Below are 208,922 nucleotides of genomic sequence, written 5' to 3' on the forward strand. Positions count from 1 at the left end.
TTTAATAAATTGTAAAATATATTACAATTATTTCATAAACATTATTTCAATGCAATCTCTTTAAAAATATAAGTAGGGGCAGCCCTGGTGGCCTAGCGGATTAGTGCCGCCTTCAGCCGAGGGTGTGATTCTGGAGTCCCAGGATCGAGTCCCACGTCGGGCTCCCAGCATGGAGCCTGCTTCTCCTGTGTCTCTGCCTCTCTCTGTGTCTCTCATGAATAAATAAATAAAATCTTTTTAAAAAATAAAAAAATAAAAATATAAGTAAACGCCCCCCAAATTCACACTGAGCAAAATATCAAAATTTTAAGTAAAAACAAGATCTTTAGCCTCTGGCTTGGCTCAACATCGTACTGTTACCAATCCGGTCTCAGATTTCTGAGTCAGAAAGCTAATGATGAGAAACTCAAGAGAAGTAGTGGTTTTGCTTGTTCTGATGGGGATCAGGGAAATGAAAGAATTTGGTTTTGAATGTAATGAATTAGAGGTGTCTGTGGGGCATCCAGGTGGGCATGTCTGAGAACTGAGGCTGGTGGGAAGGGGTGGCAGGGTGGGCAGGGCACCCTCACTTCACATACTTGGCCCATGATAGGTGTGTGCAGTACATGTGGTTTAAATCATTGGTCCTCTGAGTTTGCATCATGGTTCAGGAATCTTCTCAAATTCTCTCATCCAAAGTTTTTCTCTTCTTTCTGAAACCTTCTACATCACGAACCTCAGATATGTTCCCACATGGGTGTGGAAGTTTACTGCTTGGGTGTTAAAATTAAAACATCTTCTGAGGAAATTAAAAACAACTAAATTCCACTAGAATTTGGGGGCAGGGCTTGAAGGGGGAGGACAAGAATAATTATGAATTGGCTCAATTTCCTCTTTATTGACTGACCTTCCAAAAGGAGAATAAGAGCAAAGAGGAATCAAAGAGAAGAAAGGTAGTAGTCAAGGAAAAAAAGAAGAAAGATTATAGGAGCTAAAAATATGGTGAGGAGAACTTGGCCATGCATCAAAGAAGGGCAGATGTGTTTCCAAATAGAAGTGGTGGTTTAGATATGTCAGGAAGTCCAGCTCCAAATGATTGGTGGAAAATAAAGTCTATTTAGCTTGAGCTCAGCAGAATAAAAAGGTTCATTGGAGAAATCATACTGAGGAACAGGCCTTTCGACTACACGGAAGCCCTACTGCCTCAACCCCAGATTCTCTGGATCAAATGTCGGCACCAATGGTGGAAACTCTTGCCATAGTTTCAGGACCCTGGACCAAATAGAGTCTTTCCATCTTGACTTTGTAATTCTGGACAACCTTCAATGGAACAATCTCTGTTAAAAACTAGTCACCTTCCTTAGTATATCCTCAGGTACCCACTTTTCTTGCCATCTCAGGAAGCATGAGATATTCTGGCAACTCTTACAACCAGGGGGAAATGTAGCTCTTGTAAATATACCACTTCTGTGAGGTTAAGGAATCTGACAAATGTTAGTGACGGTGGATCATGGGGAAAAGAAATGTTACGCTACCCAAGTCAGATTAGAATCATTCCCCATTTCAAGAGGCTCATTGCTTGGCCTCATGAAAGACCCGAGATGAAGTACATATCAAATGTTGAGTTATGTCACTCAGACGATGGGCAACAGGGGTTCAAGAAAGGGTCAGATGAGGGATGCTTGGGTGGCTCAGTGGTTGAGTATCTTTGTGTCTTTGGCTCACGTTGTGATCCCAGGGTTCTGGGATCTCACATCTGGTTCCCCACAGGGAGCCTGCTTCTCTATCTGCCTATGTCTCTGCCTCTCTGTCTGTGTCTCTCATGAATAAATACATAAAATCTTAAAAAGAAAAGAAAAGGAAGGGTCAGATGAGCAAATGGGTCATGAAAATAATATTAATAAGAACATTATTTATTGAGTACTTCCTATGTGCCAGGAGCCAAATGCCTCACACGCTTTTTCCATTTCTTCTCAGTGATCCTGGGGTAGGGACAGTTACTATCCCCATTTCACAGATGAGGAGAGTAAGGTTCAGGGATGTGAATTCACTTGCCCATGGAGAGGTGGATCTGGGATGTCAACTTGGGCAGGCCAGATCATGCGACCCAAGAAGGTCTCATATCAAGGATAGGCCTAGAACTGGGCCTGGTGATGGTATGTGGATGGACTGACCACATGAGAGGCAAAGCATACCAGTGATAGCTCTGGGTGGTTAAGAGCAAGCATGGTGTAGAGTTTGGTGGAGACCAGCTTTTGTTGGTTACTAGCTTTGGGATCTGGGGCATGGTTCTTAAGCAGCTTGTGCCTCAGTTTCTTTATCTGTAAAGCAGGGCAGGTGACAGTGCCCAAACTCATAAGACTGTTGGTGGCATTTCATGAGATGATGCTTGGGAAGTGCCTAGAGCAGTGCCTGGCCTATGTCAAACATTCGCTAAATAACAAATTTTACTGATGTAGGAGAAATAGCACAGGCCATATTACCCTGGGTTAGTTCAAGGGAGCATGGGGGTTCCCCACTGGGGTAGAGTCAGTCAAATGAGTTACACTGCAGGGAGAGGAGGCAGGTTTTGATTGAAGTGAGAGTGTGTATCAGTTGCCATCCACACGAACAGCTCTGTGCCCGAAGGGGGAGGAGATTCAGCATCCTCCTCGGAGTCTGAGCAGTGTCACTTGGCCATTGAGTAAAGGCCTAGGAAAGCAAATACAACAGATGAATATCTGGAAAGAGGTGGAAGGCCGGGAAGAAGAGAACCAGAAGAGTTACTCCTAGAATTCCTGTCTTGCCCAGCATTTCCCTTCTGTCCCCGCCATACAGAGCAAAGGCGGACAGGGGCCCAAGAGCCTGGTGTCACCTCTCCAGGATTCACCAGCTTTGGAAGGATGCTTGCCTGCCCAATCTCCAGACAGTCGCAAACCCTTCCCAAAGACAAACCTTTTTCCAACACTCTGCTCTAAAAATGACCCACGTCTCGGGAGGTGAGGCCAGGGCTCACCACTGAATGGGCCTCATTGTCCTCCCAAGCGTCTGTAGGTCCAGATGCCTTTGGCCTGGAGGTGCGGCCTGCGGTGCAGTCTGCCTGCAGGCTTTGATTCACTCCAGGGACAACACTCAGAAAAATCAAACAGGCAACACATACGATTCCAGTAGCTCCTGCCAGACTCATACTCTGTTTTTCCATCATTTCCCTCTCCTCCTCCTCAGGAGGGAGCCTCCTTTGGCATTTTGTGTATAAAAACTCAAAACCACCCACAGGATAAGCACCTGATAAGGAGCGAGGCATTGCCCAAGAGTTACCAGGAAGAGGCGTCTTTGTTCTTGTTTCAAGCCCTTGACACTGCTAACAGCTCTAATTACTGAATTTGCCATGGGATGTAAAATAAAACCGCATTCCAGAAACCATGTAGTCTCTCGGGGAGAGACATGTAGGGAGAGGTGCCCAGGGTTGCAGGAACGTGTTCTTTCATTTCTGGTCCCTAACCTTGGCAGCTATTCTGAGAATGTAACAGTACCTTCTTTATGTGCACGGAGAAGGCCACTTTTGCACATGTAAGGGTCTATCTCACTACCTGTATCCATAAATATGGGCTGCATATTTGACTACATTGTGTGCAAAGCATGCTCCTTAAGGGCCTTAGGACTTTACTCATTCACCCAAGCCTTTCTGGGGGACATGGGCACTTCACAAGTTCCTGAGGCTGCAAGCACAACAAAATGGAACTTCTTCTAGCCTAATTTAACTATAAAATCTGATGATGTAACACCCACCCACACCCACATCACAAACCAAAGTGACATCACAAATACTAGAGATAATGGTTCAAAACTGTCTGCACGTGAGCCAAAAATCTAAACAAACTACAATTTGCTCATACATAACTGAGGCAGAGAAAGATAGGTGACTAGAAATATTAAAACAAACCAAAGCAAAACAACAACAAAAAAAGCAAAAGAGAAAAAGGGAAAATACATATTTCTTCCCCCTACTAAGCTAGCTAAAATAAAATTTAAGGCAACTGAAATATGGTAAGGTGATTTTTATTTTTTTATAGATGACATTTCTTAGAAGGCCAGGTCTCTCTCTCTCTCTCTCTCTTTTTTTTTTTTTCCAGGTCTCTTTAAGTGTGTGATTCTAATCTATCCAAATTGTTCCCTTGTTCTTGGCTGGTTCCAGGAATGGAAGTCAGCATCACTTACCTTGTGCCTTTGCCTTTAGGAAACCCAGGATTTCCAGCTGAGTGACCCTTCTTGGCTCACGGTGGACTGGTTAGAGAGTGTATTCAGGGTTTGGTAGAACTTTACGTGGCGTCATTTCTGTCTTGCAGCAGCTTGAGGGGTGACTATATCTCCTATAGGACTCTCTAGTGATCCTGTCTCCATTCCTTTTCTGTCCCCGCAGACAGGAATTGTCTTTGATTCCTTGTAAATGCTTCCCAAACCTCTGCTTCCAGCCCAAGCATTGCTGTGTTCTTTGGGAGCCTGGATATCATTGTGACTGTGTTTCCCTACTTGGTACAAAAGTCTCTGGGTGAGCGGGAGAGAAAATGGATAGATTTCTAAGAGCTGTGTGGAAGGGATGATGTGTAAAAAGGTGTTACTACTTTGCCTCCAAAGTGGGCCTTCTGGTCCCTGCTTGAGAACTGGTCTTGTTTTCATTCCCTTTTCTCCCCTTCTAATTCTAGCATCCAATCTATGTGAGACGAGAGCCCAGCATCCCCACGTACGGGCTCCGTCGGTCCATCTTACTGAACACCAGGCTTCAGGACTGCTATGTGGACGCTCGGGCTCTCGCCAGCCCCTGGGCGGCCAGAGTGTGTGCAGAGCAGAACATCAGGTCCCCAGCACCAGGTACCACCTCTTCTTGGGAAGTCGTAAAGAATCCGTTCATTGCCAGTTCGGTCTCCCTGATTAAGCTGGTGCTCAGGCGACAGCTGAAAGAGAAGTGTTGCCCAGGACCACGCAAGTTTGGAGAAGCAAAGCCCTCAAAGAGATTAAAGCGTAAGGACAATTCAGCAACGAAAGCCACGCAGGGGGGCAGGGTAAGAAACCCCATCACTTCCAAGGGCAAAGGGCCGGTGGGGCAGCACCCTGGCTCACCCTCACCGAGGCTCAGGAAACCCGCAGGAGGCGTCAGCAAGGTACGTGCGGCTGCCGGTGGAGAAGACCTGGGAGTGGGGACAGGGAAGCATCAGCTAGGGACACTTACTGCTGAAGTGATTCATACAGACTGAAGGAAATCCTAAAGTTAAAGACAGGACTGTGGAGGTGGGGACGGGGATGCAGGGGAAGGTGACACAAGGGAGACAGCACAGGTCTGCGCTCGGGCTACTTACGCTCTGCCCAGTTCTACAGGACGCAGTGGCTTTCATAACCACAGGCTAAAGGAACTTGACTTGGAGGGAAAATAAGTGGGAAAAGCCAGGATATGGGCAGCGCCCTTAGGCACACACCCCCCCCCCCCAAACACCGGAGGTGAGCCACAGATCGGGCCGTGAACTTAGACGCAGGGAACCTGGCATCCAGAGGCCCATCGCTCCACGGGGCCAGCTGGGCCACTTTAACTGTAGTTGAGGACAACCATGGGCTTAGCTTCTTCCTGCCTCCGTCTTTGTCATGTACAAAATAGGGGAATGACAGTCCTTCCCCCATGGGGTTTCATGAGGATTGAGCTAATGTAATGCAAAGGGTTTTTGAACAGAACCTGGCACATAGGGATCCCTGGGTGGCGCAGCGGTTTGGCGCCTGCCTTTGGCCCAGGGCACGATCCTGGAGACCCGGGATCGAGTCCCACGTCGGGCTCCCGGTGCATGGAGCCTGCTTCTCCCTCTGCCTGTGTCTCTGCCTCTCTCTCTCTCTCACTGTGTGCCTATCATAAAAAAAAAAAAAAAAAAAAAAAAGAACCTGGCACAGAGTAAACGCGTAAGATCCCGCGTGGCATTCAGTAGGTGACACTGTGGCTTAGGAACCTTCTAACCCTGCTGGCTTGGGCAAACCCGTTCCAATTTCCTTGCCTTTAGATCTACCTCCTGCTGACCTTACAGGGTTATGGGGAACACACGCAGTGGCGTCCATGAGGAATTCCATAAACCAGAACCCACTAGACCAATGTTGGTGGTGGCTGTAACCAAGTCTGGGACACAAATCCCAGATAATTATTTTGAGCTCCCTTCTCAAGTTTTAGCTTTGACTTCTCTGCTTTCTTCCTGGCCAGAGTAAAGAAAGTTCAAAGGAGAAAAAAGTAACTGTCCGCCAAGATCTTGAGAGCAGATATGCTGAACATGTGGCTGCCACCCAAGCACTACCCGGGGACACCGGGACAGCGGCCTGGAAGGGCCAAGCGTTGCTTCCTGAAACCAGAAAGAGACAGCAGTTGTCAGAGGACAAGCTAACCATCCACGGCCTCCCCATGGAGAGTTACAGGGCTCTGTACCACTCTGTGGTTGAGCCGATGCTGTGGAATCCTTCAGGGACCCCCAAGAGGTATAGCTTGGAGCTGGGCAAGGCCATCAAACAGAAGCTCTGGGAGGCTCTGCACAGTCAGGCTGCCACTCCCGAGGGTGCTCAGGACCCACTGCCTGGCAGGATGCAGCTGGAGGTCCACAAGGAGCCTGTGCCCAAGAAATGGCACAAGTTAAAGAGTGAGAAATAGGAACAGGAGCTCACCGGCTTAGGATATTCTCTCCTAGATGTCTGAAAAATAAACACCACTTTGCACCTTCCACATAATCTTGGAGTGCTTTACAAATTAGTAACTCCCTCCCTGGGAAATAAGACCAATGGGTATGAGATTCATTTCATACTGATGGCCATTCTTTACTCTCACTATGAGGTCATTTTGAGGGCTAAATGCTTAGGGTCTTTTCCCTACAAGCCCCCTTTCCTTAATAGGGGTTTGAGGGTCTCTCAGTCGTTCAGGTAGGAAAAGGCCAGGCAGAGGAAGTCAACAGTTTAAATCCAGCCCATGTTCCTTACTTTGAAAAGTGGACCATAACTGCCCTCACTCACTCCACATATGGCTGAGCAGAAAAACCATGACCATCTCAAGGACATAATCTCACAGACTCTCCATCAGATGCTCCCTCATGACACCACCCCAGGCCCCAACAACACAAACTCTATGTAAATGGGAGAGGAAATCCTACAGATGTTTACATGAACAAGGAGGAAGTCAAAGGCATTGCTTCACGCAAACTTCTCCCTGGTGGGATCTACAGATCTTTACCATACAGAGCAATGACAACATGTAACGCATACTTGATAAAATTGTATTTTTTTTTACAGTCATTTGTACAATTTGTTACAAAACCATAGAAGACTACAACTTGTTTGAAATCATTTTTGGTCGGCAAATATGTAAAATCTGTGTGCAATTATCATGTATTTACAGGGCCTCGTGTTAGTCATTTTCAATGATTATTCCAACAATGTCACGCTCTCAACATAAGACATGGCTTAAGATAAATATATTAGTAAATAAATATTCTGAGAACATATTTCCATAAATGAAATGTGCTGCTATACATATACAGAATATACATAAGTTGTTTTCTAGCCTTTAAAACATTAAAAAAAATGGTAATGTTGGAGAAGGAGCCCTTAGACCATTTTATTACAAAATCTTTACAGCAAAGTCTTTACAAAATATCTTTTAAGTGCTATGGGAGAAATAAAAAACAAAACAAAACAAAACATTTTAAAATAGTGTCGTTAGACCAACACAATAGAGTCTATATAAAGAATAGAAAAAGGCAGGTCTGTTTAAAAAATAATACTCAGATTAGTAATTATTTTTTAGACCTCATTTTAAAAGCATTAGTCCTGCATGAGCTTTGAGTAGAAACTAGCAGCACATAAGGGAGGGTCTGAGTGGTGGGACAGCAGATTGGGCTTTATAAAATGGCTTGGGTTCAAGAGAGGTGGGAGAGATTGAGAGAGTCAGAGCCAGCATAGAGAGGTACCTTGATCAGAATTCCCAAACCCTCATATTTTTAACTGGTTCCAGTACTCTGGAGTTTACATGGCTGTCCTATACCCAGGGCTCGGCCATAGGGACCAGGCCTAACAGTCACAATCTGGCTTGGGGGTGGGCAGTGATGGTGCAGATTCTCAATGGAAAATGTGATGCTCCCAGTTTCCAAGGCTATATGACCCCAACACACCACTGAGAGGCCACTGACAAAGGTCATGATTACTGGAGTCTTAAAATCTTCAAAGAAGACATTTCTTTTGATTTAAATGGTGAGGCAATAATAGAGTTGTTCCTATATTCTGGTGACCTCCCTGTCTGGTGAATTTAAGACAATGGCTGATATTTAAAATTTTAACATTTTCACTTTTCTGCTTCTACTGCCCTGTAAAGTACAAAAATTAAATGTTGTTTCTTTTTGCCATCTGTAATTATTGCTCTTTCAAATGAAAATTGGACACATTTATTTTAATAAGCCCCGTGGAAGCCACATTATCTACTCATCTATTTATTGCTTAAGGCTATTGAGGAGTAGTTTCCCAGACTGGGCTAAAGAAAGCCACTTTGAGGGTATGGTTTCAGACAAAGGAGATAATGTGCACTCAAAGGCATTAAAAACAAAACGACAAAAAAACAAAACCACAAAACAACAAAAATCTCAACAATGAGAAGCTGCTTTTTGCAGTTCATGTTAGAAGCCATACTCCCCACCCCCTTCCCTAAAACCACGTAATGCAAGCTGTTGTCCTTAGCAGCTGCTACTCCTGGCCTGAGAAATAAAGGCAGTCCGGATCACATGTCAACAGCTTAGGCGCTTCTCACACCCTCGCCAACAGGTGTGCTGGGCATAGGCCCGGGTGGGGGCGGGGGGCAGCAGCCCCCAAAGGACTATACCTCAGAGGCTGGAGGACAAATCTCACTGCACTGAGTTCCTAAATGGCAAATGGCTTGATCATTTGATGCTAGAATTTCTTTCTGTCAAAGCCTGGCTAGAAGGCTAAATGTCCTCATCACCGGCTGGGTTTAAAAAAAAAAAAAAAAAAAAAAAAAAGCAAAAAGGATTGGGATACAGTGAGATTCTCAGTCAAAAACATTCTCGTCTGGACCCTGGACTGACTTCCCCTGAACTTACTGGAGAGGGGGTATCACCATTGTTGAAGGGCAAGCCTGGGCAGTCTCTGTTTCCCCACTACAGGGGGGCTAGGCCATGAGGTTCCTATTCCGCAAATGAGCATTTCAGATGACAATAAATGGATAAAATAAAAGTGACCAGAGGAGTTAGTGAACACAAGGGGCTAATGTGATTAGTTTCTTCTTAAAAAAAAAAAACAAAAAAACAAAAAACCCTTTAAGAACAAGAAGTACATTGGACAAAAAGGATGACAATCCCTGATCTGAAATAGCTTTAAATAGATTCTCCCTTTTACAATGGAAACATCTTTTTAAAAAAATGGTTTGGGTTTTAAAACTCTCCCTCCCTCTTAAGAACAGCAAAAGGCTGGAAAAATATACAAAATCCTACCCTTTGGGTCTAAACTATCTGATAGTCTCTTTCTCTGTCTCACGGAGAATCAATACATAATAGTGCATTAGGTAGAAGGGATAGTAGACATTTGCAGGCGAGATGAGCAAGTTCAGCCATGAGGCAGCGGGCTGAATAACCCTGAAGCGGGGCTTCCATAGGGGATGGGATGGGAAATGCATCACTCCAACGGAGGGAGCTCGGTGCTGACCCCGTGGGGCCCCCCAGGAAGGCAGCCCCAGGACACTGGCTGTGCCCACACAGATGCCTGTGTGCAGGCACTTTCTAGCGCCCCCTGTGCCTTCTCTGGGTTAGTGAGACCACTTTCCGCCCTCCACCCCATCCAGACACTAAGGTTGCAAAACGACATTCCTCCTGGGTGTTCATCCCCACACACCCCTTCCAACCATTTCTGCAGCCAGTGGCAGGAAGTCCAAGTTCAGGACTGTGAACTCTGTCCTTTTACCTAAGACGATGACCCGAAGGGACAGACTGAGGACACTGGGCTGCATCGTCCCTGTCACTCCGGGGCTTGTGTGGCAATGGCTTGTCCCAGCTCCTCAGAGCTGCAGACCTTCCGCCCTATTCCTAGCTGTTTCCGTCAGCTGCCTACAGGTGTGGGCTGGAGAGGCATGGCTTCTGAGAAGACCCGAAACTTTGTACGTTGGGATTTACCACAAGAAAGAAAGAGGCAGCATTGCATTGTTCCTCAGAGTTTGTACCCATATCAACTAGCTTTACTTCAAGTTTCTGGTTCATTTTCTAAGGCAGGTGTAGCCCTGAGCTTTTCAAAGGCCTGAGCTCCCTCCTGGGAGACAACAGTATCTACACGATGTGGTTCAATTAATGCAGCAGTGATTTCTTTTTTTTTTTTTTCTTTTTCAGCAAAAGTTGGCGGTTAGGGTTCTTTAAAATATATATTTAAATAACTTTTTACATTTACATATAATATCTTAAAAAACAAAGCAGAGAACTCAATCCCACACACCTCAGAACCCCAAGCACACACACTTTACAAAACAGAATATACCATGTTATCAAAAGAGGCAAAGGACTCAGAGAAATTTTGTCTGTTGGTTTGTTAATGGGGGTGGGGTGGGGGCAGTTTGCCACAGGTGGCTCACATTTTGGGTTGAGAAGGAGGGCTCTCTTTATTACCACTTTTGTGTGTTTGTCAATGCTAAAAAAAATTTTTTTTTTTTCTGAAGGAAGTCAGAGCTTGGAGTCTCCATATAGTCCCCATTTCCACGTATGAGTTCCTTCTGAGCTCAGGCTCCCGTGCCACTGTCTGCTGGGCGAGATCTCTGTCCTAGAGAGAGATAAAAATAATCAGAACTGGCCCTGGAGGCCCTGGGCACAACGCATGGGGACCAGGCAAGGGACCTGGGTGCCCATCCCCAGCATTACAGGCTCTCAGGAATTGACAGCTCACAATACCACATGGACCATGAATGCTTTGGAAACAGAGCTCCTTTGCTGAGAGCTCCTCATTCTGTGCTGGGGCACAGGTGCCTGCTAGACAGACAGGTGCCTGCTAGACAGACAGCTTCCTTCATCTGGAGGTGCAGAGACTTCTGGAAGCCCTTAGGCAGCATGAAAACACATACAACAGATGCACATCTGGCACTGGTACAGGCCCTGGGAAGAACAGAGGAGACCCCAGACCCTCCCTCAGGTTGTGATAGCCCGGGAAATAAATAGAGGGTGTGACAGTGACCTTGGACAAGGCTGGAGGGGGTGATTTTAGCTCAGATCTGGAGAAGCAGCAGAGAAGTCTGGAAGTTGCAGTGAACTTGGATTGTTGGGGTAACAGGACAGAGGTCAAAGGAAGCTCAAGTAGCAAGGAAGTGAGTGAAGCCGGAGGTAGTCCAAGGCAAGGGATAGGCAGGGGGCAGATCATACAGAAAGGGGTGAAGTTTACATTTTTAAAATTTAGAGGTAGTGGCAAGTCACTGAAGGGTTTTCTGGTGTAAAGACATGTATTTCTAAAAAGACCACTGGGGGAAAATAAATAAAAATAAAAATAAAAAGACCACTGGGGCTCCCATACAGAATGGAAAGCTCAGAGCAGTGAGAGATCCATCAGGCCCCTGGCTTGGCCTTGGAGAAAGGAAACAGCTCTGGTCAGGGAGACGGCAGGTGGGAATGCGGGAGAGAGAAATTAGGGTGATACTTTGGAAGTGGAACGTGTAGTGGTGCTACTCAAAGGTGCTGGACTGCTTGTTACTGACACAAAATGTTTGGAAACTTTATAGCAATTTGATGAGGTCTGCTGAATCGAATGACAATTCTGGACTTGGATTTTGCATGTTGTTTGCTAAGTTTCATTTTTCTGGGGATTTGATTTTCCGGACAAGGGTGAAAAATAAGCCCATGTGGTCCTCACAGGCAGGTTGAGAAGTCCAGGACGCTGGAGTATGGAGGGTGGGGTGGGCTCAGGGATAGTGCCGGGTTTGGGCCTGAGCATCTGGGTGGGGAGCCTGGAGGAAGGGGGCGGCACGCAAGGGGAAGAATTTGAGAGTACTGCAGTGGACCTGACAGGGTGGGATGCTTGTGAAACTCAGAGAAACAGAAGGCCTAATGGGGGTCAAGGGTGCCTGGGTGGCTCAGTCGGTTAAGCATCTGCCTTTCGCTCAGGTTATGATCCCAAAGTCCTGGGGTCAAGCCCCATGTCGGGTTCCCTGCTCAGTGGGGAGCCTGCTTCTCCCTCTCCCTCTCTCCACTGATTGTGCTCTCTCTCTCCCAAATAAATAACAAACACAATCTTTAAAAAAAAAAAAAAAAGAAAGAAAGCTTAATGGGTTTGGAACACAGGGCGGGGATTAAAACTTCAGAAGTCATTAGGTGCAGATGGCATTTAAAGTGGAGGGCACAGGGCAGCTGTGGTGGCTCAGCGGTTTAGCGCCGCCTTCAGTCCAGGGCCTGATCCTGGAGACCTGGGATCGAGTCCCACATCAGGCTCACTGCATGGAGCCTGCTTCTCCCTCTGCCTATGTCTCTGCCTCTCTCTCTCTCTCTCTCTCTCTCTCTCTCTCTCTGTGTGTGTGTGTGTCTATCATGAATAAACAAATAAAATCTTCAGAAAAAATAAAGTGGAGGGCACAAAGGAAGTCACTTAGAAAACAACTCGGAGAAAGAGGAGAACCCTGACTCTGGCCCACCATCCTCTCCTGCTCTCACCTGCAGCCTCAGTGGCTGTGATGCTGGACTCCTGAGTGTCCTGGGGGGCACCAGGAAAGCCAGCCCTGGTGGCCTCTGCACCTTCCAGCGGGCAGCTGGGCGAGAGCAGCACCCCAGCCTGGCAGCACAGAACTGGTTCTTCTTCCCGGGCCGCTCCTAGGCCTCTGTGGGGCCGCAGGGCATCCGGGCCCAGCGTCCCACCCCAGGGGCCGAGGCCATGAGTCCCTTGGCAGTCCGAGGGCAGGCCTAAGTCACCGTCCACATCCTCTGGAATGATGGGGATGCGCTGGCTCAGGTCCCGGGCCCCCTGGTGGCAGCCGGGCGGGGGCTCCTGGGCAAGCGCGTACTGCACGCTCACCGAGCAGTCCTCATTGTAGCAGCCGCTGCCCCCTCCGCTGCCGTGGGCCACCTGCTTTTCTTCATAGAAGCAGCAGGGCAAGCCCTCATATTTCACCCCATCTGTCCTGGGCAAATGGTCTGGGTGAAGGCCGTACAGGCCCTGGGGGCTTCCTGGCTGGGCCTCCCCGCCTGGGGCGCCCAGGAACAGTGTGCTGCCCCCGGCCACTCCGACGCCAGGCTCCAGTGTGGAGGGCTGGGGCTCGCAGCAGCAGGCACATGACAGCCCCTCGCGGGCCCCCTTCCAGGTCCTCCTGAGGTCCGGGGCAGCCCCAGGAGAAGCCTCGAGCCCCACTTCTGAGGTAGAGCTAGTGGGCCCCCTGTGCTCCAGGGAGGAGCTGCTGCTATAGTTCATCTCCAGGCTGCAGGTGGACAGCTGGTCCCCCGAGGGCGAGGCGGGGCCAGGCCAAGGCTCTCCCCGCCCCGCACCTTGACCGTGGGCCGCTGGGAGTTCGTCTGGTGGCGGGGAGCCCTCGAGGCACATGACAGGCCCCCGGCCTGAGCTGCCCGAGCCCCCCACGTCGCTGGTGCGACCGGGGCTCCGGCTGCGGTAGATGAAGGGGTCATAGTCACTGCTGAGGGAGCTGCGGAAGGTGGAGCAGCTCCCATACACGCCCTGGTTGCTGACCTCGGTACAATCCACTACGGAGTCGCTGGAGGAGCAGTGGCATTGGCCTGAGCTGCTGCTGCTGCTGCTGCTGTCGCTGCCAGGGCAGTCGGCCAGGTAGCCGCTGCATACCGAGCGGTGACCGTGGTAGCAGCCGAAGCTGGACGTGCTGCCACTCTCGAGGTGGGAGGGTGGTGCCATGTGCACCACGGTGGGGAAGAGCAGGCTGCCGCCGCCACTCGGGGGGAAGGCACGGGATGGGCCCCGGGGGGTAAGGCCGGTGGGGGCCTGGCCCTCCTGCTCAGGGTAGCTGAGGCCCTGGAAGTAGTAGTGTTGGTACATGGTCTCGTACTGGGAGAAGCAAGCTGCCTTGGAGAAGCTGCGGCCGCTGAACTTGGGCCTGCGGAAGGGGTGAGCTGGCGAGTAGGCCCGGTGCTCCAGGCCGCAGCGGTGCGGGGCCAGGCTGTGGTCCAGGTGGAGGGGCGGGTAGCCGCGGATGTAGGTGGGGGTCTGTGGGGAATAGAGACTCTGCTCCCCGTGTCGGTCCACGGTCAGCAGGGTGACGGGGTTCCCGTGGGAGTCCATGCTTGTCCTGGTCGGGTAGGCGGGGATGGCGTTGGTCCTGTGCACGCGGCCGGGGTAGTGCACCGGCAGGATCACCCTCTGCTGCCGGCTGCGCGCAAGGTTGCTGGTCTCCACGCACACAGTGCTTGGGTTTCCCTTTTGCTCTGGGGAGAAGGGGGTAGGGGGGTCTAAGTCAGCGGGGCTGAGGACACGAGTGCCAGGGGCTGGAGGGATAAATGGGGGCAGACAGTGAAGCAGCAGGCTTGGTCACGTGCCCATGTGCCCAGTCTCACGACTCGGGCCCCTTCTAAGCTGTCACCAAACCTGGCCACGCTGGCATAGGCTGACCCACTTCTCTGTCTGAAGGGCAGCCACACCTGTAAGGGCCCATTGCACGCCTCCCTTCAGCCTGGCCTGACAAAGACATTAAGGGAGTTTGCACACAGCAACAAAGATACCAAGACGAAAGGCACGTTCCCTCTAGAAAACCAGCTATCTGGAGTATGTCCTGCATTCCGGCCCCCTCATCCAACACCACAGGTGATGCAGGAGTGCCTCCACAACCCTGCCACCTCACATTCATCTCTTGTGGCATGGGAACAACCCCATGGTATTGGGCATGGGGGCATCATCACTGTCCTTCCCGCTAAGGAGATTATAGGCCTAAGGCCTGGAGAGGCCAGATGCCTTGCTCAAGGTCAGGAAGGTGGTTCACGTGAAAGCCAAAATGTCAACTTAGGGCGATGCTTCAGGCCAGACTCTCTTAAGGGTTTGGAGACTGAGTAAACTCCAAAACCCAGCCCCCCCCACCCCCCCCCGGTCTGGAGGGCAATTCTCGCTCACCGGTCTGCAGCATGTGTCACACTCTTGCTAGGCAATCAGTAGGGACAGTGACTCTTCAGCAACAATGGAGGCAGATGACAATTACCTATGATGTTGTGCCGACAGTGGGGGCAGGTGTGGTGCTGCAGCAGCCATGGGTCTACGCACTTCCTGTGAAAGCGGTGAGTACAGGGGATAACCCGCAGCTCCTAGGAAGGGAGAGAGGACACGTGGCCTGAAGGCAGGACCCACGTGGAGAGCAGTCCTGCCTCCAGCCCCATATGTTCTTCTTCCTGAGGAGTCCAGCATGGATCAAGAAGCCTTGTTCCTCATTGCAGTGCCAGAGGCTTCCTTTTCACTCACCTCCCCGCCTCTAGCAACAGGTGGACACCACTCCCTGGAGTCAGTACCCATGTCTGGCTTCTAGGGAGAAGCCACAACCATAGTCCTCAGCATTCAGGAAGGAAGCAGGCTCCTTTCTGGTTGCCAGAGGAAGGCATTCACATTCATTCCACACATCAGGGAAAACCAAAGCCAAGAGTTTCTGCAGCCCCAGGCATGTGGAGAGAAGACTAGGTATCCTCAGAGACCTTATGCATCTCTGGGGTGGTGGCTCCCTCCAGGCACTCTAACTGGGCATGAGTAGAAAGGATGCCCAGGATTTGTAATTGATAGGTGTGGCAGCAAAGAGGCAAAGCTCTCCTGTCCTCTCCTTCACTGGACCCTGAATACTCACCTGAGGGAACATGGTTTATGACAAAGCAGCCTATGTAGAGAGGAGGAGATGGGGCTTTCTAGAGTACAAGCACCTCTGGAGTTCCCAAGCCAAAGGACCCCTGCTCCACAGTTTGCTAACGTTACTTTGCTTTTTCATTCTCCGACCAGCTCAGTACAATAACGTTGAAATTAATACCTAATCTTGTTCCTGACCGTGGGAGGGTTCTACTTGTAACCTTCACGATCACCTGAAGCGCAGGTCAGTCTTGGGCCTCTGTCACAGGGTAGGCACAGAGAATGAAGCCACTTGCCCAAGATCACAAAGCTAGAACCTGCCTGGCCCAGGACTGCAATATAGGCAGTCAGCTCCTAAAGACCATTCAAAACTCTCTTAACTTAAAGGCCTCTGCAAAAACTCATTTGCACCTGATAGTCTATATGGGAGTGGAACACCTGCATTAAAGGGGCATCAAATGCCTGTAGCTGATTCTGAAGTGCTTTGTTCCCCACTCCCCAAAATGTGTGTTTGCATGCCTCCCTCTGGGAAGATTAAGCAAACATGGCACAATGTTAACAAATAGTGATTCCAGGTGAATGACACATCATTCACTGTATGACTCATGCAGCTTTCCTGAAGGCGTGACATTTTCAGGATAAAAAGCTAGAAGAAAAAAGGGAGGGGGGCGGCATCATATCTCCTCTCCTAAGTAAAAACACCCAGTGCTCCATGTGGCTTTGCAGGAGAGGTTTGCTTCCACTCAAGTATCAGTTTTCAGAAGAGGGATTCTAAGATTAAGTCAATATGTGTCAATGTTCTTAACACCAGACATTTTCTGGCCTACCATGTATTTCTGATCAATTTCTGAAATTACATGGGTGGAAGCTGGGTCCTCTGGAGAAAGCGTCTCTGCATTGTGGCCACCCACTTCTAGAGGAGCTAGAGTGTCTCAGGCTACCCCCTTGAGACCTAGGCATTTAAAACCCTTCTGCTCCTGCAAAGCTGTGTGAAAAGGACCTGGGCCCCCCCCCCCCTTCCAGGTCATGTGTGCTTCTGTGGACCTGTCCACCTCATCCCCAGCCAGGATGGGCCCTGCCTCTGCTCTGTCATTACCTCTCCATCAATGTACTTCTCCAGGCAGATGGCACAGTCGGACGTGGAGCTGCTGCTGAGTGTGTCCAGAGCCCCACAGCTCCCCTCCCGGCGCCCCTTACTCTTGGAGTTGAACTTTCTGGTTTCCATCTTCTCCAGAGCCTGTACAGCCAGCCTGTTCATGGAGTTCTGTGGCAGAATGTGTTAGGGTCTGTGTTAGGGTCCAGGACATATTTGTAGTGGTAGTCACCCCTAGAGCCATGGCACCCAATGCACGGGGACATGCGCTAGTCCTCTGTCAGACTTTTGACAAAATGTTAGAAATTAAGACTGCACAGATTTTTCAGACTCTTGAGTTGACTTGAACCCAGGCTCCTCCCAAGTGGCAGTACCAGCAGAGATCTACTCTGCAAGACTCTGAGTTATTAACCTGCTCCGTGCCTTGGGTTCCTCCTCTTTACGCTGAAGAAAGCTCCGAGGGCAAATGAGACAATGAGCATGGGTGCCTGCCAAACACAGCCACTGTTCTGTCGGGGTGATGGCCATTCACTTTGTGAGAAGGTGGTGATCCTCTCAACAGATTGCCTGCCAACATCCACTGTCTCTCTCCTGAGGGGTCACGCAACATACGGGACAGTCTACATTCCCACTTACCCTCTCCATCAACCTCTACTCCCAAATCCTACCTTCCTACGAGCACAGTGATATGGCAGCTGGGGCACAAAAGCGGCTACCCTGTTTACTGAGAATCGTCTGGAGAGCTTGGAAGATGCAGATTCGGATTCAGCAGGTCTGGGTATGGCCTGAGAGTCTGCATTTCTACTAAGCTCCCAGGTGACATCACTGGTGTCCAGATCATATCTGAAGAGCAAGGCTCTAGGGCTCTGTATTAACATTTAGAAATTTCTTGAGAGAAGCTCCTAGATGGAAGCACTCCCAGTGCTCAGCCTTTGTGGTTCTGGCCCTTTTAGAACAGAGAAGACATAGGGTGATAAGCTTTGCTCTCATTTTTCTCCATTTTTGCCACTCCTGGGTCATTGGCAAAGGGCCGCTGAGCTCAGGCCCCCACCCTGGCTTCCACTAGTGACAGGGCGGTGGGGATCTGCACTCACGGGCTGCTCGGGGGCATTACCTGACTGCGCCGCTGCTTCAGCTTGATTTTGACAAGGAGGATGAGGCAGACCAGGGAGACCACGACGAAGAATGCCAGGAAAATCCCCATATCAAAGTACTCAGTGGGTTGCTGGAACAGAACACAGACACACTGAGTCACAGGTCTCTTCTGCCTGTGACTTGTGTCAGCCCTGGTTGGGATAAGGTTGGGGCAACCCGAGTATGTTTCCCCTTGTTTGCAGGAAACACCTGGGGGTCTGCTCCACCCCAGGCAGTCCCTCATGGGGTGGCTAGGGGGAAGCGTGCAGCAGTCTTGGCCAGGCCTCCTCACAGTCAAGAGAACTCCCACCGTAACGCCTAGCTCCCCATGGAATAGCGCAAAGTTTGCTGTAACTGGTAGGAGAGGTCCATCCAAATAAACACGAATATCGTATTTATGGGACAAAGGAGTGAGTGTCATGTTTTGAGGGAACAGTGATTACTAACCATATAATTAATGGTTTACAGCAACTTAGAAAATTGTATGCTGCTTCCACAGATACGAGCTTCCACTACAGTGAGTCACATTTACCAAAGCGCTCGTTTTTCTTTAAAAAGAAGCCAGCAAAGGCAGTTCTTCTGCAAATCCCTTCTACTTTGAGTTCTTATCTTTTCCTCGGGGCACACTGCCTCCAAAAACCTGGAAGCCACCTCATCTAGGACATGCGGTTAGCCAAGAGGAAGAGAGTTTTGCTAATTGAATGCTGCGGGTATCTAGATATTTTGTGTGAGCAAAAGGATCGTCCTGTGTATGCGTATCTGTGATAAGGTAATAAACCACATATATTTATAACCTGTACCAGGTTCCCAGAATCTTCAGCCTGAGGTTTAGGTGGAAGATGCCAATGAAGAGTTACTGGCCAGCAGTGTCCCTTTGACACGCTCAAGAGAAGCCTTAACGCTATTCATCAACTGCCTAGAAGTCATAAACTTCAATCTCAGTAGAAAGTTAAGTGCTCCAGACTCAAATATAAGTTAGGGGTTTTCAATAATGCAATTATTGAAATGCAATTATTACCCTCCAGGAAGGAAGAAGTACAGGCTTTTTTCTTTAGTTTGGGTCAAATGGAAGGACGGAGACAAGGGAAGCTGGGTACTCTTTCCTTTGATCCTCCTCAGATTTTCAGAAGGAGGCAGGATGGAAAAAACAAGAAAGACAGGAGGCTACCAAGAGGGAACACCAGATGGAAGAGATCAGAGACACCTTAGCACAAAATCATCTATTTCTGGGGGCACCTGGGTGGCTAAGTGGTTGGATGTCTGCCTTTGGCTCCGGTAGTGATCCTGGGGTCCTGGGATCAAGTCCTGCAGTGGGCTCCCCACAGGGAGCTTGCTTCTCCCTCTACCTATGCCTCTGCCTCTCTCTCTATCTCTCATGAATAAATAAATAAAATCTTTAAAAAATCATCTATTTATGGAAGGTCTTTTGGAGTCCTCTCTAAAGGAACACGGGTGGGGACGTGTGGGTGGCTTAGTTGGTTAAGCATCCAACTCTTGATTTTGGCTTAGGCCATGATCCCAGGGTGGTGAGATCATGCTCTGTGTCAGGCTCTGTGCTCAGCACAGAATCTACTTGAGACTCTCTCACTCTCCCTCTGACCCTCCCCCCATTCATGAACACTCTCTCAAACAAATAAAATCTTAAAGAATAATAAAGGTACACGGGTAACGTTTCTCCTTGGCCTCCAGCCTCACGTCTGATCTAAACTGTAGGAACCTAGGCTATATCAGCATTTTAGACAGAAAGAAGACTAGAATAAAAGCCCAAAGGGAAGGTGCCTGGATGAGGCTGGCCAGGGCTGACGGAGGCTCACTCGAGGAGGGCGGTGCTGAATCCTTGCTCGAGCTACTTTCTGTTTGTTGACAATGTTCATCAACTTGATGGCATCTGCACCCTTCACATACACCACTGGCCTCTTGAGCGGGTCTTCTGAGCCCTGGTTTAGCTGAGGAAGAAAAGACAGTTCTGGTTAAAAGACGTTCTTGCTTTAAGAAGCAAGAAAGAGGAGGAGAGGTTGAAGGAAAAGAATAGCTAATACCATTAGAAAATCCTGAAAGTCTTCAAGCATTATAGCCTTGGAGCTTCCAAAGGACAAGGCTGAGAATGAAGCCCGTTTTAGGACAGACTGGGCAGGCTGAAGGCCCAGAAGGGTCTCTGAAAATGCCCCCCCAACCAATGACTTCCTGGCTCTTATCTCCTCTCAATGGCCTTGCTATGGAGTAGGAATGATGTCTAAACATGGGTTTCTAGTGCCAGCAGACAAGTGCAAAGCCCCGAAAAGAGGGTGATGCCTGTGTGACAAGCCCAGCTAACTATATGTGCTTCTCTTGGGGAAGCTGCCACACGGCGTGGCCCGAGGACTTTACCTGGTCAATAGCTTCGGGGTTTTCCGACACATCAAAGATGACCGCAGTGGCTCCCCGCTGCACTGCCCGCTTGGCCTGGCAGAGTTAAAAAGAAGAGGTTGGCACTCTTGGTCCTCTTACCTTTCCAAAGCTGGCCTTGGAAATCAGACCTGTATTCGAATGCAGAAATCTGACAGTCACCAACTTCCGTGACTTTGGGCAAGTTACTAACTTGTCACTATAAAAAAAGGGACAATGCCACCTACATTGTACAGCTAATCTGAGAACCAGAGTTGTTAGACGAGGTGAAAATCAGTGCTTGATTCACCTTTGTCTTCCTATCCAAACATTAAAAACAAATCAACAACCTGCCCAGTCAGCATGAAGGTATTGGTTTCAGTATTTTCTGCTCTAAACACTGAGCCACTGGCAAACCAAAGTAGATGCCTTTGGTCTTTCTCTTGTGGTCCTTCTTCCTCCCTCTGTCAGCCAGGGCTGCAGTTAGGACAGCACACTGAGTATTTCCAGAGGAATCTCGAAATAGTCAATTTAAATAACTGACACAAGCCGAAGACCTTTGGAGATGCTGTCAGAGGGAAAAGCTATGAAAAAAAAAATGTAAATGGGGATTTAGAGCAGTTGGCTGCCAAACCTGGCTACACATCAAAAACCACTTGGGAAGTTTGTAAAGCAGATTTCCTGGCTTGAACCACAGAGACTGATTCAGCAGGGTTGGAGTGAGGCCCAGGAAACTGAGTTCTGGAAGTTTTTGGAGGGATTCGGATGATCCAACCACTTGGGGAACTATGGATCAGAGAGACATGATGAGACTGTTTTAGGAACAAATGTGAAAGGGGTGGGATTCTTTCTATCCCCACAAATCTTCTAACGTCATGTTCAACTAAGCAGACAACAGGGTAAAAGCTGTGGAAGAACAAGACATAAGACATAACCCTTGCTTTTAGGAACTGGAATCTTGTTAGAGAAGTTAAACCTCTAAATTGGGGGCAGGGGGAACGGTGAACAACAACAACCCAAACCTCCTATAAGATGGGAAAATAGTGGCTGGTGTTTAGAGATCAATTCCATGAACCAGAATGCTTGACGAAGAATACAATTTGAATTGAAGAATTCCTATTGAGAGAATAATCACTACAGGGAGGCAGCCTAAGGACGCGTCACTGATCCTAACTAGCTGACAAAGTGGCTGGACCAATGGCTTCTCAAGCCCACTAGAGGGCAGTCTTACCCCGCAGCTTTAACAAGACCATTCCCTGTACCACGCACCGAAGCAGCAGGACTGTCACATCCTCAGGGGCACTGCAAAGTCCCCAGCAACTAACTAGCTGAGCTGAGCCAAGCTGAGCCAGGGTGCCCTGGGTGTGTGCCACAGGAGCTGTCCTTCTGCCCCTGGGACTCCTCCGTGAACGGAGAATCCATGTATTTCAAGTCCCTTCTACCGCTTGTCCATCCTACCCCATCGCCTCACCAGCAAGCTGCAGACAGGAGTGACTCTCAGGAGCTATTCCTGGCTCTGCCTCTGACAAGCTGCCAATGGTGGGCAAGTCACTGAATCTGAGTCCCAGTCTCAGTTTCCCCACCTGTAAGAGGAGGAGGAAGCCTTCTGTGATTATCACTAGGGTCCCTTTCAATTCCTAATCTTGACCACTTAGCTGAGAGGCAGGCGGCTGTCCAGAGCCATGGGGTAAGGGTCACAGTGGCCCTATTACCCGCCTCCAGTGAGAGAGGAAATGATGGCACAGTGAGAAAACCTGAGGCCATGTGGCATAACCTTCCTCCAAAAGGCTCTATAGGGACAGACTCCCTTGCTGGAGGCCAACAGTTCATGGGCCCCAGAGTTAACAGTTAAGTTGGTGCTGTGTCTTCTACTCAGGTGATATCCTAGTCTTCACAATTCTTTCCTAGATGGAGAGGGGCCCCAAGTAAAAGCACCAAAAACGAGGTAATAAACAGGACCCCTTGTTCCTTTATTTGGCTTTCATTCCACCATCAAGTGCATCAACTAGCACCTGAGGGAATGTGCATTCAGACTCGTCCTGGTCAGGAGTACCCAGCCCCTCCAGCTTGCCGGTGCAGGTGGAGAGCCTGACAGTGGCAGAAGAAAGGCTGCAGGACCTGCAGGAGTGCAGTGTTTCAGTCATGTGGCTGTTTCTGCTTCCAGGCTCCCCTGCTCCACAGGAACATGGAAAGCTCAAGGACCTGGAGGTGGGGCATGACCCACCCAGGACAGGCACTTTTTAAAAGGCATTTTATTTATTTTTTTAAAAGATTTATTTATTTATTTTATGATAGACATAGAGAGAGAGAGAGAGAGAGGCAGAGACACAGGAGGAGGGAGAAGCAGGCTCCATGCCGGGAGCCCGACATGGGACTCGATCTGATCCCGGGACTCCAGGATCAGGCCCTGGGCCAAAGGCAGGCACTAAACTGCTGAGCCACCCAGGGATCCCCAAAAGGCATTTTAAACAAAATCTAGGATGGTTGAAGGGTCTTCTGGTATCTATAGTAAAAACTGCAGGTCAGGAATAAGGTGCTTAAAACCCAATTAACAAACATACCTATTTAACAGACTCAGACATGACCAAGTACAAATATTTTGAGAAAATGAGAATTCTCACAGTTGACTTACTTTAATGGAAGTTGCTATTAAATAAGTTTGTATTTCCTGCCCCTACCAGGACTAGTCAGGAGGGGAGTCAACCCAGGGTCCTGTTGAGAACTGGACTGTCAGGAGCCAGCTCAGGATTTACAATAGGCCATGAATAATCCAGATTTAGAAAATGACACATTTATTATACTATTCCCAAAGCAAATTAAAAAACACAGACCACTACCTTGGTCACACTTTCCCTCTTGCCTCACATTTTCAGTTAAAAATAGAGGAGGCATATTCCTGAACCAATCTTCACATCTAAGATCATTTCTTTGTTTTACCTACTCAAGCTTGGGCCCAAATATTCTTTTTTCTTTCTTTCTTCCAAGTAGGCTCCAGGTGGAGCCCAACATAGGGCTTGAACTCACGACTCTGAGATCAAGACCTGAGCTGAGATCAAGAGCCAGATGCTTAACCAACTGAGCCACCAGGTGCCCACCCCCATCCCTGTCCCTGAATACTGTTTCAAAACAAATCTAAACCATAGATTGGGAGATTACATAGTTGGGAGATAGTGGTCTTGTGATCATCAGAAACTCTATAAAAGTCACAAAACTCTCAAGATAAGGCTGTTTCAAAGAAAGGATGGAAAAGACACAGCCTGGTGGATATGGCTAGATAAAGGTCATGGGTAAACCAGACTACTGTTACAGAAGGCAGTTACCCTTGAACTGTGTGCAGACTGGCATGGAAAGAAGGGCATGAGAAGGATGTGAAGAGCAGGAAGGCCTCCCCAAAGCAGCCCAAGGCCCTCCCTGCCATCACTGCCCTCTGTATGCCCTTCCCCCAGTCCCTCCCATACAACCCTCTTCAGCTCTGCTGCTTCAGTCAGGCAAGGGCAGGTGGGCAGGTCAACACCAGCCAGCAGGTGACTAGAAGCCCAGTGCTAGAATGTGGAACCAAAGGTTGTCATGGTCCTTTATTTGCCTTTCCAGGGCTGCAAGGCCCAAGGCTAGAATTTGTCCACAGCTACTGACACAAGTATCAAAAATGCAAACATCTGCACACTTACTTACATTTTGCAAAGTACAAATTTCAAGCCCCGGGACACAGGGTCCTACTGTGGTTGGCACTTACTACAATGCAAGTCTCCTATGGTTATTCAATAAATGTTTATTCTGAGTGAAAGAAAGCCTGCCTAGCACCATTCTCTTGGGTTGCTGCTCCCTGAATGTGGATGTGGTTTTTCCCTACGGAAAGCGCTTCTATCAATATGTTTGAGTCTCGAATTTCCAGATGGGAATGAGGCATTCAGATGAGAACAGTTCCCACTACTACCTTGAACTCAAAGCCTCCAGTCTGCTTTAGTTTCAATTAACTTCTAGAATTCCTATCAGGAATGGATCTGGCACCCTCCCCAGTGTGTGCAGTCACACCCAGACTTGGTTACTCCCAGCAGCCCTTGGGCACAGACTCCATTTTTCATCATTGTTTATATTTGTATAGCACTGGATGTGGTGGACTCAGTGCCTAATATTTATTATGGGAAATCTCTCACAGAATATCATCTTAATCGAAAATAACCCAAAAGATGACAAAAAAATCTTTGTCCCAAACTCCTGACCACATGATAACCAAGGAAACTGGATGGTTAATGCTGATATGAAGACCTGTGTCTTCAACCTCTTATAGGAAGTCCTGATATTTGGGGGCTCCAAGGCGGCTTTTTTTTTCTTTTTTTGATTTTGTGTTTGGTGGGGTTTTTTTTTTACACTTATCATAAACTTCCAACAAATCATTACAAATTCCTTGTAGACATCTTTAAAGCTGTGAAATACCCTACTTCACATACTCTACTTACTCATGTATTTTTGATATTTGAACTATTCCAGTTTTGGAATAGTTGTGCTATTCCAAAGCTGTGAAATACCCTACTTCACATACTCTACTTGGAATAGTTGTGCTATTCCAAAGCTGTGAAATACCCTACTTCACATACTCTACTTACTCATGTATTTTTGATATTTGAACTATTCCAGTTTTTTACTATAATAATTAATGCTACATTGAACAAATTGTGGCTTACATTTCAAATTTCCTTAGAAGGGAGGAGGCCCAGGGCCAAAAAATATGAAGATTATAGTAAGAGTAATAATACAATCCACATAGGCTTTTAATTCCCCTCCTTTTAAACCCACTCAATTCTTAATTTATCTGTAGTGACAAAATAGAATGGTGCAGAAATTACAAAAAAAATTTGTCAACACATTTAACTTCTGGGTAAAGTGACCTGTGCTGAGCTGGCTAGGAGAAGGAAGTCAGTTTGAGAGTAACTCTCTGCATATACTTCATATGCAGAAAGATACTCCAGTGTGAACTACCATGTGTTGATCATACCTACAGATTCTTCAAGGTCAAGTTCATGTGCCACCCCTCCCATAAGACAAGTTTTTCTCTACAGCTTACTGCAGCTCTTCTCCCTCTCTGGGCCCTAATATTTCTAAGGATTTCTCTTCTGCCACTTACGACTTTCTATGATGCATCTTCCTCTCAAATATAACAATCTTTCATGTTTGTTATTTATAAAAGTAAAATGTGCTTACTGTGAACACTTTTAAATAATTTAGAAACTGAAAGCAAAAAGTAACTGACCTATTACCCCCAATATCCCAAGCTTTATTTATAAGATTAACAGTGTGGTTTACGTTTTATCTTTCCATGTTGTTTTTTTTAAATCCATATATTGGCAAGAATAAAATGCATACATGTACTTATATATCAAAATTCACTTAAAAATAAATTGTATATACATACTGTTCTGTACCTCCCCCACCTTAACTCAACAATTTATTCAACAATACAATATTATACACATTTGTATTTAAAAATGTCATTCTTCTTACCAGCTACATATATTATTTCATTATATGGAATATTCCATATTATACTGGAATTCCATTATATGCAATAATCTATTATATGGAATAATTTTATGGTTGTACTTGAGCTTAAAACCATCTCCGATAAGCATTAAGCAGATTTCTACATTTTCTCTATTATAAACAGTTCCATATTTATATTCTCATACTCACATCCTGGTGGCATCTATCATTAATAAATAGCTACAAGTTTTCTTGCTTAGTCAAAGGGTATAGACATCTTACATATAAATGGCTGGCCTGGGTGCTGGGCTAGCCTGCCCTCAGAGTCTAAAAGAGCCAGGAGGTGGATCTCACTGACCAGTTTGTGCGTCCCATAAAGTTTCACAAAGCAGATTGCCCTAGGCATGGTTCATACTCAACAAATTAACATAGTAGGTGGGAACAGAGTTTAATTCTATTTGTAGTGCCCTGTATTCATTTATTTGTTAACAGTAGTAATTAACCAGTTACTATGTGTGCCAGGCCCTGGGGATACGTTCAGCAGGAAGCAGCAAGTGGCAGATCCCTGTCCTCATAAAGCGTACATTCTGTAAGCAATGGAGGTGCAGCCCTCTCTGAAGAGGGCTGGAGAGTCACAAGGAATAGTCTGTGTATTTCATTCGAAGGGCAAATGGGTAAAAAATTTTAAATATGGGCTCAGCTATCTCATGTCTCTACTGCAGCTTTTCCCAAAGTATATATCACAGGATGAGATTTTCTTGGTCAGTGTCCTTAGAGAAATGCTGCATATTCCAGAGTGACCCCTGACATTGACAGGGCACATTAGTGTGCTAGAAGCTCTTATCTACCTGGGATCTCCCATTTTTTTGGATACAGAATCCTTTTGCAGCAACTCCTGTCCACACCCTCCCTTCTCTAGAAGATGTTCTGGAACCCACTGCTCCACGGTGGGTGGTACGCCAATGAGAGAGGAATACCGCCCCTTATTCATGGCCCTGCTCTCTAAGGTACAGGTAGAAGGCTGAGGATATGACAGGGATCTCCATTTTGAGCTGGAAGACAAGTAGAGAGAATACACACTGCAATCTAAATGAGATGGTTACTGGTATGAAAACATCCAATTACATAGTTCAGTTTGACAACTACTTAAGAGGTCCAACTGTGTGCCGGACGTCCCTAAGAAAGATTCAAGATGAGACCTTCTAGAAGTGCCTGTCATTACACACTTGCTGCTGTCCTGGCAGAAGAGATACTGCTTAGAAAGGAGATCAGAGTGTGGAGATCTCTTTTTACCCAAGAGAGCATTCACTTGCAGCTCTCCTCCAATACATTCATAGAGCAGTGTGACCCAAAGTGGCAGAAACCATTACTGTGGAGAACCCCAAATGGCACCAGAGTCCCAGGGCATGGTTCCTAGGACTTGGCATCAGCATTCTGCTTCAACGCAGGTCCCCAAGGTTCCTTCTGTGGCGATTTCCAAAGAAGAGCACACTGTCCTGGGCATCTGTGGGCCATTTCTTGCTCAGGCTGATACGGATGCCTGGGGTCTTGCTGTAGGCCTACCCTTTATCTAATCCCTACCTTTCTAGAACCTAGGCTTCCAGGGGCCAAGCTAAACCTTTGCCCTCACCTCTACACTCAACTGCTTACCAAGTTTTGCTGATTCCATCTTCCAAATCCATCCATTGTTTTTCCATCTCCATTGCTGCCCCCCTGTCCAGGACACCTGACTTCTCACCATGAGTCACAACATTTGCCCATGGGGGTTCCCTAGCCCATCCCAGCTGCCCCTTCCGCCCCAGTGTGGTCTCTACCCAGCAGCAGAGGGGCCTTTCTAAATCACAGCTCTGACCTGTACCACTCTCCTCCAATAACTGTGTTGCTGTTAGGGTAGGCCGGGACCTCCCCACTGCTGATGGCAAACTCCATGCTCCGACCCCCAAGTCTAACTGGGCTGACCTTCTAGTTCTCTGATGGCCTGCGTCCTTGCTGCTGAGGAACACACTACCTCCCCCATACCAGCTAGCCTTTACCTCTGCTAAAACTTTTGTCAATTTAGGTGTTATTCCCTCCACACTGCCACTGCCTGAGGCCTGACCGTGCCCACCATTGGAGCTCTTATGACATCATGCTCTAATTGTTTACTCAAAGTGCCTCCTCACTAGATAGAGGGCGGCCAATGTGTCAGACTTCTTTCCTGCTGAATTCCCAGAATCCAGCAAAGGGCCTGGCACAGGGTAAATGGCCAAGAAATGTTTGTTGATTAACCTAAAAAGATCAGCTTTTGCCCTCGGGGTTAGCATCAAACACTGGGGTCCCTGGTACTCCAAGCACAGACTGTAGCTCGGCTCTTGGCCACCTGATCTCCCGTCTCCTTTGACTCTTAAAATTGGGAAAGGTCTGTTCTCCTTGGAACTCGAGGTTCTGTGTATTTGACACTTTCAGGATTTGGTTTATTAACTGCAGGCACATCTTCTGCTACAGCGTGATGGGCCTCCTACTGGCGGTTAGTTCTAATGCTGCCGTTGTCTCTGGGAAGCCTAGATTGCAGTGGCTCTGCCTCACCATGGATATTTATCAGGCCCCAGGCCTCTGTGTGAACACATCTCTGATGTCGAAGCTCTTAGAAAACAAGACTGAGCGCCTGCACTGTTTGTTCCTTCCACTCTCTGGAGGAATGCAAGCTCCTTTTAGAACTCTGACCAAAGGAAAACTCTCACCAAATGACTACCCTTGGGCAAATCCACAGGAACAGATGGCATGAGATGCAGCTTTTCACAGTTTCCTCCCATTATCACTCAGGGGACCTTGGCTTTTCTTCAGCCTAAGAGACTCCTGGAGCCTACGGAACCCCTTGAAACCTGTGGGGAAAGATGGCCTGCACCAAATGGAACTTGTCTTGGGAAAGTGAGCCAGTTGGCCTTCGCCACCTAGTGCGAAGACTGGAAGCTTGGCTTTTTAGGGGAAACTGGTGGCAGATTCCAAACTCCCAAACTCAATGATGGCCTCATTTGGGGCAATGAGACCAAAGCACAGGCTTCAGACACACATGTGCCTAAGGCTTGAGCCTCAGCCATATCATTGCCAGGAATGCAGGGTGCCAGGAACAAGCCTGGTGCATGCTGCCACTGCCGCAGGGCCTGCTCTGTGGTCAGGGAGGGACAGGGACTGTGAACACGGATGGAGACCCAACCAGCCAATCCCAGAGACTGGCCATGCCTGACACCCACCTGTGTCTCTTGGCTGGTCCTACTGCAGTCCAAACAGGCACCACTCACTGGGTCCCTCTATGCCCCGCCCTCTAGAGGCCACTAAGAGGATTTTAAACCCTCCCTCCTCATTTTTTCCTTTGCACTACCCCCCTTCACTTAGTAGTGACCACCCAGGCACCAGGCTCTTGATCATTCTGGTCAGCTGCTGTTCCCTGAAGCATGAGTCACTGCTCCACAGGGTATACTCTTGCCAGGCAAGGGGGCTTGCAAGGCCGGTCTCACCAGTGCCCTGTTTTCCTACAGAAACCTTTCATTCCATAGGAAATGAGGTCACACACCAGAGCACATGGGCAACCGGTGAGAAAATACCGGTGCCAAGAAGGGGGCGGGTGTCAGAAGTGCAGAGGGAAACGACCCTCACACCCACAAACCACCAGAGCAATCACCTGCGGCTCTGGGGCAGGGTAGGGAGGAAGGGGTGCACCTAGCTTAAAAAAGAACCTGCTTTCTTTAAAGCGTATGCAACATAAATGATTTTACCAAACCAGACTTGTAGAGTGGTTAGCTAGTTTACTTTCATGATTCGGAGCCCCTAATCCACTGCCTGAAGGAGATGGGCAGACAAAACGGCCCCATGGGTGAAGAGGGGCGGGGCGGGGCGCCTGGGCAGCCACGCAGGCTCGCTTTCCCGGAGTGGGAGAGGAGGTGGGTGGGGGTGCGGGTGGGGTGCGGGGTGGGGGTGCGGGTGGGTGGCGCAGCTCTGCCCTGCCCGCTCCGCCCGGCTCCTCGCTCCAGGGCTTGGCTGCAGCCCGGCCTGACCTTCCAGGTTTCGCTGGCAGGAGATCAAAGTGCCAAAGCCACAAACACAGCTCAGAACTCAGAGGCCCCCGAGGCCCTCCCCCAGGGCCCCTCCTCCCCTCCACCCTCCGGCTTCAACCCCCGCCCCCCAGCCCTGCTTCTCCACGCCTTCCCACAGGGTCCCTCCCTCTCTGCTTCCCCACCTCCCCCTCCCCACCCAGTGGGGGCTGGCCTTTGGGGGGCGGGCTCCCATCCGGCCTTCGCTGACCCTACCAGGCCGGCAGCGCCCCTCCCCATCGGGGGAAGGTATTTCTCGCCATAATTAAAGTCATTAAGCCTCCAAAGGCTCCTGTCGGCTGCTGGTTCTGAGCTCCAGAACGAAGATGATGCATTTTAAGTCCTAGTTAAGATTATGCTGATCTATTTAGGAGGCATGTAGCAGCGAGAATTCAGCGTGAAGTTAGTGGTTAAGGCTGCCTAAATTTAAATAGTGTTATTTATTCTCAAAATATGTAGCAGCCCCACTTAATTTCTCCTAATTAAAGGAACCGACAGAAAAGGCTGGAGTCCGTGGCCATGTCATGGCGCCATTGCACAGGTTGGTACCCTTTTCACAATCAGAAAATACTGGGTTCAAACGGAAATGCATTACCCCAGATCTTAGTCTTAAACATAGACATTTAGACCAGTTCCAAGAAACACAATGATCCTCTTTGTTTTAACACCTGACAAGGAGCACCAAAAACCCAGGAAGCCTGTCCACACCCTCCTTCCCATGGCCACTGCTGGGTGATTGGATGTTATGGAAAAACTGTCTGCAGTTGGGTTGTTTCATGAGATGTCTCTGCCTGGCACAGAAACTTTTGGAAGAGCTTGTGAGCTGCTATCTTGGGTTGAGTTTCCAAGAAGTCCCATTTCAGGGCCAAAGTCAGCAACTAGAAACTTTAAAAAGGACCACCCCCTTCTCTGCATATGACAGGTTAATACTTGTTATTAAACAAGTGTTAATTAGGTGGCGTACTTGGGCTTCACCAGGAACGGTGCCTCCAAAGTCTGGTGCCTCCAAAGTCTGAAGACGGACCCTCAGCCTCCCCTCTGCTAGGAGGGATGGAGGACAGACTCTCTGAGGGCGAGCGCCAAGCTCCTGGCTACCTCAGCCATCAGCCATCAAGCAGGGCAGACTTGGTTCTCATCAGTGGCCCATGGAGGAGGCAACTGGGAAGACTGAAAAAATAACCATGCCAGGGCCCTGCTCCTAGAGATGATTACTTCATCTCTGTGGAATGGAACCCCAGCAGCAATATTTTTCCAAAAGTTTCCCAGTTGTTTAAAATTCAGGTAAGGCTGAGAACCGCTGAGCCCAAGCTGCAGGAAGCCTTCCGGATGACTGTCAAATGTGCATTCTGGGGCCCCTCACCTGGTTCACTTGGATTGGTGTAGGTCCAGAAGCTATCTCACCAGCACTGGGGCAATGCCTACCATGGGGCAAAGGAAAAGTGTCTGAGCATTCCTGTGTTAGATGGTAAACTGAGGGCAGCCTGGGTGGCTCAGCAGTTTAGTGCCACCTTTGGCCCAGGGTGTGATCCTGGAGACCCAGGATGAGTCCCGCGTCGGGCTCCCTGCATGGAGCCTGCTTCTCCCTCTGCCTGTGTCTCTGCTTCTCTCTGTGTCTCTCATGAATAAATAAAATCTTAAAAAAAAAAAAGATGGTAAACTGAAAAACCAAGATTATTCTGATTATACGCTTTTCTTATTTGTATTAGGAGGAAGAGAATCTGGATGAAAGAATTTTTGCATGTCTGAGGCAGGCTTGCTCCTAACATTTGTGGGGCTTGGGACAGGAACCAACAAATCATGAAGTAAATTATATGCTACCCTTCTATCTTTATATACACCTTCATAAAGACCTGAAAGGTCACATTCAAGTGACATTTCTTTAATTTTCTAGTCTTCCTCATCAGAATGTGTCACTGTGGAGAAAGCAGATTCCTGACCCACTCTGTATTTTGAGAGGGCTTGTATACATGTCAGTAAACCCCCCCAGCCTCAAGGCCAAGGTCTGGCCACCCTCTTTGGGAAGAGGGGTGTGCTCCCAGGGCAGTCTGCCCCCAGGTGGGTGGTCCTGGAGAAGAGGTCTACCAGATACTGGAAGCCAGCACTGACTCCTTTTGGGGGAACTCGGGATCCTGGGAATGATTCAAAAGGGGGCTCCCCCTTGGACTCCTCACCTGTTGGCCAGAAGCTTTAGAAGCAGGGCCTTTCTTGCCTGGTCTCTGGACAGTATTGGCCCAAAGCATCATACTCCAAGAAGGGAAAGTAAGCAAAGTACCTATTATGTACCAGCAAGGCAGTAGATACTTTCAAACGGCATGCTGATTCCACACAGCAACTCTGCAGCAGAGAAGCTGTTGACTCCCATTTTATAGCTGGAGGCTCAGAGGTTACACCTCCCAAAGTCATGATGTAGAGAGCTGACATGTGACCTCATCCTCTCTCTGAAATCCCAGGCTACAGAAATACTCTTGTTATCCTAGGGGTTTCCATAATCAAGTGTGATAGAGATGTGGTTCATATCTATCAACAGGAATGTTGAAACTCCAAGTATTCCATTAATAACTTATGAATTGTACTTCCCAATCCTATAAGGAATTCCAGATGGCTCTTATCCTAACCCACTTGGACTACCTCGTCTTTGAAACTCCCTTTCCAAATGTCTTGCAGCCCGTATAGTCGACATAAAGAGGGGTGGCAGGGTGGAAAATTCTACTTTTGTACGGGGTTAGCTGCTTGAAAGCTCATGCTTATTTTTGTCAGAGGGGCTATTTCATTCAAGGGAGTTATATCTGTTGCCGTTTTAGCCAATGCAACCTCACAACAATACCACTTTCACCCATATACTTCTTAAGGATCTACCAAGGTGGTTTCAGAATAGTCCCCCATGTGCCCTGTTGCATTGTGTCCTTGAATCTATGACTTTTTGTTAAATTTCAGAATGATACAGTTTCATTATCTCTTAACTTCACACCAAAATCATTTATAACAGCAAAAGAACCAAATCTCTCCCACTCTCTAGAGAAGGGCAGAGTCCCAAGGCCTCCACCCTCACCCCAGCTCCCTCCTCAGTGACACTATTCTTATCTGGGTGCAATCAGTTTGATGACACCTCCCAGCCAAGGTGGCCTTAAGGAAGAATACAGCCTGAAGGGGACCTGTGAATGGATGGGCCAGCCTTCTTTTTAGCAAGGCCGAGGAGCAAGGAGAGGGGGAGGAGCTGTCACTTCATACAGCTTGAGCTGAAATCCTGGCTCACCTTGCCATCTCTGTGACTGTGAGCAGACCTGATAGTCTTTCTGTGCCTCCGTGTGTTCAATGGGGATAATGCTAAGAGGACACATTTTCAAAGATGTTGAGAGATGTTAGGGGACTAGATAAGAACATGCCCAGCATATTTAGGCCCCATCTCCCTCCCTGGACATGACACATATGCTATGTGCATCTCTTTTGGGCACCTGCCCTTCCCTTGACTATCTGCATACAAGATTCTTCTCTTCTCCAGGAAAGAGAGCCTAAATGCCCTGCTTGATCCTCCTGCAGGCCCAGTTCCCACATAGAGCAGCAGGCACTCAAAAGTCACAGTGACTCTACCTTCTGAAGGGTTCTGGAAGCTGATGTGCATATCATACACAAAGGAACATCACAGTTTAGGGCAAGAAATGATGCCATGGCATAAAATAGGCAGAAGGCAGACAGCGGCTGTCAGCCCAGCCTGGGGAGCTTTTTAGAACTACAGCGGCAGACCCCTCCCTAGAGACTGAGGGGCAATGGGCTGGAGATGAACCTGGCTCTGCAGGTTTGAAAGCTCTCTGGGGGGATCCCTGGGTGGCTCAGCGGTGGTTTCGTGCGCTTGCACCTTTGGCCTAGGGCGCGATCCTGGAGTTGGGCTCCTGGCATGGAGCCTGCTTCTCCCTCTGCCTGTGTCTCTGCGCGTCTCTCTCTCTCTATCATAAATAAATAAAAAAATAAATCTTAAAAAAAATCTGAAAGCTCTCTGAGTTGATTCTTAGGCACAGCCAAGATAACCACAGAGACTAAGATCCTAAGGAGGTCAGAGGAGAGAAGGTGGCAGGGAGTGTACTTCTTAACCATAACTCCTCATTCCCTTGTGCCTCCCCTTCCAGAATTGCCAGATTCCTTTCTCAGTTACACTATTTGGTTTCTAGAAACCCATTTATGCCATTTTAACTCAGATGTCAGGAAAGTCCTCGTTAAAAAGAATACACTTCAAGGCAATAAACAATTTAGCTCCTTGTGATTTCTGGCTATGAGAATGATACCGCCTTCCCCCAGAGCAGGAACCTAGGTCTTTCACAATCAAAGGTCTTGGGAGCAGTGACTATCCCAAGCACCCTTGGTCACCAGCCCCTAGACCGACCTGGAACCCAGAAGGCAGCAAATGCCGTGGAGGTACAGATGCTGGGGCAAGGGCTGTGGGCACAAGAGCAATTCTCTATCTCATATGGGGCAAGCTTTTGGGGCTCACAGTAGAGGTCCTCCTTTGGCTTCTACTCCACAGGTGTCCTAGGGCCTCAGACATGGGCCTCTACCCTCTGGCAAGACAGAGCCACAGAATGCAAATTCTAGAAGTGTGTTCTGCGATAACAGAATGATACAAGTTCTAAAAGACCTGAATCCCGAGGACCCCATTTTCAATTTTAAGTCCTGTTCTTCTTCACGAAACACATGCTTTCTTCAAGTAAGCCCTCAAACACACTCTGAATGAAGTTAACCAAGTCACAGTACTTGGATGCTAATTGTCAACTAATATCCCCTTCTCTGCCAATAAGTCATGATAGCTTCTGCCATTAGGAACAATTCTAGTGACAGAGCCTGGGGGTGTGGTGGAGAAGGGACCCCAGATGTAACAGTGGAGATCATGCGTTAGGCTGTAAAACATAATAGGAGTTAAACCCAGAAAGGCCTCATTTTAAGGTCTAACTAAAAGGACAAGTCCTATAATCCCATTTCTATAGGTCAGCAAGCTGAAAGCCATGTTGAAACTCTCATTTCTTCCAAATGCATTCTAGTCTTAATGCTCAATAGTCATCACAACGGTGGTGATGATGGAAGGGGAAGGAGAAAAGCTGACTAGGCACCAAGGTGGCCTTCCTTGAGCCAAGAAAGGACAAGAGGTGAAGGGAAAGGATGCTTTTGGGCATCCCCACCAGGAGCAGCAGCTATAGTACTCCTAATCCTAGATTCGAAGTCCCATCCACATCCCTGTGTTTGGGCTGCAGAACAAAAGGGGGTTAGGGGGGGTGCATCCATGCCCATGCAGAGCCACCTATCTATTGACTTAGAGAAATGGAGTTAGACCATTTCAAGCAAGGGAAACAAATGAATCCACAGCTCGGCTGTGTGGGACTGCCTTGAAGGGTGCTCAAGTCAAATCTGGAATAGATGAGCTTGGATGGGGGTGTGTATGTTATGGACTGGTGTGGTCAGGAAGGGCTTCGTGGAGATTAAGCTACTCAAATGTAGAAGAAGGGAAGGCTGGCCAGGACCTGGGCACAGAAGGTGCTGGCTGAGGCTGCAGACCCTGCAGGCACAACAAGCACCACAAAGTGAAGAGGTTCACAAAAGGCAATGCTTGGTTACATGGAGAGTGCACATCACAGTCCCCTCACAAGGCCATCTATAAACACTGACCACTGTTTTTATTAACCAATCTTTCCCTTGGTGGCAATCAGCATACCCACAGGTTAGTTTCTGGTACACAACACAGCATCTACGCACAGCCCCTATGGTTTACTGACATATTTAGATCACTGACCAAAATTTCACTTTCTCTAGAAGGGGGTTCCCTGACTCCCACAATAAGATTCATTTGAGTGGTTATGTACTTCCAGGCCAAACACCTAATTTGGCAGTCTTTCTTAGGCTTTATTAATTTAACACATACTTGTTGGACACCTATCATGATGGTAAAATTGTATGCTAAAAAAGACTCATCATAGATCTAGTCCTTCTTTTCAAGGAGTACTAGTAGTCACGGTAGGGACCTGCATGAACAGCAAGAAATATTCCTTGAATGAAGGAAAAGAGAGAAAGGAGGAGAAGGAGGAGGAAAAAAGGTGCCTGCTGACAGGGTCCTCGTGTCTTCACTTTATGTCAGACCTCACTCATCACTCTATGGATGGCACACCTCAGCAGTGTGGGCATGCTGCCTTGGAACACTCACTTAGCAAATGCTAGAACATCTACTCCGCACAGACACTCATATCCAACTACAAATGTATGTGCAATTATTATTTCAAGAAGGCAGATTAATTTTAAAGTATAGTTTGATAACCTTTAACAGTGCAGAAAATTGAAAAACCCAGTTAATGACTTTAAAAGTCCTTAGGATGAAAGAGACCAAAGGGACCAGGAGCCACAGAAGGTGGAGTTGGGCTGGATCACTTCCTTTGGTCAATAACAGGTCTATGACTATGTCATTAAGAAAAGGACTTCTTGCAAAGGAACAGCTTAATCCCAGGAAAAGGAAAGAGTAAAAAGGTTACATTAAGGGAATCAGGGATAATCTCTATCAATTACCCAGAGCCTTTCCTGTTGGGGAAGTCTCAAAAGAAGAACAGGAAAAGAGCTGGGTCATGATCCAGGTGCTTATGCTTTGTTTTATGATCCAGGAGTTTGGCAGTCTGGTTTGTGGGTAAGTGGAGAGAGCTAAAATAGCAAGTGCTATGTAACCCCCTGCCCCCACCACCAAACAAGCAGATAGTTGCAGAACATTCCAATATTGGCTCGACAGGCACCCAGCTATGATAGGTCAGGGAAACTGGCTGGTATCATTCTGAGGATAACCAAGTCCAATTGTGTACCCTCCAGGTACCTGGGACATTTGAAAGGGCCAGTGAACCAAATCCAGAGAGAGACTGAGACAGATGAGGCCCACCTAAAGAGTCACTGCAGTCCTCATGCAGAGGGACAGAGGGGGCCTGTTAGGCAACAGTGACCTTGACTATGGTCCATCTAAACCGATTAAGTGCCTCTCAATCCTGGAATGGGATTAAAGAGCACCTAGTCCCACATCCTAGATTTGCAAAAAATAAAGTGACTTCCCGAGGTCAGAGAATGCTGGCAGCAGGGGAGGGCGTTCAACTCAGAGCTGACTGCATCCTGTCAACCCTGCCCCATACTTCTTTAGAGTCCATTAAGTTTTGTCACGTCCAAGTTTTTCTTTTGGGGGGAAAATCAAAATTTAGGAGAATCCAATGTTAGTTTTCCAAAAATAATGGAAAAATATATTTAACTAGCACCCATTACTAAGAACATAAATATTTTGGGTATTATTTTAAGCAGCTGTTACTCAAACATTCCTGTACTGGGAGATCTAAAGCCCAGCACTTAAGAAGAGAATTGTTTAAAAAACTGACCTGTGAAAGGAAGAAGGCTGACTATAATGGACTTGCTAGCAGACAGGTGTACATTAGTTAGAAAGGAGGTGGAATCTTGAAAAGAAGTGTAAATTAAGATAATTTCAAATGCACTGATTGAGTTCATTATCAAAGTGCATCCTTTTGCATAACTCAAACTTCTGAAACACAGAGCTGCACAGAGCACCCAGCCCCAACTATTGTGCTGCTCACACTGCGGGGCTCACATAGCCCCATTCTTGTGATATCCTGAAGACAGGCTACATTAAAGTAAGATGATGGGCAGGGAGTAGCCAAGACTCAGAAATACCGGGCTCTCTGGGCCCCCCCAAACCCCTCTTGGGTTCTAGCCTGGAGAGGAAGTGTGCCCAGGATCAGGGCCTAACAGTCAAGAGGAGGTTAGGTTTGGGGGTCATGTTAACAGCTAACAGATGAAGTTACAGATTAACTCATCACTAGCATTGGTTGGTTAATGTACAATTTGGTAGGTAACTTCAAGAGTCCTGGCCCAAGTTCAGAGTGGAAAAAAAAATAGCAGCATTCCCTTTTCTCATTAAAAATTTATTAAGTGAAGAAAAGGAAAAAACGGATACACACAACCAACACAGATAAATCTCAAAACAGTTATGCTGAGTGAAAGAAGGTTAAGAGTACATATTTGTAGGATTTCATTCATATAAAACTGTAAAATTCCAACTAATCTATAGGACAAGAAAGCAAATAATGGTCATCTGGGGACTGGTGAGGAACAGAGGGGTGGGGTGGGAGTACCTTCAAAGGAGCATGAGGGAACTTTTTGGAATGACAGAAAAGTTCATTGATTATAGTGATGGTTTCATGAGGGATGTGGGTGTGTGTGAAAACGTATCACATTGTATACTTTATATATGTCCTGCTTATTCTATGTCTATTATACTTCAATATAGAACTTAAACAGATGGGGAGAATCCACAAATATTCTTTTTCTGTTATTCCTCTAATTTCTTAAAAGCAAAATTCTGACACCAAGAACTCTTTATCATGTGATGCTGGTAATTTTAGCCAATATGGGTAAATTCTAAAGCCAGTCTAAAAAAAATTATCCAGACTAAGCCAGGTAATACCTCCTTTTGAGGCTCTTAAACTGTCTTCAGTATCCTAAAACAAATCCACTCTCAATGAACCTGGGTGAATGGCTAGGGAAAGCTGTAGCACAGTGCCTGTGTGGACTCTGGGAAGCAGGCAGATTGCAGGTCAGTACACATGAGAGTATATTACCTCAACATAAAGATGACTGGGACTATGTCGGGGTGGGGGAGGGGGTGAGGTGTGCACACGGGTGTTTCTGCACTTGCTACTGCTGCTCAGAGTCAGGGGAGCCACTGGCCTGGCTTTTTTTTTTTTTTTTTATTCCTGGTTCCCTTACTAAATTGATGCCCTTAGGCAAGTCACTTCATATCTGGTCCTCAGTTTCCTCCTCTGTAGAACTGGGACAGTGATAGGACTTCACTAAGTTGTTGAGGGGCTCAAATAGTTCATGGATGTAAAGTGCTTGGCATAGTTTGGGCACGAGGTAGGTGGCAATTAATGGCAGCTGTGATTACTGCTCATTGATCTAGACCTAAATGAGTAACAGCACTAGGAGGTGTTGATTGTTGCAAATCAGACAAAACTGCTCTGAGAGAAGGACCTCACATTTGAGTTTTGAACTGGGCATATCAATGTCTTTAGTAATCGCTTTAGCTTGATGTCATGAATACAAGTGTCATTGTTTTCCCCTGCACTTGGTCTCTCATTTGGAGCAGAACTGAAACAATCTCCTCTATAATTAGGTCATCAGAATGTAAACTGCTCCACTGTGATCTTCAATCCTTCCTGGCTCAATTGAGAGTTACAGATAGCTCCTCCTGCCAAGTGTTACAAGAAATTCACACCTGTCAGAGTAGACTTGAAAAAATCGGCCACAATGCTTCTATCAAGAGGTAGAGCTTAGGGGCACCTGGGTGGCTCAATGGTTGAGCGTCTTTGGCTCAGGTCCTGATTCCAGGATTTTGGGATCGAGTCCTGCATCAGGCTCCCTGTGGGGAGCCTGCTTCTCCCTATGGCTATGTCTCTGCCTCTCTCTGTGTCTCTCATGAATAAATAAATAAAATTTAAAAAGAGAGAGATGGAGCTTATTTCTATGACTCTTGAAGCTGGGTTTGGTCACATGATCTGCTTTGGCCAATGGTTCACTAGCAAACACCATGCAGAGGCTTGGTAAGTGCTTGGCCTAGGGCTGGCCCTCTTTTGCTGCTGGAAACTCTTAGACTGCCATGTGAAGAGGCCTGGGCTACCCCTGGGTGAGGAGAGACCACATGTCAAGAGGGCACACCTGTTCCAAGTGAAGCCCCAAGGAACCACCAACACAGACAAGAGATCAACCACGCTGGCTCAGCCCAGAACTGCTCAGCAGACCCACAAAATCAAGAACAAATGAAAATGATTGCTGCTTTTAAGATTCTAAGTTTCAGGGCAGCTTGTTAGGCAGCAAAACCCAAACAATACACCTGTGTGAAATGAAAGCACCACGAGGTCATGCCACCTCGCCTGGGTTGTTCTCCTTGCCGTTCCATAACCCTATTCATGTGGCTTTGTGCTCAGGAGCCTGCCTCTCTCCTCTACATCCAGGTTCCCTTTGCTGACTCTTTCATGGTCCCTGCTTGCCTCTGGAAATTTCCAGACTCTAATGTCCTGTTTATATGTACATCTCTCTCCTCAACTCCTCCTCAGTCTCTTTTCTTGACTTTCCCTTCTCCTCGTCCCTGCCTCCATGTCTTCCTTGAAGTCATTCTCTTCCTAGTCCACACTCTCTTCAACAAGCCCATTCAGACTCTTGGTTTGAACCCACACTCCCACCCAGTGGCTTCCCAAACTTCATCTCCAGCTCTGACCCTTTTCTTGAATTCCAGGGCCCCAATTCAGCACAACCAAAAGCAGTCACCAAGTTTTTCTCAAACCTGCGCTGCTTGCCTCAGATTAATGGCGCTGCCATGATGGGAGCCTAGACCCGTCTTCTTCCTCCTCTCTCCACACCCAGGTTGCTCAGTTCCACCTCCAGAGTGGGTCACTCTCAAGCAGGCTCTCTCCTTTCACCTCCCTGTCTCTACCCTTTTGTTCTGGTCCAACCCATACATAATAATGCTAAGAATTATCTTCTTGCCCTGTTCCGAGTCAAGTTCCAACTCCTCTACTTTGATGTTCAAGACTCAACTTAGTTTGGATGAAGTCTACCTGGCCTACCACCTCTCCCACTGTCTGCCACTGAGTGTGCTCTAGCCACACCGTTGCCCATTTCTGAACAATTAAGACACTAACCTCCTTGCCTTAGGTTATGCCTTTTACCTTAACTGCTCTCCTGGATCTTTCTTTATCTCTCAAAGCTCTATTCATACTCAAGGACCCACCTAAAAGTCTTTCTCTGAAAGCCTAGCCCAATTTTTCCAGAACCATCTCTATATCCCTATAGCCTCCATGTGAGCCCCTCTTATGAATCCTTGCTTCACTCACCCTGGTTGAGAGACTATATAAGCATCCTGTTTTCATGTCCCATAGGCTTACGATGGCCGTATGTCCCACCCCTAGCATGGCCAGGTCAGCCCTGCTCTACACTTGTTTTCCCACCATAATGAAAAACAATAGCATCCCCTTTCCATTCTCAAACATGTCCTAGCTTGAATGACAAATAATATGGTTACCCTACATTGATCTTACAGTGATTGACATAAATCAGAGACATAAAGGTCCGCTAACCCAACCCATCTTGGATGATTCTTCATATTTATTGTCACAGAGCATTGATTTATGTTCACACTTGATTCACTCAATCTTCTACAGACAACCTTGATGGTATTCCCCCAGCAGTTTAAGATCATACCATGGAGATCACAAACTGCAGCACCAGGGGCCAAGTGTGAGACTGATGGCAATAGATACGCTGCCATAGTGTGAGAAAAACAGCAGTGTGGTGGGGTCTGTGGCAGATGAGACAGTGCACACCTGTCTGATGGGAGCAGCTTCCATACACCTCAGGTTATCTTTACCAGAGGGGTGAGGCACCAGTATTGCCAGAACTTCTGATTTTCCAAGAGAAGGTAGAAATGTAGATTTTTAAATCTTCCAACTGAAGTGTTGGCAACTGATTTATACTTAGAACACTGAGCAGGTGTACCCTGAGTGGCCAATGGCTCACATCTTTGGCCTTTAGCAAACCCACAGATCTCTGCCTGGAAAACATCCCACCTTCAGGAATGGAAATAAAGGAGTGGGCTTCAGAGGTAGGCTGAGTCTGCCTCTGCCACTTATCAGCTGGGCAACAAAGATTATTTGTGGCCACTGTCTAGGTTTATTTAGAATACACGGTGCAATCTTCCTTTCTAGGTATTAGTTTTCTTTCCCATTTGAAGTCTCTTAGATGAAAATGTGTGGCAGAGGTGGCTCTACCACCCCTCACTGAGCACAACCCCTAGGATGCTCTGGGGAGCTTCACCAGAAGTTTCTCCAGCTAAAGTTACAATGTTCTGATATAGCAGCCCCACTCTGCTCACAGCTCACCCCAACCTAAGCCAGCACTCACTCAGCTGGGGCAAGTTCTTTAAATCAGAATATGTAAACATCTCATTTGAAACTCCCTGGTTAATCAGTAATCACTCTTAAATACTAAGAGGTCACTCTCATATTAAGGAACAAATACACTTCTGTTTCTATCGCCTCTAACAGGTAATTTGCAAAAATCCCTAAATTCAAGCTCTATCTCAAATCTCATTAAATTAACTCTTAAATTTAAGTCCCTTAAATTAACCTTCATTGAACAAGTGAAAGGATGGCCTCATTAAGGCTTTTCCTACTGTAATTATTCAGTGTTACCAAGACTTTACTTAGTAGAACAAACAAAGGAAGTGGGTTCTGGTATAACCTTTTATTTGCTAGAGCTCCCACCCCTTGCCCTAGCAAACCCTTGTTTTCTCATTCACTTTTTTTCTAAAGAGAAAGTTCAGTAACGCATTACAATCTGTCTCCACATGTTCATCTTCCTTAGGTGGTCAAATACCACTTCACAGGCTCAAATGCACCTGTCATAGGCTGGGAGGACACTTCGTCAGTCTAGTGTCTAGATTTTCATGCAAACATGAGGTCAATGCACTGGGAAGCTCTGCATGAACTGTGACAATGACCTTTGCCAGTACAGAAACATCATTTAGTAATGATCAGTTGACCTCTTGCAACATTATTTAGTTCGGAGTATAAGATACAACCCCTTATCAGCCAAGCCTGTTCTAGCTTTAATCCGTTTTTTCCCCCTTTTCCTTCCTTCTTGTCTTAAAGTCTAGAAGGAAGGGTATCAACCCAAAGCGATACTTCAAAATCTGATTGCAATTACATGTTCTTTTCTTATTATTTTTTTTTTTCAATTACACTTTGGACTTCTTAGGCTACAATTAAGCATTAAAAAAAAATCAAATGGCAACTTTTAGGCAATTATTAGAATAAAGGTTTTGCATGTACATCTTTTTACATCACACAGCATATTACATAACTTTCAGAGGGTTTAAAAGAATTTGTCACAAAATAGTCAAGTAGGAAATATTTAACAAGATACCTAAAATAGGCATTTTACTTTATGTAAGATTGAGTGCCCCGCTTTATTACTTAAAAGATAGGACTTATATGGTAGCAAAGTGCTGTGTGATGGAAAATGACAGGCATAATAGGAAATGAGAGAGCACATCTCATGAAGCAGATGTACTAAAGACCAGATGACAGTTGGTAGAGGCAGGTAAGCAGGTTCTGATGTGGTAAAGTGTATGGAAATGTCTCCCCTCTTTTCTTCCAGGAACCTTGACTCTGGGTAGCCCATGCAGAAAAAAAGAGAGACTCCCCAACTTACCCTCTCACTCTTGTTTATTGGTCTCAAGATGCACATCATAATCTGCAGCCCGCCTGGGATGTGGTGGTGTGTATACACTTGTTGGTCGCCTCTGCATCCCTTCTACTGATCGTGTGCCCCATAAGGCCACGAACCTATCTATTAGTGTCACCACTTTATCAGCAGCATCTAGCATACGGCCTGGGATACAGGAGGTACTTAATGAACGTGTTAGTGAATTCCAAAGATGTATTCTGTTCTTCTACACTGAGCTACAAAAGGGGTCCACTTAGAGTCAAGCTCATTGTACTCTTTCAGCATAGCTGGTTGCCTGGGGGTATCTCTGCTTTTTGTCAAATGAGAGGGGTGCCATAAGATGGTTTGTGAGCTCTCATTCCCCCCCCCCCCGGAAGTTCTGGGCAGTATTGCTGCTGAACTGCCTGTGGCTAAGGGATCCCATATACATCAGCAATCACATCACCTCAGCCTGCCTTATGCTCAAGCAGGCCAGGGGCTACTGCTACTGAGGGAAACTGCTGAGGGAATGCAGAGCAAATGACTTCAGATAATTGAGTAACATCAAATATGCTACTACTGTTAATTGCCTTGTTCATTTTTTCAATTATTATTTTTCTTAGATTTATTTATTTGAGGAGGGGGGAAGAACACCAGCAAGGGGTGCAGGAGAGGGAGAAGGAAAAGCAGGCTCCCTACCCAGCAGGGAGCCCAACTCGGGCTTGATCCCAGGACCCTGGAATCATGACCTGACTGACTCAAAGGCAGACACTTAACCAGCTGAGCCACCCAGGTGTCCTTTAATTGCCTTGTTCAAAAAAACAAAAACAAAAACAAAGGATTTTAAAAAGAAGGAGGGGGGGGCACAATCCAAAAGAAAGAAAAAAACTGGTCATTAGAGTGCATTTCTCAGCTCTTCCTGGGGGCAAGATTTGGGCTAGGGTCCTCAGTGTTGTCACAGCAACACTTGGGGTGTCTATAGACATATAAAGTCATATAAGACTTTACAGCAACATGGAAATGACCACAGAAGGAAAAATACAGGGGAAAGATGTTTAGGGAACAAAAAGTTAAGACTTTTGCACTGTCTTTTTCTGAGCATGGAGAGATTCTTAACATTATTAACAATGCTAAGCTGTTCTGGTAAGGACTACCACCAATATTCCACAATGCCCGTGGTTGCTTGCATAAGAAATTGGTGTGGGGTCTAACCCAGGCCCCTCAGATCCACTCACCCCCACCCTGCCAGGTCCTCATGCTACTATAGTAAAGAAGCAATGCAATACATCTAGTATTATTCAGTTTACCCTATGTCATCATGTTTATGGCCTACACAAGCAATCCAATAATCTGCAACAGATTTCACCTCTTGACATCTGAGTCCCTTTTCAAACCCACAGTCATTACAAGTTTAACAGGGAATGATCCAGACTGTTCTTTAGGTACAATTTCAAGGTGTCATGCAAATGATCAGCTCTCCCCTCACCTCTTGCCCTTTCAGTTTGATACAGCTTTAAATTAGCTATGAGTATGACTCGGCAAAGATTTTCTATAACTACAAGGGTAGAGCTGCTACCACATGCTGCCATTTAAGCACACTTCCAAAAGAGCAACAGAATAATTCAAGGACATAATGGTAAGGTTTTCTTTTTCTTATCTTTTTAAAAGGATCAATGTAGCATCTGAAAACTCAGTTTTTTTTATATCTCAACCAACCTGTGTCCCAATGACTTTAAGTAGTTTCTACAAACACCACTGAAAATTAAACCAAGGAGAAGCTGGAACAGGGACAGTTACTAGCACTGAGGTCACAGCACTTCAAGGTCCTTGTTTTCCCAGGCAGCAAACAGATTGGGCCATTTTTCTCCAAAAAGCTGTAGTGGCCTAACCACAAGCATAGAGCTGAAAAAGAAACATCCTGGGATTCCCTGAAACCTAACTTTAGGCAGTATGAGCAAGCTGAGGACTTCTGGGAAATAAATGTAGTGGACACATCCATCCAGCACATGACAACCAGGAATGGGTGGCTCTTTGGCAGCACTGGGCTCCCTACCAATAGGCAGTAGCAGTGGTTGGGTGGGTGGGGTGGCAGGTGTAGACTACTGGTTAGGAATCTGTCCTTTTACCAATGCAGAAGTGGAACAACTACCATCTTTCAGCTCAATTTCTAAATTCAAAGGACAGAACTGATGTGCAAAGAAGAAATGAGCTGGCCCAGAAAGAGTTGGTCTGAAGTTACCTGGATGGAGCCATGTGTGGTGGCTGCAGCTAAAGTCTCTTCCCCTGAGACTCCATGCATTCATTCTAAAGTAGAGTATTGACCCGCTCACAGACTTGTGAATAGTAAAAGAAACTCTTTGTGGACAAGCCCAGCCTGGAGCAGCTGCTCAGGAGAAGCATCCTTCCTATATGTGACTCAAACGTGTGTAATTTCCCCTCACAAATTTTTGAAGTCATTTGGGCACAAGCATCCTGTAACCAACAGCAAACTCAATGACAAAGAAGTTAACAGCCCTCTGGTGATGCGTAAAATACGCGGGCATGCAAAGTTCTCATGCACCCTTCCCACACTTACCAAAGTGAAGGATAATGGCAGTCTTGAGGAATAACTGTCTTAAAAGGCTGAGAAGGCCCTTCAAACTCATTTTTTTAAATCTAAAATTGCCTAAAACTAGTTCTATAATTTATGGACAGCCTGATACTCTGGACCCAGAGAACACTGCTCATTTGCCTTTCCAGGACCAAAGAGAAATTAGAAAGAGAGACAGTCACTTCTAAGCCCTTGAGCAGACCTGGGTGAGTCAATGATACACTCACAGCAAAGCTAAACTAAACAGAACCGGTGCATGCAGGTTCTCCACATATGTGATACTTGTGGGTATCTAGGGAACTAACAGGTGATCAGCTGGAAAGGGAGCACAGCCCCTCCACTTCACAGCCTAGGTCGAACAAAGAATCACATGGAAGGCTGAAGAGGTAAGAGGGCCCCGCCACCCATTTCAAATCTGACCTTGGCCTTGGAACCCCAGAGGTGCAGTTCTCCCTTAACTTACATTTTGTTCACACTTCTGTTCTCCTTTGGGCCTTAAGAAATTTCATGTGCAGTCTAAGCATGGATTTAAGTGTCTCAGCGGGTAGGGGGTGGGGTACAGTGTAAGATCCAACTTGGCCAAGAACTTCAAACGCCCGGCCAATCCAGGTGACCCAGCCTCTCAGGCCCAGACCAAGCTCTTTGTTTTGGGTTAAGCTGGTGGCAGGGTCCCCCGGCTGTGGTGGGCCCACATTGTCGGCTTGTTGCTTCTTTCCCAAAAGAGGATCTTGTTACAAAGAGAAGCTGGAAATTTCTTTGCACACAAGCAGAGACATGGCGGCCCTGCAAAGGCCCCAGGGTAAGGATTAAAGAAAAACAAAATAGAAACCCTTCCATCTCTAATTAGGGTCTTCATTTGCCAAAGTGCCATTCCCCAGCAGGAGGATTTACATTCAGGCCGTTGCTTGGAGTTACTTGGAAAACCTCTCCCAGCAGGTTGGTTCCTCGGTTCAGGCTCCTTCCAGCCAACAGTTTCTGGTTACTTGGAGTAGAGCTGCCTGCATATTGTTTTAACTGGCCTGGCTTCTGCAGCCAGCTTAGCTGTGTGAACAATCTCCCATTCAGAATCCAAAGATAAAAGCACAGTTTGGTTGAAAAATCTTTTTTCTTTCTTTCTCTTTTTCTTTTTTTTTTTTTAACTTGGGAATTATAGGTTTTGGAGCTAGCATTATTTCTCTCATACACAAGAGTGTTTTTCCCCCTCCGCCTTGATTCTCCGCCAGCAAAGGCTGCATCCTGGAGTCCAGCCAGCCGCCAGCCCCCACTTCCTTGCCATTCACACCGTGGGGCTAGTGGCAGCTGGCCATGGAGGCGGACAGGAGATCCCCATTTGCAAGAGGTTCACCACAGAATAGTGTAGCCAGCTTGCTGGACCCCTGTGGCCAGCCTAGGGCACCTTCTGTACAGTTCCTATCATTCTCTGTATCCAGAGCTGCACATCTTCTAACATATCAAGAGCCTGGCCCAAGAAGCAAGATTGTTCTTCCTTTTTGGAATTTTCAGGACAAGAATAAATCACAAATCAAGGCTGGGTAGTAAGATATGTTTGTATAACCTTCTAAGTGTAAAAAAAAAAAAAAAAGTTATGTGAAGACAAATTAATCAAAAAAGAAGAGAGACCAAAAGCACAGGCAATAAAAGAAAAAAAAAACCAGAAAAAAGTGGATTTCATCAAGATTAAAAACTTTTGGTTTAATCAAAGGATACTATCAACAGAGTGAAAAGGGACCTACAAAATAGAAGAAAATTCTGCAAATCATATACTGGAGAAGGGGTTAATATAATATCTAGAATATAGGGATGCCTGGGTGGCTCAACGGGTTAGTGCCTGTCTTCAGCCTGGGGTGTGATCCCGGGGTCCTGGGATTGAGTCCCTCATCGAGCTCCCTGCATGGAGCCTGCTTCTCCCTCTGCCTGTGTCTCTGCCATTCTCGTGTGTCTCTCATGAATAAATAAATAAAATCTTAAAAAAAAAAATCTAGAATATATAAAGAACCCCTACAATTCAACAACAAAAAAACATCTTGATTTAAAAATGGGCTAAGGGTTTGGATATTCTTCTGAAGAAGATATACAAATAGCCAATAAGCACACGAAAAGATACTCAACATCATTAGTCATCAGGAATATGCAAATCAAACTAATGAGAAACCACTTCATACTGCTTAAGATGGCTATTATTCCAAATAAAAACAAAACCAGAAAACAACCTTATCAGACAGTAAGTGCTGACAGGATGTGGAGAAACTGAAATCCTTATAGACTGCTGGTGAGAATTCCACTATTGTGGAAAATGGTACGGTGATTCCTCAAAGAATTAAGCATGGAATACCATATGACCTACCAATTCCATTTCTGGGTATATATATTTCCAAAGGAATTGAAATTCTTGGGGTGCCTGGGTAGCTCAGTCCAGTTGAATGTCTGACTCTTGGTTTCGGCTCAGGTCATGATCTCATGGATCATGAGACTGAGTCCCGGGTTGGGTCAGCACTCAGCAGGGAGTCCGCTTGAGGACCCTCTCCCTCTGTCCCTCCCCTGACTTGTGCTCACTCTCTCTCTCTAAAATAAATATATAAATCCTTAAAAAAGAGAGAGAGAAGAAAGTAGGGTCTTCAAGAGACATTAGTATATCTGTGTCCACAATCCCAATAGCCTAAAGGTGGAAACAACCCAAATGTCCGTTGACAAATGGACTCATAAACAAATGTGGTATATACATACAATGGACCATTATTCAACCATAAAAAAGGAAGGAAATTCTAATACATGCTATAATGTGGACAAACCATGAAGACATCATGCTAAATGGAAAGCATACAGAAGGACAAATTTTATATAATCCCACTTATATGAGATACCTAGAGTAGTCAAATTCAAAGAGACAAAAAGTAGAATGGAAGGTGCCAGGGACTAGGGGAGGGGAAATGGGGAGTTAGTGTTTAATGGGACAGTTTCAAGTGGAGGAGATGAAAGATTCAGGAGATGGGTGGCGGTGATGGTTGCACAACAACGTGAATGTACTTAATGCCATCGAATTGTATTCTTAAAAACGGTTAAAATGGTAACTTTTAGTTATCTATACTGAACTGCAATTTAGAGTGTTGGGGGGGTGGAGGAAGCAGGATGAAAATTAGCATATGGAGAAGGAAAACTGGAATCCTGTTTATGTTTTATGTTGACTGGGCAAGTTCCACCAAGTACCACTTTAGCTCATTCCTGTAAAAATTCTCTTGGATTTTACATTACACTGTTTTATCCCTCTCTTTTACTTAAATTGCCATAGAACAGCAATATACGGCAACATCACAGAAATATCCAAACTGGCAATCTATTTCTAGACCTGAGCACGTCCTGTTCCCTCTGCTGGGAACATGCTCCCCTCCACTCCACTACACACTCCTATTCTGCACACCTCTTGAAAGATTCCCTAGAAATGCCTTCTCTGCCTTATAAAACCATGAAGCCCCATCAGGCCACTCTTTCTAACTTAACTGGCTCTAGGATATACCATGCATTATTTCTGCTCCTGCTGGCCCTGCTTCTGTAATTTCCTCTTCCATCCTTTCCTTACCCCAAAGCCCATCCATTCTTCAAAGTTCAGTTTCATCTCTTTGTTAAAGCCTTCCATGCTAATGCACTACTGGTCCAGAGAGAATTCCAGGAGAAAACGATGTCTGAGCCAAGACAGTTCTCTCCCCATGATGGCCCACCATGGACACTCCAGAGCTGCTTGTTGAACATTGAGGGACCAGGGCAACCAGGGCAAAGAAGTGTTTGGGTAGCTGTAGTTTTGAAGTATCAGGTAAATTCAACATCCCATATGCATTCATCCTTTAAATTACAAAGCCTAGCCCAACAGCTAAATAAATCTTCTTGGTTAACAAAAAAGATACATTGGTCACTTAGATTATCACTGCCACAGAACTCAACTGGGGAATCAATTGCAAGTGGTGAGAGACATTCAACTTCTTAATCCTTCTAGTAAAGCTGCCAAAAAATAGTCATTGGTGTGACTGATGAAAAACCAATAACCTTCTTCTGAAGAGTCACTACATTCAAATCTAGGGTCATCATCAATGCACTCTTCACTTGCAAGGATCTCAGTGGTACCCGGTCCCTCCCATGTCCCTCCCCATTTAGCTCTGTCCCAAGGACACACAGAAAGAAAAGGGTACTCATTCCTTCAGCCTTGAAGAGCCATGTCCAAGTTAGATAGCCTTGACTGGGGAGAAAGGAAAAATATAAAACCCAAAAGGTTCAAGTGAATCTGGACCCTTTACCTTTCTTTCCTAATTTCTTTAAGACATGCACCTGACACCTAAAAGAATCAAACGAAATCATGCCACTGTTCATTTCTGCATGTCAAGTTTAAGGTAAAAAATCTGGGGGAGTTAGCTCAGAACGTGGAGTGAAGGAAGTCATCAACTCCATGGAGAACACACATGATCATCAAACTTGACTCCACAGCCAACACATGGCTGTGGTGCACTAGCCAGTCTCTGAATCATTGAGGATCTTAAACTCCCACTAATAAGAATATGATGTGGAGCATGAACTCTGCCCACCAAACAGCATATGGTGGTGATAACATTTTAAAATATAGAGTAATTGTGTCATCCTCATTTGTCCTTCCTCCTTGTCTGAGCATACAGGTGAGAAAGGTACAATTTCAGACAGTTTTACAAAAGAAGGGAAAGAAAGAAAGAAAGAAAGAAAGAAAGAAAGAAAGAAAGAAAGAAAGAAAGAAAGAGTATTTGTAGAAGGGGAAAATGAGCAAATGATAAAGAGGAGGTATGACCAAAGTATTACGAAAGGTAAAGAATGGTAGGAAGCAGAGAGTTCTAGAAACATCTGATTTTCCATACACGCTCTCTGTAGTTCAGTAAGAACAAGGCAGAAATGAACACCCCAAGCTCCAAGTGAGGGGAGCTGGCTTGGCATCTAAAATATAAGCTCTTCACAGGACATTCACCTTTTAATTCCAGCATCATCATGTAGCAGCCCACCAAGATCATGAAACCACTGATTCTCTCCAATCAGATGCGAGAGGCTTCATTCCTCAGCGCTGTTCAATAAACAAGCAAAAAGCAACCTCAAACCTGGTGGGCCACTGCTCAGGCATCTATAGCCCAGGAGGAGTGAGCACATACCACCTGGCTCCAGGGTGAGGAAGCCAGTGCCACCTGACTGGATTGCATTCTCTGTGGGCCCTAAATACCCGTGTCTAGCTGAAAAAGTTCCACAAGGTGTCTGGGCCCGCTTCCTGTCCCCTTCCAAATCTTCCTCTTCTTTCCCCTCTTCTGTCCCAGATGAGGCCATCTCTTAAGGGGCTTAGGCTTTAATTTCAGAAAGGCTCCCAGGCCCTTACCAACCTATAATCTCCATATCCCATAAAAACCTACAAGGGTGTGTATGAGACCCAGGGGCCATGGTGTGTGTACATCCACACACTCTGCTGAGGGGTATTTCTGTGAGGTAACATGGCCTCAGCCGGCAAAGGCAAGGTTTTCCTCCTGGCAAGCAAGGGTCAGAGGCCTGGCTCGGAGGAGCCGCTTATTGTGTGGCCGCCTGGGGCAGGCAGCAGCGAGCGCTGGGAGGGGAAAGGTTCTCTTTGAAGCACATGGCGCTAAGAGCTTCCCAGTGACCATGGAAACAGGCGCAGTGGGTTCCCAGCCTGAGAACCAGGGAGAGCAGCCGTGATTCAAACACAAAACACACACAGGGTCTGAAAAGCAGAGACAGGAGGGGCCGGGGGTGAGGGGCGGGCAGCCCAGGCTGGCAGGAACTGAGCGGCTCCCTGGTAGGAAAATCTGGCCAATGAAGCCGAGCAGGTTCACGGGGTTTCCTTTTCATTCGAGGCTTTCTTCTCGCTCCCGTCATTGCCCCTCGGGTCCTATTCAGCACCTCATCAGATCAGTAGAGCCAGGCCTTTGGCTGGCCTGCTGGCGGCAGGGCCTGGAACCGGGCGGGAGGTGATCAAAGGAGCCGCCAGTGCAGCCGCCACCCTCCTCCCTCCACTCTGCCCGCCTGCTCGCCCTCCCCGGGTGAGGCCCTGCCAAGGTGATCCGGTGGAAGCCACTGGGGGAGGACAAGGAAGAGAGGCAGCTTTTATGTCTGCCCTTGTGTTAGAGGAGACACAAAGCACAGCTTGACGGAGACACACCACTAGCAGGTCAGGGCTCCCTGCTTCTGGGATGTCTGTGTTCTTACATCAGGCAACGGGGAAGCCACCTAGACTGCCAGGCTCGGGCTGTACACGGATGCCCGGATTCTGAGTCCAAAAGACCAGCGGCCCCAAGATGTGCTGTTTCCTGGCCCTCTTTTCACAGCTGCCTGCCTCCCATGCCCAGAGATGGAGGCAGTTACACTGAAGCAGGTTTCTGAGACCCTGTGCGTGCCTTGTTTCTTCAGGGTTCCGGTTTAAAAGGGGGAGGAAAAAAGCTATCTGGGAATTCTTCCCTGGGAAGAGGAAGCGATAGGATTAGAATCTGTGCAGGAGGACAGATCTCCCATTTACTGATGAGTATCTCTATCTCTTCTATAGGGTGGGACTGGATCAAAGGCCAACTGTCCCATCTGGCCTAGGGCCAGCCAGGACCAGAGACAGAAGCAGAGACAGGAGAGGCTGGGGTGAGGGGCTTCTCAGCCCCGCCTTGCTGCCCTCACCCCGAGAGGTGGCCTCCGGCCCTGACCAGTGTCTCTTGAGGAAGGCAGTGTTTGGACAGGCCTGTAATTTGAGAAGCCCATTAGGTGCGCTCTCCCTTTCTTACCTTTGTTGGGCTGCCAAAATATTTACTTGACTTCTTAACTCCAAATCTCTGAAACACACCTGCATTGCTTAAAACAGGCAATTTTCTTATTTTCTCTTATTCATAGAAGAGAGCCCCAACCTGAGCACAGATGACAAGCGTGCAGAGGATAAAGAGGGTGGGGGCCTGGTTAGAGATGCAGCTTTAAATAATACAACTGCTTCTTAAGAGATGGGTGTAGAACACATTTGGCTTTTGGTGGGGGTGGGGAGTTTGTGGGGCAGCATGTGAACAGTTGAAAGCAATCCCACAGGTCATCCTTTTGTGAAACAAACTGATTCTATTTTGACCTTTTAGGGAAGAGTCCATTTCCATGCCCACTAAAAAATCTGTATGGTAGCCAACTAAACTTATTTTTATTATTATTATTTCTTATCACAATCATGAGCTCACAGTACTATACAAGCTCACAGTACTATAATACCGGCAGAAGAACTAAAGACCGTATGACAGGAAACACGCTATGCTCAAACAACAGAGTATTTGCAGGGTGTTAGATGAATTTTGAATGATATGAATGACCCAGAATAACTGCATTTTTTTTTTTTTTTTTTTTGTAATTTCTTGGTGCTTCTGGCATCATGAAAAAGAACTTGGGAAACCTGTCTCAGTTCCAGTAAGTGTGAAGAGGCTGCACAACCGTCTCCCCTTGCCACGTGCGCCTGTCTATCAGCTCCCGTCCCTGCCAGGGACTGTGAAGCACATACTTGCCAAGGCTGAGTGGCCTGAAGTCAGACCTTCCAGACAGGCTGTGGTTTATGGGTAGAACCCAACATAAGACTGACTTGCACTGCCCGTTGGTGCTGTTTATAGGAGCATGGAATCCTGGTCAGTGACCCCCAGAGGCACCTATGCCCGCCCCCTTCTGAGAATAAGAGCCTAGCCATTAGTTAGAGGCATTATTTTCAGTCTGGTGCTCATCAGCAGACCTTTGCGAGAAAAATTATTTTGGAAACACTAGCTAGATATTGAACATTCTAAAACGGGCCCCTTGAGCTGTTATCTTTTCAAAGGCACAAAAAGCACAGCGGGGGTGTCTTACTGACAGCTGTCACTCGCCTACATCCTTTCTGTAGCATTTCAAAAACAGCACCTCTCTTACCTTTATTTTGATAGACTGTCTCGTCTTCCCTACTTAGACCTGATGGAATATAAACTTAAAGCCGTAAGAAATCAGGTCACTAGGGCTGGTCGGCAGGAGCATCTGTAGTCATGGGCACTTGCTGGGATTCTAGGAAGTGGCAGGCCAATGTCTTCCAGAACCATTATTATAATAGCTAAAAAAAGGAGGAGGCTGGGCAGTAGCTCCATTGTCTTTCCGTATTTTCAACCCAGCCATTCAACTACTAAGCTGGAACTGAAGTCGTGACCACTGGCATGCCTACTGGTCTATCATTCTCCTGCCATAGGATATGTGGAGATGTTGTGGCTCAGATGTCCCAGGTAAAATCAAAGTATCCAGGAAAGCAGGACCAGCAATGGAGAGAGATCAATGCTTCCTGGCCCTCTGCTAACTTTAAGTTACTAGAGGGAAAGAGAGAATAAATTCTTTACTACAAATCCCAGAAGACCCTTAAGTATATGACCATGTAGAATATCACAGTAAAGACAACTATGAGGTCTCAGTGAAACCATGAGCCTTCTAATGGTTTCTTTGGTATGACACCAAAGGCACAAGCAACCAAAGAAAATATATATCAGATGGACTTTGTCAAAATTTAGAATTTTTTGCATAGTAAAGGCCACCATCAAGAAAGTAAAAAAGAGAACCCGCAGAATGGGAGGAAATATTTACAAATCATTTATCTGATAAGGGATGTGTATCTAGGATTTATAAGGAACTCTTACAACTCGATAGATAAATTACCAATTTAAAAAAAAAATGGGCAAAGGATCTGAATAGATACTTCTCCAAAGATACACAAACTTTCAATAAGCACATGAAATGCGCTCAACATCTTTCACCATGAGGGAAATACAAGTCAAAACCACAATGAGATACCGCTTCATACCCACTAGGATGACTGCAATCAAAAAGACAGATGATAACAAGGCTTGGCTAGGATGTGGAGAAATCGTACACTGCTGGTGGTAATGTAGAATGTGTGACCACTTTGGGAAACAGTCTGGCAGTTCCTCAAAAGGTTAAACATAGTTACCATATGACCCAGAATTCTACTCCTAGTTATTAACCCCAAAGAAATAAAAACCTATGCCTACACAAAGTCTGGTAAACAAATGGTCACAAGAGTATTGTTCTTAATAATCAAAATGTTGAAACAATCTAAATGGCCATTCACTGATAAATAAGCAAGTGATAAACAACATACAATGGAATATTATTTGGCAATTAAAAAAATTATGTACTGGGGGCATCTAGGTAGCTCAGTGGGCTGAGTGTCTGCCTTCAGCTTGGGTCATGATCCCAGGGTCCTGGGATCAGCCACCTAGGGCTCCCTGTTCAGCAGAGAGTCTGCTTCTCCCTCTCCTAATGCCCCACCCCCTGCCTGGGCTCTCTCTCTCTCAAATAAATAAATAAATAAATAATATATATATTTAAATGACATACTGATGCTTGCTCAGGCATGGAAGAACCCTGACAACAACAATGAGTGAAAGATACCTGACACCAAAGATTCTACTGATAGGAAATGTCTGGGGCAGCCCAGGTGGCTCAGCGGTTTGGTGCCGCCTTCAGCCCAGGGTGTGATCCCGGGGTCCTAGGATCGAGTCCCACATTGGGCTCCCTGCATGGAGCCTGCTTCTCCCCCTGCCTATGTTTCTGCCTCTCTCTGTGTATGTCTCTCATGAATAAATAAACAAAATCCTTAAAAAAAAAAAAATTATGTGTGCATTAGGGCATCTGGCTGAATCAGTTGGTAAAGCATGCAACTCCTGATCTTGGGATCCTGAGTTCAAACCCTGCGTTGAGTGTGGAGCCTATCTTAAAAAAAAGAATAAATAAAATAAAAATTATGTATGCATGCTGGAATGGAGTGAACCTTGATTCTGGCAATTATGACAATGAACACAGATTCTTTTTTTTTTTTTTTTTTAGATTTTATTTATTTATTCATGAGAGACACACAGAGAGAGGCAGAGACACAAGCAGAGGGAGATGCAGGCTCCACGCAGGGAGCCCGACGTGGGACTCCATCCCGGGTCTCCAGGATCAGGCCCCAGGCCATAGGCAGGCACTAAACCGCTGAGCCACCCGGGCTGCCCATGAACACAGATTCTGAAAGCAACTCCCCTGAGACTGATAGAGCTGGGGCAGGGATATGATGTATTGGGTGGGAGAGGATGAGGGTTAATTAGGATTCCCTGGTCTAAAGAATAGCATAAACAGGCCTCTACTTTGTTGATTTATCAATGAATTCTTCTCAGTGAGTTCACATAGGCATATTTCACTTAGCTCTGGAAATTTGTTTTAAAACAACAAAAATTAAAACAGTATGATGCTGGCCCAAAAAGGGATACAGCATTTACTTGACGACAGTAGATAATGCAGAATATGATCCTCCTCTAGAATTCAGTAGAACAGAGTATGTTACTTTTTTTAAGGAGGAAGATACATAAAATGAAGGAAATGACTTAAAAGGGGTTAGAAGAACTTTGAGAGACTGTACTTAGACATTTCCTGATATTACACATCAAAATAAATTGAGTGATGTAAAGATCTAATATGTTAAAAGGAAAACAGTGCTCACAGAAAAAGTAGAAAAGGCAAAAATGACTCTAAGTTTGCAAGAGAGGGAACAGGATAATTAAGTTTAGCAGCAAGAGAAGAAATCATTAAGGAATCACGATCATGTAAAATTTTTAAACTGCACACCAAGAAATCTAAGCGAATAAACAAAGATAAGAAAACAAAGGGACAGTTAAAAAAATTCTCCAAATGACAAGGAATGAATACATCACTATAAAAAAATCTGCATAAAATCCATCCTTATAAAAAAGCAAAGGATGGGAATTGAAAATTCACAAGACAGGAAATTTAATTAGTAGATGGAAAAGTGCTTAAAGTTTAATATTTGCCAATAATGAAGGATATGCCAATAAAAACAGTAAGATACTATTTTTACCTTTCAAATTACTAAAAAAAAGTATTAGTGATAATATTCAATGTTATTAGCATTGTTTATGTGAAAAATTATTCACTTTTTTTTTTTTAAAGCAAGGTAAACTGAGGAACTTTCCTGGAAAGCAATTTGTAACTGTTTGCATCAGGAGTCATAAAAAAATGTTCATAACCTTTGATCTGTAATCTCCTCCTCGAATATTACCATTAGGGAATAATTCAAAGAGAAGGAAAAACAAAACAAAAAAAAAGCTCATCCTACATAAGGGTTTCAGTATGGCTTATTTGTAGAGATTAAAAATAAAACAGAAGAGATTTAAATATTGAATCCTGAGGTAAATGGTCAACTAAATCATGGTATGTCCTACTGTCATAATAAGCAGTCATTAAAATGATAGGTTATGAAAACAATAGCAAATTGGTAAAATGACTACTATATATTACTAACTTCAAAAGGCCAAAGAGATGTATGTACTTTCATAATAATTACATTAGAAATCAGGCTCAGAGAAGAACACTGGAAGGAATAAACTAAAAGTCACAATCACCTGTGTTAAAGGAGATACTCAAAGATTTTTTTCCTCTCTTTTTTCAAATTCCCCACAATTAATTGTTTCATGAAACAAATATTTACTGAGTGACTACTAAATGTACTAGGTACTATTTTTCGCTCCAGGAATATAAAAATTGTGGTCAAAAGGATTACATTGCTTACACTCTAAAAAAAGGGGGGGGGGTGAGGCACCAGAAAAATTCTGTTTAGTTACAAAAATAATAAAATAAATTAATGCTATAATTTGGGGCATACTTTTAAAATTAGGGGGTTCTAAAAACTTAAGATTTTATCAATTGAAACTCTGAAAAAGAAAATGAAAAGACACTAAGAAAATAACTCACTTTTAAAAACCAAACTACTAGGTGAAAGAGATGAAAAAGAAAGCTTTTGAAGCTAAAGACTTTAAAATTCAGTTTCTAAAAATCAAGCCAAGGTAACAAAAGTTCCTTGCATATTTCACATTCTTTTCTCTGAGGTTCATTTTAAGAGTTGATACATTTGTGAAAACCGGTCAGCATTAGGTTAATGTGTATCAGTGAAAGCCAGGGCCTTTATACATCTCAAGAAATAGCCCGAGTTCTTCATACTAACTAGATTTTTATTTTATCCAGCAGTGTTTAGAACAACTGGAATGTGTTGAAACTCTTATTATTTTTATAACTAGCAAAAATGATGCAGAATTTAAAGTATTTCAGTATCCCAGGGGGGTTGTTCAGACTGCCTCAAACTTAAAACCGAGTACAAAAAGCATTACTCAGAACACATAACCCAATGTCTGATTTGGAAAACAAGATCACCAAAACAGAAATGGTACCTTTCATCAAATAAAATATGGTACTTTACTTCTTTAGAGAAGAGGCAGATTAAGAAAAAGAAACTGCATTTGTCTGCAGCCTACAATGGTCTTGTGACCAAGATTAGCAGCTGGGACTTCACGATGTCCCCAATTCCTCCTGCTTCTGCACTCCATGGGGGATCTCTACCTAGGCCTGTGGTACTCTCCAGGGCAGGTGCAACCTAAGTGCTCTATAATGTGCAATGGTCAAACGTGGTGTGCAGGCTTTCCAGGGGCTTAGTGGGCAATAAACCAATTACATGCAGCTACAATCAAGACAGCCTCCAAAATGTGAAATGCCCATGGACAGGGCCAGAAACACATTTGAGTGTCTTTCGCTTATTTGGGCTAACTCACACACATGGCCAGGCCTGTGCGAGACCCCTCTAAGAATAGAGAGCAGAGGGGACTTTGGGCCTTACCATCAGGTGTGAGAGATTCAGGTCACCCGACATGGGACTGGGATTAGACATATTATAATGACTTATTATGTTAGGTTCTAATTTTTTGATACTTCAAAATGGCCTCTCAAAAGTTGACAAGAGGGGATCCCTGGGTGGCGCAGCGGTTTGGCGCCTGCCTTTGGCCCAGGGCGCAATCCTGGAGACCCGGGATCGAATCCCACATCAGGCTCCTGGTGCATGGAGCCTGCTTCTCCCTCTGCCTGTGTCTCTGCCTCTCTCTCTCTCTCTCTCTCTCTCTCTCTCTCTCTCTCTCTCTCTGTGACTATCATAAATAAATAAAAATTAAAAAAAAAAAAGTTGACAAGAACATTAGCTATTTTTGATGAGCTTTTCCACTGGCCTATAGCACCACCCCCACTTTCCCAGGACAGCCTCATTTGTGGCCCTTGCTTAGTTGAAAGCCTTGCTCAGTTGGAGGGGACAACGACCAGGAGGAGTGTCCACGAGCCAGGCTTCCTCACCAGTCCACGGAGGTGGCCAGCGGCCTTGCGCTCCTCGGACTGGCAAACACATTATTTGTTCTATTCACTTACTCGATCTTCAAAATTCCTTTAAAGCCTCTCAGTGGATTTCAAATAATGGTTTTGGTTAGCCTTTTATAGTTGAAAATGTCATGGATCTACTTAAAAAAAAAAAGTATTGTGCTTAATATAGCCTTTTAACCAAAGAGGTTCCTGGAAGACTTAGGTAGAGAAGAAAAGCATCAAATTAAGAATTTGTGATTTTCACATCAGGCACGTGACCTTAGAAGAAAAGTGGTATTCCCTGAGTTTTTCCTTTTTCCATTCATATCATGCTAATCTTTTCCTCCTGATCTGATTTCTTTTACTAAGTTCCTTTCCTGCTTTCCTTTTTAACCAAATATGGGAGGTATTTACCCAAGCGTTCCCTAAAATAAATCTGAAGAGCCTTCCAAACTTCCTCTCCAACAACAAACCCACCTCAGCTCACCTTAGAAAAAGGACTTCCATCCGCTTGGTAGGAGCAAGTTTAGAGAAGGAAGGAAACTGATTATTTTAGTGGAGAATTCACACATTCCCCAAACTTGACACACATTATTTTTAATCATCACAACTATATTGACAGAGGGAGGTATGGAGAAATGGAGGCAAAGAGAGATTAACTGGCCCAAAGTTACCCTGCTACTACCGGAGTGGAAGAAGTACCATTTGCACCTAGGTCATACAGCTTCCAGATCTAGGCTCTCTGCATTCCTCACATGGAAACACAAACATGCTCGAACATGGAACACACACTTTACCAGAACATACCACAAAGGCTACCGTCAACCTGTCATTATACTGGAGGGCAGTGGGGCAGGGAAAGGAATGAAGGAGGAAGAAGTGGAATTTAAGGTCTTCTTCAGGAGATATTTGTCCATTATAAGACAGGGTGGCTTATTTATGACACTACTGACATTCAGAACCAGATAGTTCTTTGCTGTGTGTGTGTGTGGGGGGGGGGCTGTCCTGTGCATTGCAGGATGTGGAGCAGCATCCTTGGCTTCTATCCACTCAGTGTCAGAAGCACCCCCAACCCTTACCTTACCCCCAATCCCTCCTGGGAGATAGGGAGACAAAACAAAAATGTCTCCAAATTTGGCCACGGTGTCCCCAGGGCTGGGAGGGAAGACACAACTCCAGTTGAGAACCACCATAATAAGTGGACTCAGGGGCCTCAGGGTGGCTCAGTGGTTGAGCACCTGCCTTTGGCTGAGATGGTGATCCTGGGGTTCTGGGACCAAGTCCCTGTAGGGGGCCTGCTTCTCCCTCTGCCTGTGTCTCTGCCTCTCTCTGTGTGTCTCTCATGAATAAATAAAATCTTAAAAAAAAAAAAGTGAACCCAGATAACATGCTCTGAGAAGATCTGACACAAGTAAGTGTCCCCAAGCACAGGAGACTCCCAGGGATACCCTGGCAATGTGCTGTAGTCACAGTGCCCTACGCACTTCTTGACTGGAGGAGGCCAATGCCTGTGATGGAAGCAGCTGCCTCTGAGACCCTGCTAAATCTGCCATCTTCTCCCCTTTCCCACAGTGAGTCAGACCACAGGTTTCAGTCCCACCATCCTGCTGGAGATGGGAATATCCTACTCAAGAGTGCTAAGCTGGGCTTGGCCCGTGGACCAGGGCATTCAGGTACCTGAGGAAATGCAGGTCTGTGACCAAAAACCCCAAAGAGAAGGACAGGCTGAAAGATAAGCTCCCCACACACACCCACAGGCTCTTAGACAACTCTGCAGCCTGACCCAAGTTCCCACACATTTTTGCCTTAAGCAAAGGCCTAATTAAGTCCTGTTATCGAAGGTCAAGGCTGAAGGTTGGTATGGCAATGGAAGCCTGAGAGACAGACCTTTTTACTTAAGTTCTTTAAATTCATTGCTCAGTTATTTGTTATTAAATATAGACAACAGCAACCCATTGGTTTTATTCAAATTACTTGAACTTCAGAACCAACACTCTTTTGACTCTGATATTACAGAATAATTTCATGACAACACATTCACCTCTAATTTATGCATGATCCTCTAGTTTCTGCTCATTTCTGCTAACTTTATTTATTTATTGAGAGAGAGTCTGTGTGTGTGTGTGTGTGTGTGTGTGTGTGTGTGTGTGTGCGCGCGCGCACACGAGCACACACACATAAGCAGGGGGCAGGGAGGGGCAGAGGGAAATGGGAGACAGATTTCCAAAGCGGCTCCATACCCGGCTCTTGGTCTCAGGAGCCCAATGCAACTTAGGTCTCAATCTCATGACCCTGAGATCATGACCTGAGCTGAAATCAAGAGTCAGAGACTTAACTGACTGAGCTACCCAGGCACCTGGATGCTAACTTTTCCCTCAGCGAAGCTCAAGGAGATATCTTATGGTGGGGATGTCATGCTAGTTCAGTGTTCTCAAATCTCTGATCTCCTTTTATATTCTCAAAAATTTAAGAACCCTAGAGAACTTTTTTTTTTTTTAAGATTTTTTTATTTATTTATGGCAGCCGGGGGTGGGGGGGAGCTGAGACATGGCAGAGGGAGAAGCAGGCTCCATGCAGGGAGCCCAATGTGGGACTCGATCCCGGGTCTCCAGGATCACACCCCGGGCCGCCTTGGCGCTAAGAGGCTGGGCCACCAGAGCTGCCTACCCCAGAGAACTTCTGTTTCTGTGGGTTTTACCTGTTAATATTTACCATTTTAAGAATTAAAACAGAGAAATATTTATTTGTTTTTAAGTAAACTCTTCACCTAACATGGGGCTCAAACTTACCACCCTGAGATCAAGAGTTGCATGCTTTACCAACTGAGCCAGGTCAGGCGCCCCAACACTAAGAAATCCTTAAAGCACAGAATATATGAGCACACGTTCCATTAGCTGACAGAACAATGAAGTCATCACATAAAATGATGCCTTGGAGAATCCCACCGTACACTTGGAATGAATGACTCAGCAAGTGACAGTGTTATTATGAAAATAGCTCTGGTCTTGTGGGATCATCTGTGGGAATCTCTATGGAACCCCCACAGAAAAGAAAAGCCCCAGTGTGCAACAAGCTTGGGCAAAGCCTATTCATCATCATGGGGTGACAGTCTCCTTTCTGGATTATTCCTAGCCCATTAAGCACCAACTACTGCCTATCACTGTATTACACATCAGGTTCCGCTTAATATTTGGTAAAGAAATTCAAACAGTGAATGTCATTTTCGTGCTTTCTGCTGTGGCATGAAAAGAGAATACAAATAAATCCATTTTTCCTTTAAAAAGTTAATTTTTCCTGAATTCTCTATTGTAGGAGTCGATCTTTGAAAGAAATTTTCCTGGGGGTAGCCTGGTATACAAAGGAGGATTTGGTCTCTTTTCTCACTGTACTGGATCCTCTATCACATGTCTTATGGGATGCAGGGTTTGCTTTCTCCCAGGACCCAGAAGAAGAGGTCATCACTCATAGCGGGATTAGGCTCCATCACTTTAGGAATGAAATGCTTCCTTTTCTTATACCTACTGCCACCATCAAACTTCATATATTGTGTAATGCTTTAAGTAATACCACTTGTTCTTTCTTGTGGGAAAATATATATAAAACACCATTTTACCTATTCTTAAGTGTACAGTTCAGTGGCATTAAGTACATTCACGGAGTTGTGCAACAGTTACCACCATCCACCTCCAGAACTTTCTCATCTTTTCCTGAAAATCTCTCCCCACTGAATACTAACTCTCCAACTTCCCCTCTCCACAGCCCCTGGCAACCACCCTTAACTATTTAAGTAACGGCATTTTGAGCACTAGAAGAAACTGAAGGGTAGCATGGGAGGGAGAGAGGATGGACCACAAGGCTTATACTTTATATAGTGTTTTCAGTTGTACCATGAGCAACACTTGACAAGCACCATCTCCCTTAGGTGCTGCTCCCACTGAGGAGGTAGAAATATGCCAAGGGGCCTAGGGGCTGTTCCAGGTCACAGAGATCAAAGGGTTGGAACTGGGGATTAAATTCAAGTTAGTCTGATGTCTAAACCCAAGTCTTAACCATTATAAGCTCTCTCTCCTTTTAACCCTCCTGAGACAATTAAGTTCCTTTGACTCTGTTTTCTACTTTCCAGTCATTTTGGTTTCTAGGGTCTTTATTCATTCTCTGCAAAACAGTAACCAAGACACTATAAGGGCTGGATGTGGGTTTGTGGAGTGAATGTAAGGGTTCAATCCTCTGCCAACCTCTCATTCTGGGTGTCCTGTTGCTTATGGGAAGAGCCGGGATTACAGACCAGCTCTCTGGCCTCACAGTGGAGCAGTTTTCCACCCTGACACACTACATTTCACATTTGCCTAAATGTGAAAACAGAAAAAGAGCAGATGAGCAGACTAGAGAACTATGAAGGCAAACACAAGGTGTCCTAAGCAATGCCAGTGGCCTGAAACTCATCAAAGCATCAAAGAAAATTGACATCCAGGTACCACTTCCTTCCCAGAAACATCCATCAGTGAAGAATAACCCAATCCTTCCCTCCCCTATCAGCCTAGGGAATAAAGACTACACTCCTTAACCCGAAAGCCTCTTACTTCCTCCAGCAACTTTCAATGCCCCTTGAAGAACTTGCTTTCTTTCTTTCACCCCATTCCTGGAGCTTCTTCTCCCATCTCTTCCTGACTCATACAGCCCCTCTCTGTAAAATGCATCTGACCCCAGCAGCCCCATGAACTCGCCTCTCCTCACAATTACTGTCTGTACCAGGGATTGGGCCTTGGCTCAGGGCAAGGAGAGGAATAAACTCTTTATGGTCCACATGAGCCAGAAGTCCCCCCCACCCCCCCACTGATGCCTCTCTGAATGGCTCAGGATAAATTGAGGACATCACCAACCAGCTAACGATCCCATATATGACTTGATGACTACAGGGAGATGGTAGCCCAGCAACATCACTTCTTCCTCCCATTCCCCACACATGGTTGGGTAGGAAGCTAAGTTCTGTGCTTTCCCAGCACCACATCACAGCTGACCAGACTAGAAGTGACTGCCAGATCCAAGATGGGCTAACAAATCCCTTTTCTGGAATCCTTTAGGCTCAAAACCAAGAGTGTCAGGCCCAGGGATGCTGGGGGTTATGTCTCCTACCAAGCAAGTGGAGAGAAAGAGGAATGAAAGAAGGTATACAGAAGACTTGTGGAAGAGCCACTGGCACTGAGCCTCAGAGTCGGCTGTCCTAGAAGAGCAGCAGCACCTCTCATGGGTTCCCTGATGCCACCCAGGAGCTTCAAGAGCAAATCCCTTTGGGCTCAACACTGCAGTTTAAGGTGGGTCTCTATGAAGTGGAATCAACAGTCCTAACCAAACCAGTAGCTACTAAAAAGCATCCGATTTTTATCTACAAACTGGTAAAGACGAAAGTGGGGGAGGGGAAGAAACTAACACGGATGAGGCCGTAGAACAGTCTTTATCTCAGATCTCAGGTTGGCTACTTGGGAGCTATTTGAACTTAGGTTATGTACAGAATGCCTCTGGGACTCGATTTCCTCATCGTAAAATGGGAATCTGGACACGATCTCAGAGTCAGTCTGACAATGAAAGACGCAGCCTGGAAAGCTCCTAGTGCTCTGCGAGCAGCCCAACACATTATGGCTGCTTTTACATTTTTGTCGGCTGTCTATGGTTAAGTTCTCCACAAACATCTCGCAGCTCTCCTGATGCAATGACAAAGACAGTACAAGCCCCAAGGAAGAGCACAAGGGCCCCTGGACTGAAGTGACCTTTCTGAGGTCACTACCAGAGCTGGGTCTCTTTGACCAGAAATTCCCTGCCTTTCTTGTCTTTTCATTAGTTTCCTCACACTGTCCTCCTAGGTACCAGAAAGAGCCAGTCCATGCCTATTGACTGACATGTTGTCTTTCAAAGCCCTCCCTAAGGCCCCACTCCAACGTGGGATGAGGGGGAGAGGAAGTATATTCTGCCTCCATTTATGGAGTCTGGGCCAGGTGGGCTTTGTCAGAAACTCCAGCACATTCTGTGTGCTCCTGCCACAAGATCCTCTATTATGTGGATGGGTCATAGGAACTGAAGCTAGTTAAGTCAACCTTCAAAATTCTCCCCCATCCCATAAGATGCTTAATAAACACTGTCTAAACTAAAGGGTTAAAATGCCCAGGACATACGCAGATTCCTGCATTCTGGGGATGGTTTAAGACCCTTACTTTCAGTAGCAAGTTCCTCAGAAATGTCAATTTTATTCTATTTTAATTTCCTAGCACTTAAACTGTCACAGGTAACTGAGTCTGCCTTTCAATGATACAGAGAATCTCCCCAAACTAGAATCTCAAGGGCAGGTTTTAAATGACACAAAAGCTCAAAATATTGGAAAAGTAAGAAGCCCGTAACAGCCTCTTAACGCGAAGTGAAAGAGAGAGACCCAGAAAGTGGTGAGATTTGTTCTGTGCCTGGTGTGATGCACGGCCTGGCCTTGTGCCCCTGGCTGGCTAGATCCCTGTAGGGGGCTTCGTCTCACCCCAACTCTGCCTCCCTAGCTGATCCTACCATCTGCCCTGTCTCCTACAGCATCGAAAAGATTACAAGGATGGGAACATAAATCATTTTTCTCTCATGAGTTTATAGTGTTCCCTTCTGAGGAGTTCAAAAGCATTCAGTAATAAACCAAGGTGATGAGTTTATGTCTTTTGCATTTAAAATGAAACTTTATTTGAACTCCTGGAGAGGCATTTACAGTTTTTTAATTTAGGACATTCCTCTCTTGTTTCAACATTTTGCCCCATGGCATTTTCTGTGGGCAAGTAGGTGACTGAAGGTGGAGGGTGATAGAAGGAGAGGGGTCTGTGTCTGGCCCCCCCCGCCCCCCCCGCACTGTTCTCCCACAGGCTTTTTACGAATGCCTGACAAAGTCCTCCCTTCCATGGATTTCAGCAAGTCTCAACATCTATATGGAGGAGTCCTTCCTCCCACCCCCACACTGACTTGGCTTCAGTTTCTTCCTTCTGTGCTTCTCTCCACTGCCCACCGTCTTCTTGCCCTAGCCACCGAGAGCAAAGAAATGAGAGAAAAGCATGCTATCTGCAGGAGACAGAGCTGCCCACAAGGATCACTTTGCTTTTCTTTATCCTAATCTCTTGCTAGGGGCTCAAAAAAAAAAAGGAAAGGGCAGTTAGCAAAGTTAACAAAATCGAAGCTGAGGACAGTTACATTTTAAAATGAGAAAGAAAAAGAGGAAGGAAGGAAGGGAGAAAGAAAAAAAGGAAAGAGGGAGAGAGGGGGAGATGTGTGAGTCATCACACCTCCTGTACAGACCTAGGCTCTAAACAAATGTGAAGCTGTCTTGCTTTGTCTGGCCCAAACATTTTTGCTAATGATTTTATTCAGGTGTTAAGCCAAATTTCAGTAACTAACCACGTGTAAATACTGCCTGGCCACCACACAGCCTTTCCAAACAGAAACGAGGTTTGGGGAGAGGGCTCTTGCTTGCAAGCAGGTAGAACCACACACTTAGCTTCTGCATTCAATAAATATTTGGTGAATGAATAAACCCAAGAAGTACTTAATGATTCGATATATGTCAAGGGTTTTTATTCCCCCTGGCTTAGCAGGCCCAACCATACAAAACTCTTCAAGGAACACCACTACATGGTTGTTCTAGGTGGGGGGAAGGAACAACTGGGTTCTCTGAGTGACTTCAACATCACTAAGCCATTGAACAACAATGGGGTGTCCCTGAGAAACCTGTTCCAACCCACTTATAGACACAACAGATGCAAAGGTAGAGCTCCTCTGGACTGGGGCAAAGCAAATTAAGCCAAGCTGCTGAGCCCTGCATAGCAGCAGCTTAAGTACAGGAGAAAATATTATATAAGGAGTGTACTACCTACAAGGAAAGCAGTGTTCCTACCCTTTGGATGTAGCTGGCATTTCTCCCAGGAAAACACTAAAGTATTCTCAAAGGAGTCGCTGCTTTCCTAGCATCATTAAGCAGTTCTGGCTAACTATTTAAACGATGAAGTATCAGGGCCTGGGTCACCTAAAACACCTTGATTTGACTTCATGAACTGTAAACCAAACAGGTAATAATTCCTGGGTTGGTTTCCACCACCACCACCGCCACCACCACCCTCCACCCCCAGCCCCCTGCTGCTATAAAAGAGCAAGAGAGCTCGACAAGTGCTCAGAAGCTTCAGAAGATAAGTGAGACATGAAAATCACAAGTTAGACCCATAATGGTCTCCTGGACTGAAAGTCTTTCAGGAGACCCTGGCTGGGACATCTTCAAGTCTGAGAAAGGCTCCCCATCAAGGACCCTGTATCAAAACCACCTCCTCTCTTGCCTGGATCCTCAAGAGGTCAGGGACCAGAACTGTTTTCTTCCCAGCTGTCTCCCCATGATATCTAGACAGCAGCTTCTGAGATTATTAAAAAATAAAAATAAAAATAAAAAAATCCAGGCAATAACATGATCCTTAGGAGATACCTCCTTCCCTTCAACTAAAATTCCAATAACTTTCTCCAAACCTTTCCCTTTAACAAAATGATCCAGTTCAGTTTAAAACAGATTGTTATCTGTCATATTTTAAGATCATTGATGGATAGTTTCCCAAAATAAATTTATTTCTATCTTAACACAGCAGCCAGAGATAATGCTGAACCCTCTTGGCTCACAGGTCTTTTTTAGTACTTCTAAATGGGATGAGAGCAGTCAATGGCAGCAAACATTTTTTGAGAGCTTACTCTGCTGGCCGTTTGCATCTCATCTCACCTCCTAACCATCCTATGAGGTAAGTTCTAATATAGGACCATAATTGCTGTCTGCCATTCTGAAACCAAAAAAGCTCTAAAACCCAGAAGTTTTTCCATAACTTACTTGGCAGCAAAACTTAATGGACCTGAACTCATTTAGAGGCAAAGCTGCCCTGAACTAACACAAGGCGATTTAGATTTTAGTTTATCCCACTTAATGTGAACATCATATCGTTTGCTACGCAAATAGGCATGTGTTTAATTACTGAGAACTGCCCCAGACCTCCTGGAGGTTACTTAATATAAAACATGTACAGTCTTACTACCTTTCTAAACTCCCCAAAGCTCAGATTTCTGGAACTTCTCTCCCTGAGGGTAGAAGGTACTATGAACCTCTATTATGAACCCATTTCACAGATAAGAAACTGAGACTTTTGGAGGGAAGGTGACTTGCTTAAAGTCACAAAGTGACAAGAGGTGGAGCTGACTCTTAGGCTGGCAGGCGCTATCAGAGTCCAAGCTCAGAAGCTCCATGGGGCGGCCAGGGGCAGGTTGCTGCCAGAAACGTACGTCTTAGTCCCCATCTCACACGATTCAGCTGGGAAAGAATGCTGTGCCTGCATGGCTCTGCCTTGTAACCTGCTCTGTGAGGAACTGTGGAAATGGGAAAGCAGAGAACACCAGTTGGAAGTGTGGCCATCCTCAGGGCCTGACACTTACCTTGCCCAGGACAGTGAGGCATGGTTTTGGGTCCAATTCTGGCTGTTCCAGCTTCACCACTCCTACCCAGCCATATTCATACAAGTCCTCTTCATCATTGTTATTACACAGGCCCAGTGGGTGCATCTAGGAAGCAAAAGAGAAAGGAAGCTTCAATATATAGGCCACAGATGTGCTTGACCCACATTGCACATGTCTCAGACTCAATAGTGAAAAGTACTCTAAAACTTAAAATTAAATGAGGGGGGACAGATTTTACAGATGCTTTCTCGGTGTCCTTTTCCCCCCCAAGTTTATTTATTTATTTATTTAAATAATCTCTACACTCAACATGGGGCATGAACCCACAACCCCGAGATCAGGAGTCGCATGCTCCTCGACTGAGCCAGCCAGATGCCCCGCTTTCTCACCACTTTGTAAGTGGTCGTCACCCAGGGTGGACACCAATTGATGGGACGCAGGGCAAGAAAAACTGCATAACTCCCATATAAATACCTATCTAAATTCCTGTGAAACATCATAATATTTAGTAGCAATTACAGATAAAATTAACTAGGTTAGTTATCCTAGACTATTTTGGCTTCTAGACCTTAAGGACACACCTCTACTGCAAGTTTCGCAAGAGGACTCAGAAACACATTCAGGAATTTATGGAAAGACCATTGGACATATAGTAGAATCACCAGTATAACTAACAAACTGTTTAAGAGGCAACTCCTGGCTACTGGGGAACAGATGAAAATTTTTGAGGATTCTTTCAAAACGGACAAAGCAGAAAATCAAAAATAGGAAGAAGACCATCATCAAATTCTCGCTAGTAAAAGTGCAGTCAATGAAAGTCTAAAAACAGAACAATAGGGCAGCCCGGGTGGCTCAGCGGTTTAGCGCCGCCTTCGGCCCAGGGTGTGATCCTGGAGGCCTGGAATCGAGTCCCACGTCAGGCTCCCTGCATAGAGCCTGCTTCTCCCTCTGCCTGGGTCTCTGCCTCTCTCTCTGTCTCTCATGAATAAATAAAATCTTTAAAAAATAAAAAATAAATGACAATTAAAAATTACGTAAAAACAGAACAATCCCCAAGTCTGCACTCACAGTTCTATCATTGGGTTTTATCAGGCAGGCTCTGGAATCCCCAGTAACAATCTGACAAGAGGAAATCATCATAGGTAAACTAACCTATCAAGAAATTAATGAGTCTAGGGGTGCCTGGGTGGCTCTCCCTCCACTCGTGTTCTGTCCCTCACTTTCTCTCTCAAGTAAATAAATAAAATCTTAAAAAAAAATTAATGAGTCTAGCACAGTGCTAAACTCTTTAAATAACTGTAAGAAATGTGTAGAGACACAAGAGACCTAAGAATCCATTGTGGTTGACAGAATAATATCTTCCAAGGCTGGCCTCTAAAAGCTGAAAAGATAAGAAACAGATTCTCCTACAGAATTCTCCTACAGAGAGCCTACAGAAGGAATGTCACCTACAGATCCATTTTTGACTTTTGACCTCCAGAAGGCTAAGAGAATAAATTTGTGCCGCTTTAAGCCACTAAGTTTACAGTAACTTCTTAGAGCAGCAAATAGGAAACTAAGATACTCTTTTTATCCCCCACTCATTTTATAGATGAGAACAGAAGTTCAAGATAGGTAGATTTACCAAGACAACGGAGCCAGTAAGTGGCTGCACTCATAGGTGACCTGGCCCTCAGATTCACAGTCTGGTGCCTTCCCACTTCACTTGCTTAACTTTACCATCCCTTCCTCCAAGAACCAGTCATCTGACTGGGAGGGAAAGACCAAGTGATTAAATCTTTAGGAAAAAATGTTGCCAACTCTAAGTTCTGTGGTACTAGAGTTGCAACATGAATCTAGTGTGGGCAGCAAGAGTTGCTGGAATGTTCAGGAAAGCCCCATGCTGAGCTGTGAGCTGAGGTTCAAGGAAGAGTCAGATTGGTCAAGGAGAAAGGAGAGACAGCAGGCAGTTTGTTGTCCTAAGCCTGGGGTAGAGGAACTACGGGCTGGAGGGGGAAGAGGAACCAGACCAGTCTGATAAGTATGAAGGACCAGAGTCTAGACCAAGAAGAGAGACAGATGAAAACTAGAAAGGTGTTTGGACCCCAATACAACACCACAGGTTCTTGAGTGGAAGAGTGGCACACTGAAAATAATAACTCCCGGCCGATGGGTTGTACACCTCGGGGCAGTGGTATGCCCAGCCTCAAGAGGAATCCAGAGTGGAGGAGTAAGGGGTGCAGCAGAGAGATGAGAGAAGTGTGGCAATTCAATGGAGCAACAGGACGGGTTGTATAAGCCTAGGAGGGAAGTGGGCACAGGGTGCTATGAGGTGTGGGGAGGGGCAGGGGGGGCAGCAGCTCTCTCCAGTGGGTAAGGAATAACTCATCCCCTGGGAATCCCAACACATGAGACAGAGGGCCCTGGAACATTCAATTTTTGCGTAAGTCCTCAGGCTTGGTGATGGTGTCCAAAGGACAAATGAAGATTCCACTCCTGAAGAACCCAGCTCCCCATTCTAACAAGTTTGGTGGCTTATCAAATGATAAGCAGCGTGAAATGTAGACCTCTGATTGGAGAGGAGATGAGGGAGGGTGATAAGCCAAATGTGCAAAAGCCTGTCACTTCTACCACCAGGAAGGGAGTCCCTGCCCAGTTCAAATCAGCTTCCTGAAATCCCAGGCCAAATCATGGCAATGGCAACCATACCATGACCCTCTTTCACAGTATTCCATGATATTTTTAACATGGCCACATGACTTGGAGATTTCCAGAGGACAGTTGTTTTTTGTTACTTACACATGAATGAAGTTTGGCCAGTGAAGAAGAGCTACACTGGGGGAGCAGAGGTATGGCGCAGGTCTAAGACATTTTATCAGTGGTTCCACTGAGATAAGATGTCCAGATTAGGCCAATCCGTAGGAACAAAAAGATTTGTGGTTGCTGGGGCTGAGGGATGGAGAAATGGGGAGTGAACGCTTAATGGGTCCAGGGTTTCTTTTGGGGTAATGAAAATATTTTGCAATCAGGGAACAGTGCTGGGTGCACATTGTGACTATAAATTCCTCTGAATTGTATACCTTAAAATGGCTTAAATGGTGAATTTTATATAAATTTTTCCAACAATTAAAAATGTTTTTTAAAAAAATGTTCCAAGAGGACCCTGGGTGGCTTAGTCAGTTAAGCATCTGCCTTTGGCTTAGGTCAGATCCCAGGGTCCTGGGACTGAGCCTCATGTCAGGCTCTCTGCTGAGCAGAGAGCTTGCTTCTCCCTCTCCCCGTCCTGTTCATGTGCGCTCTCTCTCTCACTCTCTCAAATAAATAAATAAAATCTTTAAAAAATAAAAATGTCCCAAGAGTTTACTCAGAAATGACTACATTTGGGCAGCCCGGGTGGCTCAGCGGTTTAGCGCCGCCTTCAGCCCAGGGCACGATCCTGGAGAACCAGGATAGAGTCCCACATCGGGCTCCCTGCATGGAGCCCGTTTCTCCCTCTGCCTGTGTCTCTGCCTCTCTGTGTGTCTCTCATGAATAAATAAATAAAATCTTAAAAAAAAAAAAAAAGAAAGAAACGACTGCATTTAACTAAGATGGGGATCCACAGGGGAGGAGAAAGTGCTTCCCACCCTTCCAGAGCCTAAACCAATTACAGCAGCCCTTCTAGAAACCATGCCCTGCAGGATACTATCCCTGAGAGATTAAAAACAGGTTCTTCTACAAGTAACTAAAACTGAGAAACACTCCGCAGGGATTCAGGATTTGCTTTTGGAAATTAAAGCTCTGCAGAGGCCTAAGATTTAAAAAACAAAAGGTTTTCAACCTTTGCAAACACCAGCATTTCCGACCCTTTGATTATAAACCCATTTTGTGTATACTACGATCACTCCATTCCATGGGGACACATTTCGAGAACTGCTAAGTTAGTTAGAACACAAAAACATGCGTGAGAGAATAAACCTAATGTCAGTGTGATTCAGGCAAAGCTAAATGCCCTCAAATGCTGAACACTCGCAATGCAAAGAGTAAGAAGTATAGTGGAAAGAATGGAGGGACAGTCATGGGCAGCTAGAGAGAAGAGGTGGCCTAGGAGGGTGTGTGAAATGTGGGGAGAAGAAGAGAAGGAGGTTCAGGAATGGGAAAGAAAAACAAGAGAAGTAGGAGATGCCCAAGCCTGGCTCTTTGTAGCCACGGTGAGGAGAAAGTGGCCATGACCAGACCGGAGGCTTATGCTGTAAAGGAGCCACATGTCAGGAGAGGCATGTCAAGAGTGCGTCCACAGGCATGCAGAAATCTGAACTATGTAAGCCTCAAACACACCCGCTGGTCCAGGTCCCCTTGAGGCTGTCAGGTCCTACACCCTGGGCCACACGTCGTTCAGACGTTCTCTCCCTCCGTTCTCCTCTAAGATGCCCCAATCAAATCCACTGACACTGCAGGGACTGTTAGCAGCTCCAAATGGCAAGCCTGTCAAGGGTGTTGACTTCTGAACACGGATCAAAGATTCAAAAACCCAAAAAGAATTTTTCTAAAGTGCCACTGGGCGTAATCCGGTTGGCATGGGTTATTTCCCTGTGAAGGGTAAAGAGGCCACCAAAATCACATCTCAGAGGATTGAAAACCTACCTCACTATCTCTGCCACCTTCCCAGCTCCACCCTTGGTGCTTTCTCTCCTGAGTTCTTTATGACAGTTTACATTTCCAGGCACACAGCTCCTATGAATGCAACTTTAGCTAGGTCTTCTGTAAAAATGTCTTCCTCGAACCATCTGCTAAATATTAATGATTCAGGTCTCTTGTCAGCTCACTCCGGATGACAGTATCAGCTCCTGGAGATGCCTGCCACCCTAGGCCTCCATCCATTTACACCCTAGGGTTTTGTGTTCCCAAGGGCTCCAAGTTAAGAACTCAGCAGAACATTTTATAGGGAAGGACAAATAGCTATAACATGAAAATGCTCATCTGTGAACTGATCTGTCGCAAAGGATGAATACTCTAGGCAACGGCACAAAGTGCAAACAAATATGCCAAGTCTGAGGAAAGCAATGGAAAAGGTTTACTCATAATTATTTACATGCTGTTATGTTTACCTATTTTATCTTATTTAATCCTTATGGCAAACACTTGTTAATCGTTGCAATGTCAGATGCAGAGTCACTAGACATTGTAAGTAAATTCCAAACCAGTAAGTTGTAAACCAGAAGTGCAAATCAGCACCTGATGTAGAATATAATGGAGCCCATAAAAGCCATATTAGTCAATAATAGGATTCCCCTCAAAGCCAATGGCAAACAATCTAGTGAAAGATTAAAGAAGAAATCCACAAGAGAGAATATCCATAGAGAATGATCAAAGAATTAAGACAGAACTTTGAAAAAAAGTAAGGGAGTCCTCTAAAATTTTGGAAAAAATTACTTTTGATAATCCTATTGCTAAAGTCAAACATAAGAGAAAGATGCTATACACATACCCTTGTACCATTTTGCTCAAAATATCCCAACTGCCCACATGGGATTCACTCTGTTTATGCCCAGAAATCAATAATAGCTGCAATTATAATTTAACTTAAGTGAAACAATAAACTATTATTTTCCATTTCATTTTTCAAGATAAAGCTCCAAATAATTTTTCTACTATTTACTAAGAAATATCAGACCCAGATTTAAAAAGATCCCTCAGTCCTGTGCTGGGTAACAATCTTTTTTTTTTTTTTTTTTAAGATTTTATTTATTCATGGGAGACACAGAGACACAGGCAGAGGGAGAAGCAGGCTCCATGCAGGAAGCCCGATGCGGCACTTGAACCCGGGACTCCAGGATCATGCCCTGGGCCGACGGCAGGCACCAAACTGTTGAGCCACCTAGGGATCCCTGAGTAACAATCTGCTATAGAGAATGATGCCTCCTACTATCACTCCAGACAGCCAGCACATAAAAACCAGGTTTGTTAATCTATATGGGTTGACGCCAGCCAGTGACACACAGACAGTGATTACATATAAAACCTGTGTGCCCTTCTGAATGCTATTGTTCAAGATTAATCTTAGGATACTTCGGTGAATGTTTGAACATGTTAACTTTGAACCTTAATGTGACACGTGAACATTTAAAAATTATAGGCATTTCTGAGGTTTCCTTTTTTTTTTTTTTTTTTTTTTAAAGATTATTTCTTTATCTTTAGGGAGGGTAAAGGCAGAAGGAGAGAATCTCAAGTGGATTCCAGCTGAGTGCAGAGCCCAGACTCGGGGCTTTATCTCATGACCCTGAGATCATGACCTGAGCAGAGACCAACAGCCAGATGCTTAATCGGACACTTAACAACAGAGACACCCAGGTACCCCTGTGAGTTTACTGTCTCTAAATGTCTGGATGTGTGGGGTTTACCTAATCAGGTGCTTGAAATGTAGTAAGTTTTTGCCTTAATATTTTTAAAAAGGTTAAAAATGGCTGAGCTATCTATGTATGTCTTGGGAATGACACAAAGAACTGCTAATGAAAACAGAAAGAAACAATTGAATAGACTCGGCAACCCAGAGTGGAACTTGACCGAGACCCCACTGGGCAAAGAACGTTATAGAAAGGGAATGATGGCCTGGAATGAGAAGACAGGAAAAATTCCTGGGACAGATCCACAGAAGAACAGTGCAAATAGCCAATCAGGTACAATTAAAGTGTGAGACTATAAAAGAAAACATGTCCTGCACCGCGTACTTTGGCCTTGCGCTATCAGAACAGTAATTTGGGGATGCTCGATGTTCTTGCTTAAGTCATTTGACGGAAAATGCCCAGTTAATCCTTTACACGAGGTTTGACATTATCATGAACATTGCATTATTCTGGCTCTTGCTCTCTTACTCTTGATTTGTTCCAAGAGGTGTTTGGGGATGGAAAGAATGAGAACTTTGGAATCAGGCAACCTTGTGTTTAAACCTCATTCCTTAAAGACTTCTAACTCTGAGAAATGAACTAGGGGTGGTGGAGGGGGAGGAGGGCGGGGGATGGGGGTGAATGGGTGATGGGCACTGAGGGGGACACTAGTCGGGATGAGCACTGGGTGTTATTCTGTATGTTGGTAAATTGAACACCAATAAAAATTAATTTATTAAAAAAATAAAATAAATAAACCTCACTCCTGACTCTTATGAGGTACATCAACTTGCAGATGACTCAATTTCTATAAACCTTGATTTTCTCGTCTGTAAAATGGGGACACTATCACCTGCCTTAACAGGGTGCTAAAAGGATTAAAGGAGATCAAACATGTAGCCATAGTAACATAGTAGATACTCTATCATTAGAAAAGCCCCCACCTTCTTCACTTCCTTTAGACTTGTCATGTTTGCTCACGCTTTATGCCTTTGCCTAGAATACTGTCTCGAGCCCAGCTTCATTCACTGCCACCCCTTTCATGCAGCTTTCCTGAATGTACCAATACAGATAGCTGCTTCCACTACCCGGTCCCCAAATGCTTTGTCTGGTGCTTACCACAGTTCTTTCAGCTTCCCCTCTAAGGCACCTGCTTCTAGAAGGAGAGTCTTACAGGGGTCCCCTGTAACTCCAACCAGAGCACTGTGTTCAATAGGTGCTCAATAAATGACTTTTGGCAGAACAGCCTTTAGGGCTAGAGGCAGGTCTGATGCCATGCCTCATGCTTTGTTTTTGGTAAGCTACCTGGGTCTCTGCTCAGCTAAGTAAGGGACCAGGGCAAACAGGTCAGGATTTAATCAAATGCTGCATGAACTTTAAACAATGTCACCAAAGACATCATGGAGATAAAAAGATTTATGAACAATGGACAGGAGGAAAGGCTGTTCTTTCTAGGTTCTGCTGTGCAACCAAAGTAGCTGAGGATGCAGAGGTGGCTAAGGCTTTCTACATACAGAGAACAGAACACTTATGCCCTTCACTCAGGCAGGCTCACGATAGTGCTTTAAAGGGCAGTGGAGGGCAGCCTAGGTGGCTCAGCGGTTTAGCACCGCCTTCAGCCTGGGGTGTAGTCCTGGAGTCCTGGGATCAAGTCCCATGTCGGGCTCCCTGCATGGAGCCTGCTTCTCCCCTGCCTGTCTTTCTCTCTCTGTCTCTCTCTCTCTCCGTGTGTGTCTCTCTCATGAATAAATAAAATCTTTAATAAAAAAATAAAAATGAAGGGCAGTGGAGAAGGGAAGAAGAATAGAGGATGTGCCCCCCACCCAAAGCAAAACCTTAAATTCTTCCAACCACATCTGATCTCAGAAGTCACTGTCAGCTTCAACAAAACAAGAGAATAAACCAAGCACCAGTCAGGCATGGGCTCTAGGACATGGAGAATCCAACAGAGAAGAAAAATGGAGAGTGATGTCCCCAGGATGATACCCAGTCTGCTGGATGACCACCAGTCCAGATGGGACTGGCTTGCAGGAGAGCCTCCTGCGCCCCTAAAAAAGAAAACAAAGAACAGGCTTGACAGTACCAACAAGAGTTTTATAGTTCTGCCTAAGAGAATGAAAAGTGATAATCATACAGCAAACTGAAGTAATGGCACATAGTGAGACAATTATTAACTCCAGAAAAAAATTTAAAAGTTACACCAGAACTGTAAACCATAAGCAGGGCATGGCCTGCATGACCTGGCTGAAAAGAGTGACAGCCATAATAATATAAACCCTGATCTAAGCCATAATTGTGATACAGCTACATTGGAAAAATGTAGAGATGGGATGTGGGAGAAGGGGATGGGGAAGGGAAGGGAGGAGAGGGCATAAGAGGACAAAAATTTTCACTTTCCATAGTAGGGGGTAAAAAATTTTTTTTGGTTGTTTAATGGACTCAAAGCATGAAGTACGCTCAAAGTAGCAGTTATAAGCATGTTAATTTAGAAATAATTCACAGAACTTTAGAAATATTCAGAGACAAAGACAAGAAACCACTAAATAATTGAGAATAGTTGCCCCTGGGAATAGCAATCAGAGATGCCAAAGGGTGGAACAGAAGAATGCTTTTTTATAGTAAGTCAGGAAGTACTCTTTGCCTTTTTGTAAACATATACATGCTTTATTTTGATTAAAGCCTTTATGCACTGCTGGACAGAAGATCCTTCCTCCAGGTGTTCCAGTAGATTCTATGGGTCCCGTGGGGAAGCATTCTGTCAGGCCAGAGAGACCCCTGAGGTATCCTGCAGAGGACAGGGGGTACTTGGAGGGAGACTCTGTCTGGGACGGTTGCTCTGGGAGCCATCCAGGGCCTAGGATGAGGATGGCTGGGACCATCACACAGGGATGACTCAGGGAGACATGGTGCAGAAAGAACCAGCAGCCTTCACCACCCTCACAACCAAAAATAACTCCCAGGTGGCACCAGAGCATGACGTGGATTTGGGTGTTATAGAGATGGCAAACACAATAACCAGGGTGATTGCTCTGAGAAGCCCCAACCTTCCCCCAGACACACAAAGATCCTATAACCTCTAGAAGAGGCAATGAATGTCCTACTTGGGTTTCCAAATCAGGAGCCGCTAAAGCGAAATGACTATCAACAAGCAATGTGTATACCTGACCATCATCAATGCCAGATATCAAACATCTGGTTTTACATTGAAATATGAAGATGGACCTTCTTCAAATTTCTCAGAGCCCAATGGGGTTGACTATCATGGTTTCCCTGTTTTGTTAATGAACAAAGGATTTATGGGAACTTCAAAGCCAAAAGACTATGCCAGACAAGGTTAAGTATCTGGAGGAACAGAACTACGTTCCCTTGAGTACAGGATACTAAGCCAAGCTTTGAAACCAAGACCAGCTCTTTAAGAAGCTTTCAGTACAAAATCCTTGAGATATACTGGTGCACTTTCCACACGTCTGAAATGACAAAACTGAAACCCGGGCGGGGGGTGCTCTTATCCAGAGTTACAATATCTCTACACTCTGCTCAAAGTTTAAAATAACTTCAAAAGGGCTGCCTGCTTCTAAGTGGGTTACTGTTACACAGGAGCCAAACACTGAACTAAGAGCAGGAGAGACATTTCACTCTGTAATATTATCTCATCAAAAAAAATTCCTAGGGATTTAAAAGGGAAACTTCCTTCCTTTTGTCCTTTTGCCACTGCCAGCCAGGGTAGGGTGTCACTGTGGCACAGAGGTTTACCTGAAACAACAGCCCCTGAACCTTTTCTTAAAAGGTGTGGTGGCTAGGATCAAGACTTATAATATATGTGAGGGAATGGAAAAGGACAGCCCCACCCATTTTCTCTTGAATCACAGGGTTTCTTTTTTCTGTTCTATGTACAAAGAAAGAGACAACTCTCTTTGCTTTTTGAACAGACCCAGTTTAAACCTTTTTCCGGATGAGGATCTAGAAGTACTTGAATATAGCTTTTACCCCGATGTGGTTATAGCAATGAAGATGAAAATCTGTCAGGCACAGAAAGGTGCTGGCTATTGCGGTTTGCTGCAACTTCCAACTGGAAACAGCCTAAGGATTAAACCAGCACTTCTCTGCTGAGGGCTCTGGCTCTCAGAACACTAAGCTGTAGTCTCCTGTAGTGGTGTCACTTTGTAGAGAAAAACCAAGGACAGCCTTTACCCTATTAGGTTCTGCTGTACCAAAAGAACAAACAAGAAGTTGCTGGTAAGAAGCTGGGTAAGGCAACAAGTATTTCAAGTCCACTTTCTCACTTGAGTATCCTGCATCCCCTGGAATTTCCCTCTGTCGGAGGATTACATTGAAACTTAGGTATGAAAAAAAAAAAAGAAAAAGAAACTTAGGTATGGCTCTGTGTAAATCTCATGTCTGACTTTACAAACCTCCACCAAGAACTTCGATTTCCAATTTCAAATAGGTAAGGCGATGATTCATAAGTTAAATTTTTTTAAGTATTCAACAGACTATACAAAAGCATCTGAAAACATTAAGCAAAAGTTAATTCTACATCAGTTCTTTCTGTTTGGTTTTAATGTTTTCTTCATTTTTTAAAAAAAGTAATCTCTACACCCAACGTGAGGCTCAAACTCACAACCCCAAGATAAAGAGTCGCATGCTCTACTGACTAAGCCAGATAGGCATCCATCCCCTTAATTGTTCTTATTATAAAAAGGTAAGGGTTAGGTGCTTATGCACAACGGAGTTACTGAATCAAGATGAAAGATGTTGGAGAGGAAACAGTGAAGTGGAATTCTCCTTCTTCCAAATTGAAAAAATACCATAGGGGGGCCTGGCTGGCTTACTCAGCAGAACATGGGACTCCTGATCTCAGGGTTATCAGTTCAAGCTTCACAATGGGCACGGAGCCTACTTAAATAAATAAATAAAATAGAATACTATAAAACAACAAATCATTAAGACTGCATGATGCTAGTCTGAAACCAGAATAAAACAAGTGGAAAAGAAATTCCCAAAACACATTAAATCTTTCATAGGATTTTTTTTAAAGATATTTATTTATTTATTTATTTATTTATTTATTTATTTATTTATTTGAGAGACAGCATGTGTGCACATGAGAGAAAAAGATCACAAGCAGGGGGAAGGGGTAGAAGAAGCAGCAGACTCTCCACTGAGCAGGGAGCCCAATGCAGGACTTGATCCCAGCACCCTGGGATCATGACCTGAGCCAAAGGCTGATGCTTAGCCGACAGCCACCAGGTACCCCGGATCTTTTTTTTTTTTCTTTAAGATTTTTTATTTATTCTTTTGAGAGAGAGAGAAAGCAAGTGAGAGCATGAGCAGTGGGGAGCATCAGAGGGAGAGGGAAGAACAGACTCCCCGCTGAGCAGGGAAGCCTGATGCAGGACTCTATCCCAGGACCCAGTGACCATGACCAGAGCCAAAGGCAGCCACTTATCAGACTCAGCTACCCGGGCGCTACTCGTAGGATCTTAATACAACACAAACCAGGAGTAACATGAGGCTCTATGAAGGAATCATTTAATACATCCTATTGGGCAGGTAGGTAGCAATGTACAGAAAAGTTCAATGTGGCCACTAGAAGTTATTCTGAGAAATGATGAGGAAGCAGTTGAGGCAATACCTTTAGGACAATTAACAAGCTAGATAAGCAACAAAGTAGACAGAAAGAATGATGTATTCTTAAAACTCATATGATCAGCAACAGATAAAAGAGGAACGAAATGACAGAAGTTAAGAGATACATATAAACAATTTATAGTAAAGAACAGAAAAACCACTGTTCTCACTGCTGATTAATGCACGGCAAAATCAAAGTGAATCAATGCTAAGCCCCACTGAGGGAGGGCTGTGGGGAAAGATGTATGTAAACACACCTGGCCACACTGAGGATTGGCTGAATTTGTTGGGCATTAGTCTGGCAATATGCAACAAAGCCCAAGTTCCTTAGGGCCTTCCCCCCGCCCCCTCAGAATCTCCCTTTTAGAATAGATCTGAGGATGTAATCTAAAACAAGGAAGAGGGATCCCTGGGTGGCGCAGCGGTTTGGCGCCTGCCTTTGGCCCAGGGTGCGATCCTGGAGACCCGGGATCGAATCCCACGTCGGGCTCCCGGTGCATGGAGCCTGCTTCTCCCTCTGCCTGTGTCTCTGCCTCTCTCTCTCTCTCTGTGTGTGACTATCATAAGTAAATAAAAAAAAAATTTAAAAAAAAAAAAAAAAAATAAAACAAGGAAGAAACTTTATACAATAAAATCCTGAGGCAGTCCTCCTGCAAACTGTGAAAACTTTGAAAAACGTGTGCCCTTACCGACCATACGATATAACCAAGAGAAACGATGTGCATAACTTATGGGCTATTTTATAATCACAAGATGATAATGATAAAGAGAATATGGTAATTAAAAGTACCATGTGTGAAGTTTTAAGATAAATTTGTATGCAAAGTGGAAGCCTGCTGAAAATACCACCTGCTGATGGGCAAAAACTGAAAGCAAACAAAGTTTAAAAAGTCAGTGGGTTCTTAGACAGTAAGGATAGTGGGAGATTTTCCTTGTTTGGATTCCCATACAGTGTTCATTTAAACCAGCATCTGCAGAGCACTGACCACGTGTTTGACGCTGGGCAGGAAAAGGTAATTAAGATCTGAGCCCTCCCTTGCTGTATTGTTTGACCAGCAGCTTGGGGGAAAAAAAAATCTAAAATGTATGTACATACACGGACACAACAGGTGACAGAAATTGGAAGCTCCCCAGGGCTTTTTCCTATCAGTCAACTCTATGTGTAACACAGTTTCAAAGTAACAACTGGCAGTACTACCACAGCACCCTAGTACTGCATCCTCAGACAGATGTGCTGCTTTTCCAAGACAACATGCCTCCAATGGGCTGGTCCAGCAGACAAGCGCACTCTGGAGAAATCTCTCTGTATGAGCTGGAAAGCCAGGCACTTTGAGTGTGTACTAGCTACCAAGGCAAACACAGGCTGCCTACCAGTGCTCAGCAAGAAAACACAAGTGAAAGGTTTCGTAGACCAGCTCGTAGGGTGGAATCAACAAGAAATGCTGTCCTAATCAATTGAAACATGGCAGTTTAGCTCTGATAATCCTAATACTTCGAGCTTGCTCAAGAGGAAGACCTGATCACAGATAAATTTTACAAAGTTACATCATAATCATTCCCTTCCTTCTTCAATACATACAAAACAGGTGGACGAAACCACTCAAAACAAAACCAAGGCTAAAAATCCTTTCATCATATGCCCCAAAATAGACCTCTCCAAATATTACAATAAAGTACCTATCAGGGCTTCTTTATAAAATAAAGACAGTTAACTCCTGAGATTTGAGAATTTCTTACAAGGTACCAATGAATGGAATAAAGCCCAGCTCGATGTAATCTTGAGTAGTTTTCTAAATGCGAAGAGAGGCAGAGCTTTTAGAGGCAGGTTCGTTATTTTCCAGTTGAGATTCTAAGTTCATTTTTATTCAGAAGGTCTCTTTCATTGGAAAAACATAGAAAGTAAAATGGGAGGAATAATTCAACACTTGCCAAGCAACTGTTCTGAGATTCTTAACCCAGTTTTTTAAGAGCAGGCAGGCACTTCAGAGTCCAGCTTCAAGCAGAGCCTGTCATTCTATGCTGATGCCACCATGGACATGGGCTATTAGCCACCGGCCACTTATCTTCTGTGTGGCCTTGGAAGAGTCTTGTAACCTCTGAGCCTTGCTTCTCCCTCTGAAGGGCAGTGTTGATCATGCCCTACCATGTGTGCATACCGGAGTATCAGATACAAAGTGGGCCTGTGTGCCTGGCAAGTGGAAAGGAGGCTGAAAGACAAGACCAAAAGCACAAGCAACCAAAAAAATTGATCAACTAGACTTCCAACAAAAAGTGATACCATTAAAAAAAAAAAAGTGATACCATTCATACTGTAAGAGACATCATCAAGAACGTAAGACGACAACTCACAGAATGGAAGAAAATGTGCAAATCATATATCAGATGGGGGAATTAGAATATGGAAAGAACTCTTACAACTCAAGAATAAAGTGACAAATTATCCAATTTAAAAAAAATAAGCAAAGGATCTAAATAGATGTTTCTCAAAGAAAAGGGTGCAAATGCCAATAAGCACAAGAAAAGTTGCTCAACATCATTAGCCATGAAGGCAACACAAATCAAAACCACAATGAGATGCGACTTCATGTCCACTAGGATGTGATAAGACAGATAAAAAGAAGTGCTGCCTAGGATATGGAAAAATCAGAACTCTGTACACTGCTGGGGAGAAGGTGAAACAGGAAAGCTGCTTTTGAAACAGGCTGGCAGTTCCTCAAATGATTACACACAGAGCTACCATCTGACCCTACAATTTCCCTCCTAGCTATATCCCCACAAGAAATGAAAACATAGGTCCACACAAAAACTTGCACATGAGTGTTTATAGTCACATTATTTATAAGAGCCTAAAGGCGGAAATAACCCAAATATCCATCAATAGATGAATGGGTAAACAAAATGTGGTCCACCCATATGATGCAATATTATTATCTGGCCACAAAAAAAGGAACAGAGTACTGATGCATGCTGTGGCATGGAGGAACCTTGAACGCATTATGCTGAGTAAGAAAAATCAGTCATAAAAGTCCACATCTTCTATCACTCTGTTCATAGGAAAGTCCAGAATAGGGAAAACCACAGAGATGGGAAATAAATTAGCGGCTGCTTATGGCTGGAGGATAAGAGAACGGGAGAACAAGAAGGCAGAAGCAAAAAGGCACAGGATTTCTTTCAGAGATGCTTGAAATGTTCTCATATGGATTATGGTGATGATGTACAACTGTGCGAATATGATGAAAACCACTGAAATCTACACTTTCCACAGGTGAACTGCATAGTATATGAATTCTATTTCAATGAAGCTATTAAAGAGCTATGCGAATAAAGAACAAGTCAAAAAGGAAAAAAAAAAAAAAGGTAGGTCAAGACCCTAATTACATTGGTGGCATGGGGTGATGAGAACACAGCCCCGAGGTTCAGTTTCCTAATCCATAAAACAGGGGTGGCGCCTACAGCATCTGAGCAAGATGGAATAAGCCAATATATTTAATAAATTAGGATTCCAAGGTTGAGGGGTAAATTAGGGCATATTGCCCAAGAGGAGAGAGCCCTAGCCAGAAGCCGAATGCCACCAAGAACAGAATGAAAACAGGAGGATCCCTGAAGGGCAGTGGGAACCAAAACTACCTCCATTCAACATCCCCAACGCCATGTCATCAAGCAAGAAACCCATCAAAGGAATGCATGAAAGCAAGACACCAGTGACAAATCCAAAGAGGGCAAGCACCCCCAGAGATGGGAAGGGTGCCTTGAGTTCCCTGAAGAGTCACTAGCAAAACCCATAGGCTACAGATTCATCCCACTCCATCCCTGCTGCTCTGTAATTGTACTGGCGAGTTTCCAACCCAGGAAGGGCCACTTGATGAAAATCACCTGATTAAAATATTCCTGTGTAGTCTGTTAATAGCAGGGGAGGTGGGGATAGGGAACAGAGAAAAACCACAGGCTCATGAGTTAAAAGCATGAGCTTTTATGCTGGGCTTTGCCACCCTGTATGACCTTGGGCAAGTCGCATAAGAGCCCCATTCTCTCTGATCCTGAGAGCAAGAGGAATGCCTGCCACTTGCCTACCCCATGGGGGTTTGGGGAGGATTAATGAGCTAATGTCTGAGCTGTACTTCAGGCTCCTTGGAGACAGCCGCTATAGATCAGGCATTATTAGCACAAGCTAGGACAGTTTCTTGCCCATTCCTCACCTCATTAAGCCACCTATGCTTTATTACGTCTGCTATAAAAGTTCTTGCTCAAGGAAGAGTGGACTCAGGAGGTCATAACCCAGGCTGGGTATGCCCTTAGCCAATCTTGTTAAAGCCACTCCCTAAACCCACACGCAAGGCACGCTGACAGTCTAGCACAGTGTCCGGCATTTGATACCAGAGATGGATGATTACAACAGCCCTCTGGACTTTTTGGTTTTGATCGAAATCCTTTGCTTTGTGTTGCTACCTCTCAAGGCATGACGTTCTAGGACACTAGGGGTTGACCACCAGGTTAGGGAGAGGGACAGTGTAGACAGACTCCTGGAATCTTCCACTACTCAGTTCTTAGGTGTCAGACTGATGGACAGGTTTTCACAGTGTCCAATTTCAAGGCTATCAACTAAAGAAATCATGTGGCTCTTCATTCACAATAAGGAAACCTATATTTATGGTATTTCTAAGTGAGGGCAAGGCTATGTTGCATGAGTGCCTATAATAGATACAAAAAACTATACTTCGTGTGGATCTCCATCTTCAGGGGTCTTTATCCAGTTAGGTGAATTTGACATTTATTCCTAGAAAGCTCACTAGCCTTGGTATGCGCCAGGAGAGAGAGAAGTCAGAGCAGGGGACCCAGGTGCTTCGGGTCATAGGAGGAGAAACTATAGGCCTATGGGTCAGATGACAGAGGGGAATAGCTTGGCTAGGCCTTTCCTGCAGGTAGCCCCTTGCATACCACAGGTAAGGGCCTGAACGCCTGTTATTCTTGATGAACAAGAGAGAACATGGGGAGTAGGGGGATGTGAGGTGCACCTCAAGGCCATCTTCTGTCTCCCCTAGGGGGCTGTCATGGGATAGCTGCTCATTACTTCCTGAGGTCCAATGGGGATGAGATTCCTGCCCTGACAACCCCCCACCCCCACCCCAGAAGTGAAATGCTCGGCTCCTGTTTCACTGTAGCACTTTTTCAGTGTGGGACAAAGACCACAGGGAACTGGCCATTTTGGCTACTTCCCTTTTTCTGTCTATGTGAATAATAAATTCTCTGAAACTACAACTGGCTCATGTAACTTTACTGGATGAATGAGGCAGGCCTTGGCCTTATCTTGTGTGGTTGACAAGAGCGTGCACCTGACTCTCACTTTGATTGCACCAAAGCTTTAGGTCAAGAGGACAGGGCTGCTTCCAGGGCCTTTCAAAAGGGAAGCAGGATCCAGGGCAATAAAGCAACTGCTGAGCCCCACGCAGACCAAGGCCTCCTGAGCAAGCTTCCCAGCACAGATGAAATTCTTCCCACCTCCATTTGTCATCTACACATTAAGGATACCAATACTGACACCATAAGGTTGCTGGGAAGAGTACAGATAACATACATTAAACTTCCAGGGCAGCGCCTAACACCAAAACATCAGCAGTCATAATAATGGCCACTAACACTAGTTGTAGGCTCGCCATGTTCTGGTTTAGGCACTGTTATACCAGTTACATGGGTGTGAACTCATTTGATCCTAACAACCGTTGAGGCAGTATTCTTTTTTTTTTTTTTTTTTTTTTTTTAAGATTTATTTGAGAGAGAGAGAAAGAGGGAGCACACACACGCAGAGGGAGAGGGAGAGGGAGAAGCAGACTTCCTGTTGAGCAGGGAGCCCAATGCATGGTTCAATCCCAGGACCCTGGGATCCTAATCTGAGCCAAAGACAGACACTTAACTGACTGAACCACCCAGGCACCCCAAGGCAAGTATTTTTAGTATTCTTGTTTTATAGATGAGGAACCCAAGTTGGAGAAACTTATCAATCTTGTGCAAGGTCACACACAAGTAAGTGGCAGAGCTGAGATCTAAACCCAGGCAGACTACGAGCCTCGGCACTCCACTGCCCTACCACAGTCGACAGCAAATATATCCCCATCACTTCCTTGCTGCTGAAAAGAAAGTAACATGTTTTATCTAATCCAAATGCTAAGAACGGTTCCTATCCTGATAGCTTCTTAGTTATTAGCCTGAGCTTGAATAAAAAAATAAAAAAAAACAAAAATAAAACTGAGACAAAGAGAAGGGGCTGGCAGCTATCTAAAGAACAAGGTGCTACAGAAGTGATGGGGGACCCAGCCTTCAGAGTACAGACATGCCAGGTTCATAGTTAAGGACAAGGACAAACTGAGCTTCAGGATGCCCTGGCCTTCACATGGCAGAGGCCCAAATTTAGGAATATTGGTGCATCAAGAACACATTCAGCCAAAAGCTGGACCAATTGAGACAGATGTGGCAATGGAGATGAAACAAAAATAACAAATTCTGAGGCACCTGGCTGGCTTAGTCGGTTGAGCGTCTGACTCTTGGCGTCAGGATCTCAGGGTCATAAGATTGAGCCCAGGGTCAGGTTCCATATTCAGGAGGGAGTCTGCTTGGGATTCTCCCCCTCTGCCTCTCCCCCTACTCACTCATGTGCTGTCTCTCTCAGAAATAAATAAGTCTCAAAAAAAAAAAAAAAAAAGAAAAGAAAAGAAAAGAAAAGAAAAGAAAAGAAAGAAAATGCCAAATTCAGGGTTGTGGTCACATTTTGCAAGAAAGGAAAACAGCTATTTCTTAGGTGAGTTTGAAAATGCCCGAGTACCAGATATATTATTGTTCTACATCCCAATCCTTTGATTTCTTAAGGAAGCGTAATGATTACATAATCAATCCATCCACAGCACCCCCATCTTGAGCACTGGTTACCGACCCGTTAAGTCAGTGATCCTTCTAACATGTCTCTTCTCTACTTTCAAATATTTCTCCAAAAATCCTGACTAGCAAAAGTGTGGTTCCTATCTCTGCAGAGCTCTCAGGTCCTTATCTAACTGGAGGGAAAAAATATAAAAAGGTAAATGCTTAAAATTCAACAGGGTTCCAAAAGGTATCCTGGCAGGAAGAAAACTACCAATCTCTATGGATTTTCTTAACCTGAAGAAAAAAGGAATACATAATAGCAAATTATTTTTTTTTAATTTTTTTAATTTTTATTTATTTATGATAGTCACACACAGAGATAGAGAGAGGCAAGGCAGAGACACAGGCAGAGGGAGAAGCAGGCTCCATGCACCGGGAGCCCGACGTGGGATTCAATCCTGGGTCTCCAGGATCGCGCCCTGGACCAAAGGCAGGTGCTAAACCGCTGCGCCACCCAGGGTTCCCGTAATAGCAAATTATAAGTGCACTAACTTGATCTAGCAACATGTTAATAGCAAAGAAATAGGTTAAAAAAATAACCCCAGGGGATGCCTGGGTGGCCCAATGGTTGAGCATTTGCCTCTGGCTCAGGGTGTGATCCCAGGGTCCTCACAGAGAGCTTGCTTCTCCCTCTGACTGTGTCTCTGCCTCACTCTCTGTCTCTCTCATGAATAAATAAAATCTTAAAAAACAAAACAAAACAAAACTAGAAGGTGGCCAAAGAGGGAATATACCAGGTACTTAGTCTATTGGTCGGTAGAGGAGAACAACCATACAATCTCTCCATCTCCATCTCTGCATCAGGATGCAGTTGACCCACAGCAAGAAGCTTAGGGGACCACTCACAGCCCTGGCTTAGTGTCACAGCCTGACCTGGGTCTCTTACAGCCATGGCCTTGAGCATGTCATTTAGCTCCTCTGAACCTCAAGGTTCTTCATCTGTAAAACAGGGGAAGAAATACCCCAAACTGTAAACTTCCAATACTGTGTTTTAAAGAGGATGGCCACTAGGGACACCTGGGTGGCTCAGCGATTGAGCATCTGCCTTTGGCTCAGAGCGTGATCCTGGAGTCCCAGGATTGAGGCCCACATCAGGCTTCCTGCATGGAGCCTGCTTTTCCCTCTGCCTATGTCTCTGCCTCTGTGTATTTGTCTTTCATAAATAAATAAAATCTTAAAAAAAAAAAAAAAGAGGATGGCCTCTCAAACTCGGGTCCCTTTACCACTCAAGGAGACTAAATTTGGGATGTCTAAGAGCAAACCTTTTAATTATTTATTTTCAAGATTTTATTTATTTGAGAAAGAGAGAGAGCGCCTGAGCAAGACAGAGGGAGAAAGAGAAGTAGACTCCCTGTTGAGCAGACAGCCCAACATGGGGCTCGATCCCAGGATCTTGGGATCATGACCGGAGCCTAAGGCAGACGTTTAACCAACTGAACCACCCAGGCGCCCCAAGAGCAAACCTTTTAATTGGGGCATATGCAATAACCTGCTACCTCACTATTTAGAATTAGGGCTTGCAATGAAATAAAAAAGAGCATTAGACAAAAAAAGACTACCTTAAAGTTGTTATTCTTTCACAGGTTATCTGTCTTCTCTCTTTGGCTTGTTTTGGAGATTTTTGCTTTATCCCTATGTTTGGCTCTTTTGCAACATGTCTAGGGGTGGATTTGTGGATTTATTTTAACTCATCTTGTTAAGCAAAGTACTTTCTGTGTGTTTTCAATCTGAAAACTTATGATTAGTTTGCTCCTGGAAAGTTCTCAGACTGCATCTCTCTGAGTAGTTCTTGTCTGCCACTGGCCCTACTCTCTTCCTCTAGGTCACCCAACTGCTCTGTCAAAATATTAAAAAAAATTTTTTTCATCCTTTTCTACTGCATTCTGGGTAAAATTCTCGGCATGTCTTCCAATTCATTAATCCTATCTGCATCTTAGTGCAGTGTGGAGTTTCATTTGTTAAAATTTACATTGCAATGCCTTTTTTTTATTTCCAGCATTTGCATATTATTCTTGTTCGTATCCACCTATTAATATTTCCTTTCTGCCAGTTGGGTTGCATATTTTCTTATAGCTGGAATTCCTTCCTTCATCTCTGATAATTCAAATCATGCATCTTAAGGTCGTTGTCAGACTGCTCTATTCTCATTTAATCCTGAACAAATTAATCTCTCACTGTTGATTTTGTTGGCTATCTTTAGCAAAATTGGTTTTCCTTAGATGTCTTGGAATTTGGGTTTGCAACCCATACAATAGCCCATTGGGCGGGGTGGGGTCGGGTGGGGTACGGTGCGAGTGAGAGGGTCTTCTCTGTACCACCCTCTCCCAACATTTTGTGGTTAGGGGGACGTTAGGAATTTCCCAGGATCCTGAAGCCTGGAACAGGTCTTGCATTGACAGACCAGGACTCCCAGGATATAATGACACTAGTAAGCTTCAGTCATCATGCCTCCAGGTGACCTTGGCCCATGATTAGGCTCAAGGTTGTATCTGTTTCTTCCCACCGCCCTAAGCTTCATCCTGAGCAGTAATTGTCTTGGATATTTTGAGCCACCTTTCAAGCTGGAGCAGCCCAGCCCAGACTTTGGTTTTAAGCAGTGAGTCTGGCTCCAGTCCCCTCCCCACATGGGCTACTTTTAGTTCCCACTGCCCCACCAGAGTGGAGCTCCTCGTTGTCACCGCCTACTATCAGACTCACAGTGCAGCAGGACTGAGGCTTCGGCATCAATCTTTGCTCTGTATTTCTGTTCTATTTTCTTCATAGATATGTTTATCTTGTTTCTGAGCATAATTACATCTTTAATTTTCTTTTTATATTTAGTGTTTGGAGCTGGGGGGGGGCACATAAAAGGAAGGGATCCAAAACTAAATTTATACACTGAGCAAAAGGTGATATTTAAACAAAGGCTGAAAGAGGTAAAGGAGAGAGTCATGCCCAGGGGCAGGAAATTATCCCCAACAGAGGGAACAACAGCAAGTGCAAAAAACCAAAGGCCGGCCTGGTATGTCTGAAGAATAGCAAGGAGCCTAATGTGGCTGGAACAGAGTGAGCAAAGGTAGATGGAAAGAGGTGGGAGAAGAGGGGAGAGGCTGCAGCAGGCCAAACCACAAAGGACTCCAGAAGCCTTCGTAAGTCAGTGGTAAATTCTGAACAGAGTAGCAACATGGTCTAACTTATGCTTTAACATGTTTTACCTGCTACATTTGGGAAAAGATAGGAGGACAGTGGCAGGAAGTGGAAAAGTGGCTGAAAAGAGCCCGCTTAGGAGGCTCTCGCAATGATTGGGAGGATAAATGATGGTGGACTGAAACAAGGTAGAAGTACAGAGAATAGAAAGTGGTTGAATTCTGAATATAATCAGAAGGCAGAGCCAGTAGAATTGGTTGGTGAATTGGAGGCAGGTGGGAGAGAAAGCAAGGCGTCAAGGGTGACTCCAAGGAACAGAACTGCCATTACCTGAGATGAAGAATGACAGAATAGGGTGTTTTGTTTAGTTTTATACACTAGTATGAAGATTAAGTCCTTAAAAAAAAAAAAAAGACTAAGCCCTCTTACCTGACTACAAAGATATAGATATTACTATATGGCTCAAAAAAAGACTAAGGACTAGTATCCAAAATATATAAAGAACTATTAAAGCTTAACAATAGGAACACAATTAAAAATGGGTAAGAGATTTGAAGAGACTTCACAAAGAAGAAAGAGGAATGGCAAGTAAGTCCATGAAAAGATGTTCAACACTGCCAGTCATCAGATAAATGCAAAATAAAACCACGGAAAGGGGATCCCTGGGTGGCGCAGCAGTTTGGCGCCTGCCTTTGGCCCAGGGCGCGATCCTGGAGACCTGGGATCGAATCCCACGTCGGGCTCCCGGTGCATGGAGCCTGCTTCTCCCTCTGCCTGTGTCTCTGCCTCTCTCTCTCTCTCTGACTATCATAAATTGAAAGAAAAAAAAATAAAAATAAATAAAACCACAAAAAGGTACTGCTACACACGCTACACACTAGAATGGCTAAAATTGCAACACTAATAGTACAATGTTGTTGACAATGTCAAGCAACGGGAACCCTCATACACTGCTTTTGGGAATGCAAAGTGGCACAGTTACTCTGGAAAACAGCTTGACAGTTTCTCATACAGTAAAACACAGACTTAGCAGCTTACCCAGCCATTCTACTCCTAGATATTTATACACAAGAAAAACAGCTTGACAGTTTCTCATATAGTAAAACACAGACTTAGCAGCTGACCCAGCCATTCTACTTCTAGATATTTATACACAAGAGAAATGAAAACATTTGCCTATACATCTCTTGTACTCAAAGAGTCACAGCAACTTTATTTGTAATAGCCACACAAAAAAAAGGCAAACAACCTGATGTCCATCAATAAGTATGAATAAATAACATGTGGCACATCCACAGAATGCATTCCTATTCAGCAATAAAAATACTGACACATGCTACAACATGGAGGAACCTCCAAATCGTCAAGCTGAATAAAATAACCTAGAACTCTTCCCCTTCTCCCAGAAAATGGTACATAGTACATGCTTCCATTCATATGGAATTCCAGAAAATGTAAACCTATTTACACTGACAGGAAACAGATCAGTGACTACCTGGGGGTAAAGTGGAGGAAGGGATGGAATGCAGGGATGAGATACTTTCAGACATCATGAAAGTGCTGTTATCTTTAAATGGTTAGTATTGTATGTAAATACATAACAACAGCCTCAGTTAGGAAGACCAGCTTTTAATTCACAAATACATGATGACCTAGTGGAGAAAAAAGGGATCCTTCTTTTTCTGATTCAAGTCTAGCTCAGAACTGGGCCACAGAAAACCCAGTAAGAGACCATGCCTTTTCTTGACAGCTAGTATGAAAGTGGTTCTTTTCCATGCTTTGTAAACCCTAATCTTGGTAGAATAAATACTAAAACCTAGAACAGAGCCCTTGGAATGTCTTGCCATCCAGTGAGAGGCAAGTGTACACACTCACATATACAAGAACCCTCCTCTTTGTCTCACCCCTCCAAAAGGATACTCATAGCATAAAATACTGCACATAAAACAACTTACCTCAATACATCTCAACTAAGAGCAGTACCTTACATTCAGGGTTTTATTCTTACAAACTCACAGAACGCAGACACTAAATTCTAGTCAGATACCAATAGCTGCAACAGAGAACATTCTTAAGGGTAGAGGCATCAACATGGCAGCTCCTTCCCTATACAAGATCCACACATAACTGTGTAAATATGCACCACTAATGGCACATATAGCATATCACACGCAAATACAGAACAAAGGATAATACACTCATTCTAGATTGTAGAATGCTGCCCAAACATAGTAGCATCTCTATAAAGAGTCAGGATAACAGCTAAAGTCAGAGATTTTCCCTCTCTGTGGAAAAACAACAGACTGCTCATTTCTTTTAGGGAGATGAACCAGAGAATGTTAGAACATGGCCTGAGATATGTGTCATTTCCACAGACAACTACATCACACCTCTCTGCACTCAGGTCAGAGGTTATGGAGAAGTCAGGGTAAAGAGGTTTGGAGAATTAGAGGTTACGGAGAAATCACTCAGTTGAGACTGCCACTTGAAACCAACATTGACCAAAAGAACCTTCTACAGTGATGGCAATGTTCGATTTCTGCATTGACAATGTAGGAGCCACAAGCTACATGTGACTACTGAGCAGCTAAAATGTGTCTAGTGCAAATGGGGAACTGAATTTTAAGTTTTATTTAATTTTAGTTAATTTAATTTTTTAAAGATTTATTTATTTGAGAGAGAAAGAGAGCAAGCATGAGCTGGGGGAGGAGCAGGAGAAGCAGACTCCCTGATGAGCAGGGAGCCTGGACAGACAACTGGGCCTCTACTGGACCTCCCAGGACCCTGAGGTCATGACCTGAGCCAAAGGCCGACGCTTAACTGACTGAGCAACCTAGGTGCTCTAATTTTAGTTAATTTTAATTTGGCTAGTGACTACTCTGTTAACTTTAGACTCTGAAATCTAATACTTCCCTACAATCTCAAGAAAGAAAAAGAAAAGTTCAAACATAATCTTACCCTGTCCTCAAGTTATCTTAAAAGTACCAAATTAAAGTTAGGACCAGCTTGAATCTAGAAGATAAATATGTCTGATGCTACCAGTTACAGGGAAAATGTTGTTTTAAAAAGATTTTGTTTATGTAGAACCATGCAGTGCAGAACAAAACAAAACACAGCAGGGAACCACCAATGAAGGTGTTCTAGGGTCAGAGACCAGTGGGTGGTCAGGTGACACTGGGAATTTGAGATAGCATGGGTCAGAAACTCAGGCTGCCACTAATCTTGCTGTGTACTCTTGAGCAAATCACTTTTTCTCTCTGGACCTCAATTCTTTAACAATAACTAGACTGAACCACACAGTTTTTAGAAAGGAAAAGAAAAGGTAAAGAAATTCCTAAGAGTACCAAATGCTATTTAAAATAAAAGCAAGATGTCATCATAAATTCACGTAAGTCCTCTGGAGTCTTTATGTCCCTTTCCTGTCCCCGCCCATTCTTCATGGTCCAGCTCTAGGCCCACTGCCTCCGTATGTTCTTTCCAGAACCCCTCAGCTCACTAGCACCGTCCCTACCTCTGAACACCTACCCGTGAATGCCTACTCCACTCAGACTCTTTTTTTTTTTTAAGATTTATTCATTTATTCATGATAAACAGAGAGAGAGAGAGAGGCAGAGACACAGGAGGAGGGAGAAGCAGGCTCCATGCCGGGAGCCTGACTCAGGACTCGATCCCGGGACTCCAGGATCGCGCTCTGGGTCAAAGGCAGGCGCTAAACCGCTGAGCCACCCAGGGATCCCCAACTCAGACTCTTCTAAGCTGAACTGTTGCATGTGCATTCTCTCCCCAGTGGAGGCAGACGTGTCAACCACTGACTTTGGATCAAATGAGTTAATGCATGTCAAGACAGGCCTTTACATTACAAAAAATAAATGGCAAGAGCATAAAGGGAGACAATACACTCACGTGAGTCACCAGGCAGAAGCCAAGGTTGGAGCAGTCATTCACACTTGGGATGACTGGAACAGCCACAGAAGAATGGTCAGTTGGGAAACCCCAGCGATGGAACTGAAGGGAACCTCTCCAAGAGAAGGCCAAAGCAAGCAAGAGCCTGACAATGGGCTCTGCTGTGGTCTGAATGTTTACGTCTCTCCAGAATTCTTATGTTGTATTCCTAATCCCTAAAGATGATAGTATTAGTAGGTAGGGCTTTTCGGGGGTGCTTAGGTCATGAGAGTGACACCCTCATGAACAAGATCAAGGATTTATGAAAGAGGCTCCACAGAGCTTCCTAGCCTCTTCTGCCATGTGAGGACACAATCAGAAGTCTGTGACCCTGAAGAAGACCCTCACCAAACGATGGTGGCACCCAAATCTTAGACCTCTGGCCTTCAGAGCTATAAGAAATTAATTTCTGTTGTTTATAAGCTAGCCAGTCTGTGGTATTTTGTTAAAGTAGCCTGAATAAGCTGAAACTCTAAATAACAATGCAGCCCCTCCATACCCAGAACTGAAAACACCCCAATTTCAGAAGGCAGCAGCAAGGCAGGCCCAAAGGTGAATGCACTGCAGTTTCCTTTTAACCAAGTCACCAGTGTCTCTTAAAAATCTAGTTCCCGTAGGGTGCCCGGGTGGCTCAGTAAGTGTTCAAATCCTGATCTCAGCTCAGGTCTTGATCTCAGGGTTGTGAGTTCAAGCTCCATGTCAGGCTCCAGGCTGGGCATGGAGTCTACTTAAAAAATAAATTAAAAATAAAAATATAGTCCTCATCAGTATGATCCAAAAGCTACAGAATTCAGTAACTTGAATTCAAGATAGCAACCCAATCCCCAACCCTTTCTGCTAAGATCAAACTTCTAAGCTGTGCCATTGTTCATTGATTAATAGTGGCTCCTGGTTTCAGCTTATTAGAAGCCCTGGAGCACTGTTAAAAATGCACAGTCTAGTGGAGATTGATTTTGAAGGGGGCACAATGGAAATTTCTGGGGTGATGGTCATGTTGTTTTTCATTTTCACAAAAGAAGATAAGGTTGGATTACACAAGGGGATGCATTATCAAGACCCATCAGATAATATACTTAAGACTGGTACATTTCACTCCATGTAAATTTTGCCTCAGAGAGAAAATGCATAGTCCAGCCACACATACACACACACACACAACTCCAATCAGAATCTCTGGGACTAGGACACAGACTTCGAATTTTTAACATGTTTTCCAGGTGATTCTGATGAACACTATGAAGATTACTTACCTAGACCAAAAATAAAAACAGGTATAGACAAGGAATATGCTCAAATGAGGATTCCCGTTTTCTATCTGAAATTGACTATATGACAGAAATCATAACTCTGAAGAAATTCTCAGAGGAATGATACGAAATGGCCACTATTTACCTATTTTTATTTACAAAAATGGCATTTGCATATGGTTCTAATATTACTAGGGTAATCAGGATGCCATTACTCCTAGCTGTAAGCATGTCCCTTAATGAATGGGGCAACATCTTAGCCGTAGAAGAGCATAATCCTATTTGAAAGAGGTCTACGCAGGCTAGAGATTTATTGCCGTCCTGAACTGTGGTAATCAGGGAGCAAAGAGTTCATTCACCTGTCTGGTTCCACTGCTAGGGGCTCACTCCCGATGTGGGGAGCCACGGAGCTGCTGGACCAGAGGCTCATGTAAACTGAGCTTCCTTCTTCCGAAAATACCAGCCTGGATTCTAGTTTCTGAGCTCCAGCTTTTTTCAACCAGACCAGAACTCTCATCTCAGTGGTTACAAGAGAAATTTGAGAAGCAACTCAATCTTCCCTTGGGAAGGATGGCAGAGTGAGTACCAGAAGGTAATTTTCACAAGCACTTGTGATCAGTGCGTTACTATGGACCAGAATGCGGCACCCTCCCCCAGGGCTTTGCCTTCCCACGCGCCTACGTTCTTCTCTGGTGATGAAGCTGGTACTCATTTTGCCAAGCTCCCAGAGTACCATTTAGTCCTTGCTATAAGATCCAAGGACAGAATGTACCAGATACAATCCATTCAGTTTTGAACACAGTAACTTGTTTACCTTGAACTAAGAGAGAAGCCAAACTGGGAAATATGCCAAACAAAGGAAACTGGGTGAATCAATACCCAAGGAGGCTAGAAGAAGCAAATGCAGCCAGTCACAAGCCTAAGGCTCCTCGTGTCCTTGCACTCCACAGTGGGCCACTCTTACATCCTCTGCCCAGTCAGTGGAGACCACTTCAGGGTGTATAGTCTTACAACTCATAACACAGTCTCATCTGCTTCCCCGCTGTGAAATGGGCAGGACAGAGATTACTTGCCCCCACGCAGTGAGGAGGAACCTGGGCCCAGGAGGGAACATACCCAAAGAAACACAGGGTCAGCTGGATCCACGCTCAAACAAGCCACTCTGATTCCCATCCTCCCCTATGCCCCCAACTTGTCAGTCTTAACCACTGTGTCATATACCTTTCCCAAGAGGAAGAATAAATGACTTTTTCCTCTTCCCTGGATTTCAAGGAGACAAAAGTAAACCAACTGTTTGATCCATCTCCAAATGTATCAATCACTGATGTACTGCCTGCCTAGTAGGCACTCAAACAGTTGTTGATAGGTCAACTGGTTACTACATTTCATCCATGACAAAATTCACTGCAATGAATTGTAAACTCAGTTCTAATTAACAAGTGGAAAGAAGAGCCATTTGCTTTTCAAGGCATCCTTCTTGACCACCCCTCTTGCCACCAAAGTTCTCCAGACTCCTAAACTGAGTACAAAAAACATTGGTTTCCCACCCCTAAACATGACACAGTCTCAGAGGACACAGTGTATAATCCCACCAGATGCAGTGTAATGGAAGGGTCTCAGAAAGAGTGAGCATTATTATCAGAAAACCATTTGTAAGTTTATAAACTTGTTCAATAAATTTACTGAGTACCCTGAGTGACATGCACTGTGACCAGGGCTGTGAGTGACACAGTGAAGAATAAGACCAAGGATCCCTGTGGAATGACTCCAGATGATAATCCTCAGCTTGGAATTTTCTGTGAGTCTTGTAACCAGTGCTATCAAAGCACAATCTCAAAACTGCAAAGCCCCCTCAACAAAGACAGAATTTGGAAAGCATTGTTCTGGTCCAAAACATAAAGCCTAGGATTGTAATAAACCCAAAGATGCTCCATATTAATCTACACTGCCCTAAAATTCTACTTCAAAATGCAAACAGCTTTAAACAAAAAGCCCCGTGTTCTGCACAATATGCACATTCCCTCCTTGAGACCTAATTTAAATCTACCTTCTCAACAAATCAAGATGTGCTAGGAGGGGGGAAGTCACCAGTCAAGGTTTCTGGTGCCCTAGAACCCCACTTGGCTGCCAAAACCCCTATGGCTAAAAGACATTAGGGGGTGGAAAAAGGACATGGCAGTTAGGCTCTATTTTTCCTCCAGAACTGACCTCTTGTGATTCCCACATTCCCTAAGATTGCTTATACACCAGGCCTGAAGCAACGGAGCCCCTACAGGATGTCATGCTATGCCCAAAGAGGTTCAAGAAGCAGGAAGGTCTCACTTAGTTCCCAGCTGTCTTGTAGACAAAGTTTAAGCAGGAATACATGAAGTCCTCCACACTAACCTTACATACTGCTTTGGGGAATTAAGTAATTTTTTTGCTCGGCTCAAAGTTCAAGAAGCTGCCAGGGAAACTGTCTCTGTCAGACCAGGTGACTTTAAAGGAGTGAGAGAGGGGTGCCTGGGTGCCTCAGTTGGTTAAGCGGTGTCTCAGGTCATGGTCCCAAGGATGGAGCCCCTACTCAGTAGAGAGCCTGCTTCTTCCTCTCTGCCCTTCCCTCCCCACTCATACTCTTTCCTCTCTTTCTCTCAAATAAATAAATAACATCTTTTTAAATTTTTTTGTTAAATAAAGGACTGAGAGACAACTTTGTAGACAAGCCTCTCTTTCTATGGGAGAAAAGGCACAAACTTCCCCAAATCCTCCATTCTGCACTCCTGCTTACATAGAAAACCCCAACCCTGCAAAAGGGGAGAGAAGAGTCAGGAGATCGCTTTTTGTTTCTAGGGAGTTCTGGTTTCATCCCATCCAAGAAGGTGCTGCTTAAAAAAAAAAAAAAAAAAAGAGAGAGAGAGAGAAAATCAAGAAAATAGAAATAAAAGGCTGCTCAGAAAACCTAAAAAGTGCCATAAGACACTTCTATGTAACAGGATGATCTATGATCTATAGGTATTAGCAAAAACTATCTATCACTCCTCCCCTTCTCTGCAGTACCTTCCAGTCCCATCTATCTATGCCAGGGCAGGCCTCATATCAGTTTGCCAGCTCACTTCCATCCCAGAAAGCAGACTGCAAAAAACACACTTCCTCCTTGAAGGCAACGTTTGGTGGCTGGATATCCCTGTCTCTAGCCATCTTTATGGTAGTCAATACCAGCTCTTAGCAGTGGATGGAGCTGCCTTCTGACAGCTAGGTGGGCCAACATGCTCTTCCTGTCCTAGGGATGGAGAGAATCCTCTCTATCCCTGTCCTGTCCAGCCTGTGGGACCTCAGCAAGACTGTGCATGAGGCAAACGGAAAGATAGCTTACTGGTGGGTTTCAAACTATGTTTAGTAATGGAAGCTCTTTCTAAAAATAAACCTGTAAGCAAAATTCCAATTTCTAAGATGGGCAAAAAGCAGGGCCGTTCTAGATGAAGAGAATCTGAAACTACTCCTTTTGGCTCTTTGCTCCTGGCAGGACCCTCCAAGCTGTTCCACAAAACATGAATTGAAAACCATGTTCACAACATTCGCTCACAGCACTTGATGTTTCCCAAAGCGCAGACCATGAGCCACTGTGGATCCACAGAAGACTCTAGGTGGCAGACAGATGGACTTTTAAAAGCAATGCACATCTATTTGTGTTATTAGAATTAGAAGAGATAATCACCTCAGACGTCTGAGTGCCTCAGCGGTTGAGCATCTGACTTTGGCTCAGGGTGTGATCCCAGAGTCCCGGGATTGAGTCCCACATCGGACTCTCTGCATTAAACCTGCTTCTCCTCCCTCTTCCTAGGTCTCTGCCTCTCTGTGTCTCTCATGAATAAATAAATGAAATCTTAAAAAAAAAAAAAATAGAAGAGACAACCACCATAAACTCTTGCTATAGTTCCTTTAAAAAATACCTTTCTTGGGATCCCTGGGTGGCGCAGCAGTTTAGCACCTGCCTTTGGCCCAGGGCACGATCCTGGAGACCCGGGATCGAATCCCACGGCGGGCTTCCAGTGCATGGAGCCTGCTTCTCCCTCTGCCTATGTCTCTGCCTCTCTCTCTCTCTCTCTCTGTGATTATCATAAATAAATAAATAAAAAATTTTAATAAAAATAAAAAATAAATGCCTCGCATTTAAAAAAATAAAAATAAAAATAAAAATAAAAAATACCTTTCTTGCCAAATCTAAGACACCATCAATCATAATCTCTTTGAATGGACAAGAAAAAAAATTAACCCAGGACATGCCACAGATTTTAAGACATTCCAATTTTTTCTTAAGATTTTATTTATTTATTCATGAGAGGCACAGGGAGAGGCAGAGACACAGGCAGAGGGAGAGGCAGAGACACTCCCTGTAGGGAGCTTGCTGCGGAACTCGATCCCAGGACCCTGGAATCATGCCCTAAACCAAAGGCAGACATTCAACCACAGAGCCACCCAGGTGTCCCAAGATACTCCAATTTCAGAGCTGACATAAATACAAGAAAAGAAAATCTAAGGATCAACAAATAAGTCATTTTGGCTTTTAGAATTGTAGTCACTTTAAAAAATACATTACATAGCCACCTGGGTGGCTCAATGGTTGAGCCTCTGCCTTTAGCTCAGGGTATGATCCTGGGATCCAGGATCAAGTTCCATATTGGGCTCCCTGCGGGGGGCCTGTTTCTCCGCCCCTCTCTCTCTCTGTGTCTCTCATGAATAAATAAATCTTTTTTTAAAAAGTACATTACAGGGATCCCTGGGTGGTGCAGCGGTTTGGCGCCTGCCTTTGGCCCAGGGCGCAATCCTGGAGACCCGGGATCAAGTCCCACGTCGGGCTCCCGGTGCATGCAGCCTGCTTCTCCCTCTGCCTGTGTCTCTGCCTCTCTCTCTCTCTCTGTGTGACTATCATAAATAAATAAAAAATTTTAAAAAAGTACATTACATAAATGACAAAATAGATGACATACAGACATGATACACTGTGAAGGTGTTAAAAGGACTACATTATATAACATGAGCACATACAGCACCAGGCCCTGTTCTGCATGCTTTATATCACTGAACATATTTAATCTTTTAAAAAAATATATTTTGTCTTTAAAACAATACTGACAGTGATCCCACATCATCCCATTTTCAGAGCAGTAAATTGCAGTATGAGGAGGGTGGGTGAACTGCCCAATGTCACACACCAATGAAATGCTAAAGCAAAGATCCCAGCACAAGGCATGCAGATCACAGCTCCCTGCTCTTCTTAAGCCTCCATAGACTAGGATGATGGGAAATGGCCAATATTCAACCACTTCTGACTTACAAAAATGGTAAGTTCAAAGGATTCTAGACATAAGTGCCATTTGTCAAATGCCTGATTATAGGATGACACGTGACTAGCTGGAGAGAACTATCCTTTCAGGATATAGTGGAACTTCGGTCATTGGCGGCACATCACTAACCTCAATTCAAAGTCCTGAAACTTTTGAAATATTTTAGAATATTTATCTAAAGCCCCCTTATCTTCACACAGATGCCAGCCTCCAGAATCAACTGAAAGACAGGAAAACTTGTGGGAGAAAGGTATAAAATGGAGAAATACAAGTACACTCTTCCAAATTGAGGGTTGGCCCTCAAGCAAGTTTAAGGCAACCTTAAGAGACAACTAATAATTCTCCAGATTGATCTTTCACAGGCTGTGGCCTCGGCCCTGTCAAGCTGTGGCTGAGCTAGTGGCCAGAGGGCAAAGCCATAACCCAGAGTTGGCCAAATGCTCCCTGAGCTGAATGATTTGGTTTGAGGACACAGAATATCAGGGGTTACCACTGGGGTCCATTTCTAAAAACAATTATGTATTAACTGACCTGAGAAGCTGGGACCTCTGCCCACCAGGCCTTTCCTGTCGGCAACACCTGCGAGCAAGGCTGCCCACGGCCCCACTCCAGCCCCCACTCCAGCCCGTACCCTTAACACCCTGGGCTAATCCCCACACTCTTAAGATGAATGGGGCCCCTGGAGTTTGCAACATGTTGGCCCTTCCTGCATGTATGCAGAGAAGCATCTCAGGTTTCTAATAACACTGGGCAAATGCCCAAAGAAGATCTGAAGTTAAGCAGAAACCTGATATGCAAACCTGTGATCATCACAGAAGGAGGCAAGGAAAAAACCTGGATCTTATTTTAGGAAAATGCACCTTATTCTGACATTTAACTCAAAATGCCTCCGAGTCAAGGACTCTGAGGGGGTTAACACTACTGGTTCTAAAACCAGCAGACTCGGACAGAGGAACTTCTCTTATGTTTATTTCTTTATAACTCCCAAAGCTCATTCTTAGTACTAATTTACGTCCATTAACACCTAATCCCAAAGAAGTCTGAAATACATACATTCTCTCACGTTCTTTTTTTTTTTTTCAAATGTCAAAGCTCAGCACCAGAAAAAGTTAACTCAAGCCAGAGAAGATTATCTTCATAAACATTACGTTCTTAATAGAAGTAAACTGCTCTTTTCCCTTAAGCAAAATAGCACATAACTATGCATGCCTTTTGTACTTGGTTTTCAAAATGTGAATGGGAACACTTTTTCCGAAGTCGCAAGGATACAAAAGAACCAAACAAAATTGCAAAAAAATGTGGAAATGAAAAACTTCTCTCTGCTGAAAGGAACTGTTCTTTGTTGATAAAAGGGAGGTTCAAACATATTTTAAATATTTTTAAACAAAGGCCTAGCTGATGTCCCTTAATCCATCCATCCAGCTCAACTTTCTGTGCAGGCAGCTGCCACAGTGCAGCGCCCATCCAGAAGGGAGGGCCAGAGGCATTTCCTCAGCGTCCCACATTCCTGGGGGACACGGGACTTAGCAGAGTTAACAGCAACTTTCAACCTCCAATGCAAGTACAACAACATCTTCATAAAAGTTTTACAAGGACATCCTGGCAAGAACCAAACTACCACGAAGGGCAATGTTTCGGGGCCTGGAGCATTCCAGCAGCTCGCTTTTCTTGGCTACCTTTCCTCGCTGTGTGGTGCAAAGAGGCGGTCAGCTGGGAACCCACAGGAGGGTCCCATGGAGAAAGCACTTGGAGAAAACAAAGCCAAATGTACCCATGCTGGCTCAATGCTCCTTGCACCACAGGAAAGAGGAGCAAGTGGAGGCCAGTTAGATTTCAACATCTCCGATGGATGCAGAAGAGGAGGAATGAGCAGTAGGGATGAAAGAAGAGTCCGGCACCATCTCCACCATTATTCCAAAGACACCACTCTCAACCTTGCATTCTTCATTCATGTGAGCATAATGGAGCATTGCTCTGAGCTGGCAAGGGCACGGGTAACCCTGGGAGAACACATTTGGTATGTCCTGTAGAACAAAGGTCCAAGGTGAAAAACAGAACCACAGGGCCTGGAAAGAAAGCAGTCAGCCTTGGGCCCAATGTTAGTTTCCTAGGGATGCGCTAACAAAGTACCACAAACTGGGTGGCTTAAACAACAGAAATTGATTATCTCACAGTTCAGGAGGCTAAAAGTTGGGGATCAAGGTATATGAGGGCTGAGGGAAAACCTGTTCTATGCCTTTCCCCTAGTTCCTGGTGGGTTGCTGGCAATCTTTGGCTTCCTTGGTTTGTAGAATCATTACCACTATCTCTGCCTCTCATCTGCACATGGCGTTCTCCCTGTGTATGTTTGTGTCCAGATTTCCACATTTTATAAGGACACTGGTCATACTGGATCAGGACCCACACTAATCTCATTTTAACTTGCTAACCTCTATAAAGACCTTATCTCCAAATAAGGTCACATTCCCACCTCCCAGGCATTAGGGGTTAGGACTTCCAACATATGAATTTTGGAGGTGACACAATTTAATCTATAAAAAGGACCTGAGGAGAACTCCTGGTGGTTGAGAAAGGAAGGGCCCTATATGGTAATATTAGCATTTTCATTCTTCAGCATCTCTTTCACAGTAAGTAACCTCAAAAGCCAAAAGTCCCTATCACAATGCAGGAGTAAGTTAAATGAATAATTTTTTTTTTAAGTGGGTGGAAAGATGTGGGAGAGAAACACAGGCAAAGCGCCATCACAGAGGGAAACAAGGAAAAATGAGGTGTAAAATGATATATTCATAGAACATTTTGGCAGAGGCCTCTTGCCAGTAGCTATATAGTAGACTCTCAGAGTTTGGCAAGATATAAAAGAGGACAAGGCCCAAAATACATTAATGGCCTGGCTATGGCTTTAGATCGAGTCATAATTGGCTGGGAAGTGGGGCTCACCTCACAATTCCATGCACTAAGTTTGAGTCTCATGCCATTCAGTGAGGATTTACATGGCAAGGATCAGGTCACTGCCTGCCACTGGCCTGGGCTTGAACTAGACACCAGGTTAGGGTTTTCAGAGTAAAGAGTGTCCCAAGAAACAGACATATAGAGGAAGGCCCTCAAGGGCCACGTCTTTTCAAATTCAAAGCATGAAATAAGGAACACCATATTTGGCAAAAGTGGATGATGAAGAGGGTACTTTTCTTGGAAGACACACACACACACAAAAAGAGAAGAAAATGGGCAAGCACTTTATTTTCAAAGAAGCCTCATGGTAACGGCTTTGTGATCCTGAATACTGTCAAAGCCTGGGGGCAAATGATACAATCACAGGCTGCATCACTGATATACTCAAAATACATGTAGTGTGGCCATCACATTGCAGGTCTGTGGCTAACATTCCCAGGTAAGAGAGAGGCAAGTGCCTACAAAATTATTCCATCCCAATTTCCATGAAATGCCTGCCATCTATACCAGTGGTACTCAAAGTCCAGTCTGCAAGCCCTTGGGGAGCTCTTTAAAACTTTTCAGAGACCTTATAGGGGAAAAATTATTTCTGTAATAATACCAAGATATTGGAGCACCTGGGTGGCACAGTTGGTTAAGCATCCAACTCTTTTTTTTTTCCCCCAACTCTTGACTTTGGCTCAGGTCATGATCTCAGGGTCGTGAGACTGAACCCCAAGTTGAGCTCCAGGCTCAGTGGGGAATCTGCCTGAGATTCTCTCTCCCTCTACCTCTGCCCCTTCCATCCCATGCTCTCCCTCTCAAATAAACAAATCTTTTTAAAAAAATATTAAGACATTAACTGCCTTCTAAAGTTGTGCTAACATTTGCCCTGATGGTATAAAAGCCATGTGGGAAGAACTATTGCATGAATCAAAGCAGTGGCACCAAAATGTACTCTTGATTATTGTATACTTGTTAAAAAAAAAAAGTTTCCTTAAGAATGTTGGTGAAGAACACTAATGAGCTAATAATGATTAATTTTACTAGCTCTCAACTCTTAATATTCTGGGTGACAAAATGGGAAATAGGCAGAAAGCACTTCTACTGTATACCAAAGTAACAATGGTTATCTCAAGAAAAAGCACTTATGGGATCCCTGGGTGGCGCAGCGGTTTAGCGCCTGCCTTTGGCCCAGGGCGCAATCCTGGAGACCCGAGATCAAGTCCCACGTTGGGCTCCCGGTGCATGGAGCCTGCTTCTCCCTCTCCCTGTGTCTCTGCCTCTCTCTCTCTCTCTCTCTCTCTGTGTGTGTGTGTGTGTGTGACTATCATAAATAAATAAAAATTTAAAAAAAAGAAAAGAAAAAGCACTTGTGCAATTGTGAGTTGCAAGCTAAACTAGCCACTTTTTATTAGAACAGCATTTTTACTTAAAGGACAACTAAAAAAGTATAGTTATACAGGTGGGCACAGGGCAGACATTTTCTCAAAAATGAATAAGTCTATCATTTCAAGGAAAACAACCGACTGTATTTGTTGATGATGATAAAATTTGAACTTTCAAGCAAATAAGGATTTTGAGAAATTTAAATATACCTACTAATCCCTACAACACTCATCCCTAAAACCAACTTATTACTAACAATATAGTGAGAATTAAAAAATTTCTCACACACATATCAAATCCATATATCAATATCCAATACAACATTCCCCCCCCCACCAAACAACCACTAAAATCCTATCCTCTCATCACCAAACATAACCCCCTACTTCTCTAACATCCTCAAACTTAACACACAAAATACCCTAAAATAACTCAAACCCCACACCCAACAAACCTCCTACACCCTTTTCATTTATTACTATTAATTTCTATATATTAACCTTAATATAATTACCCTCATAATCACTTTATATTTTCTATAAAAAATATAATAAATAAAATATACAATCCACCACCACCACATATATAATTCTCCACAACCACCACCCAACCCCAAACCCCCCTACACCAACAAAAACCCCCAATATCCCTCTACATAAACCACAAACCCCCTCATCCTCCATCTACATATCACTCTCTTTTTTTTTCTTTTTTTATTCCTCCCCCCACCACCCCCATTAATTTTTTTTAAAAATTTTTTTTTTTTACCCCCCCCCCCCCCCCCCCCCCCCCCCCCCCCAGCCAATAAAAAAAATCGGTTTCACCCCCACCCCCCCCCCCCCCCGGGGGGGGAGAATCCAACTGTCTTCTATTAAACCAGACATTAAAGAAATTTACAAAAAATATGAGGGCATCCCAGGTGGCTCAGTGGTTTAGCGCCGCCTTCAGTCCAGGGCCTGATCCTGGAGACCCAGGATCGGGTCCTGTGTCGGGCTCCCTGCATGGAGCCTGCTTCCCCCTCTGCCTGTGTCTCTGTCTCTGTCTCTCATGAATAAACAAACAAAATCTTAAAAAAAAAAAAAGAAACAAGGCCACTCTTTTCAATGTATCATTCAAAATAACATGCTGCTTTGCATATAAATTTTAATTAATATGTAATACAAGTACTATTTTTTTAAAATTAACTTAAAAGTTGGGTCTCCTGGGTGGTTTGTCAGTTAAGCATCTGATTCTTGGTTTTGACTCAGGTCATGATCTCATGGATCATGAGATCCAGCCCTGGGTCAGGCTCTGTGTTCAGTGGGGAATCTGCTTGAGGATTCTCTCCCTCTGCCCTTCCCCCTACTTGCTCTCATGCTTTAAAGCTCTCTCTCAAAAGTAAGTAAATAAATAAATAAATAATTTAAAAATTAAATATTTTAAAAATATTTATTTTCTTGTTTGAGAGAGAGAGAGAAAACAGAAGTAGGGGAGAAGCAGATGGAGACAGAATCCATAAGCAGACTCCCTGCCAAGTGCAGAGCCCAACATGAGGCTTGATCCCAGGACTCCAAGATCAAGACCTGAGCTGAAACCAAGAGCTGTTGGCCACTCAACAGAGTCACCCAGACAGCCCATAAAAAATTAAATATTTTTAAAGTTTCTGTTTTCATTTCTTATATGGCAAATATCAATAGATATAACCCACATAAAGAGAATTTCTTTGCAGTCTAATACTTTAACAGCATAAGGACTCTTATAATTAAATAATAAAAAAATGAACAATTCAATCTGAATGGATAAAGAACATAAACAGACATTTCTCTAAAGATATATGAACGCCCATTAGGCACATAGAAAGGTATTCAACATAATTAGCCATCACAGAAATACAAATCAAAAACACAATGAGATACCATTTCACATCTACTAGAATAATTACAAAGACAGTAGCAATCATTGAAGAGGATGTGGAGAAACTGGAGCCCTCATACACTGCTGGTGAAAATGTATAATGGTGCAGCCACTCTGGAAAACAGTCTGGCAGGCCCTCAAAACATGAAACATGGAGTTACCATATGACCCAGCAATTCCCCAAGAGAAATGAAAACATGTCCACAAAAACACTTGTACATGAATTTTTATAGAAGCATTATTCATAATAACCAGAGCAGAAACAACCCAAACATTCATCAATTGATGAATGGATAAATAAAATATATTCTCCATATAATTTAAATTATTCAGTAATATATGGTTGAAAACAGGGGACCAGTTCAAAGAAAATTCTATCTAGTCACCAATGAATTCCTATATGTGCCTATTTAAAGATTCAAAATAGAAAAGGGGCACCTGGGTGGCTCAGTCAGTTGAGCATCTGCCTTCAGTTCAGGTCATGATCTCAGGGGCCTGGGATCAAGCCCCACGTCAGGCTCCCTGCTCAGCAGGGAGTCCGCTTTTCTCTTTCTTCCTCTATACTTGCTCTCTCCTCTCTCTTAAATAGATAAAAAATTTTTTTATTTATTTATGATAGACATAGAGAGAGAGAGAGGCAGAGACACAGGCAGAGGGAGAAGCAGGCTCCATGCCGGGAGCCCGATGCAGGACTCGATCCCGGGACTCCAGGATCGAGCCCTAGGCCAAAGGCAGGCGTGAAACCGCTGAGCCACCCAGGGATTCCCGATAAAATCTTTTTTAAAAATAAAATATTCAAAATAGAAAAAAAGTGTTAAAAAAAAAAAAACCGAACGCTCTCAAAAGAGCCAACTCTAACTTCACTATTCCCTCCCACATGATGAGCCCAACAGAAGCTAGGTTTACCCACATTCCAGCATTCTGGACTGGCTTCTCAAAGCCTTCCCAGGAAATGACCACTGTATTTATCTTCCTCCCAGCCTATGGGTTTCCCAAGTAATTGGTGATACTGAGGGCTGAGAAAGCATAAGGCTTATCAGCCCATGATTTCATTGCTACTTACCCACTAACTCAATCCATCTCTACGATTCAAGTTTATCTCAACAAATAGTACAGACCTTTCTATCCTCAGCAGCCATTATTCTCTCTTGTCAAACACAAATGAAATCTACCCATCAGTCCCCCAAAATTCTCTGCCACTCTGATGCTCCTGCTCATAAAACCATTATCTTCTAACACTTCTCCTCCTTCTCAAATCATAAACATTCCCAAATAAAGATAGGGTCCAACACTCAAACTAGTAATTTCAACACAGCAAACAGAAAGTTTCCCAAAGCCTACTGCCATTCATCCACCTTTAGCAAATGGGACAATCCACTGATCCAAATACCAATGCCCACATACACAAGTCGTTTTGAGGTCAGTCATCATCACATCACATCACAAAAGATGATACACTGTTTACTGAATTCCTGCTAAGGGACAGAACTTTTTTTTTTTTTTTTTTTGGATAAAATTGCGACTTCTTAAAGCCACAAAGCTATTTCTCCTATGCAAAGAGTGATGGTAGCATTAAATACACACACGCACACGCACATACACTCCAATGACAAAAAAAAGCAAAGAGCAGAGACATTTTCTTGGTCCGTCTTAAAAAATACTTAACTTTAAGTGAAAATATTCTCAATGTACTTTTTGGGGGATGAAGAATCGATTTTAAAATTTTTTTTCTCAGCTGATAAAAGTAGTACTTGATTATTGAAGAGTTTGTAATATAAAAAAGTTACCATTCCTCAAAATCCCATTACTGGAGAAAAAATGGGAAGGGAGGTAGATTTCATTATAGTCTTTTTTCTTTTTAAAGATGTATTTATTTATTGATGACAGATACACACACACACACACACAGAGAAAGAGGCAGAGACATAGGCAGAGGGAGAAGCAGGCTCTTTGCAAAAGCCCGATGTGGGATTTAATCCCAGGACCCTGGGATCACGACCTGAGCCAAAGGCAGACGCTCAACCACTGAGCCATCCAAGTGCCTCCTTAATTTTTCTAATTAAAGAAAATTAGGTTATGACATATTACATTCTGCTTTTTTCACTTATGAGCATTTTTCCTTGACATTAAATACTCTCAATTTTAATGTCTGCATAGTATTCAATTATATGAACAAGAGTACCGTTGCTCAGCTAGCCTTTGTGAAATAGTCTCACTGCTGGCAATTTTCTATCATAAACAACTTGCTAGTGAACATACACATAAATCTTGATATGTACCTCCAATTATTTTTTTTTTAGGATAAATTCCTAATAGAAAAACTATTGAGTCAAGGAGTATAAATATTTTAAGGCTCCTGGGGTGCCTGAGTAACACACTTGGTTGAGCATCTGACTCTTGGTTTCAGCTCAGGTCCTGATCTCGGAGTCATGGGATCGAGCCCCGTGCTGGGCTTCATGCTCAGCACAGAGTCTGCTTGAGATTCTCCCTCTCCCTCTGCCCCTCCTGTTGGTGCTTGCTCTCTATAAATTCAATTTAAAAAAAATCTTTAAACAAATATTTTAAGACTCTTGACACATATATGGCTGCAACCAGCAGTGCATAAAAGTATCTATTTTCTTGTACCTTGTTTACTCAAAAATTTGCTAATATTACTTTAATCTTTGCCACTAGGATAGGTTTTTTTTTTTTTTTAACATTTATTTATTTATTTATGAGAGAGAGAGACAGAGAGGGAGAAGCAGGCTCCATGCCGGGAGCCCGACGTGGGGCTCGATCCCGGGACCCCAGGATCGCGCCCTGGGCCAAAGGTAGGCGCCAAACCACTGAGCCACCCAGGGATCCCTAGGATAGGTTTTTAAAAAATGGCTAGTTTTGTTCTTTCAGAATCCTTGCTGTCCCACAATGTTGTCATTCCATCCTTGTCCCCACCTCATCCAAGGCAAGTGCCATGAGCCAGACAGAAATCCACATGCAAGCTGTGCACAGCACATCAGAAGCTGTCCATGCAGGATAGGGGCCATATATTGGGGGGATTTTGCTACTTTAAAGAAAAAGAAAACCTGATGCTTTGGGGGGGTGGTGTTCAAATATGTGGAGATTTAGGTAATCTGGCAATTCCCAGAGCTCAGATTACGTGAGGGAGCAAGTTTAATTCCAACACACAAACACTTGGGGAGCACAGAGAGGAACAAATAGTCCCTCCCCCCTATGTGTGTTAATCACATTATAATAAAAAGGAGAAATAAATAAAATAGCTTCAATAAGGAATCACTTCAGCATGTATTTCCAAATTATCCCACAACTAGCACCATCCTACTAACTTAAAAAGTTTTGATTCAGCACAAGTGTCCCCTTCATATACAACTCCCCCCCCCCCCGCCCCCGCAACCTCATATCCTGCAAAGGGAAAACAGAGGCTGAGGGATGCTGGGAACCCTAAAAGAAATGTGCTAACAGCAGGCCCCTACCCCCAGCCTGGTAAATCTCTCATCTATAATCCAACATGAGAGACAACAGGCAAACAGCAAGAGGTCATCTTCAAAGAACCGGTTGCTACGGGAAGCAAGTGTAGAGGCAGCAAGCATGTCCCCATCAAAGTCCGGCAGCTGCAGAAGAACCACAAAGGTACAGCTCCCCTCCGAGCAGAGCAAGAATGGCGGGGAGGGGGGCCTCCGGGAGAGGGGGACAGCAGGAGGAAGGGAAGAGAAAAACATCAGAACAGCAGCAGCTGCCCAGTGGAACAGAAAACCTGGTGGTTTTGTGTTGTTCAACAAGGGGAAAAGGAGGGGGGAAAAGGAATACAGAATATACCATTTCCTGAACTTGCCTTTTTAAGCTAGTCAAATCTTTTGGCATACCTGAGAGATGGCCAGATAAAGCCCACAGCTATGGAAAGAGAAACACAGCCATTAGTAATAAAATGGGAAGGACCAGCTTTAAGCACCATCTCAGTACAAATATGATCTTCTCTTAGTAGAAAAATCTCTAAATATTTAGAAATTAATAAAATGCCTCTAAAATGCCTCCTTCCCAACAGGGCAACCATTTTGAAGAGAGAACCTACTACTTGTCCATGGAATCTATAAACAGGAGAATCTGAGTGCACCCCTTAATTTGGGTAGAAGTTACCCTCACTTTTCCAGGTGAATGACACAAGAGCCAATAGACTTTACAACTCCTAAAGGACATCTCAAATAGTCCCTTTTGCATTTGAGATCTCCAACCCCACATGTACTGCTGGCCCCTGGGAATCAAACAGGACCTGGGGAAAAGAGACCTCAAGAGAACAAAGTGGCATTCCCTTGTTTTGAAGAAAGACCTTGAGACATTAAGAGATTTGTCCAAGATCACATAGCTTTTCTAAAGCCCAGTCTCCCAGCTCTCAGGCCAAGGTTCCTACCACTGATGGGCAACAACCATAAAGGTCTAGGGATAGGAAGAAGATGGGCTAAAAGTTTGGTCCCCATTCCTCACTTAGTTTCTGGCTGCTACTAAATGGCTTGGCATGCTCTATGAAAATGCTGGCTTTCTCTTCTCTTCCAAAGAACTGTCCGTCTATTGGTTTCTGTGGGTTTTCACGAGAGTCAGGACCCCAAGCAGGTGGACACATCTGTACTTCCTCCCTGGCTCTATCACATAGCTCTGGTAAGAAAGTGCTCAGACCCTCAATGAAGGTAAGGTACGCTCAAAATGATTTCCTGAAACAGGTGACAGGTTCTATAGGGCTAGATGTACACACACAAAAGGCTCAGGCATGAAGCTGTGTCACAGAACCATATCTCATGGGGAAAGCAAAGCTAAAACGGTATGGGTGATTTTTTTCCAACTTAGACATTCATACAAGTTGAAGACTTATGCAATCTGTTTTTCTCAATGGATCTGTCTTCACCCTATTTTGCAGATCTAAAATGTGCCGGGCGAAAAAGAAAAAAATCAAACAAGATTTAAATGGCTCTTTCGATAAGCTAAGACTTTATCTGCATGTGTCCTTGGCCAAGTGGAAAAGAATAAACATGAAATTTAAAAAATAAAAATAAAAAACTTTCCTGAATTCAAATCAATAAATATAAACTTGAATTCCTCCAGACATGTTATTGCCACACAGCTAATGAACAAGTGGGTACACAAAGGCAGTGTGCCAGAGCCACCATCCCCACCACCACCACCTCAAACTAACTGTTTTCACAGTGACAAGATTTCTGAGAACCCTACTGCTCTACTTGTTCTGTTTGTGCCAGAAGAAAACAGAAGCATGAGAGATATAGGCGCTTATTGATTTGAAGACAAACTTCCTAAGGCCCTTCCACTTCTGTCACTAAAACACGTGAGAAAATTGAAGACAAAAAAAGAGGGAAAAAATTCACAAGGGTGATTCCAATTAACAACCTCAGTGAAATAAATTTCTGTTGTGTATCATTTGTAAAATTTTTTGGCTGAAACCATTAGAAGCTTCTGGCTGCAATGGCAAATTCTGGAGGAGAGTGCATCGCTGCTGGTTGGTCTCTGTTTCAGTTCACAACTAGAGATTAAGTTTAAGAGACCCAACCCAATCCCCTTCCCATCAAATCAGACCTGCTCCTGCCCTCTGAGCCTTCTGAAGGCCGAGAGGAAGGCCTCCTCGGCCCCAGGTCAGGCGCCTGCAGCCTCTGAAGGGGAGGGCAGGGGCCTCTGAATGACCAGATTAAGTCTGAATGGAAGAAGAACCTATGATTAAGTTTTCTGAATAGTTGACTCTCTTAGGGGGAACAAACTCCTAAAAAAAAAAAGAGAAAAAAAAGAAAAAGAAAGAAAAAGAAAAAAGAGGCAAGAAAGAAAAAAAGAAAGGAAAAGAAAAAAAGAAAAGGAAAAGAAAAAGAAAGAAAGAAAAGAAAAGAAAAGAAAGAAAAGAAAAGAAAAGAAAAGAAAGAAAAGAAAGAAAAGAAAAGAAAAGAAAAGAAAAGAAAAGAAAAGGCGGGCAGAGTTCTAGTATGGCTGTTACTGCCCCCTCAGAAATGGGAATCCTGCTCTTTGGATCTAAGAGAGTGGAGTTTCACATACTCCATAGGTCAAGCCTACTTTCTGACCAACGTGTGGTGTTCAGCTGATTTTCCAGGGAAAGGAGTAAAAAAATAACACTGCCATACTTCTTAAGATTACTATTTAGACAGTTCAGGTTGACACAGAACATTAAACTACCAATCTCCCAGGACAAACTCAGAAACTTCTCCAGGCCATTACATAGCAGAGAAACTAGTCTTTCCTTTAACTCAAGTCTCATCTTCAACCCAAATTTCTTTATGATATTATCCCAGCTTCACTAGCCCAGATTCCTTGCCAGAATGCTCTCCACCCCAAGCAAATTAGGGAAGGAAAAGAGCAAACAGCATTTTATCTAACCTGTGGCAGCCTGGTCCAGAATTGTCCTGGCTATGCAAGACATAGGCCTGCTGAGGTTTTGTTCTGCTTTTCTAAGTGGAGGGGAAATATCAACATAAATCTTTCCTCCCAGTGAAAGAGCTGAGGATTAAGTTAATTCATAACCCAGACTACTCATATATCACGATAAAACTCATTAAAAATCTTGTTGAACAAAATGTTCAGTGACCCTTCTATGCTTAAAAACTCAAGTTTGGGTGTAAAAAGCTAATGTTTTAAAAACCCTGGGGGGGAAGGACAGTTGGGAGAGACGAAAAAACTCTTCCAAAACCATAATGTTCAAGCTCAACCCGTCTTGGCATGTAGGACATGAGCCCCTTCTCTAGCCTCTGGTTCTGCAACTAATATTTAATGTGTTTCCATTAAACCGCAGGGGACACAGGGATGAAAAGCAGACTCTGCCTTCCTGAGAGACTGTAGCTACACAGAGCACAGAAGGCGTGAACAGAATAAAATGTATACAGTAGTGAGGGTTAAGTGCCAAGAGGGAAACCCATCAAGAGAGTGCTCTGAGATGCAAAGATGAGGGCATGAGGGTTCCAGGAAGACATCAGGATTTGGTCTTGGAAAATAAAAGACAGGGAAAACTGTGAGCTTTGGTTCCTTCCTTATTTCTACCTGGAACTGTCCAAGGATATTGAAAGCCAAGCTTCCACCCAGCAACGAATGTGGCAGGTGTTACCAATTTGTACTTATCAAGCTTGTTAAATATATAAAATACTTAATGTATTTGTGAAGCATAAAAATAGCTAGTTCTTAATGTGTATTTATTTAATCTTAACAACAACCATAAAACAAATTTTTTTTAAATAGTCGTAACGAAAACTCAGAGGTGTTATACGGCCACTCAGCTAACCTGTTAAGACTCAGAATGTGAACTTGGGTCTGACTGCCAAGTCTGATGCTATACTTCCATCTGTACCAAGAGTTCCAGGCACATGTCCCCTCCTCTCATGCATTTTTTTTTTTTTAAGGCATCAAAAACCTACCAGTCACTTAAAACCTCCAGGGTAATACTTGTAATTTATTTACTTAAATGTAAGTCTCCCCGTCCAGACTGAGTTCCTTAAGAACATCCTTCACTTCCATATGCCAGCACTGGGTGTGGCACAGAGGAAAGCTGAACAAGCAATGTTCACACTGAGCTGAATGTCTCATGGCACCCAGGACTCCAGGGAGCCTGCTTCAGCTAGAAAGTCATCAAAGGGTTTTGCTCGCTTAACCTACCTGACCCTCAGTTTCCGCACCTGTTAATAGGGATAATAAGGATCCCTGTTTCATAAGGTTGCTTTGATAACTGCGTCAGATAATATGTGCTAAATGCACGCCAGCACCTGGAACATGCTAAGTACTCCACAAAGGCAGGCAAATAATCTCTAACCTCAAATGTAAAATAAAAAGGAAGTATGCCAGACTTCCTCTTTAATCTGCTAGATTTAAAATCTGGAAACTGATAAGATATTATTAAATTTTGAAAGTACAAAACCATGTGTGTTATCCATTAAAACACAGTGGGGTAGATCTAGATACAATGATACAGAAAAACTTTCAAGACATATTTATTTATTTATTTATTTATTTATTTATTTATTTATTTATGAGAGAGAGAGAGAGAGAGAGAGAGAGAGAGAGAGAGAGAGGCAGAGACACAGGCAGAGGGAGAAGCAGGCTCCATGCACCGAGAGCCCGATGTGGGATTCGATCCCGGGTCTCCAGGATGGCACCCTGGGCCAAAGGCAGGCGCCAAACCGCTGTGCCACCCAGGGATCCCCTCAAGACATTTTTAAATGAAATAAAGCATGCCCTGGAATATGATGTGTATGATTATATGTATATAAGTATCTAGAAAAATATTCTGAAATTCATAAGGAGGGAGACAGGAGAAGAGGTCTTTTACTTCTGTCACTGTGCAGTTCTGATATTTGAATCTTCTTGTGAAAATACACCCATGTATTTTCTTTAAAAGTAGTAATAGTGTACAGTTTTGTTTATAGGAATATACTAGTGTTGGTTCCTGACTTGTGACAAATGTATTTTAATAAGGTTAAGATACTAACAATAAAAGAAAGTTGGAGGGATCCCTGGGTGGCTCAGCAGTTTGGCGCCTGCCTTCAGCCCAGGGCGTGATCCTGGAGTCTCGGGATCGAGTCCCACATCAGGGTCCCTGCGTGGAGCCTGCTTCTCCCTCTGCCTGTGTCTCTGCTTCTCTCGCTCTCTGTGTCTCTCATGAATAAATAAATAAAATCTTTTAAAAAATAAAATAAAAAATAAATAAAAATAAAAGTTGGGTGCAGGATATGTAGGAACTCTTTTACCTTTGCAGCTTGTCTGTAAAACTGTTCTAAAATAAAGAGGTTATTTTTTTTAAAGCAATGTGTAGCACAGAACTATCTTTCAAGTATATATCCCTATGGGGGTGCCTGGGTGGCTCAGTCAGTTGAGTATCTGACTCTTGATCTCAGCTCAGGCAGGTCCTGATCTGGTTGTGAATTCAAGCACCATGTTGGGCTCCAGGCAGGGCGTGGAGCTTACTCCAGGGGGGGGGGGGGGGGGAAGAGAGTATGTCCATATACATAATTATATATTCCTTACACTCTAGAGGGTTAACGATGGCTCTCACTGGTAAGACTGAAGATGATGTTCATTTCCTTGTACCTTCTAGATCAGTGGTTCTCAAAGGGTGGTTACCAGATTAGCAGCAACAGCAGCATCTGGGAACTTGCTGGAAATGTAAACTCTCAGGCCCCACCCCAGAGCCTCTGAATCAGACACTCTAAAGGTGGGGTCAGACGATGCTGATGTACACACAAGTTTGAGAACACTGTTTTCTAGATCATAGAAACTGGTTTTGTAACAGGTGTCTCTTTTATAGTCAAAACAATAGAACAATGAAACTTGGAAAGGGGGTCAGTGTGCTGATGGATGAAAGGATTTTAAGACCAGACACATGCCTTCACATGGTACGTGCACTGGGATGCAGGCACAGGCCAGTCCCAAACCAAGATGACCATCCCCTGGCTCCCCAAGGCAGCTTCCATGGGGGCCTCTGGGATACCTTCAGAGACAAATCTCAGACAAACGAGTCTGACATGGAGAGTTTTCTTAAAAAACAAAAAAACATTTTATTGGAAGGGAAAAGTTTGTTGGCAGAAGTTTATCATCTCCATCTTCAAATTTATGGCTTCCAGTCTCAATTTTACATTAATAGCACCAGCCAAGGCATGACAACTAATAGTTTAAGAGGTAAAGACTCATCTTCACAAACAAACAAACAAACAAACAAACAAAAAACTTTAACCTGTATGTAGTAGTAGTTCAGGTGAACAAGGTGCCATGCTAGGTTATAAGTCCCACCTTTGGAATGGCCCCTCATGTCCTTCTTTGATTCTCTTCCTCGGTCCAGGAGTATTTATAATGCCTGGCTGGCTTCCTCCCCTCCAAGAGCAGGACTTTGATCTCCTGTAGAACACCCATGAAGTCTGCATTTCAGCTCTCTTTTTGGAAGTGCCCAAGGGGCTGCCTGTTTGCTAAGCTCTATGAACACCATGGTAAAGAAGAGCACTGAGATCCAAGTTACCTTAAAAAGTCCTACTTCCTAGAGCCAAGGAGATCCAAGGGGAGGAGGAGGGGTAAAGGAGTAAAACTAAGCCAATCAGAAGTAAGCCACCCATGACAAAGCGGCTACTCCAGGCATCTTCCTGGGCCCGGGAGTGAGGGGGCACATTCCCAGGCACTAAGTCTATTGCTCTGCCAGGGCAGCCAGTGAGTGAACCTTGGGATACCAAGAGAGGTGCCAAGGCATCAGGCCCACCGCTGATGTACCCCTGGGCTAGGGGACGGCAGGTCATCAAGGCAGAGACTGCACAGGTGTGGCAATGGTAGGTGACCATGAAAGCTGCAGAACCCATGATGTGCAGTTAGGGACAAGAGATTGACCCGGCTAGAAAGACCCCTGGGGGTCTGAGTCATGGCTTACTCAGGTCAGGACTTGCAGCCAGAGGGAGAGGAGAATGAAACTAGAGTGCAGACAGAAGATCCCTGTCCCACATCAGGGACCTATGGCTCTCATAGTGGCACCACTAGGGACAGGACAGTCACATGGGCAAGGTCTGCATGGTCATGGCCGGGGTGGAAAGAATTGAGAGATTCTGAAAATCCATTCTAGAAAAAGCCCTATTAGAATACAGGAAGAATCAAGAATCATGACAGCCATATCCAGAAAGTGGTGCAATGCCTGAAGTTTATAGAGAAGACCTGAAAATCCGGGGTTTAAGATAAGTACCACTCCCCTACAAATGCCTAATCACACATGGGATTGTGTCCTGTTTCACACTAGTCTGAATCATAAGACATAACAAGAAGGTTTGGCTGCTGTACCTACCATATCCTGCTACATTCAGAGAAGCCCTGGGTCAGCAAGAAGTCTAGGGACAGGGTATACAGATAAATGCACAGAAAAGACAAACCAGACACCCAACTAGTCACAGTTCTACAGGAAGAAGAATAGGGTGGGAGGACCTTTTTTAAGATTTTATTTATTTATTCACGAGAGACACACAGAGAGAGGCAGAGACATAGAGGGAGAAGCAGACTTCCTGCAGGAACCTTGATCTGAGACTCAATCATAGGACCCCAGGATCACAACCTGAACCAAAGGCAGATGCTCAACAACTAAGCCAGCCACCCAGGTGCCCCAGGAGGACTTTTTTATAATCTATATACTTTTTCACTGGTCACACTTTAACATATAGGTCTTCTTGCATGACAGGAGTAATTCCTTGAAACAATTTTTTTAAAACCAAATTTAAGGCCCAAAGTACCAAACGGGTGACTGATAGCTATCAATGAACAGCTTTTGATACCAAGTCTCAATGCACCTCATCAGCTCTTTTTCCAAAGGGTATTTGAGAGTAAGTAAGAGGCAGAGAGAAATGGCCACTCCAAAGCACTCTATATAGAAACAGGCTAAAATTTTATGGGGCCCTCTAGGCTGAGAAGCTATTAGACGCCACAGCTCCCAAGCAGCTAGGTAGCAAAGAAAGCACTCCAGGGAAGCTATTCAAGAGCCTCCCAGATCTTCCCATTTGTAAGTTTGAAAGTACTTTTGTTCTCTGGGTTTAAGTTTCTGGGTCACCCAGCCTTTTGTGAATAACCAAATGAACACACACATCTGTAGCAGAGCAGCATCCTCCTTATTTGTCCCCCCAAATATGAGTGACCCAGAGAGCATCAATACCTCTGCTTTCTCAAGCAGAAAGCACTCGACTGTGTTTAATTGCACCTCGCCATCACTCCTTCTCCACAAAGCAACTTTAATGAGTATCCCAAATAGGAGAAGAGGTACCATTCATTGTTACACAATAAAATAATTACTACTGCTCTCTCCCACAATCCAGGTGACTGCATGTGTGTGTGTGCGCGCCCGCGTGCATGTATACTGGTGGGGGTGGGGGGGATGTTGATGGGAGGTTACCTAATAATAAGAAAGCAAATTCTCTGTGGCCACCAGACCAGTGTTTCTTTGGACATAATCAAGAATCTTCCTTTGTTGAGGCCTAATGTCTATTCTCATCCTGTTACAGCATCTCCTCAGAGGAAAAACAAAGCTCAATTGCCAGAAAAGGTTCCAAGTAATTGTTGATAACAGACAACAGCACAGGAAGCCTTCTGGTTAATATGTAAACATGGCAGGGGCAACATTAACTCCTTCATAGGTATAATGCCCACCAGATGACTTGGACAATATGATCAATGGGCCCCATAGCTGGTCAGGAATACTGACTGCTTCGTTCAGGTTCAGGCATGCTCTTTTTTAAAAAATCAAAATAACACCTAAAACTTCTTTTACTTATCCTATTGTTCAAACTTGAACTGATTCATTTTCGAACAACTACAATGTATAACTCCCCGGTTTTTTATAAGTAGATTACAATAATTTCTACAGAAATTAAGGAGACAAAAGGGAAGATCAGGATAGAATTAGGGTATAATTGAGAAGAATATGTTCATTTGGGGGGTTAGAGAATACTTTTAAAACTGCAAGCTATTAAAATACAGCTTCATTGTGAGAAGTCCATATTCTAAACTGTCAGATGAGGTACTTTGGAAGATTTAGCCCCTATTACAGGTGGAAAACACACCCACAACACTTCATTCTAATAAAACTTGGCAATCTTTGTCTCCATTTAATTAAAAGTTCTGGCCTCTTTCTTTAAGGCAGAGTGAGGGACAGGAAGGGGATTGAGGAAGAGGGGAGCGAAAGAACAGTGTTATCTCAGAGAGGACACATAATTGAAGATTTATGGCAGGTAAAAAGAAGACTGCAGAGCTCCCGATGAGCAGACAGCTGTTCAGGGACTTTCTTCCATGAGAGTTCCTTAAGGGCAACCAATCACAGCCAGTGACACGCAAGACAAGGATTTAAGGAAATACAGGGTCAGCCCTGCCCAGGCTTTAGGGGTTCCAGTTGTGCAAGCCCCCTTTCCCTATTCAGTGTTGCCCCTCAGTTCCAGTTAGTGCAGGGCAGAGCAGCCGGGAGACAGATTACAAGTATACTCACACAACGACACTAAGTCACTAAGTGGCTACCTTGCTCTCACACTGCCCGAGATTCTGTGCGTGCGAACAGGGATCCCGTCATCTGCAACACGGACATTCCGCATTCACTCCAAAGGTAGCAAAACCAGGAAAAGCCAGGTCTCGGGCATTCATGCAGATCACTGATCAAAGAGGCAAACTGGCTACATTCTAATTCAACAATGTTAAGTGTGTGTGTGGGTGTGTGGGTGTGAGTTTGTGCTTTTAATTCAAACCTGGAGGGCCCACTGATATGCACGATTCACTTTACAGGCGAGGAAACCAAGCCCAAGAGAGGGGCCAGGCCTCTCCCAGCTAAGATAAGCATCAGCTCTTCCACCTCCCACTGCCCCAGGCAGATCTCTCGGTCTCTATGCTTTCATCCTTGACTTCAAGCAGGCATTCAGTGATGAGCGAGTGCGTGTGGCTGAACAGGTCTCTGTGCTTGAGCAGGGTAAAGTTACTATCTGAGTCCCAGCTAGAAGTACCACATACCACATCTGTCCCTTTCAGTCTTTGTTCTAAGCTGCCCCACGCCTGGCCACTGACCTGCACTGTCCTTACCCTCATTTTCCCAGGCTGCCTATGGTGATGTGCTATCAAGCTCAGTGTGTCACTATCACACCTCTTGCCTTCTCTGACCACAGGACCCTCACTTGTATTTTGCCATTTAGCCAAGGCTTAGCTGTTCCTCAACCACACATTGTCTTTCCATGTCTAGCTCTGTAGAACTGGGCAAGAATCCCCCTGATTGACGGAATGGCAGGAGCTAGGTTCCCCAGTACAGCATAGGCTGCTCTGTGAAGGCAAGGATTTTTTACTTTTCCACTGCTGTATCCATAATGCCTAATATGGTGCCGGGCACAGACAGATGGACAGGGTTCCCTAACAAAGCAGTGGCTTCGATTGTTTCTCTCTTGTCAATTTCCACATCAAAACACTAATGTTGGCCCTAAGAGAAGACTGTGTGCAGTAATCCCAGGGTTTCCCTGATGCAAATGGCCACTCCATTTCAGTCTTCTTCAGGTTACACAAGAACTTACACAAAGTTAACACCTTCATCTACTTGGCCAATCCTGGCTTCCTTGGGGGCGGGGAGGGAATAGGGAAAAAGCACCTGTATCAGCTCCACTTTACACAGGCCCAGTTTCTCTGGGAGGTCCCTGGCAAAAGGTCCTTCAAGGTGAGAACATCGATGCCAGATGATGAACATTCAATGGCACAGGACCCTGGCAGACAGCTCTAACACTGGTAAACCTGCTGATGAAAGTAGCATCCCAGCAAAAATAAAGAAAATGCCTTACTTTCCAGAAGACAATAAAAATGTGACACATTACTTCTCTTCCTCCAAGGTGGTGCAGTCCACAGATCACTTACTTTGCATACACATCGAAGCAGGGGTAAAGGCTAGGTGCTGAGAACCCAGGCTGCCTCTTACACTTCAGCAGAGCCCCTGGTCCTCCCACCCTCTGCCTGGCCTGCTCTCTCAGTTCATCACTGAGAAGCCAGTAATCTCCATTCAAGCAAGACCTATGCCAAAGATCTAGCCACGCCATATGCCTTCCCCGTCAGCATGCAGAATCCCAAGGCTGTTTCCACAGCAATGGGTATGAATTTGCATGAAGCAAAATGCACTCATTTCCTGATCTGACCAAAAGCTCTCACAGTGAGGTTCAAATGCTCTATGATCAAAGAGCAAGGGATGGGCAACACATCCTCAGAAGAGAAGACCCATTCTTGGGCTCAGCAATAGCTGGCCCATTAATAAACATACCAGTGCCCCATGGAACATTTACATAGGCACGTCCTGTTATGTGACTGGGTGTGACCTGTAGGATAACCTGCCCGGTAGTTAAGACAAGCACTACTATCATTGTCTACTTGACAAATGAGCAACCTGAGGTCTGGGGCCACTGAGGAGTTTGCTCCCTGATCTTCCAACTCCACAAGCAGCACACACTTAGAAAGTGTACCGCCTTCCTTCTGGGAGCCTCTGCATGCACTTTAGAATAAAGTAGGGGCTATTAGCACATCTGCTCAATTAACCACTAACCAGTGCCTACTTCCACTGTAGACTCCCCCGCCAGAAAACCACTCTCCAGGACCTCCACACACCACTGCTCCTACTGGCTAAGCTGTACATGTTTCTAGATCTGTTTATGCCAACTCTATCTGCTCTAAGCATGTGACTATATACTTAAATCTTAAATGATGCTGGGATCCCTGGGTGGCGCAGCGGTTTGGTGCTTGCCTTTGGCCCAGGGCGTGATTCTGGAGACCCGGGATCGAATCCCACATCAGGCTCCCGGTGCATGGAACCTGCTTCTCCCTCTGCCTGTGTCTCTGCCTCTCTCTCTCTCACTGTGTGACTATCATAAATAAAAAAACAGGGATCCCTGGGTGGCGCAGCGGTTTGGCGCCTGCCTTTGGCCCAGGGCGCGATCCTGGAGACCCTGGATCGAATCCCACATCGGGCTCCCGGTGCATGGAGCCTGCTTCTCCCCGTGCCTATGTCTCTGCCTCTCTCTCTCTCTCTCTCTGATGACTATCATAAATAAATAAATTTAAAAAAAAAATAATAAATAAATAAATAAATAAATAAACAAAACAAAAAAAAAACAAAATCTTAAATGATGCAAAAAATAATTTTATACTAGGAAAACTAAGTCAAATACTTTGGAAAGAGTCAATGAAGATGAATGACTTTAAAAATAGCTGAGAACTGGGGATCCCTGGGTGACTCAGCGGTTTAGCGCCTGCCTTTGGCCCAGGGCACGATCCTGGAGTCCCGGGATCAAGTCCCACGTCGGGCTCCCGGCATGGAGCCTGCTTCTCCCTCCTCCTGTGTCTCTGCCCCTCTCTCTCTATGATAATAAATAAATAAATCTTTAAAAAAAAAGGCTGAGAACTAAACGCAACTTTTGAAGACTAGATGGGAGGGGGAGCAAAATTCTAGAACTCTCCTGATAGTTTTACAAGTGTACGTTTTCTTATCACTTTAAAAAAAGGGGTATAAATTTTAAGTGATAGATCAAGGGTATGGCTAAAGTAAGCCTCTAAGGAACACAAAGGAGTGGTCTCATTCACAAAAGCCTAGGCTTGAATGTCCACTCACAGGCTCCAATTAAAACATAATTTTAAACTATCTTTCCTTTTTAATCATTCCCTGCTTCAACTTAACTGACCTTTTTCAATTACCCAACCACCTACGGATCCCAACAGTATCAGATAACAAGGCTCCCACTAAAGTGTGAAAATCATGAAAGGCACACAGTTAGTTGTCATCTGCCAACTGATCTCAATCCCTTGGCCAGTAACATCTAGAAAGTTCTGAGCTCTCAAACTGGGACGGGGTTTACAATAATTTAATTCTCATTATAAATAGGAATCATCCCTCCACAGAAATTCATCAGAAGCACAATCAACCTCAACTCAATAATTAACCCTAAAGAGTTTCTACTGCAATGGTTCTTAACTAAGGACAATGTTAGGCTTCCCCCACCTCACTCAACCAGCGGACATTTGGCAATGTTTGGAGACATTTCTGCTTGTAATAACCAGAGGGAAATTTGCTACCGGTGGGACGCCTGGATGGCTCAATGGTTGAGCATCTGCCTTCAGCTAAGGCCATGAACCCGGAGTCCTGAGATTGAGTCCCACATCAGGCTCCATTCCCTCTGCCTGTGTCTCTGCCCCCCTCTCTCTCTCTTTCTCTCTGTCTTTCATGAATAAATAAAATCTTAAAAGAAAAAAAAAAAGAAAGAAAGAAAGACATTTGTTACTGACAACTACTGGGTAGGGGCCTAGGCTGCTGCTTAACATCCCCCAATGCACGGGACAGCCCCCCACAAGCAATAGTGACCCAGCTGCAAACATCAACAGTGCCAAGATGGAGAAATCACCTAGGAAAAAAGGAGCCCCAAGACCTACAGATGCTGTTCCATCTTCAAAAAAAAAAAAAAAATCAGCCTTTGAACAAACAAAAAGAGCTGATTTCTTCCCTCTTGATTCAAACATTACTCAAAGGCCACTGGCTTCCTGGTATTCTTAATAAAACTCCAAATCTCTCAGCAAGAATTTTCAAAGACCACAATTTTTGCTTATGTGGTAAAACAAGGCAACAGTCTTGGTCAGTTTTCTTTTCTTTCTTTTTTTTTCCTTTCACATTCCATGATACCCCCTATTACCTCATGGATGCTTATAAACATGAAAAAAAAAAAATCTCTCCAGAGCTTCATTTTTAAAGAACACCAGAAAAGATGGAAGAATGACATTGGTTTGTTGTGGTTGTTGGATTGTGGGAGAAGCCTTTCCTTTCCTTTTGCTTCTGGTTAAGCATCAAACTATGTGCATCTACACAACATAACTATTTTGAAAGTTAAATACTATATTGCGGCGCCTGGCTGGCTCAGTTAAGTCTCTACCTCTTGGTTTCAGCTCAGGTCATGATCTCAGGGTCATGAGACTGAGTCCTACACATCGGGCTTTGCCCTCAGTGGGGAACCTGGTTGAGATTCTCTGCCTTTCCCTTTGCCTCTCCCCCTGCTCACAATACACTCTCTCTCTAAAATAAATAAATAAAATCTTTAAAAAAGTACTATAGAAGAATCTTGAATAGATACTGGATTTTTAAAAGCCAACTATAAAAGATATTTCTGAGACAATTAATATGTGTCAAGTTCGTAGATGTGATGATAGTACAGTGGTCAGGAGCATGTCCCTTGTCTTAGCTGATATATGCTTGCATGTTGAGGGATAAAACATCACGATATTGGCAACTTTAAAATGGTCAGAGAAATACACACGCACATACACACACACACAGTGTGTGTGAGAGAGCACAAATGAGCAATTACTAACATACTGCCACATTTTGAACAATTCATTCAACTTTTCTATGGACTTAAAAAACTTCAAAATAAAAGAGGGATCCCTGGGTGGCGCAGCGGTTTAGCGCCTGCCTTTGGCCCAGGGCGCGATCCTGGAGACCCGGGATCGAATCCCACGTCGGGCTCCCGGTGCATGGAGCCTGCTTCTCCCTCTGCCTGTGTCTCTGCCTCTCTCTCTCTCTCTCTCTCTCTCTCTCTGTGACTATCATAAAGAAATAAAAAAAATTAAAAAAAAAACAAACTTCAAAATAAAAGAGTGGTAGAAACGAAAATATAGACCAAGATAAGGGGGTAGGGAGACACAAATCAATTCACAATTGTCATTTGGTTATGAAGGTAATTATACCAAAACAAAAGTCTCTAAACAGAATCAAACTGGAGATGGTGGTCTTAGCTTCATTAACTGTGTAGCTGCCTTCTACAGCTATAGCAAAATAAAACAGGACAGCAGCGTAAAAAGCACAGTCAACAGGTCCACTATACAACTCACGTCACAGACTTCCTGGCACCAGGAACACTGCAAAGACAGGTCATTCTTCCAAATACACACACACACACTGAAACCTATCTGAGGCCAAACCCCTTAAGCAGGCGAAACTAAAATATGATTGCCACTTGAGGAAGGAAGAGCTTACCTAATCTATTAAGAGAATCAGGTAAGAATCAGGTAAGCTTGTAGGCCTTGTCCATTTCTTATGTACAACAATGAAGAAAATCCTTCTACTTTAAAAAGGTTTTACGCATAGGGGCGCTTGCCTGGCTCAGTAGGTAGAGCATGTGATTCTTGATCTCAGGGTCGTTGGGCATAGGGCTTCCATATACATAACTAAAAATAAAAAGACTGGGGTGCCTGGGTAGCTCAGTGGTTGAGCATCTGCCTTTGGCTGAGATCATGATCCTGGGGTCCAGGGATCGAGTCCCACATTGGACTCCTCACAAGAAGCCTGCATCTCCCTCTGCCTATGTCCCTGTCTCTCTCTGTGTGTCTCTATTATGAATAAATGAAATCTTTTAAAAATAAATAATAAAATAAAAATAAAAGACTTTACACACATAAGCACGTGAACTTAACGAGGGGATACGAGGCAAAGCCAAGAGTCCATGGTAAGCCAGTTTAAGTGCAACAATTTGTGGTTTATCTCAACTTTGCAAAACCCATTGGTTTTACATATAAGTCAAAATATTCTAGGCTTCTGGGATCCTTTGAACAGATGTGCAAGTGAGAGCTAAAGCCTGTCTATAAAAGGGTCAGATAAGCTGACTTTGCCAATTCCAGTGAAATTTCCCCCAAAATCACAGGCTCATACTAATATTTCAAGAAATATGATTTGTTGGGACGCCTGGGTGGCTCAGTCAGTTAAGCGTCTGACTCTTGATTTCGGCTCAGGTCATGATCTCAGAGTTGTGAAATCAAGCCCTGTGTCAGGTTCCATGCTGAGAATGGAGTCTGCTTGAGATTCTCTCTCTCCCTCTGCTCCTCCTCCAGGTCATGTTCTCTTTCTCTCCAAAATAAAAAAATCTTAAAAAAAAAAAAAAAAGGAAGAAGAAAGAAAGAAAGAAAGAAAGAAAGAAAGAGAAAGAAGAGAAAGAGAGAAGAGAGAAGAAAGAAAGATGACTTCTTTTATCCAGTTGGGGAAAAAAAAGCCCAAGAACATAATAGGGTTCAAACTAGAGATTTTCCAAACCACTTCGTTTAAAACACACCAGAAGTTCCACTGAGCTGGCTAACTGCATACTCTACGGTGGCCCCTTTGCTGTGCAAAACTACAGCCTCTGAACAAAACGGGCCATGTTCACTGCAGCCAGAAGGTTACACTGCCAGAAGACGAAGGAGGGACAAGTCGAAGGAAGGGCAATGGGCTCTGCTCCAGGAAATAGGAGGGAGGAAGTTATTCTAACACAACAGGGTCTCTAAAGCAAACTGTGCCCCAGGTGGTCACTGGGCATGCAATCTCATGAGCTCTCCCTTGAGTGCCTGAATAAAGAAGCAAGATCCCAAGGGCCGTTCCCAACTGAGAAAGACAGCACACACAGGGAGCCCATGAGCGAGCTGGATATAAAAGTGATAGAAGGAGAACAAAAAGGACATCTCAAAAAACTGTCACATCCATTAGAACATCCTGAGTACCTACCATGTGTAGGAAATACATGGGCTGCACTCGGGTTTCAAATATTAAAGACATATCAATCACATGCACAGAAGACATATATGTGACACAGCAAGTATAGTAAGATATTAATGGGAGAATATAGGTGCTCAAAAAAAAAAAGGAATATAGGTGCTCACTGTAAAATCCTTTCACTTTTCCTGTATGTCTGGAATTTTTCTCTCTTTTTTTTTATACTGTCTGGAATTTTTCTTTTTTTAAATTTTTATTTATTTATTTATGAGAGAGAGAGAGAGAGAGAGAGAGAGAGAGGCGCAAAGACACAGGCAGAGGGAGAAGCAGGCCCCATGCACCGGGAGGCCGACGTGGGATTCGATCCTGGGTCTCCAGGATCCTGCCCTGGGCCAAAGGCAGGCGCCAAACCTCTGTGCCACCCAGGGATCCCCTGGAATTTTTCTTAATAAAATATAAGGGAAAGGATTTTTATAGAAGATGGGGGAAATCGAATATGTAATTTTTTTAAAAAAAAGGGAAAAAGGGATCCCTGGGTGGCGCAGCGGTTTGGCGCCTGCCTTTTAGCCCAGGGCGCGATCCTGGAGACCCCGGATCGAATCCCACATCGGGCTCCCGGTGCATGGAGCCTGCTTCTCCCTCTGCCTGTGTCTCTGTCTCTGTCTCTCTCTCTCTCTCTCTCTGTGACTATCATAAATTAAAAAATAAGAATTAAAAAAAAGCCATTTGCATTTAAAAAAAATAAAAAAAAATTTTTAAAAAAAGGGAAAAAATTTCACATTCCCAGTCTTGCCCTCAAGGAGCTTGCAGACAATTCAACGTGCATGGACAGAGGCATCATGGGGCCAGGCCAGATAGTTTAGAATGACACCAGTTTTTAGCTTGAGTAACAGACAAGAGCCCTAGAGAAACAGATTTGGGGAAAAAAGAGAAAACTGGTTTTATACATGTTGGGTTTGGCTGGGATGGCTGTAAGATGCCAAAGTAAACTTCAGTTACCATGACTTAGTCTGATTAAGTGCCTCCGACCCCACTGATCCTGAACTCTGGTGTGGGGCTAACAAGCTGGCTCAGGTTGGGGGGTTAAGTTTTATCTATAGTTCTTACTAAGCAAGAAAATGGAATACGGCTTATAATTTTATTCACGGAGGTATATACAGTACAGGGTTTCACCAATGTGTATACAAAAAACTACTAAAGGTAGAGGCACCAGGTTAAGTAGGCTGATCTTCTGAATGTTCCCATATGTCTGAGTTTTTGTGTTGTTTAAGTCATCTCTACATCCAACATGGGGCTCGAACTAATAACCCTGAGACCAAGAGTTGCATGCTCTATTGACTGAGCCAGCCAGGTGCCCCCTGTGTCCGTGATTTTTACAAAAGGTCGGAGAATCTTCAGGCCAGGCGCAACATTCAGCCATATTCTTGGGGAGCCCCCAATTGGTCAGCCCAACTCTCCAGCCTCAGGCAAGCCTCTAACACCCACTGGGGAGGGGATGGATGAGCCTCCTTCCTTAGAATCAGAGACAGGAGCCACAAAGTAGCCTACAGACCCCTTGCCTACTTTTTGGGTTGTCTCCTCCCCTGGTTCACCCAGGTGTCCTGCTAAGTCTGACTCCCCACCAGAGGATGCTGCTTTCACAATCATCTTAGGCTCACCTGGGAACAAACCCCACCACCCCAAGAAAATGAGCTTCTCTTAACAGAAGCAGACTGTCTTGGGGCGGGGGACACTCTGCAAGGCCATCTACTTCTAGGTCAGCCACTTACAGCATTCCTCCCGGACCAAGACCCAGCAGCCCCAGCAGCCTGGAGAGAAACCCTCCAGATGCCGCGTGCCCTCCGCAGCGCACGCTTCACCTCTCTAAACAAACAGGGGTGTCTTTGTTTAAATTAAAAAAAAAAAAAAGAAAGAAAGAAAGAAAGAAAAAAAGAAACCTGTCTCACAAGCTACGATTACATCAGCAGAGCGCTCTCATTCTCTGCATCAATCAGGGCGGCTTGAGCGGCTTTGAAGCGCAGAGCGCGCGGCGCCCTTTGATCCTGCGGTTCCCGCCCGGGGCGAAGCCGAAACCAGCGCGGCGCCCACGCGGGGATCCACCATCCACGATTGGACCGCGCAGCCAGAGCCCGCTCCGACCCCCACCAGCTCGCGTTCGACCAGTACCCACCCCCGAGCCAGGCTGCGGATGCCGGGGTGCTAGTGCACTCCCGGATCGCTTACGCTGGGGTTGGGGGAGGGGATGGCTAGGGGGCAGTGACTGCAGAGGTACACCCTGTACCCAGTACGGGGTTCCCTCTACTTTTGAACACATGTAACGTTCTCTATAATAAGAACCTGAGAAAGAAACTGACCCTTGGCTATTTTTAAAGGTTTATAGTCCTCACAGACTTTTAATTTATGAAGGCAAAAAAGCAGTTTGACACTGGATGGGGTGAAGGAAGGTCATGCTGGCTTTCCTACTGTGCCCCCAAAGCAGTCACTGGAGCTACCGAGACAGCACATGGCCAACAGAGCCAGCAGGGGCCCTTCACTCATTTGGGGACCTCAGACCCCCTTTAAGAGACTGATGAATATTATAAGAGTCCATCTCGCCAGGAAAATTCAAACACAGCAGAACCTGGAAGAAATATCAAACCCACCCTCAAAATCTGTTGCTCTCAGAAATCAGATTAGAAATGGTTGCTAGAGTAAGCATTCCAGGTCGCTTCACTTGGACAACTCATTCCCTCAGAGCTACAGGCACTTGACCAGCCACTAGACTCCCACTGTGTGGGGCCACCATGGGGCCAATTTTGCTCCATACTGGCCCAATGGCCTTGGGTAAGTCGCCTGTTCCCATATTTTAAAACCAGAGAGCTACTAACGGTGACCTTGTGATGTCACCACCTCTTCTGCCACACACTTAACTGGGGAGTAAGAAATGGGGGGAAAAAGCCAAGGAGGAAATGGTATATGGGAACAAAAACACGATTCCACCCACAGAGGCAGCTGAACAAGCCACACAGCTATTGGGCACAAAAGAGTTAACAGGGAAAGAGACTTGGTCCAGGACTGAGGTGTGTTCAAGGCCAGAAGGCAAAGGAAAGGACAGGGAACAGGTAGAGAGGGGAAAAATAAATCCTTCCTGTGCAGGTGGATCCATCTTTGGGGTGTGGGAATGGCAAACTAAAAATTCCAGTGAAGACCATCAACCCACCTAAACTCTGCAGAGTTGAAGGCACAACCACAAAACCATAAAAGGGGTCAAGGAAGCAAAATATACTGTCTCAAAGATTAGAGATGTTTTTAAGAGAAGAACACAGTTGTAACAATGTGAGTAGAGATTAAAGAAATGAGTTGGGAGAAGTTTTCAAAATACTGAAATAAAAAGCTAAAAATAAAGGGCAGCTCCCTAGGGAACAAAATATCAACAACAGCAGGTCTAAAATCCATGTATCTGTTCATCTTCAAGGGGGTCTAGGTCAGAAATCCCCACTGTAGACCATTTCCCTATAAGACTGCACATAAAATAAAAAGAAAATAAAAAAACAAAAGTACATCAATTCTGGCATAGCACAGACCCTATACAAATCTATTAATCATTTCATTTTGGAAACTCATTTATCAAGTCTTTCATTCCTATTAACAGAAAAATGGTAGGATTTCAGTCCCAGACCCTTTACAGAGCATCTGACTTAGGGCCTATGGAGTGCTAATAGGATACAAGCAGTTCAGGGATGCCTGGGTGGCTCAGCGGTTTAACACCTCCTTCAGCCCAGGGTGTGATCCTGGAGTCCCCGGATCAAGTCCCATATCAGGCTCCCTGCATGGAGCCTGCTTCTCCCTCTGCCTCTCTCTCTCTCTCTCATGAATAAATAAATAAAATCTTAAAAAAAAAAAAAAAAAAAGAAAGAAAGAAAGGATACGGGATCCCCAGCTGGCTCAGTGGTTTGGAGCCTGCCTTCGGCCCAGGGTGTGATCCTGGAGTCCCAGGATCAAGTCCCACGTCGGGCTCCCTGCATGGAGCCTGCTTCTCCCTCTGCCTGTCTCTGCCTCTCTCTCTGTGTGTGAATAAATAAATAAAATCTTAAAAGAAAAAAAAAAAAAGAAAGGATACAAGCAGTTCAGAAGGCATGCCTCTAACCTTAGTAGGCTCACAATCTAGTGAGGAGACAGACACACCTAAAAGTTCAGCAACAACAACAAAACATTATGAGAGCCCAATGAGTGAGTCAGGCCAGGTTGTTTCAAGTTCAGAGGCAGCAGAGATAACTATGCTACAATAGTCCAGGAGAGCTTCCTGAAGGCGGCAGCCTTGAAAAAGGGACAGAATATAGTCAAAGATGGAAATAAAAGCCAAAGCCTGTTTGAAGGAGCCACGAGACTAAAAGTAAGGGGTTCTACAGCAGGATATCAAATTGCAAAGACAGACTGGGAGCAAAACACCAAGTGTTGTAAAATATTAAGGTAAACAGGATTTAAATACACACATGCATACATACATACAGGGTTTAGACTCCATCCTATAAAGAATTTAAAAAGAAAAAAAAAGCTCTTAAGGATTTGTGAAGAGGAGCATGACATCTGGCAGCAGAGCGGCAAGAGCAGCAAAGTGAGAGAGGGTGTGGGGCCCTAAGCAAAACAGATGGGGGGGGGGCTTCCTGCTAAAAGAGAAATAAATGACTGCCCCTTGATGAAGTAGAGTAAACCATGTGCTCAGGCTACCAGTTATGGTTTTTTTGGTGTGTGTGTGTGTGTGTGTGTGTGTGTGTGTGTGTTTAACAAAGAGGTGAAGATCAAAAGAAACTGTTTGCAAATGAGAACCCTCCTACTCTTCTGACTTGTCATTTCTATTCCTTTCATCTACCCTTCTGTTTGAAATTCAGGTGAAAAGGAGAGGCATGTGGCCAGTGGACTGCCAGTCTGGCCCTGGGTCTGGCCTCATGTGTAACTGGGGGCAAATCACTCAGGCTCTCTCAGCTCCCTCCCACCCTCCCTCCCCCACTGGCTGAGGAAGGTCAAGGATGGGATGTCAAGTCCCTTGAAGTAAGTGCCAAGTCTGGATCCAGGCTGGGGAAAGAGTAAAGCCTACCACTAAGGATTCCTAGAGGTGCAGGCTACCCACTGATCGACAACAGCAAGATCTTCGACTATAAGAAAGCCACAATTACAGAGGTCTGTAATCCTCCCTCCCTCCCAATGAGAGAGAAAAAAGCATTTATGTTCACTCAAATATAAGTGATCAGCAAGAGTCAAGTCACGAACATACTGGCACAGTGTCAGTGTTCCATTTCTTTCCCTAAGAACAGTCTCTCACCAGGTTTGAGGCAAAGGATGAACTGTCATCTTCCATCTCTTCCATCACTTACTGTAACAGACAGCTCTTAAGGGTAAGGGGTCCAAGTTCAGCCCAACTAGGTCTATAAGTCCATACCTGTTTCAGCAAGTCGTGAGACCCTGGGTAAGTCATTTCATGTCTTCAAGTCTCAGTTCCCTCATCTATAAAATAGAGGCCAATGCAACTTCACAGCATAGGACTGTTATGAGGAATAAATGAGATTGTCATATAGGGTGCTTATTATAACACCTGGCACAAGTCAGCAATAAATGTTAACCATGTGATCTTTTAAGTCTGTGGCCCTCACCCCTTGTCTAAGAGAGCTAGGGAGTAGTATAATAAGATGTAAGAAATCCATATGATAAGGGTATTTCCCAAGCAAAGAGGGACTGCAAACCTCAGTTCAGAAAGAACTTGTGTGGCCTCATCTGTGGAGAGAAACAGGTTGGCATTCTTCTCCAGAATATAACAGCTGCCTCTCCTCCCATCTCACCCCGACCCCTCCTCGGCTGCAAATACTCAAGGATTAAGAAGACATTCAAGCTTTGTTCCGTCTCATTTCTGCTCTGGCATTCTTCTCTTTGGCCCCTTTATCCCAAATGCCATTTCTGCTCAACAGCAAGCCCTACATTAGAGAAGTGTCTTGCACTTTCTCAAGGTGCCCCCAACCTTTTATTTCCACTGATCCTTGTGACAAATGTGTGGCAGGAACAGCCAGTCCCGCTTTCCCAGAGAACTGAGGTTAAGAGAAGTCAGAGCATCATGCTGGGTCTTGGTAAGTTCCAAGTGTCAGAACTCAGAACTTCCGACTGGAAAGCCCAGTGGTCCTCTGGGCTGTTCTGCTCTGATCCGGAATCAGAGATGGAACCAGCGGCAGCTTTCCTAGGCCAGCAGGGGGCAAGGAGCAGGGCTGGCTGCCTTAGGACCAAGTGGAAACACTTAAGCTTCACACATACTAGGGGTGGGGGGAAGGCTACCACCCCCACTGAAGCAGCCCCAGGGAGCAGTGTGGTCAGAGGGGTTCCTGCTGCCAAGCTGGGCCTCACCATTCTCACTCTCTCTTGTTGAGAAATATTCCTTTCGTGGAGACTTGAAACACAAACACACACATCCACAGAGAAAGTGAGCTGCAACCCAGGCTGGAAGCTGTGAGATCTGTGAGGAGAACCAACCAGGCCGGTGGGTTATAGAAAAGGCCAGGGGGGTGCTCAGGCCCACATCAAGCTTCCTGGAAGAGTCGTGCATTCAAGCCCCACTCCACGTTTCCTTCTCTACCAGGTTTTACCCTTCACCGCTTCTCCCAACACTTCAAAGGAAGTATTTTTGTACAGCCCAGGGAGGAGTGTAAACTGGCCAGCTGCTTCCAAAGCAGAGACGTTAACCCTGAAAGGGCCGCTGGCCTCACAGGGGAGGGGGGGGAGGAGAACAAGGTCGAGGGGAGCTGAGCATGAGTCCCCACACTCAGCCAGGCCTGCCCTTTCAGCCCACACCAAGGGCACGGCTCTTAAACCACTACAGAAAGGCAGGGCCTCAGTTCCTCTGAGCACTGAGCACGCAAACAGCTAGTTATAAATACCCTCCCAGGCTGGAGGTTCAAAGGATCCAGCAGTTAGCACTTCAATGGAAACTCCAGCTAACAGAACAGGCCTCTTTCTCGCTGTCCCTCCCCAACCAAGCAAGGAAGTGAAGGGCCCAAAGGCTAAAATAACAAAACCTGCCCCAAAAGTCCATCTACTTTGGGCTTAGCAGAACCCCCACCCCGGCCCCAGGGTGAGGGGGAAGGATATTCTAGACATTGAGCCCTTTCTAAATAGCCCCCTGAGGAGGGGGCTACCCTTCTCTTGCACCCTGCATGGCAGACAAGGAAATCTTCCCCAAGGGGCAGCTGAGGGAAGAATTAAGACTCCAGACTCTATGAGGGCTTTTTAGGAGTTTCTAGATACTCCTAAAATTCTTCACCCTACAGAGATTAATTGTATCCCAAAATCAGAGTCAATATTCTTCAGTTACCTTGTGGAAATTTGAGGGATCCTTCCAGGTAAGAGTAAACGGACATTGTGCAGGACACTCCCCCACTCACCAGGTATTTAACTCAACAAATGTCCCTGCGTAGACCACTGAAAATACAGTCACCTGGGGAGCTGGCAGTTAGATCAGCATGGGCTTCCCTCAAGAGCAGGCATATCTCAGTGTCTTTGGGTATTTTTTTTAATCCTGAGCCACTCAACCTCAAAGAACTCTAACTAGTGTCCTCCATGGACTCTACTGAAAACCCTGAGGCATCCCAGCAGGCCTCAGCTGGGTAAGGCCCCAGAAACACTCATGTGGGGCTCAGCTCCTACCACCTGGCTGCAAGCTTCTGGGCAATGAGAGTGCGGCAGGCAGGTGGGTGTTTGCCCCGTCCCACTGGCAAGAGCATCCTGTAATTTACAGACACTGAAAAGTATGCTATAAATAGTTGGTGTTTTTCGTGTTGTTGGGCTTCCAGAACAGAGGGGGCATAACAGCTGTGTGGGGCCAGGGCTCTGGCCATTTCGGGGCTACAATTTGGAAATCCTGGGTGGTGTGGTCAAAGCATCTTCAAAAGGGCTTTGAGTGTCACACACTATCTATAGAGGAGAGTCTGTCAAAACTATCAATCAGGATTTACACACAATTTAGCAGAAAAGTGAACAGCACTTAGGGGGTCTCTTCATGGAAGCTCCACAACTCAGCAGCAAAAGGGAAAGCCGCCAGAATCACCCCAAACCCCAAACTGCCATTTCTGCCACATTTAGGCCTCTGAGCTGCAACAGGACCCTCCTGATGAAGCACAAGATGACCTGGAGGATTTGTTTACTCATTCAACAAACATTTTTTTTTTAAACTTTGCTCTCCTAAGTGCTGAAAATACAAAGAACAAAACAGATAAGCCTTTTTGGCAATTTCTAGCAGAGGAGATGGACAATAAAAAGGAAAACAATTTCCAAAAGTGAGGAGGGTACCTTATAATTTTAAATCTAATTACACTACAGCTTGACATAAGAGTGTGTACCTAAAAGGAATTATGTTCAAGTGACTGAGTTACTTCTAGGCTCTCCAGACAGTAATTACACTTCAAAAGAATAAATACATCTCTACATTCATTTGTTCTTTTGAAATAACTATCCCCATTGGCTTTCCTAGAACTGGGGAAGTATGAGGAAGGGCAAAGAGTGGTAAATAAATTTATATCCTGGGTACTTAACTCTAAACTGAAATGCCTGAGTCAGAAAAAAACTTATGGTCAGCACCACTTTCACAAAGGGTGTTTGCTTGTGTGTTCATGCTTGTGTACATGTGCATGTGTCAGGGGTCCCGATTAAAGACGAATTTATCAAAGCTGCTATTAAAACTTTTACAGGCCTACTTTTAGCCTCTTAAATTTTTCAGAAAATCATCAAAACCATTTGCTGGGGCAGACACTAGAATGAATTCTATCTGGGAATACTGCAAGCAGTGCAGATATTCTACTTTGTCTCTCTTCAACTGAAGCAAGTCCAGAAGACTCCAAGATGACAAGGGACCCCAAAACCATTTCATATTATGAAAAGAAAGAACTAAGGGTACTTAGCAAGGAGAAAACAAATTATTTTGGTTTTACTAGTAGAAAAGGGGTGACAGAGGATAATCAGCTTCAAAGCTCTAAAAGTCCACCATGTCTTAGGTATCTCTATGTTATGATCTGAGATGTGTTACCCCAAAATTTATATCCTGAGGTTCTAGCCCCCAGGGCCTCAGAGTGTGCCTATTTGGAGATAGGTCTTTAAAGAAGTGATTAAGGGGACACCTGGGTGGCTCAGTTAGCTAAGGGTCCAACTCTCAGTTTTGGCTCAGATCTGGTCTCAGGGTCCTCAGATCAAGCCCTGCATCGGGCTCTGCATTCAGCATGGAGTGGGCTTGAAGATCCCTCTCCCTCTGCCTCTCCCCACCACTCAGTTACTCTCTCTAAAATGAATAAATAAATAAATCTTCAAAAAATAAAAAAATAAAGAGGTGATTAAGATACAATGGAATGACTCAGCCATCAAAAAAATGAAATTTTGCCATTTTCAATGACATGAATAGAATTAGAGGGTGTTTGCTATGAGAAATAAGTCAATCTGAGAAAGACAATTATTATATGATCTCACTTATATGTGGAATTTAAGAAACAAAACAGAGGATCATAGGGGAAGAGAGGAAAAAATAAAACAAGATGAAATCAGAGAGGGAGACAAACCATAAGAAACTCTTAATCACAGGAAACAAACAGGGTTGCTGGAGAAGATAGGAGTGGGTGGATAGTATATCTGGGTGATGGACATTAAGGAGGGCACATGATGTAATGAGCACTGGGTCTTATATAAGGCTGGTGAATCACTGACCTCTACCTCTGAAACTAATATACATTATAGGCAAAGAAAAGAAAAGAAAAGAAAAGAAAGAAAGAAGAGAAGAGAAGAGAAGAGAAGAGAAAAGAAAAGAAAAGAAAAGAAAAGAAAAGAAAAGAAAAGAAAAGAAAAAAGATCAAGGAAGGAAGGAAGGGTGCCTGGGTGGCTCAGTTGGTTGAGCATCTGCCTTGAGATCATGGCTCAGGTCATGAACTCGGAGTTCTGGGATGGAGCCCTGCATCAGGCTCCCTGCTCAGTGGAGAGCCTGCTTCTCTCTCTCCCTGCCAGTCCCCCTGCTTGTGCTCTTTCTGTCAAATAAATAAAATGAATGAATGAATGAATGAATGAATGAATGAATGAATGAATGAAAAAAGAGCGAGAGCGAGAGAGAGGAAGGAAGGAAGGAAGGAAGGAAGGAAGGAAGGAAGGAAGGAAGGAAGGAAAGAGAAAGAAAGAGAAAGAGAGAAAGAGAAAGAAAGAAAGAAAGAAAGAAAGAAAGAAAGAAAGAAAGAAAGAAAGAAAGAAAGAAAAGAGGTGATTAAGTTAAATGAGGTCCTTAGGATGGACTCTAATCCAATATGACAGGGTCCTTGTAAGAAGACACAATTTAAACACATACAGTTATAAAGGAAAGACCATACCAAGATACACGGCAAAGATGGCCATCTACAAGCCAAAGAGAGAGGCCTCAGGAGAAACCAACAGCACTACACTTTGATCTCAGACTTCTAGCCTCCAGAATTGTGAAAAAATAAATTTCTGTTGTTTAAGCCAGACAGTCTATGGTATTTGGTTCTCACAGCCATAGGACACTTAACAGACTCTAGAAGGCAGAACTGGAAGCAAGGAGCATAAGTCTAGTTCAGTATAAGGAAGAATTTTCTGACAACAGCACCCTGCAAGAAGAGGGTGGCTCCTTAAGGGGGGTAGGGATTGAGCTGAGGAGAGGTTGAGCCCACCCTTAATGTAACAGCAGAGCCTGCGGTCTTATCACAAGCTACTGAGGCAAAATGCTGGATGCTCCAGGCTAGGGAGATCTTAGCTGCTGGCAATAGCCATTAGGTAGGTCAACCCCAATTTAAAAAGTTAAAAAAAGAAAGAAAAGAAAAGAAAAGGAAAGAAAGAAAGAAAGAAAGAAGAGAAAGAGAAAGAAAAGAAGAGAGAGAGAGAGAAGAGAAAGAAAAGAAAAGAGGAAAAAAGGCCTTAAGTCAACACTCCATGAAATATGATTTATAGTTGGAAAAAAATTTAAACTCCTCATCTCGTAGTCCCCCCTTAGCACCTCACAGGGGCACTATCTCAGCCCTGCTCATGTCACATTCTTCATACAGGCAACTAGAGCCTGAAGAGCATATTTAATTTTTTGTGCGTTAACCAAGGCAGACAAACCTGAAAAATAAACATCCATTCAACTCAGCCCAGCACCTCCAAGGCAGCAGGCACCCCAAACCTGGCAGCCAAACTGACGCACAGCCTAAGCGTCAGAGTTGGGGAGGACAGCCATTCCCAAACCCAGGATTTTAACAACACCGGCAGATCAACCAGAGAGCGTTCTTTCCAGGGGCTTAAACTCGCATTTCTTCCAAATCTGGGGGGGAGCTCAAGAGACTGTTACCTGTGAACATGTGTTAAAAACTGGGGCAAGCCTAATGAAAAGTCATTTAAGACTTCCCGACTGCCAGGGCATGCCTCTGTATTATCTTTCCACACTGCTCACCAGGTCTCCATAGCTTGCTAAATGGCAACAGAGACGTGCCTCCCCAGCCCCTCCATAAATGCCCATAGACAGACTGCCTGGAGCTGGTGTTGAGCTTGCTATGGCATCATACCCACTTAGAGGATATTTCTGTTTAACTCCATGAATCTCCCTAACCCAGCAGAAATTAAATTCCTCAAAAACAAAACAAAACAAAACAAAAAAGGGCACTGTTATCAGGCACCTGGGTGGTTCAGCTGGTTAAGCATCCCTTCAGCTCAGGTCATGATTTCAGGGACTGGGATCAAGCCCCATATCAGGCTCCCTGCTTAGCTGAGAGTCTGCTTCTCCCTCTGCCCCCAACACCTCATGCTTGCTCTTACTCTCAAATAAATAAAATATTTTTTTTTAAAGGCACTGTTTCTTGGTTCCTTTATACTATTATACAACTCCCTACCCCTTCACCCAAGTACAGAGAAGACTACAAACCTGTGGAGCTAAAATGGAGGAAACAGACCTATCACAGGTAAAAGGCATTCAGGCCATAGTGGTGGCAATAACCATACCCCAGGACCCTGTGGGAAGTCAAATATTAACATAAATTAACACTCTTAGCCTTCCATGCCCATCATCCAAAGGGACACCAACTGGACCAGTATAGACCCTAATCAACCTAATACCAGCTGGCTGCAGTAGAATTTCCCCAGCTCGGAAGTAATTGAGAAAAGGAGTCCTGTGATCAAGTGTATTTGGTAAGTGCCAGATTGAACAGTTCGCTCAGATTCCTTTTCAGCAGGACTTCTCAGAGCCATTCTCAGAGTAGTTCACTACTGTGAACTCAGCCATTCTCAGAGTAGTTAGTTCACTACTGTGCCATTCATCTCCAAGAGGGAACAAACAGCACTCTCAAAGTCAGCTCACCAAAGAACCTTTCCTAAAGCATCCTCTAGAGCTACAGTTAGGACATCTTGAGAAAAGCTCATCTTGAGGCATAATCCAGAGAAATCTGCAGTTGTATCTCTTTTCTAACACAAGTGTGCCCAAGGTCCTAAAAATTCACAGCATTCCCAAACCAAAATAAATCAAGCCATGCAGTAAAGACTCAAATCAGCAAGAGCTGGAAAACTGTGTCTCTGAGCCTAGATAGTCTTGGTCAATCCCCAAAAGCACAGTCTTACGGGAACAACAACAAAGGCAAGGGAGCCTCAGCCTCCTTCCCCTGGAGTGTTTGCTCTGCACCTGACATCTTTCCTAGAGACAGAGAAGCAGTAATTGAGTGCTTTGGTTAAGAAGAGGGCTCCTTGATCCCCAGATGTAATCCAGCATAGCTAAGAGATAAGGATCAAGCCTTTAAAAAAAAAAAGTTACTTAAGCAGAAAGGAATAAAGGTCACAAGGGGCTGAAACTAGGAGAGGCAGGGAAGATGAAAACAGAAAATTTAACATTCTAAAGAAAATGCCGCCTGGCCGGGTTCATTTTGCACCTCTTGCCCTAAATAAAAAAAGCTGACTCGAGCTTTGGTCCCGGCTAGAGTAAGCAACTGTTTCTAGAACAACTTCACCTTGGTTACATATTTCTACATGAAACATTCCAAAGTTGCTAAAGGCCTCCCAGGAGCATCTGCTCCTGTTTCTCGGGAGGGAGTCAGTTCCTGTGGAAAGTGTTTGTTTAGTTTGATTACAACTTTGAAGAGGGGTAAGAATTCTGGCCCAGAAGAATTTAATGGCCGGGCCCTTCTCTTACATAATTTGTAAACAAACAGAGTTTATCCCAGTGTGGCTCATTTGGCTCAATGGCTGGATTTAGAAAAATATATTCCTCATTCATCTGGGAGAAGCCACAGTAAGGCCTGTCAATAACCAGAAAAATGCCCAGGCCAGCCAGTTGCTCTGTTGCCTAATCCTAACGGACCTCGACATCTCTCAGCTGAAACCCAGGACTGGCAAGACGGAGCCCCAACAGAAGGGCTACGGGCACAACCTGAAAAGCGGCTGAGGAATCACTCCCCAGAAGTTTCTACACACTCTTGGTATATAAAAAACCTTTGGGGGGCGGGGGGGGGGCAGCAAATTTCCCCAAGGTGTCATGAATGGTTGAGTGTATGGGTGGAGAGCAATTTGTTACTAATAACAGTTAAAGGCCAAAGTTGGCATGTAATTTATTTATCTTTAATAAAGTGAACTCAAGGCTGTCACTAGAATGGTACTTACTCCCTTACATTCCAGGCTGCTCTTGGGATAGGAGGGCACAGCCCCCAACTGAGCCCCCAGGCTGCTGTAATGATAAACCATGCTGCTGGACAACATGGGGCCAAGGAGGTTGTGTCATCAAAAAATCTGGCCATACACAGGGATATCAATTACCCCTGCGTGCCTGCAGAATAAAAGGCAAACACCTTTGCCTGGCATGCAGGACCCCTCCCCCAGTCCATCCCCTACTGGCCTCTGAAGTTCATTTCCCTCCCCATTCTCCAGTTTGAGTGATTCCCCCCTTCCTGTTCCTGCCTTGCAGGAAGCCCCCAGACATACTGATCCTCCCCGATGCCTCTGGGAATCTCACCCAACCCCCACATCCAGTTTACAGATGTGGGGCTGAGGCTCAGAGAGGCTGGCTCCTCATGGTCCCACTTAAGTAGGCAGATCAGGGTGCAGGTCAAGCCTCCTGTCTCCCAGCCGTGGCCTCACTCAGCCGGCCTCACCTTAACCCTCACACAACCACAAGTGCATTCCACACCAGGCCGCCTCCAAAACTACTAGAGAAAGCCTCATCAGATGCCAACTGGCCTGGATCTCAGCAAGGAATGTTTCCCACCCCCCCACACCCCCAGCAAGGGTAAGGGGGGGGGGTGATTTCCAAGACCAGCCTTCTTTAAATCCAGATGGAAGCCTACCCCCAGGATGCTTCCAAGCGCTTTCCCTCAGTCCCCTGCGCAAAGTACTCACCCACACATTTGCATTATACTGCCACCACCTCAGGGACACATTCCATCTCTCCCACCTGCCCATGAGTCCACCCCTACAGACACTCAGGAAGAAGCCAGCAGTTAGTCTGTGAACCCTCTCCAGAAAATGTCATGCCACGTATCCATCAAAAGAGGGCATTAAGGTCAGCCAGACACACCTTTAAATAACCAAAGCCTACTGCAGAATTCTTCACCTTCATACCAAGACTATAGGAATATGATGGACTACAAAGAAGAGACTGGGCAGGCTCAAATCCTCAAAGCACAAAGGTATTTATTTCACTTTGTCCCTTGCTACCTTTCAGATTCGTCTAACAGAGAAACTGAGGCTCACAGATACAAATCAGTTTTCACCAAATTCATTATGTAAATGAGGAAAGGACATTGACTAAAAAGAAGGTGCCTTCTTTTCGCTAAACTACATTTCTAGGAAAAAAATTAAAAAAATAAATAAACTACATTTCTAGGAAGCTAAGCACATAGACCTGATTTGTATAATCATACTATACTGGCAAGAGCAAATTTTAGTTGTTTTCTGAGAAAATTAGTACAGTGAAAACCATCCTGGTCTGAGGACAGAGTCTGTGTGTAGGGTTAGTCAGCAAGCCCAACAGGAAGCCCCCAGGACAGGCCGATACTTAAAGGCTGTTGGCTCCCAGTCGGTCCCTCAGTCCCTCGCTGTCCATTCCCAGAGGGCAAGTTTCCACAAAGAGTTAAGATCAGGGAGAGCTTCAGAGCTTTGCAAAGTGGTTCAAAACCAAAAGGCATTCTTCAGACAAGTGTGCCTAAAAAGCCCAACTGAGCCACTAGGCCCTTGTCTGGGAACCAGTGATCTCCACTAGACCATTGACTTCATCTCTGCTCCCTGCCCAGACAGATCTAATCACCAATTTTAAAAACCCAAACTGCAATCACGGGTCCTATCACCGTATTATCAATGCAGGCTTTCCCTTTCTTGAGCAAAACAAATTGCATCTGACTGGCCGTGCATCTAGCAATACAGCTAAGCCCGGGGAGGGAGTGCAAATGCAGAATGGATTTGCTTCTATTCCTACTTCTGATCAGGGGTGGGACAGACATATCCCATAGAACATGGGCAAACTGATACTCCATTAGTATTGTTGGAAAATGCAAACATCACCACATACAGGCCCCAGTGGTACTAATTCAATGGTCTTGGACTTCTTTCTGCCCAAATTTCACTAGCTAGTGACACAGCCTACTTATCTTATCCAAAGTAGACTTGCACACTACCCAACACTACTTCAAGATGTGCTCCCAGGCACCACTACCTCATCTATAGTATGGCCAGCGTGCAAGGGACAAAAGGATGCCACCAAGATGCCCAAAAGAAGGTAAATAAACATAAGAAGCTTTTCCGGGGTTCTCAGGAAAGAAATCTGGGCTTCGATTCTCAGTTGACTCTATGGAGCTGACCTGCAGCCAACAATGATATACTGCCTTCTCTCTGGAGAAGTTCTTCTGAACTATCCTTTCAATCAGTTGTTGTGTTAGTTGAATATAAGCTACTTTTAATGTGAAGTTAAACACACTACTTAAAGGGAGCATGGCTGAATATAAATGACCCACTCTAGTGGTGCCCTCCAACAGAACCACGTAAAAAATTAACACTATTTTCACAGTCCAAAAATAGAGCAACATCTTAGCTTCAAATCACCAGTGTATTTTAAAAAAACTTTCCATCAAAAGCTCACTAAGTCAACAAAAAAAGGTCACAGAAATGACCTGAAATCTACCTTGGTGAAAGGCTTACCTGGGTTAAGTATATAAGGACAATAGCCAACAGGCTTTCATTATATCTTTTGTTCCCATGTATTTTTTGTTAAAATGATATATTTTGTTAAATAGCTCATCAACTAACTCAACAAGTGAAAACTAACATCCACACTGGACCACGCACTAGGGCCAGTTAAAACATTCTCCAGCACAGTCATCCCCATGGCTTGCAAAGGGGCAGGGGTGTGGAGAATGAAACTTAGGTTTCAAGACAGCCAATGATAGAGCAATGAAACTACAGAGAAAAGAACCTACAGTGTCTATAACCAAATCTGAACATGGCACTGGGTTGGAAAACCAAATCAAAGCAAAATCTGGTCAACAAATCCCCATGGAACCAGACCATGAGAACCAGCACCCACCAAATGGGCACTCTGGAGGACCAAAGATCACCACCTGCTCCCTCAGCAAGTCGCCTGCCCATTCTCAAAGACCATCAAGTTCTCATGTATAAGAGACTAGAAAAACTAGGGGAAAATTATATAAGATTAAAATAATAGTTGAAGGATAGCACAAAGCCATGCAAGATAAATTGCCCAATGGGGTGTGGCTGTGCCATTTGGCATCTTGGGGGTTTTACGTGAAAATGACTTCAGGAAATCATTCTCCAGGTGGCAATTAACATTTTAGCTCAAATTCCAGCCACCCAACTCCCCCACCAAGGTAAAGGGAATTTTCGGGAGGGGGTAGGGAAGTAATCATCGTGACTCAGACAGCCTAGCACAGAGTAAACACTCAGTATATATCTGCTGGATAAAAGGATATAAAAACCCAAGCCAGTGGCTCTGCCATGGGCCCCTGCTAAGCAGCAGCACCTCTCTCCACCGTAGCTGCCAAGTTTACCTGATGTTTTTTCCTGAAGGACTGTGAAGTCCCCGAGAGTGGTTCTATAGCCACAACAGCCACTGGTGCCAACACATATGAAGCATTTACGGTGTAACTTATGTATACTATCTCACTTAATCCTCACACTCCTTTGGAGGTAGAGGTACAAGCTATACTGTCGCATGTTAGAGATGAGGAAACAGGGACGTAGGCTGACCTGGCCAAGATCAAAGGCAGTGGCAGTGCTAGGATGCCATCACAGGCCTATCTGGCCCCAAGGCTGTGCTCTTCATCTCTGTCCCTTGCATGGCAACAGCCTGGTCAGCTCTGAACTCTCAGAACGCAACATACTGTAGATTTTAGCCTCAAGAGGTTTTCTTAGCTGTAAGGGGTTGGTTAGCAGGCTGCCATGGGATTTGCCAACCTCAAACTGCCTTATGGTGAGGTTGTAAACGCACTCCTGAGCTACAGGCCAGCTTTCCTTTCACTAGCCATGCTAAAACCTCTCTGCACGTTGTTGTCCTCATAAAAAAAGAAGGGTGAAACCTCTTATTGCTCAGAATCTTCCTGAGGATCTAGCGAGACCCACAGTGTAAAGCCACAAGGACAGTGTCTAACATGGCATTCATTCGTTCAAATGTTTTACCAACCACCTACGTGGACCTTCAGCCCTAAAAGGCTTCCTTGTAGTAGGAGGTAGAGCCAGCAATGATGGTGGCAGCCATGGAAAGTTCCGAGTTTCGATCTGACAGGTAAGTAACAGAAGCTGAGAGTTCAATAACTTGGATTGTTCATAAGCAGAATGTTTACCCAGGGCCCAGGCTGAAGAACCCATCGTTCTCTGTTCTGTAATTTGTTTTGATTGGTATGAAGTTTTATTTTCCTTTTTTCTTAATGGTTTAACAAATCTGCATCACAACTCTGTTTTTCCCATCCCTGAGACTGAAGCCTATGATTCTCTATTACTTTCAGCCAGTAAGTCTAGCAGAGCCAAGTGGAGCAAGCCTGCAAAGATCAGGAGAGAGTTCTGTCTATCTGTATTCCCTGCCCCAGCAACAGCAGTATCTGCTGAAGTTACATTATAAATCATAACTCGCTGAGGTCCAGTCAACACGCACAGGCAGGGTAGGACATCATAGCTTGGTCATCCATTAAGAGACACCTCCACACACATTGCCCGGGTCTCCACACTGAACTGAAAGCTTTCAGGTCAGCCAGAGAGCAGATTCCTAAGCCAAATCCAAAAAAAATTCAGCCTCTAGAAAGTCAAGGGACGAATAGAAGTGCCTTAAGCAATCTCAAGCAGGCAGGATGATACAGAGAGGTGGCCTTTACCAAAGAAGCTAAAGGAAGGGTCAACCTTGTGTGAATACAGCCAAAGAGCCTTCGCCAAAGCTGCAAAGGAAACAAAAATAAACCAACAGGATAAAAGGAAGGCTGTTCCATGAGGAAGAACTTTTGCTCCAGTTTAAAAAAAAAGGGGGGGGGGGGTAGAGAGAGAGAAGAAAAGAAAAAGAAAGCACACACTGAAATGATCTAAAGCTGCCTATAAATATTTGGAAACATCAAAGGCGGTCCTGTTAAATTAAAAATGCTGTCACACAGATAGGAACTAGCCTCTAGCACTGCCAGCTTCAACATGTGAGCCTGTGATCTGAGGAGTGAGGGCTCAGCTCCTCAAGAAATCTGATTCACTAAAGAAAAAAGTGAGTGAGCAGTTGAGTTTTAATAAGGGCATTAAATACCTGAGGAATGAGCTAATTAGGGTTTAACTCTTTCAAGATTGTCTGGGTTCTTAAGAACAGTGTAAAGTAAGCTCCCTCCAGAATCTAGTTAAATCGGCCTCGAAACCTGCAATGTAAAAGAAAAGTATTAAAATAGCACCTTAGGACTTCAAAGCTGGTAAATCCCACCAGGTCCCCTCAGATCGTTGGTAGAGCGGAGAGAAAAGAGGAGGCTGACCCAGAATTGTTGTCTGAGATGAGGTTAGGTTGCTTGTTTATTTAGAGGCATTTTTTTTTCCACTTGGACTAGATGAGAGCAAGCTCACTTTCTAATACCAGATTCATTCTACCCTATGAGTCTGCCCTTTACCCAAGACACTCTGGGGGTGTTGAGTGGGAAGCCCTTCATCTACCAACTGGGCTCATTCACTCACATGCCACACAAGACATTACGGCTGAGCCTCCCCAGACATGCTCAAGGTCACTACAGGAAGTCACCCAGTGATTTCCCTGCACGCATTCTGGATCAGAATCCTAAGAAAACCAGGAAGAGTCCCCAGTTAGGAAAGTTCCATCCGGACTGCAGATCTTTTGAGGAGCAAGATTCTTCGGTCTTGAGGTATAAAGAAGTGGGATCTCAGAGACAGCAAGGAGAAAAGCTCACCTACACAAAAGGAGAAGGGGCATCTTTCCATCACCCAGTCTCAGGAATGTGAGAGAAGTGGGTAGACAGAGATGGAAACTACCTTCTCCATTCAAGGAGAGGAATGCACAGCCCAGTCTTGGCAGAAGGTGGTGGGGGAAAGTTAAAAACACATACACACACACAACACAAAACCCCACAATGCACTCCTATCGTTCCCATTTTTAGAAAAAGCCAATGTGTCTAATTTGAGGGTTAAGATTAATAAAGTATTTGCTTTGGCAAAATTGCACACTGGATCAAACCAAGTGCTGAAGTCACTTGTGCTTGCCACAGGCCCCACATAATTAGGCCCCCAGAGCACAGCCTTAGCATATCACAACATTCCACGTGCCCTGGCCGGATCCAGAGGAGCAGTCAACCACCCTGCTTTCCTTCAGGGCGGCTGTGCCTGTATTCAGGCCATGAGGCCTGAGGAACAACAGGCAGGGTAGCCTAGAAACCCAGGCTCCTCTACCTAGGACTTACAGTTCACGTGTATGTGTGCGCACACATGCCCAAACTGACAGAGCTTGGGCTCGGGACAACGATCTAGCTGTAGGATGTAGGGGTGAGCAAATGAAGCTGCAGTGAAGCACACCTTCCAGGAAACAGAGGGAGTTGGGGACCAGGGAGGAACGAGCCTCCTGAGTCTCTTGCACAAGCCACTCTGGGGAACCCATGTGGCCCCACCTTGGGAGAAGGGATACAATCTAAGTGGTAAGACACTGAGCACGTTAAAAAAAAGATACCCATGCTATGATTTCTTCTCAATGAGTAGTACCTTTGGATTCTTTAACCTTGATAAAGTACTGGTTTAGAATAAAAATGTTCAACCATTTGAGAACTATAGCATGTTAGGTACAGGTGAGGGACGTCATGAAACAATGTGTATCATTTTATTCATCATCATCCTCACCGTCACTAAATACCAACTATATGCTGTGAGTAGCTCATTTATTCCTCATAACCACTCTAGGAAAAACTTATCTCCATTTAACAGATGAAGAAACTGAGACCTAGAGAGGCAGAATCCCTTTTCCACAGCAGGTAACTGGGTTCAGACTAAGGCAGTCTCTTCCATCAGCAAAGGAAATCCAGGACTACTTCTGCAAAATTTACAACTTGCTTTAAGGAACCTGGCAACCCTGGCTGTCTACGTAGCAAAGCTGGGTGTCTACTGCAGCCATGTCAACGTTCGATGACATGGAAGGGTCCTCCCCACTCCTCTCCAATGCAGCTGGCTCAAGGTTGTCACTCTAACACAGAAGTAAGGAGAACTTTTTTTTTTTTTTTAAGATTTTATTTACTTATTCGTGAGACAGAGAGAGAGAGAGAGAGAGGCAGAGACACAGGCAGAGGGAGAAGCAGGCTCCATGCAGGGAGCCTGACGTGGGACTCAATCCCGGGTCTCCAGGATCACACCCGGGGCTGAAGGCGGCGCTAAACCGCTGAGCCACCCGGGCTGCCCAGTAAGGAGAACTTATACCAATCAATTAAGAGTCTAAAAGTTAACTTGTAAGTTGGTTCTTAGGAATACATGTGTCTCTTCTCCCATAAAATGGTGGTTGTCCTTTCTGCTCCACAAAAAGCTTACCCATATAATTAATGATGTAGCCAAGTTTGGGAAACCCCACTTGAATCAGCTCATCTCTTAAAGGTAACACAAAGCAGAAATGCAGCCAGAGCAGAGGTCAAGAATCTGCATACTAACTCCTTTATGTCCCCTTGGTATCTTGTTTCCTAATGTTACACACAATTCTAACACACATGGTTCCCTGGTTTTCTAGAAATGAACAACAGAAATCATAAGCAGCATACAAGAACTACTAAGAGAGAGAAGCAAAGGAGAAGAGTGAACAACTTATGCAAAGGTCCCCACATCAGCTCCCAGGGACACAGCCTCATGCACTGAACAACTCTAGGGGGTGCCCTTCATATCTGTGGTCACCCTGGATCTAAGTTGTAACCAATTTACAGCAAACAGATGTCACATATACTTAGGAACTAAAAGCTATTCCAAATTCAGATAATGAGACCCTTCAGTCTGGAGTGGAGGAAATGTCACAGGACTGAGACACCAGCCCTGCCCTGAAGGAGGATCCAATCTAATGGAGAGTCACATAGCTGACCCCAAATCAGCAAGTAAAGATTAAATGTGTGGTCAGCCTCCCCTTTTGAAAGCTTCCATTCAATGGGTGGGTGCGAGGGATTGCTTTTTCTGTTTTGAACCTGGAAGGCAAGCCCCCACACACACACCTAAGACTGCTTGACCTGTTGAGCCTGTCCCAGCCTCCAGAAGTTCAGCTCTCCTTCTGTCAAGAAATGCTAGGACAGTAGATGGTGCCTCGAGTCCCATCCTGCTCTGCCAGTCTGAGGCCCCAGCTGGGCCCCCGTCTGGCCTACTAGACCTGATCAATTCCCTTCCCAACATCCCAACTGTGTAACACCAAGCACCGCAGAATTAGTCACACAGGACACCATCTGCAAAGGGGCAAACAGTGTTCCAGTGTGGGGTGCCAGGGACACAACCCTCCTCCTCCTGTCTTAACTCAGATTGTCAAAGCTTGAGAGCCAGGCATCTGAAGGTCCCACCCATGGGTGATGGCTCCTACAACCACGGTCTTTACTGAATATACAAGAATAAGAGGCCTTCTTGGAATAGGGAGAAGAGCTGGAGGGAGAGGCCTCCAAACACCCACCCCCGACTCATTCTTCTTTCCTCCCACTTTCTCCAATCAAACATTACTAGGTTAAAGTTATCGCAGGGCAGGGGATGTTGGCAGGGAATGAGAGAAGTGGCTGGTAATATTAGGAGATAGAAGATTCCCTATTTACCCTGCAGCAAGTGGGAAAGACATCTGCATGAGACCCGCCATATAACATCCGCAAGTTCACAAGAGGATGATGAAAACAGCCTTGCAAAAGTAAATTAAGAAAATTAATTAAAGTTATCTAAGCATGTAGTAAGAATTCTAGAGTTTTTTACATCTTCCTGCAGGGGCACCTGTGGGGAATCATTTTACTTAGAACATTCAAAACCATTCTGCCCCCATCCCATTGCTGTTTTAGAGTCTCCCCCCTCCAAAAACAAGGTTGGCATGGCAACCCAAGCACCAGTCACCGTGGTCCCTAACCACATCCGCCAGAGCTTGGCATGCTGAGGCGTGTGCCAACTCTGTTGTCTGTAGGGCACTCCTGGCCACAGTACACAGCAAGCTATAATCAAGGCAGAAACCAGCACATTCGTATAGAACTCAGCTCAACATAAATATTCATTAAATGGGAAAACCTATGGTGATGCAATGTTGAGACGGCAAATTTAAACACAAGAGTCAGGAAATGCAAAAATTACCACTGCCACTGGAACCTGAAATCACCCACATGGCACATTTAATGCCACAAGTGAGTTTATGTGTCCTGGAAATTTAAACCTAATAACACCGAAAGTTTAAAATTACACATTAGCTGTTTAATTCCCTGAATGGCATTTGCTGATGGGCACTGAACATTTCCAGAGTGGACGTGCCATGAAGAGGCATGGAGGAAATCCTCTTAGTATAAGTGAAATGTAACAACACATCATGGAAAGACCCTAGAATCTTCCTGAAGGTCCCAGTGCCCAGATGATAGCCACTATTCCACAAGAACTGCAACAATAACCCCCTACAAAAAAAAAAAAAAAAAAAGTCAACATGCCAACATGTTCATAACGAAACAATAATCGAATAATTCCCAGATGTTTCTAGTGAACCCCAGGAAGAGCAGAAAATCAAATGTTTATTAAATTGAAATTTTTTCCACTCTAAGCCTGCTGGCCTCTTTAGAAATACTACTGTAGGGCAGCCCAGGTGGTTCAGCGGTTTAGCGCCGCCTTCAGCCCAGGGCATGATCCTGGAAATCCGGGACTGAGTCCCAGCATGGAGCCTGCTTCTCCCTCTGCCTGTGTCTCTGCCTCTCTCTGTCTCTCTCACAAGAATAAATAAATAAAATAGGGGATCCCTGGATGGCTCAGCGGTTTGGTGCCTGCCTTCGGCCCAGGGCGTGGTCCTGGAGTCCCGGGATCGAGTCTGCGTGGAGCCTGCTTCTCCCTCTGCCTGTGTCTCTGCCTCTCTCTGTGTCTCTCATGAATGAATAAATAAAATATTTAATAAATAAATAAATAAATAAAAATCCGATCTAGAAAAGAAAAGAAAAGAAAACAAATACTATTGTAGTCCTTTAAAACTCTGCCTCCTACCCAGCACTTAAAACACAGGATCAAGCCCCATGCCAGAGCTTCCAAAGGGGGACAAAAATGAAGTACATGTGGTACAAATTTAAGTAAGGACCCACATACAGTTGCCTCTGATGGGTCATACTAGAGCTACATATAAGTTTTGCTATTCCTCAAAAGTACCCATTTTCTAAGTGTCACCAAAACATCAACCAAACTTAAACACACTCCCTAAAAATCTACAGTCAGGCTGAGACATTCTCTTCTCCAGCTTGGTTTGGACACTGCACCCAGGTAGTCACATAACAGGCTGGAAGGAGTTAGAGAGGACATCATCTCCTTTTCCAGACCTGGGGAGCAGGGCCAAGGTGAAATTACTGTGAGAGTCTGGTCCATCCCAACTATTTGGAATAGCCCTAGGACACATTCAATGTCTGCAAGCCACTTGTGAATTGTTTCTACAATCATAGAAAGTTCTCCCTCAAAAAAGCCAAGTCTTTTTCTGGCCATGCTGACATCCCCATTGCTAAGTATTATGATCTAGAAGAAGGATTTCAATTCAGTAAATATTTGAGAGTTGTATCGCAAGGGATGAGGAATAAGACCCAATCCCTGTCTACTGGGAGCTGTGATTTCGTGGGGAAAAGAAAACATTAACAGGGAATAACTACAATGAGGAATTTAAGATCAGCTGCCAAGTGAAGGACAGAGCACTTTGGTTCAAAGGAACACACTAGTGGAAGAGGAAACATGTTATGGGAAGGACTGGACATGTGACCCCAGTGCAGGTGACAGCCCTGAGAGAGGGAAAAGGCGGGGTTGGGAATGTGGAGGCGTGGAAATGTATTACAACAGAAGGGCACTCAGAATGAGAGGCATAAAGGACAGTCCAGGACCCATTAGGGAAACAGGGTGGAATATGAAGGACCCAGGTCTGTAGCCTAGAGGCAATAATGAGAGGGAGATTGGAGAAGGCCCAGGTCACCTAGCTCAGCTAGCTAGTCAACAATGGGATGGTACGGAAAGATTTTGATCAAGGTTATAATGAAATCCACCACCACCATGGAAAGATGAATCTGGTGAAGAGAGGAAGAACTGACTTGAAGAGCAAGATGTGAGGCAGGGAGACGAAGAGACAGCATCTGGCATGAAGAGGGAAAGTCAGCAAGGAAAGAAAAATCAAACATCTTGAGTGCACCATTTCCCTTTGACTTGGCCACAGGCTACCTTAAATTCAACTCTGAAAAAGCTTTGCCAGTCAAGCTTGCAACACTCTTTACACACCATTGGCTGACTTGCTTACCACCAATTCCAACACTGAGGCACTTTCTGAAAAGATGACAAATCTCTAGATACCCTGTGTCATTTCCAAAAAACTGTATAAAGGGGCTGAACACACATGTCAAATGCATTTAAGTAAAAGTGTATAATTAGGTACAAAGAGAAGCACTCCATGTCAAGTACGGGACAGACACTGGCAACCATGATAACCTGAAAAGCAGCTGGCCTTCTGGGACAGAATCCAGGGAAGACCACTCCCAGCTGAGAGAAGAAACGAGATAATACAAGTGAAAGTACACTGGGGACCCTAACCCACCAGGCACATGGAAGATTTTCTGGAACTCAACCACCGGAGTGGGATGCTGTCCGAGAAAGACCAGCACTGGGGAGCCCCGAGACTACATTTCTAATCACAGCTCCCCTTGTTAAACAAAGGCTGTGGGCCCTCATGCACAGTCCCCTCACTGCAAAAGGACAGCTAAGCCACAACATTTCCAGGGTGCCCTCCAGCTCAAACAGTAATTCTAGAGGTCAACAGAAACCAAGGAGCAAAAAGAGAAGAGGGATAGAGATCTTAATGAAGACACAGGTCAAATGATGTCAGCCTTCCAGGAGAACAAGAGAAAATGGAAGCCCCTGTACCAAAGTAAAAAGAGCACTCTGGTCACACAGGGCCATTTAGCCTTCCCCAGGTTTATGGGGTCCACCGAAGCATCATCATACTGCCACAAATGGACATCAGACACATTGCATCAGTTGAGGAGGGAAAGAAAGGAGGCTCACCGAGCACAACTTAAATGCTTCCAGCTTCAGAACTTTCAGAGGAAGGATGGCAAACTCCAGTGCCTAGAGGGTCCAGGTGTGAGTAAATATAACTACCAGTGAGTAAAGTGAGCCAAAGCAATGCAAAAGCGGCTGGTGAACTGAAGGGTCCATGCCCCACCTGAAGGGCACGGCCACTACTCCCCAGGACAGGCTAAGCTAGTGCCATGCAGAGCAGTAGACCCAATGTTGCCAGATCTGTTCATTTTTCAAGAAGCACCAAAGCCCTAGATTTTTATGTAAAGTGTCTAGATTTTTAACAGGGATCCAAAAAAAAAAAAAAAAAATACCAGGAAGCTCTTTTCAGTCCTTGGTCCTGCTGTTTAGAGCAGCCCTGGCGATCTGACACTTGGCTCTACTTGCATCTCTGCGCACCCCAAACTGACAGCGTCACTCTGCACCAGAGGACAGATTCATATGGCCCTTCTGGACCTGGCCTGTTCATAAGCAGAGAGCCTGATCTACGGGAAAGCAGCAGGGCCCAAACCAATGAACACAGGGGCAGCACCCTCCTGGGCTGCAATCTGCTGCCACAGGGTGTGCCGACAGCACAGTGGTGCCTTCCACGAGGTCTTCTCTAGGCCTCTGAGCACAGCCATCTGCCTGGACAGCCACCCTGTCCTGGCCCAGAACACAAGGGCAGCCTGCTGCTCCAGAATCATGCTCAGGTACAACTACAAGGGAGGACCCAAGTACCACGCCAGGGACCTTCCCTTTGTAACAGACCTTGGTCATAACTCAGATCCTCATGGGAGAGGAGAAAAACTGGTACTTTACTAAGCACTATTAGAAATAGACTTTTACTTATATGGAGCTGCCTTTTGGATTTTTGTTGTTGTTAGAAACTGACACTATCTGTTAGGACCAGGAATAGGTGGAAACTTGAATGCAACATGGTAGGGAGTATATACTAAAACCACTCTTTGGCAGAGCAATCTGACAACACATAGCAGGAGCATTCAAAATATACCGTGTGACCTCATGGTCCTAATTCTAGAACTTTATCCTGTGAAAATAAGGAAGGAATGAAGTATAGTCATTCCTTAGAATAATGGAAAACAAGAGCATGTTACATAGACTCTAAAAATGTTTCAGAGCATTTAATGACAGGAAAATACTCAAGGTGGATGAAGGGTTATAAGCACCAAGTAATACTTTCTCACATTTTCTTTAGAATATCTCCAAGACTACAGGGAAATGAAAGGAAAGCTGTACCAGAACACAAAGGTTACAGAGGTTATCTTTAGGTAGTGGGATTCATTATTTTCATTAATACTTTTCTGTATCTTCTACAATAAATGTGTATTATTTTTACAATTTAAAAAAAAGTCACAAGAGCTCCCTGCGGGCTCAGTTGGTAGAGCACGTGACTCTTGATCTTGGGCTCGTGAGTTCGAGCCCCACACTGGGTACAGAGATTACTTAAAAGTAAAATCTTAAAAAATAGTAAATTACAGGGCAGCCCTGGTGGCGCAGTGGTTTAGCGCCGCCTGCAGCCCAGGGCATGATCCTGGAGACCTGGGATCAAGTCCCGCCGTCGGGCTCCCTGCATGGAGCCCGCTTCTCCCTCTGCCTGTGTCTCTGCCTGTTTCTCTCTCGCGCTCTCTGAATGAATGAATGAATGAATAAATAAATCTTTAAAAAAAATAGTAAGTTACAGATGATTTTTATTTATGTATGTATGTATGTATGTATGTATGTATGTATTTATTTATTTATTTATTTATTTATTTATTTATTTTTATTCATAGAGACGCAGAGAGAGAGAAGGGGGCAAAGACACAGGCAGAGGGAGAAGCAGGCACCATGCAGAGAGAGCCTGACGTGGGACTCGATCCAGGGTCTCCAGGATCACACCCTGGGCTGCAGGTGGCACTAAACCGCTGCGCCACCAGGGCTGCCCGATTTTTTTTTTTAAGGGAAGATTCTGGCCCTGACTAGAAGCAATGTAAATCAAATCTCTTCTAACATTTTTGCCTTATCCACCAAGTCCTCAGGCAAGCAGGTCAGTGAGCTTTGGCTTTAGGTAACCCAAATTCAATCCCAGCTCTGTGGCCTCAAGATGTTTACTCTGACTCTCAGCCTCAGTTTCCTCTGGCGCTAATTCAACTGCCCCAGTTTGTATGAGAGAAATCACAGAAATAACACCTGAAAAGCACATGCTATATCATGGATGTAGAAAAGGCTGTTTTCCTCTACACTGTATCCACAGGAGAAACTCAATAAATGTCTGCTGACAAGTTAGCGTACTTAAATTCAAGTAAAAAATCAAATTTTAATCAAATTCTTACGGCACAGGCTAGGACCTTACACACACCCAATTGATCATGACCCTTACTCTTTTATTTTTATTATTTTTTCATTTTTATTTATTTATTTTTTTAAGATTTTATTTATTTTTTTTTTAAGATTTTATTTATTTATTCATAGACACAGAGAGAGAGAGGCAGAGACACAGGCAGAGGGAGAAACAGACTACATGCAGGGAGCCCGATGTGAGACTCGATTCTGGGTCTCCAGGATCACACCCCAGGCTGCAGGCAGCACCAAACTGCTGCACCACCAGGGCTGCCTATTTATTTTTAAAGTAGGCTCCATGCTGGGCATGGAACAGGGCTTGAACTCATGACCCTGAGAATCAAGACCTGACCTAATATCAAGAGTCAGACACTTAACTAATTGAGCTACCCAGGCATCCCATCTAACTAGCTAGGTAGCTAGCTATCTACTTATTTATTTATAGAGTGGAGAGAGAGAGAGAATCTAAGCAGGCTCCATGCCCAGCACGAGCCTGATGTGGGGCTTGATCTCACCACCCTGATGTCATGTCATGACCTGAGCCAAAATCAAGAGTCAGAAGCTCAACTGAATGAGCCACCCTGGCACCTCTCCCCGCCTTTTTATTTTTAAAATGCAGCAGCTTCACCACAGAAATCCCATTCCAACATTTTGATGTAAAAATGTTACATCAAACTGCTAGGATCCTCAAAGTCTATTTTCACCAAATCAAGTCTACACATTGAGTTTCTGAACAACCATATCACACTGGCTGCTAGAGAGAGAAGGGGATTAATACCAAGTCTTAAAACACATCTTAAGTATAATAAAAATAAAATGTTCTCCCTTGAACCACAATAGGCCAGCTGACCTCATTCTCTTCACACTATCATGAGTCAACAGAGCTGCTAAAAGTCAGACTTTAAAACATCTCATTCAAGCTACAAATGGAACAAAGAACCTCTACTCTTTACCTCCTCCCTATCCTGTTTGACAGGTATAAAAAGGCACGTCTCCACAAAGGGGTTATCAGCTGTAACCTCAAAGGTAGGTAAAAATGAGTCGGAAAAGACCAGAAGGCTCAAATCCACATACTATGTCATTACATACATGTTTCTTCAGAATGGGCTACCCAGACCTAAACTTTGCACCCCGGGCCAGGTGTTCCCTCGGCATCCGGTAGCCATGGAAGACTTGTGGCTTGCATGCTGTCTGCCCCCTACACTCAGCTGCCTGTGGGTGGGGACAGTGACCTTCCTCACCCCCAACCTGCCACCTCACCTCACCCAGGGTCTGGTGGACAGGAGGCAGCAGTGAATGTCTGTTGACAGAAGGAACACAGCACCTGTAGTGATTTCCACCCAGAAGGATGGCATAAGCAGGGAGAACCCACAGCTTTAGGTTCTTGAAATCTCTTAAAACAAATAGCTAGGGGACATGCAGTCTGTGCGAAGTCAGAAAGGCGCTGAACGTGGGATGTGATTTTTTGCAGAAAGCAATGCAGACTTCAAAATGGTTCTAGAAAGTCAGCCACAGGAAGGAGGTGTGTCTCACACCAGAAATCCCTTAGATGCCAGAACACTTACAAGCCACTCCAACTTTCCCAACAGCCAAAAAAGTGACAGTTGTATGCTTCAAGTCATCAGTCCCTCTTCCCAAACTTGGCAGACCGGCCCTTCGTGGGAAAAACAAGTTAGTATGAGAGAAGGAAGGAAGGAAATAAATCTCTGTAAGCGTAGAGCATCTTCTCAGTTAAAGTTATGGATTCACTTGTTGGTTAGTGATCCTGGGTTTATACCCGACTCCAAACTGCACCATCAGTTCCCATAATCTCATTCCAAGCAGAAGCAAGTGCCAAGTGAGGCAGTCTTGTAAAAACAGAAATGGCTTAGAATCGCATGGACCTGGGTTTGAATCTCAGCCCTACTGCAGACATGCTCACTGATATTGAAAATAACTTCAAAAAAAAAAAAAAAGGAAGAAAATAACTTCACTCTCAGAGCTTAGTTTCCTCATCTGAGAACCTGAGGCATGCCATCTAGCTCACCCATGAAATGTGAGCACGGCACTGTGCCCAGAGCCAGGCACACAGGAAGCACTTGACCATTAGTAGCTATCTTATAAAGCTCTGACAGAGGGGAAGACTGAGCAAGTCAAAATCTAAATCAAAGGAGAAAAGCAACCATTTAGGGGCGCCTGGGTGGCTCAGTTAAGCATGTGCCTTTGGCTTAGGTCATGACTGCGGAGTCCTAGGATGGAGACTGCTGTCAGGCTCCCTGCTCAGCAGAGAGTCTCCTTGTCCTCCCTCCGCCCCCTTCCCTGCTTGTGTCCTCTTTCTCTCTCTCTCAAATAAATAATAAAAATTTTTAAAAAGAAAAGCAACCATTTAAACCCAAAGTACAATTTAAGAAGGCCTGGCTTTTCCCAATTAAACACCTGATTCTAAAGCATGCTTCTGCATCTGCATTCTCTGGCAAACTCAGCTGAAGGACAGAAAGACTCCAAGCCTGGGAGTCTGGAGACCCAAACAGTTATCAGGGTCATCTCTACTCTCCACATGCCCTGGGCAAGGCACTTCACTTCTCTGGATCTCCTTATCTCACACATTAAAGGGCTGAATCTGTTCTTCTGATTATCAAGATTGATTTAAATGTCATTTTTGTCATGAACTGTAAATCCACATTCTCCAGACTTGGGAAACATCAACAGGAAGCAAAGTTTTCACATGGTATATATTCAGATTAATGATGAATCTGAATTCCAAGCCGTGACTGTCATTTCCACGGACATTAAGGCTTGGCTGTAGACTATTCTTCATGGGTTTCTGTCCATCCATAGCGGCTGTCCACATAATAGCTTTCTTAATATTCTGTGTTTTATCAAGTAAAGAACATCTACAAACCCTTATAATGCCAGGTATCCTGCCCCTTGACATGCACACACACGGGTTACTCTCATACAACCTGTAGTTATAAAGCCAGTGGACCCACCAGAACCAGAGAGAAAGGTCCATTCTTTCCATCTAATCAAGCAACTTTCTGGAACTAACAAGAAAAAATGAAAGATAATCCCAAAATTTATGAGCTATGTCACAGGAAGTTACTTAAGTCCATTAAGACCCATTGCCTGCCTGCTGTTCATTCTAAATCCATCATTCATTCACCAACTATGAAGTGTCTGATAAATGGCAGACACTAGAGATCCAGGGATGGATCCATGGATGAGCAAAAATAAACATGCCAATGGGGCCACAGTCCACAAGAGAAGGTGTGAGGAGTTGTTCTTAAGGCATTTCAACATTGGAAGATGCTCCATTTCATTTTCCAGTAAATGATGAAAAGGAACACATTTACAGTCAGCTTTCCCACATGCTACATTCAGATCGCCACCTTCCTGCACTTCACTCTCTAAATGCAAATATTCTTTGAGGGGCTATTTTCTCACTTCACCCAAGGATAATGCATTTAACTAGTACCAGATGGATGCACAAGAGAAAAGTTAATTCATTATAGACAACGATGTCTTGGGAACTAAGGGCCCAATTCTGTGGGGGAACCCTCTTGGGAAGGATTATCACTTATCCATACACATGTCTGTCTCTATAAGAGATGGCAGACTCCAAAAAAAATAGCAATACAGTGTCTGAAAATAGGGTTTGGTAAACATTTATCAGATGAATATGCTCGACGGAGACACACAAACCTGTAGACTTCTTTACAACTCTTGCCAGCCTGAGCTCCAAATTCTTAGTAATGGACTCTTTTGGTGATGGGTATTAAACCAGTGCTTCTCTTTTTCCTCTTGGGGAGAAGGGGAATCCCAGAAATCCCTCAACAGGCAAAACTGTGTATCTTCTCAAGAAAACAGAAGAGCACATTCACAAGTGCACTGCATCTATAATTTCAGGTGTTGGGACACCTGGGTGGCTCAGCAGTTGGGCATCTGCCTTTGGCCCAGAGCGTGATCCCTGGATGCTGGACTGAGTCCCACATCAGGCTCCTTGCAGGGAGCCTGCTTCTCCCTCAGCCTCTGTCTCTCATTGTGTCTTTCATAAATAAAGAAAAATCTTAAAAAAAAAAAAATTCAGGTGTTCACAGGCCCTCTCTGGAAGTCTGTGACCTTCAGATTAAGAACCTCCACACTACACTGTTAGAAATTAGACTCAAAATAATGCCCAAGCCTAACCAGCCAAGTTCTATTTATTTGGCAAATATAGGAGCAAAGGGGCCAGACCGACCTGGGTTTTGACCCAGATTTTATCATTTGCTAGCTGGGTGAGGTTGGGGAAGTCAAATCACTTTTCTCGGCCTCAGTTTCATCACCTGTAAAATGGGTTAACAGTAGTTGCTAATTCCATGTTAAAGTCAGGATGTGAGGAATAAACACATGATGTGCTTGGCACAATGCCCTGCACACAATAAATGAAGGCCATCGCCACCTTCCCTCTGGTCTGCAGATTTCATGCTTAAACCTCCCACTCCCATCTGCATCTCCATTCAGAGCTGCATTAACAACTCCCATGGGATCTTAGAGAACAAGGCAGAAAATATGAGTCCCTAAGCATTAATAAGGTCACAAAACACAGCCCTAACATTTTCCCCCAAATCAAATACTTGGTTTTAACCTATGAAGGCCCTCTAACAAGACAGTCAATCTCTTTCTGTGTAAATCCAGGTCAGCTGCCAGCACACAATTGTTCTATTAGGCCAAGTCAATTTTTAGAGGCAGGCCTGTTAACTTAAAATGTAGATGAAAAGAAAAGTGTTTGATCAAATTTGGAACTGCAGAAACACACTGACAGGGAAACAAGACAGAGGAATTAGTTTCCTAAAATTACTCTGTGATGCCCTTAGCTAATATTGGATATTTAAGGATGTCACTCAGCCCTTCTAACCCACCACCCGGCTTCCCCTGACCCCTCATAGCTAAAGGCAGTGAGTGTCTTAGTTCTTAAATGTTCTCAACTTTCCTCTGCTTTCAAGACCATTCAACACTTAACCCAGGATCCAGAAAGACCAATTTTAAAGTCACACAAAACGATCATTCAGAGTCCTTCTACAAATGAATTTCTCAAGCGTTTCTAAATATTTGACTTCAAGGGGGAAAAATGCATTTCCACTTTAAAACAATCTTTCATCTCTAGCGATGCAAATTTTCTTTGTTTGTTTAACCAATCCACATACCACTAGCCAGTGTTTAATCAGGCCTTTATTTAACATCACTAACCATGTGAGTTGCGTGGACAAGTCTGAAAGTTTCAGATAATGATCTCATAATAGCAACAAATTGGTTCAAAGATGAAATATGTATCAATATGTCTAAGAACCCTTTAAAGTTCCATACTTCAGAATGACAGAACTGTAATTAATTCCTCTGGCATTCACACTGTTCACACTGTACGTCTAATACACTTATGAGCAAATGGACTTCAGTGCTGCATGAATAAATAATTAATACCATTTCATATCCACACATTGTTTTCACTACTTTCATAGATGAAGATGTTCAAAAAAAAAAAATCTCTCTTCTTAACACAACAGAGCGGTGACCTTGCAAAAGTTACTTAAGCCTAAAATGCATAAGGCGAGAGAACCAAGAATCCTGGTGACTAATACCAAGGTTTGAATTACTAGCTCTCTTTGACACTGACACTGACACTGTAACACACACACACACACACACACACACACACACACACATTCTTAATCAGGCCTCCCCTTCCCCTAACCCATGCAAATGACTGAACAACAGGTACTCTAATTAGAAGTATCTGGGGCAAACCAAGACTACGATAAGGTATCTCCTGTCATTGTACCTAATAGGGAGGGAGGAAAAACAGTAATACAAACCAATTTCCTATCTTAAGAATTCTTAGAGGAAAGAGACTTCCAAACAGGTCTTTTTCTCCCCTTAACCATGAACAACAGTGCTACCAAATCCCACTGGAAATAACACAAGCAAAGCTAGAGTGCTACTATTTAGGTTTAGTTATAGGAAAATGAGCCTTGCTCTGACAACCATAAAATATTAAATAGCAAATCACACAGGGTTATTTTAAGATAGTAAATAAAAGGAGGTTTGAAAAGTTCAACAAGGCACTTAGAAAACATGATTAATCTGAAGCTAAACACCAATTTGTTTCTTCTACATTCTCATTTTTCATACAAAATGTTACATTCCCTCTCAGCGGTTCTGAAACACCAGCTTTCCTTACAAAAACATTTTTCAGGGCTGACAGGAGCCACGCCAGTTACTTCAATCAGGCAGCATTCGAAGAACTAATAAAAGCATGCCAGCCTCTGTACACACACAGCCCTGAAAGCCATGCTGAGCTGTTCTCTAGAGTTGAGAGGTTCAGCAAGTGGCCCCCACAATAAAGTTATTAAAGATACGGAGTGAGAACACCGAGAAATGACTATTCAGACAGCTCAGATAAACTCACCAACACTGTGCAGTTATAAAGGAATTAAGGACATTAGTGATTGCTTAAGAGGTCAACTTATTAAATACCATTTAAGTCATTTTTCTTTACTTAGCAATTGTTGACTTAATTTGGTGGGGGGGGCGCTAGGCTAATGGACTACAAAAGAGTTAGATAAGCACTTCAAAAAGATTCAAAGAGAATAGATTCCTTCTGCCAAATTCATACATTCTCTCTCTACTCACAAGGATAAAACAGCTACAAATGGTGTGTTTAAACTGCTAATTTTGTATTAAATGGTGAACCCAAGATTATCTCCAAACCCCAGCACTACCCATAATGGATAGCCCGCCAGACAAACTACCGTGGAGAAAGAGTACAAGTTAAAACATTGCAGATAAAAATCACAAACTTCAAAAGTCCCCTTCAAAAAGTGAAGTGCCAGGCTAAAACATCTTTTCTCTTAGGAGGCTGTAAATCAAACATTTCTAAAGCCATCCAGGGCACAGTGAAAGTCTCAAAGAGAAACAAGGAGTTACAGGGAATGAGCTTTAGGATTCAGACTATTCTTGAAGGCTTCCACTAAAACGTGTTAGGAATCTTCAGCAGACCATCTTCTCTAAAGCTTATAAACTAAAGACCGTAACTGTAACATTAGCAAGGGAAAAAGTCCCAAAGCTTTTAACATATGTAGTCACAGGACTCAAACATGTGCTTCCCCTTCTCTTTTCCCTGCAGAAGTTTAAGAAGAGAGTAAAAGCTCTGTGAGGCAATGCTGCTGATTAATCGCCTGGCAGGGGTGCCTCTCACCCCCCCCCCCCCCCCGCTCGGTAAGGACACACCTCTAAGGAGCCAAGCTGCACAGCTCCCTGTCCTATCCACGTAGGGCTTCGAGTATGCACCACGGGAGGGGAAACGAAGAGGCTGCCATGCAATCATCCATCCAGTTCCCTTCTCTTCATTCATAACTCGTCCAAGAGTAAAGCACAGAAGGCCCAAGGCTTGCAGCCCTGGAGCCATCCCATCATCTCCAAAAAGGCTCCGAATCAAGTCAACCATTTCAAATCGCCCGCATCCGAGGCATGCATATTAACCGCCTTAAGTGCGCTGGCAGTCTACTAACAAGTTGATAAAATCATAGCCAAGGAAGCGGGAAGGCATCTACCCAGCTCAGCAACCGCAGAGGCTTCAGCTGAGCCCGTCCTCCAAAGTGTAGGCTCAAAACTCTCCCTAGCCAGCCTTCTTTGGAGTGCAGACCTCTCTCATGGGGAGCAAGGGGGGGGGGGCGGCTGTCAGTGCGCGACCCTGTCTCCCTATTTCCAGGCCCTCCGCAAAAGTCCTTGGCCCAGGAGCCGACAGGCGGTCTCCCTCCCACCCGCTGTAATCTGAGGCACGCAGCGAAGGCTGCCTTCTGCGGCCACTCCAGGGCACCCGCGATCCCCGCTCCTCGGCCAGCTCCCCCTGCTTGCTTGCCTGCTGCTGCTTGTCCAGAGCCCTGCAGGGGGGTCAGCGCCCAGGTGAGGCTGGCGGCAGGTTCCAGGGAAGAACCTGGCGTTGTGCAGCCTGCAGACAAACCTGGCTACTCCCAAAAAAGGACATGCAAGGATGCAAAGCAGAGCCTGTCTGTGACTGGAACAAGCCACCCCATCCTTCATCGCCCGTCTTTCCAAAGTTGGCATGCAACAGGTAGTTCCAGGACTTCCACCTGAGGCAAACCGAAATGCCGGCCGGCCCCCGGGGGCCGCGTCTACGTGAGTCCCCCGACCCGGGGTCTCCCGCCCGCCCCCCGGAGGCCGAGCCCCCACGTGCGCTCGCCCCCCGCTGCGGCGCCCTGGAGGCCGCGTCCCGCCCGCCGGCCCGGGAGGGATGCCGCCGGCCTCGCCGCCGCCCCGCCCGCCCGCCCGCCCGCCCGCCAGCCCGCGGCGGGGTCGGCGGGCGCAGCCCCCGGAGCCATCTTGTGGCGGCGGCGGCGGCGGGGAGGCGGCGGCGGGGAGGCGGCGGCGGGGAGGCGCGGGGCCCGGGCGGCGGGCGGCTACCTGCACGATCTCGCCCTCCGCGCTGAGCGTGGCCCCGGCCCGCGAGAAGCGGCCCGTGAGGCCGGTGGTGTAGGTGGTGTAGTCGCCGCTCGGGCTCGACTCGAACAGCACCACCTCCACGAACGCCGTCTCCTTGGCCCGCGCCGCGCCGGGCCCCGCGGCCGCCAGCAGCAGCCCGAGCAGCAGCGGCAGCGGCGGCGGCGGCGGCAGGCGGCGGCCGCGGGGGCCGCGGGGGCGGCGGCGGAGGCGGCGGCGGCGGCGGCCCGGGGCCCCTGGGCGCCCGCCCGAGCGCGGCCTCATGGTCCTGCGGCGGGAGGGCGCGGAGGGCGGGCGCGGCCGGGCATAGTCGCGGGCCGGCGGAGGACCGAGCGCGGGCGGACGCCTCACAGCCCCATCGCGGCGGCGGCGGCGGCTTTGTGGGTCGCAGGCTCGGCTCGGCTCCCCCGGCCGTCGCGCCGCGGCCCTTTCATCTGCTCCACGTGAGGGGTTATCCCCGCCCCGGCAACGTCGTGACCCGCTCTCCCCTCCCTCCCCGCACTCGACCGCCGCGGCCGCCTGGGGAGGGGGGGAGCGGGAGGGCGGGGCGGGGGCGGCGGGGGGCGGCCCGGCGGCCGGACACGCCCCCGCGCTCGCTCCGCCCCCTCGCCCCGGCCCCGCCCCCGCCCGCCGCCTGCGCTCCACCCCGTCGTTCTCGCCCCGCCCTCCGCCCGCCGTCTTGCCCCGCCCCCCGTCCTCGCCCCGCCCCCGCGGCCTAGCTCCACCCCTCCGTCCGCGCTCCGCCCTCGGCGGCAGACATTTCTCCTCGCCGTTGCCAGAGTTCGGCGGGAACCCGGGCTGCATCCTGCTGCCGGGCGACTGCGTTGTCTCTGGAGGCCCCACGCCTGCGGCCCCGTGCAGTGGTTGGGGCCTTGTCCTTGCTGGCTCTGCGGCCCCAGTCCGCGGTTCCCGGGCCCGCCCCCGGCTCGCCACCCTCACCCCCAGCTCTAGGACTGAATGGGAAAGGCCGCCCGCAGCTCGGCCGGTGCCGGGGCCATCCGGTTCTTGCCCGGTGTCGCTAAGACGGCACTCTCAACTGGGGAGGCGGAGGAAGGAGCCATTTAGCCATTGGATTCTGATGGAGTTCCCCTCTCTGCAGCCCAGACACTGTAACTCAAAACACCCCCCAAGAGGAGTCCTGAAACTTTGAGTCTCCATTTGCAGAAGGCCAGAGTATTCCAACGCCATCACCTCATGCGCAGAATGACGGCTGCCAAATTCATGTACCGAAGACTTGCTCCAGGACCCAGGGCTCCCTAATCGCCCAGAAGAGAAACTTTCAAGTCCCTGCCCCTCTTTGGAACAGGCCTTTTCCGCCCTCGTCTAGCCCTATGAGAATCGAACCCATCATTCAAAACTGAGATTCGGTTCCCACTTCCTCCGTGGGCTTTTCCTTCTCTCAGCCAAATGGCTTTGTTCAGATATCCGCAAATATTTGGTTAGGATGATCTGCTTCTACTTGCTGCCACACCCAAAATATTAAAAAGACGAAAAGAAAACTCATTGAGTTACTGTCTTGGGTAAACAATTTACCAAGGGTAAAGGAGAAAAAAATATTTTCAAAATGCGGGCTAGTAAATACACTTGAAAAAAATCCACGGATCTGCATTGCCGCATTTGGACCACCCAGAGTTTCTGCTTAAGAGGGAGGCACCTGGGAAAGCAGGGCTGTTGAGTACAGGGGCTTTGTAATTCCCTCAGAACCAAGCCTAACCACTGCTGGGCACCAGCAATCCTAATACTTCCCCCTAGGTGGCCCAGTCCAGTCATTAAGGGGAAGTAAATTCCTATAGCCCACCCGTGACACTTTGCAGTATTTAAAACTCAAGGTCACTGTCAACTGATGAAGGAGTCGACAAAAACAGTACATCCATACAATGGAATGGAGTAGTGATACTGGCTACAATGTGAATGAGCACATCATGGTAAGTGAAAGAAGCCAATCATAAAGGACCACATAGTGTATGATTCCATTTATGTGAAATGTCCAGAATAGGCCCAGCTACAGAGACAGAAAAATTAGTGGTTGCCAGAAGCTGGAGGGAGGCCTAAATGGGTAGTGACTGCCAATGGCTTTCTTTTGGGGGGGTGATGAAAATGTTCTGGAATTAGATAATGATGATGGTTGCACAAGTCTATATATACTAAAACCCACTGAATTTTACAGTGTAAAATGATGGATTTAATGGTACGCCAATTATATCTCAATACAGTCCTTAAAAAAATTTCAGTCATTAGCAGTATTTTTTAAAGATTTTTATTCATTCATTCATTCATTCATTCATGAGAGGCACACACGGAGAGAGGCAGAGACATAGGCAGAGGGAGAAGCAGGCTCCCAGTGGGGAGCCTGAGGTGGTACTTGATCCCAGGGCCCCAGGATCATGACCTGAGCCAAAGGCAGATGCTCAACCACTGAGCCACCCAGGTGCCCCCATTAGCAGTATTTTCATGCGAACACACACACATACATACACATAGGATACTGTATAAAGATATTTTCTACTTTTTGAAGGCTTAGTTCAAATCTCACACCCTCAGGACTCAGGCGGCTCTATTTAAAATGGTAGTGTACACCCTTCTCCCCGCCCCCCCAAATCCCAATCTCCCTTGGCCTGCCCTTACCCTCCACCCCCATGGCATTTATCCCCTTCTAACATACTAAACGATTGCTTCTTTATTTTTGTCTCTCTTCCACGCCGCATGCACACACATGCCAGAGAACAAACTCTATATTGGCAAGGATCTTGTCTTATCACTGACTTAGGCCAAGGCTGCCTGGCCCAGAGTAGGCACTTGATACATACTTGTTGCATGAATTAATGACTAAATGAATGAGTTATAAGCTCATCATTTTGTATCCCTCCCATTTTTCAGACATTTGGGGCAGCTTGTTAACTAACAGCTGCTTAGGAGCACTGGACTTCATGGAACCAAAATAAATTCTGAATGTGGAAGAACAACAGTCCTTTCCCTCAAGGACCACAGCAAAAACCCAGATAAAGAGAAAAAAAAAAAGAAAGAAAGAAAGAAAGAAAGAAAGAAAGAAACCAACTTCAATTTTTAAGATTCTGTTTAAAGAGGGGCGCGCCTGGGTGCCTCAGTGGTTAAGTGTCTGCCTTTGGCTCCAGTCATGATCCTGGGGTCCTGGGATCAAGTCCCACATCGGGCTCCCCATAGGGAGCCTGCTTCTCCCTCTGCCTATGTCTCTGCCTCTCTGTGTGTCTCTCATGAATAAATAAACAAAATCTTTAAAAAAAATTTTTAAAAGATTCTGTTTAAAGAAATACATGGTTAATAAAACACAGGCCAGCAACACAAAGATAACACAACTCCTCTCTCACCATTGTAAAGCTGCTTAAAAATGGAGATACTTACTGAGTAATGAAATTTCACCAAAATCTGATAGGCAGTGAGGGGAGATAGGAAATAACTTCAAATAGGAGATAAGACCCTTTGGCTAGGAGTGAGGGCTGGATCAAGTGATAGGTATGAAGAGAAGTCATACCCATTCATTATTTTTTGTGGCACATCCCCAGTTAGGCCATCCTGAGTGTAACTTATCTTGTTCTTTTCTCTACCCATCAGACCCAGCTCAAATGAAAATAACCAAGAACAGGTGCATCAGCATCAGTTAAAAAGCTGCCAGACCTTTGGCAAATCTCACTGACTTAGGCCAAAAACCTCACAAAGCTTTGGGAAATGTTCCACCATCAAAGTTCTATTTATAGGACCAAAGAGGGAAGTATAGGGATTTCAAATCCATAAACGTATTCTTTAGTGCCTAAAGAGACCATATCTGTGCTAAATAAAAACAGACATGGATATTCACCGCAGTGTTGTTTTTAATAGTAAAAGACAAGAAACAACCTACATGTCCATCAACAGGGAATTGGTTAAATAAATTATGGTACACCCACTTCATATATAATAGGATTCATATTGAAAACCCATTTAAAAAATAGAGAAGCACTCTATTAACTTATACAGGATGATCTTCAATATATACTGCTAAATGAAAAAGATATGCATATGATATGTTACATTGGAGGAAGGGTGGTAAGTAGACAACAGATTCCTGAGGAGTTGCAAACATTAACTATGTGTGGAAGGAGACATGAGAAACGGATAAACAGTTGCCTCTGGAGAGGCATCTGGATGACTGAGAAGCAGGGAAAGGAAGGAGACCTATTTTTCTGTGTATACCCTTTGTACCTATTCAATTAGTTCCATGTGCATATACTACCTATTCAGAGGTAATAAAATTAAACAAAGAAACTAGCCTGCTAAATCAATACTGATAACATTCATTTTTTTAAAGATTTTATTTATTTGAGAGAGAGAGAGCACGAGCCAGGGGGAGGGGCAGACGGAAAGAAAGAAGCAGACTCCCTGCTGAGCAGGGAGCATGACACAGGGGTTCAATCCCAGGACCCTGAAATCATGACCTGAGCCAAAGGCAGATGCTTAACCAACTGAGCCACCCAGGTGCCCCTAACATGCATTTTCTTTTTTTTAGTTTTTTTTTTTTAAGATTTATTTATTTGTGATAGAGAGAGAGAGAGAGAGGCAGAGACACAGACAGAGGGAGAAGCAGGCTCCATGCCAGGAGCCCGATGCGGGACTCGATCCGGGGACTCCAGGATCGCGCCCTGGGCCAAAGGCAGGTGCCAAACCGCTGAGCCACCCAGGAATCCCCTAACATGCATTTTCTTCTTCTTTTTTTTTTCTAACATGCATTTTCTATATGCAAACAAATTCATTCAATAAACTTTATTGAATTTAATATGTGCCACCGGAATAAGAAAAGGGACTGGCCCAAAGTTATAGAAGATGCTAGCATTAGGGAAATGTAACACAGGACCTCTTAATATTACTTTTGCAACTTCTTCTAATCATGTACAAATAAAAACTATATTTAAAAAACTGAACGAGCCAATTCCTGTAGTCAAGTAGTTTCCTTCCTTTCTTCCCTCCTTCCCTCCTTCTGCAAACATTTATTACTATATAGGACACAGAAATCATAAAGGGTGACAATAAAATACACTTTATTTTGCAAAGTAATTCTAAGAGTTTGAATCTCATCTTGCTTGCTTCTTTAAGGCAATTCAAATTTAAGACTTGTTAGCATTCTTCCAAAGTATTTATATCTATTTCTGGAAACTTTCATTTATTGTATTTAAACATCATATAATTCTCCTGAAAGGTACAATAGATGTTATACAGGCAAGTAGCGGCAGTTCTTTCAAAACTCTTAGAAGTGTCTCTTCCGCCTTTGAAGTATACCATCAATCTATGTCTACTTTGAGCCTTGAGGCAGAAGGCCAATCTGGGCCCCGATTCATCAGTGGTTTAAACCCTGCTTCAACCTGTCCCTGATTTGCAATGGCCACCCAACCAGGAGTCACAAACTCAAACAATGCTCCAGGGGCCATGCAGGGAATGTGACTTAGGTGGGCCAGGTGCAAAGCAAAAATAATCAGCAATGAGATGGTAAATGGCAAAGGGGCCTCGGGCAGGAACACCCTTGGGAGTGGTGGCCTGGGAACACATGGCCCGTCCAGAGGGCTATTACCACACATTGTTGCTCTGGGGAATGTGGGCCCACAGGGAATGTGGGATTCACAGATCTTGTGATTTGTTCAAAAGAAGCAAAAAAACAAAACAAAACCAGATATATTTTTAGCGTCTCCTGGTTTTTAAAAATTTGTATTGCTGCGTGGAGCCAAATAAACACATCGATAGGCTTTTTTTTTTTCCCCAAAAAAGACACATGAGAGGAGTCTGACAAAGTAGATGCTGATTAGACCAGGTCATAAAACTACCATTTCTAGATTGTGAAAGCAGAGGAAGAAGAAAAAAGTTCGTAGATCTGAGAAGCATAAATACTGCACTATATAAAGGCGACAGTTGTGTCTGTGGGCAGTACTCTAGACCACAAGAGGCACCTGTCTTCAGGATGTAATATGTAACTGAAGTGGAAATGTAATCACATGCCTTCTTGACCAAGAAAGGCTGGTAGTTAATGAGGGGTCATGGGTGCTTTGAAAGATAAGACAGTTTGCATTGATTATACCTCTATTTGAAAATAAAGGAAAAAAGGATTGAGAGAAAACACTAAAAGAAAATAATGACCAGTCACTTGCTTTTGTCCAACTGTATAGGACAGGGTGGCTTAGCACAGAAGTGAGTTAACAGAAGAGAAGAGAGAGTTTGGGTGAGACTGTAGAAAGGAACACTCCATTCACACTAGGTGGAAAGCAACACTCGCAGGGAGCTGGTAATGAACTGGAATTGCTGACTCCACATCCCTTCCTATGGTAACCACCCCTTTCTGGATCTCCTCATCTCTCTGGGGCTGTCAATCACATAGCCCATCTCCCCAGCATCTGTGGGCATGTGACCCCGAATGGCCAAAGTACTTCCCTCCCCTAGCTACAATGACAGGTTTAGAAGTAGGCATGTGGGGATCCCTGGGTGGCGCAGCGGTTTGGCGCCTGCCTTTGGCCCGGGGCGCGATCCTGGAGACCCGGGATCGAATCCCACGTCGGGCTCCCGGTGCATGGAGCCTGCTTCTCCCTCTCCTGTGTCTCTGCCTCTCTCTCTCTCTCTCTGTGACTATCATAAATAAATAAAAAATAAAAAAAAAAGATGTTATAAAAAAAAAAAAGAAGTAGGCATGTGACTAAAGCAAAGCCAATCAGAGTCTTCCCTGAAATTTGATCCATTGGAAACTGGGGGAGAGGAGGTCTGTCTCCTCCTGTGAGATCTCAAACTATAAGAATTGGATGAATATAAGCTGTTTGTGGCTATTTTCCCCAACTACATAGAAAATGCTGCTGCTGCTGTAGAAGAGAGACAGAGACAAGCTGAGAGGAGACAAACAGTAAGAGGAAAGGTACTGGCTTCATCCTTTGAGCTCCTGGATCCATGTTAATAACAAGACTCCTAAAAAAAAAAAAAATAACAAGACTCCTGACAAATATAATAACAGTAAAGCCGACTAGTTCAATCACAGCTTCAGTGACAATAGGGAATAGACAGATGCACACACCATAAAACCAAAGAAACTCCAAAATCAAAGTAGGTTAAGAAATCCAAATTTTAAAAAAAGAAAAGAAATCCAAATTTTGCTAAAAGCAATTGAGTCAAACATAGTTTTATCTTCAGATCTTCACACACACGCACGCACGCATGTGCACACACATTTCGCTAACCAGGAAAAATGAGAAAGAGTGCTAAAACAAAAGATCTCAAATAAAGACATGTTCAATGTATTAAGTGAACAAACAGATGAATGAATGGATGAATACTCAAACTAGAGTTCCTTATTTCAGTTTGAGAACACTTAGAAGAAATACTCTTATGTAGAAAACAACAAAACTGTAGTCTCCAAATATGATGTAGAATTCAGAGAGTCTTGCATTTTATTGCTGGAAGATACCTTAGAGATTATACAACATAATTATTTGCATGACAGCTGAGAAAATCAAGACCCAGAACCCTAGATCAATGAAAATTATATAGCATAGCCTTCTCTAGCTGCCAATAGCTTCTAATTTATAGTCAGGGGCAGTCTAGAACAATTAAACACTGGGCCCAGATGTGATGTGAAAGAAGGATAAGCTTTTGGAAGCCACAGCCACCAGGACCCAAGGAGCTGACAACGCCTCCCCAAGAAGAGTCATGAGAGTGGCCCTACCACTCTTACTTTTTTACTTGTTCTGGGCATCTTCCCTATTTCCATATAAGAAAGAAGAGAAAAATCAAGAAACAGGGACCAAAATGTGTGAAGGGGAATGGGAAGCATAATCTTCCAGTTATGAAATGTGTAAGTCACAGGGATGAAAGGCACAGCATAGGGAATAGAGTTGATGGTATTGTAATAGCCTTGTATGACAACAGATGGTAGCTACCCTTGTGAGTCTAACATAAGCTACAGAGTTGTTGAATCACTATGTCATATACCGGACACTGTACAAATGTAACACTGTGCGTCAGTTATACTCCAACAAAAGAAAGAGTAACCCAGAATGAAACTATAATGAGAATGAGGTTTGAAAGATGCCAAAGAACTGATGATACAGTTCAACTGGGGCATCTCTTTCAGAAAACAGTTGGGCAAAATCCATCAGAATTTGGAATTCATTCATTCTTCATTTGGTGGGGGGGGGCGTTCAATTTTTTTTATACAACCTTTGGATCAAACAATTTCACTAACATAAACTTATTTTTTCAATTACTTTTATGCCTGTATGCAAAGATTTATTTATAAAGGACCTTCATTTTAGCACCACTCAAAGAAGCCAAAGAGTTGGAACAAACTGCAACCACCAACAGAGGACAAGTTATGGACAAGTCATATGATAGCCTCAGTTTGCTTTAAAATATACACTGGGGTAGGGAATGTGGGTGTGTGTGAAGATGAAACAAGATTAGCCAGATGTTGATAATTACTGAAGCTGGCTGTTGGATAAATGGAACTCCTTTACACCATGCTCTCTTTTGTGTATGTTCAAAATTTTCCATTATAAAATGTTTAAACAGGGACACCTGAGTGGCACAGCGATTGAGCACTCACCTCGGCTCAGGGGTGATCCTGAGGTCCAGGGATGGAGTTCCACATCGGGCTACCTGCGGAGAGCCTGCTTCTCCCTCTGCCTGTGTCTCTGCCTCTGTGTGCGTGTGTGTGTGTCTCTCATGAATAAATACATAAAACCTTTTAAAAAATGTTTAAATAGGGGATCCCTGGATAGCGCAGCGGTTTGGCGCCTGCCTTTGGCCCGGGGCACGATCCTGGAGACCCGGGATCGAGTCCCACGTCGGGCTCCCGGTGCGTGGAGCCTGTTTCTCCCTCTGCCTATGTCTCTGCCTCTCTCTCTCTGACTATCATAAATAAATAAAAAATAAAAAAAATGCTTTAAAAAATGTTTAAATATTTAAATGATAATATGGAGGTGCCTGGATGGATCAATCAGTTAAGCGTCCGAATCTTGATTTCAGCTCAGGTCATGATCTCAGGGTTGTGAGATGGAGCTCTGCATTGGGCTCCACACTGGGAGTGCAGCCTGCTTGGGATTCTCTCTCATCTCCCTCTCCCTCTGCCCCTCTCCTGCTCACTAGAGTGTTCTCTCTCTCTCTCAAGAAAAAAAAAATGAATGAACTTCAATGACTCACAACAATATGGAATGTACAGAAGAAGCTGTTATCAGAATTGTTTGAAAAACAGAAAACTGGAAGTCTGAATCCTTTCTCTCATGATAACAGAAATTCAACTTAAAATGCCTTAGGCAAAAAAAGGAATTTAATGATTCACATAACTGCAAGGTCCAAGGATAATTTTAGTTCCAGACATAGCTGGTCCAGGGGCTCAAGGGATGTTATCAGGTGTCTTCTCTCTCCAGCTCTGCACTCTGCTTTCCTCTGAGATGTCATTTTTTCTTGGTTTCTTCCCCTTGGCTCCTCTCTTCTGGGCTCATACTGTCCATGCTGCCAACATTCCCAGGGAAGAGAGAGCTTCTTTCCTGGGGCTCCAACTCGAGTCATGCATTAACTCTCATTGGCCATCGTTGGTAGAAACCCTCACTGAACCAATCACTACAGCCAGGGGGATGGAATATGCTGAATGACTAGACCTGGTCCCTTTGCCCTTCTCTGGAGCAGGGAACATGGGTCAGTCCCTTATAACAGCACGGACAGAGATTGGCTGATTGATGACTGTATCCCCTTAGGAAGGGTCGACGGATGCTAGGCAGGCAGCACTCACAAAAGCAAAAACAGATGCAATAGTTGCTTTCTTTTACTTGGCTCCCACCCCCGGTGGACAGACGCTTCTACCCCTTAAGCAGATCCCTTTTAGAATTTGAATCATGTGGTCCAACATGCGTGCATTTCTAGGCTGTTTCCTCCTACAAACCCTTCAACTCCCTGAGAACAAGGACCATGCCTTTCACTTGGGAGGTAATCCCTGGCAAAATGCCTTCCATACAGTTGGCACATGATAAATATTTGCTAAATGAATGAATGGCTCTTGAGTCTGTGCCAAAATAAAGTCCTCATATTCAAGGCTTTTCCTGATAGGGCCCCAAACCATCCTTCCTGCCCCTTCTGTCCCTTCCATGGACTGTAGGTGAACAGACCCCTCACACACACCAGGTCTTTGCTCACCTTTAAGCCTTGATCCTGCTCTTCCCCCACCCTGACCCCCTTCCCCTATGCCCAACCAGATCATGATGGGAGGATCTGGAAAGCTGGCCATCACTTTTCTGATCACAAGACCTTGCAGTGAAGAATGCTATCACAGAAACCCTTTAATCTGCTCAGTTTCTCGCTCCACTTTTCTTTTTTTTTCTTTTTAATATTTTATTTATTTATTCATGAGAGACACACACAGAGAGAGAGAGAGAGAGAGAGAGAGAGAGAGAGAGAGGCAGAGACACAGACGGAGAAGCAGGCTTCACGCAGGAAGCCTGATGTGGGACTCGATCCTGGGACTCCAGGATCATGCCCTGGGCCGAAGGCAGTGCTAAACCACTGTCAGCTCCACTTTTTTTAAAACTAGCCCCCACACACCCAAGACTGGGCTTGAACAAAAAGACTCTGTCATCCTCCCTTGCTGTGCTTGGTTCTCTGGTTAAAGAAGTCTCTCACTAGCCAGGGTACCAGTAAGCAGATGGTTAGTGCTAAAGCTGAGAGTTCTGGGGAGGCTGTTTCCTACTGTGTGAAATGATTACAGCAACTCCTATTTTGAGCATTTATTATGCATCAGGCACCATGCCTAGGGCTTTGTGCCTGTTTTCTCCTTTGATCCCCACTTGGGGACCACAGTATCCCCTTTTTATAGGCGGGGAAGTGGAGAAGCAGTGGCTTGCCTGAGGTCACAGAGGTAATAAATAATGAGGCCAGGACTGGACCCAGCTCTTGTGCCAGAACCCTTGCTCTTATCCCAAAAACAGAAGGAAAAATAAAATAAGGGTCCAGTGACAAATAGAATTGGAAGACTCTGCAGTCTCAGAAAGACAGAAACAGGGCACAGTGGCTGCCTGCCTCGTGATGCTTTGCTAGTCCTGCCCCCTACTTCCTAGGAGACCCAGCTCTGCTTACTGTCCTTAGGTCCCTAAACACACCCTGAATCCTGACAATCCATTCTCCCCTTTGCTGAAGCCAGCTCCGTTTGTTTTCCTCCACCACTGACAACCCATGTGGCTGGGGAGGTTCTCTCCCTCTCTGGGCTTGGGTTGCCTGGTCTGTGAACTGTAGGCATGAGGGTCAGCAGAAAGATGACGTGAGATGATGTGTGGGCTATGAAGGGCACAGTGACAGGCATGTGGATGCTCGTGATGGCTGTTGAGCTCTGATTCGCCCCTCTCTGAGCTGAGGGCAGATCTGACGGTTTCTGTGCATCTGTGCTCACAGTGCCTGGCATTGTGACTCGCTTGCTCAGGAAATACTTGCAGTAGCCTAGGGGAACCACTTCTGATAAGCAGGACTTCTTAACTTCTATGAGGCTCCTGGTGCCAGAGATATGGCCTACACTCCTGTTTGTTTCTTCAGTGAGTTAATAATTTACCTCCAGTGTTTAATTTTGTTTAAACAGACATGACCCCATTGGTGCTCAAGGCTCTGTCCCCGCCAAAGTGGCCCAGGGATCAAAGAAGCCCAAAGACACAGAGAGCCCTCCCACTGCCCTGTCCCAGAACTGTCCTTTAGCCTGCTGGCACTTACCCCTGCCTCATTGCCCCCTTGACCTTACCCACCCTGCTTTTAGCCATGCTTTGTTTAGCCCTTAGCTTCTCTTTGAGGTTATTCCACCAGTCTTTGGTCTACTGCAGTAGCTGACATGTTGACTCCCTCATCCAGTGAGTGCTCCTTGGGCCTCTCCAGGAGGTATCTCCCAAGTGTCTGGAAGGGATTCATTCATTCTGTTGAGGACTGGGAGCCAAGGGTCCTTGCAGCGTGGCTTTGTCATTTACATTTATGGCTTCTGACTCCCCTTCTAGACCTGACTTGCCTCTTGGCTGGGGATTTAGACAGACTTAATCTGGCCACCCACCTAATCTTTGCCAGCCCTCCAGTCTAGGTTCCCTGTCCATCAGCTTTTCAGTCTCCCTATTCCAGCTTTCTACCTGTGTTAGTGTCCTAGGCCTGCCATCACAAATTACCACAGACTTGGTGGCTTACAATGGCAGCAATATATTCTCTCACAGTTCAGGAAACCAGATCTCTGAAAATCAGTGGGTCACCAGGACCATGCTCCCTCCAAAGACTCTAGGGGAGGATCCTTCCTTGACTCTTCCAGCCCCTGGTGGCTTCCAGAGTTCCCCAGCTTGCAGCTGCATCCCTCCAGTCTCTGCCTCCATCTTCGTGCAGACTTCTCTTCTCTCTCTGTGTCTTTTCATCTTCAGTCTCTTATAAGAACACTTGTCTTGGATTTAGGGTCTCTCCAGGTTTTTCAAGATGATCTCATCTTGAGATCCTTATCTTATTTACCTCTGCAAAGACCCTTTTCCCAAATAAAATCACATTTATAAATATCTCAGAAGAGAGCACAAGCAGTAATTTCTCTAACATTGGCTATAACAACATTTTTCTAGGTGTGTCTCCTGATACAAGGGAAACAAAAGCAAATATAAACTCCTGGGACTACATCAAAATAAAAAGCTCCTGCACAGCAAAGGAAACAATCAGTAAAACTAAAAGGCAACCTAGTAAATGGGGGAAGATATTTGCAAATGACACATCTGATAAAGGATTAGTATCCAAAATATATAAGGAACTTACACAATTCAATGACAAAAAAAAATCCCAAATAATCTGATTAAAATGGACAGAAGACATGAACAGACATTTCTCCAAAGAAGACATCAAAATGGCCAACAGATACATGAAAAGATGTTCAACATCACTCATCATCAAGAAAAGGCAAATCAAAACTACAATAAGACATTGCCTCACATCTGTCAGATGGCTAAAATAAAAAACACAAGAAACAACAAGTGTTGGCAAGGATGTAGAGGAAAAGAACTTTCGGGCATTTTTGGTGGGAATGCAAACTGGTACAGCCAAGCTGGAAAACAGTATGGAGGTTCCTCAAAAAGTTAAAAATAGAACTGCCCTACAATCCATTAATCACATGACCAGAGGTTTACCCAAAGAATACGAAAACAGTAATTTGTTTTTTTGTTTTTTAAAGATTTTATTTATTTATTCATGAGAGACAGAGAGAAAGAGGCAGAGACACAGACACAGGGAGAAGCAGGCTCCACACAGGGAGCCCGACATGGGACTTGATCCAGGGTCTCCAGGATCCTGCCCTAGGATGAAGGCAGCGCTAAGCCGCTGAGCCACCTGGGCTGCCCTGAAAACAGTAATTTGAAAGGATATATGCACCCCTACATTTATTTCAGCATTATCTATAATAGCCAAAAGATGGAAGTAACCCAAGTGTCCATAGATAGATAATGGGTAAAGAAGATGTATATGTATACAATGGGATATTACTCAGCCATAAAAAAGAATGAAATCTTGCCATTTGCAACAACATGGATGGATCTAGAGAGTATAATGTTAGTGAAATAAGTCAGTCAGAGAAAGACAAATACCACATGATTTCACTCATATGTGGAATTTAAGACATAAAACAAATCAAAACACAGACTCCTAACTATCGAGAACAAACAGATGGTTACCAGAGGGAAGTGTGTGGGGGTAGGGGTGAAATAGGTGAAGGGAATTAAGAGTACACTTAACTTTCTTTTTTTTTTTAGGGGTACTCTTACATTGATGAGCACTGAGTAATGTACAGAATTGCTGATTTTTTTTTTGCACACCTGAAACTAATATAACCCCGTATGTTAACTATACTAGAAAAAAACAAATAAGATTATTTACATTAAAAAAAAATAAGATTGAGATGCCTGGGTGGTTCAGCAGATGAGCATCTGCCTTTGGCTTAGGGCATGATTCCAGGGTCCTGAAATCAAGTCTCACATCGGGCTTCTTTCATGGAGCCTGCTTCTCCCTCTGCCTATGTCTCTGCCTCTCTCTCTGTCTCTCATGAATAAATAAATAGAATCTTAAAAAAAAAGATCATATTTACAGATTCCAGGTGGATATATCCTTGGAGGAGCCACCATTCAATCCAACACAACTAGGACTGAGACCAGAAGACTATGGACATGCCAGGTAGTAGGAGCAAAACCAGTGGAGGCTAGAGGTAATAGAGCCTGGTCAGTGTTGGCATACAGGAGAATGATGGGTGGGAGTTCATACAATACACAGTAGACCAAGACAAGAAGACTCAAACTTTTCCTTGTGGCACTGGAAAGCCATGGGAGAGTTTTATGTAGGGGCATGACATTAGTCAGTTGTCACTGATTGCTGAGCATCTGGTGAACAGACAATTTGCTACCCAAATAGGAAAAAGAAGGGGATTCCTGAATCACCACATACTCACAAATCATTTCCAAGAAGGTCAAATTCCTCAACTTGAAAAGCAAAACTTCAAAAGTTTTTGAAGGAAACAGAGGCAAATGTTGTTTTGACTTCAGTGTAGGAAAAGATTTCTTAAACAATTCACACCATAAAGGAAAAGAGAGACAATCAATCTTAAATCCTCTGTTAAAAAAAAAGAGAGATAGAGAGGGCACCTGGTGGCTCAGTCGGTTAAGCATCTGTCTTCAGCTCGGGTCATGATCTCAAGGGTCCTGGAATCAAGCCCCACATCAGGCTTCCTGCTCGGTGGGGAGTCTGCTTCTCCCTGTCCCTCTGCCCCTCCTCTCTGTCATTGCTCTCACTCACGCATTATCTCTCAAATGAATTTTAAAAAAAAAAAATCTTAAAAAAAAAAAAAGATAGTAGGTGTGCCTGACTGGCTCAGTTGGTAGAGCATGCGACTCTTGATCTCAGGTTTGTAAGTTTGAGTCCCATACTGGATGTAGAGATTATTTAAAAGTAAAATCTTTTTTAAAAAGATACCATTAAAAAAAAGAGAATGTGATGGGACGCCTGGGTGGCTCAGCGGTTGGGCGTCTACTTTTGGCTCAGGGCATGATCCTGGAGTCCCAGGATCAAGTCCCACATCAGGCTCCCTGCATGGAGCCTGCTTCTCCCTCTGCCTGTGTCTCTGCCTCTCTCTGTGTTTCATTTCTAAATAAATGAAATCTTTAAAAAAAAAAAGAGAGAGAGAGAGAGAGAGAACGTGAACCACAGATGGGAAGAAAATTCTTACAATGTGGAATCAATGAAAGATCAGTAGCAGGAATGCATGAAGAACATCTATAAATAGGATAAAGATAAACCCAATAGAAAAGTGGGCAAAACCTAACTTGGGAAGCCATAGAACAGGCAACCTGAACAACCAATAAATGTGTGGAGAAACTTACTTACAAGCAGGGAGGAAGAACTTGAAACCCATTTCACACCCATCAGATTGGTAAAAATGTAAAAATGTACAAATGACAATACCAAGTGTTGGTTAATGATGTGGAGCCACAAGAACTCATACCACTGGGAGTGCGTAAGTTGACACAGTGTGTTTGGAAAGCAATTTTGTAGGATCTCGTAAAGCTGGAGATATAGACCCTCACAGCCTCTCAGTTACACCTCTACAGACAAATAGCTGCAAAAAGTCTTGCTCACGTGCACAAGGAGAGAGGTACAAATATGTTCAGGGAGCACTGCTTGCAATGGCAAAAAAAAATTGGTAGAAAGATGATCATTATAGGAGAATAGATAGATGAGGCACATTCACCATGAAATACCACAGGGCACACAAAGTGCACCAACCTGGTAAGTTCATAAATGCTAAATAAAAAATGAAGAACACACACTATATAATTGCATTTAAATATGCTGTATAAACCTCCAAAAACAATATCGCTTCTTGTTAGAAGTGGTATTACATCTATTTAGGTGTAATAAGTTATAAAGAAATACATGGGAATAATAACCATCAAGCTTGGGAAAAAGTTTATCAGGGAGGGCAGCCCCGGTGACAGTGGTTTTGTGCTGCCTGCAGCCCAGGGCGTGATCCTGGAGACCCTGGATGAAATCCCACGTCGGGCCTCCTGCATGGAGCCTGCTTCTCCCTCTGCCTGTGTCTCTGCCTCTCTCTGTGTGTCTCCATGAATAAATAAATAAAATTTTTAAAAAAAGTTTATCAGGGAAAAATGAGTAGAAAGAGTGCAGAGAGAATCTGCAGTTTGGGGGATATTTTATTTCTTAAGCTGACTGGTGGGAACACAGGTGCTAATTGTATTCTTCCTTACATCTTTTGGTATGTTAAATATTTTTTTAAGACTTTTTTAAAAGTAATCTCCACACCCAGCATGGGGTTCAAACTTACAACCGAAATCAAGAGCTACATGCCCTACCAACTGAGGCAGCCAGGCAGCCCTGATATGTCAAATATTTTATACTTTAAAAAGAAGAAGGGGGGATCCCTGGGTAGCTCAGCGGCTTAGCGCTTGCCTTCAGCCCAGGGTGTGATCCTGGAGTCCCGGTGGAGTCCCGGGGTTCGAGTCCTGCATCGGGCTCCCTGCATGAAGCCTGCTTCTCCCTCTGCCTGTGTCTCTGCCTCTCTCTGTGTCTCTCATGAATAAATAAATAAAATATTTTTTTAAGGTTTTATTTATTCGTAGACACACACACACACACCACACAGAGGCAGAGACACAGGCAGAGGGAGAAGCAGGCTCCATGCAGAGAGCCTGATGTGGGACTCGATCCAGGGTCTCCAGGATCACGCCCTGGGCTGCAGGCAGCGCTAAACCGCTGCACCACCAGGGCTGCCCAATAAATAAAATCTTTAGAAAAAGAAGGAGAAGAAGGAGAAGGAGAAGGAGAAGGAGAAGGAGAAGGAGAAGGAGAAGGAGAAAGAAGAAGAAGGTACACAAATGGCCACAGGCACATGAAACAATTCTCACTGTCATTAGTAACATCAGGGAAGCACAAGTGAAAACCACAATGAGATACTACTCCATATCCAATGGGATGGCCATAATCAAAACAAAAGACAGACAAAAACAAAAACCGTAAAATAACAAGTGTTAATGAGGATGTAGATAAATCGGAATCTTCTTACACTGCTGGAGGGAGTGTAAAATTGTAGCTGCTGAGCAAAAGCTTGCAGGTCTCAAAAAGTTAAACAAAAAATTACTATATGATCCAGCAATTTCACTTCTAGGTATATCCTCCAAAAGAATTGAAAGCAGGAACTTGTACACCAACATTCATAGCAGCATTATTCACAATAACCAAAAAGTGAAAACAACCCAATGTTCATCAACAGATGAATGGATCGGGATCCCTGGGTGGCGCAGCGGTTTGGCGCTATCATAAATAAATAAATAAATAAAAATTTAAAAAAAACAGATGAATGGATCAACGAAGTGTGGTATATCCCATGCAACGGAATATAATTCAGTCTTTTAAAAAATGAAATACTGGATCGCCTGGATGGCCCAATCGGTTAAGTGTCTGCCTTCGGTTCAGGTCATGAGCTCAGAGTCCTGGGATTGAGCCCTACATAGGGTTCCCTGCTCAGCCGGGAGTCTGCTTCTTCCTCTCCCTCTTCCTCATCTCCTTGACTCATGTGCACTCTCTCTCTCTCATGTGAATAAATTTTTTAAAATCTTAAAAAAAAAAGACAGTATAGCAAAGTGGCACACTTCTGAATCTAAGATAGTTATCACTAATATTTTCTTAATAAATATTTTATTTTAAAAAGTAACTTTTAAAAGATTTTTTAAGTTATCTCTACACCCACTTTGAGTCTTGAAATTTACGACCCCAAGTCCAAGAGTTGCATGCTCCACCAGCTGAGCCAGCTAGTTGCCCCTAAAAAGTTAATTCTTGAGGGACGCCTGGGTGGCTCAGCAGTTGGGCGTCTGCTTTCGGCTCAGGGTGTGATCCTGGAGTCCCAGGATCCAGTCCCACATCAGGCTCCCTGCAGGGAGCCTGCTTCTCCCTTTGTCTTTGTCTCTGCCTCTCTCTGTGTGTGTCTCTCATGAATAAATAAATAAAATCTTTAAAAAAGAGAGAGAGAGAGAAGTGTGTATTCAGAGGGGGACAGAGGGAGAAGGAGAAGCAGACTCCTCCCTGAGCAGGGAGCCTGACACACGAGGCATGATTCCAGGATCATGACCTGAGCTGAAGGCAGATGCTTACCTGACTGAGCCACCCAGGTGCCCTTGAGATGGCACGTTTTACTTAACGTTATGGGGGTGTCTGGCTGGCTCAGTTGATAGAGCATGCGACTCTTGATCTCTGGGTTGTAAATTTGAGCCCCATGCTGGGTGTAGAGATTACTTAAAATCTTTTTTTTAAGTTTATTTATTTATTTATTTATTTATTTATTTATTTATTTATTTATAGAGACAGAGAGAGAGAGAGAGAGAGAGAGAGAGAGGGAGGGAGAGACACAGGTAGAGGGAGAAGCAGGCTCCATGCAGAGAGCCTGACTTGGGACTCGATCTAGGGTCTCCAGGATCACGCCCTAGGCTGAAGGCGGCGCTAAACCGCTGCGCCACCGGGCTGCCCTTAAAATCTTTTTAAAATGATTATAATTCAACATTATGTTTATGAGAGTTGTCCTATTGCAGCAAGTAATTTTAATTCCTTTCTTCTCACTGCAGGATAGAATCTCACAGTACAAATATACCCCAATTTATCCATTCTACTATTAATGGGACAGTTTTCAATGTTTGCTAGTATGAACAATGCTGCTGAAACCACTCTAGCACATGCCTTTGGTGTATATACATACACATTTCTGTTGAATGAATATCTAGGGCTGGAACTCTTGGGTCATAGGGAGTGGAGTATATATTGTTCCCATTGTCATTCCTGCCAGCAGCGTAAGAGAGCTCCAATCATTCCACATCCTCAACAACATTTGGTGTCGTGTGCCTTTCTTATCTTAACCAATCTAGTGGGTGGAGAGTAGGCATGCACATTTTTAAGGCTTTTGATTCATATTGTTTCTGGAAAGGTGCCCTAATCTATATTCCTGCCAACAATGCATAAGAGCTCCAAAATCTTGAGTTTCTTGACTGAGTGCAAGATAATAAAGATGTCCCCAGATGGTCCCTATAAAATTCCGTATCACATATTTTACATTGCCCTTTGCAATGTAGTTTCAGCTATATGATCTCATTTTACCTTAGATAGATAGAGTTGGTATAATTACTCCCATTTTACAGGTGGGAGGACCAAGGTTCTGTGATGTTTAGTCGCTCAGCTTGTAAAGGGTGAGGCTGATAACAGAACCCAGGTCTGACTTTTAGTCCAGTAATACAATTAAGAGGACACATTTTCTTGCACCCATTTTTTCCTTTTTTTTCAAGATTGTATTTATTTGAGAGAGAGAGACAGAGAGCAGAAGCAGAAGGAGAAGCAGAGGGAGAGGGAGAAGCAGACTCTCCACTGAGCAGGGAGCTTGTCTTGCACTTATTTTTAAATGGATAGTACCACATTCTGCACCTGGATCTGAAAATTCCAAGCAAAGTTCCGAAGGTCAAGGGCAAAGCAAGGATGAATACATGCTCTCCTACCTTTTTTCTCCCTACCTCTTAATTGCTTTGGAACATGCTAATCAACCTCTCCACACAAGTAAAGGCTTTTTGCTAAGTTAGTGGACTAAAGCATCACATTCTTCAACCCTTGCTAAGTAAGTATTATGATCACATAAAGCAAAAAACTCTCCAGTCTCCACCCAGTGTACAAAGTCATTGAAATTTGGCCCAAACAACCCAGAATCAGCTAAGTTGGCCAATACAGAGAGGTCGCTGCTATTAAAACTCCATTACCATAAAATGCTGGCACTGGAAGGACTTTTAGAATTAATTTAAAGTCAATAGAGAAGGCAAAAATGTTTTACCTCACAGGCCAACTCCTACTGGATGTAGTGTTGAAAATTATTCTGAGGCTACGTCTAGACTCAGTAGGAAAATGCTCTTGTAAGAGATACCTGCCAGACACGGGAGGCGGTGGGAAGGTGTACAGGAAGTGCATTTGCTATGCATAGGTCTCTTCTTCTCATTTAACATGTAGAAACTGACACTCAGAGGGGAAGCCACCTGCCCGAGGTCACACCATGTGTCACTGGACAAGCTGAGACTTCACTGCAGGTCTCCTAGCATTCAAACTCTATGCAGTAGACCTTCCGACCACAGGGGGTTCTCATCCAAACATAGCAAGACAGTATGACTCAACCGTTCTCTTTTTCAAAGAAAATCTCAGTCTCTGTCTCGGCTTTCCTCCTTCTGCGTGTCTGTTTGCCATTCACAGACAATGTATTACTCGAATGCCTTCTCTCTACCTACTTGATGATCCATAACAGATAAAAAAGCGATGGATTCAAGATTTCATGGATGATCGAGCCCCATTCCCTTTGATGGAAGTCTGAGTCTCTGAGAAGCCACAGAAGGCTTAGATTTGTAGGCTTATGGTTTCAGAAGAGGTCTGGAAACCAAAGCAGAGAGCAGTTTTCTGCATCAACCCCTTTATCAAATAGCAGGAACTGTACTAGCAGAATACACGCCAATGCTCTGGTTGGATTGCCCCCTGGTGGCAGAAACAAAAACAGCACACTTACGCGAGTTGCCGCATTTTCCAGCGCAAAGTGATCTAGAGATCTAAATTCAATCAAAACCCTTTATTTCAAAAAAAAAAAAAAAAAAAAAAGACCTTTATTTCAAGTTCTTATAAGGACACGAATCCTAACAGTTTAGTAAGGAAGTTGAGGAAGGAAAGGGGATCACCATAACATATGGCAATGTAGTGGTGAAGTCAAACCTAGAACCAAACCTAGAACCTAGATCTCTTAGATCTTCTGTATTCAGATCTAATTTATCATAACAGAATGATAAATTAAGAAATAATTTTCTTGGGATGCCTGGGTGGCTCAGTGGTTAAGCGTCTGCCTTTGGCTCAGGGCGTGATCCCGGAGTTCCGGGATCGAGTCCCACGTCAGGGTTCCTGTGTGGAGCCTGGTTCTCCCTGTGCCTGTGTCTCTGCCTCTGTGTATGTGTGTGTGTGTCTCTCATGAATAAATAAATAAAATCTTAAAAAAAAAAGAAATAATTTTCTTAAAAGAAGTAATGACCCAATACAGCACATGTTACAAAATGCACAGCAAAATGCATGTAACAAGTCTTTCCTCTAGGATGCAAATTATTTGAAGGCAGAAACCTTGAGTGATATACTGAATACCCTGAGGCTTGAGAAGGCATAACGATCATGGTGGCCCTTGTCACCTATTGTGTATTCCCATATGCCAGATACTGGCCTTAGTTGCACGTGGCAGCTATGACCACAAGCCCATCCTCCTTCTTTCACTCATTCAACAAACACTCATGGAGTTCTTCCTTGCCGGGCACCGTTACTGGTGTTGGGGATGCCAAGGTATCCAAAACAGAATATCTACCCTCAGGGAGACTAGATCCAGCTGGGGATGATGAATGATAGACAAGTCAATAACCAAATATGTTGGTGTCATGGGCTGAATGTTTGTGTTCCCCTCCCCCACCCCAGATGGATACATTGAAGCACTAAAGCCCCAGTATGATTGTTTTTGGAGATTGGGCTTAAAAGGAATTAATTAAGGTTAAATGGAATCATAAAGGTGGGGCCCTGATCTGATAGGATTAGTATCCTTATAAGAAGAGACACCAGAGAGTACTCACTTGCTCTCTCTGTCCCCAAGTGCACAAAGAGGTCATATGAGTACACAGTCAGAAGGCAGCTGCATGCAAACCAGAGAGAGCTCTCACCAGAAATCAAATCAGCCAGAACCTTAATCTTGGACTTCTCAGCCTTTAGAACTGTGAGAAAATAACTCTCTCTTGTTTAAGCCTCTTAGTTTATGGTATTGCATTATGGCAGCCCAAGCTGACTAAGACAACTGAGTAGTCATAATTACTATGAAGAGAAATAAGGCAGGACTGGGGCATCAGGACAGTGGGAGGAGATACGGTACTTCCACTAAAGTGTCGAGGAAAAGGTGCCAATGTATAGCTCGAGGAATTTTACGTATACCATACTCATGTAACATCTATTCAGATCAAGATCTGAAACATTTCCAGCAACCTCCCTTGTGCCCTGCCCCCAGTCAGTTCTCTCCTAAGGGTAGCCATTATTCTGACTTCCATCAGCATGGATTAATTTGATCTGTTTCTGAACTTTATAGTAGTGGAATCTGATAACACGTTGATGGACATTTGGGCTATTTCCAGTTTGAGGTTATTATGAATAAAGCTGCAAAGAACATTCTTGAACATGTCCTTTGGTAGACATAACATTCACCTGTTGGGCATATGCCCAGGAGTGGAATTGCTGGGTCATAGAGTATACATATATTTAGATTTAGTAACTACTGCCAAATATTTTTTCTAAGTGGTGGTATCGATATATGTTCCCATGAACAAAGTAAAAGAATTCTGGTTATTCCTCATCAACACTTTGTAAGGCAGTCTTTTTTAGCGTTAGCCTTTCATGGTATCCTTTTATGATTTCTATTTACTTTTCTCCCATGGAAAAAAGATGTTGAGTAACTTTTCATATTTTATTGGTTATTTCATATAGTTTATTGGTCATTTTTATATTCTTTTCTGTGAAATATCTATGCAACGTTTTTTGCCCACATTAAAACTGTGGATTATCTACCTGTACAATGTGAGGAAATATGTTCAGATCATATGTAACAGTCTAGTATTCAGAAGATATAAAGAATTCCCACAACTCAAGGACAAAAAACAAATAATCCGATTATAAGTTGGACAAAAACTTGAATAGACATCATTTCTTTTTTTTTTAAGATTTTATTTATTTATTTGACAGAGAGAGAGAGAGCACAAGTAGATGCAGTGACAGGCAAAGAGAAAGGGAAAAGCAGGCTCCCTGATGAGCAGAACCCTGAGAACCTGACCTGAGCCAAAGACAAATGCTTAACTGACTGAGCCACCCAGGTGCCCCTAGACATCATTTCAAAGAAGATATACAAACAGCCACCAAGCACATGAAGAGATGGTTGATGTCATTAGTGATTAGGGAAATGCAAATCAAACCATAATGAGATACTGCTTCATACCCATTAGGATGCCCATTAAAACAAAGAAGGGAAAATAAATATTGGCAAGAATGCAGAGAAATCAGAACCCTCATACATTGCTGTGGGAATGTGGGTAACTGTGTAGCCACTGTGGAAAATATTTTGGTGGTTCCTCAAGAAGTTAAACATAGAATTACCATATAACCCAGCAATTCTACTCCAAGGTATATCCTCAAAAGAATTGAAAACATATATCCACATTTATATAAAAACCTGTATACAAATGTTCATAGCAACTCTACCAACAATAGTCAAAATATGAAAACAAGTCGAACATCCATCAATTGATGAATGACTAAATCAAAAGTGGTATATCCATATAATGGAATATTATTTGGACATAAAAAGGGATGAAGTACGATATGAATGAACCTTGAAAACATTATGTTAAATAAAAGAAGCCAGTTCCAAAAAGCCACATATTGTTTGATTCCATTTATATGAAATATCCATAATAGGCAAATCCACAGAGACAACAAATAAGTGGTTACTAGGGCATGAGGGGAGGGGGAAATGGGGAGTGACAGTATAATTCATACAGAGTTTCTATTTGGGGTGATGAAAAAGTTCTGGAATTAGATAGAGGTGATGGTTGCACAACATTGTAGATGTCTTTAATGACACTGAATTGCACACTTTAAAATTTACAATGATGGAGGTGCCTGGCTGGTTCAGTTGGTAGAGCATGGACTCTTTATCTTGGAATGGTGACCTCAAGTCCCACATTGGGAGCAGAGGTTACTTTTTAAAAAGTTAAAAAGTAAAAACTTTTAAAAAGATACAAAAAATTTACAATGGTGAATTTTATGTGTTTTTTACCACAATAAAAAAAGGATTTTTGTCATTTCTTATTGATTTGTAGGAGTTCTTTATATATTCTGAATATGAGACTTTTGCCTGATATATTTTCCCTCCTCTCTGAGTCTTACCTTTTCACTCTCTTAATGTTATCTTTTGATGACCGGAAGTTCTTAATTTTTTTAAAGATTTTATTTATTCATGAGAGACACAGAGAGAGAGAGGTAGAGACACAGGCAGAGGGAGAAGCAGGCTCCATGCAGGGAGCCTAATGTGGGACTTGATCCCGGGACTCCAGGATCACACCCTGGGCCAAAGGCAGGCGCCAAACTGCTGAGCCACCCAGGGATCCCCTAGACTACCACATTCCAATAGAACTTCTGTGATGATGGAAATGGGCTACATTTGCACTGTCCAATACTATGGCTAATAGCCAGGGTTGGCAATCGAGTTCTTGAAATGTGACCAGTGTGACCGAAGAACTGAATTTTTAATATTCTTTAATTGTAATTAATTAAATTTAAATAGTCATATGTGGCTGGTGGCTACCCCACTGGACAACATGGGAATAGATTTTGGAAGAAGGCAATTGGCTCCCAGTTCTCCCACTCAGAAGGTGCCTCCAAGCCCTGTCTATTCTACTTCTCAAAGGTGTTTCAGATCCATTGCCCTCTCCCCATCCCAATGCCATTCTTGCCTAGATCACTCCAGGCCACAGCCTCTCCCAGAGTGTTCTTCAGCTGTTGAACTAACCTTTTGGATAAAAAATCTGATGCTGTCCCTTCTCTACTGAAAATGCTTTAGTGCCCCCCACTGGCTAGAACTGCTTTCAAAACTGGAATTAATGACATATTCTTGGGGACCCCCTGAGCCCTCTCTATTTTTTTTTAATTTCAAACCCACAGAGAAGTAAAAAGAACAATGTAAATAATTTTCATTTAGAATTGCAAATTATTAAAAAAAAAGAATTGCAAATTATTAACCTTTTGCTCTTTCTATTTTTTATTTTATTTTTTAAATTTTTATTTATTTATGATAGTCACAGAGAGAGAGAGAGAGGCAGAGACACAGGCAGAGGGAGAAGCAGGCTCCATGCACCGGGAGCCCGATGTGGGATTCGATCCCGGGTCTCCAGGATCGCGCCCCGGGCCAAAGGCAGGTGCCAAACCGCTGCGCCACCCAGGGATCCCTCTTTCTATTTTTTAATTTAAATTTGAGTTAGTTAACATATAGTGTATTGTTAGTTTTCAGAGTTGCCTTATGTTTCTGTCTCACTTTTTTGAGCCATTTGAAAGTAAGTTGCCAATATGAAAACATTTTACTCCTGTTTATATAAAAATACATCTCCTAGGAATAAGGATGTTTTCTTGTATAACTGCAATATCGTGCTTAGGAACATTTTAATGTTTTGTTTTAATAATGTAAACAACTGGACAGCCCAGGTGGCCAAGTGGTTTAGCACTGCCTTCAGCCCAGGGCCTGATCCTGGAGACCTGGGATCAAGTCCCATGTCCGGCTCCCTGCAGGGAGCCTGCTTCTCCCTCTGCCTGTGTCTCTGCCCCCTCCCCCCTCTCTCTCTCTCTCTGTGTGTATGTGTCTCAAATGAATAAATAAATAAAATCTTTAAAATAAATAAATAAAAATAAAATAATAAAATAATGTAAACAACTTAATATAAATACATTCTGGATCATCCAAATGAAATATATGGATCATCCATATATTCATTATATTCATAATGAATATATTCATAATTCAGTACCTGTATTAGTCAGGATAGGTAGATTATGCTGCAGTAACAAACAGCCCCAAGCCTCAGTATCTTGTACCAAAAATGTTTACTGCTTCCTCATACCACATATCCTATATATGTTGGCTGGTGCTTTGCTCCATGTCACTTGCCTCCAAATGCCAGGATGGTACCAAAGTAGCCCTTATTTGGAATATTGCTGGTTGCCATGATAAAGGGAAATAGTTCTAAAAGATCTCACACCAGCCCTTAAATACTCTGGCCAGCTCAGAACTCTGAGCCCACAGGTGCTCAGAAGACAGGCAGAAATTTTGATGAACAAAGTTAATGAGCATCACAATGTCCAAGTTTTTGTGGTATTTGTTTCTCATCGTGGAGAAGAGATAGTACTACCTTAATTGTCATGGGCTAATTTTAAAAAGAACAGAGTTGGACTTTATGCTAAAATTTATATTTGCATGGGATCCCTGGGTGGCTTAGCGGTTTAGCGCTGCCTTCAGCCCAGGGCATGATCCTGGGGACCTGGGATCGAGTCCCACATCGGGCTCCCTCAGTGGAGCCTGCTTCTCCCTCTGCCTGTGTCTCTGCCTCTCTTTCTGTGTGTCTCTCATGAATAAATAAAATCTTTTTTAAAAATTTTATATTTACATCAAGTGAAGTCTGGTGTCATCCCAGCATGGTGTACAGTGGAGTATTTCAGAGATCCCCTTTCCTTCCTCTCTCTCTCTCTCTCTCTCTCTCTCTCTCTCTTTCTCTACTTTCTAGTACTTATACTACCATGAATACAAGCACACTGTGCTAAGCATTTTACACAAATTATTTCATTTCACTCTCCTTGTGAGATAGGTATCACCACCATTTTACTCTTGAGAAACTGTGGCTCAGAGATGTGAAGTCCTTTGCCCAAAGCACACAGCTGGTGAGTGGTAGAGCCTGTGGCAGGTGACTCCAGAGCCCACACTACTACGACCAGATGCTGGAAGTATTCACATAGAGAATAGTTGTGGGCAGAGCCAGCCTGACCCATGTCCTATATAAACAGGGCAAACTCAAAGAACTGGGCCATCACAGTCAGCATCCTCTCCTTGTTTTTATTTTTTCCTCTCCTTGTTTTGAGTGGTAATTAATTTCAGCAAAATAATATCACCTGTTACATTAAATCATGGACAATTGCAATTTTTACTTGCAAATTTGGTTCTATGGTTCTGTGAGGAGTTTGTATCTAGTGTCATGCTTCTACATTACAATAAAAGTACTTTCAGTGAATACTGGTGGAGAGAGGGTCAGGGAGAAAGATTTTTTCCTTTAGAAATGTCCACTTACACATTATTCAGGTTCAAGGAAAAGCCTCCAGAATAAAGCCCAAGTTCCTAAGCAAGGACTCTGTGATCTGGCCCCTGAAAACACCTCCAGCCTCATCATCTCTATATTTCCTTCTCTCCAATCCTCTAAACCACCTATAGCTCTCCAACTTTCTTTCTCAAGCCTTGTATAAATTAGGAATTGCCTTGGATCCATATAAGAGAAAACCTAGCTCACAGTGACTTAACCACTTAGGGATCTTATTCCTCTCATGTAACAAGAAGTCCAGAGGTGGGCAGCCTAGGGCTTGTAATGGTGGGTTCTCGATGCCAGCAGAGACCTCCATCCCATCTATTATTCCTCATCCCCATTGTGTGGGTTGTCAGCCTTAGATTTATCCCCTCATAATCACAAGATGTCTGCTCCATCACCAGCACCTCCTCTAAATTCCAGGCAAGAGGGATCCCTGGGTGGTGCAGCGGTTTAGCGCCTGCCTTTGGCCCAGGGCACGATCCTGGAGACCCGGGATCGAGTCCCACGTCGGGCTCCCGGTGCATGGAGCCTGCTTCTCCCTCTGCCTGTGTCTCTGCCTCTCTCTGTGTGTCTCTCATGAATACACAAATAAAATCTTAAAAAAAAAAAAACAATGGAGAAAGCTGACATGCACCACCTCAACCAAATAATCAAGGTCACCATCAACAGTGATGTTAAGATGAGTCATGTCTATAGTGTGTATCCTTGTTAGTCTGTGATGAAAAAGGCACTTTATAGGTGCCTGGGTGGCTCAGTGGGTCGAATGTCTGACTCTTGATTTTGGCTCAGGCCATGATCTCAGGGTTGTAACATGGAGCCCAAGTCAGGCTCCGTGCTCAGCCAGAAGTCTACTTGAGATTCTCTGTCCCTCTCCCTTAGCCCCTCCCTCTTGCTCACATGCTCTCTCGCTCTCTCTCTCTCTCAATTTTTTTAATTTTTTTATTTTTTAAGATTTTATTTATTTATTCATGAGAGACACACACAGAGATAGAGAGGCAGAAACATAGGCAGAGAGAGAGAAGCAGGCTCCATGCAAGGAGTCCGATGTGGGACTCGATCCTGGGACTCTAGGATCACACCATGGGCTGAAGGCAGGTGCTCAACCACTGAACCACCCAGGTGTTCCTCTCTCTCTCAAATAAAGTAAAATAAAATAAAATAAAATAAAATCTTATTTTAAAAAATAAAGAAAATGCCACTTTACTTCTGGGTCTTCCTCTTAAAAATTCATAACTCTGGCCTAATCATCAGAAAAAAATACCTGATCAGTACTCCTCAAAACTGTCAGGGTCTTCAAAAACAAGGAAAGTGTGAGAAACTGTCCCTGCCAAGAGGAGCCCATGGAGATCTGACAACTAAGTATAATACCGTATTCCAGGGATCCCTGGGTGGCGCAGCGGTTTGGCACCTGCCTTTGGCCCAGGGTGTGATCCTGGAGACCCGGGATCAAATCCCACGTCAGGCTCCCTGCATGGAGCTTGCTTCTCCCTCTGCCTGTGTCTCTGCCTCTCTCTGTTTCTCTCTGTGTCTATCACAAATAAATAAATAAGTCTTTAAAAAAAAATACCGTATTCCATACAGAATCCTGGATCACAAAAAGGATATTAGGTAAAAATTAAAGAAATTCAAATAAAGTATGGACTTTGGTTACTAATAATATATCAATATTTGTTATTAATTGTAACAAAGATACCATACTGATGTAAGATTTTTTTTTAAGATTTTATTTATTTAATCATGACAAACAGAGAGAGAGGCAGAGGGAGAAGCAAGCCCCATGCAGGGAGCCCGACGCAGGACCTGACCCCAGGTCCCCAGGATCACACCCCAGGCCGAAGTAGGCGCCAAACTGCTGAGCCACTGGGGCTGCCCTTTGTTGTTTTTTTTTTTTTTTTTTATAATTTTTTTTTTTTTATGATAGTCACAGAGAGAGAGAGAGAGAGAGAGGCAGAGACATAGGCAGAGGGAAAAGCGGGCTCCATGCACCGGGAGCCCGATGTGGGATTTGATCCCGGGTCTCCAGGATCGCGCCCTGGGCCAAAGGCAGGCGCCAAACCGCTGCGCCACCCAGGGATCCCCCTTTGTTGTTTTTTAAAGATCTTGTTTATTTATTGATTTACTTGAGAGATCACACAAGCAGGGAGGGGGCAAAGGGAGAGGGAGAAGCAGTCCCCCCGACCCCGCTGAGCAGGGAGCCTGACTCAGAGCTCAATCCCAAGACCCCAGCATGATCTCTGCCAAAGGCAGATGCCTAACCAACTGAGCCACCCAGGTGCCCCTTGATAACAGTTGTTAATAAAGAAGAAAACGCTGTGGGCTGGGTGGGAATGATGTATACTATCTTTGCAATTTTTCTTTGTATATCTAAAAGTGTTCTAAAAAATTAAGCTTACTTTGCTTAATGTATCATGCTCAGAGTTAGCAGCAAACACGTTGCTGTGAAGCTGTCACAGTTGTCACTGGCCTCAAGACCTCACCTTCTTTTCTTGAAGGCTAGTAAATTTGCAAAGGGGACCTATGAAGAGCAGAGAGCGTAGGCTCACTACTCAAGTGTTCTATGAACAGGTGTAAAAGCCCAAAACAACTCCAGAGAAATGCAGACTAAAGAGAGTTCAACAGCTTCCTTTGATTCTAGTGGAGAATTTCAATCCAATTAGAAAATACCTACCTTCCGTGGTAGCCCAGGCCAGCTCCACTGCATGGAAACCTCTGGAAGGCCTTCTTGGGCAGCAAGAAAGAAAACACAGTAGTGACCAGGAACCATGGCACAGCAAGGAGTTTTGATTGGTAAGTTAGACAGGCTCACATCACAGTGGTTGACGTACCCTCTCTTCCAGAACAAAAAGGGACAAATGGCACCCTGGGATTCTAGCTCCCTCTGCTGGAGCACATTCTTCGTTCCCCTAGGAAAGCTGAGGACTCCGGGACTTCAGGTGTACCTCTGAGGAATGGAGCCTACGGACCTTCCATGTCAGGTACTCCTTTCACACAGCTCTCTGGCAGGTTCTGTAGAAAAGCAAAGTGAAAATGACTTCAACTGAGTCCAGGCCAGCTGCCTCACGAGTTCTCATACCTGGCCCAACTTTTGGGGGTCTGACCTAGCTCACACTCTTGCCCATTTTGGGTGGTCACGGAGGAGGGTGAAGGTGGCAAATGGCTTCAAGGGTGAGACACCAGGCAGGAGCCCTGTGAGTGAGAACCGCAAAGTAAACTGGAATTTGCCATCTGATACTATCATGTCTTTTGCTTTTCATTTTATGATGCTGTCACACAGATACTTTTAATTTTGATAGTTATATTAAATATTTCTCCTTAAAGGTTTGCAGTTTTCACATCCTATTTAAGATATTCTTTCCACTCTGATATTCTTTTTTTAAAAAAAAGATTTATTGGGATCCCTGGGTGGCGCAGCGGTTTGGCACCTGCCTTTGGCCCAGGGCACGATCCTGGAGACCCGGGATCGAATCCTGCGTCAGGCTCCCTGCATGGAGCCTGCTTCTCCCTCTGCCTGTGTCTCTGCCTCTCTCTTTCTCTCTCTCTCTGTGACTATCATAAATAAATAAAAATTTTTTAAAAAAAAGCACACCTTTAAAAAAAATAAATAAATAATAAAAATAAATAAAAAAGATTTATTAAAAAATAAAAATAAAAAAATAAAAAGATTTATTTATGGGGCACTGGGGTGGCTCGGCAGTTGAGCATCTGCCTTTGTCTCAGGGAATAATCCCAGGGTCCTGGGATTGAGTCCTGCATCGGGCTCCCCATGGGGAGCTTGCTTCTCCCTCTGTCCGTGTCTCTGCCTCTCTCTGTGTGTCTCTCATGAATAAATAAATAAAATATTTTTTAAAAAAGATTTACTTATATTTTGAGAGAGTGAGCATGCATGAGTAGGGGGAAAGGGCAGAGGAAGAAAGAATCAGAGAATCTCAAGCAGACCCCCTGCCAAGTGTGGATTCCCGAACAGGGTGGGTGGTGATCTCAGGAACCCAAGATCACAACCAGAGCTGAAATCAAGAATTGGACACTTAACTGACTGAGCCACCCGGACACCCCTCTTTGTTCACATTTAGAAAACTTTGATACATCTGAAATTCATCTATGGTTTGTGTGGCATAGGGAACCGATTCCTTTTCCATATGGATAATCTACTCTCCCAATGCTGGCTCTTCACTGCTGACCTGTTGACCTGGGCTGAGTCACAGTGAGCCAGTTAGGGCAGCCCGGGTGGCTCAGCAGTTTAGCGCCTGCCTTTGGTCCAGGGCGTGATCCTGGAGACCTGGGATCAAGTCCCATGTCGGGCTCCCTGCATGGAGCCTGCTTCTCCCTCTGCCTGTGTCTCTGCCTCTCCCTCTGTGTCTCTCATGAATAAATAAATAAAATCTTAAAAAAAAAACAAAAAACAAAGCGAGCTAGTTACCCGACAGAGTAGCCGCCTGCCTAGATGCTAAATATTGGCCTTGCTGAAACACCTGGGTGCCTCAGTGATTGAGCATCCGCCTTGGGCTCAGGTCATGATGCCAGGGTCCTGTATCAAGTCCTGCATCGGGCTCCCTGCATGGAGCCTGCTTCTCCCTCTGGCTGTGTCTCTGCCTCTCTCTGTGTGTCTCTCGTGAATAAGTAATAATAAAAATCTTTTTAAAATAATAAATAAATAAATACTGACCTTGCAGCACCTTATTTATTTTTTAAAGATTTTATTTATTTATTCATGAGAGACACACACAGAGAGAGAGGCAGAGACACAGGCAGAGGAAGAAGCAGTCTCCATGCAGGGAGCCCTATGTGTGACTTGATTCCAGGTCTCCAGGATCAGACCCTGAACTGAAGGTGGCGCTAAACTGCTGAGCCACCCGGGCTGCCCTTTGCAGCTCCTTAGAACCTGCATTATGAAGGAATACCCCTCTTACAGATTTGTTTTGCTTGGGAGGGTTGTATATCTATTTATTTTTAAGTCATCTCTACACCCAATGTGAGGCTCCAACTCACAACCGTAAGATCAAGAGTCACATGCTCCCCCTCCTGAGGCAGCCAGGCACCCCTCCACTTACACTTTTTAGAATAGTTGCAACTTAAAACTGTAGAAACTTTCTAGGCATGAAGCATGGCACAAGGTCATAGCTCCAAATCCAGGCTTTAGAGTCAGATAGACAGCCCTGGATGCCACGTTCCCTCTCAGCCACGTTTCCAGTGCTCTGTGGTCTCTCCTTGGGGGCCACTGCTCCAGCCACGTCCAGCTCTTCCCTGGCCACCTCACACTGTGTCCCCTGGATCGCAGATGACACAGGTGGGCCCTGGACACAGGGAACCCACCCTTGGAGACTGAAATTTGGGCTCCCCAGAAGCAGAGGCTGAGGCAGGTGGGAATTCTCCTGCAAGGGATTTACTGATGAAGCACCCTAGGGAGAAACCTGTAAAGAATCCAAGGAAGCTGGGCAGAGCCGGGGAAGGAGCCAAGCTAATAGGAGCTCTCAAGAGAGGTCCAGCCACAGCCTGATCCCACAGGGGGCTCTTGGGTATCTAACTGCACTGTGGAGTTTGTCCTGCCTCGAGGCTAGGGAGCTGGGCTTCATACCCCACCCTGTTAGTCAGTCCTTGGCCATGGGCCAAGCAGGCTGTATGTGTCACCTCCCAGGCATCTCCTGGCAGGGCAGCTCCCACCAGTTAAGAGAATCCTCCAAAGAAGGATGGAGCCATCAGCTTTTAGTGGCCAACGCCCAGAGCAGCTGGGAAGTTGGCCCACTGGCCTATGAAGAGGCCTGGGCAGGGTACCAACAGCACTCACCACAGGGACCAAATCTCAGTATGTGCTGCAACTCAGTGTGAATCAGAAAGTCTAAGCAGAGACTGAGGACGTGGTGATGAGAAAAAACTGAGTGAAAATTATATAGTTGGATAGATCATTATAAAGGTGTATCTGAGATTCATTTTACTATCTGACGCTTGTTACCTTTCACTGGATTAATTAAATTGTCCTTTGGCTTTATTTTTACTGATGACAAAAGAGATCTACATTCACTGTAAATAATTCAGATGCTAAAGTAATTTATCTTTTAGAAAGTAAAACTTGGGGATCCCTGGGTGGCTCAGTGGTTTGGCGCCTGCCTTCAGCCCAGGGTGTGATCCTGGAGTCCCAGGATCGAATCCCACGTCAGGTTCCCTGCATGGAGCCTGCTTCTCCCTCTGCCTGTGTCTCTGCCTCTCTCTCTGTGTCTCTCATGAATAAATAAATAAAATCTTTTTTTTAATTTTTATTTATTTATGATAGTCATACAGAGAGAGAGAGGCAGAGACATAGGCAGAGGGAGAAGCAGGCTTCATGCACCGGAGCCTGATGTGGGACTCGATCCCGGGTCTCCAGGATCGCACCCTGGGCCAAAGGCAGGCACCAAACCGCTGCGCCACCCAGGGATCCCAATAAATAAAATCTTTTTAAAAAAAAGGAAAGTAAAACTTACCTGTAATGTCATACAACCTCTCCCATACCCCCATCCTGCCATAACCACTGTTTTTTTTTTTTAAGATTTTATTCTATTTTTATTATTATTTTTTTAGGGGGAATGGGGCACAAGGTGAGAGAGAATCCTAAGCAGGCTCCACATCCAGCACAGAGCCCTATGCTGGGCTCAATCTCACAATCCTGCAATCACGCCCAATGTGGGGCTTGAATTTACAAACCTGAGATCAAGAGTCACATGCTCTACTGACTAAACCAGCCAGGTGTACCTTGATAATCACTATTAAGAGTTGGAAATTAAAATAATAATAATAAGAAGAAGAGTTGGAAATAATAGGGCAGCCCTGGTGGTGCAGCGGTTTAGCGCCACCTGCAGCCCAGGGCGTGATCCTGGAGACCCTGGAGACCCTGGATGGAGTCCCACATCAGGCATCTCTGTATGATGCCTGCTTCTCCCTCTGCCTCTCTCTCTCTGTCTCTATGAATAAATAAATAAAATCTTTAAAAAAAAGAGTTGGAAATATATATTACCTCCAGTCTTATCTATAGAAATTATAGAAATCATTGCTTTGAAAGGTCTGGAAAGCAGAGGAGATCTCATTAAATATGATCCACTAAAAATTCTTAGCAAATATAGTCAATGGTAAATTCGAAAGCTCTCTGAGATGGGGAACAAGACAAAGACTATCACAAATATGCACCAATGTCCTGTAGGCCCTAGGCCATGCAAGATGGCAAAAATTAAGAAAAGTTTGGAGAGGGGCACCTGGGTGACTCCGCGATTGAACTCAGGTCATGATCCCGGGGTCCTGAGATGGAGTCCCACCTTGGGCTCCATGCTTGGCAGGGAACCTACTTCTCCCTCTGCCTGTGTCTCTCATGAATAAACAAAATCTCTGAAGAAAAAAAAAAAAAGAAGTGAAGGATTTTGGAGACACTGCTCAGGCATCTCATATTAAGCCTTTTACATAGATAGGCCTGTGTGGGTGGGTAGTTTCTGTCCCTTCCCTAGGCTATACCATCTTTCCATAAGCATCGAACAAATCAATAGCAATGTTTACTTGTCAGGAACAGCCAGAAATACATGACATGCACACTTCCCTTTATCTTCAGAACAATCCTGCCAACTATTACCATCTCCATTGTACAAGAGGAAACTGAGGGTCAGAAAGTTTAAATAACTTGCCCAAAGTCACCCAGACAGCAAATTCTTACCTAGGCCTGTCTGACTCAGGAAACACTGCTCAGAATCACCAGTCAATGGCTGGAAACTCAATCTTCAGGTTTAGGGTGAGGCAATCCTTTGAAGTCCAAGGCTTTAGGAACATTTATAAAATGAATGTTAAAAATTCCATAAAGTAGCAAGGGCTGATCTTCATGCCAAAAACCCTAGGTGCGAGTTCATTTGGTGTGACTATTGGCAGGAATGGCATCCCCTGCAGGTGCAGGGAGGACGTCCGGCCACTAGGTGGCCCTGCAGTCCTTTGCGGCGCCATCTCCCTCCGCTTAGCTGGTTTGCTCCACGTGGTCAAACCACGGGAGACCAGAGAAATGAGAAAAATAAGCACATTGTAGAGCATTTTTTTTAAAAAAAGCTTAATGTACTAAATTTAAAAGCCCATTCTACATTCTTCCTATTCTTTGGGTGGTAACAGACGATTGTTCCTATCACGCCCACCCCAAGCCCCACCTGTAAAAAAAAGATTCTTACTCCCCTGACCACCACCTTTAAAAATTTTTTTTACTGAATTATGAATTCTGAAAGTCTGGAATCAGTACAGTACCAGCTTCCCATGAAAAAAAAAAAACGGATCCAAGTCAAATATCTTAATGCGATTTAAAGATTCCAGTCCTCAGAGCAGCATTTCTGGAAATAAATGGGCTACAGTGCCTACAAAAGTTAAAAACCGTCATGTGCATTATATTTAGAAACTCTTTTTTTTTTCTTTCACTGATAGTGAAATGAAAAGATGTTGATAAAAAGAGTCATGACATGGAGGAAACTCAGAGTCAGTAGGAATTTCCCCAGGGAAGTATTGACATCAATTCTTTTTTTTTTTTTTTAAGATTTTATTTATTTATTCACAAGAGACAGAGAGAGACAGAGACAGGCAGAGACACAGGCAGAGGGAGAAGCAGGCTCCATGCAGGGAGCTGACGTGGGACTCGATCCCAGGCCTCCAGGATCACACCCAGGACTGAAGGTGGCACTAAACTGCTGAGCCACCAGGGCTGCCCTTGACATCAATTCTTAAATAATTGCACCGTCAGGAGGATACAAACATATGGGAAATAGGTTCTAGAGGAAGTAAAGCAAAAAGTCTTTTAGCCCATGGGAGATCAAGGCCCAATGGAGGAGGTCAGAAGAAAGCTCAGACTGCCACAGGGGACTGGGGATGTTCTGAAATGGAAAGGAGAGCAAGGCGGAAGAGGAATCCTGGATGACAGACTATAGTCTCTTGTTTTGCACTTAAAAATGGTGAGTGTGCACGTCGCTGGCCGTGGCCAAAAGCATCAGAGCCCCAGGGGTGGGTGTCGAAGACCATTCAGTTATAGGCACAGCCATGTTTTTTGTTTTGTTTTGTTTTTTTCCTTCAGAATTGTTGAAATCTAAAACTTCCTGCTTGGCTTTTGCTCCCAGAAATCTCCACTCACTCCTGCTGCCCTCACCCACAGCTAGCCAGCAATCTGCTGCTATTTCTTGGCATTGCTTGAAATTCTACTTTAGTGTTTCTTTACCCTAATAATTTCCTGAAGCTTACTCATGCCAGTCACAACTACTGCTATACTTCTTGAATTTTCACAGTAGCAATAATTTCTCCCAAGTCACCAGTGAGGAGGCTGAGACCACAGACAGATGTGGCAAATGTCTCATCGTGATGTTTCCTCCTGGTTATGTAGGTGGATCCTAGGTTCTGCCCATGGCTCCAGAGGCTGGGCTGAGGGTGGGGTGGCCTGGAGCTGTGGAGGGTGGAGTGTCAGAGGAATTAGAATCTGAGCCCCTGTGAGGAAACCCAGGGAAAGTCCCAAGTGTCAAGTTCAGGAAAGTATGTGTTGGGCAAGAATCTGATGGGAAGCCAAGGTTGGGCACCTGAGAGCAAGCAATATGGGCCAAGAAGTTTGGGAAGAAGTGTGGTAAAGATTCCCAGAAATAATAGGGTTGAAGGCCAAGAGTGTTCTGGGGGTTGCCGATGGAATCCAGAACCCGAGATGGTGAAAGGTGGCAAGAAAACAGACCCGGTGTCCTGGTTCCTGTCGAAGGTCCCAGACATTAGACACAGCTGGGAAGGTGGAGGAGAAAGTCCTCGGCTAAGACAACTGTCTTCCAATTCTCCCGTTTAGTCTCTTCCCCCCGGGTGCTGTGAGCCCTAAAATTAACCCCATGTTTCCTGAATAGGAAATGAGCATTCAAAAGAGTTCAATACGTTCTAGGTTCCCATTTAAAATATATATTTACATATATATTTTTTTAAATATTGATTGATTGATTGGAGAGAGAGAGAGAGAGCACAAGCTGGGGGAGGGGCAGAGAGAGAGGGAGAAGCAGACTCCCTACTGAGCAGGGAGCCTGATGTGGGGCTTGATCCTAGGACCCTGGAATCATGACCTGAGACAAAGGCAGATACTTGACCTACTGAGCCACCCAGATGCCTGGATTTTTAAAAAAATACATTTAAGGAGCTCTACCTGGGTAGAGCGCAAGACTCTTGATTTCAGGGTTGTGAGTTCAAGCCCCACATTCAGTGTATAGATTCGTTAAGATATATTTTAAAACATGTGCATATAGCTTGTTTTGTTTTTAGTCAAGGCAGATTTAAAAGGCTTACAACAGGGGAACATGGGTGGCTCACTCGGTTAGGCATCTGACTCTTGGTTTTGGCTCAGGTCATGATCTTGGGATCATAAGATCGGGCTCTGAGCTCAGCCTGGAAACTGCTTGGGATTCTCTCTCTCTCCCTCTCCCTCTGTCCCTCCTGTTGTCATGGGCATGCACTCCCTCTTTCTAAAATAAAACAATAGGGATGCCTGGGTAGCTCAGTGGTTGAGTGTCTGTCTTAGGCTCAGGCCGTCATCCTGGAGTCTCAGCATCAAGTCCTGCATCAGACTCCCTGCAGGGAGCCTGCTTCTCCCTCTGCCTTTGCTCTCTCTCTCTCTCTGTTTCTCTCCTGAATAAATAAATAAAATCTTTAAAAAAAATAATAAAATAAAAATAACAAATAAATAAAATCTTTAAAAGGCTTACAACGAAATCCAGGTTGCCTATCCTACCCCTCCCCTCTCCCCAGTCTTACTCCTCAGAGGCAACTTCTTTGCTATTACTTCTTGTTATGTCACCTCCATTTTGCTCTCACACTTTTTTAAAGATTTTGTTCTTAAGTAATCTCTACACCCAACGTGGGATTCCAACTCACAAACCTGAGATCAAGAGTCATATACTCTGGGCTGCCCAGTTGGCTCAGAGGTTTAGTGCCGCCTTCCGTCCAGGGTGTGATCCTGGAGACCCGGGATGGAGTCCCATATTGGGTTCCCTGCATGGAGCCTGCTTCTCCCTCTGCCTGTGTCTCTGCCTCTCTGTGTCTCTCATGAATAAATAAATAAAATCTTAAAAGAAAAAAAAAAAGAGTCACATACTCCACCTACTGAGCCAGCCAGGTGCCCATGTCATCTCCATTTTTCTAAATAATAACCTTACATTGCTCTATGTCAACTTCCACACAAGGAATTCTCTTTTCACAACCACTTCCACTTCCCATCATACTCCCAATGTATTTTATGCCACCATTTTTATTAATGGTATGCATTGTTACAATGTCATTCAAAGCTGAGATGCATAGCGTATTATAAACTTTTTCTTTTACAACTTTTTGTTTTTCCTGTAATTAATAACTACCGTGTTTTTATTACCTTACTTTTCTATGTATCTATTATTTTCTGTGTTTGTTTTTTACCACTTAGTATATCTTTTTTAAAATTCCTTATCTAGGGATGCCTGGGTGGCTCAGCGGTTGAGCGTCTGCCTTTGGCTCAGGGTGTGATCCCAGAGTCCTGGGATCGAGTCCCACATCGGGTTCCCTGCATGGAGCCTGCTTCCCTCTTTGCCTGTCTGTCTCTCTGTGTCTCTCATGAATAAATAAATAAAATCTTTTAAAAAATATAAAATAAAATTCCTATCTAGAGCCTTCCTGCCCCAGTGCAGACTGCTTGCTCTCTTAGCCTGTAACATCACCTTTCTCCTCAGATTCCTTTTAAACCAATCCTATCCTATGTGGGATTCCCCGTTTCCTGTATCCCATGGCTTCCTTTCTTGGGATACTTCCTTATTCTCATGAAGCACATTTGGCCTTAACTTATTTAAACATATTCAATATACATTTTTTAAAACAAATTTTATCTTATTTTTTAAGATTTATTTATGATAGACCTAGAGAGAGACGAGAGAGAGAGAGGCAGAGACACAGGAGGAGGGAGAAGCAGGCTCCATGCAGGGAGCCCGACATGGGACTCGATCCCTGGTCTCCAGGATCGCGCCCTGGGTCAAAGGCAGGGTCAAAGGCAGGTGCTAAATCGCTGAGCCACCCAGGGATCCCCCTCAATATACATTATTAACAGTTAATTTAGATATAATCACATTCCATACAATTAACTGGCTTAACATGTAAAATTACCATCCTAACCCCTCCCACCATACTGCCACCCCAGTCCCTGACAACCACTTTTCTGTCTTTATAAACTTAAGTATTGGGCAGCCCGGGTGGCTCAGCGGTTTGGCACTGCCTTCGACCCAGGGCGTGATCCTGGATACCCAGGATCGAGTCCCGTGTCGGGCTCTCCGCATGGAGTCTGCTTCTGTCTCTGCCTCTCTCTCTGTGTCTCTCATGAATAAATAAATAAAATCTTTAAAAATATATATATATATATATATAAACTTGTGTGCTATGGACATTTCTATAAATGGAATCATAGAATAAGTGGCCCTTTATGTGAAGACTAGCTTCCTTCACTCAGCATAAAGAGTTATCCATGTTGTAGTGTGTGTCAGGACTTTGTTCATTCGTCTACAATCATGGCGAAATACACATAAAATTTACCATCTTAACCATTTTTAAGTATACAGTCTAATATGGAACGCCTGGGTGGCTCAGCGGTTGAGCATCTGGCTTTGACTCAGGGCATGGTCCCCAGATGCAAGATCAAGTCCCTCAGCCGGCTCCCTGTGAGGAGCCTGCTTCTCCCTCTGCCTGTCTCTGCCTCCCTCTCTGTCTCTCATGAATAAATAAATACAATCTTTTAAAAAAAAAGTATAAGGTTTAATAATGTTAAGTACATTCACATTGTTGAACAACCATCACCACCATCCATCTCTAGGACTCTTCTCATCTGGTAAAACTGAAACTCTATGCTCATCAAAGAGCTCCCTGTTCCCCCTCCCCTCAGGCCCTGGAAATTATTATTTTACTTTCTGCATCTGTGAACTTGGCTACTCTAGGTACCTCATATCAGTGGAATCATACACTGGCTTGTGACTGGCTTATTTGACTTAGCATGATGTCCTCGAGTTTCATTCTTGTTGCAGAATTTCTTTCCTTTTAAAGCTTGAATATTATTCCCTTACATGTCTATGCCACATTTTGTTTATCCATTCATCCATTGATGAACACTTGTGTTGCTTCCACCTTTTGGCTATCTATGAATAATGCTGCTGTGAACATGCATGTACAGTTATCTTGAGTCCCTGCTTTCAATTCTTTTTATTGCCAAATTATGTTCCATTGTATGGATATAACAAATTTTATTCATCCATTCATTGTTTGATGGACATTGGGTTGTCTCTACTTTTTGGCTATTAAGAATAATGCTGCTATGAAAATTTATGTGCAGCCTGCTACCTGACTGGCTCAGTTGGTAGAGCATGCTACTTTTGATCTGGGGGCTGTGGGTTCAAGCCCTGCATCGGCTGTGGAGATGAGTTAAAAATAAAATCTTTAGGGGTGCCTGGGTGGCTCAATTGGTTGAGCATCCAACTCTTGGTTTCAGATCAGGTTGTGATCCCAGAGTTGTGAGATCAAGCTCTGTGTCATGTTGAGCTCTTTGCTCACTGGGGAGTCTGCTTCTCTCCCACTCTCTCTCTCCCTCTGCCCCTCCCCTGGCTCATGTATACACACACTCTCTTTCTCAAATAAATAAATAAATAAATAAATAAATAAATGGTACAAAATAAATAAAAATAATAAAATAAAATAATTAGGGCACCTGGGTGGTACAGTTGGTTAAGTGTCCAACTCTTGGTTTCGTCTCAGTTCCTGATCTCAGGGTTCTGAGATCAAGCCTCAAATCAGGGTCTGCACCGGGTTGGAGTTTGCTTAAGATTATCTCTCCCTCTGCCTCTGTCCCTCCTCTCTGCTCTCTATCTTTTTCTGGTAAATAAATAAAACTTCAAAAATAATAATAAAATAGGGGTGCCTGGATGGCTCAGTCAGTTAAGTGTCTGCCTTTGGCTCAGGTCATGCATGATCCCAGGATCCTGGGATTGACCCACTCTTTGGGCTCCCTTCTCAGCAGACAGCCCACTTCTCCCTCTCCCTCTGCTACTTCTCCTACTTGTGCTCTCTCTCTGTCAATAAATAAATAACATCTTTTTAAAAAATAATAAATAAAAATAAAATCTTTAAAAGAAAGAAAAAAATTTTTAAAGATGTTTATTTATTTACTCATGAGAGACACACAGAGAGAAAATGAGAGGCAGAGACACAAGGCAGAGGGAGAAGCAGGCTCCATGCAGAGGGCCCGACATAGGACTCGATCCTGGGTCTCCAGGATCACACCCTGGACCAAAGGCGGCACTAAACCAGTCAGCCACCAGGGCTGCCCCAAGAAAGAAAATTTATGTACAAGTTTTTATGCAGGTAAGTTTTCATTTCTCTCGGTTATATACCTAGGAGTGGAACTGCTAAGTCATATGGTAACTCTGTGTTTCTTTTTTTTTTTTTTAAAGATTTATTTATTTATTTATTCAGAGAGAGAAAGAGGCAGAGACACAGGCAGAGGGAGAAGCAGGCTCCACGCAGGGAGCCTGATGTGGGACCCGATCCCAGGTCTCCAGGATCACACCTTGGGCTGCAGGCGGCGCTAAACCGCTGCACCACCGGGGCTGCCCCAACTCTATGTTTCTTGTTTTGAGAAACTGGCAGGCTATTTTCCAAAGCAGCTGCACCATTTTAAACACTGTACCTATTAGCAGTGTTGTGAGGGCTGGTTCCAATTTCTATCATCATTGACACTTGTTAGTAAGTCTTTTTTTTTATAGCCCAGTAGGTGTGACATGGTACTTCATTGTGCTTTTGATTTGCATTTCCCTGATGACTAATGATGTTGAGCATCTTTTCATGTGCTTTTTGTCATTTTTGTTTCTTTGGAGAAATGTTTACTCAGATCTTTTACTTGGTTCTCATGGGATTATTTGGGTTTTTAAAATATATATATATATAATTTATATATTATATATATTTATAATAATATATAATTTATATATTCTAAATATAAGTGCCTTATCAGTTACAGATTTGCAGTTTTTTTTCTCCCCTTCTGTGGGTTGGCAAGGTATGTTTTTTGAGTCCTTGAATGTTTGAAGAAATTCTTTATTCCATCCTGACACTTGATTAGTGGGTTTGGCTGAGTCTCAAAGTTCTGGAGATGGAGGAGTCCAAGACCAAATTCTAGCCTAATTCAGTCTCTGGTGAGGGCTCTCCTCCTGGCTTGTAGTTGCTTTGTCATTGTGTGCTCACATGACCTCCTTGTGCAGTCTTGAGTGCTCTTTGGTGTCTCTCTTTTTTTAAGATTTTATTTATTTATTCACAAGAGACACACAGAGAGGCATTGGGAGAAGCAGGCAGAGGGAGAAGCAGGTTCCATGCAGGGAGCCCGATGTGGGACTCGATCCCGGGACCCTGGGATCACAACCTGGGCCGAAGGCAGATAGATGCTCAACCTCTGAGCCATCCAGGCATCCCAGGATTTTATTTATTTACTTGAGAGAGCGATCAAGCAAGAGAGGATGAGTGGTGGAGAGGGGCAGAGGGAGAGGGACAAGCAGACTCCCCACTGAGCAGGGAGCCCAATGTGGGGCTCCATCCCAGGGTGCCAAGACCATGACGTGAGCCGAAGGCAGACACTTACCCCACTGAGCCATCCAGGCGTCCTTCCATTTTAATTTTTTTTCCATTTTTATTTTTTAAATGAGGTAGAATTACCATCAATAAAATGCACAGATCTTGGGGCACCTGTGTGACTCAGCCTGTGTGGGGCACCTGTGTGACTCAGTTAAGTATTGGACTCTTGATTTCTGCTTGGGTCGTGACCTCAGGGTCAGGAGATTGAGTCCTGCTTCGGCTTTGCACTCAGTGGGGAGTCCACTTGAGATTCTCTCTTCCCTTTCCCTCTGCCCCTCCCTGCTCACTCATTCTCTCTCTAAATAAACAAAAAATACAATCTTTTTTTTATTTTATTTTTTATTTTTTTTTAAAGATTTCATTCATTCATTCATGAGACAGAGAGAGAGAGAGAGGCAGAGACACAGGCAGAGGGAGAAACAAGCCCCACGCAAGGAGCCCGACATGGGACTCGATCCTGGGACTCCAGGATCACGCCCTGGGCTGAAGGAGGCACTAAACCTCTGAGCCACCCAGGCTGCCCACAATCTTTTTTATAATACACAGATTTTAATGTACAGTTTGACACTTTTGAACAGTTGTATATGCTCTGTAACCACTGCCCAAAACAAGATGTAGAATATTGTCATCACCCCCAGAAAGTTCCCTCGGGTATCTTTCCTCCCCACCCCCACAGCAACCATTTTTCTGATTTCTATTACCAAAGATTAGTTTAGGCTGTTCTTGAACTTCATATATACAGATTCATACAGATTATATACTCTTATATCTGGCTCCTATCACTTAACATAATGTTTTGCTTGGTTTTTATTTAGGTGAAATTCATAGAGCCCAAAGTATACAATTCAGTGGCATTTAGTATATTCACAATGTTGTGAAACCATTACCTCTATCTAGTTCCAAAACGTTTTCATCACTCCCACAAGAGAAGACCCCATCGCCATTCAGTAGTCAGTCTCTGGTTTTTCCCTACCCCTGGCACTTGGCAACCCACTAATCTGCTGTCTGTCTAATTTTTTACCTTCAATGGCTCATCAGTTCTCAATTGTCTGGTAAAATCTCACAAGTGGAGAAGAATTGGGGCACCTGGGGGGGCTCAGTGGTTGAGCATCTGCCTTTGGGTCAGGTCATGATCCCTGGGTCCTAGGATCCAGTCCCACATCAGGCTCCCCATAGGGAGCCTGCATCTCCCTCTGCCTGTGTCTCTGCCTCTTTCTCTCTGTCCCTCATGAATAAATAAATGAATTTAAAAAAAAAAAGTGGAGAGGAATTACTTAAAAGAGCTCCAAGGAAAGGAAGCAAGATAAAAACAACACCAGGTAAAGTAAAATTAAGCCAGATGAGGGACGTCTGGGTGGCTCTGTGGTTGAGCCTCTGCCTTTGGCTAGGGATCGCGTCCCACGTCGGGTTCCCTACAGGGAACCTGCTTCTCGCTCTGCCTGTATCCCTGCCTCTCTCTCTCTCTCTCTGGTCTCTCATGAATAAATAAATAAAATAGTTTTTTAAAAAAACCAGATGAGAAAAGCCATGAAGGACAGCAGTCCTCACACCGTCAAGATGAAACCTATTCTCTTCATCTTGAGCAGAAGGTCCCTGGTCAAATCACCCTTGAAGATTGTGTGGTGCTATCTACATAAGTGATGTTTATTTTCCTATGGACAAAGCACAATTCCGCGGCAATGTTGAAAGAGAAAAGTCCCCCAGCTGGCTCCTTCAGCAAATGGCATTGACATAAAGACCAAAGTAAATGTTAGCAACCTACAAACAGCAGCAGGTGTTTTAAATACAAGAATAGCAGCCACCGGGGAGAACTGTGACCACCTGCTAAATAGCATCTACTCAGAATTCATTTGAAACAGTCACAACAGGGATGATTTCTGACTTGTGGGTGCCTTCTATTATTGGGTTTTCATAGGGGGTTTTGGTATGTTTCTTCTAGCATTGCAGGTGATTTTTAGATAATTTTTTTAAAAGATTTTATTTATTTATTCATCAGAGAAACAGGACGAGGCAGAGACAAAGGCAGAGGGGAAAGCAGGATCTTCACAGGAACTCCAGGATCATGCCCTGAGCCAAAGGCAGACAGTCAAACACTGAGCAGCCCAGGCATCCCAATTTCCAATGTTTTATAACTTGGTTCTTGCTCACCACCATATCCTTAGCACCTGATACCTAGGGTTATGTTTGGCACATGGCAATAAGACATTTTGGAATAAAGGAATGAATAAATGAATGAATGATCTGTCCTACCAACTATGAAAGTGGAATCAGGGATCCCTGGGTTGCTCAGCAGTCTAGCGCCTGCCTTTGGCCCAGGGCGTGATCCTGGAGTCCCAGGATCAAGTCCCACGTCGGGCTCTCTGCATGGAGCCTGCTTCTTCCTCTGCCTGTGTCTCTGCCTCTCTCTCTCTGTGTATGTGTCTCATGAATAAATAAATAAAATCTTTAAAAAAAAAAGAAAGTGGAATCACAGGGATGCCTGGGTGGCTCAGCTATTGAGCCTTTGGTTCAGGGCATGATCCTGGGGTGCCAGGGTCAAGTCCCACATCGGGTTCCCATGAGGGAGCCTGCTTATCCCTCTGCCTGTGTCTCTGCCTCTCTCTGTATGTCTATCATGAAC

General features: G+C 44.5%; 1 protein-coding gene across 1 annotated transcript; it reads right to left on the reverse strand.

The window, feature by feature from the left end:
• Positions 1-7,223: 7,223 nt before the first annotated feature.
• Positions 7,224-164,139, reverse strand: ZNRF3 (zinc and ring finger 3). Its single transcript, XM_055322762.1, has 9 exons — positions 163,653-164,139; positions 68,450-68,575; positions 20,363-20,437; positions 19,810-19,941; positions 17,976-18,086; positions 16,865-17,032; positions 15,143-15,245; positions 12,648-14,378; positions 7,224-10,776 (listed from the first exon to the last, which is right to left on the reverse strand). Exons 1-9 carry the CDS (start codon positions 163,950-163,952, stop codon positions 10,736-10,738), a joined length of 2,787 nt encoding a protein of 928 aa, XP_055178737.1. The 5' UTR covers positions 163,953-164,139; the 3' UTR covers positions 7,224-10,735.
• Positions 164,140-208,922: the final 44,783 nt, after the last annotated feature.

Source organism: Nyctereutes procyonoides, unplaced genomic scaffold (assembly GCF_905146905.1).
Source record: "Nyctereutes procyonoides isolate TBG_1078 unplaced genomic scaffold, NYPRO_anot_genome, whole genome shotgun sequence".
In the NCBI taxonomy this organism is placed as follows: Eukaryota; Metazoa; Chordata; class Mammalia; order Carnivora; family Canidae; genus Nyctereutes; species Nyctereutes procyonoides.

Bases quoted from the DNA above. Each gene is read 5' to 3' on its own strand.
- ZNRF3 (XM_055322762.1), bottom strand. From the start codon at position 163,952: ATGAGGCCGCGCTCGGGCGGGCGCCCAGGGGCCCCGGGCCGCCGCCGC. The intron at 19,942-20,362 runs GTAAAGTCCTCG...TTTCTTCCTCAG, and splicing joins ACCCCGAAGCTATTGACCAG to CTAAACCAGGGCTCAGAAGA. The intron at 17,033-17,975 runs GTAATGCCCCCG...ATTCTGCCACAG, and splicing joins TGAAGCAGCGGCGCAGTCAG to AACTCCATGAACAGGCTGGC.